Source organism: Bombyx mori, chromosome 20 (assembly GCF_030269925.1).
Source record: "Bombyx mori chromosome 20, ASM3026992v2".
Taxonomy (NCBI): domain Eukaryota; kingdom Metazoa; phylum Arthropoda; class Insecta; order Lepidoptera; family Bombycidae; genus Bombyx; species Bombyx mori.
In genome coordinates, this window is record NC_085126.1 from 1,253,186 (window position 1) to 1,496,978 (window position 243,793).

A 243,793-nucleotide genomic window follows, 5' to 3' on the forward strand; every position below is an offset into this window, starting at 1 on the left:
GACCGGAGGACCGCGCGTGATTTGTTTCCAAATATTACTATTATAAAAAAAATTGGTTGTTTTCGTTGGTAAAGACATTCGGAACGCTATCTATCAGTTTTAGTGGGACAGTCGCCCGTACTGTCAAAACCAGTATTCATTGTAAATTAAATGCTTAAGTTTAATTTCGAAGACTTTTCGGTAGCGGGCCGTGAATCATCAGAAGCTTTGAGCAGGACTCCCGATTGGAGTTGTCATCGTTCTCGTCGAGGGCTCGACGAGTAAATTAACCCTCACACACAGCCCACTGAGTTTCTCGCCGGATCTTCTCAGTGGGTCGCGTTTCCGATCCGGTGGTAGATTCTGCGGAGCACGGCTCTTGTTAGGGTTCGTGTTAGCAACGTCGTCAGGTTTGAGCACCGTGAGCTCACCTACTAGTTAAGGTAACGCTGATATAGCCTCTCAAGGCTCTCAGCTTAGGCAGGGAAAAAAAACATTCGGACCGTCGGGTTTGAGCAATATCACCCGCTCGGTGAAAGATCTTCCTTTTCTCGTATATCTCCCCACATCAGAGCCGTGACTTTGGTTTCGGCGAAATTCTGGTGTTACCTTTGGGTCCCAATAACCACATTGAATGTAATTGTATTAAATAATATGAAGCAGTAGCACAGAGTGGCGATGTTTTTTTTTTTCGAAAAAAACGATTTGGACAATGCATTTGACGAAGTTCTAATCGTTACGCAACGGTGTGAGCGGCGTCCGTTGATTATTTATGAACGTTCGCGGATGCGTAATGCGTTGCCGGATTCAGGATACGGAATTTCGCTTTCGTTCATTTCTTTCGAACGTCCATTTTTTTTTCCTCAAACCAACCTTGACACGATTGCTTTTAGGTTTCCAAAGATGATATTTCTTGCAGATGATGAAATATTGTTGTAAATTATGATTCGACATTATTCTATTGCATATCAAAGACATTTCATTATTGAAAGGTATTTTGGTTATGTTGCACGCAGGTGTACCAGCAGTTTGGAACGCCTTGTGGTGACCGGTAAAATCGAGGGAAAAAGGCCTAGAGATAGAGGTCCCAAACGATGGTCGGACCAAATAGCGGAGGAACTGAGGGTACCTGTCAGCGACACACTCCACCAAGCTACAAAACGGGATCGATGGAGACAGCTGGTTGACGGAATCGGATGGAGTCACGATCCTCAGCAGTGAGGGACCGATCGAAGAGAGAGAGAGAAATCAAAGAAACAAAACAAATAAATTATACTGACGACGAAGTATCCTGAGGAGTGTTGTCAGGAATGAGATGGTCGGGTTATATTTTTTCCAACGCACAATTCGCCCCCAGAACAGATTTCATCCAATGTGCGTTTCCAGATATAACTCCAGCCGCGATCCATTAGGCTCTAGTCACGTCCTTACGGATCCATCAGATCCAATAACCTTTGCATTAGACGTCTTCAGCTCTAATACTAGGAGCAGGCTTAGGGACCCCGGTAACCGTACTCGTCGAACTCGACAAAGAGGTCGACGTGCAACCTAACCCATGCCCGCTGAGTTTCTCGCCAGATCTTCTCAGCGGGTCGCGATTCCGATCCGGTAGTAGATTCATTCGCGAAGCAATTGCTCTTGAGTTGTTAGGTCTCCTTCGGAGGCGCTCGGGCAATTGTTAGCAAATCCCACCCCTCTTGGCTGAGCCTTTGCTCGAATTTGAGCATTTGCCATCTGTCCTGCTGAAACTGGAAAGGCCTTCGGGCCAACAGTAATCTTTCAATAATAAAAATAATAATTTGGCTCTAGAATAAAGTTACCTCTAAGGAGTTTCCCGAGCGTTATGAGATGTACTCCTTAAAAATAACAGCGTTTCGTTCTCGTGAGCGCCGATGATCACTAACGTAAAAAAGAGATATTGGTGTTCAATTCTGATAACTAAAAATGTTTAACTTTAACCCTTAAATGTTTCTTAACATTTAAATTATTTCATTCAAACTCGAACCTAATTTAAAAAAGAGAAGTTTTTAAATTAGGTTTCGTAAAATAGTGCTTATAAAGTACATGTTATGTATATCTCGTTTTCACAGAAGGAATCAAATATGTACGATTCAGTTCTCGTTCTCGGAATTATATTATAGTTGGAATTATATCTATATAATGCCTTTATAAATAAACAAAGATCCATATTGTATCAATGTATCATTTTCTCCTGTTTGTCAACCGATTTTCTTTAATCATTCTTAGTTTACTCTTTTCAATGTTTTTATTATACTTTTTTCTACCTTTGCAAGTAAAGATAACTTGCCCACCGAAAGAGATGTGGTGTGTGGTGTGGTGGCACCACAGAATCTGATCAGTATAAGGGGAACCCTTAACTTACTTCAACCTTAACTCGTCGTGGCCTAAAGGATAAGACGTCCGGTGCATTCGTATGTAGCGATGCAAGGATGTTCGAGTCCCGCAGGCGGGTACCAATTTTTCTAATGAAATACGTACTTAACAAATGTTCACGATTTACTTCCATAAGAAATAGCATCGTGTAATAAAAATCAAACCCGCTAAATTATAATGTGCGTAATTACTGGTGTTAGGACCTTTTGTGAGTCCGCAAGGGTAGTTACCACCACCCTGTCCGATTTTGCCGTGAAGCAGTAATGCGTTTCGGTATGAAGGGTGGGGCAGCCGTTTAACTACACTGAGACCTTAGAACTCATGTCTCAAGGTGATTGATGGCATTTACGTTGTAGATGTCTATTGGCTCCGGTAACCGCTTAACATCAGGTGGGCCTTGAGTTCGTTCATGCACCTAAGCAATAAAATAAAAAAAAACTTCTCTTTTCAGAGTGCTTCCTCATTTGTCGCTAGAGATGATGATCCCCGATAGAGCAGGAATATAACATGTATCCTCGAAATAATAAAAAAAATCTGTGTTATCTCGGATAGTGTTCTCCCGCAAATATATCGCAGCAGATATATGAGTAATATTTGTAAGATTGTGGTCCGTTAACAATTTAACTTTCCAAGCGATATTGATGGTGATTTGAATTGATTTTTGTATCTTTAGACTTATCTCTAGACCGAAAAATCTTACCTATTGATTGATAAACAACTTCATAAGGGTGTTTGGTATCTTTGTTGGACTCTCATCTAAAATAATAATTAAATGTTGAATATTAATGCTAATTGATAGCTTCGGACATTGTTAATGACATTGGTAGTCTGAAATCGCTAAGTGTGAACTTAACAAATAAATAAGCTGATTGTTAGGATTGCATAAAAAGAAATAGATGTTACATGACACGGCACTAGAAGAAACTAGGTAGGATAATATTTTGTAGCCGTTGTTTTGAAAGTTGCATAACATGCTTCGAAAATCTAATAATTAATTAATTAGTAAAGAAATAAAATGACTTACTACTTCCTATTTATATTGTCCCGGCTACCAGGGGCGCATAAAAAACAATAGGTGTTACATAACAGCGCGCGCGAATCGCCAAATGTCGGTCAAATGGTTGCACAAGAGAGAAAGGTTGCATAAGGCAGCGCTTAGAGTGAGACGAGATGAGGTCTGGCGCTTGCGACATGACATAGAACAGATTTTATGCAGAAAGTTACAATTTGCTTCTTGTAACGAAAGTGTAATTTTAAAATTTGGCATTGAAACTTACTAAATTTTTTTTATGGCCCTTGTAGGCAGACGAGCATACGGCCTACCTGATAGTGAGTGATTACCGTCGCCCATCGACTTCAGCAATGCCAGGAGCAGAGCCAAGCCGCTGCCTACCGCTTAATACTCAAACCGGAGGTGTTGCTAACACTGGTCCTAGCAAGAGCAGTGCTTCGCAGAATCTACCAACGGATCAGAAGCGCGACCCACTGTGAAGACCTGGCGAGAAACTCAGTGGGAGTCTCCAAGAACTAACATACTACAACATACAGAGTAGGAACAGAAAGGAGAAGGGAACATTCGTCACAACGATCATGGAGTGTCCACGATTAGAAATACAATACAGAACTTAGAATTTATGTACATCTGAAATTTATGGTTATTTTAATATTGAACCATGACCTATATCTGAAGAACGTTGGTTCTAGGAATTTGAAGTAAGATCGACTAATTCCTCATAGAAATAAATAAATAAATATTTACTAACGATCACGCCACATTAACTGGTCCCGTGATAAGTTCGTAAAGAACTTGTGTTACAGGTACCAGATAACGGATATAAATGTAAGATTTTTATTATACACATACATATATTTAATAGACATCCATAACCCTGGAAAATACATTTATATTTATCATTCAAATATCTTCCCTTGGCGGGATTCGAACCCGCGACCCCCCTGTGTAGTGATCATGTCACTTACCAATACACCAGACGGCCATTAAATAGAATACTCATAGAATTAGAATCGTTTGAGATGATTTCATCATCTCGTTTTTAATATCGCACCGCCCGTCACCGGAGTAGAGTTCGTCCATACTACCTGGAGCCACTGCGTCGTCCAAAGTACCTTTCCAGAGATCTTTTTTGCCACGTACCATCCGGCTTTGGAATGAGCTCCCCTCCACGGTGTTTCTCGAGCGCTATAACACGTCCTTCTTCAAACGAGGCTTGTGAAAAGTACTCAACGATAGACAGCAGTTTGGCTCTGCCCCTGGAATTGCCGATGTCCATGGGCGATGGTAACTACTCACCATAAGGTGGGCCGTATGCTCGTCTGCCTATAAGGACAATAAAAAAAAAGAAATTGAATGGTAGCATAGTATTGTCAAACAGTAGATTAGCATGTTTCATTGTTGTATTCAGAGAGACTTTACCTCTACCTAATAGCTGGTAGCCTAATAAGGTTATTCCAGATACATGGCATGGCTTAATAGGTGAGCATACTGGGCTCAACCTTCGAGGACTTGCTAACACTAACCCTATCAAGAGCATTTCTTCGCTGAATCTACCATGAGATGTAGAGATATAATCATAGATGGACTAAATTTGGTTACTGACTGACTTATTGGACTATAGTTACAGGAACCGATAGATTGCCCAATGGAAAAAGCTGATAAAATTGACAGATGGTCGAGGTATCAGATCGTAGTTCAGCTCACTAAAAACAGATGAATGAAGTAAAAATTTTATTCACGTAAAAACATCAATCAGTAAGTTGCGTTAGCAACCGCTCCACGATAAAGTTTAATAATAAAAAATATATAAAAAACACGTTCATTGCGCAGTGATAATAGAAGGCAGGTTTCCGTGCACTATCTACGTCTTATGCAAGCTCCAACTATCAGTAGAAATTACGGGGACGTGCCAAAAGAAATGCTGATATGACATGAAAATGTGTATTGTGAAAACTATTTCATTACGAAACATTCAATTAGCTCGGAAATGGAGAATCAAGTGCCAGCGGCCTGACCGTTCCGTGATCAAATTAAATAAGACCCTTGGGAACTGCTGCGAGGAATTGTGATATGTTTGCGAGATGAGCATCTTCTTCTTAACAAGATGCAACCGTGAGAAGGGTTTATCCACTAGTATGGTAGTCCTGGAACATCACTTATCCACATTGGGTTTCCATAGATCATTTTGACATCAAATCTACCACTTTACTCAAATATAGGTACCCCACTTCAGTTTTCCTGGGTACTACGAATGTTCTCCTTACAGATCCGTCCTATCCACTAACACCACCAGAAGCAGGCTTAGGAACTATGGTAACTGTACTCGTCGAACTCACCAAAGTGTTCAATGTGAAACTCAAGCCCTTTTTTTCGGGCAGCGAGCCATATCTTATAAATGAGGTTTCCGGGCCCAGAGAGCGCGCGTGGTTTGTAGGTCTTGACGGTCCGCAGATGTTAGAAGCAGACTACGGGCCCGCGAATGTTTTAGGGTCCTACTCACCAAACTACTCCCCTTGGACACTCCTACCCAATGTCCGATCTCCACCCGGGTTCAGACCCGGGGCAAATTAGGGAGGTTATAGCGGTGAGCACTACAACCAGATCCGCGTTGCCAAGAGGTATGCCCGACTGACGGGTCGTCGAAGCGATTGTCAACAACCAATAATTGACAATCAGCCTGTTGAGTTTTTTACCAACTCTTCTGTGGGGGTCGCGATTCCGTCCGCCCGCCCTTCCTTGCTAAGCTCGTGCTAACCCACCTGCCTTGTTTAAAGTGGAAAGCCTCCGCGCCGCCAGTTATCCTCTTCAAGAAAAATCTTCTCCAACAAAGTGTGAGGAGAGCCCTCCGTTGAACGTAATTGGCTTTACCCCTGTCCATTCTTCATGCATAGGAAGCAGCAGCTGTGGAACTATTGAGTTTTCGACCTCATGTCTCAAGGTGGCAGCAAATATTTAATACAGAGTCGGTCGTGAATTCGTTCCCTTACATTAGCAAACAAAATCTAAGCCTTTCAGAGTTGAACCTTTTGTTTCCACTCGATACGAGTATACATACCGACGCTTGAAAGGCAAACTTGACTAAGCGACAATGCGTGAACTTTACAGTAGACTAATTTAAAGTTGAAATACCTGAAAACAAAAATTATTTTAACGAATCTAGCTATAGTAGAATCTAGCTAGTAGCTATAGGATTGAAATGATTTTAATAGACCCAGATTTTTTTTTTTTTTGCGCATCGATTATTGTTATTACCTATCATTTATGTACAAAACAGTAATTGTCGCTTAATCACTTTTGCCTTTCAAGCGTCGATACGCAGAAGGTTCATTTTACTCACATATCGATTTACTAGCCACACGAGTCTCTCAGAGACATTATGTGTCCAATAACGCCTAACACATAATCTCTGTTACTTCTATAATCGTAAAGATCAAAAGAGGGGGAATGTAGGTTGCCGGTGTCTTTGTCCCCCCTACTGGTTGCCATTTCCCACCTCCGGTCAACCGCTACGCGATGTTAGCGAATTTCATCTTTGACGTCAAGAGCCATTCAGCTTATTGTTTTTTTTTTTAGATATAACATTCAAAAAACTTAGTAATCATGAAGGCTAATTAAATATGTGCTACGTACATCAACAAATTCAAGATATTCTTCCTATGCAGAAACACTGGGCCAAAAGCTCAAGTGGTGGAAAATTGAAATTTCCACGATCCCTATTGTAAAGTAGTTACGGGAGCTCATAGGCCTCACAGCGTGAATGCCACCACCCACCTCGAGATCTGAGGTCGAAATCTCAAATGTACTATATAATGGTCTTTTCTTTTTTTTTCTACCTAAGCTGATAGCCTTGGAGGCTATTTCAGCGTAACCTTAACTAGTAGGTGAGCTCACGGGGCTTAAACCGGAGTAATGCTATCACTGGCCCTAGCAAGAGCAGTGCTTCGCAGAATCTACCACCGGATCGGAAACGCGACCCACTGAGAAGATCCGGGGAGAAACTCAGTGGGCTGTCTATGGATTAATTCGCTCGTCGAGCCCTTCGTCGCAAGCGACGAGTTCGACGAGGACGGTGACCGGTGCTTGAGGTACCTAAAAGCACCGTTAATGGATCGGGAGGACTCGTAATGACGTTATATAATGGACCTCCTATCCTTCAAACAGTAACGGCTTCGCGCTAAAAGTGGAATGGAGTCTTTCCTAAGCACATGGTGCGCGATAGAGAAATGTTAGGTTTTTTAAGGGATTTTATGACCTGGTAACTGAAACCTTTAAGTCATGTCTTATTTTAATGTATATTCATATTTTTATGAAAAATGATATTGTGGAGTGAAATGAAATGAAGAGGATTAATTTGAGACATTAATCAACTGGGATGAAATAAATGAGATGAAATATAATCTCAGTAAAATGGTGGTCATTTACTAAGATTTTTTCAGTGGACTTTTTGGAGGATCCCGAGAAGTTACGTCCAGCAGCTTTGTTTCATTTTCCCACATTTGTGCACTTTCACAGATATTAAACAGTTAATAAACCACCATTATTACACATTTAAACCCGAAGAAACACTAAATAGACAAAATAAAACAAATCACACAACTTCACTCCTCGCGTTCCCGCCAAAATTACTTTCTTAAATCTACCCACATCTTCGAATACAGGATGTAGACAGACCGTTCTCAATGCCCAAACGGACGTGGAAAAATCAGAGGCAAATAGTTCACGGCGCCTCTCCCATATGCAGAATCGACAATGAACCGATAAATGTATTGGCATAGTTTCAACTTACGAATTACACAATGACTTTCACCCACTGACATACTATGCAGCGTTAAAACTGTTATGTAAAAATAAAATAAAAGTCTTAATTTTTATATCCATTGCATAATTGTTTTTCACACGCGAACAAGTTTTTGAACTGTGTCAAAATCGTAATGGTTTTTTGTTTTTGTCGTGTAGTGCTACTGGTATTGACGCGTCATTAAGTTGTTTAGAACGGTAATTTACTTTGACATTTTGTTGGATTTTGTCATGGTGTTTTTTTTTGTTTTTTGTTTTTTTATTATTTTTTATTTCGTTGTGGCAACTAAGCGATCAGTAATTCAAAACATCGACAAATTATCAAGAAGGTACGTGATAAATATCAGCTCAATTATTTATAGATGCAAACGACAGTGCAATTCAATACTCGACAACATCTTAAAATTAGAAATAACATTAATTGAAAAACACAATGAAAAATTTGAAAAAATAAAAGGAGAATTTCACTTATGTAACGAAAATTTTAAAAACTACAGTTAACTAGAGTTTTTTTTAGTTCAGATTAATCTTAATTAAATCTTAACACGTTATGATTAGGTTTTAAAATAGAAGTACCGACGATTGATGAGAGTTACGCTGTTCTGATTTGAAACTACATAATAATATATGAAACTGAAATAGTTAAAATTTCACCAACAATAGTTCTTAATAATATGTGATCGTGCTTTATTTATTTATTGCTTAAATGGACGAGATCACGATCCACCTGGTGTTACGTGCTCTTCTGAGCCCATAGACATCAACAACGTAAGTGGTGCCACCCAATTTCAGACATGAGTTCTAAGGTCTCAGTTTTTACAGTACAACGGCTACCCCACCCTTCAAATCGAAACGCATTACTGCTTCTCATCAGAAATAGGCAGGGTTATAAATAAATACATTTTAATTGAACATCCAGTAAGTTCTTAGGCAACGTTTTTGATATGCTTTCTCATATGAGCTAAGCGACTTATCAACACCATACCATTGTCCATTAAAAAGCTTATCCGACCTAAGCGACGGGGCATCGCAAAGCCGAAACATGTCTTCTCGGATCCAGTTTCAGTGCTTTTAAACTCTTCAAGTGACGACTGAACTAACCCATAGACACAGCACACTCTGTTTTTCGCCGTATCTTCTTAGTGGGTCGCGTTTCCGATCCAGTGGTAGATTCTGTCAAGCACTGCTCATGCTAGGGCCAGTGTTAGCAAACTCTCTCAGGTCGAGCCCGTGAGCTCACCTACCCGCCTGCGAAAAGCTGGAATAGCCCCTCAGACTACTAGCGTATAGGGAGGGGAAAAAAAACAATAAAAAGCTAAGGCAGATTTATATCTTACTTTTTGAAAAAGTAATTATTGTCTGTCATAAAAATATAGCTAATTTAGTATCTATTTCGGTTTTGGCGTATCATAGATACATATAATTAAACTATATTTACAGTTTAATCTCTCGTTTATATAAAATTTGGATGGTATCAGCACGATTTTGTATATGTGGAAGAATCACAACTTCAAACTGTGAAGTATTTTGATATATCGACACTAAGATAATGACAATTTGATTTCTTTGAGTGATGTTTACCGTCTACTGAATTAAGTACTTTCATGAACTCAAATTAGATTATACAATAAGGTGTTACTGGGTCGTTCATTACGCAAATCCAATTTAGTTCTTAATTATTCATCTGATATTTGTTTCATAACTAAAAAGTCCGTATTGCGCGCGGCGAGGAAATTATAAAAACAGTTTCGACTATGTATTTAAAGTTTATTATTATAATTAATGGATAATGTTATGTAATAATGTTATTGGACAATTAATTATTTTGTAAATAATCTTAATTGTTCTGTTTGTAAATTAATTTTATGTTAAAGAAAACGTAATACCGAAAGGGTTTTTAAATTACGGAAATAAAAGTTTTGTAATTCGCTGTGCTTATTTATTTATGTTGTCTCCAAGCACAGGGTTGTCCACAAAACTCTGATCTATAAATATAAGTTGGTAGGCAGTGGCTTGGTTCTGCCCCTGGCGTTGCTGAAGTCTATGGGCGACGGTAACCACTCACCATCATGGCCGTGTGCTCGTCTGCCTACAAGGACAAAAAAAAAAAAAAAAGGTTACTAGAAACTATTTTGATGGTTACGATGAGCCCGTTTCCATGGTCATGATGATGAATTGACATCTCATCTAGTTACTACAGTCAACAGAAAGCGCTGAAGAGTTTTACAGAAATTACACAGGAGTACTAGGAAACAAGAAGCTAAAGGGCGTTGTCCTCAGTGAAATTCGGCGCTGCTTCACACCGGACGGCCTTCACGCCGCTTTCCATTATACCACCTTCGTTTTCTGTGGGCCTGGTACTCTGCGATGACTTAGTTTTAAAAACAATCGAGTCGCGAGTTTATTCTAGTTGATTTTCTTTGTAATACAAGTTTTTTTTTTTTTTTTGATCAATTTCTTTCTGCCATAGTCTGGGTCTTGTTACGTATTGAATCAATTAAAATAATTCTAGAACTCACAATATAGAAAAGAGTTGCGATGTCATTACACTCTTCGACGTACGAGGTACGATTCTTCTTCCTATGAACCATTCTTCTGTGGCTCAGAACAATAATTATCATCTATATAAAAACCAGTCACTCCATTGACTATTATATTAAGACTATTATATTAAAGAGATATATTTTGATTTTTTTTAATGGTGGTAGGACCTCTGGTGAGTCCGCACGGGTAGGTACCACCACCCTGCCTATTTCTGCCGTGAAACAGTAATGCGTTTCGGTTTGAAGGGTGGGGCAGCCTCTGTAACTATACATGAGACCCTAGAACTTACATCTCAAAGTGGGTGGCGCATGTACGTTGTAGATGTCTATGGGCTCCAGTAACCACTTTATACCACGTGAGCTGTGAGCTCGTCCACCCATCTAAGCAATAAAAAAAAACATGGCTGAGTGCGAAGATCAAGTCAAGGTCAATTGTAAAGGAAATTAGGCTCCCACTATTCAACATAATAGATATTAAAAATAGAGGATCGCCTGTCCGTATGTCATAATCATTTTACTAGGAAATTATTGTTATTATAAAAAGGCAATTTGAAAGCGAGCTATGTTCTGTAACAGATTCTGATATGTAATCGTGTTTTTTATAGACGAGCAGGAGAGCTGGCGGCTCCCGTCCCTGATCAAGATTGTACCAGCGAATCAGAATACCGTTTTACTGAGACGGATCGGCAGGAAACCAGGGCTTGCTCGTTCCCAAATATGGGCATAATATCGCAATTGCTGCCCGGATAGCTCATAACTTACCCGACACCAACAAAGACCATCGCCAGTCTGTTCTACTGCTTCATATTACTGAATAAAGTACATTCAATGTGGTTATTGGGACCCAAATGTAACACCAGAATTTTGCCGAAACCAAAGTCACGGTTGTAATCCTGTGGAGAGATATACGACAAAGGGAATCTTTTACCGAGCGGATGATATTGCTCAAACCCGACGGTTCGAATGTTTTTGTTTCCTACCTATGCTGATATAGGCAGGCTATCTCAGCGTAACCGGGCGAGTAGGTGAGCTCACGGGGCTCAAACCGGGAGTGTTGTTAGCACTGGCCCTAAGCAAGAGCAGTGTTTCGCAGAATCTAGCACCGAATCGGAAACACGACCCATTGAGAAGATCTGGCGAGAAACTCAGTAGGCTAAACTTGAAAATGTCGTGAGCCTACGGCATCTGTCAAATATCTTGTGTTTGTGATGATGACTACCCGCCACAATCCTATTTCGCGGCAGCAGCAACAATGCGGTGTCGAGCTGTGTAGACTCACAGCACGCGCCACCACCTGTCGCTCCGACATAGGGCTCCTGTTCATTATATGCTACGCTTTTCTTAAAATTACCACAAAAGGTCCCATTGTGATGATAGAAAATGTATTGTCGCCGTGTGAGTGAGGGGAGGGGCTCGAGGTGAACGCTCTCCGCTCCACGCTATCATCCGCGGTGCGTCCGCGCAAATGCACTTTATTACTGTGCACAAAGGGCCCGGCGGAATCACAATAATACGTATTGAGACCATTGCATAGTTTGTACGTTGCGAGCTGTGTGTTCTATGTATTCGGTTTTAATATTTGAACGGCTTAATGTCAAATAAAAATGTCAGAAAATATGTCAAAAGAGAATTTGACATATTTTCTATGGAACGGTACCACGAATTTCGTAGACAGTGACGATTGAGAGGTTATTGACTCAATCAAATAAGGAATGAAATTATTCTTAAGCAAATCTTCAGACACAGAGAAACAAAAAAAAAAAAAACTCGGACGACAAGGTATAGGATGATTAAAGGTTGTTTCTTAAGCTGTGCTATGAAGACCCCTTTGTTGTGTTAACCCACCAGACTTCTCGCCGTATCTTCTCAGTTGATCGCGATTCCATATTCGGTGGTAGATCCAGCGAAGCACTGTTCTTGCTAAGGCCAGTGTTAGCATTTCGCCCAAAGTTAAGCCCCGTCTACCAAACTGTGCATAGCTGGAATAGTCCCTTGAGGCTAACAGTGATTAGGTAGCAAAAAAACTTTGTGAAGCTGTGTCTCTGTGAGCTTATCACTGCTGAACATTTAAAGCTTTGTGAGCTGAACTCAATCATGTTCTCGCCTTGCAGCTTATTAGTAAGCCGCACTCTGATCTTAGGGTAATCTATTGAGAGGATTTGTACTACCTTCAGGCAAACGATTCAGAAGATATTCTGCATTAACGAAAGGAATCAACAATATCCACTTTGGGTCAATGAACTAGACGAGTGAGTGTAATGTGGAGTGAGTATTTTCAAGTAAAATTCATAGTTTTGTTCAAAGTGTAATTACAGGACTATTGCATTTTAATCACCTTGACAAAAATCTCCCGATTTTTTGAAAATCTCTGTTTCCTAGTTGTCCTCATGGTCTATAGTTTAATAGTAGGTACCAGTGCTTTCAGAAGCACAGCAATAAAGGTCCGGCCCTCTAACACGTGTCTCGGCTATCTCTATGACCTACTTACACGCACACACACGAGCCACCCGTCCGTGTGTCGCGTGGGATGTAAACATGCATTCGTATGCATTCACCTACGCTTGTTAATGTGTGCGTCAAATTATGGAGTAAACACTTTGAATGTGTGCGTTCTGTGTTCGGTGCACTTTAGTTGATTCCCGTTTGGTTTTCAGTAATTTTAGGATTGTCGAATCGGCTCGTTATCGTCAAAGGAATTTTTCATTCTAAAATTCGTTTGAAGAGTCCGTAGTCCTGCTATACAAAAAAAAAACTGTGACATAATGTTTCGATAAAAAGATGACAGATACAGGTGAAGTATGCTAACTAAGCCCACTGAGTTTCTCGTCGGATCTTCTCAGTGGCTCGCGTTTCTGACCCATTGGTAGATTTTTTAGCAACACTCCGGTTTGAGCCCCGTTAGCTCACCTACCATTAGCACAATACCCTCAAGCACTAGTACCATATGATGAGGATGTAAACTCAGCAGTTCAGCCTTCTAGATTCATTCCTTCTAGGACCTTCTGATTTTTTCATATATTTATTTTAATCCTAACTAAGCTAAGAGCCTTAACTAAGCTAAGAGCCTATATCAGCGTAATTTAACTAGTAGGTGAGCTCACGGGGCTCAAACCTGACGACGTTCCTAACACGAACCCTAGCAAGAGCCGTGCTTCGCAGAATCTACCACCGGATCGGAAACGCGACCCACTGAGAAGATCCGGCGAGAAACTCAGTGGGCTGTGTCTGTGGGTTAATTTACTCGTCGAGCCCTTCGTCACAAGTGACGGGTTCGACGAGAACGATGACCTGGACCTTCTGAATCTTCATCTGTTAATATCAGATAGTGAGGTCCGGGACATACCAGAGTGGGGTTCGCTCGCATTCAATATTAGTAAAGGTGTCTCATTTCGCGTTTGTTTGCGATGCAAATTGAATATAACAATTAAAAAAAAAACCTCAAACAAAACTGCATTACTTTACACAGCTTTGCCGGGAAAGTTTTAATAGCATGCGTGAGAATTATGTGTTTCATTAATTTCGGAAACTTTCACAATTCGATTTGGCAATACCTACTTCCCGTGAAGGATGTGGTAGCAAATATCCGTGGCAATTAATATCTTAAAAGGAGCCTTTCAAAAATTTTGCGGTGGAATTGCGTAATAACTATAGATTAGTGATGTTTTAGAACAGAACAGACCGGCATAATCAGGACGAAACAAGTTACTGGTGGTAGGACGTCTTGGGAGCCCACACGAATAAGTACCCTGCCTATTTCTATTTCTACCGCAGCTTCTACCTAAGCAGTAGAAATAGGCAGTATGCGTTTCGGGTGGGGCGGTGGCTATACTTTAAGACTAAGACTTAGAACTTATTTCTCAAGGTCACCCACCTATGGTGGTAGGACCTCTTGTGAGTCCGCGCGGGTAGGTACCACCACCCTGCCTATTTCTGCCGTGAAGCAGTAATGCGTATCGATTTGAAGGGTGGAGCAGCCGTTGTAACTATACCTCAGACCTTAGAACTTATATCTCAAGGTGGGTGGCGCATTCACGTTGTAGATGTCTATGGGCTCCAGTAACCACTTAATAGCAGGTGGGCTGTGAGCTAGTCCACCCATCTAAGCAATAAATAAAAAATAAAAAATAAACCTTACTTTGTTGATGGGCTTCGGTAGCCATTTAACACCTGATGAACCGTCCAATCCAAAGTTGACTAGATCAATTAAAAAAAAAAAAAAAACAAAATTATATATGTTCGTATTCTAAATTGATTTTTGAAGTGAAAACTTCTTTAGCATTGTTTAAAAAGTCGATGAAACGAAAAAGCGACAGTAAAAAGAGATAGACACATAAAATCATAAGATTTAACATGGGAGGAAAGGAGATAGGAAGCATTATACAGTTTTTGTTATGTTTGTGGTTTTCTTAGTGCTCTGTTTTGTACCTTTGGTAATTTTTTTTGGCTCACAAGGAAATCGCCGGGCTTCCGCCCTTCACTGGTGATGGAGGGCGGGGCATGTCAGAGTCGAAACAACTAAAAACCACCTGTCGCTCAACAACCCACGTCCGAACCTCGCATGAGACAGAACTTATGAAAAGGCAAAGGGGGGAAAGTGAAGAACTTAGTGCGGACCGGTGGTCGTCGGCGCCACGACCACCAGCCTTCTCGGTCGGCAGGCTATCCGAAGCCCGCCTAGATGGCGCCGCTTATTTTTTTTTTTTATTGCCCTTGTAGGCAGAGGAGCATACGGCCCACCTGACGGTGAGTGGTTACCGTCACCAATGGACTTCAGCAATGCCAGGGGCAGAGCTACGCCGCCGCCTACGCTACCTAGAATGAATATTCGTATTTAATGCATTCTGAATGTATAAAGTACGAATAATATAATATAATATTGTGTAATATACACGAATAAAATATAAAATAACTAGCGACCCGCCTTGGCTTCGCTTCGGAAGCTGCAATTTATTATTGATTTCTTCACTATTTAATGGATGTTATTATACATATAAACCTTCCTCTTCAATCATTCTATCTATTAACAAAAACCGCATCAAAATCCGTTGGGCAGTTTTAAAGATTTAAGCATACACAGGGACAGATAGATATAGGGACAGAGAAAGCGACTTTGTTTTATACTATGTAGTTAGTGAATATCAAACTTTGTATCACTATGATCATTACTAACACCTACTATTATCCTTTTATCGAAATTTTACATTCGTCTAGTTATTATCATGAAGCCAAAACTTTTGAAGATTTCACTTCTACCACGTGTGAATGGCACACATGTTTTTTTTAAGGATTCACCATTTAAACACCGGATTGTCTGACCATCTGTAGTGTCTAGTCCACAACGTTCAGCCCAGGATTACGTAGAGAGCACACCGATCATCTGATCAGGGTTACGTGCTTGGCAAAAGCGTTGCGACGGGAATGTCGGTTATTTTTAACATGCACGGTTAAATGGGACGTGGAGCGGTTAGCGGGAATATGTGTATCAGTTTATTGCGTACGTTTTAATGGACATTTTTTATTTGTTTTATTGTTTTTGAAGTGAAACTTCTTTAGGCTTTGTAAGCAGACGACGCTATGACCCGTCGATGGTCATTGCTTACCACTGCATGGACGCTAGCAATTCCAGAGACACAGATAAGCCGCTGCCCATTCTATTTCTACCCTATAAACCTAACTAATTCTGATACTTCTTTTTTATTGCCCTTGTAGGCAGACGAGCATACGGCCCACCTGATGGTGAGTGGTTACCGTCGCCCATGGACTTCAGCAATGCCAGGGGCACAGCCAAGCCGCTGCCTACCGCTTAATACTCTCCACAAGCCCTGTTTGAAGAAGGACATGTCATAACGTTCGGGAAACACCGTGGATGGGAGTTCATTCCATAGCCAAAATACTCTCTATATACTCTATATATAGATACTCTCTATATTGCGGTTGGGCATCTTGTGAGCCCGTATGAGTCAGTCCAAGCGCCCTTCTTCTTTCTACCCCGAAGCAGGCTTGAAGGATGCGGCAGATGTTGCAACTATACAACTGCGACCTTTGAACTCTTTTTTTATTATTGCTTAGATGGGTGGAGGAGCTCACAGCCCACCTGGTGTTAGCTGGTTATCGGAGCTTGTAGACAATCTACAACGTAAATGCCGCCACCTACCTTCAGATATGAATTGTAAGGTCTTAGTGTAGTTTTTACACTACAACGGCTGCCCCACGCTTCAAGCCGAAGCGCATTACTGCTTCACGGCAGAAATAGGCAGAGTGGTAGTACCTGCGGACTCACAAGAAGCCCTACCATCAGTAATTAAGCAAGTTATAATTTTGCGGGTTTGATTTTTATTACACGATATTATTCCTTCACCGTGGAAGTCAATCGTGAACATTTGTACCTATACTTGAGACCTTAGAACTTGTATCTCAAGGTGGGTGGCGCATTTACGTTGTGGATGTCTATGGGCTCCAGTAACCACTTGACACCAGGTGGGCCGTGAGCTCGTCCACCCATCTAAGCAACAAAAAAAAAAAATGTTAAGTACGTATTTCGTTAGAAAAATTGGTACCCGCCTGCGGGATTCGAACACCGGTGCATCGCTACATACGAATGCACCGGACGTCTTATCCTTTAGGCTACGATGCTCTCCAAAATACATTTGCGATTAGTAAACTCATGGAACAATATCACCTATTTATGGATAGTAAGATGGATTGCCAGTTGAAAATATGTATATATACCACAAAGTCTCCATAGTTCGGGTTTGAAGAGTTAGGAAGTTGTTGTAATAAAAAAAAAAAATATAATACTTTAATTTCGCGTTTCAAGGTCGGATGTGGTATGGAGGTTCTTCTGTCGATGAAGAACTTCTATTGCTGCAGAACAACCAAAAGTGCAGGAACTTCAGCTCTGATTTCAAGGAAAGGCTAGGTTACATAATATAATTATAATATATTATACATAATATAATTAAAACCAATATAATTATAATAAAAGTTTAAAAAAACTAAAAAACACGTTTTATATAAAATTCAACTAAAAAATAGAAAATAAATTTAAATTGAAAATAGTGTAAAAAAATATATATTTAATTTAAAAAAAAGCGTGGGGTGCTTTTTAATATAATGTTATTGAAATAATAATTCTTCTACTCATATCTGTCAGAAGAATATTTATAACTAATAACACCATGCAGCATATATAAAGCGTGTTTTTTTATTTTTTTTAAACTATTATTTATATTTCATTTTTTAGTTGAATTTCAATTTTTTCAAGTTTTTTTTCAATTTTTTTTTAGTATTGAGTTGTCATCGGTCCTCGATAAATCTACAAAGTTTGAATGAAATCTGGCCGTTTAAAGTGGGTCAAAATCGCGTCTAAAGGAGTCGGTTACAAACATACAAACATACGTACAAGTGAAGCTAATATAAAGCGTGTAATATAATTAAAACAAATTTTAAGATTCAATTTCGCTTTTATTATTTCCATCATTACGTATACTCCACAGTTTTCGTGGTCACGGATGACTAAGGCATTATCGGCTCACATTTGAACATTATTCTAACTACCGTCTAATTAGTCTTCGTCGTGTTTTCTAATACATAGAACATTATTATTTTATTAATAGTAACGTAATTTGAATTTATATATGTAATGAAATAGTAATGGTAGTACAATAAATTATTTATCCGGTTGCAAGTACATTCATATACATATTATGTGTCCCTAGTGTAATTACAAAGCAGTAAGTTAACTTGGTGTTCATGAGTTTCTTAATGTGTGCTAATGATACCTTAAGCAACACCAGTTGGTATTATGTGTCTATTTCTGCTACAAATAATCGAAATTCCATATTTAAATCGCAAAACACTCACTAATGGCGTTTCAACAAAAACTATCGATCGATTTATGTGCCAATTAGTTGAGAATTACTACTTACTACCTTACAAATACTATATCGAGGGATGAAAGGCGACTTTTTGTTTTAAGCGTCATTTTCTTCCGTTTTATTTTGGTATTAGTATAAAAAATTCAATGATTTTAATTGAAATTCTATTAAGTTTACCCCGTTCAAATAGCTGAAGAGTTTTTCTTTTGTAATGATATTTTTTACAAATTTTAAACTTTAAATGGCTCTCCTGTAAAGCTGAAAAAATGTCACTTATACTAAATAGCCTCTCACCAATCGATATTTATATATTTAAACGTATATAAGTATGTTTGTCAGTCTCTAGTACCTATAATACAGGGAATCCTAATTTGGGACCGGATGACCGTACGTGCAGAGCCCTGAAACTGCGGTACTTTAAGACAAATATATTGATTATATGGAAACTAGCGACATCTTGTAGCTGATGCCCTTAAACTTATATGTTGTTAAAGTTAAGGCATTTAATTATTGTATAACTAAGCACAGAAAATAACAAATTAATAAATCATACAAGTTTTTATTTGTTATAGATAAATTGATCAAATTATTATTAGTTTGTGGTTTCTGAAAATTTACAAAATCCTTCATTAAAAATAAAATATAGGATAGGTAATATGTTACTGCCATCAACAGGAGCAATGAGAAACTAATTCAAGCGAAGCCATCTAGCAACCGACGCCCGTAAACATTTTTGTTGACTGCTTGAGTTACTTATCTAAAACTAATTGATGTGTATTTTGTAGTCGTCATGGCCTAACGGATAAGACGTCCGGTGCATTCGTGTTGAAGCGATGCACCGGTGTTCGAATCGCAGGCGGGTACCAATTTTTCTAATGAAATACGTACTCAACAAATGTTCACGATTGACTTCCACGGTGAAGGAATAACATCGTGTAATAAAAATCAAACCCGCAAAATTATAATTTGCGTAATTACTGGTGGTAGGACCTCTTGTGAGTTCGCGCGGGTGGGTACCACCACCCTGCCTATTTCTGCCGTGAAACAGTAATGCGTTTCGGTTTGAAGGGTGGGGCAACCGTTGTAACTATACTTGAGACCTTAGAACTTGTATCTCAAGGTGGGTGGCGCATTTACGTTGTGGATGTCTATGGGCTCCAGTAACCACTTAACACCAGGTGGGCTGTGAGCTCGTCCAGCTATGTAAGCAATAAAAAATAAAAAGTATTATCTATGCGTGCGTGATTTGTTCCCAGTTATTATTATTATAAATAGTTGCGATTACAAAGTGTGTTGTCTGAATTATCTGCACTGTGTAGTGTTACGGTCTCACGGCCTGGTTACAGCACACGCATAACGTCCGCCGAAACCGTAGAGCGCTCTATGGTTGTCGCACGGAGAAATTCCTAAATATAATTGCAACTTTTTATTTATTGCTTACATAGCCGGACGAGCTCACAGCTGCCGTTGTAACTATACTGATACCTTAGAACTCATTTCTCAAGGTGGGTGGCGCATTTACGTTGTAGATGTCTATGGGCTTCAGTAACCACTTAACACTAGGTGGGCTGTAAGCTCGTCCACCCATCTAAGCAATAAAAAAAAGAGAGAAACGACATGACATTTCGTAAAACTTTTAATAATATTAATTACTATTTAGATAACTCTTCTTCTTTGTCGTTTCCTCATTACTGAGGGTCGTGACCACCTTGGTCCAGTTTTTGCATCAGCTTCCTCCAATGCTGCCTGCATTCGGCCTGATTAATGGCGCCCGGGACGCTGGTGTTTGTGGCCTCCTTGATAATGTCCGTCCACCTGGTTGGCAATCTTCCTCGACTTCTCTTTCCTTCCACGTGACCTACAACTATTAATTTTTCCAAGTTCTCTGGATTTTGTCGGGCCACGTGTCCGAAGTACTTGTGGAGACGCTGCATACAGATTGATTTAGATAACTACAAGATTATAAAATAAACCTTAAATGTCGTTTTTTCGTTCTTTTAGGTCAGTGTTATAATGTGATAAGTATAAAAATGTAATATGGTAGGTAAGATAAATTGATTAAAACTAATAAAATAAATATTTGTTCTTTCAGAGCAACACATTGAGGTTTTATTTTAACAATACAACATTATCTACATAAGAAGCTTATTAATCTATACTAATATATAAATCCACAGTGGTTTTTGCGGATGTTCCCTTATAAATACTGAACCATGCATCCGATTGACTTGAAACTTGGTATCCATGTAGGAAATACATGTACTTAATGGATAGGCTATATTTATATGAGTGTTGGACTACCTACACCAGTTGCGGGGGCGTTAATGATGAGAATCTTTGTGAGGCTGAGAAATAATAATGTTTATTTTAAATGCAAAGCGAAACGGACGGGTACAGCTAGTCTTATATATACACTAGCGGCCCGCTCCGGCTCCGCTCGGGTTTTTAACAAAAATTTCAACGATATTTGACGTTGTAATATTTTTTAAAATAAAAGAACACTTATTGCGGCATAGCTTTAATAGTTAGACATTTGCTATCATCAATAGTTTTCACAGTGCACGTAAAGAATATTTCAGGTAATTTTTTTACACCTTGGATTATTGGAGTTTTAGTAAGGATTCCTAATTTTTTTCAAAAAAGATTATAGTCTATGTCACTCGGGAATAGTGAAGCTTCCAAGCAGTGAAAGAAATTTTCAAATCGGTTCAGTAGTTTCCGAGCCTATTCAATACAAACAAACAAACAAATCTTTCCTCTTTATAATATTAGTATAGATAGTAATTATAATCGACGTTTCGCTGCATCGCCATCCCTGACCGCCAGTGCAAGTGCAGTGCGTATTTATAATCGGCCCAAATTCTAAAGTGGGATGCGTTTGTGGGCCAGCCCTGCGCGTTCCCCGCTGCACCTCCCCGCTCCCATGTACTCCTGGTGTTCACGGCGTGTAGCTACACTGAAAAGGTTTTTGTACGAATTTTTGCTAGCACAACGAAGTTTCAGTCGGGTAATGGACTTATAGACTGTCTCATGTGATGATGCTCTGTCACCTCCGGCCGTCTGTCCTGCAATAAAACTCCATTTAAAATGTTGTGTTTGTATCCTCATTTATTTATCACACACACACACATCTCCAATATTCGTCATGTTGGGCATTAGTTGATTTAATTTTTTTTGCCAATTATTATCTATCTATTTATTCTTAATACATACACTCAAACTTTTTTCGTTTTGAAATTTATTATTTCTAGATTCGTGATTAAAAAACCGTAATTTACAATCTTTGAAGAAAACTAAATTGACGAAGAAAGAAAAATAAAAGATAAAAAGACTTGTCATTAGAAACAAGAACGTTTTTTAATGTAACTTCTTGTTTTCTCCACCTTACCCCATTAGGTGAGGCCGGCACAGCTAATTTTTCTCTTCCATTCTCTTCTATCAGCCATCGTCATTTTCCCGTTTTTTAATTTAACAATTTTTGTACAAAACTAAATTGACGAAGAAAGAGAAATAAAGGTTAAAAAAAATTTAAATTAAAATGCAAAAATTTGATTTTTGTTTAATTTCCCTGAAAAAATCTACTAGGACATCATGAAAATAAAGAACTAATGACATTGAATCGATGAGCGCACGTCAAAGATGGCGTGCACGCGGCGAAGGAAATAAAACTCTAATTCTATTGTTTACTCGTGATAATAATTAATGATTTTATTATTAGTTCGGACGAGGCTACGGGTCTTCCGGGTTTTGACGCCTCCTGAATGATTTGTTCCTTGTCATGTGGCGTACTGTAATGGTAATTTACTGAGGAAAATTAAACCAGAAATGATGATTTTCTTTCGATAATCGTGTAGATTTCAATGTCAACTACTTTGTTAGGCAATAGTGTTTAATTTCATCTTTGATTATGATCGTGGGCTTCTAGTTACGCAAGAGCATCCATTTTTCCTGATAATACTTCGCTGTCGACAATAGATAAGTTAAGGCGCTTTTAAGCAAAATTCAAAATATTCTTGCAGTTAGATTATTGCCACATATCGCGAAAGAAACACCAGAACCAAAATTGTTGTTATTTATATTTTGTCAATTTTATTTGCAACAAAAACAAAATTTATTTACACTTTTGAGGAATACAAAATTAATGTTGTACGTAATTATTAAATTGCGAACTAAAGATTGAGTAACATTTGTCTAATATACAAATAGTTGCCAGTATATTTGTTTAGAATGTTTCTAATGTTGGGTTTCAAATCTCTGTCAAATCCCAATTTTTATCTAAGTTCACGAATTGGTTCTGTGGTGAAGGAGTAATGCCGTGCAATGAAATTCAAGCTCGCGTTGGTTAGGGTTATGTAACCAGGGTTGGTAGGGCACATAAAGATCTGACACGACTATCCTATCCATATTTGTCTTGAAGCATACACGTTTCGACAATCTGTGCAAGGTGGCTGCCAGGATCTTGATGAGAGAAGGCGAGGATCGTGTTTAGTGCCGTGTTCAGAGATGCCTGTGACCATAAGTGCATTGCTATAGGCTGATGACGTGACGCGCCACCTCATTATGGATCCTCCCGATCCATTAACGGTGCTTTTAGGTACCTCAGGCACTGGTCATCGTTCACGTCGAACACGTCGCTTGCGACGAAGGGCTCGGCGAGTAAATTAACCCACAGACACAGCCTACTGAGTTTCTCGCCCGATTTTCTCAGTGAGTCGCGTTTCTGATCCGGTGGTAGATTCTGCGAAGTACTGATCTTGTTAGAGCCAGTGTTAGGAACACTTCCGGTTTGAGCCCCGTGAGCTCACCTACACGTTAAGGTGAAGATGAGATAGCTTCTCAAGGCTATCAGCACAGGTAGGAAAAAATGAGAGAGAAAAAACTTATGCGGTTGAGAAATAGACGGGTCTCCATCACTTAGTGTAGCTTATATACACCGCAAGACGAATACCACACTCATTTGGAGATCTGAGAAATGTCGTCCATTACAACCACCTAAAAGAAACTTAAAACTGCAGTGGGAGGACCCCTAAATGAGTGCAGTAGAATGGCCTCGAGCAGGGAGAGATGGCGGGACATCGTGAGACGCATCAAATCTGCCCCTTCCAACACTACATGACAATCACGACCACTCTGTCAAGAGTGACACGATTGAGAAGAAGACGAAGAAACCAACCACTGAGGCTTGGCCTCCCATCTCAACTCATCTGCCCATCCACATGGATCACCCCAATTGGCATTCCACATGTCTCCGTGACGTCAATGTTGCAAATAAGGTGACAATGACATATAAGGTGCAAACGGCAGCGAAATTGGTTTCTTTATAATTTCGCTTCATTTAATTTGCAACTCGCCAATAATTTTTAATAACGCTTGAAAATTGATTATAAAATTAGATATCTTGACTCGTTTTTCGACATTCTAAGCATTTTTGCGCCAAACAGTAAATTTAGCTAACAGGATCGTATAGACAATGAAACATTGAAACTATTTAACTTATATAGTACAACCCTACAAGTATTCAGGGCTGCGATCCAAAATAATATTTTTTTATGAAGGAGGGATTACTGGTGGCCCGGAGACCTCTCCAGTGTCACCAGAGCAGGTTGGCGAGGAAGGGCTCAGCCAGGAAGCGTGGGATTTGCTAACAGCTGACTGAGCCTCTCCAAAGGAGACCTAACAACTCAAGGGCTGCTGCTTCGCGAATGAATCTACTATCGAATCAGAATCGCGATCCGCTGAGAAGATCCGGCGAGAAACTCAGCGGGATGTTTCATGGGTTGGGTTGCACGTCGACCTCTTTGTCGAGTTCGACGAGTACGGTTACCGGGGTCCCTACTCCTAGTGTTAAAGATGAAGGCGTCTAATGCAAGGGTTATTGGATCTGATCGGTAAGGACGTGTCTAGGTCGTCGACGGTGACCTCAAATTATATTCCGTTCTAAAGAATAGAATACCTAACTATAATAATACAAAAATATTCAATTTAACTATATTGTTTCGTCTGTAAGCTTCAGTAAAGTTAGCACCAGGTGGACCGCGAACTCATCTATCTGCTAATTTTTTTTTGTTTCTTAGATGGGTGGACGAGGTCACAGCCCACTTGGTGTTAAGTGGTTACTGGAGCCCATAGACATCTACAACGTAAATGCGCAACCCACCTTGAGATATAAGTTCTAAGATCTCAGTATAGTTACAACGGCTGCCCCACCCTTCAAGCCGAAACGCATTACTGCTTCACGGCAAAAATAGACTCACAAGAGGTCCTACCTCCAGTAAAATTGACATGTCAATAGAAATTCGTAGACAGCGGCCGGACTGTGCTCACTGGCATTGCTGATGTCCACTAGCATCGGTCGCCACTCATCATCAGGTAGCCCCATCAATAAAATCTCCAGTATTTTCATTTAACAGAAAAGTATTGTACCAGGGGGTCATAAAATGAAAGAGTTCCAACTGAAGTTTCATTAGATCGAAGTCTTCTCGCCTTATTATCCCCCGTCAGATCGTGTGGGGTTCTGGTCTGGTCTCCAAATTGCACTCGAAAGAGTCGCCCATTTCCTCACTTTGACTCCAAATAGAAGAACTGTCTATGAAGCACCGCCCAAAAGTAGAGCGTTCCGGAACCCGTGCCGCTTACAAAAATCACCTTGGCCCGTAACATTTTCTTTCCTTGTCTGCGTCCACGAGTGAGTGTACTTACTGAACACATTATGCAGAAAGAACCATTTTCTTTTTGAAGATCAAACCTCCGGACCACTGTTGTTTTAGTTTTTAGTGAAATTTGACGCGGGAATAAATAAAAACGAAGAAAATCATTAAATATTTATATATTAAATATAATTGCACCTATAACATCAATAGAATTTCCACTTATTACTAATTATTGTCGGAGATCATGAGACCTCCTTCTTATACAATAATCATAATGATTATGCGGTTTTTTCAAATAAAAAATAAGTAGACATTTGTTTATGTAATTGAGAATGTACATGCGTCTCTCTTCTTAATCCGAAACATTCGTAAGTGCGATAGAGACAGAAAATAAGTAGAATTAATATAATTTAGTATTAAATGTTTTATCTACATTCTGTAATATACATTTGTCTAGCAAAAATATTTTATCTCAAAAGTTCTCTGAATATATTTATGTTTTTGTAAAATTCTAATTGGACAATCTATCTGTCTTTGGCTCAGAAATGGAAAGATTTAATCTTGTAGCACCATGTGGACGAAAAGTTAGAAAAATAAAACACAAAAATAATAAAACGTAAAAATAGTCAATATTAGAGTATAAATTGATAATAATATATAACAAATAAAATAACAAACATTTTTGTATATCTGTATGAGCCTCAGACGTTACATTGTAAAAATATTTTCTTTCTATAAGGCCAGAAAGTTAGCTCGCCTCGTAATCAGTGGCGTTACAAAAATATGACATGTTCTAATTTTTTTATATGCATTACAAACAGGTCGTATTAGGACGGAGTGAACCTATCAAATTAATCTACACACTTCACAAAATAAAAAATATAATACCATCCATCCGCAGAATTAGTTTGAAAAAATAAAAATTGTAGAGTGACATTTCTATAACAGAACTGTCAAATACTACCTATTCCGGATCAGGTATTATCGTTACACAGGCAATACTCGTAGATATTTTTGTGTCAGTGTGTAGATTTAAAATCTTAATCATTAGACTTGTAGGATTCAGTTTGGTAACTAAATGTTTCAGGACCCGTTTCGGAAGGGACGTCAGAAAAATAACTTAATTGTGTTTTTTTTTTAAATGACGCCCTACATTTTTCTTTTAACAATAAAATGTGTGATAAGAAATCTACAACCCGCGCTTGTAGCTAGCGACCCGCTATATTAAGTAGCAAAATATTAACTAATCGAAACAAAAGTGTCCCTTTTACGTCAAAAATCTTATCAATATAGAAGAAATACGTAACAAAAAAAAACACGAAGGTACATTAATAGGAATAAAAATTTTAAGACTTCAACAAAAAAATAATTAATAGTTAATATTTTAATTCAATCGCTTAGCGTTAAACGTACAATTATATACATTAATTTAAATAATAATAAAAGTTAAGAAGGTATCAACAATAAAGTTACGGGAAAGAAAGTCGATTTAGAAATATCTAATGAAGTTTTAGGACAGATGCGTAATTGGCATTTGGTACCTAGTAAATAGTGTAGTAATAGGTCTTCTTACTTGTTATACTAAAGTGATATGCCTATTAATTCACATTAATATCATAAGACGGAAAACTATTTAACCCTTGCCAGAAAAAAAGAAGAAAAAACAATTATTCTAAGGAAAAAAACATTCGATAACTGATCCAATATTATATACAACCAATTTACATTAAGGACTAAATTAATCTATTTACAATATAAAATATTCTTATCATCTAATAGAGGGAAACAGGATATCAAAAGTTATATTTTTTTCTTTTTTTATAAATTTTCCATTATTATCTCAGTCATTTTTCTTTGACCAACAATGTACAAACATTTTTTGAACTGCTCATTATTATTATGTATATAATATCAGTCTCAATATTCATGAATGCATGACTGAAACAAATAGATCTAGGAAATCTTGCGTGATTTTTTGTTGTCTAAACAAATCTGTACGTACGTTTTACGATTGTGGTCGATCTGTTGAAAATTTAGCTAAACTAGCATCGTTTTGGCTATTATGAAATGATATGATGCGCGGTGAAAATCAGACTCTGCGTTGTCATAGACAGGGTTTTGTTTACAATGGCAGTGATCGTGCGAGATCAACTCGTCCACCGGCCAACACTTTTGAGATCACTTCTTTAGGCCGAAGACTCGCTGGTCACATACAACGATAAGTAAGTAAAAAACAAGATGATTCTCTTAACTTTTTAGCCTCGATTCACAAAAAAACTTATCCGCTGTATAACCTAACCATGTATATGTAAATAATAAAATAAAAGTAAACAGTAAAAATCACATAGTTATAATTTCTTTAACTAAACCTGGTTTGTATCGAGTTTAGTTAATACTTTTATCACACGGAGGCGTCCATGAGGCTCCGCTGTATGACTCCATCTGAAGCAAAACAGAAAAGGTATCGTTAGAGAAACGCAAGAAGTCTTCAAAGAACAAAACAATATGGGCAAACCTTAACAATCTGCTAAATAATTAGGTGACAAATGGAGAAAAGAAATTCATGTACCAGGACTTCATAAACAATAACAGCTAAAACATTGGAACCGCGAATTTGTTGGTATCCAAAATATACAATACTTTAATCACTAAAAGAATTTGTAATCGACCGATTCATTGTTATTCGATGCAAAAATCACAACCATCGTAAGTAGGAAGTGAGCAAAATTCTTACCTAATAATTATTTTGGGGTTTTGGCGCGATTCGTAACACGCATTGATTCCTGGCCGCCACAGACCTACATACTATTAACGGAGCTCAAAAACCCATGGTCCGAAAACAGTGTCGGCCATTGCATAATCACGGAAGATTGCTGACACACTTTCACAGGTTATGCAACTCCAAAATCTGTTTACGTAACAGCCCCAAAGACCTAATGTCCCACTGAGTTACATCATATTCACACTAATATCTGACGTCTAAAGTTGAATGTTAGTAGAAAGTATGCCGTGCGAAGCGGCAATACCTATCTATTCACATTGGCATAGATTTAAAGATCACTCGGTTTTTGTGCAATCTTTATGATTTAGAGGCGATTCATGGTTTGATTTTTGATATTGCCGAATTACACATCCGATGTTGTTCAAGATATTGGTGTCAATAGAATCGCTTAAGGTTATCTTTTACATGTTTAGGGCTATTTTGTAGGGAAGATAGCTACGATCTCCTTTGAAAGCAAATTCATTGTATTTCGATTTTTTAATAGAAATATTAAAAATAAGGTATGTAAATCGGTTATGTCAGAATTACTTACTATCAAAGCACGTAAAGTAAAAGTTAAAAATAGATTGTAAATACTTTAAATTGTTATATTTTAATGTAATTTTACTGAAAAGTATTGTTTTTCTTTAAAAAATTTAAAGAATGAAAACACGAAATGTGAACAATGCCGCGTGTATCCGAAGTACCAGGGGATCATAATATAAAAGAAAGTAACATAAAATGGTATACGCTATCGGCTATCCCGGTCGAGTATGCACACGAGTGCATTACCCGCTTTCGGGTGCCGACCCGGGGGCGTTGAACCCGTGCTATGTGATTTTTTTATGAGTCCTCTAGTTGTGAACAACTTTTGAGTTCATGGCGTTTCTCATGCGGCGTAATTTTGTACAACAAGATCGACTTGTTCGCGTTATGGTTCATATTTTAAATAGCTGTTGATAAAGAAGCTATAAATAGAGTTACGTTTTGAGACACTAAGAGGTTTTAGCGGTTATTTTTAGGGCGACCTTGTGTCTAAATTGAATCACGATGTTTTGAGAGATCGTAATATAAATGTGAAAAACAAGTAATCTCAGGATCGGCTGTCGTTATTATCAAAATACATAATTGTACAGTAGATTATCCTCTCGCAGGTCTGCTGGAAGAGATTTCTTAATGAAATAAGCAGTGCCTTTGTACATAATTTTCCTATTACTCTGTACTATGTCTTCTTTTCTAAGTGTACATAAATAAATAAAAGATAAATAAATAGATTAAATCGTTAAGAGATTTGGTATAAATAATGCTTCTTTTTTTCTATCAACAATTGTTTTCATATAAATACCCAAAATTTCAATGTAACGATTCTAAGGTACGCATGTGAATTGTTTATTCCACCATAACTTTTAAGTGTCGAAAAAGATTTGTGTCTATGGGTAAAGCTAGAATCTTTACGTATACTCGAGAGATATTAACAGTTTTTTTTACATTATTTTTCGCCACGACGTTTTTTCCATCCACTTACGTTATGCCAGCATAACCAGGCGAATAGCTGAGCTCATGGGGCTCTAACCTGATGATGTTGCTAAGACTCTAATACTAGCCCTAGCAAGAGTATTGCTTCGCAGAATCTGCCACCGGATTGGAAACGTGCTCACTGAAAAGCCAACTGAGAGATCCGGCGAGAAACTCAGTGGGCTATCAGTTCCATAGACAGTTCAAAAAGGCGAATGGCGGCCTAAAAGGCACGAGCCCTTGAGAAAGGATTAACGGAGGAAAATCAGAAATTGATCTACTAGGGACAAATGAGCGACAAGGAAGTATTAATAACTTGAGCATATTGAATAAAGCCGGAATACTTTAATTATTCCAAAACAGATTTCGCTCCACTGTGACTGTCGCTGGGTATATAAAAAATATCGCGTGGATTTAAAAAAAAAGTAATTTATACAATCAAGGGAAAACGTAGCGTGGGACGCCCACTGGCTAGGTGGTGCGATGACCTCCAAACGGTGGCCAGCAGGAAGTGTATGAGGAAAGCCGAGACCGGGGTCAGTGGTGTGGATTGGGGGAGGCCTATGTCCAGCAGTGGACGACTGTGGGCTGATGCTGATGATGATAATGATGATAAAAACTTTGAACTTAGCGTCGGCACAATAAAAAATCGGTCGAGCCACTCTCAAGCGATGCCTTCACTCTCAAACATATGTGCCAATTAATTTTAAGCAAATCCAATTAATTTATTATATTCTTATCCATGATAAAAATAGTCCCATGTTTTAATCTAGGTTATAAGATATCTATAAAGTATCTTTGTTCGAAATTTCATTTAAATACATTCAATAATTTTTACGCCATTAAACAACAAACATACAAACTTTTACATCTATAATAATAATATTATACACAGTACAATACATAGATTAGTAAATATTACTATGTTATAAATTAGTATTGTTATGGATAATCTATTGTTATTTTTTTCTAACCCTTTTGTTTTTTTTTTAACAAAAATCATAAATGCAAGAATCGAATAAGAATAGGTTTAGTTTTTTTTTTTTTATTCTATTCCCACTGTAGACAGAAGTGTCTATGGCCCACCTGATGGCGTATGGTTAGCGTCTCTCGTTGACCTCTGCAATATTAGGGGCACAGCTAACATCGATATCTACTAATGAGCTTATACTCTCCGCAAATTTCTAACGTATATTTTATAAGCGGAAGGCCCCGAGAAATCGGAGTTCACATAATTTTTGTATCGACGCGTCACTGTCATCAGACCAGCGCGAGTGATGACGTAATCACGTCACACAAAAATAATGACACGCCTACTCTGCATCACGTATGATCGACATAGAATAGACAGCGCAGATGCGGCAGGTTCGTTTGAAATATTCGAGTTTTTGTGTAATGTGGCATCCGGCATACTGGTATTGAGTTTGATGTCATAAATGTGACTACACTTTTTTTGTTCTATCTAAGCTGGTAGGTACCCTTGAGAGACTATGCCAGCGTATCGAGCGAGTAGGTGAACTCTCAGGTCTCTAACCAGATAATGTTGCTAACACAAACTCTAGCAAGAGCAGTGCTTCGCAGAATTTACCACCTGATCGGAAACGCGACCCACTGAGAAGATCCAGCGAGAAACTCAGTGGGCTTTGTCTACACACCGAACCTTTCGTCACAAGCGACGACTTCGACGAGAACGATGACCAGTGCTTGAGGTACCTAAAAGCACCGTTGATGACTACACTATTTCTAAATTTAAAAAACTAGTTTTAAGAAGTCTTCCTAATTAATTACTGTTTACAATTATATTTACTGGTTAGTATGAGCATAGTCTAGTCATACGCCAGTTTTACCAGTAACCATGTCATGCGTCTGAGACAAACACTAAGCAAAGTCATAGAACCAAAAGGTCATAAGTCCATCGGCGACGTCACTTCAACCTGACTCGTAAATCGTTTGAATACAGCGGAACAAGCAAAGTAAGCTCTGTTTACATGTTACAGTATACAAAGAAAATAAACCTTGAATATTTTTAAATTCAGTTTATTTTAAATAGTACTAATTGTCAAGATCAAAAGGAAATCGGATTTTTCAGATCTGGCATCAATATCGTTTATCTAATTCAAGTGTAATGAGCCTTCTACATATAAGCAGCTATTCTATAACACAGTGAAAGTGCGACGCGGTGATGCAGTCAATGTTGTCATTTGAGGCGCGTCGTCCCACGCGTTCGCACGTGTCGCGCCTTATATAATACGTACATTAATTATGTATGAAGGAAAAACTTGTCATCCAATTTATTGAAGGAACATAAGAAACGATCTTTCGTCTGGTCATAGAATAAGACGGCTGATGTTCGACACGATATAGCAAGATATGATAAGATTCAGTTATCAGATTCAAATAAGATCGGAATTATAATTTTACAAATTTAATTTTTCATTTCAATGCACTCACCTTTTTTGCCCTACCTATGCTGATAGCCTTGAGAGGCTATTTCAGTTTCTCCTTGACGTGTAGGTGAGCTCACGGGGATAAAGCCGGGAGTGTTGCTAACACTGGCCCTAGTAAGAGCAGTGCTTCGCAGAATCTACCACCGGATCGGAAACGCGACCCACTGAGAAGATCCGGCGAGAAACTCAGTGGGCTGTGTCTATGGGTGTATCTACCGTTGTTTACTTGGACTGCTTTTGGTTGACTGGTCGAGAATGCCTTAGGTATTAAGTCCGTCAATGTAAATATTACTTGAAGTGTAATAAATAAATAATAGCCCGCGTGAATATTCTGTCTAGTTTGGCCACGAAGCAGGTCACAGCGATTAGCCGTAATCCGCTACAATTAGAACCCCAACCTTATGTTTAGTTAATTCGACATTTTGAAGAGAATCAAAATCATTTCGCACTGTATTTCTTTATTATTATTCTATTTCATTCTCCTTACAAATTATCAGTATACCCAAAATATTTGTAAGTGTAGTGTTCAAAGATTCCGTTACATACTAAAAATACATATGAAGTTAATAAAAGCGTATTAAAATTGGATCGATTTCCTTGGACCGTGGTTACTAAATAGCACAATGCTAAGCGTTTAATAAACATGACTTTCAGAAAAACCTAAAAAGAGAGGCAGTTAATCCGTATCGAACCTGCGACCTTCTAAAAGACAAGCACTATACCGCCGAACCACATGCGTGATTGCACAAAGAAGGAATGAGTTGCTCGCTCCGGGCATTTCAATATTGCAATAATTGTTACATTCTAATACTCATTGTAAAAATGAATATTTAAATGAAATCAATTTAAAAAATTTATCTAATATTTAAAAAAAAGACATGCCCGCTGAGTTTCTTGCCAGTTCTTCTCAGGACGGAGGCTAGTTTTTGTGAATTGGCGGTAGTTCTTTTTGACGTTCAACAACTATGTACTTTCATTTATGATGAATATTTTTTATTTTTATTTTGCTTTGATAACTGTAAGCATTGAACGTATAAGAGCTGTTACAGAGACCTCCAATTCAAAGTGAGTCAAAAGCTTCAAGTCAAAGAAAAGTACAAGGAAAGTTCGCGAAAAGCTCGCGCGAATAATAGACATCAACGCATGACCTTTTGCTGAAACGATAAACCGTCACTCAAATCCACTGACGAAGAACAAAACGTTACTTAGTTAAGAATTTACTATTTACTAGAGGTACAGCAGTAGTCGAAATTCGACTATAATTAATTGGAATTGTAAGTTTGTACACTATTATGATTGTATTTTATACTTCTATAATCACAAATATCGCCAAGACTACACTATAAAAAATATTAACAAAGACAAACAATATTTAATCTATTCTCAATTTGAGCACAGACGTCAAGAACAAAGTTTGACAATAAACAGTATGCATGCGTGTGTGCGTCAAATAAATGGTATACAGTGTGTGTAATGTTTTCTTTATGGATTTAATGTATCTTTTATGCATTATTTTGAAAAAAAATTAGCATTGTGCACTTCTTCTCTATATCCTCTCTATAAGTGTGGAAAATTTCATACTCCTCCGTCCGCGCAATTTTCGTAAAAAGGGATACAAAGTTTTTGCTTCACATATTAATATTGACTATTTATAAAAAGATTTTATGTTAAGTTAGAAAAAGGAATGAACTCACAGAACACTTTGTGTTAAGTAATTACCGGAGACCATAATCGCAAAAATCCTCCACCCTGAGAAATCGGATCACCAAGCTGCGTTGTTTCACAAAAGTACTTATGCTATTCCTCCACTCATCAGATAGGATGGCTATGGCTATAGACAACTCCAGCCTCCTCTAGCTGCTATGTCATTAGCTAATCTTCTCCAGTATCCTCCCATGTCCATTGATAGCGGACCATGAATATTCAATCCGAAGTCATCGTTTTTTTTTATTGCTTAGATGGGTGGACGAGCTCACAGCCAACCTGGCGTTAAGTGGTTACTGGAGCCCATAGACATCTAGAACGTAAATGCGCCACCCACCTTGAGGTTAGAGTTCTAAGGTCTCAGTATAGTTACAACGGCTGCCTCTCCCTTCAAACCGAAACGCATTACTGCTTCACGGCCGAAATAGGCAGGGTGGTGGTACCTACCCGTGCGGACTCACAAGAGGTCCTACAACCAGAAATATCTACCGTCACATGCAAAAAACATAATTAGATAACGATACGAATTGGATTTTCTTTTATTTGTTTGCCAAAAGTGTATGCAATCATACGTTTAAAAATAGTATTCCATAGACGCAAGAGTGAGCGAGCGAACGCACGATCCACTTGATGTTAAGCGGTTCCCAGATCCCATAGACATCACGGCGTGAATGCCAACATCCAGCTAGAGACGTCATGAGTCTTGAGTGTTTAATAATTACGCTTATTACAGTTTATGCGGGTTTCTTTTTTATATTTGAAGCTGTCAGCGCAAAAATGGCCTAGCCCACAATCTTTCACATTCATGCGTATATATTGCAACGTATTTAGGAGCAACAATAAATGTTGATGCAAAACCGGCCTATCTCTAGTTTCACACATAGAAACAGATGGCTTTGTAATTATTATTTTTTGTGTATGTTTTTTTTTGTCAAATTCAAACCTAATTATCTCCATGCTAGCTACGGTAAGGTTAATTTTGCTCTGACGGCATCAATACGATGCTACACCTCAATTGTGAACAATTTGTGTCTGACTGCGGGATTTGAACACTGACACAGTCGCATCAACCGATACGGGGCGTCTTATCTGTTAGACTACGGCGACTTCTGACTTTCCTTTTTGAATTATTTTCTTTTAAAGCCTATAAATAAATTTATGAAGTACTCCAATTATTTCCCCGTAGCGTTCGATACGCCGATTGTATGGTTTATCAAATGCTAATGACCTATTTATTGGTTGTTGATCATTATTTTTCAACAACGACGAAATCTGATGACAAGGCATTGTAGTCTTCAACAAGAGTGCAATCTTTCAACGACGCCTACAAAGAATAATTCAGATATATTCCGTGGTTTAAGGCTATGGATCACATTTTAGATTTAATATTTAACCGACTCTGTAGACATTGATGAGGTCAGAGACAAATTAAAAAAAAAATGAATCGTTGCCATTATTGCAAGTATTATAATTTCTTTTACTTTGGAAAATCGAAGATATCATAAAATTATTTAAATTGGCACTATTTTTTTATTTTCTAACATAGTTGGACGAGTTCACGGCCCTTTTGGTGGTAAGTGGTCACTGGGGGCCGATAGACGTCAACTACTTCAATGCTGTCGCCCATCTTGAGACTAACTTCTAAGTATATGCTTTTACAATATAACGGCTGACCCTCCCTTCAAACCGGAACCCATTACTGATTCACGGCAGAAATAGGTAGAATGGTGTTACCTACCCGCGCGGACTCACATGAGGTCCTACCACCGATAGGCACATCGTATCCAGCATTACGAGAATTAAGTTCTAGAATTTTCCATTTTATTCACTAAAACATATCATAAATGTATTCTTATAGATAAAACGGATCAACATATGACTAATGTGATTCTATAGGAATGCACTGATAATATGTCTGCGGTTTATTTCCATGAGGTCGCGAAGTCAATTTTTCTCGTGACATTCAAAGGGAATGTGATAATGTCGTGACGACAATTTATCGTAAATGTGCAACTGTAGTTTTACGGTAGGCAGCGGCTTGGCTCTGTCCCTGGCATTGCTGAAGTCCATGGGCGACGCTAACCACTCACCATCACCGTATGCTCGTTTGCCTACAAGGGCGATAAAAAAAAACTGCCTTATAACTTTACACAATTACAAAAATAACCAATTAAATGCGAATTCATATTTTAAATGGTTCTATTTTTATTTGTACCGACTCAGATACGATACGACAATTTTATCGTGACGATCGAACGATATGAATCATCGATCGAATAGAAATGTGCACAAATAATTTTTATTTTAAACTAGCTGACTTCGTAGTGCCTTAATCGAGAAATAAAAGACCTAAACTTTTGTATAAAATGAACTTAAAACAAACAAAAGGAATCCGTCCGACGGGGGACACATCAAAGGGAAAACAAAATTGTTATTTTTATTTAATTCCGAGTGTTTTCATATTTATCTAGCTTTTAAGCCTTCTCTGGACTTCCACAAATAATTCAAGACCAAAATTAGCCAAATCGGTCCAGCTGCTCTCGAGTTTTAGCGAGACTAACGAACAGCAATTCATTTTTATAAATATAGATTTCAATCTAGTTGTATGATCTGAGAAATATCTGAAAAATGTCTCGACTCATTCGATATATTTTTTTTAGAGTTCCGCATTGTTTTATAAATAACTATTTTACTAAATAATACGTTATTATTTTACATGGATGGAAGTGATGATTGATTGACAATGTCCCTGATTGACGCATCTGAGGAGTGGATTAGGGAGTTTTTGAGTTATTTAAATGAGCCATTACTGGTAGCGCGTAATATAAAATCTGCCCAAAATATTACTGGGTTTCGCTTTGAAGGGACAAATGAAGAATTAATTCGTCGGGTTGTTTTTAAGAGCGCCCGTTCAGATAAAAACGAAAAAAGGTTTACAAATCGATATAAAAATGTGTATTCGCTCTTTGACCAATAGACAAAAGTAGAGTCGAAAAATTACAGACAAAAGAACAAACAGACATTCAAAATCATGATCAGTTCTATTAAGTTGTATGTCAATTTTTTGAGCATTTTTAGAATTAGTTTTATTTAGATAGTTGATCTAAAACTTTAAGTTACAAGAATAGAATCAACGATTTTTATTCTTGAATCATTGTTCTGAATAGATTGTTTATTGTGTTGGGTGAGCCAGTTTTTGGTTACCTGGGTTAGTGTGGTTAGAACTCGGAAACCTCACAACGAAAATGCATCAATTTTCTCTAAAACAACGTCGGGGTCGGTATAAAATCAGCAGTCTGGATTCATGTTGTCATTTCTGTTTTGCGCGAAATGAAGGCTCTATATTTAATGTCCAGTTGGCTTGTTGCTTAGAATGAAGTAGTTTCTAATGAAAAATCTGGGAATACTAAACCATCGTGTGGGATTGTACAAAGTGTCTCAAATTCGCTATGTGACGACTGTCCCAATGATCACAAACTCGCCCTGCCAATAAATGATTGAAAACTTATTTTCTTCTTTAAGTATGCCTGTCTCAATACGAAAGTATCAATGAGATATGTTTGTTTGTTTGCACTGATAGTGGTATGTGTGTCACTGTTATCACAAGTTGCCCTAAATTTACGAGTGGCCACTTCAATATAGTTTTTTTTATATATATATAAATATCGCGTAACTCGTTTGTTAATATTCCTGTAAGCGTGGATGGATTTTTGTTAGAGTTTTAAAGTACTGTTTTTTTGGTTATTTATTAACATTTTTCTTGATAGCGGATATAGCTCATGGCTTAACTGATCTAAGTAGAAACCTAACTGAGGTTCTCAAGTTGGGTGGCGCATTTACGTTGTAGATGTCTATGGGCTCCAGTAACCACTTATCATCAGGTGGGCCGTGAGATCGTCCACCCATTTAAGCAATAAAAAAAAAACTTGGTGTTCGTGTTTCAGAAATGGCAAATAAAAGCGTATTATTTACTGGTTGTAAATCGATTTAATGTGCATAATGACGTGTCTACATGATTCCTGTGACTATGAAAATGAATTTGAAATCGAATTGTGAACTTGACCACAAGGTTCTCGATTCGGACCTACATTTTTTTTTAAGCCATAGATGTATATAGCAATTACAATCGTAATTTAATTGTATATGAAAAGGAAAAATATAATAAATTTATAAATATACCTACTAGGGTAATATACAATAGAAGAATCAATCCGTTAATAATTTAATTGGTCATAAAAATTGAAGCCGCCAATGGCTTGGATTTTTATGGTCATGTTTAGGGCACTTTTTTTTTAATTGCTTAGATTTGTGGACGATCTCACGGCCCACCTGATGTTAGGTGGTCACCAGGACCCATAGATATCTACAACGTAAATGCCGCCACCTACCTTGAGATATGGTCTCAGTTTTTACAGTACAACGGCTGCCCTACCCTTCAAACCGAAACGCATTACTGCTTCACGGCAGAAACCGTGATACATACCCGTGCGGACTCACAAGACGTCCTAACACCAGTAAGCAATTCGTCTTATGTACCAGGATAGCATACAATATTAGATGTAGCGCTTTTAAAAATAATTCCAAATAATCTTATTCCTTTTAACCGGCTTCGTATTACGTTCGAAGCTTCCAGAATTCAAAACAAAATGAACGAGCTACTAACGAATGAACAACAACGGCCTCATTTCATTTAGGGAAATATCGCAATTGTCAAAAAGCTGTTTCGCAGTTGGCCCTCATGCTCGACTCCACGTGACGGGACGGAATGCGACCGAAACGTGCACCCCGGATAAAGTTGAACCGGATAGGGAAGCCTTGCGAATATCCCGAAAAAAAATATGACCAAAAGAAATTTCTCCGCCTCTTTCACAACACCGCGTCGGCGCAGGTCATTCTTAATCGGTTTTATCACTTATAGAATTTTGTACACGTAACTATGTCCTTAAGTCAAGGCACATCGATGAAGGTCGCTATACCAGACGTCCGCTGTAATTAAATTCAGGAAAAATGTCAGGGAATTGCTGAATACATGACGTGATTTGAACTAATCTATATTAATACGTGAAGCAAAAACTTTGTATACCTTTTTACGAAAATTGCGCGGACGGAGAATTGTGAATTTTTTTATACTTATAAAGAATATAGAGAATAAGTGCAGAATACTATTTTTTTTTAAAACTATGTCTAAAAAGTACATTAAATCAATAAAAAAAAACATTACACATACTAGCAAGTATTTGAGACAACACATACATAAAAATATACTCTTTGGTTACTGTCAATTGTCAAACTTTTGTTATTGCTTAAGTCTGTGGTCAAATTGAGAATAGATTAATATTGTTTGTCTTTAATACTATTTATCTATAGTTTTGGCGAAATCTGTGATTATAATATAGAAGTATAATAGTGTTTGACAATAGAACCATAATAATGTTTAAACTTGAATTTCAATTAATTATAGTCGAATTTCGACTACTGCGGGAACACTAGTTTACATAATTACGTAATTACCGGTAATTTCTGAGGTCGCATGCAGACATTTACAGGTGGTAGGACCTCTTGTGAGCCCGCGCGGGTAGGTACCACCACCCTGCCTATTTCTGCCGTGAAGCAGTAATGAGTTTCGGTTTGAAGACCTTAGAGCTTATATCTCAAGGTGGGTGACGCATTTTCATTGTAGATGTCTATGGGGTCCAATAACCACTTAACACCAGGTGGGCTGTGAGCTCGTCCACGCATTTAAGCAATTAAAGATAAAAAAAGACAGCTGGTCCCCGCGCTAGTCTACGGGAAAAGCGTTTAAAATCAAACACAGAAAGATATGTAGATCACGCCAACAAGCCCGGTGAAGTCATTGCGTCCCAATTTAAAAAGCGAGACAGCCGTCGTGCCTCATCTAGTGATGCCTATGGGCTCCAAGATGACAGTTGGATAACTGGATAACAAGATGAAATTGGCCATGTTTGTCTACTGATCTATAGCAATAGCATTAGCGAAAATCTTTGAAGGTCCTCCACAGTCTCGCCCTTGGCATTGACGGGGTCCGTTACTCCAGCAGTCGAAACAGCTCGAAAACTACACGTAACCTTCAGAAAGCCGTTCAGAACTTTCCTAATTTAGTAATAACACCGCGTATATAAACCGAAAGTCACATTAAAAGCGTCGCGCGACAACAAACGTGTGCGTGGGGCAGCGAAGTTTCGGCGACGTAGCGGTCACGTTGGGACCGACGCGGCTTCAGACCTGCGTCCTGTGCACGTGGTCTCCGGCGAGGGCTTGTTCGGAACTTTCTCGTAAATAAATAAAACGCTGTACGAAAATGAAGTGAGGGCAGCCGGGTAAATTACACTTGAAGCCATCATGAAGTCAAATAATTTTTTTCGGTTCATTGTTTGCATGGACGTTGAGGTGTTAAGTGTCAGTTTTGGATCTTCGTAGTCTCTGCAACTGCTTTGCGTCAGATATAGGCGGCTTGGCGGTAACAGGTAAACCAGATGGGTAAAAAATATAATTTGCGATATTACGGGTGCTCAGGGGTGGTTACGAAGCTCCCGGCTCATCTGGTGGTTACTGGAGTCCATAGACATCATCAACGTAAATGCCAACACCCACCTTGAGATAAAAGTTCTAAGGTCCCAGTTTTTTAACAGTACAACGGCTGCCCCGCCCTTCAAACCGAAACGCATTACTGCTTCACGGCCGAAATAGTGGTAGTAAATAGTGGTGGAAATAGTGGTACCTACCCGCACGGACTCACAAGAGGTCCTACCACGGAATAGATAATTATGGTTACCTTTTTAACATTTGCCTACGTTTGCCGCTAGGGGCGCTGTTCCAACTGCATACAAATTTGAGTTAACTTTTACGCTATCGAGAACGTTAAAAAACTCGCACTAACCACACTGGCATAGTAACTAAATAGTTGAGTGTCGTAAAGATAAGCGTTACTGTGTAAGGCATGCGTGCACCGTCACGTGGTGACGTCGGTTCGTCTGTGGTCAGCGGGCCTGAATATACAGGCGTGTTTTTTTTTTTAATTTTATATTATTATTTTTTTTGTCTATATTTTTCCACGAACCGATTTTGTGGTTTACCTATGAATAGTGCGTATTAGTTCTAAATATACATCATTTAAAAATTGTTTTTTGTGTTTTCAGATAATGATTTTAAATTTTTATTACTTTTAAAGTAACTTTTTTTTATATAAGGATTACTGGTGCCCCGGAAGCCGTTCCAATTTTACCAGGACAGGTGAGCGAGCAAAGGCTCGGCCAGGAGGGCCTAAAAGTAACTCTATGTGTAAAGATAAATCTAAAATACGATACCACGAAGCGATTCAGCTCTTTTTAGCTGACTTCAAAAAAGAACAGGGTTATTAATTCACAACCTTTTTCTGGTGTTTCTCGCCTTCTCCCATTTATATTTTTATCAAGTTCCGACCAGTAAGTAGTTCACGAGTTATCCTTTATAATGCATATTTAATTGAATTCCAACTACATCGATGATATTAGTCGTTTTATTTAGATAAGTCAGTTTTCGATTTTGATTAAAAAAAGAAAAAAAATTATTGCATAGATGGGTGGACGAGCTCACAGCACAGTTAAGTGGTTACTGGAGCCCATAGACATTTACAACGTAAATGCGCCACCCATCTTAAGATATAAGTTGTAAGGTCTCAGTATAGTTACAACGGCTGCTCCGCCCTTCAAACCGAAACGCGTTACTGCTTCACGGCAGAAATAGGCGGGGTGGTGGTACCTACCCGCGCGGACTCACATGAGGTAAGTAAAGCATGGTACATTTTTATTTTTTCTAATCTACCGCATAAGTTAAGCATAGCTTTTGCGTTTGTCTAAATTAAGAAATACGCTACGCCCTATTTCAATTCGATCGTGCTAATATTGGATGTTCAAAAAAAAAACGAAAAGACTTCTCCTTAAATATTTTGCCGACATTAATGGATAATAAAAAAAAAACAATAAACGGAAAGACTTCTCCTTAAACATTTTGCCGACATCTGAATTACGCACAAAACGGCGTGTCATTGAGTTATTTTAGTGAATATCAGTTCTTCCTGTGTTAGCAGCTTATCAGAGTTATACGAACAAGGGAATTATAATTGTAAATGATATAATAATAACTAGGCTAATATATGAACGCTCAGTTTCAAGTGACCGACTGTCCAGCTGTGTGATCCGTATAATAAAAACTGTATGCAAAGTTTCTTTTATTGTTACAAATTCTTCTTCTTCTTTGTCTCAACCTTATCGCACTAGGTGGGGTCGGGACAGCGAATTTTTCTATTCTATTCTCTTCTATCAGCCGTCTTCTCAACACACTGGTGGTAGGACCTCTTGTGAGTCCGCCCGGGTAGGTACCACCACCTTACCTATTTCTGCCGTGAAGCAGTAACGCGTTTCGGTTTGAAGGGTGGGGCAGCCGTTATAACTATACTGAGACCATAGAACTTATATCTCAAGGTGGGTGACGCATTTATGTTTAAGATGTTTATGGGCTCCAGTAACCACTTAAAACCAGGTGGGCTGTGAGCTCGTCGAACCATCTAAGCAATAAATAAATAAAAAAACTCACTCCTCTCTCTCTCTCATATCGTCATTCACACACTCCATCCATGTCGTCTTCGGTCGACCTCTTCCCCCTCTACCTTGCTCTACCATTTCCATACATCTCCTAGTCACATGCGTCTCCTGTCTACATATACAGATTAACTTATAGTACATGCAATAGACAAGGGCTTGGCTATACCTGTAGCATCGTATTGCGTGCCGTAAGATCGATATTAAAAAATACTAGTGGTCGTCCAGTGGTCGAAATTCGACCACAATTGAAGACACGAGTGGATGAAGGGGATATGATACAATTTGTTAAGTTTGAGAAAATGGGCCTCAAACCTTTGATTACTTGTAATTTTTCTTCGAACATTACTCCTTCATCACATGCATTTTTTTTATTGCTTAGATGCGTGGACGAGCTCACAGCCCACCTGGTGTTAAGTGGTTACTGGAGCCCATAGACATCTACAACGTAAATGCGCCACCCACCTTGAGACATAAGTTCTAAGGTCTCAAGTATAGTTACAACGGCTGCCCCGCCCTTCAAACCGAAACGCATTACTGCTTCACGGCCGAAATAGGCAGGGTGGTGGTACCTACCCGCGCGGACTCACAAGAGGTCCTACTACCAGTAGCAATTACTAAAAATTACCTTTAAACCGGGAGTGTTAAGGTCTAATACGGTTTATGGGCACATAACACTTTCATTCAATGTAAAATCAGTCAAAAACCTTAAAAACGGTACTTAACCCCTTCCTTCATCCACTCATGTCTTCAATTAATCGAAATTACAAGTTTGTACATTATTATGGTTCTATTTTCATATTTCTATAATCATCATTGTTCTTTAATCACAGATTTCGCCAAGGCTACACTATAGACAAATAATATTAAAAACAAACAATATTAATCTATTCTCAATTTGACCACAGAATCAATAAACAAAAGATATGTAAAGAAAAGCATATGCATGTGTAAAATACACGGTAGTATGTGTAATGTTTTTTTTAATGATTTAATGTACTTTTTAGGCGTAATTAAAAAACAATATTAGCATTCTGTACTCCTTCTCTATGTTCTCTATAAGTGTGAGAAATTTCGTACTCCTCCGTCCGCGCAATTTTCGTAAAAAGGGATACAAAGTTTTTGCTTCGCGTATGTAATATATAGATACTCTCGTCATATGAGTAAATTTCGCTATCAGATACACATGTATTTTTGTGTCGTTGATAGGCACAGCCCACCTTGTGATAAGCGGTTACCGACGCGTATGTGTTTCGTTAATGCCAAGGGCGAAACCAGATGGTGTTTTATTAATCTCTATGCCATTATTGGCTTGAAATGTTACCTTAACTTCAACTTAGTCACTCTCGTACAAAGAGAAAGAGAGAATGCTCTGCTATATAGACTTTTTTTATTGCTTAGATGGGTGGACGAGCTCACAGCCCACCTGGCGTTAAGTGGTTACCGAAGCCCATAGACATCTACAACGTAAATGCGCAACCCACCTTGAGAAGTTCTAAGGTCTCAGTATAGTTACACCCTTCAAGCCGAAACGCATTACTGCTTCACGGCAGAAATAGGCGGGGTGGTGTTACCTACCCGTGCGGACTCACAAGAGGTCCTACCACCAGTAAGGTAATATTAGAGAATATTAAAACATAATATATATCTAGTTATGTTATATAGATGTAAATTTTGTTATTTATAAACTAATTATTGTTTGTGATATCTTGTTACAAACTCTTTATTGAATTGCGGAATTATAGGCGACAATATTGTTTACACCTGTAGAAGTTTTATGTGTGGTACCCATTAGGCCAGTGGTTCCCAACCACGGTGTTGCGACACTCCGTTTTGTGGCAAGGCCTTGTCACGTGTGTATCCGATCCGCCGGAATATACAAGCGCTTACTGGATGTTTTTAGTAAAACCAAAGTTGAGTAGATTAATTATGTACTATGCCTTCAACTATAAAACATTATGGATGTAATAATAATAAATAGCTGAGACCAAATCACGCGCGTATTTTTTTTTCCTAGCTAAGTTGATAGCCTTGAGAGTTATCAGTGTTACCCTAGCGTGTAGGTGAGCTCTCGGGGCTCACACTGGCCCTAACAGGATCAGTGCTTCGCAGAATCTACCACTGGATCGAAAACGCGACCCACTGAGAAAATCCGCCGAGAAACTTAGTGGGCTGTGTCTGTGGGAATCACGCACGGTCATCCGGCCCTAAATTTGTATTCCCTCGGTTATGGATACCAGAGACTGTTATACATACTTATATACGTTTAAATATATACATTTGTAGATAATAAACATCCACTCAAAGAGCAAAGGAACCTGTGACCACATGAATGTTTGCCCGATGCGGGTCCCGAACCCACGACCCTCGGCGCGTTAGTCAGGGACACTGTCCTTAACTATTACACCACCGATTCCGTCAAATTGTAAGTACGTAAGGATGTATGTATGCGTCGCTGAATAAAAAAGTTTTGGAGCCACTGTTCTAAAGTAAGTTTGACGTTTGAAAAAAATACAGTATTTTCATTTTAATAGTAATTACGAGACGGGGTTAGATGTGGCATTGGTACCCATAAAAGTAATTATAATTGACGACTTACGAAAACAGAAGGGAATAACCATTATGTGCTATTTACTTTTCTTTTTCAATTTCCGTGTTTGACGTAATTTTTTTATTTTATTTTTATTTTTATTGCTTGGATGGGTGGACGGGCTGACAGCCCACCTGGTATTACCGGAGCCAATGGGAACCACCAAAGTGGTTACTGGAGCCCATAGACATCCACAACGTAAATGCGCCACCCACCTTGAGATATAAGTTCTAAGGTCTCAAGTATAGTTACAACGGCTGCCCCAACCTTCAAACCGAAACGCATTACTGCTTCACGACACAAACAGGCAGGCTGGTGGTACCTACCCGTGCGGACTCACAAGAGGTCCTACCACCAGTAATAAAAGTACAATTATACTGTTCCTAATACTCCTCACATATAAAATACGTGTTAAATAGTCTGTGTTTAAATTAATATTAACATTGTGAGTTTTTTTTTTAATGCAGTTAACTTTCTTTTTTTTTTTTTGATTGAAGGATTACTGGTGGCCCGGATGCCTTTCCAGTTTCACCAGGACAGGTGGGCGAGCAAAGGCTCAGCCAGGAGGGGTGCAGTTAACTACAAACTATGGCTATGTATGGAAGATGAATAGTTAATAATATTACCAGGTATAATAAGATGTGTTAAGAATGCCTTTACAGTGTTAATTAAGACTTAAAATTCAAGGCATTCTAAAGCATTGTTTTTATTTTTTTAATTAAGCGTTTAATAAAAAAAAAATCCTTTGTTTTTGTTCTGTTGAGGAATATATGTATATATATACTAATATATAATTCTACAGTGGTTGTTCCGTTATAACTACTGAACCATGGATCCGATTGAAACTTGGTATTCATGTAGAAAATACATGTACTTAATGGATAGGCTAATATTTGTATGAGTGTTGAACTCCCTTATAATAATGACAATAAATAATAATGTTAATTTTAAATGCGCAGCGAAGCGGGCGAGTACGGCTATATAATAAACAATATATGGATTTAAAATTGCTGAATCAAAAAAATCTTAACTTTTTTTATATATGAAATTGAAAATTTGAAAGAAGATGGTACCAGGTTAACATAAAATATTGGAGGTGTGATTCGGCGCCGTCACAGATTTCCCCGGACGTTACCGAAAACTTTCCAACATGGCCGTTGCTCCTGCGCCTGCGAGAATCGTGTCATGCAATACAGCGCCATGCTCAAATCAATTAATTTTGGTAGGTATTTATTTTGAGAATTATTTAATGAAAATCTATTTTATGTACATGTTAAGCACGTGTTATAATATAATTGCATTCGATTTATTTTTCTGTGTCAATAATGCTGTTTAGGAAAATGTAACAAATCCCAAAATGATGAATTTACAGTAAGTAAACAGTCTTAGAAAGCGCGATCATTGAAATGAAATATTAAAAATAATATTATCCGGACATAGTAGAACCATCAAACGGAACGTTCTTAAGAGTATGCAGAGAATAGAAATGGCAGTGGCTCCGGTTGTCTCTTTAACCATGAAAGACTGACTGCCCTCCAAAGCATTAAACAGCCAACGCAATACACAATTACACTATACGAACTGATAAACTAGACCTCTATTCTGAACACCAATAACCGATATATCGGAAAGTCGTATAAGCATCAGTGTATTGCGTGACATAAGACGATCGTTTGACACACATACGAGTCGTTACGAAATGCGGAGCGGGCTCCGTCTGGCACCACTTGTCCCTCCGCTGACCGACCCGCAGCATTCACTACCCAACCAACCACACTGACAGACATGAAACGCATTTTATAAGTCGTCGTGGCCTAAAGGATAAGACGTCCGGTGCATTCGTATGTAGCGATGCACCGGTGTTCGAATCTCAGTCGGGTACCAATTTTTCTAATGAAATACGTAATTGACAAATGTTCACGATTGACTTCCACGGTGAAGGAATCGTGTATATAAAAATCAAAATCGTAAAATTATAATTAGCGTAATTACTGGTGTTGGGACCTCTTGTGAGTCCGCACGGGTAGGTACCACCACCCTGCCTATTTCTGCCGTGAAGCAGTAATGCGTTTCAGTTTGAAAGGTGGGGCAGCCGTTGTAATTATACTTGAGACCTTAGAACTTTATCATTGTGGCGCATTTACGTTGTAGATGTCTATGGATTCCAGTAACCACTTAACACCAGCTGAACTGTGAGCTCGTCCACCCACGTAAGCAAAAAAAAAAACGCGAAATCAGAAATGCAAGCCGTGTAGCCACAACGACTTCAAATGTCCAAACTGTACCATCAGTGGCAAAGAATTCTAGACTATTCTAGATCAATTTTCAAAGTATTTATTATTTACTTATTTATTATTTACTTATTTATTATTTAATTATTTACTTATAAAAGAGTTTATGCGAAACGAATTAATGTAGAAACAATATTTGGTAAATCTAGAAACGGTTTTTCGATTATGACGCCGAAAATTATGTGGAAAATTTCTATTGCATAGCAGTCATTCGCCTTTTAATGATTTTATTTTGTAATTATAGGTCCTAGTAAATTTACAGAGCATTACAAATGCATCCTGCTCTTGTTAAAACTCCAACAAGTTACCGTATCCGTTATTTGCTGAATATTCCTACTGCTTTTTTATTTTATTGCTTAGATGGTTGGACGAGCTCACAGCCCACCTGGTATTAAGTGGTTACTGGAGCCCATAGACATCTGCGACGTAAATGCTCCACCCACCTTGAGATATGTTATAAGGTCTCAAGTATAGTTACAACGGCTTCCCTACCCTTCAAACCGAAACACATTACTGCTTCACGGCAGAAATAGGCAGGTTTTTTGATGTTTTCGAAAACTGGAAAATGCTTGCCGTTTCGCAAATAATTCATGCAGTTTATAATCGAGTTGGTCGTGACAGCATATCGAGTCGTATCGAATAAAATTGCATTTACATACGTGTTATTATTGTTTGAAGACACAGATTTTGATTTCTATCATAAAACTCGACATGTACGGTCTAGATAAATAAAATATATAGATACATAATGCAATTTAAACATTGCCACCCTTAAGACAGGAGGCAGAAATGTGAACAATGAAATGGACAACACAGTGGTATAAACCTGTACGGTCTGACAACACCAGCAGTGACCGAGACAAAATACTTCACTTTCTCCGAATTAGAGCACTATAGTCTGTCAAACATAGCTTGATATTTGGGACACTTGGAACTTCTCGAATTTAAGAGATTATAGAAAGAATGGCATTTGAAAATGAAATCGATTATCTTTTTTTTTTTTCGAAATAAACCTGACTACAGAAATATGAGTCGCCAACTGTCTCGTGTATCATGCTATGTTTAACAACATGCTTCTAACTTAATAGTTATTTACTTGAAATGCTAGAGATTAAACAGCAGTATAGTATCTTATTTGAATATCTGATTTACGAGCGTGAAGCTCAAAATGTTAGGAATGACTCATTTTGGTTGTTTGATAAACGCTGGTAGGTATAGGTTGTACCTTAGCATAATATTTAGCTGTTTTCTTCTACAAGTATGTAAGGATGATTTTTTTACTTAATCGATTTATTGGTTGATTTAATCGATTTAATAATTATTATTTTTTATCGCTTAGATGGGTGGACAAGGTCACAGCCCACCTGGTGTTAAGTGGTTACTGGAGCCCATAGACATCTACAACGTAAATGCGCCACCCACCTTGAGATATAAGTTCTAAGGTCTCAGTATAGTTACAACGGTTACCCCACCCTTCAAACCGAAACGCTTTACTGCTTCACGACAGATATTGGTAGAGTGGTGGTACCTACCCGTATGCTCACAAGAGGTTCTACCACCAATAAAAAAAATAAAAATAAAAAATATTATTGACAATACACTATTTTCTAACATTTCATTAAAATCTTTACTTACTTTACTGTTTTATCCACTAAAATATATGAGGTATTATTTCAAATGAGTCGTCTATTATCAAAGGTGATAAAGGCAATCTGTGCATTTGGACAAAAAAATGTTATTGATATGTCAATACAGATTGATTTGAATATAATCGTCTCCTTCAAAGAATACGGTTCAAAACCTGCATTAAATAAAGGTTAATACTTAAACTGTTATTTATCTAAGATGTCGTTCAGGAGAGTTTTGTGACTGCCAATGGAATACAAAGTCAATAATTCGTTTTTCTGATTTACCACTAATTGTCCAAAAGTCACATTGCGGGCTTTGATAATAGTCGACTCAAATGCTCCAATATAGAAATAGGGAGGTGAATTTAAAATGACAACCATAAAAATATCGCGCATTATGCCGTCCAAAAACACAAAAGGCGCATATAAGCGAAAAAGTGAAAGTCAGGTCACACGCACACACGCACCGCGCGTATACACGCACCGCGCCCACACACTGTTATACAGACTTAGAATGATCTATCTTCTCTATCGACGAACAACGTGGATTCTGGCGTCCACATTGACACATGAGGTCCGAACCTTGCAACACGAACTTATAATACCCAAAGTAATTTCAAGCAATACTAAATTCAACGTTACGTCTTCATTACGCTATCTAATTTGTGTAAAAGTTTTTTATTGCATATGTTTTTTTTTTATTGCTTAGATGGCTGGACGAGCTCACAGCCCACCTGGTTTTAAGTGGTTACTGGAGCCCATAGACATCTACAACGTAAATGCGCCACCCACCCTGAGATGTAAGTTCTAAGGTCTCAAAGGTCTCACTATAGTTACAACGGCTGCCCCACCCTTCAAACCGAAACGCTTCACGGTAGAAATAGGCAGGGTGGTGGTACCTACCCGTGTGGACTCACAAGAGGTCCTACCCCCAATATAGCCAGTGTTTGACATCAAACAAAGCTGCCGTTTACGTCTTAGATCGCGTTTAATTAAAGAGTCATACTAGGGGATTTGAATCCCAAGAGTCTCATCTCACGATGCAAACACCAGACCATTAAGTTAGATTTTTTTATGCTTGCACATCGTATTGAATAACTCCTCCTCAGGTTAGAGCCACGTGAGCTCACTTACTCGCCTGGTTACGCCGCCATATCCTCTAAAGACTTATCTTATTAACTTGGGTAGAAAAAAAAGGAAGATTAACTTAAAAAAATAATGAACGTCATTCAAATGGGAGCTAAATTTATACTAGTATGAGAAGGCAATGAAAAAGCTAATTACGTTGTTCTAATTTCTAAATCGGTGATTGTAACAACTTTATATATAGGCTCGGTACATCCCATTTTAAATTTACCAAAATCTTTCATATTTAAAATTGGTTAAGCACTTGGTGCCAAGTTCGAGAATTAATAATTTTTTTTCTTTAAGTAATTAATATAATAGCAATTTTATAAAACGCTGATGCAAGTACCAAAAAATTTATAAAAGTAATAAAAAAATTCAATTTATTTTCTAATAATCAGGTCGATACGTTTTATTCATAAAATGGCTAAAAAACAATATTCCAGGTCTTTAAAAAAAAAATTTGACTTGCATTGGCATTCTATTTTGCCGGTCAATTTATTTTTCTTTTTAAAAATCATTCTGTATTAAAACTTAAAACAATATCTGGCACAAACCAACCTGCCTGCGCTTCGTAAGCCGCTAACCCTAGTACATGAATGTACGAACTATTTATACAATGCTGAATCATTCGTTTGTGGGCGACTTATTTATGTCCTTAGATAAATATGTTAATCGACGAGAAAATGGCGTGTGAACTAAACAAAACGGATTCTAAGCACAGCGGTCGTTGGTTCGACGCTGGTATTTTCCGTTTTTTTTTTATTACTTACGCATATTAAATTTAAGAAAAATAAACATTTGTTTGAAGGGTGGGGGTGGTGAGGGCAGTCGATGTACTGTAAAAACTGAGGCCTAAGAACTCAGGTCTCAAGGTAGGTGGCGGTATTCTTCGTAGGTGTCTATGGGCTCCGGTAACAACTTAACACCAGGTGGACCGTGAGCTCGTCCAACCAAATAAGCAACAAAAAAATAATAATTAAAGCTCTTCGGAAAACGAACTTAATTCAGAAAAAAACCGATATACGAAGTCGTCGTGGCCTAAGGAAGAAGATGCCCGGTGTGCCCGCATTAATCAATGGACTGGGTCAATGTTCGAATCCCACACGCAGGTAATTTTTTTTTCTCACAAAATACATATTTGAAACATATTTTTCCTACCCATGCTGATAGCCTTGAGAGGGTATTTCAGCTTCTCCTTGACGTGTAGGTGAGCTCAAGGGGCTCAAACCGGGAGTATTGCTAACGCTGGTCCTAGCAAGAGCAGTGCTTCGCAGAATCTACCACCGGATCGGAAACGCGACCCACTGAGAAGATCCGGCGAGAAACTCAGTGGGCTGTGTCTATGGGAACATATTCAATGAATGACTTCCACGATGAAGGACTAACATCGTTCGAATGATACTTCCTGAGGTTTATTTAACAGAGTTTAAATGCTTTCAATACGTCTCTGTCTACCTACGTTAGGCTTGAAGATACCATTGTTTCCCAATAAGGAGCAAAATACTTTAAAATAAGATTCTTTGAACGGAAGTCATAACTAGGGCGCGTGTAGCGAAAATACTCTATCAATGGAATCGATAATGGTCCTTTTAAAATTCAGCATAAAGCTTAATATCGCTTGCAGCTTCAACTTCGAAAATGAAAGTGGTCGCTGACGGGTTTCACACAAAGGTATTTGAATCAGCGAATCCTGTGGCTGTGAGGTTTTGGCCTAGCGGTAACAAAGGTCGTGATAAATCGCTGGTTTGAGACATGAGGCCGAATTCTCAATTGCGTAATATAACGGATTCCCTACCCTATACCCGACGTAAATACCCTATAGGAATGCATTATTACCTCACGGTAAAAATCGGTGGTAGATTCTGCGAAGCACGGCTCTTGCTAGGGTTCGTGTTAGCAACGTCATCAGGTTTGAGCCCCGTGAGCTCACCTACTGAGGTTACGCTGAAATAGCCTCTCAAGGCTATCAGCTTAGGTAGGAAAAAAAGGCAAAAATAAGCAGGTTGGTGATACATACCCGTACGGGCTTATAATACGCGCTACCCCTATTGGTTACAGGTTGGGGAAAGCAGTGTGTGTAGTGGGCTGTAGTATTAGGATGGGCAAGGAACTTGATAAATAAACTCGCGAGGATTACACGTATAAAATTTGTATATTTTTAAAATTTTATAAATAGCGTACAATGGCACGGAAAAAAAAGAATGACCAACTAAGACATTCCAAAATTCAAAATTCAAATGTAATGTCAGAAACCACAACAATAAAAAAGGTTTTATACCAATTTGTTGGGTTCCCAACAGTGTGCAGGTAGAATATCCAGAAGACCGATTCCACATCACCTAATCCTTCTACGAGAACTGATGGGATTCTGCCATTCTAGGCTACAACACAGCCAATTTGCTTTGCAATCAATGTTTTTTTATCAAGCCCTTCTTAATGTGTGACACGCGAAAAGTTAATAAGAAATGGTAGGGGTTTGAATGATAATTCGCGTTTAAATCTAAGCTTTCACGTACCTAACTTTTTTTTTATTGCTAGATGGGTGGACGAGCTCACAGCCCACCTGGTGTTAAGTGGTTACTGGAGCCCATAGACATCTACGACGTAAATATAAGTTCTAAGGTCTCAAGTATAGTTACAACGGCTGCCCCACCCTTCAAACCGAAACGCATTACTGCTTCACGGCAGAAATAGGCAGGGCGGTGGTACCTACCCGCGCGGACTCACAAGAGGTCCTACCACCAGTAAAGTCCATCCATCTCTCCATCTATAATTAAATTTAAACTAAATTAAGCGCTATCCGTTCGTAATAAGATCTATACTGTATGCAACGAAACTATGTCGTGATATATGTCACGTTGGCAACGCATTTGTTTTGTCGTTAAAAAACGTCTTAAGAACCAAGCGGTGATTTATTGAAAATAGAATTTTATGTGGCTGTAAAAAGTTTCAAATTTGTGCGGGGATTCTCAACGTTGATGGTTTTTTGTATCTACTTCTCAATTCCAGTAGTTTAAAAAAAAAAAACGATTAACATACAAATCATTTTAATGAATTATTTTGGCGAGTATAGTATAATATTTAAAACAGTAAGTACATTTTGGTACTTCGAAATTTTATGATTTTTACTAACGCACAGATCAGCTTACGGCTGGTGTAGAGCGGTTCTCGGGCCCATGGACATCACATGAAGTGGCAATAAAACTTTTTACTGGTTTAATTATTTCACGAATGCTTAAAGAAAGGCGTTTCAAGACCTTAATGTGAGGCTGCACGGGCCGCCTTCATATCGGAATGTAGGTTTTTTGGCTATGATGTTCACTAAAATAATATAATAGGCCCCTGGGTCGCCATTTCTACATGTTTTTTATTTTTTTTAAGCCCTTGTGGGCAGATGAGCATACGGCCCACCTTATGGTGAGTGGTTACCGTCGCCCATGGACTTCAGCAATGCTAGGGGCAGAGCCTACCGCTTAATACTCTCCACAAGCCTCGTTTGAAGTAAGACATGCCATAGCGCTCGGGAAACACCGTGGAGGGGAGCTCATTCCAAAGCCGGATGGTACCTGTCAAAATTGATCTCTAGAAACGCACTGTAGATAACAACAGTGGCTCCAGGTATTATGAATGAACTCTACACCAGTGGCGGGCAGTGCGATGGTAAAAACGAGATGATGGTATTATCTCGAACATCAGTTTTATTTTCTATAACGGAACAACCCTAAACCAAGGTACCTAAAGTCCTAAGAAAAGATCACCTTGGATTGAAAACATTTTATGCAGAGCTAGTATTGGGGCGGCCTGTTCAACAATAATAAAAATACCCATACTACTAACATTAATATAAAAGTTTGTATTTCTGTTAATTTTCAGGAACCGTTGCTGTTTTCGAAAAGAGTTTGAAGAACTGTTTGTAATATTGGTACAATCTACGACAATCTCACCGATAGTTTAGTCAACTCCTTTATCAGGCGTTAACTCACTGCGGGTGCTATGTACTGTGCAATCGGGCATTTTGCGTTGATTCATTTGCAATGCAACACAGAACATGACTGTTATCGACCATCTCAAGACAATAGGTTGAGGTGTCTATGAATTCCGATAATCATTTAGCATTAACGGGGTGGGGGCTAGATCACCCACCCATCAATAAAAAAACCTAACACCCATAAAGGTCGTACTCAAAACGTCCTCAACATTCACTCTATCGAGAATCACTTCGGGGTTGCTCGATACTAGATTATATTTTACTGTCACCTGGACGGTCTTTTGACTCAAGGGCGGATCCAGCTTTGGCGCCAGGAGGGGGTCACATAGTCGTGGGCAAGTTAAGAACTTATAATTTAATTTTGATAACAATAGATAATAAATAAATCATGATGTTCTCCAATTAGTCCAAGTTAGTTCAAGTCCTGGAACTAGCTCAGGGGGGGTCGTGACCCCCATGACCCACCCCCTGGATCCGCCGTTGTTTTGACTTAAAAATAAATTAAAATATAGTAAAAACTACTACTATCACTAGAATAATCACATTGTTCAATAAACGTGAGCGAAACAATATTTATAATAATCTATATCATAAATTTTCTGACACTTGTATCCTCACCTCGACTGAGGTATTTTGTCGAGCAATACGTCGAGGAATTTTAGAGTTCTTTGAATATGTGTGATATATCTTTGGAGAATTATCACTGTTTATAGCGCAAAGCACGGGATTTTTAGCTTTATTGTTGTATGAACGAATGTGTGTTTTCACCCATTTCTGAATATTCAAAAGTTATCGTAACATATTAATGGCTATAGTCAGGAGGTGGACAGAGGCTGTCTGTTCAAAAAAAATTTAGATTGTTAGTTTATTGTCTTGTTGAAACTATCATCTATAAGTATATTATATATAAAAATGAATTGCTGTTCGTTAGTCTCGCTAAAACTCGAGAACGGCTGGACCGATTTGGCTAATTTTGGTCTTGAGTTATTTGTGGAAGTCTAGAGAAGATTTAAAAGGTAGATAAGTATGAAAATGCTCGGAATTAAATAAAAATAACAATTTTGTTTTCCCTTTGATGTATCCCCCGTCGGACGGATTCCTTTTGTTTGTTTTAAGTTTATTTTATACAAAAGTTTAGGTCTTTCCGATCGATTGAGGCACTACGAAGTCTGGCGGGTCAGCTAGTTTAGAATAAAAACAAGATATTTAAAAAACAATCAATCAGTAGAAGCGAATTTTTCTTTATAAAAAAAATCATATTCTCTCGAAGGATTGTTTGTCTCGTGGGATTAGTGAATAGAGACTCGACTATACCACGGGATCCGGGTTCGATTCCCTGTCCAAGTAATTAGTTCGGGGTATATTTTTTAATATTTTTTTAATGACGTCATTTTGCACAAACCAATATTATTAGTCACCTTCCTTAATTGTCATATTTACTTAATTATATTTAATAGACTGCCGTGTTAGATAAGTAAATAGAACTACTAGGTTAATTATGTGATTTTCTTTTGCTAAAACTTCGAGCCCATCTCTTATGGAAATCCGCATTAATAAATTTCACAGAGATGTCATGTTATTGACAGTGACTTATTGACAAAATTGAACAGGCGTTGTGTGAATAGAGTTTCTGGAAATTAATGTTGATCTCGAATTCACGTGGGACAAATTAGTGCTGAGCTTATTATTACATATTTTACAGAAATTGCTAAAGGAATATTTGAAAAAAGTACGTCATAAAAACATTAAATAAAAAAAATAAAAATCAATGCTAAATTCACAGCAAAATAATTTGAAAGGGATATATTTAATGTAACTTATAAAAAAGAAATTTTAGACATAGGCGCTCTAAGACATCCGTACAGGTCGATACCTTGTACCTTTCTAATCAAACTGCGCAAACAGTCGGTATTCCGACGCTCCGCACGTTATACGCATTAATAGAGAGTCGATATATCGACAGTTCGCGCTTAAAGAGTTACGATCCCAGGAGACCACCTTTTCAGTATGTAAATTGCGGCGGAAATAACACATGATTTGTTCTATTTTTTCCTTGTTGGAAATTTGCAGACATCAAAAGTGATAATAAAATAGCATCTACTTACAAAAATCCCTAGACTAAGAGCCAGGGAATGCAAATCTCTAAACGGTGAATCTAAGAGAAAAAAATTTGAGAAAATATCAGAGTTACGCTGAAGCAAGATATTTCGAAGTTACATTCTTTAAATGATGAACTTATTATTATTCAAGTGCGGGACAAAAATCCAAGTGATTGATGATTAAATCATTAATAATAGCGAAAAGAATGTCAAATTAATAATAAAAAAAAAAACACCAAATCTGGAAGTTCCGTATAAAGCCCATTATTGTTCGAAGTTGAAAACAAAGGATTTTTTCTCTGACACATATAAACTTAAATAAGTCATTTGACACGTGATTTTATTATGAAAATAGGCACGTGTGTCGAGAGTCATTGCAATCATGATTAATGATTTAACTTTAAGTTTTTAAACAAATCAAAGATAGCACGCGATTTATTCAAACAATACAGAGAGCTCAGATCGAAAGCGAATAGTGATGCAAATAGAAAATAATGACAATCCGCCATTTGTCAAATTAATGTTTTGAGGTCATTTATTAATGATCCAACGGACGGACTGCCTCGTCTAATGATTTCCGCTGAATATTTAGTTGAAAGAACTGCATCGGTCCTCGACGGGAACGATACGAAAATATTGCATAACGTTGCCATAAAAATAACAAAAACCCTTTCTTTACGCCGTGTGATTTACGACTTTCCATGCTCGCACGAAAATCCACACACACTCGCAGTTTATCGGGTCGAACACAGATGCATTTGCACGCACACTAGGGCAGGCTCGGTTGACATAACACGCACACACTCACCTATGGTCAAAGCGTGTGGTCCTGGGAGTGCGGGCCTCCCAGCTGCAGCATCGACCGGCACAGCTCCGTGATCTCCGGGTGGTTCAAGTTTATCAGGTGCACGTACATCTGCTTGTGGAGGCTCAGCTCCCCCGAAACCGCCTCGAGCCTCTTCAGCAAGGCCTCCTTCTCTCTCAGCAATGTTTTCACTTTTTCTTCGACTTCGCGGGAACGTACTTTAGCCTTTTCCCGGGATTTCCTCACGGCTATGTTGTTGCGCTCCCTTCGCCTTCTGTATTCGTCAGTTCCCTTGTCTATTACTTTGCCTGAGGATCGTCTCGGAGGTGCCGGTTTGTGTTTCAGCAGAGGAGGAAGCAGAGGTCCTCCCAGAGGCGGTAGGGGTGTGAAACTTCCTGTGTAAGGATTGTTAACGCCGACTGGCGGCTGCGGATTGTATTGTCCTGTGTATTGCGAGCATGTGACCGTTCTTCGGAAGTCCTGCGGTTCTGGCGGCTCTTCTTTAATTGGGGGCGCCTGCTCGTGTGCCGAGCTGGCTTGTACTGGCGCGTAGGACGCTCCGGAGTGGACCGGTTGCGGCATGTACGCCAGCGTCGTCCTCGTGAACCGGGGCTGAGGCGATCGACCTCCGGGTAGGATTTCCTGAAAGAGGGCCATCGTTTCCTCGCCCCGGAACTGATCCTCGATGAGGTGTTGCAGATCCAAGCTGATCTCCTGTCCATTGAGCTCGTCGAGTTCCGGTGGTGGGAAAGCCGATCTTTTATCCTCGACGACTTTTTTGAGGTCTGGTTGGGGAGGCGGCGGAGGCGCTGCCGCCGCATCGTACATCTGGGGAGACTCCATCCCGCCGCTCGGGCCAATCACGGGCCCAGCGGCGCCGGCGGCCCGAGCCTCCACGTCAAAGCACTGAGAAGCCGTCACTAAAGCACATGCACCGTGTGTGAATCCGTGCGGTCGGCGTGCGTTGCGCGTCGCGATATCACGTGCAAGTCAGCGGGTCGGGGCGAGCGCGCGTGCACTCGCGGCGGCGGTGTGGCGCGGACTGGGCGCCGCACACGCCGCGCGCTCTCGCAAGGTTGCCCGGAAGGAACCGCGGCGACCTGAAAGTTCGCAGTAAAAGTTTACGCGCACCACACACCACGCGGGGGTGATAATTGGATCTGCTTACCCCGTCAGAGTACATACAGACTTGCAGTCTTGCAAAACGCGGGAGCCTTGCACTAAATATTTTAAAAAAAAAGTCTACTGAGCCCGCGAATACATAAACTGCTAATTTAAGTGCAACAAACGCGTATTTCAGGGAAAATTTATTTTTGCGTATTTACAAATCGCGTATCCACACAAATATAATAAAATGATATAAAATTCTACGATTTGCTACAATATACAATATCAATTCAGAAGTCAATTATTGAATTGTCAGTAATTAAAAAACCGTTTTGTTTTTTTAAGTTTCATTAATTACCTTTTACTATGCTTATTTTAAAATCAACAAATCAATCTTCAAATCACAGATACAAGATAAACATGAAACTCATTATATCAAAAAAATGTCCAAAACTAACCTATCTTTTGTATCAAATAGCTTCTCTATTGAAAACGAAAGAAAATCAAATACAAATTAATATTCTCTTATAAGCAATTCGTTGATTACCACGCAGCTGAACTTGAACTTAGGTATTTCCACAGAGCATTTCCTTCGATTTGAAAACTTTCATCGGAAAGGCTACGAATTGCCATCCCAAAATTATCGAAAAATAAATTGCCACACCCACGAATGTCCACGAAATCACTCTATCATCACGCATCCACGTTGCCAGTGATAAGCGGTAATCTGTTTGAGATCTGACACGGGCGTACGTGGTCAATCACAGATGCGCTAGGTGCGATAAGTTTTTTTAAAGCAGTTGCTTAATCTTATGAAACCCTAGTACACGACGACCGCTTTCGAAACATGAACGCCTGGTAGTTTTTTATTTATTTTCAAAGCCTGTATATTGCTATAGGTAGTTCCGCGCTGCTGTCCATGGGCAGCAACGACGGCAAAAGATGACCTTTAATTAAATATATATATCGATTATTAGGTATTTCAGTTTAGTTCATTTTAAAGGCGGAATGTGCGAGGTGATTAAATTTGGATTTAGTAAAATTATCTAACTCGACTTAAATTTTTTAAAATTACTAATGAGATGAAAGCTAATAATAGCATAATGAGAATAATAATTATACTAAAATTTATATTTAAACAATAAGTTTTTTAAATGGAATTTTCCGTCATAAATCAATAAAATTAAAATATAATTAACATCTAATTCACTACAAGAATTTTAAATTTACGATACGCAATTTTTACTAGTCTTACATTTCTAACAGCGGTTTGGTTATGTTAATAACCTTGTCTCTACATATAAAAATGATAGTATGCTGTGTCTTAAATGAAAATGAACTTCCAAATCTATTTATTTATAACAGAAAGCGCTAAGGAAACTGAAAGCGCGAACTGGTGGCAGGACCTCTTGTGAGTCCGCACGGGTAGGTACCACCACCCCGCCTATTTCTGCCGTGAAGCAGTAATGCGTTTCGGTTTGAAGGGTGGGGCAGCCGTTGTAACTATACTTGAGACCTAGAATTTATATCTCAAGGTGGGTGGCGCAATTACGTTGTAGATGTCTATGGGCTCCAGTAACCACTTCACACCAGGTGGGCTGTGAGCTCGTCCACCCATCTAAGCAATAAAAAAAATAATTAAATCCGCTTATAAAAACATTTAAAACATATACAACCCACATCATATTGTATTACGCAGGCATTGTACAAATTAAAAAAAAAAGTGTGTGTATTTTTATGAACTAGCTGTTTCTAAGCTTATTTTTGCATGTAAAACAAAACGTCAGACTTATTATTTTACCTTTGTAGACAAGAATGGTCTACGAATAATAATGGAAAGTGTTATTGCCTGTAAAAATACTACAATTTTCTCGTTTTCAACATCAAGCAAGAAATAACAGTGCTAAAATCGGGCCTCAAAACAGGAAGGCGGTTTTTTTGTATCCTACCTAAGCTGATGGCTTTGAGAGGCAATCGTAACCTTAACAAGTATTAGAGCTCTCATCTCAAACCTGACGTTGCTAACACTAGCCCTAGCAAGAGCAGTGCTTCGCAGAATCTACCACCGGATCGGAAACGCGACCCACTGAAAAGATCTGGCGAGAAACTCAGTGGGCTTTTTTTTTTACTTTTATTGCTTAGATGGGTGGACGAGCTCACAGCCCACCTGTTGTTAAGTTGCTGGAGCCCATAGACATCTACAGCGTAAATGCGCCACCCACCTTGAGGTATGTTGGCACTCTGAATATTACTTAATTTGGCAGAGCGACTAAACATGGTAATTTCCTGATCTAGCTGCCAGGCTGCGTTGGAGCCCTAGTAACCTCCCCTCCACGAAGGGAGGCGCGGTGAACGGCCGACCGACTCTACGCTGTGATGCAATCCAACAACAAAACAGTCGATTTGCTGCAGATTGGCCACTGTGAAAAATTAAATAATAAAATATGAATTTAAGATCACATGAAACTACGTGAATTAAGACTAAGTTGAAAAACCTACCCGTACTGACTCACAAGCCCACAGCCCTGCCTATTTCTGCCGAGAAGCAGTAATGCGTTTCGGTTTGAAGGGCGCGGCAGCCGTTGTAACTATACTGAGACCTTAGAACTCACATCTCAAGATGGGTGGCGGCATTTATGTTGTAGATGTATATAGGCTCCGGTAACAACTTAACACCACTCCGCTCGTCCACTCATCTATGCAATAAAAAAAGGAAGGTATCTCCCTAGTCACCTAAGTGCAGTGTGCTGTTCTGATTTGGGAACTAAATGCTTTTTTTTATATCTCAAGGTAGGTGGCGGCATTTACGTTGTGGATGTCTATGGGCTCCAGTAACCAATTAAAACCAGGTGGGCTGTGAGCTCGTCTCCCCACTTAAACAATAAAAAAAAGAAGTTGATGTACTATACAATTTCCTAGGTTTCCTATAGGAAGGGGAGAGTGAGCGAAGAAAATGTATATGATAGAGGAATATGGAAGGAGAAAACATAAAACGCCGACCCCAGGTGACTGGGAGAATGGCAGGAGAATGATGATGATACTATTTCCTAGATAAAGTATATATATACTCTGTACTAACATAGGTACGTATATAGATAATAAGTAGTTTGCATTAATTAAATTGCGCAAATATTTATTTCTATTAATGTAAATGATTGTACAATGTAAATAGAGGAATAGTCATAATTTACATAACTTATTAGTTCGTTTTATAAGTAACCCTTCTTAATGGGACGGTATTTTACAACATGACAGATTTTTATTTTAAATTATTTAGAAAATTACATTATGCACTATAAACAAACAATTTATGGGAATAATAAGTAAAAAAATACGTATAGCCATAGTCGAGACGTTTCATTCAGAAAAATATACTCTTCTTTTTGTAGTGGCTTTTAGTGTCATGTTACACGACTGCGCACAACACAGGACTTTTTAGGAACGTATCTACCGCGTTATAGGAGGGTTGGCTGTTTATTCCACTAGATCCCAACCAGGCTTTAGGTTAAGGTTGTTTTGACATTCATTTTTATTTTTTGTTTTATTATTATAATTATTTTATTCCGAAATTGTAGTTAATGAATGTAATATGTATGAAAAATTTGAAGTAAATGAAATAAATAAAAATAATCGGTAAAAAATAATAATAATTCCGAAGCGGCCATTTCACATCGCGCTGCTGTCTCAGTGAGTGGGTAAGTAGGCGGACGCCAGCGCAGAAAGCGGTTTTGTGACGCAACCCGCGCCGCTAACCCAGTCACTGTGCACTACCAGACGCCAGCCTCATGATGTACTGGAACCAATGCCTCCAATTGTAAAAGGCTTTATATCGCCTTCGAATGCAGACCAGCAAAAGAGGCTGGTAGTACGCCGTGGCTCATGGAAAGCGGCAATATCATCATGCACTACTAGACGACGGCCTCATGATGTACTGGAACCGATGCCTCCGATTGTAAAAGGTTTTCTATCGCCTTCGAATGCAGACCAGAAAAAGGGGCTGGTAGTACGCCGTGGCTCATAGAAAGCGGCAATATCATCATGCACTACCAGACGCCAGCCTCATGATGTACTGGAACCAATGCCTCCAATCGTAAAAGGCTTTCTATCGCCTTCGAATGCAGACCAGCAAAGGAGGCTGGTGGTTCGCCGTCGCTCAGGAAAGCGGCAATATAATTATCCTACCGCTGTTGAGATTTAGGCCGCATGTACACGGACATGTCGTGATGCTTGAGAAACGCTAGTTCATCCTAGAAGAGGGCAGTAGGTACGTGATGGATATGTATTTGTAAATGCCCGGCGGGTCCCCGGTTCCAGGGGCGAAGGATGGTGACCTGTGACATATAGGTTTGGAAAAGTAGTTCAACAATCTATTTTTTTTATTACTTAGATGGGTGGTCAAGCTTACAGCCCACCTGGTGTTAAGTGGTTACTGGAGCCCATAGACATAACAACGTAAATACGCCACCTATCTTAAGATATAAGTTCTAAGGTCACACGGAAGACCTGGTTTTAAGGAGTCACCCTAGTCCCATAGAACTTGAAAACCCCAGCTCACCTATACTATAGCTCAATGCGTTGTGTAAAAACGTAACACTCTTCAAGCTCTAACTCCTGACTTCTCCTCAGCACCAATAGGAATGATTGTGGTCATATGCGGACTAACAGACATCTTACCACCAGTAATTTCGCAAATTATAATGTTGCGAATTTGATTTTATTATTATTTTATTGTCTTTGTAGACAGACGAGCATACGGCCCACGTGATTGTAATGATTACCATCGCCCATGGACGTCAGCAGTGCCAAGGGCAGAGCCAAGTCGCTGCCTACTGTTAAGTATTCTTTACAAGCCTCGTTTGAAGAAGGGCAATTGAATTACACGATATTCCTTCATCATAGAGATGATGAGTTAAGTATTGCATCACAAATAATTGTAAATAGACATGCTTTAACAAAAACCGACTTCAAATATAAAAAAAAGATATTCCAATCTAAATTAATATACACTAAAAACAATAATCATCGAAATCGGTTGACGTGATATTGAGTTATTGAGTTATTCATCTATTTGTCGCGCACGTACTTAATGCAAATTTAAGACTTATATGGTTTTCTCATGTATACCATTATCAGAACTGGACTAAATAACTGGAACCACACGAGAAGCGTCAGCTTTCTAATAAAAAAAAGAATCATCAAAATCGATTCACCCAGACAAAAGTTATGAGGTAATAAACATAAAAAAAAAACATCCAGTCGAATTGAGAACCTCCTCCGTTTTTGAAGTCGGTTAAAAATTATACCTACCTCCCTTGGAGTTATATACGTTAATTAAGCATTAACTGCACAAAAAGAGAAGATAACTGAAGTTGGTGTTGAGAGTTGACACGCGTGACGGTTTCTAACCGGCGAACCTGTGTCGGGTCACGTACATCGATTGGCCCCTCTGCACTCTCTCCAGATAACCTTTGCTTGTCCGTAACTATCATTACAATAATTTTTCGGTTGAACTAAATTAAGGCCACTCTTTTTTTATAGTTTTCACAAGTCGTGCATATACGAGTAATTGTAATAACTAGTTACTGTACAAACCAATGCACATCGCCCACTAAGCTTTAGAAGTCATCGTGGCTTAATGGTTTTTTTTTTTTTTTATTATTTTTTTTTTTTTTTTGTTCAGGAGGAAATCGCCGGACTTCCGCCCTTTTCTGGGGATACTGGGCGGGGTATGTCAGAGTCCTGTCGCTCAACAACCAACGTCCAAACCTCGCATGAGAAATAACTCATGACAAGGCAAAGGGGGGAAAGTGAAGCGTTTAGTGCGGAGCACATCTCTCCCATCACCCTCCCCCTCGGGACGCCGGACTGGCGGTCGTCGGCGCCACGACCACCAGCCCTCTCGGTCGGCAGACTGTCCGAAGCCCGCCTAGATGGCGCCGGTTAGAGTGGGTTACCCTACGGAATACCCCGCTGAGCCAGAACCAGCGTGGGTCGAGGATAGCCGGCCTTCCATCACCTGGATGCTCTTGCGTAAAACGCGTGCAGAGCAGCTTGCACGTCGTCTTCTTAGGCCCCCCTCGCCGGTCCCCAGACCGACATGTGAGGGGGACCCGAAACACTTAGAGGGCCAGGGCTTGGGCGAGATCCGCCTCCCTGGCCCCCGCTCGACGGCGGCGGGATTGTGCGTCTCTCACGCGCCCCGCCGCCTCCTTCTGCGAGATGGTGCACTCGCAGAAGTCGAGCATCGCCTTCCACGACTCGTCGTCGCCGAGCATCGATGCCACAACACTCGGCAACGACAAGTCGGTTCCTATTTTTGCGACGAGGACACGGCGCCACCCCTCCCATGCGGGGCAGGCGACGAGCGTATGCTCTGCCGTGTCCAAGTCGCAACCACAATGGTGGCACTCTGCCGTCGGCTCGGCTGTGATCCGGTGCAGGAACTCACCGAAACAACCATGCCCAGTGAGCACCTGCGTGAGCCGGAAAGTGAGGCATCCTCTGTCACGATTCACCCAATCCACAAGGACCGGGCGAATCGCCTCGACGGTCCTACGACCAGCCGAAGGATCAGCCAGCCGTCTGGACCATGACTCCAGCATGGACCGCCGAGATTGGGCCCTCCGTGCTCTGACCACACTGGGGCTGGGACGCGCCACGCCCCGGGCACGAAGTTCAGCCCGCCACCTATAGTCAGCGGCGAGCGCCTCCGCTGCCAGAACCCAAGGCGGCGTCCCAGCCAGTACACACGCCGCCTCAAAGGAGATGGTGCGATAACCATGGATGACCCTGACCGCGATGGTGCGTTGCGGCCGTTGCAGCAGCTTCGCCACCCCCACGGCCAGGGACTGGCCCCACACGGGCGCCCCGTATAGGGCCATTGATCGCACCACCCCCGTATAGAGACGGCGCGTCACCTGGTCAGGCCCCCCGACGTTGGGCAGAAGCCGGCTTAGCGCGCCGGCCACCCCCAACAAACGAGGGACCAGGTTCTGAAAGTGAGCACGGAAGGTCCAACGACTGTCCAGAATGAGGCCGAGGTACTTCAACTGCACCCCGACCCCGATACGGACGCCTCCAACCACGATATGGGCATCGACAGGTGGCACTCTCCGGGGCCTGTGGAACCACATGGCCTCGGATTTACTGAGCGCCACGTCGAGGCCCAATCTCTTAATTTTGCCGACGACATGCGCCATCCCAGCCGTAGCAAGACGGGCAGACTCAGCAAAACTCCCCCCCGGGCCACGACCAACGTGTCGTCCGCGTAACATATTACGCTCAGGCCCGGGAGGAGGGCACCTCTCAGCACCCAGTCATACCCGATATTCCACAAAAGGGGGCCGAGCACCGACCCCTGTGGAACACCGCGCACGACCGGGAACCGGTGCAGGATCCCAAAGTGTCCGGTACACGTGACCGATCTGTCCTCTAAGTAGGAACCCACCAGCCGGCGAAGGTAGGGGGGCACTCTATGTCGTTCCAGCGCCCCCCCTATCACGGACCAGGGCAGGGTGTTAAACGCATTGGCGATATCGAGCGACACCGCCAAAGCCACCCCACCCCTGGCTTAATGGATAAGACGTCCGGTGCATTCGTATCTAGCGATGCAACGGTGTTCGAATCTGCAGGCGGGTACAAATTTTTCTAATGAAATACGTACTTGACAAATGCTAACGATTGAGTTCCACGGTGAAGGAATAATAGCATCGTGTAATAAAAATCAAACCCGCAAAATTATAATTTGCGTAATTACAGGTGGTAGGATCTCTTGTGAGTCCGCACGGGTAGGTACCACGGTCCTGCCTATTTCTGCCGTGAAGCAGTAATGCGTTTCGGTCTGAAGGGTGGGGCAGCCGTTGTAACTATACTGAAACCTTAAAACTTAAGCAAAAAGAAAAAAGGAAACTAAGCTTCTCGTCGGATCTTCTCAGTGGGTCGCGTTTCCGATCCGGTGGTAGATTCTGCGAAGCACTGCTCTTGCTAGGGCTAGTGTTAGCAACTCCTCCGGCTTAAGCCCCGAGAGCTCACCTACACGCTCTAACCTTAGCTGATATAGCCTCTCAAGGTAATCACAGGAAGAAAAAAAGAAGATCTTTCTCTGTCGCAAATGACTGCGGTACGTTTGTAAGGAAATAACTAGAAATGCACGCAATATTGCCTCCAATCCGCGCAATCTTAGTCCATATCAATGTCGCAACAATAATAACTAATTAGATAGTTTTATTATTCGCCTTTATTGTACGTTAACGTAATTATTACAGACCATGGAGCAATTGCTTTTCAAAACAAACTTTTCAAGCAAAGCACTAAAACCATGAAAATTCTGTTTTTAATTGCTTTAAATTCGCTAAAACCTCCGGATAACTTATTAAAATATTCGGTAATCTTGAAATCGGTTGTGATCAACACATCATCGGTGATCGACCAACTTTGAATCACCATTAAAGACGGAAAAGCCTCTTGAAGCTCGCTTGAAGGTAAGTGGTAACTGTCGTGAATAGCAGTGGCCGAATAATGATAACTAGTGGACACCCAGTAGTCGAAATTAGACCACAATTAATTGAAATAATAAGTTTGAACATTACTAAGGTTCTATTGTCAAAATCATATAATAACAGATTTCGTCAAGGCTTCACTATAAACAAATTTTTTTTATTACTGAGATGGATAACTCACAGCCCACCTGGTGTTAAGTGGTTACTGGAGCCCATAGACATCTACAACGTAAATACGCCACCCACCTTGAGATATAAGTTCTAAGATCTCAGTATAGTTACAACGGCTGCCCCACCCTTCAGACCGAAACGCATTACTGCTTCACGGCAGAAATAGGCAGGGTGGTAGTAACTTACCCATGCGGACTCCCAAGAGGTCCTACCACCAGTGTATGTGTATGTGTATGTGTATGTGTATGTGTATGTGTATGTGTATGTGTATGTGTATGTGTATGTGTATGTGTATGTGTATGTGTATGTGTATGTATATGTGTATGTGTATGTGTATATGTATGTGTATGTGTATGTGTATGTGTATGTGTATGTATATGTGTATGTGTATGTGTATGTGTATGTGTATGTGTACATGTATGTGTATGTGTATGTGTATGTGTATGTGTATGTGTATGTGTATGTGTATGTGTATATGTATGTGTATGTGTATGTGTATGTGTATGTGTATGTGTATGTGTATGTGTATGTGTATGTGTATGTGTATGTGTATGTGTATGTGTATGTGTATGTGTATGTGTATGTGTATGTGTATGTGTATGTGTATGTGTATGTGTATGTGTATGTGTATGTGTATGTGTATGTGTATGTGTATGTGTATGTGTATGTGTATGTGTATGTGTATGTGTATGTGTATGTGTATATTAAAGACAGACAATATTAATTTCTTGTCAATTCGACCACAGACTTTAACAATAAACAAGAGAGTATTTATGCATGTGTGTGTCAAAAACATGGTAGTGTGTGTGTGGTATTTTTTATAGCCCTTCTAGGCAGACGAGTACACGGCCCACCTAATGGTGAGTGGTTACCGTCCCATGGACTTCAGCAATGCCAGGGGCAGAGCCAAGCCGCTGCCTACCGCTTAATACTCTCCACAAGCCTTGTTTGAAGAAGGACATGTCATAGCGCTCGGGAAACACCGTGGAGGGGAGCTCATTCCATAGCCGGATGGTACGTGACAAAAAAGACCTCTGGAAACGCACTGTGGATGACTGCAGTGGCTCCAGGTAGTATGGATGAACTCTACTCCGGTGGTGTGTAATGTTTTTATATGATTTAATGTATTTTTATGCATAATTCAAATAAAAAAAATTGCACTCCTCTATATTCTCTATAAGTGTGGACAATTTGATACTCCACCGTTTGCGCAATTTTCGTAAAAAGGGGTACAAAGTTTTTGCTTCACGTATTAATATATAGATAAATTACTGATACCAGGACAACATAGCGTAGCACTAGTAGATCTAAAAACTAAATTAGTTTTCCCGCCACGTCTCCTAAACCCCTCCAGAGTGTTTGTCACTGAACTAAATAACTCCGTCTGATTCACTCGCCATTGACCCGTGTATTTCGCAATACTAAGCAATTTGAGGAACTGACCGGTGGAAAGTTGCTGAGAATTTCAGATGATGCATTAATAACAAAAACCGTTTAAAATAATTCAGAGAATCGCACTGTATTTACAAGTTTAAATTATACTTAGCATTATTTTATATCGAATTATTAGTAGAAATTTAAAATGGTAACAGTAAGGAAACCTTATTAAATCATATTCTCTTTGTTATTATCAACATCTAAATAATAAAAAGTAAATAAAAAATATACCTAAAACTTATGTATTAATGTCATGCCTACGAAAAAAAAAAAAAAGGAACCTTTCATCATCTCTCCACACTCGGGAATTTAAAATTCAAAACAGGAATATCATTCGACGAATTTAAAAACCTAATATGAAATTGACATATCACATTTTGACATAAATCGCGTCGAACCCAATGAAGTAGGAAACCTATGGAAATGAAACGTCAACCAAAATTTCGTGCCACTGTGACGTCATCTGGCCACAAAACATGGCGGCTTTAGTGCTGTACAAAAGATTTCAATGTTATCAGGTTTTATCGATAAACGTTCTTGGCTCATTTTATTTTAAATATTGTTGAGTATTATTTATTTGTAGAATTTATACTTTAATGGGAAGTAAGTAGGTATATTGTTATGTGCAAATATGATATGATTTAGATGGGTGAAATCTAAGACAAGTTCCTCCTTCGAATTTGCCAAGTAAACGATATGATGATTTTTAAAAGTTGCTACACTGATTTTATAAAGTTGTCGTTTGTCGCAAAACATAAAGATATGGCGTAGTTCAAAGCCATCAGCCCATTTCTAGCATGCTAAATGTTATCGTATTTTGAGTACGTGTTTTTCTTAGACTATAACAATCTATTTTAATTGTTTTGCTGACTCTAAAGTCCGTAACATACTACCGCAGCGCACCCCAAGGAAGGTGCGCCGCACCATTTGAATCACTTTCGCTTGAGAGTGATTCAAATTTTAAACTTATCAAGGGACCGCGTGAAAAAAAAAACACCTACAGAACATTTATTCATTAATTACAAACGTCATTCCTTGTGACTTCCTCTCTAAAATCACTTAATTATTAAATATTTAACAAATTTACAATAGTGTTTTACTCACTGCGGAATAAAACTATTTTATTTAAATAGTTCCGAAGAGATTTTGTCGGTAGCCTTTTTCCCGAAATATCTAAACAGAATGTCTAAATATGTTTTGATGACATATTTTAAAGTGGTATTTATGATTAGTGTCATGATCAATAGATCCCGACCGAAAAATGGATTTTTCGGATGAGGGCTCTATAATGAATTTAAATACATATAGATAATAGTTTTAGGGCATCGACTTTCTTGAGATCCTATAAAATACGTTTTAATTATTATTTTTGTATGTTTTAAGCATAATAAATTATGAAATTTTATATAATCAATCATATTAAATCGATATCAAAGTCAATAAATAATGTACAACCCAAAACAGACGGCCGAACTGACGTGACAATGACATTTGGCGCGCTAAACATGGCGGATTTTCGGCCTCATTAGACGGAGACGGAGATATTTACGTATATTCATGTTTCATTTTATGTACGCACTGAAATACTGTTATATTGTTTTCCTGCGAGTTAAAGTGCTGAGTAAGAACGAGATAGATATATGTTTATTTATGTGCCTTCTAAATGGGTGCTATTTATATAAGCAATTGTACGTATAGAACAATATGTCGTGTCCCTACTATATAGGTCTATGGTCGAACCGAATCGAAATAAAGTTTAAAATATTTAGATGCTATTCACAAGCATCGAGACTCGAATGTAGGTAACCGCTACGTACCAGGGCGTCATGAGCCGAACGTTACGCAATCGGCCCACTCTCACTTTCGCGAGCGGGCTGAGGCCGCGATACGAGCTTCGCCGTCCAACATCGTCCCGAGCAACCTACTACGGCATTCTGATCGCCTGGTACTATTGGTTTCGTTTTCTATCGCGTTCATATGAAGCGTGCGAATTTTTTAAATTTTAAAACTCCTTTTTAATTAAATTAATCAATTAGTTTTTTATGTAACAATCAAGAATTTAATTGGGGTCTTCTAAATAAAAAAATAAAAACAACAAAAATATTTAATTAATTTTTAGGTTTTAAAAGGATCTAAAAGATATAAAAAATGACGCTAACAATAGTTAGTGGTTTTAGCAGATTATTCAGCCGTAAGCCGCGGTATACCTGTGGCATTGTTGCCGCCAATGGGCGACAGTAACCACTCACCATCAGAAATTTTCATTGCTTTGTAAGCAGATCAGCAGCATCTGCCTACAAAAGCAATGAAAACACCTTAAATTAACTATGGAAGTTTATACTTTAGTTAGTGTATTTGGGGACTCAATCGAATAGATAGTTGAATTTTACAAATATTTTTCACATGACAAATGCCATTAAGTACCAACAATGCGGATTTTGTACTAATCACGGAGAGAATTCTTATCTATTGCGTTTCATATAACTTGATGTGATATCTTCTCCTTGCTTCGAACTAAATGAATTTTTTTAGTGCTATTTATTATCTCTAAAACAGTTATTGTCTTTGTGACCATCTACCATCGGGTGAACCGTTTGTTTGTCGATCTCCAAAATCACTAAAGCACTTATACTGCGGCCCCTAACAATTTCTATACAACAGTTAAAAAATATTTTGCATAATAAATAACATTTTAAAACACAATCGAAATATCATTTTTTTGTCAGTTTCATTTTGTACAACAACAACAATACACACAAAACGAATTCAAATTTTAAGCGTCACATGCGAAACTAGCGAAAGTGTGTCAAACCGGCTCTATATCGTGGCCCGGGCGGCATTTCCCGCTGCCTAATACAGCCAAGCCTTTGTATAGCTTGCATTATCTGTATTTTACTGGAATATTTTGTCTGCATTTTTACGTATTGGCGGTAATTTTGACGTTTGTTTTGCAGAATTATAATAACAAAATTTTTTTTTAGACTCCAATTAAAAGTAGGCTCTGATAAGTTCCCGGGACAATTTTTGTGAAAACCAGCATTCTTTTTTTTAATTTTCAATTCAGTAGTCATATTAAATTGTAGGTCAAACATATATTTTATGTTAAATTCTTTCGGTCGGATTATGGTTTCTTACTTTGTATTTTGCGTCAACAGGCCATCGGTCGTTTTCACTTCCGCGAATCGCGTTTTGAACAAAGGATTGTAAGGGCTGATTTACACAAGTCGAGATACTTTCTTCTTGTTGCTTTAGATGGGCTAACGACTTCCCAGGCCACCTGATTCTAAGTTGCTATTAGAGCCCATAGATAATTATTGCCATCAATCACCTTGAGACATGAGGTCGAAGTCTCAATTTAATTAAACGACCTTCGAACCGGGAATCATGACTTCGCGGTTGAAATAGACACATAGGTAAGATGCCGCCATTAATTATTCAAAATTCATACATTTTACGATGTTGTTCCATTATCCGATTTGAATTTCAGCCTCACTCGATACGAATATACCTGACCTCTTACCCATTGGGCTATGGAATTTTCACGAAGCGAGATTTTCATATTAGATTACGCGGATACTTCACACCAGCCATTTCTTCTTCAGAGTTCATCTGTTTTAGGAGTAATTGTCACCATTATTAGACCTAGCTACATTCTTGTCTTGAGCGTTGGTGACGGGTTATACGCCAATTAGATCAAAATTGACAACAACATCCAGGGGGCTTGCTAAGTCTCTCAGAACTGCTTCATATCTGATTGCCGATATCAACGTGATAGCCCGCTGAGTTTCTCGCCGGTTTTTTGGGACGCTTAGGCAGCTGTGGGCAAATCACTTCCTCCTGTTGGAGCTCTTCTGTTCGTCACCCTGTCCTGGTACAGCTGCAAAAGACTCCGGGTCATCAGTAATCTCTCAATACCAAAAAAATATGTACACGCGATTATCGTATCAATTCCGTCAATACTAAAGAACAGTCTAGAACTTAGCTCTCGCCTTTGTAGTATAATATAAATTTGAATTATTTTAATTATGAGTAAGACTGTTCTTTCTTGACAATCTGTAGGAAGTCTCCGTGTTTAAAACCGCCTTTAGTCTGAGAATTTCATATATTTTTTCTTTGGAATACGAAACTTAACCTATAAAGTTCGATGCGAATGTGAATTTATGAGTTTTGACTCCAGAATAGTTGGCGAAACTAGTCTAATTTAGTACGACGACACATGTGTTTGTAAGTCGAGTTGTATTAGAGAAATGTTATTGTGTTGCTTAATTTAAAGGAGGAATCTTCAAGCGAGTTTATATATTATAAATATGATATTTATTTTCAACTAGCTGACCCGGCAGACTTCGTAGTGCCTCAATCGATAAAGAAAAGACACATCAAGAGGACACATCAAAGGAAAAACAAAATTGTTTGTTTTTATATAATTCAGAGCTATTTTTATATTTTCTCACCTTTTAAACCTTCCCTGGACTTCCACGAATAATTCAAGACCAAAATTAGCCAAATCGGTCCAGCCGTTCTCGAGTTTTAGCGAGACTAACGAACAGCAATTCCTTTTTATATATTTTATATTATATATTTTTAACGCACAAGCGACTAAAATATACTAAAATAGCTTATACTAAAATATTTAATAATGATATAGTTAGTTTAATTAATTTTGAAGTCGGTTTTAAGTGAGGGCTCATTACCTATATTTCTTGCAAAGAATGTGCGGGTTAGTTTTCGATACGAACGTGAGTTCCACATTGTTCTATTGCAATTGAACTAACACAGTTCAATTAGTGTAAGCTAAAAGTCAGAACATATGTACGTCAATGTGTATTTTAGTTTACTGTAATGCGAGTAGGTGTTAAAGCTACAACTATTTAAATCGCCCGTACCCCCTATCTTCGATAAGGCTATGCGTCATGATAATCACCGGTCATCGTTCTCGTCGAACCCATCGCTTGCGACGAAGGGCTCGGCGAGTAAATTAACCCACAGACACAGCCCACTGAGTGTCTCGCCGGATCAGTGGATCGCGTTTCCGGTGGTAGATTCCGCGAAGCACGGCTCTTGCTAGGGTTCGAATTAGCAACATCGTCAGGTTTGAGCCCCGTGAGCTCACCTACTAGTCCGGCGACGCTGACATAATCTCTCTAGACCATCAGATTAGGTAGAAAAAAAAAAAGATAATTGCATTATCATTGCCGCCACTGACTACTCCCCGACTTCAGACAACGCAGGAGCCAGTCACCGTCGACGCCCTAGACACATCCTTAAGGATCCATCATATCCAATAACTCTTACATTAGACCCTTTCAGCTTTAGCATTAGGAGCAGGCTTAGGGACCTTGGTAACCGTACTCGTCGAACTCAGCAAATAGTTCAACGTGCAAACTAAGCCATACATCAGCCTGCTGAGTTTCTCGCCGGATCTTCTCAACGGGTGGCGATTCCGTTCCGGTAGCTGATTCATTCACGAAGCAGCTGCTCTCAAGTTGTTAGATTTTCTTCGGAGGCGCTCTGGCAAATCCAACACCTCCTGTCTGAGCTTTTGCTCGCCCACCTGTCCTGGTAAAACTGGAAAGGCCTTCGGGCCACCAGTAATCCTTCTTCATAAAAAATCGGTATACTTAAAACAAGTAAATGTTAACAAACATCTTGATTTTCATAGAATACAAAAAGATTTTTTAAGAACTTTTACGTATTTATTTAGGCCACAGAATGTGTAAATAAAAAAAACGATGATAATTAGTGATAATTAGTAAATTAGTGATTTCATTACTTCCTTTCGAAAAAAAAGTACCAGGAATGCAAAAACTTGAAAAGGTATGAACAATGACTCAACTTCATTTTCATTTGTTTAAATCCCAATTTCTACTACTATCATCCATTCCGTCTTCCATTCCATTATTATGACCTTTGACTTTCTATGTCTTATTCTGGACACTGCTTCCCTCCGTAATCACATCACATCGATTTTATTAATTTTATATACTAATGAATTATTTGTGTTCAAAAAACTACCAGGCTAACATAGATACGAGGAGGTAGGAGAGGTATCAAAATGTCGAAATGCGTGTTAGCACAATATGTAGATGCATAGGACCAAGGTCGTCCGCGCGCCCTGGGTCAGTGTGCCTCGACCGATTGGCCAACTAATTCTAATACTTAAGCCATTTATTGTATGCTAATTGTAACTCGTCTGCGGTATACATTTCATTCTTTTTCCTAACAAATCTAGCCGACTATTAAATTGTTAAACTGTTTTTTTATTACTGGTGGTAGGAACTCTTGTGAGTCCACACGGCACGCAGGCGGGCACCAATTTTTCACGATTGACTTCCACGGTAAAGGAATAACATTGTGTAATAAAAATCAAAACCGTAAAATTATAATTTGCGTAATTACCGCTGGTAGGACCTCTTGCGAGTCCGCACGGCTAGGTGTCTGCTTCTGTCGTGAATCAGTAATGCGTTTCGGTTTGAAGGGCGGGGCAACCGTTGTAACTATACTGAGACCTTAGAACTCATATCTCAAAGTGGGTGGGGCATTTACGTTGTAGATGTCTATAGGCTCCGATAACCACTTAACACCGAGTGGGCTGTGCGCTCGTCAACCCATCTATGCAATAAATAAATAAAACTACTAACTTCGCACAAGGGTATTCATAAAATCCGTCCAGTATTAAATTTCATCTGACCCTTTTATATTAACAACAAAGTTTTCCACTTATATCAAAGACAAGATTAGTTGTGACTTGAGAAATCAATTCAAAAAATGTATACAAATGGCACTAGATATCTCGTAATATAGGAATGTATTTTTTTATTACTTTATTTGGGTATGTCTATACTAGTTAGTATGTTTTTGATATAGAATGCGGCTTTATGGGGAACCGTTTTAGAAATATCTCAATAAATTATTAACACAGTAATAGGGTTTTTTTTTTTGGTCAGGAGGAAATCGCCGGACTTCCGCCCTCCCCTGGTGATGGAGGGCGGGGCATGTCGGAGTCGAACTGACTAAAACCTCCTGTCGCTCAACAACCCGCGTCCGAACCTCGCATGAGACAGAACCCATGAAAAGGCAAAGGGGGGAAAGTGAAGCGCTTAGTGCGGAGCACATCTCTCCCATCACCCTCCCCCTCGGGACGCCGGACCAGCGGTACCAGTAATAGGTAACAGATTAATTAAATTATTACCATAATTCAATGTAATTTATGAATATTAGCTTTGAAATTTATTCGCTAAAACTACACTGGTACTGGCTAATGATAAATAATTAAAAACTGCTTCTCCTTAGAAGCTTTATTCATATTGGGTTTTTTGTGGTCGTTATATTATCTCCGGAGTCAACGCAGCAGGAGAAGACCTGGTTGCCGTGTATACACCTGCGATGCACCGTGGAGAGCCTGAGAACCAGTCCTGAAGCGATTGTAAAGGGCAAGCGCAAGACAATGTCAAGTGGAGACAGCTTGTGTGGGCCCTATGTAGGCAGCGGGGCACCCTATGACTACAACAAACATATTATCTCAATAGTTTCGAATATTTTATACTTTTCACGGCCACCGTTGATTAGTGTTATTTGTCGATAATTAAACATTACATTTGGTAATCAGAACAATATCCTAATGTCGAGATTAAGCCGTTGGAGTATTTATAATAATGTCTAAAACCCGTTAAAATCGATGAGTATATATACACTATATTATATAGTGAATAAAAATAATGGTTAGAAAACGCATAGGATTTGTTCGGTCTCAAAAACATTCAGAAAATTCGACAACAAAAACAGCATGCCATACATACAGACATACCACTGAATTTATTCTTTATTGGTTAACAAAGGCAGATGAGCGGCCCTCCTGCTGTAAAGCGACCTTCATCTGTTAACAATGTAACGTAACACTATGAATTTTCTCTCGCAAAATATTAGATTTTTACAAACTTCTTTAGGACTAACAATATTTTGCACACACCTCTTATATATCCTTGCCTATTTCTGCCGTGAAGCAGTAATGTGTTTCGGTTTGAAGGGTAGGGCAGCTGTTGTAACTATACTTGAAACCTTAGAACTTATATCTCAAGGTGGGTGGTGCATTTACGTCGTAGATGTCTACGGGCTCCAGTAATCACTTAACACCAGGTGGGCTGTGAGCCCGTCTACCCATCTAAGTAATAAAAAAACAAAAAAATATCATGTTCAAGTCAGTACCTTTCTTCCCGACCTTATTCACTGGTAGCCTAAGAGGCTATTCCAGTGACGTCCGGACGGGTAGGTTCACGGGCTCAACCTAAGAGAATTTGCTAACACTAGCCCTAGCAAGAGCAGTGCTTCATAGAATCTACCAACGGATCGAAATTGCGACCCACTGAGAAGATCCGGCGAGAGACTCAGTAGACTGTGTCTATGGTTTAGTTCGCTCGTCGATCTCTTCATAATCATTAATAGAACAGTTATGATCTATATTTACTTCTCGCGAAATTAATAAATAAAGAAAACAATAAGACTATCATGACCTACATAAGAAATTCGATTTAAATAATTTTATATTTCTATTCAAAAATTATCAACTAATTCTACACTTATCAGAAAGTTATAGAAAAAACTATAATAACACACACACACACGCGGAACGTGTGACCCAAAAATTGTTGGTAAAAGATGCAAACAATCTCTTTAGGTTTGATACCAGAGTCGAAGTTGGGCACGCGTTATCTAGTACGACCAATGAAAAGCTGTTTTCAATGCATTTTATACATATATGTATAAGCCATGAGGAAGGGATGTGCCTCTCTGAGTGCGACCCCCGATGCTAGAAATATTCGGCTCTTTAACGAATTATAGTCTGTCCTAACTTGCTTAAAGCTACTTGCTTGCTATTACTTGCTTGCTACTACTTGAGACCTTAGAACTTATATCTCAAGGTGGGTGGCGCATTTACGTTGTAGATGTCCATGGGCTCCAGTAACCACTCAACAACAGGTGGGCTGTGAACTCGCCCACCCATCTAAGCAATAAAAAAAAAACGTAATATAATTTGACATGTGTAATACCTGTATCCCTGACTGCTTCGACTGATAGGCAGGATCGTGGTACTCACCCGCGCGAACAATAATGTGTACCACCTGTAGATGCCAGTTGGCGATCGCATACAAGAAAGCCGGCTCGTTCGAATTTAGGTGCTTACTCTCCCTTAAACAGAATCCTTTGGGACTACAATAATGTCCACGGTAGCGCGGTCTCCGTCAATGTTCATTCGGAGTTGTCCGATTGCGCTGAACTAATTTTAAGTGAAATATATGTTTTTGTTTCTAATTGTCTCACGACTTACAGGAAAAATCTGTCGCGGACCATTTCCCAATTAAATATAAATTAATCATAAGCAATCAATCAAATGTAATGTAGTTTTACTTATATAATTTTTTTATTTTTGTTGTCAATGCACTGTCGATTGCCCCTATAATTGAGGTGACATCTGCCATGAACTTTTGTCAGTTTGTCAATTTTTTTTTTTGCATTACTGATCACTATGTTGATGCAACTTAATAAATAAATAAGTAATGCCCAGACAACGCTGCTGCTCATTGTTCGATGAGTCCTTTATCGCCTTTTAGGATATGGAAGAAAAGAACTGGTGCTTTTCTAGCCTGATACCACCAAAATATACATTCATGCTTTGCTGTCAATCGATCAATCCTCCCGATCCACTAACGGTGCTTTTAGGTACCTCAAGCACCGGTCATCGTTATCGTCGAACCCGTCACCTGCGACGAAGGGCTCGACGAGTAAATTAACCCACAAGCACAGCCTACTGAGTTTCTTGTCGGATGTTCTGAGTGAGTCGTACTTGCGATCGGGTGGTAGATTCTGCGAAGTACGGCTCTTGTTAGGGTTCGTGTTCGCAACGACGTCAGGTTTGAGGCCCGTGAGCTCATCTATTAGTTAAGGTTACGCTGAAACAGCCTCTCAAAGCTATCAGCTTAGGTAGGGAAAAAAAATCGACCAACTAAACCGGTACCATATATTATGCTATTTTATAACATCTTGACCTTATAAAATGTATTCAGGAGGGATGAACCAGGCGAGTGCGGCCCTGGGTCTTTCTATTAGTGTCTGCTCGACCTATTTAAAGGGATTGCAACATAGGGCCCGTGCGTACATGTGTGCGCCCTATCGACGCAGATTACCACGCTTCATTGGTATTTAATTGTACCTTTTTTTTGTTAACAATTTTGACATTTCAGATAAATATCGAGGGTAAAAGGCTATTTGGCTTAAGCGGGATTTTTGTAACTTTACACGGGAGCCATTTAAAGATTGAAAAATTGGAAAAAAAGTATCCATAACAAACAAACTTCTCCAATTATTTTGAATGGATTAAACTTAATTGAAGTTGATGGTAATACCAAATAAAACGAACCTTTAATTACAAAGATAAATACCGCGTATTAACCGAAATATCGCTTAAGCCAAATAGCTTTAATGTTTTAGCTCAGTGTTACCTTTTAAGGCATTCATTGATCTCACAAAACTAATTTTACAGTTATATCATAATTGGGAAATAAATATTATGGAAGTGACTTATGAACAATGGGTGAGCCTACTAGTGTATGGAATTAGTTAATATTGTAATAAAAATATTTGGTATCAAAATCAATAAAGACAAAGCATGTGATTTTTTCGCGTCACTTACTACCACTATTTTTTTTTAATTTTTTATTGCTTAGATGGGTGGACGAGCTCACAGCCCACCTGGTGTTAAGTGGTTACTGGAGCCCATAGACATCCACGACGTAAATGCGCCACCCACCTTGAGATACAAGTTCTAAGGTCTCGAGTATAGTTACACCCACCCGCGCGGACTCACAAGAGGTCCTACCATCAGTAAAGTTCTTATGCCTATTTCTTCTACGAATCGTGCTCTTCATGTTCCAACTTGGGTGGGAGCATTCACACCGAGGTGTTTACGGGACCCGGTAACCACTCAACAGCGGGCGGACTGTGAGCTAGTTCGTCTATCGAGATCAGCGCTTCTCAACCTTTTTTACGTTTGGGTTAAAAAAAACTTTTCATTTATCAATAGGTATTCCTCCCCTGATGACGCTATGCCTAATTCTAAAATGCGTCTCGTTTCTCTTAACATAAATAAAAAGTATAGGCAGACGACATACGAACCAATGTACTGTCTTTTACCGATTCAATGCTCATAGCAACTTACTAAGTTATCAAAGATCTATTTCTAACTACATATTGTAGACACAGTACATTATAGGAATGCTTATGTAAGTTTTTATAACTTCTGACTATTTCCGCTATTACCGGTATTATATTCAAGTACCTTCAACGGGGTTCTGCATACCCCCAGAGGTAACCATACCCATAGGTTGGGAATCGCTGATCTAGAAGATCTTTTTTTATTTTGCACTACCGCTCTGCTGTCATTTTAGCACTTAATGAATCATTATTTGATCCTGCTAAGTCCCCGGGGTTCGAACCGGCGTTTTCATTTCCGTCATTCACTTTTAATTACATTACCTCGTGGCTTAGTAGTGATAGAATACCTCACACTGTTTGAGCAGGCTTGGTCTGATCGCATATCGCGTTCTTGCTTCGTGAATTTTCTGGCAGCTTCGGGATCAGCCTGGATTGCGACGACCAATCTATACTAATATTATAAAGAGGAAAGATTTGTTTGTTTGTTTCTTTCGAATAGGCTCCGAAACTACTGGACCGATTTGAAAAATTCTTTTTCCATTAGAAGCCGACATTGTCCCTGATGAACATAGGCTACTTTTTATAATTTTTTTATTTTATTTTTTGGTTTCATGTGAATAATAAATCAGAATCACCAGGGTGATGTTGGACGACTGGCATAAAATATATTAATAAAAATCTATACCGTGCAGACTCAAATCATTGTCGCCCCACGATAAATGCGGAATTTTATGTGTGTGTGTGTGTGTCTTAAATTTACGAACAAGTGCGCAGTATTTCTTTTTTTTTAATATAGATATTTAATTATGAAAAGAACTCAAATTAAATATCGAAAGTTTGTTGCGTTTTAGACTCTTAATGAATGTATAAATTGATTTGTGTATTTTGTTGCAAATGTAGTTTTTCTTTTGCGTATTTCATTATTATAAGTAAAAGTTTGATCAAACGCCCGAATATGATTTATCAATGTAACTTTTTAACAGCAAGTGGACGGTCAGCTCACACACACCCAATGTTTTTTTTTAGGCTGCCCTAGTAGGCAGACGAGCGTACGGCCTATCTGATGGTAAGTGGTTATCGTCGCCCATGGACTTCAGCAATGCCAGGGGTAGAGCCAAGCCACTGCCTACCGATTGGTTATAATAAGTGTTGAAGCTATTTAAAAAAAAAAGTACTAGGCTATCATAAATATAGAGGAATTATTTTTGGATCTATTGACATTGGAAGCTATATTTTGAAGTTGGAAAAATAAAGTTTTTTTTTTATGATAAGCGATTGCTGAGGCGAAGTGTCTAACTATGTGAACCCAGGACTGGTGGACGACCACGGGTTCGGCCAAGAGGGGTGGGATTCCTCCGAAGGAGATTTACCGGAGACCTGCGCAGCTGAAAAGCACTTACTTAATTAATTAGTAAGATTACTTACTTAATTAGTAAGATTAGTAATTTATTAATACACAATTTCTTGTTACACGCTTTTGTTCAGAGACCACCAACCCACAATAAATGGAGGCCCATAGATAATCATTGTCACTGGGCTCACTCCGTTGCCCTCTACAATAATATAATATAATTTAACACTTATTTATATATATTTATTGCTTAGGTGGGTAGAAGAGCTCACAGTCCACCTGGTGTTAAGTGGTTACTGGAGCCCATAGACATCTACAACATAAATGCACCTTGAGATATGAATTCTAAGGTCTCAGTATATAATAGTTACAACGGCTGTCCCCCACCCTTCAAACCAAAACGCATTACTGCTTCACGGCAGAAATAGGCAGGGTGGTGGTACACCTACCCGTCCCGAAGTCAATCGTGAACATTTGTTAAGTACGTATTTCATTAAAAAAATTGGTACCCGCCTGCGGGATTCGAACACCGGTGCATCGCTCGATACGAATGCACCGGACGTCTTATCCTTTAGGCTACGACGACTTCCATTAAGTAAGGTAAGCTCACGGATCCAAGATCTCTTAATAAACCTATTTGATAAAGGACATACGATCCCAATCGGGATGTCGAACCTCAAATATCATCGAAGACAAACATCCTTGACACGGTCACAGAGTTCGTTTTACGAATGAGGAACGTAGCGTCTCAAAATAAGTTATTTTCCGTCGGAAAAAGTCAGAAGTTAGTGTGCCAACCTAAAATACGTATAATTCTGTTGAACAATGAAAATGACTCACAAGACGTTTTAATTAATCAAATTAACGAATTGGTTTATGTAGTATTTTTATTGCTGTTCGTGTGCATGTACATCTTTTTTGCCACGTACCATCCGGCTATGGAATGAGCTCCCCTCCACGGTGTTTCCCGAGCGCTATGACTTGTCCTTCTTCAAACGAGGCTTGTGGAGAGTCTTAAAAGGTAGGTAGCGGCTTGGCTCTGCCCCTGGCATTCATGACGTCCATGAGCGACGGTAACCACTCACCATCAGGTGGGCCCTATGCTCGTCTGCCTGCTCGGGCAATAAAAAATGTTCTCGCTTGTTTCTGTCTCCAGGCATCTACTCCAACATGCGAGCAAGGAACAACTGCACCAGTTCTATTCTATCAGCCCATAGACGTCCATTGTCAGACTGGTCTAGATATAAATAAGGCGCAGATGGTACCCACGACACGTGCAGACACATACGGCATTTAGCAGCTCAACGCGGTTTTATTAGGTTGGTATGCTTGTATGAAATGAAAATTTGGAACGTAATTTTCTTTGACTTGAAGACGTGCGATTAACTTGAAAATTTGCACACGCATCAAGCACTCATGACAATTGAGTAATTTTGTAACTTCGCTCTAATACAATTGTTTTTTTCTGGGCCGGGGGCCGAATCTTCTACAAGGACGCCGCACTTAGAAGGTGACGATGGATGATCCGTAGATGTTAGATGGATGGTATTTAAGGCCCTACCTAAACAATTCCCGAACTGCAACCAGACGCGCGGTTTACCCCAAAGACGCCCGACAGAGCCTTTGAGGCCAAACTAAGGCTCTGGTACGTGGGTCGTTTTAGGTACAGCGGCCTGTCAGGCAGCCCAGGCGGTGCCGCTGGTGTCCCGGAATACCCTGCTAGGTAGGAACCAGCCTGGGGGATCGCGCTAATACCATGACCAGTATCAACAATGTCTTCTTCACTGATAAGTTCAAGGATTGACCAGAAAAGATATCCGGCTAGGGTTAAATCAATAAATAATTTATAATAATTTCGAATCGACAAACAAAAATAATTTTGAATATTGTTCATAATACCAATACCATAAAATACCAATATCAAAACAAAAGAGAAAATGTTACACACTAAATTTATCTAAAATAGCGAAATAATCGCCTCCTATCTTCATCGCAATCGTAGCGAAAATTATTGAAAATAAAGTGTTAGCTTTTCAGCGAGCACAAGTGATTTTCAATCGCACCTGCGACAACACCAAAGAAATTCTGGGGGTAACGACAAAAGAAAGATCTTCCACCGAGTGAGGAAATTTTCTCGCTAGACAGACGATCCAAATGTTATTGTTTGAAACTTGTTTCTAAGGTTATCTTGAAAATGTCGCTAGCGATCTATCAAAAGTCTTGTGTTTTTTTTACCTATGCTGATAGACTTGAGAAGCTGTTTCAGCTTTGCCCTAACGTGTAGGTGAGCTCACGGGGCTCAAACCGGAGTGATGCTAACACTGGCCTTAGCAAGAGCAGCGCTTCGCAGAATCTACCACCGGATCGGAAACGCGACCCACTGAGAAGATCCGACGAGAAACTCAGTGGGCTGTGTCTATGGGTTAATTTACTCGTCGAGCCCTTCGTCGCAAGCGATGGGTTTGGCGAGGACGGTGACCGGTGCTTGAGGTACCTAAAAGAACCGTTAATGAATCGGGAGGATCCGTAATTACGTGCTTAGAGCGACGTCGACTGTTTACCATTCGGTTCACAGGATCGGGTAATTTTTTTCTGTGGTAGCTACCCGCTATAGAATCTTGTATACAAGTTCAGAATCATAACTTTGGGACCGTGCCCCGTTCGGTGGAAGATCTTTTTCGTTTGCTATATTATTATGTACTATCTACATTTATACATAGTTATTACATACTGCCTAGTTCACATACGTAGTTTTCGGTCTTCGTCAGTCGTACTGGATATAATTCAAACGATTATAATATTGTGGTTACCTCTCGCATTTACCGATTAAAATTTACGATTCCTTGACGATTTTCGCATCCTTTAAGATTAAACCATAAAAACGGTTTTAATTGGATTTTTATTTTATTTATTGTGTGTGTCAAATCAGACGAGGTATACCACATCACGGGACTACTTCACCAGGGTTTTTTTTTTCGTTATTATGTAGACTCATATTAGAAATAATATCGAGGGATACAAATCTATTTGGTCTAAGCGATATTTCGCTTAATATCTTTGTGATTAAAGGAGCCTTTTTATTTAGTATTAGCATCAACAGTTCGATGTTTTTAATTGAACTTCAATTAAAATTACTCCATTCAAATAGCCGAAGAAGTTTTTTGTTATGGTATTTTTTTCCAACATTTTTTTACCTTTAAATGGCTCCTCCTGTAAGGTTGCAAAAATGTCGCTCAAAGTAATCACTACTCGATTACCACTTAAACACAAATCCCTCTTTCTATTTTAAGTTTGATAATAAGAAAAAATTGTGAAGTACCAGGACATCATAACGACGTGAGAGCTTTGAGGCTGCCATTAAAACATCGACCGTGATGGCGGACCCAATTTCTATCGGTTACTTCGCAAAATGACTGACCGCACGGAACGCGACCGAGATAGCTTATGTAATGAATAATTTACCGGGTCTTGTTCGTGTTGGATGGTTTCATCCAACAATCCAACAATTTCATCCAACGGTAGGCAGCGGCTTGACTCTGCCCCTGGCATTGCTGAAGTCCATGGGCGACGGTAACCACTCACCATCAGGTGGGCCGTACGCTCGTCTGCCTACAAGGGCAATAATTTTTTTTTTCAGTGAAATACTTTTTATTGTTAATAACACAAAATTCACTTTGATTTTTGAATGAGCCGTTGTTGAAATGCCTTTTATTAAAATTAAATTATCGCTGTCATTTATTTTAAGATCTCACGGGTCGCATGTAGTCTCTAGATTAGTCTAGATCTACGAAAAAGCTGTCGCTATTTTGGACATTTAGAATTGATTCGGAATTTTTCTATTTATCGATGGACGGTTTTCATTCATTCATTCGTTCATTTTCATACATCGGTAGTAGCTGCGAGGTATCCAAGAAGATCAAATTGGTTGTCTGGGTATGGTTCAGCGCCGGATAGAGCTCCACGCCCTGTTGTTTATTGAAGATATCCTTTTTCAGCAAATGAGGTTTGAAAGTATGTGGGACGAGAAATCTTAAAATTTTGAATAGATGTTCCATTTTTGTTTCCCTTACGATAAGAAGGAGAAAAAAACTGTTGACACGTCTATTAATGGCTAAACAAAAAAATTCGTTTTATGAAATATTTTCATTTTTATTTATTCAATTTAAATAACTTGCTCGTTAATGTGTAAAGTCGTCCGTATAAAATTTTGCAACATTTACATAACGAAATTGGATTTTTGGCAGAAATACTCTCGATAACGTTCCGGTCCATTTGGCGGCGTTATTTCTAATGAGACTTCACTTATACAATCATTTGAACCTCTCATTTTACAGTTTTTATCCGTACAATTGAAGAGATAGTTAAAAGTTTCAAGAATAGCTGCTGGTTTTTGCGGGTTTTTAAACTGGAGGGAAATAATAAAAAGTATTATTGTGTTAATATAAATATAAAAAAAAAAATATTTAAATTCCATGATTTTTTTTTTATGCTTAGGTTTGTGGACGAGCTCACAACCCACCTGGTGTTAAGTGGTAACTGGAGCCCATAGACATCCACAACGTAAATGCGCCATCCACCTTGAGATATAAGTTCTAAGGTCTCAAGTATAGTTACAGTTACAACGGCTGCCCCACCCTTCAAACCGAAACGCGTTACTGCTTCACGGCAGAAATAGGCAGGGTGGTGGTACCCACCCGCGCGGACTCACAAGAGGTCCTACCACCAGTAATGAATCTTATCTTTTGCATTAAAATTATTTGTGAAGAAAACTAGATTCTGGCTTTCGATAAATGTCGATTTGTTAGATGACTTATTCGAAAACGTAAAACGGATATAAGGTTGTAGTTATTCATTAACAGTAGATTTTAAAAATAAAATTGTGACAGTCCATGATGTTATTATCGTAAAATTCATTTCAACTTAATTTAACTATAACGCCATCTATTGTCAGAAAGAAATATTAACGCTCCACGGGTTGATTGTAGCAAAAGTGTTTTTGTCTAAGACTTGATAATTTGTTTTGAAAAATAAAAGTAAAAAATTTAATTTTTTTCAGTGACATCTATTAGTACAATTGTAAATAAAGCTCCAGCTTATCTATCTTCAGTTAGTTTCTATATTATTTCATAGATGGCACTGTTACATAATATTTAAAAATCGCTTTTATCCATCTGCAATAAAACCTAATATTGACTCGACACTTAGATCGCTATTATCTGACATCCTTTTAGTTTGGTTTTCGTTTTCGTGAAGCACTACCGCTTCTAATGCTAAAATCCTTAGAATTTTTTCTGATTCGTTAACGTCGCCATCCCCACCAATTATCTTTTCGTTTATCCAATTTATCAAATTGAGGTCGTCCATCTTTTTGTCACCGAGAACAGCAGAATTCGTTTTTTTGTACAGTAAGCTCCTTCGGGTGTCGATGCCTGCTTCGCGTAACTTTTTCTTTGCCGTCTTAATGAAAGTGGGCGAGTTCAGAGTATCCCGAAGCCAATTCTTAATTTTGTTCTTTTTGTTTTCGACGTGAGCTTGGAATCTGATGGTGAATTATAAAAAGCGCTGATTTAGACTAGAAGAAATATATTTGAAACGTTTACGGGGATATTATTAGTCTTAAGTCACCCTCCTCGCCGAAGCCGTGTCGCTTGCGACGAAGGGCTCACAGCCCACTGAGTTTCTCGCCGGATCTTCTCAGTGGGTCGCCTTTCTGATCCGGTGGTAGATTCTGCAAACCACTGCTCTTGCTAGGGCCAGTGCTAGCAACGCCTCCGGTTTGAGCCCCGAGAGCTCATCTATACATTAGGACAACGCTAAAATTGCCCCTCAACCCTATCAGCATAAGTAGGAAAATAAATAAATAAATGTCTTCTTCTGTCGTGAAGCAATTTTACGTCAGCAGTAGCGAGAATTGAGGCGAGTAGACGTCTACCACCGAATCGGAAGCGCGACCCACTGAGAAGATCCGGCGAGAAACTCAGCGGGCTGTGTCTATGGGAGTCTTACATGCCGTATGTTGCACGGATATTGGTAATCATGCATCGGTAGGCAGCGACTTGTCTCTGCCCTTGGCATTGCTGAAGTCCACGGGCGACGGTAACCACTCACCATCAGGTGGGCCGTAAGCTCGTCTGCCTGCAAGGTTAATAAAAAAATCATAAACGAATACAGTTTTATGTAGTGAAAGTACCAAGGCAACATAACATCGAGCAACTAACCTCTGCAATTCGCGTTCTCGCTCCCGGGCCCTTTCGATTTTCGGTATCAAATCTGGGTCCTTGAAGGCCTCGTTATCGTTTATCGTACGCTCAACCCAATCAGTTATTTCGGAGACCCGACTGTAAACTCCCGGGGAGTTGGGAGCTCCGCAATTCTTACCGCCAAACGAGACGAGACCTATCAACACTCCGTCTTTGTTAACGGCCGGTCCGCCCGAGTCGTGCTTTAAGTAAAGTAAAGAATTAACATTAGCAGTATGTATCGTATCGATTTGTCCATTACAAGACATATATTTACTACTAGCTGTACCCGTCCGCTTCGCTGGGCATTTAAAATTAACATACCTAATTACCTATATTTCTCACCCCCACAAAGATTCTCATCATTAACGCCCCCGTAACTGGTGTAGGGAGTCCAACTCATATAAATATTAGCCTATCCATTAAGTACATGTATTTTCTACATGGATACCAAGTTTCAAGTCAATCGGATTCATGGTTCAGTAGCTATAACGGAACATCCGTAAAAATCACTGTAGATATATATATTAGTATAGATATATTTATTAACGATCATGCCACGTTAACTGGTCCCTTTTTTTTGCCTACGTAGCTGAGAGCCTTGAGAGGCTATTTCAGCGTAAGCCTTAACTAGTAGGTTAGCTCACGGGGCTCAAACCTGACGACGTTGCCAACACGAACCCTAGCAAGAGCCGTGCTTCGCAGAATCTACCACCGGATCGGAAACGCGACCCACTGAGAAGATCCGGCGAGAAACTCAGTGGGCTGTGTCTGAGGGTTAATTTACAAGTTATAGCTTAGTCGTGTTTTTTTTTAACATTATTCAACCGTAATAAACTTTCACTTTTAACACTAGATTTACCAGTCATTTAAATATACGTATTTCTACCATAACCAGTCAATATGACTGGTGTATACAAAAAATGCTTAACTGAGTTTCCAGTCTTTATTCACTCTTAAAAAATGGTAAAAAGAATTCAACAATATTAATCGTAGGTTGCTTGGTATTAAATCGGTTTTATTCGATCCAATAGCTACGTCGAGGGTCGTAGGTTCGATTCGATGAACAGTTTTGTTTGCTCTTTGTCTGGGTGCTTATTATACGTATATATTTAGACGTTTTTAAATATGTATCCATAACACAGGGAATCCTAAATTGGAAACCGATGACCGAGCGTGATTTTTTCCTAATTATTTATTATTGTAATATGTATATAGTTGCCATGTTTTTAATTGCTTAGAAAATAATAGGTAAGGAAGCCACCGACGCGGCGATCAATCCAAAACATGCTCATAAAACATATTAAAGTACCAGGATAACATAAACGAAAGAAACGTACATTACAAGAGTCCTTCCCCCCGGAAGGATATCCAGCGCAGAGCATTCTAGGAGTTATATAAATATTGTAGGACTTCTGACATTTGTCTTGTGCCATCACCGGAACGGGAACAAACCGTATCCGATCCGGAATGTGTCCGTAACCTGAGGGCTGTGAAATTGTCTGATTCATCTCTCAAGAAATATGCTCTCCTAGTACATTTCATCGGAAAATCTTCAGAAGATGAAAGTTTTTGTTTTTATTGCGTATTCCGCCGACGCTGTCGCCTTTCTAAACTCACACAGCCCACCTGGTGTTAAGTGGTTACTGGAGCCCATAGACATCTACAACGTAAATACGCCACCCACCTTGAGATATAAGTTCTAAGAACTCAGTATAGTTACAACGGATGCCCCGCCCTTCAAACCGAAACGCATTACTGCTTCACGGCAGAAATAGGCAGGATGGTGGTACCTACCCGTGCGGACTCACAAAAGGTCCTACCACCAGTAATATGGTTACAATCTTAATTGAGTCGATCTCCTCGTTTGCCAAACTAACTCACATGAGTGCTTCCCCACCCTGAGACAATGAGGATGTCGCCTTCATCCACGTTGTACTGCTTGGCCGGCAAGTTGAGGACAGCTATATTCCTGCCGATCGGCATGGGGCGGTCTAGTCGTAGCAGCGAGAAATCGTAATCCGCTTCGCCTGGTTCGTAATCCTTCGGGTAAAAGACCTGGTGATTATAAGTAAACACAGGTTATTTGTCCGTTTGTGAGTTGGTCTCAGGGATATAAAGTTAAGTAGTAATAATTTGCAGTTTTTTTTAAAGTTTCGATCAGATATGAAATACGGCCTTACTAAAAATAATAGTATATTTAAAAACACTAGAGGTCCCGCAGTAGTCGAAATTCGACTATAATTCATTGGAATTGTAAGTTTGTACACTATTATGATTGTATTTTATACTTCTATAATCACAAATTTCGCCAAGACTACACTATAAAAAATATTAACAAAGACAAAAAATATTTAAGCATTGTGCACTTCTTCTCTATATTCTCTATAAGTGTGGAAAATTTCATACTCCTCCGTCCGCGCAATTTTCGTAAAAAGGGATACAAAATGTTTGCTTCACGTATTAATATATAGATTAATCATAAAAAAAATACGTTGCTATGTGCTATAAACAATAATCTGTGCAATGTTTATATGTATTTGTCAATTTATAATCACCGCAATACATTGTTTTATTGAAATGTGTTATTATTTGTTTTTGGTAATTGCTGTATCTTATATATAAATAAAATAAATGTCACTGTAATTGCATGTGTAATTACGTGAAAATAAATTGTAAAAAAGTTATTCAGCGTCTAAGTTATCTATATATTAATACGTGAAGCAAAAACTTTGTATCCCTTTTTACGAAAATTGCGCGGACGGAGGAGTATGAAATTTTCCACACTTATAGAGAATATAGAGAAGTGCACAAGGCTAATATTTTTTAAAAATAATGCATAAGTGATACATTAAATCAATAAAGAAAACATTAAACACACTACATACCATGTATTTGACGCACACACGCATGCATACTATTTATTGTCAAACTTTTGTTCTTGACGTGTGTTGTCAAATTGAGAATAGATTAAATATTGTTTGTCTTGGTTAATATTTTTTATAGTGTAGTCTTGGCGAAATTTGTGATTATAGAAGTATAAAATACAAGCGACCCGCCCTCGCTTCGCTTCGGAAACATTAAAACACACATGAAACCAAAAAAAATAATAAAAAAAAATTAAAAAAAGTAGCATATGTTCATCAGGGACAATGTCGGCTTCTAATGGAAAAAGAATTTTTCAAATCGGTCCTGTAGTTTCGGAGCCTATTCGAAACAAACAAACAAACAAATCTTTCCTCTTTATAATATTAGTATAGACAATCATAATAGTGTACAAACTTACAATTCCAATTAGTTATAGTCGAACTTCGACTACTGCGGGACCTCTAGTCTATATTAATATTATAAAGAGGATGGATTTGTTTGTTTGCTTGTATTGAATAGGCTCCGAAAATACTGAACCGATTTGAAAAATTCTTTCACTGTTTGGAAGCTACAGTATTCCCGAGTGACATAGGCAATAATCTTTTTTTGAAAAAAATTAGGTATCCTGATTAAAACCCCAATAATGTAACCCAAGGTGTAAAAAAATACCTAAAATATTCTTTACATCGCGTACGCTGCGAAGACTATTGATGATAGAATAAAATAATGTACTACGACTTTGTAGAACATATTATTATTTACAAAAAGTGTCGTGACAGCATATTTCTATTATAGTTATGCCGCAATAAGTGTTCTTTTATTTAAAAAAATAAAACAATGTCAAATATCGTTTACAGGGAAGCTCTGACTCAATAAACTCAATGGCTTTTGTTTTGCATGTATGGACCTTATTACGAAAAAAAAAAAAAAATTATTAAAAAAAATCATTTAAATGAAAATAAAAGTTCATTAAAATAATGAATAATATTCAAACTATCTTTACAATTTTCTTATTTTAGTAACCTGACATAAATAGAAGGGTTGATGTGTGTGTATTATAATTTTTTATTTTGATATTTTAGTTAAAGGCCCTAGCGGAACCGAAGCGGGCCGCTAGTTATGTAAATATCATATTTATTAAAAAATACATTTGAGCTATCTTTGAACATCACATTACTTAGCCGACCTATTGTGATTTATTCTGGTTTATTTATCTTTTTCTTTCTTTATTAAAACCCCGTACATACACCCAGAACCGCGATTCCCGAAGTTTTGCACAGTTTTATCTAATCTGACTGGCTATTTCTCAAAAGATACGAATCACCGACCATAGCCTCGTAACTTTTGGCACTGAGATGCGACCGGACGCGTGGGTTCCTCCCACTAAATAAAATGCATTGTTAAAATCATGACGTCACACAATCGTTTCCATTTCAGTCGAATTTGATACTTTAAGTTGATTTATAAACAAAACCGTGGCTCTTTGCTCCCTCAAAACTTGGATTGAAAATATCAGTCAGTGTAATAAATAAAAATAAAAAAATTGCATTAGGTACTACCGTTTTGTTGAGAATTTCAGTGATTTTTATTTTGAATACGCTTTTATTACCTTGATCTGTGATTGCTATTTTCATAGACTTCACGACGAATGATTTTATTTATTTATTTTTTACTAGCTGACCCGGCAGACTTCGTAGTGCCTCAATCGATAAACAAAAGACCTAAACTTTTGTATAAAATAAACTTAAAACAAACAAAAATCCGTCCGACGGTGGACACATCAAAGGAGCCCGGTTCCGACGGTATATCCAACCGCGTTATTAAACTTCTACCCGTCCAACTCATCGTGATATTGGCATCTATTTTCAATGCCGCTATGGCGAACTGTATCTTTCCCGCGGTGTGGAAAGAAGCGGACGTTATCGGCATACATAAACCCGGTAAACCAAAAAATCATCCGACGAGCTACCGCCCGATCAGCCTCCTCATGTCTCTAGGCAAACTGTATGAGCGTCTGCTTTACAAACGCCTCAGAGACTTCGTCTCATCCAAGGGCATTCTCATCGATGAACAATTCGGATTCCGTACAAATCACTCATGCGTTCAACAGGTGCACCGCCTCACGGAGCACATTCTTGTGGGGCTTCATCGACCAAAACCGTTATACACGGGAGCTCTCTTCTTCGACGTCGCAAAAGCGTTCGACAAAGTCTGGCACAACGGTTTGATTTTCAAACTATTCAACATGGGTGTGCCGGATAGTCTCGTGCTCATCATACGGGACTTCTTGTCGAACCGCTCTTTTCGATATCGAGTCGAGGGAACCCGCTCCTCCCCACGACCTCTCACAGCTGGAGTCCTGCAAGGCTCTGTCCTTTCACCCCTCCTATTTAGCTTATTCGTTAACGATATTCCCCGGTCGCCGCCGACCCATTTAGCTTTATTCGCCGACGACACGACTGTTTACTATTCCAGTAGAAACAAGTCCCTAATCGCGAAGAAGCTTCAGAGCGCAGCCCTAGCCCTAGGACAGTGGTTCCGAAAATGGCGCATAGACATCAACCCAGCGAAAAGTACTGCGGTGCTATTTCAGAGGGGAAGCTCCACACGGATTTCCTCCCGTATGAGGAGGAGGAATCTCACACCCCCGATAACTCTCTTTAGTCAATCCATACCCTAGGCCAGGAAGGTCAAGTACCTGGGTGTTATCCTGGATGCATCGATGACATTCCGCCCGCATATAAAATCAGTCCGTGACCGTGCCGCGTTTATTCTCGGTAGACTCTACCCCATGATCTGTAAGCGGAGTAAAATGTCCCTTCGGAACAAGGTGACACGTTACAAAACTTGCATAAGGCCCGTCATGACTTACGCGAGTGTGGTGTTCGCTCACGCGGCCCGCACACACATAGACACTCTCCAATCTCTACAATCCCGCTTTTGCAGGTTAGCCGTCGGAGCTCCGTGGTTCGTGAGGAACGTTGACCTACACGACGACCTGAGCCTCGAATCTATCCAGAAATACATGAAGTCAGCGTCGGAACGGTACTTCGATAAGGCTATGCGTCATGATAATCGCCTTATCGTAGCCGCCGCTGACTACTCCCCGAATCCTGATCATGCAGGAGCCAGTCACCGTCGACGCCCTAGACACGTCCTTACGGATCCATCAGATCCAATAACCTTTGCACTAGATGCCTTCAGCTCTAGGAGCAGGCTTAGGGACCTCGGTAACCGTACTCGTCGAACTCGACAAAGAGTTCGCCGTGCAACCTAACCCATGAATCAGCTCGCTGAGTTTCTCGCCGGATCTTCTCAGCGGGTCGCGATTCCGATCCGGTAGTAGATTCATTCGCGAAGCAGCTACTCTTGAGTTGTTAGGTCTCCTTCGGAGGCGCTCGGGTAGCTGTTAGCAAATCCCACCCCTCCTGGCTGAGCCTTTGCTCGCCCACCTGTCCTGGTAAAACTGGAAAGGCCTCCGGGCCACCAGTAATCCTTCAATCATAAAAAAAAAAACATCAAAGGAGAAACAAAATTGTTATTTTTATTTAATTCAGAGCATTTTCATATTTATCTTTTAAACCTCCTCTGGACTTCCACAAATAATTCAAGACCAAAATTAGCCAAATCGGTCCAGCCGTTCTCAAGTTTTAGCGAGACTAACGAACAGCAATTCATTTTTATATATATAGATTACTAAGATGGTTGGACGAGCTCACAGCCCACCTGGTGTTAAGTGGTTACTAGATCCCATAGACATCTACAACGTAAATGCCGCCACCCACCTTGAGATATGAGTTCTAAGGTCTCAAGTATAGTTACAACGGCTGCCCCACACTTCCACCCTTCAAACCGAAACGCAGTACTGCTTCACAGCAGAAATAGGCGGGGTGGTAGTACCTACCCGTGTGGACTCACGCGAGTTCCTACCAAGGCTTGGACACATATTAAAAGATAGATAACAAAACAATAAGCAGGATTATCAATTATTAATAATTTAATTCTTTTTATTGGTTCGGCTTGCTCTATAACCGTGTTTATTTTTTATTTTTTAAACTAAATTTGTTTCTAAAAACAGTGGCTGTATCTTTAAAGTTAGTGATTTCATTTTCATTACCTCACCAAACTTATTTGCTATACGCTTAAAAACGGCTGCAGTGAATTTCGTAATTTTAAAAGGATTGAAACGGCCGCTGCGAAAATAGATCATAGGGAATGTATTGGCTCAAATGTCTTATCTGACGAGGTAACTTGGTTATTCATGTATACAGTCTAAGCGTACCTTATTAATGCGAGCTAAGTATCCCCCGCGGTCATGGAAAGAGCTCCCAGCCCGTATTGTGTATTGCCGTATATTTTTCGGATTCTCAAAAACACTGGAAAGCAAAATACCGTATTGTAGCATGCCTTTAGCTTATTTTGCTAAGTCAGGTATTATATATATGCTCATTCTGCTTAGTTATGTAGATTTCGTGAGCTTCGGTTTGACAAATGCAATAGGCTTTTACAATATAATTGAAGATTCTGACTTAGTCTCTATGTATATTGTCTCAAGGTTGTATAATTATGGACGCCAAAGTAGCATTCGCTTTGGTTTTTTTTTTCCTACCTAATCTGATAGACTTGAGAGGGTATGTCAGCGTAACCGGGCGAGTAGGTGTGCTCACGGGGCTCAAACCGGGTGTGTTGCTAACACTGGCCCTAGCAATAGCAGTGCTTCGCAGAATCCACCACCGGATCGGAAACGCGACTCACTGAGAAGATCCGGCGGGAAACTCAGTGGGCTGTGTCTGTGGGTTAATTTACTCGTCGAGCCCTTCGTCGCAAGCGGCGGGTTCGGCGAGGACGTTGACCGGTGCTTGAGGTTTCGGTTTTCGCAAGTCGTAGAATTAATTAAAACTAGTTTTACGGTTTTGATCTTACGTTTTTTATTGTTATCTTGTTATATTCGATGTTTCGAGCGCTTTACCGTTTTCGGGGTCGCGAACGACTAAGGTGCTTGTTATTCGATTGATTTGATATGACTTTTCAATTTAAAAAGTAAAAGTTATTTTAAAATTGTGAATTTCAAAAGTCATATTTTAGATTTAGATATTGACTGGTGGTAGGACATCTTGTATGTCCGCGCGGGTAGGTACCACCGCCCTGCCTATTTCTGCCGTGAAGCAGTAATGCGTTTCGGTTTGAAGGGTGGGGCAGCCGTTGCAACTATACTGAGATCTTAGAACTTATATCTCAGGGTGGGTGACGCATTTACGTTGTAGATGTCCATGGGCTCCAGTAACCACTTAACACCAGGTGGGCTGTGAGCTCGTCCACCCATCAAAGCAATAAAAAAAAAAGTTTTTTAGAAAGACAGTGTCTTGTAAAAAAGAATTTTACAAGACACTGTTTCAAAGCTGTAATTTGGTCACCTCTCCATGCAATGTCCCGCCGTCAGCACCCATTGCTCATCGATGATGGCTCCCCCGCACCAATGTCTGCCGTTGTGGCTTATCGCCACGTTGTAAGGGTATACGCTGATGCTGGTCTGCATGCCACCGACGATCCGGCGGGCGGCATACGTCCGAAACACCATTTCGATGTGATCATCTTCGTTCGATTTTGGAAATACTTGACGAACAATAAGATAAAGATAAATTAGATTTCTTTCCAAAAATTCGAATTAGCTATGGGCACTTGAGAATTTAAACAAAGGCAGGCTTTGTAGAAGAGCATACGGCCGACCTGATGGTGAGTGGTTACCGTCGCCCATGGATGTCAGCGTTACCAGAGGTAGAGCCAAACCGCTGCCTACCGTTAAGTACTCTCCACAAGCCTCGTTTGAAGAAAGACATGTCATAACGCTCGGGAAACACCGTAGAGGGGAAATCATTCCAAAGCCGGTTGATACTGTACCTATATAAAGGATGGTACAAAGTACTGGTCCAGGCCATTAGCTCTCAACCGCCTTGCCGCGACCTTCTAGATTCTAGAGTCTCATAAGCCACCGTCCAGTCTGTGCGAGATTTACACACACATTATCTTTATCTAAGTTAATCATTCGAAAGCAAGTTACCTGGGAAATCATGTGTGCCCTTTGTAATTTTGTATCTGGTAAAATCTCCTGTGTTCTTAAACCTGTATTTCTTCTCTAGTAAGGCCTTAATGCCATTCGTTGCTGAATCTTCATCAGAAACCAGACTTTCCTTCGCATCGAATTCATAATATGAACTATTTTGGAAGTTTTTCAATTCTACATTCGAGCACAATGTCAAGACAGCGACGGTCACTGTTAATAACATAGTCCGTTTCATTTTGCCATGGCGAAATAATAATAAAACAGCAAAATCAATTTGAATTCTTATGCTAAATTCCGAGCGCAATAGCTTGATTCTAGATAAAATTAAAATAGGTTAAACCATCCATGAAATTGTAAATGGAATTGTACGTATTGGTGAAGTTAATTAGATTTTTTTGTAAGAAGACTTATTAGTGTAAGTTATAATAGCCCGTAGGATTAGAGTAAGCTGATTTTTTTTTTATCCTACCTAAGCTGGTAGCCTAGAGAGGCTATTCCAGCGGAACCTTAAGTGAGCTCACGGGGCTCAAACCTGACGACGATGCTAAAACGAACCCTAGGAAGAATCGTGCTTCGCAGAATCTACCACCGGATCGGAAACGCGACCCACTGAGAAGATCCGGCGAGAAACTCAGTGGGCTGTGTCTGAGAGTTAATTTACTCGTCGAGCCCTTCGTCGCAAGCGACGGGTTCGACGAGAATGGTGACCGGTGCTTGAAGTACCTAGAAGCACCGTTAGTGGATCGGGAGGGTCCGAGATGACGTGTTTGGGCGACGTCGACTGCTTTCCATTCTTTCCGCAGGATCGGGAATGAGTAAGCTGAAGTGGCGAAGATTGGACGGCCGATGGGGCAGAAACATCCTGGAGTGAAGACCACGTACTGGCAAGAGCAGTGTGGGACGACCACCTACCAGATGGACCAAGAACCTTGTGAGAATCGCTGGGTCACGTTGGATGCAGGTGATAGCTATTGGACCGGCTACACTGGAGATCAGTTGGAGAGACTTTTGTTCAGCAGTGGACAGCGGACAGGTTGCGATGAAAAAAAACTTATATTTGGATGATGATTCTGAAGGCTACATAGAAACGTACGCAGTTAGTTAGTTAGTCGAAGCTTAGAAAGAGGAGGGAGAGGTCTTTTATTACTTTTTTTTGTTGCTTAGGTGGGTGGAAGAGCTCACAGCCAACCGGGTCTTAAATGGTTACTGGAGGCCATAGTCACCTACGACGTAAATGCGCCACAAACCTTGAGATATAAGTTCTAAGGTCTCAAGTCTAGTTACAACGGCTGCCCCGCCCTTCAAACCGAAACGCATTACTGCTTCACGGCAGAAATAGGCAGGGTGGTGGTACCTACCTGCGACAGTGACACGGATTATTTAGATTTCAATGTGGATCGCGTAAGTACATCTTCATCTTTATGAAAAGATTTTATTTCTATGTATATTTGATTTAGCTTAGATGACACTACGGATTAGTTAATTGTATTATTTAATTCGGAAATTGGTGGTACATCTCTATTATTTTTTATTATCTTTGCAGGCAAACGAGCTTACGGCCCACCTGATAGTGAGAGGTTACCGTCGCCCATGGACTTCAGCAATGCCAGGGACAGAGCCAAGCCTACCATAAATTAGTACTAAGGTTTTGAATCTCACAGTGCATACTCTGATATCACTTTTTACCTGTCTATCATTAGTGATATCGAAAGCACTAGAACAGATTCTGAATATATTTTATAGAATTTTTCGAGGCTTCTTATAAAATTGATTGTCATTGAAATACACTGTCTTGATTGTTTTTCCTCTTCTTAAGGATTTTCTGGAATCAGTAAATGAGTGCTCACGGTCAGGTATTTTGCATGACAATAGCCGTTCGGGTAATCTGGAGATAAGAGGGCGTATCTTCGGCTCCCTGAAGCAAACAACATACATTCTGGAATGTTCTCTCTACAACGATCATGCGTTTCTTTTATTTTATTGCTCCTGTAGGCAGACGAGCATACGGCCCAGTTGATGGTGAGTGGTTACCGTCGCCCATGAACTTCAGCAATGCCAGGGGCAGAGCCAAGCCGCTGCCTACCATACGGGTCTATAGTACATTATTGTTCCATCCAAACTATTAATGCTTTCCACTAATTCATAACTTAAGGTTTCTTGGTAAATAGTACTGGGTGGTTCGTTCCATCTCTCTCCTTAGCTTAGCATTTAATAAACATGGGTTCCAGTTTGAAGAGTTTGATACTTGTTAATCCTTTTTTAATGAAGGTAAGGCGTGCTATGAGGTAATGTGAAAGGGGCGTGTCTTAAAAAAACTTTGCGAAAGAGTGGGGGAAGGGTATGGGTGCAGAGATGACATATAGAGGCTGGAATGGAAAGAGAGGACGTGTAGCGCCTACCCGCTTAGGGAACCCCACATAGAGGACCCCACATTGTTACTGGTGGTAGGACCTCTTGTGAGTCCGCGCGGATAGGCACCACGCCCTGCCTATTTCTGCCGTGAAACAGTAATGCGTTTCGGTTTGAAGGGTGGGGCAGCCGTTGTAACTATACTGAGACCTTAGAACTTATATCTCAAGGTAGGTTGCGCATTTACGTTGTAGATGTCTATGGGCTCCAGTAACCACTTAACACCAGGTGGACTGTGAGCTCATCCACCCATCTAAGCAATAAAAAAAACATTGGGGACCCCCCATGAGATAAAAGCAAGAAGAAATAAAGCATACTTAGAACTATGAGCCCACATAGGTACATACGTATAATAAGCCTGTTTTTTTTACTGCAAAGTATTCCCGAATTAACGTATGAAATTCCATTCGTTGAAAACATTGAAATGTTCAAATTATTAAATTTGATAGCATTTATTTAAAAAAAAAAAAAAAAACTCTAATACGTAGTTTAAAATTATTGCAGTAAGTACATATTTTTTTAAGTGAAACTCTACGAATATGGATAAAGCTATATGGATAAAGTTTATACCGACTTTGCTTGAGAGTTGCACATGAGGCTTCGGCTGATGATCCAGCTCGCAGAGTCTGTACGAAGGAAGTGGAAATTTTGCATCGTGTACTGCACGGACGTGAAGGAATAATGTTAGTTAAGTTATGAATGGCTTTACATCTACCGCTTGAGAACTTATTTAACTATATTATAGTGTACTTAGTAATTATATCTTATATAACTATGTTTAGTTTATTTAAAAATATATTTTTGGATGCTTTTACAATCTTAAACACAGAAAGAGAAAACTACACAAAGTTGAAGATTGCTGTAGAGCCGTTCATGCTTATACAAACATTCTATGTATAGGGTGTTCCTACATTGCATTGTTTAGTTATCAATATGTTATTAAAACAGGGTTTTATTTTTTAGTTTTTAGTTCAGTACGCGATTTCTTAACTCAGATAAATAAATTTTAAATTATTAAAAAAATTAAAAATGCTACCAATCCATAGTTGATTATTTTGGACCGACTGAACGAAATGTACTGTCGCTTTAGAAAATAAAAGTTTTATCTTCGGTTTTATAGCCAGTCGTAAAGTTTTGAGTGAAGAAACCGTTTTTACGTATATATTTTACGTGCGTGATTTTAATATGTTCTCCTTGTTTATTGAAATGTCTTTGTCAATTGTTATGCCAACGGGCTTGCTGTGATGAGTGCCACCACTCTGAAGGTTTGGGCTGTGACCCAATTTGGCGTTCCACCGTGAAAGGTACACAATAGACGCAACAGGAAAACAAATTTTAAACGTGTGAATTGCATTAATAACAACTTCCTTTCGGTTTAGAATAGCAGAACCTGTCTTTTTCCGTGGGTGTCGTAAAAGGCAACTAAGAGATTTTCAGGAGATGATCCCTCCATCTTCTTTTCGGCATCACACCTCCCGCCATCAGAGCAGAGTGTTCCCATACTAACTAGAATGTAGTACACCGCGTGTAATTGGTTTCCAAATGATTCTTGTTCACCTGATGGTTGTCTGGAAGAGATCGCTCTTAGCGATAAGACCGCAAATTGTACTTTTTTGTATTTAATGCATCGCATTTTTTATTTATTTTTTTCGTGTACAATAAAGAATACTCACTCTCTCTCTCTCTCTCTCTAAAACCACTGCGTTCATCCACAGTGCGTTTCCAGATATCGTTTTTGCCACGTACCAACCGGCTTTGGACGGTGTTTGGCGGCGTGACCTCGACGGTGTTTCCCGAGCGCTACGACATGTCCTTCTTCAAACGGGGCTTGTGGATATTTCACAGTAGCAGGCTGCGACTTGGCTGTGCCCCTGGCATTACTGACGTCTATTAGCGACGGTTACTATTTACCACCAAGTGAGCCGTTTGCTACCTACAAAACCAATAAAAAGACTGGACCACAGCGTTTTCTGAGGATCTTATGAGCGAACTGCGTTCTCTAACTGTCATTTTCTCGTAGTTGGGGGCTCTGTAGCCCGCACGGGTAGTTACCACTATCCCGCCTATTTCTGCCAAGCAGTCATGCATCCTGGTTTGATACCCCGTTGGATCAAAACTAGTGTCGGTCGGAATTGTAGTCTTCTGTCATTCGGCTTTTGCATCATGATCCTCAACAGAGGGTCAAGGACCGAACTCTGTGCCCACCGTAACTAGGAACCTAGGAATGAATGAACAATTTGTGTCCTGGTTAATACACACCATAAACAAGTTGAATTACGATAAGTTTTTTTTTTGTTTGTCAAAACGGTCATCTGGCTGTATGTGCCGCGATTTCTTTATAAAACTTATGCAAAAAAAAAAACGTTGTGACGTATTTTTTACTTGTCAAAGTCAAAATTTAAACTCGTTGATTTTTTTTTAGATTTAAGATTTATTTATCATGTGCTTTTATAGTATGATATTTTAATTTGTATAATATAATTATGGTAAAAACTGTGTCGTTGGTCATAGCCATGTCATTGTTAGTTAATGATGTGCACTTTATACAAGATGGTACGTATTTCTGTATTTTGAGGCACTCATGAGTGTATAGCCTGTTGGAATATACACACTTGACCATTAGAACTTAGGAATTAAGTGGTTAGTAGAAAAAAAATTAAATGGTAAGAAAATGAACAGTAAACGTTCCAATTATTTTATTATTTAAAATGGTGGATGTGTCCGCAGCCCACCTGGCGTTAAGTGGTTCCGGAGCCCAAAGAAATCAGCGACGTAAATGCCGCCACTCACCATGAGACATGAGCACTACGTCTCACCTCTATAGTTCAACAGCTGCCCCACCCTTTAAATCGGAACGGATTGCTGCTTCACGGCAGAAATGGTCAGGGTGGTGGTGCCCGTGCGGACTCACAAGGTTTCCTGACTCATTAAGTTGCCATCTTCTGTTTTTTTTTATATCTTAAGTGGTTACTGGAGCCTATAGACATCTACAACGTAAATGCGCCGCCCACCTTGAGATATGAGTTCTAAGGTCTCGGTATAGTTAAAACGGCTGCCCCACCCTTCAAACCGAAACGCATTATTGCTTCACGGCAGAAATAAGCAGGGTGCGTGCAGACTCACAAGGTTCCCTGACTCGTTAAGTTGCCATCTTTTGATGATCGTATATTTTGTATTGGTAGTAGTGGAAACACCCATACAAGATCCCCCTTTGCATTATGTTCCTCAATGCTGAGGGTCGTGACTTCTACGGCGCGCTGTTCGGACTATGTTTCTCGGTCGGCGGAGGGACTTCGGTTTCCTCTGTATTCTGTATCGTTTGTTCCATGGGAAGTACTCTAAGGAATTGTTTGAGATGATACCGTCATCTCGTTTTTACCATCGCACCGCCCGCCATCGGACTAAAGTTCATCCTTTTTTTTTAATTTTTTTTTTATTGCCTTTGTAGGCAGACGGGCATACGGCCCACCTGATGGTGAGTGGTTACCGTCGCCCATGGACTTCAGCAATGCCAGGGGCAGAGCCAAGCCGCTGCCTACCTGAAGCCCTTACGTTCATCCACAGTACGTTTCCAGAGATCTTTTTTCCACTTATCATCCGGCTTTGAAGTGAGCTCCCCTCCACGGTGTTTCCCGAGCGCTATGACATGTCCTTCTTCAAACGAGGCTTGTGGAGAGTAAGCGGTAGGCAGCGACTTTGGCTCTGTCCCTGGTGTTGCTGACGTCCATGAGCGACGGTAATCACTCACTATCAGGTGGGCTATACGGCATATCAGGGTGGCTATAAGGCAATAAAAAAAGACTATGAATAAGCGCGATGTGTCTAGTAGCAGGCACTTTACTAATCGATCTCAAAATTATTTTAGGTAGCTTCTTAGAGAGCAAATATTTTCCAACGAACTTAGTACATCTGGTAACAACGTCTCTTATTGTCAAGGAGATCCCGATCTTTCCGAAACTATTCTGGAGGGGATGTCCACTGCTCTGTTCCCTTAGTGAGGTAAAAATCATAAAATACGTTTTTTTTCCAAAATCAGAAGTGAATAAATAATTCACGGATTAAAGAAAGGACTTATGGAAATGGTGCACGTAAAAGAAGTTAAACTTCTTTTGCGGTATGTAGTATTGTGGTTTTCTTCATGTTTCATCCTTAAATAAAATTTCTCTTGTAATCTGCATATGTAAATGCTGCATATAAGAGAAACGACTTAGCTCGCTTTCTCCCTCTCTCAAAGTACGAGTGGATCGCGAGACGCTTTCTATTGTCTCACTCTCGCTCGTCCTAAATTGTATATTTTCTCTCTAGCCGTAACGAATCTGTCGCTAGTTTAATTTAACTCTGAACGCGTCTAAAGAAGTTTCACTTCAAAAAATAATAATAATAACAATGTGAAAATGTTTTTATACGTCATAAATTATAAACGATTGCAATTTCTACTATTCAATATGATTAATAAAATCATGTATATCCAACCTTATGGCTCTATTGTTGAGAAATGTGTTTGAATTGCTTATATAGAAAGATATCGGTCTATGAAATTGCGAAAGAGAGATAGCGACGGGTTCTGCATCGCTTACTCTTTTTGCTTCTCGCTTTTATAATACTGGTATTGCTGTATGTTCAATGGCACCACTAACCATCGAGAGGCCCACCCCATAGACACAGCCCACTGAGTTTCTCGCCGGATCTTCTCAGTGGATCGCGTTTCCGATCCGGTGGTAGATTCTGCGAAGCACTACTCTTGCTAGGGTAAATGTTAGCAACACTCTGGTTTGAGCCCCGTGAACTCACCTACACACGTTAGGGTGAAGCTGAAATAGCCTCTCAAGGCTATCAGCATAGCTACGAAAAAAAAAGGAAAAAAAGAAAAAGGAGAGGCCTATTCGTTTGCTTTTTAACGCAATCGAATAGCCACCATTAGATGTATTCACGAATAGGTTATTTTCTGTTATTTATACATTTTTGCACTGAGAGTATTATGATGCAAAATCAAATATGACGTAGCGACTCGTATGTGTAGAACGAAGCTTCGGTGTAATTTACCTCAATTGCCTTGAGACATGAGGTCGGAGTCTCAAAAACAGCTGCTCTCGTTGATTAAAGTGTACGTCTCAATACCTGATCGTGTAATTGTAATAAAGCAAAGAAATCGGTAATACGGCTTGGCAATGAATGGCTTAAGAGAAGAATAGACAGAAGATAGAAGATAAAGAGGAACTAATTAGTCTTCTTATTGCTTGATACATTTTGTACCCATCAAGGAAGAACGTAGCACTGGTGCACGGTAGGTACTAGGACGCCAGAAACGCCAAAGATGTTATTCGAATTGATTAGTTTCGCTATTTTATATTTTTAGGTCGCTGTTTGCCTGTTATTTATGGAAGCGTCTTTGCGATACGTTTGGAATTACGTCCGCGAATACATACTGCGTAACTCTGATGATCTTCTAGCGCAACTGACCGATGATGAAAGACTAGATTGGCTTTTTGGCGTCTTAGTACCTACCACGCATCAGTTCCACGCTTTTACTTGATGGGTAATAAATAATAAATAATAATTTAAAAAAACTACTAACAAAATACGTTTTTATAGAAAATCCAACTAAAAAATAGCTTTTTTCCCCATGCTTTTTTTACAATAAAATCATTTTTTCTTACACCATTTTTCATTCAAATTTATTAAAATATATTTTCTATTTTTTTGTTGGATTTTCTATAAAAGCGTATTTTGTTAGTAGTTTTTTTTTAATTATTATTTATTATTTAATTACCCATGAAGTAAAAACGTGGAACTGATGCGTGGTAGGTACTAGGACGCCAGAAACGCCAAAGATGTTATTCGAATTGATTAGTTTCGCTATTTTATATTTTTAGGTCGCTGTTTGCCTGTTATTTATGGAAGCGTCTTTGCGTTACGTTTGGAATTACATCCGCGAATACATACTGCGTAACTCTGATGATCTTCTAGCGCAACTGATCGATGATGAAAGACTAGATTGGCTTCTTTGTCGTCTGTGTTGCGGTCAGCGTAACTGCTCTGAAGCTTTTGCCGCCCTGGTACTCAAGGTTACGAGTTTCGCCTTCCTTTTAGGCGTTTGCTGTTTTCACGGAAGAAACGACAGTTAATCTGTTAACTTGGGCTTGTGTAACAAACTAGCGGCCGGCTCCGGCTCCGCTCGGGTCTTTAACAAAAATTTCAAAACGATATTTGACGTTGTTTTATTTTTTAAAATAAAAGAACACCTATTGCGGCATAACTATAATAGTTAAACATATGCTGTTGTGACACTTTTTGTAAATAATAATGTGTTCTACAAAGTCGTAGTACATTATTTTATTCTATCATCAATAGCTTTCGCAGGGCACGCGATGTAAAGAATATTTTAAGTAATTTGTTTACATCGTGGGTTACACTATTAGAACTTTAGTAAGGATCCCTGATTTTTTTCAAAAAAGATTATAGCCTATGTCACTTGGGAATAGTGTAGCAAACAGTGAAAGAATTTTTCAAATCGATTCATTAGTTTCGGAGCCTATTCAATACAAGCAAACAAACTATTATTTCCTCTTTATAATATTGGTATAGATAAAACATTTGTTTTTTTGGAGTATTGTTTTGTAAGAATTACCAGAGATTTTTTCGTTCGCTTCACACGACTGTCGCGTGTTGCTTGTTTGTGACAGCACTTCTCAACCGCACGTGCTCTTATCATCAAATTTTGTGTAAATATTATCAGTACAGAAAATAAAATGAGATATCTCTCATCCAGAAATAAGTACGGATCTGAAGAGTATAAGATAGATTCATTGACTCGTCTTAGAAACGCGAACAAAACTTCAAGAAGTTTTTATAGCTCTCCAAGCTAAGCGGTTACTGTAGCCCACGGACATCAGTACGGTAAAGCTGCTGTTACAGAGGACTCTTTTCGAATCTCGTATAAAAAAGAAATTGTTATGTCATAGCACTCAATCGAATAAGCGACGCATAAATATATTAACGAATAAGTAAACTAACAAATAATGCTGCAATTATTCATTTAACTTTTTTTTAATTGCTTTAATGGGTGGACGAGCTCACAGCCTACCTGATGTTAAGTGGTTACTGGAGCCCATAGACATCGACAATTTAAATGCGCCACCCACCTTGAGATAAGTTCTAAGGTCTCAGTATAGTTATTACAACGGCTGCCCTACCCTTCAAACCGAAACGCATTACTGCTTCACACAAGACGTATGAGATACCATTATTATACAATTACATATTAGATTTTTGTCCCACTTTGATCCCAGTTTGAGACAATAATGAGGAAAACACATTTTTATGAAAGAAAATACAATTAATTTAGCTTCGTTATTACATTGTGTTTCATAGGGAGGATACCAGGACAACATAAACCCCGGGAGGCAGGCGAGCCCCGGCATCAATTAGTTTTATGTTCCACTGTTTTGTAACGAAGCGTAGTTCCAGTAGTTCGCTAATGACATTTCGTAATAGAACCCCGTATCGCTTTGACCTTTTAGCTCTTAGCATTCATATTCTCCTGGTGTACGTTGGCTTTGTATTGTATAATGTTGATCTCCCTGAGCTTCTTAGTAGTTCAGAATTGAAATACTATTTTGGTTATTTATCTGCTTTGCGTTCAGATTGAGCATAGATCAAATTTATGTTATCGAGGGGTGAAGAGCCTTAATCTGCAACATTTATAATTTTTAATTTTATAATTAAAGATACGTTTTATTTGATACTAGCCGCCCGTCCTCGTTTCGCTTCGGAAACATTAAATTTTATTATCGATAGCTGAGTCCCGCGATGTTACCCGCCGTTATTGTCGTACCGCGGGTGACGCCGTGGGGCAAAGCTAGGCTAAAAAAAGTAGCCTAAGTTACTCCTTATATCATTAGCTACCTATCAGTGAAAGTCTCGTCAAAATCGGTCCAGCCGTTCCATAGATTAGCCGGAACAAATCGACAGACAAAAATTGTAAAAAATGTTATTTTGGTGTATGTACTGTATATATATATTTCTGCCGTGAAGCAGTAATGCGTTTCGATTTGAAGGGTGGGGTAATGTATGTAGCTATAATGATGTAACTATAATGAGACCTTAGAACTTATATCTCAAGGTGGGTGGCGCATTTACGTTATAGAGCTCAGTGACCACTTAACACCACGTGGGCGGTGAGCTCGACCACCCTTCTAAGCAATAAAAAAAACCTTGTGCCGTGCAGATACGAAAGTCGTTGTAGTAGGCGCGTCTTGCCTATCTTTCGTTCCCGTCTCACACGTCCGCTGCGATAACGTCTCAAGGCTATGCCACACCACGCCGCCGCGTCGGTCACTTTTCACTTTGATCGTCTTCTTGCTATTTTATAAACTGAGCGTATCCCGGACGAGCCCCCAAAATATGTGGGATTTGCTCAAAGTAAATAACAGTTTTTTTGGTAAAGTACTAAAATTTAATATTTTAACACGTTGTAAAATGTTCACACATCTCGTGCCCGACGCCATCTTAACTATCTCCCCTCCGTCCCTTTCTTCCTCATACATTCATCCCTTTCACTCGAAACGTTCCGTTTCCCACATATATACAAAGGTTTCTATGAGACACTGTGGAGTTGTAGTTATTCTAATTTGATATAGTTCTTGATGATTTGCTATCAATAATGTAACAAAATGTATAAGTAAGGTTTGTTGGTAGTGGGTTCTTTGATAGAATTTTACGAGGGCTGCACTAAAAGTATCGGGAATGGAATATTTCCACTGTTCCTGTCATATTAAAATCTTTTTAATTGAAAACTCCTTGGTTTTAAAAATCGAATACCATTTATTTATTTAAAAAAAGATTCTCGGTCTTGTAGCGAGGTTTTGTCAAACTTGTTTAGTAGTTGAAAAAATGGAATTGACTCGAGAAAATTCAAGAGCGATGATTTATTATGACTTTCGAAGTGGTTTACACAAAAACAGTGTGTTGACCGGATGATTTCTGCATTTGGTGATGAAGCCCCATCCAAAACCACAATTTATCGCTGGTTTGCTGAGTTTCAACGTGGACGTGTCAAGCTCAGTGATGATCCCCGTCAAGGTCGTCCAAAAACTGCAGTCACCCAAGAAAACGTTGATGCTGTGCGTAAGCTGATTGAGGAAGATCGACATGTGACATACCGCGAAATTCAGGCAACTTTAGACATTGGCATGAGTCAAATACAAATAATCTTGCATGAACAATTAGGTGTAAAAAAGTTGTTTTCCCGAAGGATACCGCATTTGCTCTGTGAAGAGCAAAAAGCGGCTCGCGTTATTTGGTGCGTCAGAACTCTCGAAAGATTCCACGCAGGATCCTCAAATGCTGTATACAACATTGTATCAGGTGACGAATCCTGGATATATGCGTACAAACCCGAAACAAAAAACCAGTCACGAGTTTGGGTGTTCGAAAATGAGTTAAAGCCAACAAAAATTGTTCGTTCACGGAGTGTTGCAAAAAAAATGGTGGCCACGTTTGTCTCCAAAACCGGCCATGTTACGACTATTCCTCTTGAGGGACAAAGAACGGTTAATGCAGAATGGTATGCTAGCATTTGTTTGCCACAGGTAGTTTCTGAACTCCGTAAAGAGAACTGCAACCGCCGCATCATCCTCCATCACGACAATGCGAGTTCTCACACCGCGCACAGAACAAAAGAGTTTTTAGAGCAAGAAAACATAGAATTCTTAGACCATCCGCCGTACAGCCCCGACCTAAGCCCTGATGATTTCTATACTTTCCCTAAAATAAAGAATAAATTGCGTGGACAGAGATTTTCATCACCTGAAGAAGCTGTGGACGCCTACAAAACGGCCATTTTGGAGACCCCAACTTCCGAATGGAATGGTTGCTTCAATGATTGTTTCCATCGTATGGAAAAATGTGTCAAATTTCGCGGAGAATACTTCGAAAAGCAATAAATACATTTTTAAATAGCAATGTTGTGTCACTTCGTTAATTCCCGAAATTTTCAGTGCCACCTAGGTATTTATTTTGAGGATAAAAGACAACATTAAAACAAAACAAAAACAAATATGAATTTTTATTTATTTATTGCTTGTATGTGTGGACGAGCTCACACAGCCCACCTGGTGTTAAGTGGACACTAAAGCCCATAGACATCTGTATTAAAGAGCAATAAAATAAGAAAAGTATTGTTTACTAACTAGTCTGTGGTTTTAAATAAAAACAGACATTGCGGTACGCTGTGGACCAAGGCAAGAATTTTAACAAAAAAAATTGTGTTCATCTTGAACGTGGATTTCTAGTCCCTGATAATTATGAACTGGTACTATTTCCGAGAGTTTCGATGGTCCAGCCGTAAAGTTCAGGGTGGGCGACAAAGTTTCCACCTTGACCGTAGAGGATGCGATCACCTACATATACGCTTCTGCCGAGCTTTAGCGCTTGGACATGCGCACGATTGATAATGAAGAACAACAGTTCCCCATTGTACATCGCAGGCTGGAATGACCACAGATGCCTGTTCGTGTCTGAGCTTACGGAAGCATACGCTTCATAGTCGCCGTCGCCATCCATGTGGTTGCCAAACTTCAAGTACCTATGTTATCATATATATAATATATCATATTATAAAATAAATCATTTTACCGTCCACCACGGGCTCGAGCTTCCAATGGTAATTCTGGCTGTGCGGGTGTCGGTGGTTGCCGTAGAGCCTCTTGTCGTCGGCAAAGTCCGGAGTTGGGCCTAATTCAAAGGAAACGCGATCTTGGTAGTTGATGAATTTTATAAAAGTATCGTTTAGCACCATTCTGTACGCCGTTGGGAACTGGGACCTTACAATATCTGCGCCACCAGCAGCCGCCAGTTTGTATGCGAAACCGGCAATATATGTTCTTTTGTGTTCAATTAACCAGTTGACAGCTGATTTAATGACATCGGGTCGATAATAGCGCATACAGTTTAAGGCCTGGGAGACCGCATCGTCGTAGTTTTCGGAAACAACCGTATTGTAGAGGTTATTGACCATTTCATACGTTGAAGCAAACTGGGGCTCAGACAGTTCATTATTAGAGCTGTCAACGCTTGGGGTCGTTGTGCTTTCAACTACGCCGGGGTCGGCACTGGCTACAGTGGTCAGCATGCACGTCAATAGCACCGCTAAATGCTTGAACGTCATCTTGACTGTAACAAAAAAAAAACAGTGTTAGCTGAATAATAATCTATCTTCACTACATAGTATAAAACAAAGTCGCTTTCTCTGTCCCTATATCCCTATGTATGCTTAAATCTTTAAAACTACGCAACGGATTTTGATGCGATTTTTTTTAATAGATAGAGTGATTGAAGCCTCCCTCTTATATGTACAATACCATTCATTAAATAGTGGAGAAATCATTAATAAATAGCAGTTTCCGAAGCGAAGCGAGGGCGGGTCGCTAGTCTTTTATATAAAAATGAATTGTTGTTCGTTAGTCTCGCTAAAACTCGAGAACGGCTGAACCGATGTGGCTACTTTTGGTCTTGAATTATTTGTGTAAGTCCAGAGAAGGTTTAAAAGGTAGATAAATATAAAAATGCTCGGAATTAAATAAAAATAACAATTTTGTTTTCCCTTTGATGTGTCTCCCGTCGGCCGAATTTCTTTTGTTTGTTTTAAGTTTATTTTATACAAAAGTTTAGGTCTTTTATTTCTCGATTGAGGCACTACGAAGTCTGCCGGGTCAGTTAGTTACATATAAAAATATATAGCTATTATTTTAAAATGAAAATTTAAATTGGATCGACTAATGGTTTTGTCTTTAAAAATTAACTTCTCTATTTTACTATCTCGGCAATATACGTAATATGTATCTATGTAATAATATGTAATAAATAAACTAGATAAAAAACGAAAATATTTGAAATTGTTGATGATAAAAATGAATTATTAGTTTTATAATATTCAAGAATAATAACTCACATGTACCACTGAGGCCCTACTATGCGAGTTCTAAAACAACTTTGTGCTTTTATATTCCATGATAATAGGACGTTATCATAAAATGTCAAATGGTATCATAATAATTGTATAACGCTTATTTTTGTTTACGTTTTTACGTAACCGTGAACATACTAATCTTTCTATGAGCGACTATTTTCAATGTTTAAATGAGGAATATAAATAACTTATTTAATAGCGGTTAAAGCGGTAAAAAAAAAAAATTGACACAGAACCTTCACGGTTCATATCGACGCTTGAAAGGCAAAAGTGACTAAGCGACAATAACTGATTTGTACATAAACGATAGGCAATAACCATATTCGATGCGCAAAAAATATATATTTCTAGGTCTATTAATATCATTTCAATCCTACAGCTACTAGCTAGATTCTACAACAGCTGGATTCGTTAAAATAAATTTTGTTGTCATGGATTTCAACTTTAAAATAGTCTACTGTAAAGTTCACGCATTGTCGCTTAGTCACGTTGGCCTTTCAAGCGTCGATATATATTTTTTTCTTTTTTTTTCTACCTAAGCTGATAGCATTGAGAGGGTATATCAGCGTCGCCTTAACTAGTAGGTGAGCTCACGGGGCTCTAAACCTGATGACGTTGCTAACACGAACCCTAGCAAGAGCCGTGCTTCGCAGAATCTACCACCGGATCGGAAACGCGACCCACTGAGAAGATGCGGCGAGAAACTCAGTGTGCTGTGTCTGAGGGTTAATTTACTCGTCGAGCCCTTCGTCGCAAGCGACGGGTTCGACGAGAACGGTAACCGGTGCTTGAGGTACCTAAAAGCACCGTTAGTGGATCGGGAGGATCCCAAATGACGTGCACGGTTCAAGATTTTTGAGTGAAACTTTTTTCAAATGGTACAATGAGGTTCTTTTTTAAAATATGTGCAATATTCGATTATCGACTTTCAGTTGCTTTATTCAGCTTAGACAAGAAAGATGGATACTTCGAAAATTTCGAGTCATTTTTGAATACAATTCCGACGCGAAACTAACGCTCCAGAAACAGCTCGCAATATCAATGTTGCGTTTGGATCTACCAGAGAGAGACCTATGACCAGAGTTATATAGCAAAGGTACAATAAATGTCCTTCCTATTAGATGGCACAACGTATAGATAATAATGGTAGATATTTTGATAAAATAAATGTTAAATGAAAAAAAAAAACAAATTTAATTTTTCCGTACAAATCGGCAATTTCATACTTTAACCCCTAATATTATCAAACCAGATCAATTTCGTTGCCACTTTTCTTAGGTAAGTTTGTATTAAATTACGGGCTGAGCCCTTGTCGCAAGCGACGGATTTGACCCAAGAAAATGCTGCTCCCGATTATTCCCATAGAACTGTTCTGCAATGTGTCCGTGCATCAGTGTCGGAGATTTAAGAGGCGTAAAATATGGAGATTTTTTCGACAAATTACTATCCCAATTTTAAACTAACACATAGTATTACAAATGAAATTTTAAGCTATTGCATAGCTTTTATCGCGGGCCTTGAGCGCGGCGACCGAATCATGAAATTCCGTAACGTAAATAACCTAACACCCCTCACTCCGCCTACCATGTAGCTCGCGTTCAACACATTCACACGTTGCGCTTGTGTAGTGTTTGTGAATAAGCGCGTGGCATGACGTCACACTGCATGCGCATCATGAAAAGTTTGCCCATCTCTCTCTCGCGCGGTCTAGCTTATGAATGTGAAGGGGACAGTTAAAGTTTTGCTTTTATCAATGTTTAATATAGCGTGGTCTTGTTTTATTATTGTTTTAATATTAAATTATCATTGTCTAATTATAATTGCATAAGTTGATAAAAAATGCTATGTAACAGCTTTACCGCGGCAGTTCCCGAGTGCCACACGTTTGTTTTTCTTTTATTTATGATTTAATAATAACTTGTGCGTACATTGTTTATGCTCGATAAATGCTCTCATATCCAGACTGTTTTTAATTTCAAACTTAGATTTTATTGACATTTGACTTTTAGCTTGATAACAATTTATTATACTCCTATTATACGAAGTAGGTCAATTTCATTGCCACTTCTTTTTATTATTTTTTATTGCCCAGATGTATGGACGAGCTCACAGCCCACCCGGTGTTAAGTGGTCACTGGAACCCATAGACATCTACAACGTAAATGCGCCACCCACCTTGAGATATAAGATCTAAGGTCTCAAGTATAGTTACAACGGCTGTCCCACGCTTCAAACCGAAACGCATTACTGCTTCACGGCAGAAATAAGCAGGGCGGTGGTACCTATCCGTGCGTACTCACAAGAGGTCCTACCATCAGTAAGTTTAAGTTTAGCTGTTAACTCGACCGGCAAATGTTACTTTTTGAACAATATTGTTTGATTTATTAATTAAGTAGCTATGAGCCGCGGTTGCGCCCGCGTGGTTAAAATAAATGTCAGTAGGTATAGTTTCTTGTGGGAATGAGACGTTTTTTTTTGCGGGATTTCATGTCTCCCCTGCTCTCAAAAACTTGTACAAGTATGGAGAAAAAAAATGTTTTAAGCTGGAATATCTTCCGCGCGCTCCGAACCTGGGCCCCAAATGGTCAAAACGAAGGCAATTTACTTACATTATGAATATAATAATATATATGTATGTATCTCACGAAAATTTCGCTCTCACGTCTGCTGATGAGTTAAAGGGCTAAAAGGGTCGAAAGTCCAATAACGTTGGCAAGTTACATTCATGACTCCAGCACGGACCGCCGAGATCAGGCACTGTAAAAAAAAATATCCTTTTTTACGAAAATTGCGCGGACGGAGGAGTATGAAATTTTCTACACTTATAGAGAATATAGAGAAGAAGTGCACAATGCTAATATTTTTTTTAAAATAATGCATAAAAGATACATTAAATCAATAAAGAAAACATTACACACACTACATACCATGTATTTGACGCACACACGCATGCATACTATTTATTGTCAAACTTTTGTTCTTGACGTCTGTGGTCAAATTGAGATTTTTTTTATAGAGTAGCCTTGGCGAAATTAGTGATTATAGAAGTATAAAATACAATCATATTAGTGTACAAACTTACAATTCCAATTAATTATGGTCGAATTTCGACTACTCCAGGACCTCTAGTACCTTTAAACGAGAAATTCTTGTATAATAATATATAATCTGAATCTCGGAAACGGCTCCAAAGATTTTCACAAAATTTACTATACAGGTGATTTCGGGGGCGATAAATCGATCTAGCTACGATTTACTTTCAGAAAATGTTGTTTTATTCGTGTTCTCAATAATCAATTCTTCCCGACATCTGTTGGCGAATAATAATACTATTTTTCTTAATTGAGGGCAACTAACCGCTTTAAAGACACAACAAAATGGCGTTATCAAAAAAAAAAACATCTAGTCATCATTTAGTAGTTATTAAGCGAGATGTTTGCTTTTACTGATTCTCGTCCCCCTGAAGCTCTTCCCCCGACAAATAAAAATAAAAATTCTTTAGTTGAGAAGAACTATAGAATTGTAACTAGCGACCCGCCCTCGCTTCACATCGGGAAACGGTAATTTATTATTGATTTCTCCACTATTTAATGGATGTTATTATACATATAAACCTTCCTCTTCAATCACTCTATCTATTAAAAAAACTGCATCAAAATCCGTTGCGTAGTTTTAAAGATTTAAGCATACATAGCGTTATAGGGACAGAGAAAGCGACTTTGTTTTATACTATGTAGTGATATGATGTTGAATTTTCCGCTCTTCCATAAAAGCACTTTATATACTACAATACTACCAATTATACATAACAAATGTGTGTATGTGTGTGTGTGTGTGTGTGCGTGCGCGTTTATTTGTGTGTTTTACTTTAATATGTTTAGTATAGCCTCTGTTTCGTCATCGTTTTTAGATCTGAGCCATTTAGAGATACTTATTTTACAGTCAGTGTGTAATTTATCATATATCATATTATCATATTTATTATAGGTATATATCTGATTACGATCCGGTAGTAGATTCATTGCCCACCTGTCCTGGTGAAACTGGAAAGGCCTCGAGGCCACCAGTAATCATTCAATCATAAAAAAGCCCGGACGGGTAAGTACCACAATCATGCCTATTTTAGTCGCTATGCTGTCGTGCATCAGCCCTGATAGGATACAATATATCTCCACCATAATTAGGCCACAATCATTGTAATCATACATAATACATTTCTGGAATATCAAAGAAAATGTATTTAATTGAAGCATTTTTAATAAGGCAGTTGTATAGTCGATGAAAAGTTGTGCTTGAATTTAAAGCTCGATCTTGAAACGTAAGCTCTTACAGCTTTAACTAATCAAAGCTGTCAAGCGAAATGCGAGTAAGAAAAATAGTAGAACGAATATAGGTCGCGTTTGATTAAGTGGAAAATTTGAGAAACACCTTATTGCTACTGTGTGAAGACCTATATTACATTGGCAGAATCTTTAAAGTTATTGCCAACCTCAGCATCCAAGCAATGCGGCGGAGTAAAGACGGTTCTGCTGAGCAAATATTATTGTCAGTTTCGTTTGCAACTTATATCGGTTGGTTAATAGAAGCCTTTCCCGAGAAAGCGATTTGTGTTGCCAGGATTAAAAAAATCTGGGATTATTTTGATACGTAAAATTATTATTGTGCATTAAAAAGAAATTATATCAACATATTTTAGTAAAATGTAAGACGCGAAGTTTCTTTTCGGTAAAAAAAACGAAGCTCTCTTACCGATGGAATGTTTCACACGTTTTGACCTACAACATGTATCTTATGATGGAATTTAAATTGAAACTGATTTGATTTTTAGGTAAATTTGATTTATCGTCTTATCCGTTTCTATGTAATGGCGTCACTAAAAAGCCTTAGTAATTATTTCCATTTTTTTAAATCTAGCAACACTGAACTAACTGTTGCTGGGCGGGCGCGGTGTTCCAATCGGTTCACGCAGAGTTTCAGGCGCCCAACACGAGGAACTACATAGAGTTGTTAATTACTGTAAATTTATTACAATTTTACATATATTTTAGGTAGACAAACTCACGTAATAGTAATCTACATACCCTCAGTTAATAACATAAAACAGCCTTGCTTTACAATTAATATGTGTATAGAATTATCTTATATATGAAAATGTATCTGTGCAATGTATGTACGCGCATAGCTTCAGAACGCCGGTAACAAATTGGATAATTCATATATTTTTTTTGCGTCTGTTATTGTCAGGAGAAGGTTCTTAATGAAGAAAAAATTAAGAGAATGTCGCGCAAAATTAGAAAAATTAACCAGCATATTAAATTTTCTAATGATTTTTGAATGTAACCTTATGGCGTTCAACATAACATTGACAGAATGCGTGCTGAAAATATTGTAAAATATTAGGTAGTTTATTACGAGTACCTATATTATAATGATGACAGGACGTAATGTGAATGCAGCTTACCCACCTAAGGCAGGATATTAAAGTCTCACGGAATGCAAACAACAAACGAATAATCAGAAATAAATCAATAAAGATAATTTTAAAATTTAGTAAGCATAAATTTCTTTCATCATGTTTTTTTTTACATATTGTGTTAAAAAATTTAAACAGTTGCTTCCTATGGGGCTTAAAATCATCTGTATATCTTGGCGCCCAAATTATATATTCTCGAATAGTTATTTACTTTTATATCGTAATATTATTGTAAATAAACTTCATTAAAATCTATAGCGTTCTCTTTGCCTACGTTTTACTGTATTTTTTTTCTTCGTGATACGCAATATTAACAGCTCTATACAGATCAAATACACCCTCGTACAACCAACAGGCGTCAGTCCTCAGTTCTCCCCTCGCTGTGAAGGATAGTACACGTTCACTTCACCACTCACCACGCGGGAGATGCAAAGGTATGATTATATTAGCCAATTAAATTATAAGTAACTCGTTTGTTACTAAAAAAAAACATGTAAATTAATAAATAATTTACGCAAAAAAGAGGTTTATTTTAAATTTACAACAACAATATGACATTGAAATACCAGGGTCACATGAAGTGTAAAGAGATTCTAAAGTACATTAGTGACAAATGGATCGCGTCTCGTTAAAGACGAATTGTACTGGATTCTGCCAGCCTGGTGCCTATTTTGTTTTCTCTTATATTATATCATGACGCGCAATATTATTAAAAATTAAGCTTCATTCGTGGATTAAGTAGAAGATTATTTTAATAGACATAGCGACATAAAATTGAATTGAGAAATATCTTACGTCCAAAATTGGGATTAAGGCGGTCGAATTTAGTAGCATTATAAGAATGGATATCGTTTTTGAAGTTAAACATAATAAAATTCAAGCTTCTAATGTTATAGATAATTTATGCAACCATTTTTGGTTTTGATTTGTTTTATTTTGATCTAAATACACAGAATAAATAAGTCCAGTAGGCGAGATAAAAGCATAAAATACATAAACATATTTTAAATCGAATGTCAGAACTAATTTTTCTTAAACTAGTGAAACCCGCTTTCGTTCCATACGTAAAGTTATTCTGTTGATTATTCGAAAAATTCTTTGATACGAATCCGGCCTTGACAATTAAAAACGAAATATTAAATAAAGCTATCAAATTCTGTCGAAACATAACTGATGCTCGGATGTGCATGGTCCATTTGGTAATCTACATATTAACACGTGAAGCAAAAACTTTGTACCCCTTTTTACGACAATTGCGCGGACGGAGGAGTATGAAATTTTCCACACTTATAGAGAATATAGAAAAGGAATGCAGAATGTGATTTTTTTTTTAAATTATGCATAAAAATACATTAAATCAATAAAAAAAAACATTACACACCCGACCATGTATTTGACACACACACGCATGCATACTATTTGTTTATTGTCAAACTTTTCTTATTGCTTATAGTCTGTGGTCAAATTAAGTATAGTTTAAATATTGTTTGTCTTTATTAATATTTGTCTAAGATGTAGATTATAGAAGTATAAGTCTTTGACAATAGAATCATAATAGTGTACAAACCTATAATTTCAATTAATTATAATAGTCGAATTTCGACTACCGTGGGACCACTAGTCAATAAAATTATGTTATTGTGACCGAATGATTTCCGGGTTTGAACCTTTTTTTAGTAATGCTGTGAGTTGAAAATTGATGAAAACGAAAAAGCGACACCAGAAAGAGATACAATTAAAAATACATGTGTGCAATTCACACGTGGTAGAAGTGAAACCTTCCAAAATTAAAATACAATTATCCTAAACGTCTTAAGTATATGTAAAATTTTGTCATTAGTAAATAATTGTAAGGTAGCGCCCTCTGTGAATTGATATTTTAATTTCACGTATAATCCTAAATTAAAATTCACTACAAGAGCTTTCATACACACGTTAGTATTAAAAAATCTCACAGATGGCGCTGTATTAAATAGTATGTATATTTCTGTCTCATTCTTTGCTGGCTTCATCCTACACATTTTTGTATTTGTGTCTCTTACCTGTCGTTTTTTCCGTTGCATCCGGTTTGAAATACAACGATTCTAAAGAAGTTTTCACTTCAATAGTATTACCTTTACTGCACACATTCCTTTATATCAATTTAAGCACTTGGTATAACATACGAGTCGCCTCAGTCTATTTTGAGAAATGAACCTTTTTTGTTGCTTAGATGCGTGGACCAGCTCACGGCTCACCAACTACTAACACATTTATTTATTTATTTTTATTGCTTATACGGGTGGACGACCTCACGGCCCACCTGGTTGAGTGGTTACCGGAGCCCATAGATATCTACAGCGTAAATGCCACCACCCACCTTGAGGCATGAGTTGGAAGGTCTCATTTTTAGCATTACAACGGCTGGCCCGCCCTTCAAACCGAAACGCATTACTGCTTCACGGCAGAAATAGGCAGGGTGGCGGTACCTACCCGTGCGGACTGACAAGAGGTCCTACCACCAGTAAAAAATGAGCAGATGATGTATCTGCTATTTTTTTTTAGCAAATACGTTATTAAAAAGCAAGGCGCTGATTATATTTTTGAAAATATCATGCCGTTATTGAGCCAAGTGATTATCAAATCCAAAAAGAATTTCGCTCTTAGCTATTCACGCTTTAAGCTGTTATGCAAAAAGTGTTTGGAGCTTTCAATGCGAAGCTTCATCTATTATCTTCTCTCAACGAAAGAAATATTTTCGTGAACTTGCAAATTTTTAAACGATCTGAAAAGTTCTAATTTGTTATTCCAGAGTTGAATTTTTTTGTTAATGTCTAGAAGACTCATCCTAGTTTCCACATAATTTGTTTTATATTATGAATATATCTGAAATTAGAAGTATTTCCACGGAGAGTAGTGACATTGCTGGATCTTTGATAAAAAAGTTTTTTTTTTTAAATGTTTTTATTAGTTTTCCTAGTATTTATGTTAGGGTTTATTTCATATTTATCTCTTATACTCTCTTCATAGCTACCACGATGGCTAATTACTCGCAGTCAGACTAGAGGCGAAAGAAGAAATATTAAAACATGCATGGATAAAATATTGCACATCAGTGATTTGGGATTCCCTTTCTTTCGAGTACCTGGTCTTTGGGTTCTGTTCAGTTCTTCGCGATCTTACTAACTTTATACTACTTATACTAATATGAAATTTGTACTAATTTCACATTACTTGTGGTAGGACCTCTTGTGAGTCCGCACGGGTAGGTACCACCACTCTGCCTAGTTCTGCCGTAAAGCAGTAATGCGTTTCGGTTTGAAGTGCGGGGCAGCCGTTGTAGCTATACTGAGAACTTAGAATTTATAATTCAAGGCGGGTGGCGCATTTACGTTGTAGATGTCTATGGGCTCCAGTAACCACTTAACACCAGGTGGGTTGTGAGCTCGTTCACCCATCTACGCAATACTACAAAAATAAATAAATAAAAAACACATTCATAATTATGTCTGAAGATCGACCTTGTAAATTTTGCTTAGAATATTTATAGAATGATTTTATACTACGAAGTAATTCTATTTATTTATATTAATTACTACCTGACCCGGCAGACTTCGTAGTGCCTCAATCGATAAATAAAAGATACATCAAGGGGACACATCAAAGGAAAAACATTTTTTTTGTTTTTATATAATTCCGAGCTTTTTTATATTTTCTCACCTTTTAAACCTTCTCTGGGCTTCCACGAATAATTCAAGACCAAAATTAGCCAAATCGGTGCAGCCGTTCTCGAGTTTTAGCGAGACTAACTAACATAAATTCATTTTTATATATATAGATAGATTTTATACTTCGAAGTAATTCTATTTATTTATTTATTATTAATCGTACGCGATAAAATAAGAAAGGTGTAAATAGCCATCCGGGTATTTGGCTCGACGCCAGCGGTTTTTGTTGGTTACATTTATTACTTACATTACGTAAATTACATTATCTAATTACAAACGTCACTTTATCGATTATTGAGTAGTCATAAAATCTATGAGTAAATAGGGAAACCTTGGTTGTAAATAATAAAGTAATACAAAAACATTTTTCATCATCATCATTATTATTGTCATTGTCATTGTCATTCTCCTGCCCTTCTCCAGTCACCAGGGGTCGGCGCAACATGCTTTTTTTTATAGCCTTTGTAGGCAGACGAGCGTACGGCCCACCCGATGGTAAGTGGTTACCGTCGCCCATGGACTTCAGCAATGCCAGGAGCAGAGCCAAGCCGCTGCCTTCCGCAAAATGCTTTCTCTTTCCATACTCTACTATCATATACCATCTCTCCGCTCACTCCCTTCTTACCCATATCGTGTTTCACGCTATCCATTCATTTTTTCTTAGGTCTATATCTTCCTCTAAAGCCTTCTACGTTCATAGTTAAAGCTCTCTTAACAACCTCATTGTCATTTCGTCTCATAAAATATGCATACTATCTCAAACGCGCGCTTCTTAACATCTCTTTCACAGGTGCCACTTTCAGAGTTCCTCTAACTTATTCATTCAGTGTTCTATCAATCCCATTCCATTATTTATAAAATCATAATAAATAATTTAGTGCTTAATTTTTACCTCTAACATAATATTCATACCGTGTTCTATCGATTCCATTCAGTTTTCTGTAAAATCATAATAAACTAGAGGTCCCGCAGTAGTCGAAATTCGACTGTAATTAATTGGAATTGTAAGTTTGTACACTATTATGATTTTATTTTATACTTCTTTATTCACAAATTTCGCCAAAGGTACACTATAAAAAAATATTAACAAAGACAAACAATATTTAATCTATTCTCAATTTGACCACAGACGTCAAGTACTTCAGTGTCAAGAACAAAAGTTTGACAATAAATAGTATGCATGCGTGTGTGCGTCAAATACATGGTATGTAGTGTGTGTAATGTTTTCTTTATTGATTTAATGTATCTTTTATGCATTATTTAAAAAAATATATTAGCATTGTGCACTTCTTCTCTATATTCTCTATAAGTGTGGAAAATTTCATACTCCTCCGTCCACGCAATTTTCGTAAAAAGGCATACAAAGTTTTTGCTTCACGTATTGATATATAGGTAATTTAATACTTTTTTTTGTGTTTAATGCAATTTTGACAGTCGTATAGACATTTTTTAGAAAATATTTTTAAAATAAACTACCCTCGTTCCTTTAAGCCGTTGTCCTGAAAAAGAGGGTACTAACATTTATTCCCACCCTTCCTCAATCTGCACAGTTTCGATATATTCTCCTTAGAGAAATAAATATGTACAGCCCGCAGTGAGAGAGACCGACTCTCCGTGTAATTAGATAATTAGTCTGATGCTTTAGTTTTTGGTCCACGAAAAACGAGGAAAATGGTTTTGGTCATGAATTGTCTTGTATTGCACGTTGCGACTCTTGGATGCACCGATGTAGGGGCTTCCAGAGCTACGACGTGTATTTCTTTAAATAATATTTGATATTTTTACTGGTGGTAGGACCTCTTGTGAGTCCGCGCGGGTGGGTACCACCACCCTGCTTATTTCTACCGTGAAGCAGTAATGCGTTTCGGTTTGAAGGGTGGGGCAGCCGTTGTAACTATACTGAGACCTTAGAACTCATATCTCAAGGTAGATGTCTATTGGCTCAGGTAACGACTTAACACCAAGTGGACCGTGAGCTCGTCCACTTACCTAAGCGATCAAAAAATAAAAAATAAATGAAAAAAGCGACAGCTTATCGATGTCGCTCGTTTTCGTGGCCCAAGCTGAATTCAGAACATTTCAAACTTTTCCCCAAAGACTTTGAAAGCTAGCCACAGACTCGCGCGGCTGATGCGGTTTGCCGTTGTTTGGGTGTGCTGAGCAGAAATGCTTTGTCGATTATGAAATGTTTTTTCGTAACAATATTTTAATATTAAATTACTGATTTTTCAAATCGAAGAAACATTATTATAGTCGAATGCCCGACTGACTCGTCGCTGTTGTTTCCAAATTACAATGAACTGCGATCTTTTTGTGTTTTCTTGTTTATTCTTCGGATGATTTTCCTATTCATATTTCTTTAAAATGTTATTTATACTTATAGGAAGAAAAACTAATTACATTGTTCTTGATTTTCTTGAAGAGACCAATGTGGAAGAAGGAATTAGTCAGTGGCGGATCTACCCCAAGGCCCGGTAGGCCCAGGTCTAGGCTGGCCAGATTTAGGGGCGGCCCCAATCGTGTCAAAAAACTTATTATATTAACGTATGGCGGGCGGCACTGCATAGTGCAATCTATTATACCGCATAAAACAATTTTTTTTCCCTAAATTTCTAAATCTATTTATATGAAAGTTGGCAATTATGTAATTTCATTATGTAGTCTATATGGTGGATGCCGAGAAAGGGGCGGATGATGGCTTGGGGCCTAGGGCGGCCGAGATTGCAAATCCGCCACTGGAATTAGTGAAAAACTAAACGAAGTTGGCTAGGAAATCAGTTCAGAGGTCTCTATGTTAATGTCTATGGATCCCGTAAGATCAGGTAGGGTGTGAGCTCGTCCACCCATCTAAGTAAAAAACAAAGGAACGATCAATCATTACATATTACGTGGAAATTGGGGATATTTTGGCTGAATTTAAATGGAATGTTTTTCTTTTGTGGTTACATCCTATTGCGGAAAATTTATTTTATAGAAAAACTTCAAGCAGCGTAGTGTAGGAGGAGGAAGTGACATCCTGCTTCCGAACAAAGAGGCAGGATGTTTATTAGATGAAAAAGGATCTTTCAGGGAAACTCTGTTATTAAATTTATTCGGGTTCGTGTTCAAAAGTACTAGGCTCTCATGACTTTGAAGGAAGCTCTTTGTCTTTTCTGCTTTGATGAAATCTATATATTAATACGTGAAGCAAAAACTTTGTATCCCTTTTTACGAAAATTGCGCGGACGGAGGAGTATGAAATTTTCCACACTTATAGAGAATATAGAGAAGAAGTGCACAATGCTAATATTTTTATAAAATAATGCATAAAAGATACATTAAAACAATAAAGAAAACATTACACACACTACATACCATGTATTTGACGCACACACACATGCATATGACGGCGTTAACAATATTTCTAATAAACATCACGTGCAACAGGCGTGACTCACACAAGCCGGGTGCGCCGGCCGTGTCGTTCCATTCGTGCAACAGAAGTGACTCATGAACCAGCTGCGCCGGCTAGTATAAAAAGGCGGTGCGTGCCTTGCAAGAAACATTCGTTGGACTGCGCTTGCCCGGTGCACTTACTATATCCTTGTTACGTTGTGTCATTCAGTGACTGTTGTACGTACTGGTTAAAGTTGGACAAGTGTTATAGTGAATTGTTAAGATAACATATTGTTGATTAAATCAGGAATCGGAAGTGACATCGTTTTACTTGGTGTTCAACAAGATAATGTCTACCCTCAAGCTTACATCAGAAGTGGGATCAGGACTCTACTCTCACTGGCGTGACGTGTTTGAACATGTTCGAAGTACAGCAAAAAAAAAACATGATGCAGATCAGAATACTAGTAGTGGTACGCCACAAGAGCGTGAATGCAGCATACGTAAGTCGTGTAATAACGTCTCTGTTACCTCGATGGAAGATCTGAGCCACGAAGAAATCGTCACATCTTACGTTCTGGCTCATGTTGCCCAGTTTAACTGTCGACTTCATCACATGGCATTTACTAACGGAAATACAACACGTAACAAGCTATTGCAAGAAATTAAGGCAAGTGCAAATCTCAAGTAAGGTAAAAGCTCCTAATACGGCGGTAGTCAAAATCGCTTCCTATTACGGTGGTATTTCTATTTTCGAGATTTATTCTTGTTTTATTCAGTTTAAACTCACCAAAACGGAATCTATTTATTCTAAATCTATTACTTCATAACTTAACTGATGTTGTCAAGTGTAGCATATAAACAACACTACAAGATATATCAGTTTGTATCACGGCATCAACGTGAGAGGAGTTTCCATACAAACGCGGAACAAAAAAATAAGTACACTAATATTTAGAAACTAAGTTTTTTGTATTAATAAGTCGTTCAACTTTGTTAATGTGTTATTTATAGCATTTTCCTACTATTATACTTACTTTTTAAATAACTTGTTTCATATATGTAACTCATTTTTTACTCAAAAAATAAGAAACAAAATACCGCCGTAATACGGTACGAATTTTATAGATTAATCCTAATACGGTGGTATAACTCCGAAATAGGGAATATACTGGGCATATTTAATTGTTTATAACTTTCAATTTATTAACTTATTGAATTAGTTCCAAGTTCAGTTGGAATAATTATTAATCTTGTAAATTAGAAACCATATTCTGCGGTATGTATTGTTCATTAAAAATCTAGTTAAATATGAAAACTGTCGAGTGCAAAATGTTGGTTTCTTAGAAGGGGTCAAAATAGGAAGGTGTATTTTAATTAATCACAAATCATTTGTTTTGTATAACTGTTGACTTGAGTTTTACACATCTGTGCCAAAAAACTGTTATCGTTTGATTAAGTATTTACATTCTTTGTTTATCGAAATTTTGATGGGTCAGAATTAGGATTAAAAAATACGAGTAGTTTTCCTATTACGGTGGCAGTTATTTCCAGGTAACTCTGTGTTAGGTTCTATGATCTTCTATTACGGTCATATTCATAGAACATAAAATTACAAGTTTTAGGATGCCATAGAAATAATAGAAAGGTTATTTGTTTATACTTATTTTACACAAAAAGATAATACAATAAAAACAGATTTAAAGAATGTCTAAATACTATGTACAAAGGCGAGCTTAACTCTTCATGAGTTTTCTTCCAGCAAACCCTTTTCAGAGAGAAATACGACGTATAAGAGGGGAATAGTGTACAAGTGAAAGGTTATTAAAATATATTAAATACAGTGGATTTCATTAATAACGACCTCGGTTACAGCGACGTCAAACTTATGTCCCTTGAATTTAAAGCATACTTTCCTAAGAAATTCATTCGGTAAGAGCGACTTTGGATACTATAGCGTCAATTTCGGGTAGGTATAGCGATTTGTTTTTATGAACCATTTATGACAGATTCCCAGAAATCCCGTACGGATATTTCTATTGAGTCAGCAAAGGCACAAAGACTCATTCATAAAACTATTAAACTTTCTTATCTTTTGTTTACATTCACAGATGGTCAAGCAAATGCTTTGTTTGTTTGTTCCTAAGCAGTCCTCAATAAATTTACCATTAAGTAATTCTATTTTGTTCATCTTAAATATGTATAGCTCTATTCAGACAGCAGTGGCAGCGGCCACCGCATCAGCCACCGAACAGTTTTATCCTTTCAAGCGATACTGCTCTATAAAACAATGTAGATAAAGCTTAAAATTCTTTCAAAGCTGAAAGTGCCCTTCGCACCTTTTTTTTCTCCTACCAATGCTGATAGCCTTGGCAGGCTATTTCAGCTTCCCCTTGACGTGTGACTCAAACCGGAGAGTTGCTAACACTGACCCTAGCAAGAGCAGTGCTTCGAAGAATCTACCACTGGATCGGAAACGCGACCAACTGAAAAGATCCGGTGAGAAACTCAGTGGGCTGCGTCTATAGGTTGATTTCTTCTTCGAGTTCTTCATCGCAAGCGACGGGTTCAGGACGGTAACCGGTGCTTGAAGTACCTAAAAGCACTGTTAATGGATCGGGAAGATCCGTAATGACGTGCTTAGGGCGACGTCGACTGTTTACCATTCGGTCTACAAGATCGGGTAGGCCTTCGCATCGCTGCCGGCCGTTGCCACCGATGTCTGAATTGAGCCGAAAACTTCACTTACCTTAAGTTTAAGTCTAAAAAACCTTAGTTACTCCTTATATCATCAGCTATCTATTAGTGAACGTCTCGTCAAAATCGGTCCAGTCGTTCCAGAGATTAGCCGGAACAAACAGACAGACAGACAAAAATTGTAAAAAATGTTATTTTGGTGTATGTACCGTATATATATTTATATGCATGTGGTAAAAAGCGGTTATTTCAATATTACAAACAGACACTCCAATTTTATTTATGTGTATAATTCTCATGTTAAAATACAATCCAAATCACTTTTAAACGCGGTAAAAATGTACTCTTCTTTCCGAGCCGATCTGTGTGAATGCACGGTTATATTACATTTGTATTATAAATTTCATTATATGTGGTCAATTAATGCAAAACTTACAATTTAAGTTCTTCACATTATATTATTTACTTAATAAATATATATACTATATTATAAAATAATGTTCGGAACTTAATAAATATAATTTCTGACCCTCTGTATTAGGAACCGTCTACCGCAGTAATAGGCTCTGACCTCAATCATACCTCCGTATTAGGGAAAATCGACCCGGCTATTTAAAACATTTTTTAAAATAAGTAATTTCTAGAAAAGAAACATAGACTCAACAGTAATACGAAATTTAAATTCCATTTTTGACGATGAAAATTTTTTCCACCTTTAGAAATACTTACAAATGCTTATTTTTCTTTCTTACTTTCAAATTTTGCGAAATACCTCCGTAATAGGTGCTTTTACCTTAAAACTTCGATCGCAATAATGGATCTGTCATGACGAGTGGGTAGTTCCGACACGAATCGTTTTTAAGCCAATGACTACTGCTAGAGTTACATGGCACTAGTACAGTAAACCAGGACATGAGACTGTGAATTGTCGCTGAAATTTTAGAATCTACTCAATTCAATACCAATAACACTACACGTTCGATGACTTCGGGCTCCAGCAAGCAAGCAAACAAGAAAGCAAGCAAGTTTCCGTGGGGAAGAAAAATTGACACATCTGAAGTCGTCGTGACCTGTAAGATAAGACGTCCGGTGCGTTCGTGTCTGGTGATGCGGCGGTGTTCGGGTTCCGCTGGCGGATGCAGGTTTTTCCGGTGAAGTGCGTGCTTGTGCGTGCTTGACAAGTGTTCGCGGTTGGCTTCCTCAGTGTGGGAGTAACATCGTGTAGCCGGAGGTGAGACTTCCGCGGTCGCGGCCCACCCAGTCCGCGAGAACCCGGCAGATCGCCTCGACGGTACGGAGGCCGGCCGACGGGTCCGCCAAACGACGAGATCATGCCTCCAGCACGGACTGCCGATATTGGAGCCCCCGCGCTCCGGCTGCACTTGCGCTAGGGCGCGCCGCCTCGTAGGAGACTGTGAGGTATCATTGAATAACTCTGACTGCGATCGCGCGCTGCCGGCGCCGCAGCGCGGCGACGTTCTCGTGGGTAAGGACGTGGCACCAGACGGGTGCTCCGTATAGTGCCATCGACCGCACGGGTACCATCACCCTGCCTATTTCTGCCGTGAAGCAGTGGTGTATTTCGGTCTGAAGGGTGGGGCAGCGGTTGTAACTATACTGAGACCTTAGAACTTCTATCTCAAGGTGTGTGGTGCGTTTATGCTGTGGATATCTATGGGTTCCAGTAACCACTTAACGCAAGGTGGGCTGTGAGCTCGTCCACACATTAATACGAAGAGCATAATCAAACGAAATTAGATACGAAGTTTAAAGGGCCGTTTAAAGTAGTTGAAGTATTGGATGGTGTCGATTTAATTTTGACTCTCACACATTCGCTTAAGGCTCGAGCTGTTACTTGCCTCACAAAAATACAGCCTGCAAAACCTGAACAACCTCCTCATCCGTGGGCGCCCGGCTCTCGCCTGCAAGTCGGCTGTTACATGTGCGGTGATGCGAGCCATGTAGCTTCTGGGTGTTCCATGCGCTACAAGAAGAAAAACGACACTGCTCCAGGTGCTGTGGCAGGTCCAACCAGAGACGTCAACGTGTGTTCCAGAGCTTCAGTGTGTTACAGATAAGTGGTTTTGGCTCCCCCTTTATGTTCCATTCAGGGTCAGACTGTAGTCTTATAAAACTAAGCCATAGTAATTTATTCAATGGTAAGCGGTTTCATGAACAAGTCACCGTAGTCACCCTAGACACGTCCTTACGGATCCATCAGATCCAATAACTCTTGCATTAGATACCTTTAGGAGCAGGCTGAGGAACCCCAGTAATCGTACTCATCGAACTCGACAAAGAGGTCGACGTGCAACCTAACCCATGCATCAGCCCACTGAGTTTCTCGCCGGATCTTCTCAGTGGGTCGCGATTCCGATCCGGTAGTAGATTCATTCGCGAAGCAATTGCTCTTGAGTTGTTAGGTCTCCTGCGGAGACGCTCGGGCAGTTGTTAGCAAATCCCACCCCTCTTGGCTGAGCCTTTGCTCGCCCACCCGTCCTGGTGAAGCGGGAAAGGCCTCCGGACCACCAGTAATCTTTCAATCATCTGCAGTTATGGAAAACGATAGGTATAAGTTGAGACATGTAAATGGTTCTAGTGTACAAAGTTTCCCATGAAAACTTACGCGAAGTACCTCGAGGCCCGTCAGGCCTACTAGAAATTTCTGAAAATTATAGTGACGATGACGTGACGGCGTACACAGATGGGTTAAGTAATCTTGTTCATGAAACTGATCTTAATGATGACGACTCTATCACTGACAATAGAAGCGACATTTTTGTCCGCAAATAGCGATACAGCAAACATAGTCTGCGGGTAGTGATACAATGTCTGTAAGCTCAGGCACCTCAGGTGCAGGTGTTGGAAATGTAGAAAACGATGGTAGGTCTCGCACTATTTCTGAAGAAATTCCGTATAAATGTTCTGGTTTAAGAGATGTTTTAACAAACGCTACCGTACACGCAGATTAAAAAAAAAAAAAGAGAATTGTATGTGGCTAGAGAGATGTTAATCCGGACTAGCAAAAAAAAAAAGAGAAAAAAAAAAGAAATTGTAAGTCATTGAAGGGTGTATCCGGTCCAATGACTTGGCTAAAGGGATGTTAATCCGGACTAGCAAAAAAAAAAAAAGAGAAAAAAAAATGTAGGTCGTTGAAGGGTGTATCCGGTCCAACGACTTGGCTAAAGGGATGTTGATCCGGACTAGCAAAGAATAAAAAAAAAAGAGAAAAAAAAAAAAGAGAAAAAAAAATGAGAAAAAAAGTGTGAAGTCATTGAAGGGTCTGTCCGGTCCAATGGCTTGGCTATAGGGATTTTCATCCGGACTAGCCACAACAATTAGCTACAGGGATTGCGATCCGGTCTAGCATTATCCGGTCCAGTTCGAAAAACTGAAGGGATAACAATTCCGATTTAAGTTAAAAGGGACATACTTACATACCTGAAGAGATTTAAATGAACTGGCTCAGGTATGTAAGCAGTCAGTATTTATAGCCAGTATAGGATTTTCTAAAGAATTATGCGAACCGAACCGTATTAGATTGTTAATATCATAGACCACGTTTTAAGTTGCATCCATTAATGTCAGGATGAACGAATACGCTTATTGTCTACAGAACAACCATAAAAAGGCGCACGAGGACGAGCGCATGTCAGTATGGCCGTGACGGCGTTAACAATATTTCTAATAAACATCACGTGCAACAGGCGTGACTCACACAAGCCGGGTGCGCCGGCCGTGTCGTTCCATTCGTGCAACAGAAGTGACTCATGAACCAGCTGCGCCGGCTAGTATAAAAAGGCGGTGCGTGCCTTGCAAGAAACATTCGTTGGACTGCGCTTGCCCGGTGCACTTACTATATCCTTGTTACGTTGTGTCATTCAGTGACTGTTGTACGTACTGGTTAAAGTTGGACAAGTGTTATAGTGAATTGTTAAGATAACATATTGTTGATTAAATCAGGAATCGGAAGTGACATCGTTTTACTTGGTGTTCAACAAGATAATGTCTACCCTCAAGCTTACACATACTATATTTTATTGTCAAACTTTTGTTCTTGACGTCTGTTGTCAAATTGAGATTAAATATTGTTTGTCTTTGTTAATATTTTTTATAGTGTAGTCTTGGCGAAATTTGTGATTATAGAAGTATAAAATACAATCATAATAGTGTACAAACTTACAATTCCAATTAGTTATAGTCGAATTTCGACTACTGCGGGACCTCTAGTATATATTAATACGTGAAGCAAAAACTTTTTAGGTACCCCTTTTTACGCAAATTGCGCGGACGGAGGAGTGTGAAATATCCCAAACTTATAGAGTATATAGAGAGGAATGCAGAATGTTAATATTATTTTTAATTATGCATAATAAAATCAATAACAAAATTATTTTTTTACATTATATTATATTTATTACATTATACTTGAAGTTTGAAGGCTTGAAGTCCTCGTGGCCTAAAGGATAAGACGTCCGGTGCATTCGTATCTAGCAATCCACCAGTGTTCGAATCGACTACTGCGGTACCTCTAGTATAAATAATTTGGAGATTGTTCGATTTTTGTGCTTCAAAATTGGTTTACGAATCGAAGGCGAAACTTTATCTTCAGTAGACTGATCCATTTGATGTTACCAATTTCGCTTGTAAATAATTTGTGGCTCACCAATTAACATTAATTAATATTTGATGACACACGATTTCGTCTGTGTTATAATTCAAAAGTAATGAAACACGTTTTTTTTTATTGCCCTTTTAGGCAGACGAGCATACGGCCCACCTGATGATGAGTGGTTACCGTCGCCCATGTACTTCAGCAATGCCAGGGGCAGAGCCAAGCCGCTGTTTCGTGAGTGCTAGAGATGACTGTCATGGAGTCATTTGGCTCATTCTTTTCTTTTAATCAGGCGAAAAACAGATTCTCAGCTCTGACTAGACGCCAAACCCTCCGAACCGATTGGACCTCTAAGTCGGCAGGCTATCCAAAGCCCACTTAGGCGCTGCTGCAGACTCGTATCCTTGGTCTAAGCCGCTGGATCAGAGCCAGCCTGTATCACCTGATTGCTCTTTCACAACGACAAATAACCTTCTAGCGTTAAGACTTAAAACCCTTAAAACAATTTTGTGATCGATTCTTGAAATGTGTGCAATTTTTTTTTTTATTTTTTTTTTTTTTTTATTGCTTAGATGGTTGGACGAGCTCACAGCCCACCTGGTGTTAAGTGGTTACTGGAGCCCATAGACATCTACAACGTAAATGCGCCACCCACCTTGAGATATAAGTTCTAACGTCTCAGTATAGTTACAACGGCTACCCCACCCTTCAAACCGAAACGCATTACTGCTTCACGGCAGAAATAGGCAGGGTGGTGGTACCTACCCGTGCGGACTCACAATAGGTCCTACCACCAATGATTACGCAAATTATAATTTTGCGGGTTTGATTTTTATTACACGTTGTTATTCCTTCACCGTGGAAGTCAATCGTGAACATTTGTTAAGTACGTATTTCATTAGAAAAATTGGTACCCGCCTGCGGGATTCGAACACCGGTGCATCGCAACAACGAATGCACCGGACGTCTTATCCTTTAGGCCACGACGACTTCACATCTGTTAAATACATGCATTTACTGGTGGTAGAACCACTGGTGAGTAGTTGTGAGTCCGCGCGGGTAGGTACCACCAAGTAACCACTTAACACCAGGTAGGCTGTGAGCTCGTTCACCCATCTAAGCAATGAAATATAAAAAAGTTCGATTTTGAATGGCCTAAACACGATACATAAAACTCGAATATTGAAAATATTATAACAAAACTAAAATAATAAATCTTTTCGTAAATTACTTTTAATTATAATGAAAAAAACTTTTAAAACTGTATCCATTTTGCTGTGTGAAAATGAGAAAATAATCTAGAGTTTCCCTAGTGACACTCCGAACCGGTAACAATATAGAAATGTCCATCCGTTTATCGATTTTTACCGAGAAAGGACAATGGCTGATATCCGCGACAGCCTAATTTATGTTTCCTGTAAATATAGGATGGTGATTGAAAACACACGCGCATTTTATGAGCAGCAATTTGTTCAGACAGTCAAATGTGGACATTCCAAATTCCTTGTAATACGACCTAGTGTTTTCAGGCATGACATGATTATCATCGAAGAAATTAAATTTAAATTTTTGGATTATCCACGTATTGTTTCATTCAAAAATTTGTGTCTTTTTTATTGCCCTTGTAGGCTGACGAGCATACGGCCCACCTGATGGTAAGTGGTTATTGTCGCTCATGGACGTCAGCAATGTCAGGGGCAGAGCCAAGCCGTTGCATACCGGTTGGCATTATTGGTGGTAAGACCTAATTCTAGCGCAATCATGTGTTTCGGTTTGTAATCTGGGAAAGCCGTTGAGACTCCGACCTCATGTCTCAAGATGGGTAGCGACGTACAACACGTGAGCCTTGACAACTCGTTCATCTAAAGCCTCCGTCAAACAGAACGCGTAATTAGCGCGCGTCAGAGCGCTAAACTGACTCCGCGCTGCGACGCAGAGACGTGTTGTACTACTGTGGTAACATACCGTCAAACAAAGCCCCAGCGCTATAAGTACGCAGCACTCTATCGCAGCGTTAGGACGCTTTGAGGTCAGGCGTTGTAATTTTTTACAAATTTTATTTTAGCGTCCGAGTGAATGTGTAATAAAATACTAGATAATGCCCGAAAAAATGATATAAATAGTAAGAAAATACCCATGCTTATACAATGCCACATCTGAATCACTCGATTTCTTAATACTTTTAAATTTTCACACTGCTATCGAAAGGCACTATGATTTGGCGAATGCGTTGCGTCAAGGAGCGTTAGACTCATCTAGTCAATTGGTGTGACATGAAAAGAGCGCGACGTTAAGTACGCGGCGCTAAGTACGCGTTCTGTTTGACGAAGGCTTAAAATAACTATACAATTACAAAAATCATCTCGTTGCTTATTACATTGACTTCTATGCTATGAGATGTTGGTATATTTCTGTTTTATTTTTTCTCGTCTCACACGTATCTGAACCTATAGAATGGAGTTGATAGATGCCTCATTAGACTCGAACATCGTTTAATAAGTGAATAAAAGTTCACACCAATATCAGAGTTCCGCGAAGCGTATTCATACCTTCGCCTCATTTTTAGGCGATACAATTGCCTTATTCTTTGACCTTGGAGATTTTTTTATCTGACGCTGCCCCCCATTATCTTCGAGAGAGCTCCCTCTGTCCCTCTCTTCCTAGATATTCATCCCAATTGGTGGTAGGGTCAGCTTTCCTTATTTTTCTCCTCCACTTCACTCTGTCGTGGACATCATCGTCAGTAACATTTCCTCTTCCTCTTGTCTGTCAGCATTACATTTTTTTTTTCTTAGACGGGTCCACGATCTCGAATTTCGCTACCCATTATAAAAGACGAATTTGAAATCTCAATTTTATTGTATAACTCTGATCTACAATTCCAATCGGCGTCGTCTAAAAATAGGAAAGGTACCTACATATGCTAGCTCACACTACACTGTAGCAATAGTAGATACAAAAAATTTTTTTTTTTTTTTTTTTACTTTTTTTTTATTGCCTAGATGTGTGGACGGTCTCACAGCCCATCTGGTTTTAAGTGATTACTGGAGCCCATATACATCCACAACGTAAATGCGCCACCCACCTTGAGATAAGTTCTAAGGTCTCAAGTATAGTTACAACGGGTGTCCCACCCTTCAAACCGAAACGCATTACTGCTTCACGGCAGAAATAGGCAGGGTGGTGATACCTACCCGCGCAGATTCACAAGAGGTCCTACCACCAGTAAGTCCAGTAGTCTCTCCATCTTGCACCTAGAAAACAGTAATGAGTATCTGGGCTGATTTCAATAAAACTTTCTGGTTTCACCTGTAAAAGTTTCACGAAGAAATTCCTTGGTGTGTCTTCATGTCGGGTTACTGCTCCGTTACAAAATGAATCTTATTTTCTTTGGCGCAATGTGCATTGCACATAACCTAGTCTGCTGCAGATTGCGGCAATGTGTCGTAAGCATTCTGCAATCCTTAAAACACTCCCGACCCTGCTCTATACACTATCTAGATTAAGTAAATCTAACACGTACTACAGATGTCACGTAGATACGTCACGTTTTGATAGATGTTACCGACATGACACTTATTTTTAGAGACATGCGGAATTATTTTAAAATTCGTGTCCTATTTCGACTGTAGCGAGAGCAGAGGACTTAATAATATATACTTATATATATATATTAATACGTAAAGCAAAAACTTTGTAGGTACCCCTTTTTACGAAAATTAGACGCGGACGGAAGAATGTGAAATTTTCCAAACTTATATAGGTAGAATATATAGAGAAGGAGTGCATAATGTTATGCTTAAAAAATATATTAAATCAATAAATAAAAACATTACACACACTACCATGTATTTGACACAACGCATATATTTTATGTATATATATTATACTCTTTGTTTATTGTCAAACTTTTGTTAATGTTTGAAGTCTGTGGTGAAATTGAGAATAGATTAAATTACTGTTTGTCTTTAATATTATTTGTTTATCGTGTAGTCTTGACCAAATCTGTGATTATAGAAGTATAATAGTCTTTGACAATAGAACCTTAATAATGTTCAAACTTATAATTTCAATTAATTATAGTCGAATTTCGATTACTGGGGGAACAATAGACACTTGAGACTTGTCATAGTCCCATCACTCAGTAGGAACACACCGGACGTCTTGTCGGTAAGGCCACGGCCGCTTGATTGTTTCGTGGCTGATTGTACAGAATCATCTCACGACAGCCGCCCAGCTCTGCTGGTCGGGGACCTCAACGCGAAGCACGTCGCGTGGGGCTCCCGACTTAACTCAGCAGTGGGCAGGCGGCTGTTAGAAGATGCCGATAGAGGCGACTACTCTGTGGTCGGCCCCGACGAACCCACACACATCCCGACCGCCGCGCGCTATCAGCCCGATGTGCTGGATGTGTGTGTGCACAAGGGGCTACGGTGCCCCGTAACGATCGAGGCACTGTACGACCTGGGTACCCCACATCTCCCTGTCCTGGTGACACTGGGAATGGGGCTCACCCGGGTTGCGACCTTGCCCCTACGACCGAAGGTCGACTGGGAGCTCTTTAAGAGACGACTAGTCGACCTTCCCGTGATTCAGGATCCCAACACCCCTGATGGGGTCGACGATGCGGCAATCCGCCTTGTTGACTCCATCAGGGGAGCGATCGACCAGGCGACGACTCTTGTGCCCAGCGGCGGGCCCAGAGGTATACTCCCGGCCCATCTGAAGGCGATTATTCGCCGGAAGAGGGGCTTGAGGAGGCTCTGGGCGACAACTCGTTGTCCCAGGATAAAGCGCGAGCTTAATGAGCTGGAAGCGGAGCTGGCGACAAAGATTAGCACCTTTCGGGGCTATGCCTGGCAGGGGAGGATCGAGGAGGCCCGCGAGGACCCCTCCTCAGTATCCCTCCACCGGCTTTGTCGCCAGCTCTCAAATCGGCCTGCCCCGACTTGTCCACTCGTGGACGAGAGGGGCAACCGATGCTTCTCGGCTCAGGCCCGCGCCGATATCCTGGCCGAAATGCTGGAGCGGCAGTTCGCTCCAAATGACTCTGCACCCTCAGAGGCCGCATTCCACCAATCGGTGGAAGAGAGCGTAGCAAGCCTACTCTCCTCCCCGGTGCCACCGTTGGGAGATGGTGATCTCATCACTCCCAGCGAATTGCGCCTCATCATCAAGCGGATGAAGAGGCGCAAGGCGCCGGGCGAGGACGGTATTCCCTCCCTCGCTTTTTTCCACTTCCCTGAAACGGTCGTGTCATATATGACACGGCTGTTCAACTCCATTCTGTCCACAGGACACTTTCCGGGAATTTGGAAATTGGGCAAGGTTATCGCCTTGCCCAAACCCGGCAAGGACAGGAGAAATCTCTCCAGTTACCGTCCGATCACGCTGCTGTCGCACGTGGGCAAGTTGTTCGAGCGGCTGCTGCTGAGAAGGGTGTCGCCGCACATCCTTCTCAGACCCGAGCAATTCGGGTTTCGTAGCGGTCACTCGACAACGCTGCAATTGGTCCGCGTTATGCATCACTTGGCGGATCGGTCCAACGCGCGCCAGTACACGGCCGCAGTCTTTCTCGACATCGAGAAGGCCTTCGACCGTGTCTGGCATGCGGGACTGATCTACAAGCTGTTGCAGAACACGGACCTCCAGCACGCCTACTTGCGACTGCTAGGGTCGTACCTGGAGGGAAGATCCTTCCTTGTCGCGGTCGAGGGCGCCAAGTCGTCGGTGCGCCCAGTCACGGCCGGAGTTCCGCAGGGAAGCGTCCTGGCACCATTCCTCTACGCTCTCTATACCAACGATATTCCCACGCTCGAGGGTAACCTCCAAGCGTGGGAAGCCGACGTGAAGTTGGCGCTGTTTGCCGACGACAGCGCCTACTTCGCGTCATCCAACTTCCCCTCTGCGGCCATTTCGAGGATGCAGAGGTTATTAGACTTACTGCCCCAGTGGCTGGACCGATGGAGGGTCGCGGTCAACGTGGGGAAGACTGCGGCTATTCTCTTCGGTCCGGTCCGCACAACAGTCGTCCCGGGACAGCTCAGTCTCCGTGGCGCTAATGTCGAGTTTAGATCCAGCGTCCGGTACTTGGGGGTCGATATCGACCGGAGTTTGAGGATGACCGCCCACGCCATGTCGGTGTTGGCGGCCGCTCGCTACGCGAGATTCCTCCTCCGGCCGGTGTTGGCCTCCAGGTTGCCGGTCAGGACTAAGCTCGGCATTTATAAGACGTATGTCCGTTCCCGTATCACGTACGCAGCTGCGGCCTGGTATCACCTCATCCCGCAGGGTATGCGGGAGAGGTTACAGGTCTAGCAAAATCTGGGTCTTCACACGATAGTCGGAGCAGGGCGTTACGTCAGAAATGACGTAATCGCCCGGGATCTAGATGTGGAGTCGCTCGAGGAGTTCATCCGGAGGCTAGCTCGTAATCTTTACGAGCGGGCTGACGGTGGACCCCACGAGCTTCTCCACAATTTAGCTCCCTTGCACGCCAGACCACCTGATGGTCGGGCGCTACTGGCAAGGGAGCTACTGGAACCCCCGGCTATGGTAAGATAGTCGGCTTAATCGGAGTGATATGGGAGTGCTCATAATGAGTGCCCCCATGGGACTGAGCTGTCCACACTCGTCACTTCCCCCCACATTGTTGGGGTGCCCCCCTATGGGGACCCATTTTCCACCCCCGAGGGTGGACCACTCCCCCGTTTGGGGAGTGTTTCACATCGGTCCCTCCCCGCGATGGTCTTCCCCTTTTGGGGAGCCCAGAACGGGTGAGCGCCAAACTAGTGCCGCGGCTCCTCCTCTGGTTTGTAGAGGTGGGGCCGCGGCATGGGGCCGGTGGCGGGCCCCACGGTTGCTCTGACTGTTGTCCCTGTCTGTATATAGTAGTTTAGTTAGCTTTAGGTTAGTTGTAGTTAGATAGTAAGGAAAAAAAAAATATCTTAGCTTTAGGAAGCAGAGGACAGCAGCCGGCGCCGGGGGGTCACCGCCGCGGGCATCGAGCCGTCACCAGACTGCCCATCGTATTATATATAAGTATATATAGATGTAAATTGCCGCCGAACACGCAGCGAACAGCGTACCTATCCCCAAGTCCTCCCTGCATCATTTCACCCCTGCCCTATGATGGCAGGGAGTTTCAGCCCGGGTAGTGGGGTTTGCCCCGAGGCCCGTTCCGTGCCCCCGAAAGGGGGTACGACGACCCTTCTTCTCTTCTGTACAGAATCACTGAAAAATAAATTATCGAAATACCAACGTAATGGAGAAAGACAAATTTGGAGCTAATTTGTTTGTCGACTCCAATTATGATTTTCATTAACCAATATATTACTAAAGATTAATGTCGAAGAAAAATCATAATATTATGTAAAAAAAATTAGATATTATTTCCATTAAAAGGAAAATTTGAAGAAGTTTCTTATAAAATACATTCAAAATCTGTTGCAGTATCATGAAATATTTTTGACGGGCTATAAATAGACAAATCCGATAGAGCTAAGCTACATTTTTTGTTTAGTAACGGTATGGGAGCATTGGCGCTGACATATTTTTTTCAAGACAAGGCGTTGTTATGTCATGTCAAAGCAATAGACAATGTCATTATGTAATGTCTATACTAATATATGAATTTGCAGTGGTTTTGAATTTACGGTGGAACCATGCCTCCGATTGATTTGAAACTTGGTATCCATGTAGAAAATACATGTATTTACTGGATAGGCTAATATTTATATGAGTGTTGGACTCCCTAATAATAATGACAATAAATAATATACTTAATAGATAAGCTAATATTTACATGAGTGTCGTCTCCCTAATAATAATAATATTAATTTTAAGTGCCCAGCGAAGCGGACGAGTACGGCTAGTATTAAATAAAGTCGTGAAGTATCGATGACTGATCCAGTACGATTGATTACAATTTCATATCATTGAGTGAGCACTAGCAAATGTGTTCTTCACTTCAACGTCTATAATAGGCGAGATGAAAAGCAGTGGATTTTAGACCCAAAGAATTCTAGGGATCCTCTTATGACCTCCTTAATAATGTCGGTTTTTCGACTCTTATGTGTATACTGTTCCTATAACACGAAAAATATGTTAAAAATACCACTGAAACAATTCTTTCATTTAGTTAGGCAAACGTATCTTAAGAAAATTATGAAGGCACCACAGAAATAGATTCAAGACCGCTTGTCTACCCAAGTCACTCATAAAATATATTTTATATGGCAACACTAAACCACTGTCAGTCATTCGGGGGTTACGGCCTCGTGAAAAGGAAATAAAGATTTCTTGTAAGGGCAACACTGATTTACAAATGTTGGGCCTTTGCTATCAAGATTTTCTTTGGGTATAGAAATAAATCTAAAGGCGAGATGTTATTGTATAAGATTGTTATTATTATTTTTGTTGGTCATTGGGTGAATGAGCTCGCTTTCAGACCTGGTGTTAAGTGATTACCTAATACATTGAGACGTGAAGTATTGTATATATTAGTGTTATATATAATGACATGGAATATTCTAAAAGTGGTTAAACAATAATGAAATACTTAATTGCGTTTTCTGTACAATATTAAGAAAACAAAAGTAACGCCATTATTTTCCACAAATTCTTTTTTATATACCTATAGTATTCTTGAATTAAATAAAACTGAACTGGTCATTTTTCTCAATGACAAAGAGTTCTGTCAATCTATCTAAGAAAAATACTAAAAAAAATGTTTATATAAAAAAAATACATAAAAAAAGGTTTTTTTTACATATCACTACATAGTATAAAACAAAGTCGCTTTATCTGTCCCTATATCCCTATGTGTGCTTAAATCTTTAAAACTACGCAACGGATTTTGATGCGGTTTTTTTTTAATAGATAGAGTAATTGAAGAGGAAGGTTTATATGTATAATAACATCCATTAAACAGTGGAGAAATCAATAATAAATTACAGTTTCCGAAGCGAAGCGAGGGCGGGTCGCTAGTAATAATAATGTGCATTTAATTTATAAAAATGACGCGAGTCGAATCGCGGCTTGAACGTAGTATAGACTTGTTTCGACCTCTGGTATATTTCAGTCCCGTAATTCAACTCCGGGCAACTTGAAGATCGTTATTTGAAAAGTTTCAAAGCTATAACATGTTACAGAGTGAAGGTTTGGATTGACTAGGCAGTAGTGGGTGGTGGTACGTTATGATGGAATGAAATCAAATTTGATACTTTTGTTTTGCCATAACAGTTTAAGTTAGAATCTTGTTGGGTGATTTATGACCTGGTAGTCTGCATGTTCGTCGTTCTTAGATGGTGGCACTGGTAAATTTGTTATTGGCATTGTGGACAGAAAAGCATGCGGCCCACCTGATGTAGAGTGGTCAGCGGCACTCTTAGGAGTGTCAGTACTTTATGGTAGGCAGCGGCTTGGCTCTGCCCCTGGCATTGCTGACGTCCATGAGCGACGGTGACCACTTACCATCAGGTGGACCTTATGCTCGTCTGCCTACAAAGGCAATAAAAAAGGGACAAATCCATGCCGCTGTTAGTCGGTAAAGATTTCTTCAAACCTTGATTTAAAGAACAACCTCTCATAGTGAACAATCTGGTAGTACTTTAAAAACTACGTGACGTTAAACTGAATTGACGGTACCATCCCGAATTATTCTTAAGAACACTCCCCATTGAGCATACGGTATACCAGGTCCCTTCGTAGACCCAGAGGTTCAAAACGGTCCGTAAGAAACAAAGTAAGGTCCGTTAAGTCCAATTTTGTTGTAACCTAATCGACATAATAAATGGCATTTGTTGTAGAAGATGGGTGGACGAGCTCACGGGTCAGCCGGTGTTAAATGATTACTGGAGCTCATAGATACCGATTAATATTGCATTGCTGTTTGGCGGCAAAAAGAGGCACTTTGGTGGTAGCTACCCGTGCGGACTCACAAGACGTCTTCCTAGTCAAGCCGTAGCATTGAATTTCCTTAAATTGCCCAAACACAATTTTATTAAATATATAATTTATCCTCTTTCATTTTTTGTGAAAATTAATCTTTATTGTGAGATGTCTTAATCTCTCTTAATATTCATAACGATTACAAAAACTCGAAGCAAATTCGAAAGTTAGATTTGTGTTATTACTTCGAGACGACTAAAATTTACTAGTAGAAATAAAGTCGTTTATACTCTCTATTGCTTGATGAAGCTCCGTAATAGCGGCCCCAGCTACTGACGGGCTGGCTTCGTTTAATTTTCTCCGGCGCACCGAAAACGATTTGCGTAAACGGAAATTGCGCGTTGACTCTTTCAGTTTATGTGCGCCTGGTATACGAGCTTGTGTTCAGAAGGAATATTTCTGTTGATTTCATACAAAAATGTTAATATTATTTAATTAATTTATTGCCCTTGTACAACTCGAACATACGGCCCACCTCATGGTGAGTGGTTACCGTCGCCCATGGGCTTCAGCAAAGCCAAGGGCAGAGCCAAGCCGCTGCCTACCGTTAAGTACTCTCCACAGGCCTCGTTTGAAGAAGGACATTTTGAAATTGCGCGTTGACTCTTTCAGTTTATGTGCGCCTGGTATACGAACTTGTGTTCAGAAGGAATGTTTCTGTTAGTTTCACTACAAAAATGTTAATTATTTAATTAATTTATTGCCCTTGTTTCTTCTACAAGATGAGCATACGGCCCACCTGATGGTGAGTGGTTACCGTCGCCCATGGACTTCAGCAATGCCAGGGGCAGAGCCAAGCCGCTGCCTACCGTCAAGCCGCTGCCTACCGCTTAACACTCTCCACAAGCCTCGTTTGAAGAAGGACATGTCATAGCGCTCGGTACCGACCGATTAGTCTCCTCCCAGCGATAGGCAAAATTTACGAACGACTCCTTAGGAAACGCCTCTGGGACTTCGTTACCGCGAATAAAATTCTAATAGACGAGCAGTTTGGATTCCGCGCCAAACACTCCTGCGTACAACAAGTGCACCGCCTCACGGAGCACATCTTAATAGGGCTAAATAGGCGTAAACAAATCCCGACCGGCGCCCTCTTCTTCGATGTAGCGAAGGCGTTCGACAAAGTCTGGCACAACGGTTTGATCTACAAACTGTACAACATGGGAGTGCCAGACAGACTCGTGCTCATCATACGAGACTTCTTGTCGAACCGTTCGTTTCGATATCGAGTAGAGGGAACTCGTTCTCGTCCCCGTCATCTGACTGCCGGAGTCCCGCAAGGCTCCGCACTCTCCCCGTTACTATTTAGTTTGTATATCAACGATATACCCCGGTCTCCGGAGACCCATCTAGCGCTCTTCGCCGATGACACGGCTATCTACTACTCGTGTAGGAAGATGTCGTTGCTTCATCGGCGACTCCAGACCGCAGTAACCACCATGGGACAGTGGTTCCGGAAGTGGCGAATAGACATTAACCCCACGAAAAGCACAGCGGTGCTATTCAAAAGGGGTCGCCCTCCGAATACCACTTCGAGCACCCCACTCCCCAATAGGCGCGTAAACACCTCCGCCGTTAGCCCCATCACTCTCTTTGACCAGCCCATACCGTGGGCCCCGAAGGTCAAATACCTAGGCGTCACCCTCGACAGAGGGATGACATTCCGTCCCCACGTAAAAACGGTACGCGATCGCGCCGCGTTTATACTAGGACGACTCTACCCGATGCTTTGTAGACGAAGCAAACTGTCCCTCCGTAACAAGGTAACCCTCTACAAAACTTGCATACGCCCCGTCATGACGTATGCAAGCGTAGTGTTCGCTCACGCGGCCCGCACCAACTTGAAACCCCTTCAGGTTATACAATCCCGATTCTGCAGGATAGCCGTCGGAGCACCATGGTTCCAGAGGAACGTGGACCTCCACGATGACCTGGAGCTCGACCCCGTCAGTAAGTATCTACAGTCGGCATCGCTGCGCCACTTTGAGAAGGCGGCACGACATGAGAACCCTCTTGTCGTGGCCGCCGGAAACTACATACCCGATCCTGTAGACCGTTTGGTAAACCGTCGACGTCGCCCAAAGCACGTCATCACGGATCCTCCTGATCCATTAACGGTGCTTTTAGGCAATACAAGCACCAGTCACCGTCCTCGCCGAACCCGTCGCTTGCGACGAAGGGCTCGACGAGCGAATTAACCCACAGACACAGCCCACTGAGTTTCTCGCCGGATCTTCTCAGTGGGTCGCGCTTCCGATCCGGTGGTAGATTCTGCGAAGCACTGCTCTTGCTAGGGCGGTGTTAGCAATTCTCCGGTTTGAGCCCCGCGAGCTCACCTACACAAGCTAGGGTACGCTGAAATAGCCTCTCAAGGCTATCAGCATAGGTTGGAAAAAAAAAAAAAAAAAAAAAAAATAGCGCTCGGGAAACACCGTGGAGGGGAGCTCATTCCATAGCCGGATGGTACGTGACAAAAAAGATCTCTGGAAACGCACTGTGGATGACCGCAGTGGCTCCAGGTAGTAAAGAAGGCCTTGTTTGAAGAAGGACATTTTGAAATTGCGCGTTGACTCTTTCAGTTTATGTGCGCCTGGTATACGAGCTTGTATTCAGAAGAAATATTTTTGTTAGTTTCATTACAAAAACTTTAATTATTTTTCTGTTCTTTTTTTCCACCTTCCCACTAAGTGGGGTCGGGATAGATAGTTTTTCTATTCCAATTCTCTATCAGCTATCATCTTCTATCAGCCGTCATCTCAACACTCACTCCTCTCTCTCATATCGTCATTCACACACTCCATCCATGTCTTCTTCGGTCGACCTCTTCCCACACAATCCCAAATATCGTCAAAAAATAACTCTAAAAGAATCCACAATTTACGGAAACAGTGATTGATTACTTATTATTTTCCGAGAGTTGTTAAAAGCAGACATGGTTTCTTGTGAGGGGTCCAACGTGTTAACTGTTTTTATGCTACATCCAAATGAAGATAGGTTTAATTTGATGTCTCAAAACAGAAAATCGTGATATTTCTAACAGTTGTCAATTAAATACGGCGGAATTAATTCAGAGGATCAAAAGTAAAGTAAATATTGGAAGTAAAACATTTTATCTTGTGAATTAATCATTTATTTATGTTACCTTGGATCCCAAGCCGAGTATAAACTTGTTTTCTTTTCGAAAACAGGCAGGAAAAGTAAATACGTAAATATTGCCCACAGCCGTCATAATGATGGAACCAACCGATAACTTATCAACTTCAATAACACGTTAGTAAAGTCGGTGGTCTTTTGGGCAAGACGTCCGGTGAACTATATATTATAGAGTAATGCAACTAGATAACGGTTCGAATACCAAATTCTCAAAAGAAATACGTACTTATTACGTTCTCACGAACAAACATTTACGACGACAGATGTTTATTAGAGTAATTAAAATTGAAATTGATTTTTCTTGTAATTACTATTGCTACAGTGTATTGTGAGCTAGCATATGTTATATGGTACCTTTCCTATTTTTAGACGACGCCGATTGGAATTGTAGATCAGAGTTATGCAATAAAATTGAGATTTCAAATTCGTCTTTTATAATGGGTAGCGAAATATAATGGGTTGGTGCTTCCCGCTTCCGTAGGTTTAACCCGCGATTCCCTACAAGTGACCCCTGGGTGGTGCTAAACGGGAGCCGAAAACATAACCGGTGGTAGGACCTAGTCCGACTGGCTGGCGACCACCCTCCAACTAGAGTCCGCCGCCAAATAGCCTAGCTGTGTTCCGGCGTGTGGGTTGGAGAGCCAGTTCTATCCCTTCCCTTTCCCTTTCCTTGTTGGGGGTAAGTCTTGGTGACGCCTGGAACTTGCGGAGCAGACGTGCGTGCGAACTCACGGGGCGTGATTGTTTGACGGGGGTATAGGGAGACCCAGTGAAACGGTACCCGCTGCCGCCCGCCGGTCAGTAGGGGACCTGAACCCGGGTGTCTCTACTAAACTCCGCCCCGGGAAGCTGTCCCGCCAACCGGTGTAAAATCCTGTCGTGCGGTCGTCGTGCCGGAGTCGGAGACCGGAGTGGATCCCGGCGATCGCATGCAGAGTGGACTGGGGGCCCTTCCATGCCCTGCGTCGGTCTCTCACGCAATCCGCGGTCGAGCACGTACTATGTTCCGCGCTTCATTCAGGTGTTGCCTCGGTCTCACCTCCAACATCCTACCTCTCCTAATCCTACTCTCCGAAAATTGAACAACTATGAAGTCGACAAAAAAAAAGAAAAGGGTTTCACAGGCGGTCCCCCATTCCACATTTAATGTGGATTTCAGCAATGTCAGGGGCCTACATAGCAACCTTGACGCCGTACACCACCACCTTGAGACGGCGCAGCCTGCCCTGCTTTTTTTAACGGAGACACAGATATCTGCTCCGGATGATACCTCATACCTTGAGTACCCCGGCTACGTATTGGAGCACAACTTCCTGCGTAAAGCCGGGGTGTGCGTATTCGTCCGGGCTGATGTCTGTTGTCGCCGTCTTCGGGGCCTCGAACAACGGGACCTGTCCCTCTTGTGGCTGCGCGTAGATCACGGGGGCCGTAGCCGAATCTACGCGTGCCTGTACAGGTCCCACAGCAGTGATGCAGGTTCAGCTCTGTTTGAGCATGTGCAAGAGGGGACTAACCGCGTGCTTGAGCAGTACCCATCTGCGGAGGTGGTGGTTCTTGGAGACTTTAACGCTCACCACCAAGAGTGGTTGGGGTCCAGAACCACTGACCTCCCGGGTCGGACTGCCTACGATTTCGCCTTGGCCTACGGCTTCTCCCAGCTGGTGACACAGCCCACCCGTGTCCCAGATATCGAGGGGCACGAGCCTTCTTTGTTGGACCTTCTGCTGACCACAGATCCGGCCGGATACAGTGTGGTGGTCGACGTTCCGCTTGGATCGTCTGATCACTGCCTTATTCGTGCTGCCGTACCACTCTCTCGTCCTGATCGTCGAACGACGACCGGGTATCGAAGAGTTTGGCGGTATATGTCAGCAGATTGGGATGGATTGCGTGAATTTTACGCATCCTACCCATGGGGGCGGTTCTGCTTTTCCTCTGCTGATCCTGACGTCTGTGCGGACCGTCTTAAAGACGTGGTGCTCCAGGGGATGGAATTGTTTATTCCCTCCGCTGAAGTGCCCGTTGGGGGTCGCAGCAGACCCTGGTATAACAATGCCAGCAGGGATGCTGCACGCCTCAAGCGGTCCGCATACGTGGCATGGGATAATGCCAGGAGACGTCGGGATCCTAACATCTCAGGGGAAAGGCGGAAATATAACGCCGCTTCCAGATCCTACAAGAAGGTAATTGCCAAGGCGAAGTCGGAGCACGTTGCTAGAGTTGGCGAGCGATTGAAGAGCTATCCCTCCGGGAGCCGTGCTTTTTGGTCGCTCGCCAAAGCTGCAGAAGGAAACTTTTGCAGGTCTAGTCTCCCACCACTGCGCAAGTCCGATGACAGTCTGGCCCACAGCGCGAAAGAGAAGGCTGACCTTCTGGTCAAACTCTTCGCCTCGAACTCGACTGTGGACGACGGGGGTGCCACACCACCGAACATCCCCCGGTGTGATAGCTCCCTGCCGGATATCTGCTTCACACAGTGTGCAGTCAGGCGGGAGCTCCGACTCCTGGACGTCCATAAGTCGAGTGGGCCGGACGGCATCCCCGCAGTGGTTTTGAAAACGTGCGCCCCTGAGCTGACACCTGCGCTAACGCGTTTGTATCGCCTCTCTTATTGCACTAACAGGGTTTCGTCTTCATGGAAGACCGCCCACGTCCACCCTATCCCCAAGAAGGGTGACCGGTCGGACCCATCGAGCTACAGGCCTATCGCGATAACTTCCTTGCTTTCCAAGGTGATGGAGCGAATTATAAACACACAACTCCTGAAGTATCTTGAGGATCGCCAGCTGATCAGTGACCGACAGTACGGTTTCCGTCACGGTCGCTCAGCTGGCGATCTTCTTGTATACCTTACTCACAGGTGGGCTGAAGCCTTGGAGAGCAAGGGCGAGGCTCTTGCTGTGAGCCTTGATATCGCGAAGGCCTTCGACAGGGTCTGGCATAGGGCACTTCTATCGAAGTTACCATCTTACGGAATCCCCGAGGGTCTCTGCAAGTGGATCGCTAGCTTTTTGGATGGGCGGAGCATCACGGTCGTTGTAGACGGTGACTGTTCTGATACCATGACCATTAACGCTGGCGTTCCACAAGGTTCGGTGCTCTCCCCCACGCTTTTCATCCTGTATATCAATGACATGCTGTCTATTGATGGCATGCATTGCTATGCAGATGATAGCACGGGGGATGCGCGATATATCGGCCATCAGAGTCTCTCTCGGAGCGTGGTGCAAGAGAGACGATCAAAACTTGTGTCTGAAGTGGAGAACTCTCTGGGGCGAGTCTCCGAATGGGGTGAATTGAACTTGGTTCAATTCAACCCGATAAAGACACAAGTTTGCGCGTTCACTGCGAAGAAGGACCCCTTTGTCATGGCGCCGCAATTCCAAGGAGTATCCCTGCAACCTTCCGAGAGTATCGGGATACTTGGGGTCGACGTTTCGAGCGATGTCCAGTTTCGGAGTCATTTGGAAGGCAAAGCCAAGTTGGCGTCCAAAATGCTGGGAGTCCTCAACAGAGCGAAGCGGTACTTCACGCCTGGACAAAGACTTTTGCTTTATAAAGCACAAGTCCGGCCTCGCATGGAGTACTGCTCCCATCTCTGGGCCGGGGCTCCCAAATACCAGCTTCTTCCATTTGACTCCATACAGAGGAGGGCCGTTCGGATTGTCGATAATCCCATTCTCTCGGATCGTTTGGAGCCTCTGGGTCTGCGGAGGGACTTCGGTTCCCTCTGTATTTTATACCGTATGTTCCATGGGGAGTGCTCTGAGGAATTGTTCGAGATGATACCAACATCTCGTTTTTACCATCGCACCGCCCGCCACCGGAGTAGAGTTCATCCATACTACCTGGAGCCACTGCGGTCATCCACAGTGCGTTTCCAGAGATCTTTTTTGCCACGTACCATCCGGCTATGGAATGAGCTCCCCTCCTCGGTGTTTCCCGAGCGCTATGACATGTCCTTCTTCAAACGAGGCTTGTGGAGAGTATTAAGCGGTAGGCAGCGGCTTGGCTCTGCCCCTGGCATTGCTGAAGTCCATGGGCGACGGTAACCACTCACCATCAGGTGGGCCGTATGCCCGTCTGCCTACAAAGGCAATAAAAAAATAAAAAAAAAAAAAAAAATTTACCTTCGGCAACCACTTAATGCCAAATAGGGTGTGAGCTTATTCCCCCTTTTAGTGCAATAAAAACACTATAAATAGATCTAATTGGACTTGAAGCCATGATTCTGCATTGGAGCTTGAGAAAAAACTTTGATGCTATTATAATAATAGAGGTCCCGCAGTAGTCGAAATTCGACTATAATTAATTGGAATTCTAAGTTTGTACACTATTATGATTGTATTTTATACTTCTATAATCACAAATTTCGCCAAGGCTACTCTATAAAAAAATATTCTCAATTTGACTACAGACCTCAAGAACAAAAGTTTGACAATAAATAGTATGCATGCGTGTGTGCGTCAAGTACATGGTATGTAGTGTGTGTAATGTTTTCTTTATTGATTAAATGTATCTTTTATGCATTATTTTAGAAAAAATATTAGCATTGTGCACTTCCTCTCTATATTCTCTATAAGTGTGGAAAATTTCATACTCCTCCGTCCGCGCAATTTTCGTAAAAAGGGATACAAAGTTTTTGCTTCACGTATTAATATATAGATAATGATGTAAATTTATACTGAAAAAATGTCAATTCGTTTCACAAAGTAATGTCCTAGAATAGATATTCTATGCTAAGGGCGGGTGCTGAATAAATAATAGGTAGATCGATACTCAGTGTGTTGAGATCCCATAATAGCCGGCACTGATGTCACGTCACTTCATAAAATACAATATCCGATATAGACGTCAAAATAGTTCAATATGATATTCTTTCACGAACAATACTTGGATAATTATGACCATTCAGGAACATAATAAAATTTTAGTTCTTCAATTCTCGAAATTAGAAGAATCTTCTAGAAGTCTTATAGGTCTTATTTAACCACGTGGGCCGATATATAGTCCGCTTTATAACAGTAATTATTGTTCAGATAAAATCTATATTTATTGGAAGTTTTTTTATGCTTGCATACCTTACGCTAATAGAAGTGAGTAATTGTATAAAAAAGAGATTATTTTTATTTAAATTGCTTACGTAGCTTCACGAATGTTCTAGAACACAAAAATGTTTCACCCTCTTCTTCTTGTACCTAGCGTTTTCCCTTCCTACTTAAACTCCACCACTTTGCCCGGTCTTCGGCATTTTGTGGGTGAGGTTGTTCTCCTCCTTCAATCCACCTTTACCACATCCAACCTCGTCAAATGCAAAAAATTCAAAACCACATAGGTACATGTAAATCCAATAATCCATTTGATGTCATAAAATCTCATCTCGAGTGCATTGAACCTGGGATCGTGTATTCAAATTTATACATTCGATGAAGGCTTAGACTCGCTACGGAGCAACTGTTTAGTATTCTATATCAGATACCGGTGTTGGTTTTAATGTGAAATGCAATGGGTATCCGCCTGCCATGCGCATATTTTTGCAGCGTAAACATTGAATCTAAATTTAGACACGTCATGATTTCAGGACTTCTTCCATATGGTTGTTATAATGTAACAAAATTAGATGGACAGAAGCCTTGACACAATTGGGACTTAGACCTCGTGTCTCAAGGTGGGGGCTGGCATTGACCTATCTGTGTGATGCGCTACCTTTGAACACTGAGTGGGCCGTGAGCTCATTTACTCTCCTCCAGTGCAATCAAAAATACAATAGTATAAGTTAATGTACCAGGAGAACAAGTGTATTAGGAAGTAATTCGCGGTACAACGTACAAATTGATCTCTCGAGAATCCAAAGTTATTTTGGTTTATCTTGAACCATTATCTATATATTAATACGTGATGCAAAAACTTTGTACCCCTTTTTATGAAAATTGCGCGGACGGAGGAGTATGAAATTTTCCACACTTATAGAGAATATAGAGAAAAATATACATGCAAATTTTTTATAAAATAATGCATAAAAGATACATTAAATCAATAAAGAAAACATTACACACACTACATAGTCTACATACTATGTATTTGACGCACACACGCATGCATACTATTTATTGTCAAACTTTTGTTCTTGACGTCTGTTGTCAAATTGAGAATAGATTAAATATTGTTTATCTTTATTAATATTTTTTATAATGTAGCCTTGGCAAAATTTGTGATTATAGAAGTATAAAATACAATAATAATATTGTACAAATTTACAATTCCAATTAATTATAGTCGAATTTCGACTACTGCAGGACCTCTAGTAAATTCTTATTTTCAAGTTTATATAATTTGTTTGTAAACGCATTGAGATAAATCCATAAATCAGCTTTATGGCTATAAGTTTCCCGCTAATTCAAAGTATTTTGCAACGCCTCAAGAACAGAGTCATACTTTTTGTAGAATTTTGAATAATTTTTTACTAGCTTCGGTTTTATTTAAATTCAATATTACACTCATTTTAATCTGCACATTATAATGTCCCAACTACTTTTCCTACTGTTTACTATATTATCTATTAGGATGACCTTAGTATCACCATGGTAAGATGAAAATAAATATGCGCTGCTCAGATCTGCCGTGCTTGTGATATATACAGTAAGTGCCTCGGAGACACTTTTGAGAAAAACGCGGTTAAAGATTTCAATTTTACTTTTGACGTTTCTCGCGAAGTATAAAGCATACCTAAGTTTTTATATTTTTTTAAGATAAATATAGGCTTTTGTAACAATTTGCCTATTATTATTTTTATTCAGAAATAATATTTAAATTATAAAGCTTGAAAAAATATTTATATTAAGGAATTTATAATTTAAAAAAAAACATTTTTTTAGCATTGGTACAGTAAGTGTGTGACTTACTGTAACAATCTTTAGTTTGAACTACATACTGCAATTATGATTACGAAATGAGGTGAATGTTTAAATAGAATAACAAAAATTGCACAATTTGCTTAATGAAACTTAATCACTTACTGTAATTATAGCTAGGAGCAATATGTAAACTTATGGCATCTACCATAAAGCACTGGAACCATAATTATTTACTCTTCCTCGATGTTATTTGTAGATAAAAGAAACAAAAGAGATCTTATGAAATCACAGCTTCATTGAATAATTACACAACTTTGTTAAGACTATAAAATTTTAAAATCAGTTCCATTTATTGAATTTTTTATGCATTGAGAATAAAAAAACCACCAAAAATAAACACTTTGTTTCTAAAAAAACTAATACAGTTCTTTTTGGAATTTTTATAATAAAAATAATAATACGTAGATTGACAGAATGCAGCTGCACAACCCTGATCTAATAAGGTACTTTATAATCTTTAATAAGTCATTTAACCTCTTAAGACGGTTATTATGTACTACTAAACTATTATGTAGATTATGAAATCCTCGATACAAGAAATTATCAAATCAGTCAATCTTACAAATCAATAATATTAGCACCTGTGTAACAGTTTATGGTAAAATAGTAAATGTCCTTTAATTGACTAGTAATATGTAGGCTTACATAATATAGGCATATTAGGGGTTAAAGTATGAAATTGCCGATTTGACCTGAAAAATTGAAATTCGTTTTTTTTTTCATTTAACATATTTATTGAATCAAAATATCTACAATTATTATCTATACATTTCTACCATCTAATAGAAAGGTCAATTATCTCTTTGCGATAGAACTCTGGTGATCTAGATTCTACAAACTGTGTGAAAGCATTTTGTACTGCCTCCTGGGACGAAAAGTTTTTATCACCTAGAAACTTGTCCAAATCCGAAAAAAATGGTATTTATTGCGTTGGAGCAAGGTCTAGCAAATACGGGGGGTGACCAATGGTTTCTAATTGCAGTTCCTGTAGAGTTAAAACGGTTTCTCGTGTTGTGTGAGGTCTTGCGTCATCATAGAGCAGTAATGGTGAAGACCGATTCAGGATTCAGGGCTGTTTCACTACAAGTTTTACTATCATTGTTCGGAGTACGGCATAGTAGACATTTACCGTTATTTCTTGACCAGATCGGAGAAACCTATAGTGAATAACACCATGTTGAGATCCCCAAACAATTACCATTACTATACATATATTGGTAAGCTTTGCTTCAGGATACTGTTGCGGCGTTTGACCTGGGGTCAGCCATTGCATTTTTCGCTTACGGTTATCGTAAAGAATCGCTTTTCATCACATGATATTACTTCGTTTATGTATCGATTCAACAAGGCAACACAAGGTTCAACACGCGTTTCTTTCTGCAGATCAGTCAAATCATAATGCACCCATTTTTCCCTTTTTTTTTAAATTTCATTGATTTGGTGCAAATGAGTCACTATTGTTGATAAGGTAACATTAAACCATATCGCTAATTCCTGGGTAGTTTGGCTCGAATCAGCTCTCACCATCTCTTTCAATTCATTGTTATTCACATGTGTGGGCAGTCTTCCACGTGGTTCGTACTTCAAATCAAAATTTCCATCACGAAAGCGTTTAAACTAAAACACACGCTGCGTTCATTAGTAGTCCCTTCTCCTGCTTTTGCAGCGTTAGTCCCGCGTCGGAACTCTTATTAAAAAATCACTCGAATTTTCAAAGTATCCATCTTTCTTGTCTAAGCTGAATAATAAAAAAAAACTGAAAGTCGATAATCGAACGTTACACATGTTCACAAAAAAATCTCTACGTCAATTCGAAGTAGGTACCTATTACAGCAAAACGGCAATTTAAATAATCCCTGTTATTTAAAAAAAAAATCTGAACTCAAAACTCTTCGGTTAATAGATTTGATGCAGAATTCGAAATGTTTAACCAAAAATCTCTTCTATTCTCAGGCATCAGAGGTACAAGCTTCTGTATAATATCTACTTTACGATCTGCAGTGATTCCTCTGGGACTATTTTTAAACTTCACCTAAGGAAACTTTTGGGTCTTCATAATTTTGGCTTGTAAAAAGTCCAGTGATTGCAACATCTCATATTATGATTTTTTTTTTTTTTTTTTTTTTTTTTTATGATTGAAAGTTTACTGGTGGCCCGAAGGCCTTTCCAGTTTCACCAGGACGGGTGGGCGAGCAAAGGCTCAGCCAAGAGGGGTGGGATTTGCTAACAACTGCCCGAGCGCCTCCGAAGGAGACCTAACAACTCAAGAGCAATTGTTTCGCGAATGAATCTACTACCGGATCGGAATCGCGACCCGCTGAGAAGATCCGGCGAGAAACTCAGCGGGCTGATGCATGGGTTAGGTTGCACGTCGACCTCTTTGTCGAGTTCGACGAGTACGGTTACCGGGGTCCCTAAGCCTGCCCCTAGTATTAGAGCTGAAGGCATCTAATGCAAAGGTTATTGGATCTGATGGATCCGTAAGGACGTGTCTAGGGCGTCGACGGTGACTGGCTCCTGCATGATCAGGATTCGGGGAGTAGTCAGCGGCGGCAACGATAAGGCGATTATCATGACGCATAGCCTTATCGAAGTATCGTTCCGACGCTGACTTCATGTATTTCCGAATTGATTCGAGGCCCAGGTCGTCGTGTAGGTCAACGTTCCTCACGAACCACGGAGCCCCGACAGCTAACCTGCAAAAGCGGGATTGTAGGGATTGGAGGGTGTCTATGTGTGTGCGGGCCGCGTGAGCGAACACCACACTCGCGTAAGTCATGACGGGCCTTATGCAAGTTTTGTAAAGTGTCACCTTGTTCCGAAGGGACATTTTACTCCGCTTACAGATCATGGGGTAGAGTCTACCGAGAATAAACGCGGCACGGTCACGGACTGATTTTATATGCGGGCGGAATGTCATCGATGCATCCAGGGTAACGCCCAGGTACCTGACCTTCCTGGCCCAGGGTATGGTTTGTCTAAAGAGAGTAATCGGGGGTGTGAGATTCCTCCTCCTAATCCGGGAGGAAATCCGTGTGGAGCTTCCCCTCTGAAATAGCACCGCAGTACTTTTCGCTGGGTTGATGTCTATGCGCCATTTTCGGAACCACTGTCCTAGGGCTAGGGCTGCGCTCTGAAGCTTCTTCGCGATTAGGGACTTATTTCTACTAGATTAGTAAACAGTCGTGTCGTCGGCGAATAAAGCTAAATGGGTCGGCGGCGACCGGGGAATATCGTTGACGAATAAGCTAAATAGGAGGGGTGAGAGGACAGAGCCTTGCGGGACTCCAGCTGTGAGAGGTCGTGGGGAGGAGCGGGTTCCCTCGACTCGATATCGAAAAGAGCGGTTCGACAAGAAGTCCCGTATGATGAGCACGAGACTATCCGGCACGCCCATGTTGAATAGTTTGAAAATCAAACCATTGTGCCAGACTTTGTCGAACGCTTTTGCGACGTCGAAGAAGAGAGCTCCCGTGTATAACGGTTTTGGTCGATTAAGCCCCACAAGAATGTGCTCCGTGAGGCGGTGCACCTGTTGAACGCATGAGTGATTTGTACGGAATCCGAATTGTTCATCGATAAGAATGCCCTTGGATGAGACGAATTCTCTGAGGCGTTTGTAGAGCAGACGCTCATACAGTTTGCCTAGAGACATGAGGAGGCTAATCGGGCGGTAGCTCGTCGGATGATTTTTTGGTTTACCGGGTTTATGTATGCCGATAACGTCCGCTTCTTTCCACACCGCGGGAAAGATACAGTTCGCCATAGCGGCATTGAAAATAGATGCCAACATCACGATGAGTTGGACGGGTAGAAGTTTAATAACGCGGTTGGATATACCGTCGGAACCGGGAGCCTTGCGAGGACGTAGGTCTTTGATCAAGTCTTTAACTTCCATCGGGGTGACGGGTGGTAACGCATCAGAGGGTGGCAAGGAGGCTCTGCGTTCTACCTCACTGTCTACTAATTCTACATGAACAGGGTCCACGGATTGAGTGCTGGGCGTGCACTGGGTTTGCAATGTATCGGCCAGCAGCTCTGCTTTTTCGTCATCATCGAACGCCGCGAGTCGGCCTGAGAGGCCTACGAGGGGGGGCATAGTTACTACCGTATCCGATTTGAGAGTACGAGCTAAGCGGTAGTAAGACCTTTGGGAGGGCGCGAGTCCTTCTAAGAAATCAGACCATCTGGCATCTCGGACTTCGGCGATGCGAGACTTTACGTCGCGTTGTAGGGCACGCATTCGAATACGATTTTCCGCGGTAGGATACCTGTCGTAGGCGCGTATCGAGGCGTTCTTAGCTCTAAGGAGTTCCCTAATATCGTCGGACAATTTGAAGCGGTGAAGGAAGTCCTCCGCTACAACTTGTTTCGATGACCTATCTAATGTCGAGGTGATGTGTGACGTTAAGATGTCTATGGCTTCAGCGGTATCCTGAGGAGACGGGATAGAGTCCGGGTTAAACGGGAGCGATGGTGGATCAGATTCAGCCAGGCTGATGCCCAGCGTGTGCCAATCCACCACAGTCCTCGTGACGGGAACGGAATCGGGAGCGCGACCGAGCTTCATAACGACGGGACGGTGGTCTGAATCTAACTCTGAAACTACTTCGATCGAGTGTAAGCGCAGAGTTACGTTTTTTAATAACGCTATGTCGAGTATATCCGGGCGATGCGCGATATTTAGCGGGTAGTGAGTCGGGGTTAGCGGAGCGACGATATCGAAGGCGAGATCATCGACTAACGCGTCAAGCCGCCTGCCATTCGGGGTTGTGGTGTGTGAGTTCCACCTGATGTGCTTACAATTTAGGTCGCCCGCCAGAATGACAGAGCTCCCCATACCGAGCAGCGCCTCGATATCACTGCTTAGAACGATCTTATCCGGTGGAAGATAAACGGACGCGATAACGATCGGCGCGTGTCCCGTCAGTGAGATTCGGCACACTGATGCTTCGATATTAGCGAGCGCGGGAGGATCGAGCGGGACGCAATGCAGGGCTCTTCTATAGTAAATGACGGTACCACCACCACGGGCAGAGAGCCTGTCGTTCCTGACCATGTTATAGTTCGCGATTTTAGGGTCACGGCGCGCGGGCTTAAGTAGGGTCTCCTGCACTAAAAAGATATCAATTTGGTGGTCACGCAAAAAGTCAGAAACCTGATCACGTTGATTTGCGAGACCGTAAGCGTTAAAAAATCCTATCGTTACGGATAGGGGCTTTATTCTACTTATATACGCCATTGATTACCGGCGGAGTGAGGGGAGGACGTACGTATTTAATGACGCGTATACGTCGGCGTATTCCTGCACAACGGCGATAAAGTGTTGTGCAGTTGAGGCAGCGCGAATGGCGTCGCCCAAAGCGTTAACGCGCTCAAAGTTGATCGACTGAAAGAAGTCGATCGCTAAAGCGAGATTGTCGGACGCGGTCGGAGGGCAAGTCGCGGGAGAGGGACGAGTCGCGGGGGCGGGACGAATCGCGGAGGAGGGAGTTGTAGCCGTGTTCGTGTACGGCAGCGGTTTTGCCCAGGCCGAGACACTGGGCACCGCCGCCGGAACGAACGCTGGCTTAGCCTGCGACGCAGAGGGTGCCGAGGCTTTGATGTCTGGGCCGGAAGCTCGGAGGCGGTTTTGGCGGGCGACGCGGCGATTTATTTTAGGGGCTCGGGGGCAACCACGGTAATTCGCGGGGTGACCCTGTGTTCGACACAGGACGCAGCTAGGCGGTTCCGTCGCGGTTTTTTGGTCGCGAGCGCAGAGGGCCGTGGCGTGATCGCCCAAACACTTAACACATCGGGGGCGCGCGTGACAGTTACGGGAAGAGTGCCCGTACAATTGACAGTTATGGCACTGGCTAGGAGTGCCTTTTTTATGGGGGGCTTCGACAGCGATACCAGAGAGCCTACAGACGGTCTGTGTGTTAAAGATTTTCTTACCCTCGGGGGTAGGCTGGAGAGCGACTAGAACCATATTATATGGCTCCCTACCGCGACCGGTGTGCATACGGTGCACAGAATTCACTGGTAGGCCTTGTTCTAACAGGTCGGCTTTTACGAGCTCTACATCTAACTCTTTAGGGATTCCGCGTATTACAACGCGGAGTTCGCGCTCCTCCTGGAGCGTATACGTATGGAAACTTATACGCTCCTTACGGAGGTAAGAAGAGAGGGCCCTATGGTCGTCGGGTGTTTGAACCTTAATTTGAATGCCGTTCGCGAGGTTGCGGGCATTCGTGAAATTTATATTTTTGGCCTTAAGGGCCAGGCAAACTCGATCCCAAGCTGCCTTCTCCTGAAGGATAACCGGGGGAGGGGTCTGGGTTTTATTTTGTGCCACCGGACGCGGCGACGGAGTGGCACGGGCTGGGGGCGCAACGGGAGTCTGAGGGCGGGGGCGCGACGCGTTCACGGCTTTGCTAATTTTAGCGGCCGCGGGAGCTCGAGACTCCGCGGCACGCTTCTTACCCTTCTGTACCAGGGTGAATCCATCCGTCGATGAGGCGGGGGCGAGGTCGACCTCCATGTCCGAGTCAGAGTCGGAGCACGAGGAGGCGGGTGCAGGCGACCTACGAGCAAGTGTAGGTGTTTTAGAGGGCGCGACGGAGGCCGCGGATGATCGCTCAGCTGAAACGATGGTCACGGCGGACGACGCAGCAGCTTTTCTCGCCAGTATTGGCGACACGGGAGCGGCAGGCACGACAGAGGCTGCGGTGCTCAATGCAGAAGCTCTGCACGCAGGTACAGGCGACGCAGGAGCAGCGAGCGCGGCGGAGTCCTCGAGAGGGCTCGCAGTGTGATTGGCCTTGAAGGCCAAAAACTCCGAGGCGAGCTGTGGGTGGCGAAGTCGGAGGAATTCCGCGAATACAGCGTCCATGATCGCTGAGTACCCAGGTGGGGCGGCCCCGGGTCTTGAAAACACTCGCCTTGCGGCGAGGCCCCAACTTCTCGGACCTGAGCGGTTCTATTGAACACAGGTGGCAATGCGGCGCGATTACTACAGGACAAAGAAAAAGCACAACAAAACAGAAATTACGAAAAGAAACAAAACAAATAAATACTTGCAGGAAACCACTTTGTCGGCAGATGTACCACGAACACAGAAACAACAAAAGGAAACAAAACAAATAAAAACTTCCAGAAAGAGCACTTAGTCGGCAGATGTACCACAAACACAGGCCGCGCGAACAATGGCCGGGCTAACAAAAGCCGGGCGAACAAAGACCGGGCGATCGAGTGGACGATGAGCACGTCCGCACGTGACGGGTGCCTCTATCGGAATGATTGACATATTATGATCTGTTTTATATATTAGTATGAAATAAGCCCTCTGAACTTTAACTAAACACCTTATAATATTTGCAGTAAGTAACGTGTTTACCTAACATGTTCCAGGCAAGTCTACGCATAATATGAAGTATTCCTTAATATAATTACAGTAGTGAATCTTGCTGTTGTTACGACTATGCATAAAAATAAATATTTTAATTTGCTGACTTATCATATACACAGTAAGTTCAACTTACTGTAGATATGTTAAGGTTTAGTAACTAATGCTTTATTTTCAACAATTAATATAATAATAGTATGTGGTACTTACTGCTAATATGTTTCAGTGATACTTGATGAAAAATACTCATATCTTAAAAATAATAACAGCAAAATTACTTACTGTATCAATACATAGGAAATGGTTTAAACTTTATGAAAAAATCAACCGTATGTGCCCATACTGCAATTATAATAAGTATGTTTTGGCGCAAAATGTTTCTTACTGTGGTTATGCTTAAGCTTATTTACGTTTCTATACCACATTTTAAAATTTTAAATATACAGAAATGTAGATCTCAATCTCTACATTCCAAATATATACTTAACTCAATATCGACAAAAATGTGACTTACTGTATTTATCGTAAGCACGGCAGAGATGGGAGGACGAGTTCATGGCCCACCTGGGGTTAGGTGGTTATCGGAACCCATATACATCTACAACGTAAATGCCACCACCCACATTGAAACAAAAGTTTCACTTTTTAACAGTAGTACAACGGCTGCCCTGCACTTCGAACCGAAACGCATTACTGTTTCGCGGTAGAACTAGGCAGGGTGGTGGTACCTACCCGTGCGGACTCACAAGACGTCCTATCACCAGTAATTACGCTTTCAGCTAAATAATAACAAACCAATCTTATCAAGTTACACAAAATTAATGCAGATATATATACACAAAAAAGTACCAGGGACACATAAGTATTTAGAAGTAATAGCGTGCAAAATAGCGTTTTTCCATCTAAATTTCAAAGCGGCCTCGTGGGGTATTCGTAACACTGTTTTAAGGCAATTCACCTCGACTATGCAAACAAGGGTCGCGTGCTTAGTGCATTTTTAGCTTCGGCTGTGAACAATTTGTTTTTAAAGAGAATACTTTATTACGGTGAAAAGGAAACTTTTTATTTATTTCCTGGAATGAAGATGTCTCAGGAAGTTAATTTGTGGTGAATTTATCAAAATGTTCTAGTATTTTCTTCGGTTTTTGGAGGTCGTAGATATATTAAGACTTTTTAATACGCTTTTATTAGCTTCGTTTTTTAATAAATTTGAATTAAAAATAGTGTAAGAAAAAAATGATTTTGTTGTAAAAAAAGCGTGGGGTATCAGTAGCTATAAATATTTTATGAACAGATATGAGTAGAAGGGTTATTTTGATAATATCCTGAAAAGCACCCCACGCTTTTTTACAATACAATCATTTTTTCTTAAACTATTTTTAATTCAAATTTATTAAAAATTATTTTCTATTTTTTAGTTGGATATTCTATAAAAGCGTATTTTGTTAGTTTTTTTAAACTATTATTTATTTTAAGAATCAATCTCGTTTTTTTTTAATTGTCATTAAATATTACTGAAGTTTCTAGAATACGCTAATACGTTCATAATATATAAAAACGCTTACCGCCATTATTGGCAGAAAATAATCATCATATTTTATAGTTCAGTTTATTCTAAGTTGATATTTATTTGTTATTACTAATGACATGATAAGTGTTTACAGCAATTCTAAACATGAAGTTTGTATAACTATTTTTTTAATTTTGAAATAGAATATTAATTTTTTTTTTTTTTTTTTTTTTTTTTTATTGCTTAGATGGATGGACGAGCTCACAGCCCACCTGGTGTTAAGTGGTTACTGGAGCCCATAGACATCTAACAACGTAAATGCGCCACCCACCTCGAGATATAAGTTCTAAGGTCTCAGTATAGTTACAACGGCTACCCCACCCTTCGAACCGAAACGCATTACTGCTTCACGGCGGAAATAGGCGGGGTGGTGGTACCTACCCGCGCGGACTCACAAGAGGTCCTACCACCAGTAATTACGCAAATTATAATTTTGCGGGTTTGGTTTTTATTACACGATGTTATTCCTTCACCGTGGAAGTCAATCGTGAACATTTGTTGAGTACGTATTTCATTAGAAAAATTTGTACCCGCCTGCGGGATTCGAACACCGGTGCATCGCTTCAACACGAATGCACCGGACGTCTTATCCTTTAGGCCACGACGACTTTTTAAAGTCTGCCGCCAGGGGCGCTGTTCTAACTGCATACAATTTTGAGTTAACTTTTACGCTATCGAGAACGTTAAAAAACACGCATACCGCACACTGAATGTGTTTGTCTTTGTCCCACATACGTCTACAGCTCTAGCCCAAATCACACATCAGAGCCTCAGGTTGGCGACGCGCCGTACTCTGTAAATAGTTTATCTTACTTTTGTCTCATTTATACAGCTCTGATTTCGAGTCACGTATTTTGGATTCGGGAAGGTATTTCTCGCCCTAGTAGAGGGTCAGTTGGAAAAATATTTGAGTGTATATCCCGTATTTGTTTGCGAGGGTTTGTTTATTGGCTAAAAACATCCTTTGGGCCCTTATGTGTACTTTGCAAAAACGTGATTGATTTTTTTTGTGGACAAACAAATGAATATTAATAAATTGAATAATGATTATGTTTTTATATTGGGAATACAAGAAGAGTTTCTGGTAAATTAGTAAATCATAAGATAAATGGTACGTTAAATGATTCAGGTACCAGGATGTAATAAAATACAAGAGCTCATTCAACATGACAACAAAGTATACATAAGTAGAAACATCCAATTTGTGAAATTACCTTTTTTCCCTACCATTGGTCGTCTAAGTCTTTTTTACTGGTGGTAGGACCTCTTGTGAGTCCGCACGGGTAGGTTCCACCACCCTGCCTATTTCTGCCGTGAAGCAGTAAAAATTGAAGGGTGGGGCAGCCGTTGTAACTATACTTGAGACCTTAGAACTTATATCTCAAGGTGGGTGGCACATTTACGTTGTGGATGTCTATGGGCTCCAGTAACCACTTAACACAAAAAAAAGGTGGGCTGTGAGCTCGTCCACCCATCTAAGCAATAAAAAAAGGCTATTCCAACACGCGTGGAGTGCTATCTGAACTTACGGGCTTAACCTGCAGAGACTTGCTAATATAAGCAACATTAGCAAGAGCGGTGCTTCCAAAGTTTAGATACCAAACGAATGACCGTCTCCGACACGTATATTGAACGGTAATGTGTGTTTTACTTGAGAGGTTTTCAAATAATCAATGAGCATCGATTTTCTGGCTTAACTACGGCAATTGAGAAAGTATAATTAGAATTAAAAAAAACGACTTTAACCAAATGAAAAGAAAATGTCATCAACGTAGTCAATTAAATATGCATTAATAAGGTAAATTCAAAAACTACTTGTCAGCTGATGTTGATGAAATTCAAATGGAACCACATGAGAAGTCCCAGTTTTCGATCTATAGAAAATCATCAAAATGGTTTGTTGCAAATGATGTGACAAAAAAACCAGCAGCATAACGACAAGTTCTTTTATTTGTGCGAGAAAGCAGAAAGCAGGTAGAAATGGCTGGCATGGCTTCTTTTATTAACACTATCCCCCCTTCGTTGGCTTTGGCTAGCGGCAGTGGCGGAAGGGGGCGTGTTAACATGGCTTGGTGGCTTGGCTGGCAGCAGGGCATGAATAGTATAAAAAACTAACAAGATACGCTTTTATAGAAAATCCAACTAAAAAAGCGTGGGGTGCTTTTCAGGATATTATCAAAATAACCCTTCTACCTACGAACAAATACTTATTATTTATTCGTAGCCCTTCTACTCATATCTGTTCAGAAAATATTTATAACTACTGATACCATGCACCCCACGCTTTTTTTACAATAAAATAATGTTTTCTTACACTATTTTTAATTCAAATTTATTAAAATTTATTTTCTATTTTTTTGTTGTATTTTCTATAAAGCGTATTTTGTTAGGTTTTTTAAAACTATTATTTATTTTTCATTTTTTAGTTGAATTTCAATTGTTTCAATTTTTATTTTTCAATGTTTTTTTAAGATTGAACTGTCATCGGTCCTTAATAAGTATATCAAATTTCCAGTTAATTCTACGTTTTGAAGGGGGTTAAAATCATGTTCAAAGATTCCGTTACATACTAACATACATACGTCTGAAGCTAATAAAAGCGTATTAAAATCGAGTCGAATTGACAACTTCTTTTTTCGAAGTCAGTTAATTTCGATGGAACAAATACCCGGATTTAGTGAATTGGAACTGTGACCTCATGTCTCAAGCTGTGTGGGAATTTAATGTTCTCGTTTTGATCCCATTAGCTATCCAAGCTAGACGACTTTATACTGGTGGTAGGACCTCTTGAGAGTCCGCGCGGGTAGGTACCACTACCCTGCCTATTTCTGCCGTGAAGCAGTAATACGTTTCGGTTTGAAGGGTGGGGCAGCCGTTGTAACTATACCTGAGACCTTCGAACTTATGTCTCAAGGTGGGTGGCGCATTTACGTTGTATTGGATCCAGTAATCACTTAACACCAGGTGGGCTGTGAGTTCGTCTACCCATCTAAGCAATAAAAAAAAAAGACGAGCCGTTTCATGTGTCATTTTTTTATGTACTAGTTGATGACCATAGACATTAAAAGGTGAGACCCGTCATTCACCTTGAGACACTGCGTGTAAATCTCAACATTAGTATTTTTATAGGGTACATTCCGCCCTTTAAGCAAAAACGGATTTCTGCTCCGAATTTAATTTTATTTATTTATTTATTTGGGAAACAAACAGTACAATAGAAACATATAATATTTTTAAAAAATATAGCTAAAACAATAACCAAATATGTTTCCACAATCAAAATCGCATATAAGTAGAAAGTGAACAAGAAGAGAAATTTTGAAATTTAAATTACAAAAAAACAAAAGCAACACAATACGCACATATTATTTTATACATCAACTTACACTATATAACTATAATACTCATCGGGCTAAATCACCTTATAAATAATTTAAAATAGCTTTTCTATATGCTACAAGTGACATGCAAAAGATGTCAGCATTAGAGAACTTAGCATCATACAACCTACAAGATCTACGGACAAAAGAGTTAGAAGCATATTTCGTTCGAGCCGTGGACATGTGGAAGGAATCCATTAAGAATACCCGATTCGCTTAGTTAATAATGAAGAAAGGTTTCCATTTATTATGCGGACCTTCAATAAGGCCGGACGAGACACTACGGTATTGTTATTATTAAATACGAAGCAGCCATTTCATGAAAACTATATGTACCTATATGTACTGCCCGCATGAAATTTTTATGTCCGAACCTAACTGTGTCATCGACAGATTAAATTATTTGAGCGATTCTAAGATTTTTACCTTTTTTTATTTTTTTTATTTTATTGCTTAGATGGGTGGACGAGCTCAGAGCCCACCTGGTGTTAAGTGGTTACTGGAGCTCATAGACATCTACAATGTAAATACGCCACCCACCTTGAGATATAAATTCTAAGGTATCAAGTATAGTTGCCACGGCTGCCCCACCCTTCAAACCGAAACGCAGTACTGCTTCACGGCAGAAATAGGCGGGGCGGTGGTACCTACCCGCGCGTACTCACAAGACGTCCTACCACCAGTAATTACGCAAATTATAATTTTGCGGGTTTAATTTTTATTACACGATGTTAATTCCTTTACCGTGGAAGTAAATCGTGAACATTTGTCGAGTACGTATTTCATTAGAAAAATTGGTACCCGCCTGAGATTCGAACACCGGTGCATCGCTCAACACGAATGCACCGGACGTCTTATCCCTTAGGCCACGACGACTTCAAGCTACCCCACCCTTCAAACCGAAACGCATTACTGCTTCACGACAGAAATAGGCTGGGTACCTACCCGTGCGGACTCACAAGAGGTCCTACCACCAGTAAAAACCTCTCTTAGTTAGCATATCTGTGTAATAGAGGTATTTATGATGAATATGCGTTATGAATATTTTACTATCTTATTTTAGTATCTTAGGATTTGTTTTTTCCAGAGTCTACTAGATGTTTTGTTGCCTTAATAATAGAGACGGAAACAATTACTTCAGTGCGTCATGTAGGACACCAGTGACCTACAGACAAAGGGTTAATTTTTGATTGATTAAGTGGGCGGACGAGCTCACGGCCCACCTGGTGTTAAGTGGTGACCGGTGCCCATAGACATCTACAACGTAAATGCCCCACCCACCTGGAGATATAAGTTCTAACGAGATATAAGTTAACTGTATAATAACATCTTAAGGTTAATAATTTTTTCAAGTTCTTTTAAGTTAAAAATAATTTGTCTTTTTTTTTATAGCATCAGCTTAATAAATATTTTCGGTGTCATACACAATATATTTTTTATAATTTTCACATTATTACGCGTCCTGTTTGCTTGAGATGCGTTTTGACAATTATCCTTGGTCGTTTACATGTGTAGTAAGACGAAGAAATAGAAGAGAAAATCTTGACAAATAGCTCTGTAGCACGATAGAGTCGGGCATAATTGCCGCAAGCTCTTTAACTTTAAGAGCATGCTCGAAGTTTTCCTCGTCCCAAATTTTTCTGGAACATATCCGATAGCGTATCACGTGTAGCTACAGAGTCTCGATTCTTAGCTTTAACGTTAGTATTATCAGTGAAGAATGAGTGAAATCTTTTAAATAAACTTCCACCTTAAATTAATACGATCAAATTCGTTTTTAGCTTGTTAAGGGACCAATAGACACATTGATGAGAATTTTGGTGTGATAATTTTTATTACATTGCTTGGGTTTCTTGAATAAAACCTCCAAATCGATCTTGAGCTTGTATTTTCTTTAATCAGGTATTTTCTTCATTTTTATGTTGCGAATAAGTTAGCTTTTTTACTGGTGGTAGGACCTCTTGTGAGTCCGCGCGGGTGGGTACCACCACCCTGCCTATTTCTGCCGTGAAGCAGTAGTGCGTTTCGGTTTGAAGGGTGGGGCAGCCGTTGTAACTATACTTGAGACCTTACAACTTGTATCTCAAGGTGGGTGGCGCATTTACGTTGTGGATGTCTATGGGCTCCAGTAACCACTTAACACCAGGTGGGCTGTGAGCTCGTCCACCCATATAAGCAATAAAAGCTTGGCACGGCGATTTTTAATGAAGTGTAAATAGTGTAGGATTGTAGATAAAATCAAATAAAAATTTCAACATTGCTCCTGAAAATGTCGTAGGCGTTATAACATTGCTATGTCTTTTCTCTGAATGAAAATTTCTGATTACTGGTGGTGGGGCGTTCTCTGAGTCCGCATTGATGGGCACCAGCTTCCTACTTAGTTCTTCCGTGAAGCAGTAATGCGTTTGGATTGTAGAGAAAGTCGTTGTGCTATAAAACTGAGATTCATATCTCAAGGTCGGTGGCGGTATCTACGTAGTCTACGGTCTCCGGTAACCACTTACTATCAGGTGGGCCGTAACCTCTTCTATCCACATTGGTAATTACATGTCCTAGAATGGGCCGATATCTTCATTATTTCTTGACATAGCGGGCGTATGGTGGGTGCAAAGAGATAACTAACTTATATGTATTATCTATGCAGATGTGGAAAGGGCCAATTGGCAAAAGAAGGGTAGGGAGACCGAAAAGACGCTGACGACATAACCGAAATAATAGGAAAGGACTGGCAAACTATCGGCAAGGACAGAGATCAGTGGAAAGGACTGGAGGAGGCCTTCACCCGAGGAGGGGGTCCATATCCAATAGCAAAAACTAACTCTTACTAACATTTAGACAATATTTCCTTGCGTCGATAATCCTTAAATCCTCAATGCTGAGGGTCGTGGACGTGGTCGTCCTCTAACAACTTTCTCCTGCGCCATTCCTGCCTATCCTTGGCTGTGTGGATAGCAACATTTAGAAAATAAGCAAAAAATTAATAACTAATTAAACATTAACAAATACCACATTTGCAATGAAAATTAAGGATAAGGCTTTTTTATTTTATATATTATCCATGCAAAGAGATTGCGCAGCAGAAACGATGACAGTAATTTTTTTATTGCCCTTGTAGGCAGAAGAGCATACGGCCCACTTAATGGTGAGTGGTTACCGTCGCCCATGGACGCCAGCAATGCCAGGGGCAGAACCAAGCCACTGCCTACTGCAAAACGAGAAGTCTTCATTGTTCTTAAGTAAGGCAACGAATGTGTTTCGATTCCACACTGGCGATGACATCTCCACTCTACCGAAGCATACGACCCGAAGTGAGCCGATGTTTGACGAGTGGTTGCGGCTCGAATCTACTAGGTGGCGCGCTTTCGCTACGTTTGCCGTGTATGATACGTTGCCAGATACTATATATATTTAAATTATTAACGGAATTATTTTACAGGAACCGCATCGAGAGAACCGCTTCAAAACAATGGCGTGGCTCGGTGCGGCGCATCATCTCCGCAACTGTCTGTGAGTAATTTTTCATTTCATTTTACTCTTAGAACAGTGAATCTCGCCGATCTACCGCGGCACTCTTGTATGCAGTCAAATTCTTCAAGTATGACGCAAAAGTTTTAAATTGCGCTCTTTTTTTTCCGTAAGAGGCTATACCAGCGTTGCCCTAGCGTGTAGGTGAGCTCGTTCTTAGACCCTTCTGGTGTTTTGTGGTTATCGGAGCCCATTTATGTCATAACGTTAATGCCACCAGTGCCACCCAGTTTGAAGCATTTGAGTTGGGGTTTGAGCTCCAAGGCTCAAACCGGAGGTGTTGATAACAATGGCCCTAGCAAGAGCAGTGCTTCGCAGAATCTACCACCGTATCGGACCCGCTGAGAAGATACGGCAAGAAACTTAGTGGGCAGTGTGCCCTCAAATTCTTAATATCTGTTTTTAAGTGTGCCGTCATATTTTGCTTTGAAAATTATTACCACACTCCTGAGTCGATTAATATAGAAAAAATGATTATGTATAATATGTCGGAGAAATCACAATTATTAACACCATCGTCAGACATCGTAAGGGCCCATAGCGTGATCGAGCTAAGAGAATTATTGAGTACACCAATCACGTTTGTAGCCTTAGAACAATTTAGAAATCTTCTCTTGACGTTAGCGAATGAAAACGAATGACAGTTCTTAGGATGGAGGCACCGCTCTTCAAGAAGGCTGATTGGTAAGTGTGACGGCGTTTATGCGCCTCCATCGGCTAGGCTCTGTCGTAGAACGAAGTTAGCCGAGTTCCGACGATACCGCAATCGTGCTGCCATCTCTCGGGAATCGTGCTGCGTTTCATTTAGCTACCAAGCTAATGACCTTTTCCGACATAGGTATCGTCTTTTCGCATTACAAGTGTAACATTTCCAAAAATATTCGAAATTGAGTTAATATGCGGAATCATTTGGTACCACCAGTATTTTTCTCATAAATACTGTCCAAAGAGCGTATTTTAATTTCAGTTTTTTTTTTTTACTTTACCTATGTTTCGACTACTATTAACAAAATTAATACATAATTTTACTATATATCTGGTAAAAAATAAAAAAAATAAAATGTTGCAAAGATGATTAATATTAAAAATATCACATGTTAAACTTTTAAAACACTCTCCTGTAAAATTAGTAAGTTTTGAGATTGTACAGTTTTAATACGAGAAGAAGATTTTTTGTTGTTGTTAAAATTCCAGATAACCTGTCCTGTTTCACACACGGGTGTAGCACCGGCTGGGTGTCCGGAGTCTTAGGAAACGAAGCGTTGACGGGCGGGGCGTGGCTGGCCGCCCTGCCGTGCCTGGTAGCACTACCGGCAGCTCCATTCTTCGCCGTGCTGGCTGACGCGAGGGGAAGGAAGGCGGGCGCTTTTTGCATTTGCATCAGTTTTATCGTACGTTCCACTTTCAAGAGTAGATCTGTGATGGCATTCACGCTTCTCAAGCGAGAGTTTTGAGGCCGATAGTTAGAATACTTACGACTTTTAAAAAAAAAAAAAATTGCTTAGATGGGTGGACGAGATCACAGCCCACCTGGTGTTAAGTGGTTACTGGAGCCCATAGACATAAACAACGTAAATGCGCCACCCACCTTGAGATATAAGTTCTAAGGTCTCAGTATAGTTACAACGGCTGCCCTGCCCTTCAAACCGAAACGCATTACTGCTTCACGGCAGAAATAGGCAGGGTGTTGGCGTGTTGGTACCCACCCGCGCTGACTCACAAGAGGTCCTACTACCAGCAAAAAAATCTTCCTTTCTAATTTTCAGTTGAGCTGGTCTTTAGCGGCGTGGTGTGGTCCGCGAGGAGTATGGGCTGCCAGGGTTGCAGCCGGCGCAGGGGGTGCGGGCGCGCTTGCCCTCGCACCCCTGTACTGCGCGGAGATAGCGCCACGCACGAGAGGGCTGGCTGCGATGCCAGCACTGGCTTGCAGGTTAAAGACCTATGATTTTGGCACACATGGGCCGGTTTCACCGATTTTTTTCCCTACCCAATCTGATAGCTTTGAGAGGCTATGTCAGCGTAACTCTAACATGTCGCCTACATACTACATCTATCAGGGCTCAAACCAGGAGGCGCTGCTAACACTGATCCTAGCAAGAGCCGTGCTTCGCAGAATCTACCACCGGATCGAAAACGCGACCCACAAAAGTTCCGGCGAGAAACTCAGTGAGGTCGCCGATTTGTCGTCCACTACTATATTATTTTTTTATTGGTGTACTTAACGCAGGACAACTAATAAAGCTGTGTCCGTGTTTACTCAGGATACCGGCTGGGGTTTTGTTGCCCTAATACGATAAATTTATTACACAGAATCTATCTATATATATAAAAATGAATTGCTGTTCGTTAGTCTCGCTAAAACTCGAGAACGGCTGGACCGATTTGGCTAATTTTGGTCTTGAATTATTTGTGGAAGTCCAAAGAAGGTTTGAAAGGTAGATAAATATGAAAATGCTCGCAATTAAATAAAAATAACAATTTTGTTTTTCCTTTGATGTGTCCGCCGTCCCATCGGACGGATTCCTTTTGTTTGTTTTAAGTTTATTTTATACAAAAGTTTAGGTCTTTTATTTATCGATTGAGGCACTACGAAGTCTGCTGGATCCGCTAGTACTATAAATTCTCACAGCACATAAGTAACATGGCCATCTTATTCCTATATCTTGCAGAAGTCGGTTCCTTTATATAATAAGTATTAAGGACAACTAAGCTGATTGAAAAAAGGTAAATGTATACCAGGATACCATAAACTTGAAGAGTTAAAAATACATCAATTTTCAGTTGCGGCATCCTGTTTGCTTACGCGGCAGGTGGCATGCTATCAGCGCACGCATTGTCCTTATCAATGGCCGTACCGCCTTCCGCACTCCTGGTGTCGCTGATATGGCTGCCAGAGACACCTTCGTTTCTGATCAGCATCGGAAGGGTTCAGGTCAGGAATCTTTAAGACTTTTACTGACGGTAGGACCTCTTGTGAGTCCGCACGGTTAGGTACCATCACCCCGCCTATTTCTGCCATGAAGCAGTAATGTGTTTCGGTTTGAAGGGCGGGGCAGCCGTTGTAACTATACTGAGACCTTAGAACTTGTAACTCAGGGTGGGTGGCGCATTTACGTTGTAGATGTCTATGGGCTCCGGTAACCATTTAACACCAGGTGGGCTGTGAGTTCGTCCACCCATGTAAGCAATAAAAAAAAACTTAAGTTAATTAAGTTTTCTAAATACCACCTTTAAATGCTCTCACAAATCTTCCTTGCAGGATGCCGCAAAGATAATTTGCTGGTTCGACGGCTCCGATTTCAGGGAAGATCTCACCGATGTCATAGAACAACAAGAGGTGAGGATCAGGACCTCAGACTGCTACGGGAGTAGACGGGAGGCGATGCGACGTCAAGACTCTGACGCGTTCCAGCCCATGTTGAAGCGTAGCAGCGGCTTAGAATCTAACAGCGATAAAAAAACCGAGCAATCAGCTTGCAAAGAGTTATGTGAGTGTTCCTAACCGGTTATGTTTTCCTGGTAGTAAGATGATAGTTCTTCGGACATGACTTCTTGTACTACTTACTTACTACTGAATAATATAAAAAAACTAACAAACAATACGCTTTTATAGAAAATCCAACTAAAAAGTAAAAAATAAATGAATGCAGGGAATCCAACTCCGATAAAAAAACTGAGCAATCGGCTTGCAAAGAGTTATGTGAGTGTTCCTATACGGTTATGTTTTCCTGGTAGTAAGATGATAGTTCTTCGGACTTGACTTCTCTTGTACTGAATAATAGTTTAAAAAAACTAACAAAAAATACGCTTTTATAGAAAATCCAACTAAAAAATTAAAAATAAATCTTAATAAATTTGATTTAAAAATAGTGTAAGAAAAAAATATTTTATTGTAAAAAAAACGCGTGGGGTGCATGGTATCAGTAGTTATAAATATTTTATGAACATATATGAGTAGAAGGGTTATTTTGATAATATCCGGCGGAAAAGCACCCCACGCTTTTTTACAACAATATATCGATTGAGGCACTACGAAGTCTGCCGGGTCAGCTAGTAAAATATATTATATTTATAATTTCAATTGGCAAACAAAAAGTAATTTTTCGTAAGCAAGCAGCGTTCTTGATGCACGAGATATTTAGTATCAGAATATATATATCAGATATTTATTATTATCAGAATTTTTTACTCCTTTTTATGTTTTGCTATTAAAGTACCAGGCAAACAGAACAGGCAAAGAGGTTGTTGCAGTTAGGCATCGCCGCTCCCGGCGAGCTCTCCTCTCGTGTGCGGTGCTCATCTGCGCGGCAGCCGGATCTGGTGCAGGGGCTGTCAACAGCTTCGCAGCGGCAGTACTGAGGCACTCCTCACACGCTGTGCCGCTTCTGAACATGACAGCTTACAACTTCACGATCAACGATGGGTAAGCCTAATATTTTATTGGTAACTTTCAGTTATAGCATATGCAATGTTAATGCAACACTGGACACGTGTGCATGTTGAACACTCTGGATCCAGACCAACCTTTAGGTTAAGGTAGTTTTGATGTTAATTTTGAGTTTTTTTTTTATTATTATTACTAGCGACCCGCCCTCGCTTCGCTTCGGAAACTTTAATTTATTATTGATTTCTCCACCATTTAATGGATGTTTTTATACATATGAACCTTCCTCTCCAATCACTCTATCTATTAAAAAAAAACGCATTAAAATCCGTTGCTTACTTTTAAAGATTTAAGCATACATAGGGACAGATATAGGGACAGAGAAAGCGACTTTGTTTTATACTATGTAGTGATTATTTGATTTTTTGGAGTTTACTCCTTAAGAATCGATTTACATATATAGGCCCGGGGTATGAAAATTATGGGGACCAAAATCGTACTAGCATGTCACACGAAATGCGTTATGCGCCTGATTGGCTCCTGATTGCGTGATGCGTGCGCGCGCCAATCAGGAGCCAACGCGCGGCCGCGTTATCGCAGGTGACGCCGGGCTGCTGCGCCGGCAGTCCGCCACAAAGCCTCGTACTGATCGCGCGTTTCTCTCATTATTGTATTTTCATATATTTGTTAGTCGTTTGTTTTGTGTCTCGTTAATTTGTTAATAATCTGTAGTGTATCGTGTTGTCGTAATATAGAACTATTTCTCGTATTGTTTCGTTTAATTTTTTATATCCAGTAAACTCCAGTCGTGCGTCGGAGCGGACACACACACTTTTTTATTTTTTATTATTATTGCTTTTGTTTTATTTCGAGATTGTAGTTATTGTTCTTATTTAATTCTGGTATACTATATGAAATGTTAATGAATGTAATATGGATGCAAAATCTGAAGTAAATGAAATAAATGAAATAAAATTACGTCGCTGCTAAACAACAGCAAACAAAGCTGAGGAAGTTTGTGTGTCTTTTATTTTGTAACTGAAACAAATTATGTTCTAGGTCTCTTCCAAGGCCACTATTCGAGACCTCGGAAGCTGGTGCAATACTTTGTGGTGCCGCATTGGTACTTGGAGCTACGATAGCTACGATTACTGTTGACAAACTTGGAAGGAAAGTAAGAACCTAAGCTCTTTATAGTTATGTTGTCCTAGTCATACTTCTGACGGTAACAATAATAATATAACTCTTTATTTGACACCACATGTACAGAGTAAGCATATAAAACAAATAATAGACGGTGACATAAATTGGCGGCCTTATCGCTGAAAGCGATCTCTTCCAGGCAACCTCGCAGGGAGAGGAATAAGCAATTTAGCATGGATGGTGCTATATCTTAATAAACTTACATAAAAGTACCTCGTTTTTACCATCGCACTGCCCGCCACCGGAGTAGAGTTCATCCATACTACCTGGAGCCACTGCGGTCATCCACAGTGCGTTTCCAGAGGTCTTTTTTGCCACGTACCATCCGGCTATGGAATGAGCTCCCCTCCACGGTGTTTCCCGAGCGCTATGACATGTCCTTCTTCAAACGAGGCTTGTGGAGAGTATTAAGCGGTAGGCAGCGGCTTGGCTTTGCCCCTGGCATTGCTGAAGTCCATGGGCGACGGTAACCACTCACCATCAGGTGGGCCGTATGCTCGTCTGCCTACAAGAGTAATAAATAAAAAAAATATATATATATACTTATTAAATACAATATAAGATAGACTTAGATACGATTAAAAACAAATAAATACTAAAAATATGCGAGTAAATACAAAATAAGTAGCAACTTATACAGTTATACCGTAGGGGCCATATTATCGTGCAAGGTAGTGTGATGACGGTAGTAAAAGGATAAGATAGACAAGTCATTTAAAAGAATATCAAAGCTAAAACTCTAGTTTTGAATTTCCGTCCTATTCCAGATGCTCCTACTGTGGTCCTGCTCAGGGATAACGTGCTGCCTGATCGTTCTCGGGGTGTACTGCGACCCCCACCTGCGCCTGCACTCCTGGTACTCGCAGCGACTGTGGCCTTACACAGACGAAGACACCCAATCAAAGGAATTGATTGAAGCTTTTAATATTACGAGTAACGTAAACTTCACAAAGCCCTGGGATTATAGGATTAGTGTGGAAAGTGAGAATTTGACTGACAGCTTCATGAGGAGTACGAAGGCTGCTCGGACACATGCAGAGGAGCAAAGGATGTGGGCCCCCGTGGCTTTGCTATCTACAGTATTATTTTTGTACAACATTGGCCTGGGTTCCGTGCCTTTTGTACTCGTCTCGGAGCTTTTTTCGATAAATGTGAGTATTTTTGGTATACAACTTTATTTGTTTATTTTTAACTAGCGGCCAGCTCCGGCTCCGCTCGGATCTTTAAAAAAATTTCAACGATATTTTTGACTTTATTTTATTTTTTTAAATAAAAGAACACTTATTGTGGCATAACTATAATAGTTACACATATGATGTTGCGACACTTTTTGTAATTAATAATGTGTTCTACAAAGTTCTAGTATTCTATCATTAATAGTTTTCGCAGGGCACGCGATGTAAAGAATATTTTAGGTAATTTTTTTACACCTTGGGTTACATTATTGGAGTTTTAGGAGGTATCCTTAATTTTTTTCAAGTTTTTTTTTCAGAATAGTGTAGCTTCCAAACAGTGAAAGAATTTTTCAAATCGGTTCAGTAGTTTCGGATCCTATACAAACAAACAAACAAACAAATCTTTCCTCTTTATAATATTAGTATAAAGTTGAGTATAGATCGCGTATTTGATCACCTAAATGGCAAGGTAGAAGTCTATGCTCGGAGTATCCCAGCGAGAGTGAATTAAGAATGAGGAGATTGGGAGCAGAAGCACCATGGTAGTAGCCGACATAGTTCGAAAGGTTCCGAGGGTGAAGTCGCAGTGGGTAGAGCGTGCTGCTTGCAGAACAAAATTAAATGGCCGCTGTGCCAAAAATTTTCGAGTGGCAACCGCGTATTGGACACGCTGCGTGGGGAAACCTCCCAGGAGGACCAACAAACTACTAAAGTTCGCTGTGAAGGACTGGATGTGGACGCGCAGGTTGGCCATTATGCCTTTGGAGGGAGGTTTACATCCGGTAGTGCAGTGAGCCTACTGTCAGTGGGCTGATGATAATGATATGGTCATGACTTGCTGTTACCGCAGCCTATGGACACTGCCGACCTTAATAGCGAAATCCTTTAATTTGGATCGTAGCTAAAAAAAGTTATGGTCAAAGCACTAAGGTTTTAACTATGACTTAAACGACCTGTTTAAGGCATAACCGCTGGTCAGGTAGGAAATTAGAGAGAATTTACTGGAAAAGATGAGGGTGGCTACGAGCGAAGAATACCTGAGCATTAGTATTAAGTCTGAAGACAGTGGTTTTCTGTGCATTCCACCTATTGTATACGTTAAAGAACAACAGCACTCTTAGAACTTGAGAGAGCTGACTGATTCGAAATTTTATGGATCAGTCGCAACCTACACTTCTTGACATTTCCTTCTACTCTTATTTGGATAATCGAGAGCGAAGAGAATTGGTGTGAAGAGAGCTATAATACATGCGCTAAGACAATCAATTCAAGCGACACTACTTTTGTACAAACCGAAATATTTAATCATTTTGAATTAAAAAAAAATGCCGCCTAAGCATCTAAATAATAAAGGACTTTGCCTTATTGTCGATTTATTTTAAAAAAATTAAATTTTTTTTAGTTGATTGCTTAGATGTATGAACGAGCTCACAGCTCACTTGGTTTTAAGTGGTCACTGAAGCCCATAGACATCTACAACGTGAATGCGCCACCCACCTTGAGATATAAGTTCTAAGGTCTCAAGTATAGTTACAGCGGCTGCCCCACCCTTCAAACCGAAACGCATTACTGCTTCACGGCAGAAATAGGCAGGTTGGTGGTACCTACCGCGCGGACTCACAAGAGGTCCTTTCACCAGTTAACCAAATTCTCAATTCAAAATTTCCAGGTCCGTAGTCTGGCATCAAGTCTGCTCATTTCATGGACGTGGCTGAGCAGCTTTCTCCTTCTGAGGTACTACGGTACTATTGCTGTCTCTCTCGGTCTCCACGGAACCTATTACATATCAGCTTCCATCACGTTTCTGGCATCCTTGTACATATTCCTGGTCTTGCCCGAAACGAAAGGGAAATCGCAAGAGCAGATTGAAGAAATTCTCGACGGGCCAATGTTGGTTTTGAGGAGCACGAAGAAGAACCAAAACCAGCGATGACGTTTTTTAGATATTTTTTTGGTCTTCTAGTTGAAGTCAGGAAGGAAAATGGCCAAATACGTAATTTGTAATTTAAGCAATCAATCAATTTTTTTATTTTTCAAGAAATATAACTAAATTTATCTTTTTAGTTTGTATGTCCATTAAGAAACATTTTTTGTGCGCTTACAACAGCCTAAATATATTGATTTGTTTAGAAAACATAACTTTATGAACCAACCCTCGTATTTATAATTGAGTATTGATGTATTCTAAATACTACGTGCACGGAATCCCAAAGTAGATAACTAATGTTGTTGTAATAAGAACCTCAATAGACAAGGGTTTCCACTGCCTCAATAGTATATTCATAAAATGAGGTTCCTGACCTTTTCAAAGAATTTATAATGAGTATGGATGGAAGAAGTACGGGTCAGACAATATGACCATTATACGTACCGAGTCCATTTTGGAAGATACGTTTTTGACAATGTTTGTGATATTATTAAAACCAATGTCATATTATAAAAGGAATTGAAGATACACATCGCAGGACCAACAAACATATTATTTGTGTTCTACATGTGCATTTAGAATAAGCGTTAGTTTTTATAGATAAGTTAAAAGAAAAGCACGTGTTAGAAGATCTACACGCTATTATTAGTTCTACTGATGACTTAAGGAGTAGGGTAGGGGTCATGCCATATATCTAAGACCGGTGGTGGTTATGTATGGTGGTGGATTTTTAGATGCCACTCCACACTGTGGGTCGTGAGTTAGTCGCTCATCTACAGCCATAAAAAACACATATGTATTTATTTGGTAACTAAAATGTAGTAGCATGCCCTGCGCACACGGGTATGTAGCTACCTATTTCTTGAATAAATTTCAAAATTTCATTTATGACTAGTATTCGTGATGTATCACGCGTTGTATTGGAACCCGAAATTAGCCACAAATTTTCTGAAACAATGCCTTATGTGCCCGTGCGGTTGTAGGAAATTTGAACCTAATGGTAACCGTATTGAGGGCTCCGTACCAAGGCAATGTTCAACCGAGCGGTGATTTTGCTCTGTAAGCCGATTGTTATTATGAAATCTATACTAAATTGTTTTCATTAATCTGAGATTAGTTGTTACCTTCACAGCTTCAAAGTGGGTCTCTTTACATCCTATGTGCTTGTTACTCGAAGATACTCATGCTCGGTGTTAACAGTAATTTAAAAAAATTGTAGCCAGTGGAAAATAAATTATTTACGAATAAATACATAGGAACATAGAAGCAGTAGATTTAGATGATATTAAAATATTTGCTTTGGTATCGTTGACCGGGGAGAAGAAAGAACAGGGTAATACTTGTGAATAGACAAAAAAACCTCACTTTTGATTTCTATTAGAAATCTCCACGATAATTTCTAGAGTGAAAAAGAAGAAAGCGAATAACATCGCTCAACTTGGAACGGAATATCAACCTAGAGTATATTGGCATAGGAACTATTTACCCTTTTAACTTACTTGCGGTTGAAATAGTCAGAATTACGAAGAGTCAAATTTTTCTTTAAGCTTCGAAAGTAAGAGCTACCTCAGAGAAATCTGTCTCTATAGATGACTGGAGTGGTTAGTCCACTACTCAGGCTCCTCGCCAGTAGAAGACTTAGAACATTAAAATGAATGGTGAATAAAGTTGAACCAAAATGCAACCAAATATATTAGACTTGTATAATTATAATAATATAGTAAATAAGTGTTGAACATTTTGCGTAGATATTACATTTATTCATAATGGATATTTTTGATGACACAAACACGACAATTTGCCTGATAGACTTATTTTTGATAATAGCTAAAGTGCTATTCGTTGAAGATTTTTTTAAGGGATCGTTTTAAGATGATCCGACAATGTCCTTTAACAAATAGTTTTATGAGATCGCTACCACTGTATCATAGCTCACTTCTGCTGCCTGGAATCTTTGTGAAATATTAAATCGAAGAGTCCATAGTAGTGTTCAATCATGCACTGACATTTCTTATGTTGCAGATTGGAAAGATTCCCCATCTTTGTTTCTAAATATATTTTGTACTGTATGCTTCATGGGAAGTGTTCTGAAGAATCATTTGAGTAAATCCTGTTTACCGGTTTTTTTATATAGTTACAGCGGCTGCCCCACCCTTCAAACCAAAACGCATTACTGCTTTACGGTAGAAATAGGCAGGGTGGTGGTACCTACCCGATGAGGTCCTACTACCAGTAATTACGCAAATTACGCAATTAATTACGCATCTCCCGTCACCGGCTCAGACCTTATTCCTGCTGTGGACGCTGCGCATATCTACGGTTAAGATACTTTTGCTACGCATCATTAGGCTCTGAGAAGAATTTCCCCAGTGGTTTCCACAGTGCTAGGACAGGTCCTGTTTCAAATTAAATTTGAAAATAGCCCTCGCCTTTAGATAGAGAATGGTTTAGATGTGTTCCTAGCAATTTTTTATGTTCCTGATAATAAAATGATAAGATGCCAGATATAATCCTTTATTATCCGAGTGATTGCGCAAGACAAATATTTTTCATGTTCATGTTTTACGATACCCAAATCGAGAATCTCAAAATATATTTTGTTAAAACGTCGCGTGAATACACAGCTTAGAAATCGAATCCGTTTTTTATGTACAGAACCAATACTTAGATAATAATGCTCGAACCAAAAAGAATATTCATGTTGAATATAATTTATTTGTGGATATATTGTATGTACGTTGTATGTTTTGTATGGATGAATAAAAGCTTTATATGTGTTTGGCTTTTATATTATAAATGTATTGTAAGCACATTCCTAATGAAAATCTATTGATTATTTATCGAGACACCTAATCTGTTTAGAAAAATATATGTCTTTTAATGCTTTGACGGATACGCAAGCTTGCGGCTTATCTGGTTCTAAGTATTTACTGGAGCCCATGGACATCAGAACGTGAATGCCCAAGCTCAGCTTAAGACATGGGGTCAAGTCTCAAGCGTATATAAAACAAATATTAATATGCATCATTCTTTTATTTCAATAACCAACAAAATAAACATATTATCTTAATCATAATATTTAAATAACGTTAGATCAATAGTCTTTTACGAACACACACAGCCTAATTACAAAAAAAAAATGGTGCGCATGCAGCTTGGTGCACATGAAAGAAGTGAAACATCTTTTGCGGTATGTAGTATTGTGGTTATCTTTATTTATCATCCTTAAATCAAATTTATCTTGTATAAGGGAATGCTGTGTATAAGAGTAAAGACCTAGCTTGCTTTCTCCCTCTCTCCAAAGTCAAGTGGATCGCGAGACGCTCTGTCTATTTTCTCACTCTCGCTCGTCCTAAATTGTATTTTTTCTCTCTAACCGTAACGAATCTGTCGCGAGTTAAATTTAACTCTCAACGCGCCTAAAGAAGTTTCACTTCAACAATAGGAAGTCAAATGACTCCGCTATTACAGCCTAATATTACCTAAAACGATATCTTCATACATTTTTTGTGTTAAAGGCACGTATTCCCCTAACTTCTGATCTAAGAAGTAAAGGGGATCCTTGCATACATTTACATTATAAGCTACTTCCATTAGCTCTTTCTTTTTTAGTTTAAACGTGGCTGTTAACGGAGTTTGGGGGAGGATTCTCAGAAAGAGCGGCCGAGCGTAGACCGGCAGGGAGGTCTTTAGTCCTTTTGACAATGCAGCTATGTCTATATTGTGATCCGGGTCAGCTAGTGCCGCCATACCAGCTTTGCCTTCGGTGTTCGGTATCTGTTAAGGAAGTTTAGCAGATATTGATAGGGGAAACAATGTTTTTGGGTAGAAGGTATCGGAAAACCGCATAGATGCTTCAGCTTGTAGAATGGTATCGCTAATATGATCAAACGATTTGTGGGTGTAAATGAACCGGCTTTAAATATTTTTTGGGGTTATAGACATTTTATTGTGAATCCAACCAACCACTTTGAAATATAAGTTTGAAGGTTCTCTCTCCCTCCAAATCGGAAGGTGAGAGTTTTGGGTCAAAATAGCCAGATAGTACTTTTGTGGGTAATATGCTTATGTTTCGTTTAAATAAGCAAAGATTAAAGGGTTTACAATAAAGTGATTTTCTTTATAATTTTTTTGTTGGTCTAGTGCTTAATAATCTTTTTTATCATGGAATGCTGCTCCGGTTTTTAATCCGTGTTGTTGAAGATAGTTAGATTAGTTAGATAGAAGAAGTAGATAGTAAAAAAGGAGAGGGAAATCTCGAGGTCATCGACATTGGAACGTTCGTTCTTTTTTTTTTATTGCTTAGATTGGTGGACGAGCTCACAGCCCACCTGGTGTTAAGTAGTTACTGGAGCCCATAGACATCTACAAGGTAAATGCGCCACTCATCTTGAGATATAAGTTCTAAGGTCTCAAGTATAGTCACAACGGCTGCCCCACCCTTCATACCGAAACGCATTACTGCTTCACGGCAGAAATAGGCGGGTTGGTGGTACCCACCCGCGCGGACTCACAAGAGATCCTGCCACCAGTAAATTCGTTCGTAATTAAAGAACTGTTCGACTTACTGTAACGCCATAGACAATAGCATCCTTCAGTCCAACTAGATTGCTAATAACCCCCTCAACTTCTGCAGTCGAAACGTTTTCGCCGCGCCATCTGGAAGGCAACACATTAACAATCTGAGTTTCTATATAATTAGTTAAGTTGAGTTGAGCCCATCAGATTTTCCTAGTAGACGCCGTCGTCCATCAAGAGATAAGGTCTAAGTATTGATTGTTTTGATTAAAGATTGCTCAAGGCTTCAAATCAGAACGCTTGGCTGTTTTGCGGTAAAAATGAAGTACAGCTTTTTTTCTGCTTAGATGGGTGGACTAGCTCACAGCCCACCTGGTGTTAAGTGGTTACTGGAGCATATAGACATCTACAACGTAAATGCGCCACCCACCTTGAGATATAAGTTCTAAGGTCTCAAGTATACCACGTTACCACTTGTTACCACGAGCTCACAGTACGCCATACAACTAGTAATCATGCCATAACATTATTTCGGCTCAATTCCTGTTACACGACGCGTGAATGCGTTCTTCAAGAAGTGCCAATTTTACGGGAACGTGTCTTAAAGCAAATTTATTTTAAACGACAAAGGGTAGACTTTCTCACGAGTGGGTGTTAAGGCTGACTAGACGACGATCGGAATGTTATATTCGGAATTTGCACATTATGTGCTCTTATCTTGAAAATTTCGTTAGCGCGATATAGGTCTTCAGCGTAACTACTACTACATAGAATATAATTAAACACTACTGTCTATCATAGAACTACCATTTTATAATACAAGGTCGGCCAAAAGAAATCACCCTATTGGAAGATGCTCTTATTTTTGCAAATGGCCGTCAATGCCAAATCTGTTTTGACATTTGTGGACTAGACATGTGTAGAATACAAGTGAACAAGTCACGGAGCTGTACACTCCCCAAGAATGCAGAATAATCCTGTCTATATTCTGAAGGCGGCATTCCCGGGTTGCCTCATCTCTCGTTTTGGCGATTTGCACTGGCCCGCAAGATCGCCCGATTTAACCGTTCCAGGCTTTTTTTGTGGGGTTTTTTGAAGTCCCGGGCTTACGTGAACAAGCTCGAGACCCTCAAGATCAACATTCGACACGAGTGCGAGAATCTGTCGCCCAAAGTTCTTGCCGAAGTGATGAAAAATGCCATAAAACGAGCCTGTAAGGCAATCAATTGTGACGACGCCCATTTGGCCGATATCATTTTCTCGACTTACCAATAAAATTGTAAAGGTTCAAATAAAGATAATCAAAAAACAGAATCGAAGTTTTTCATTTAGAAAAAAAATGAGAGCCAAAAAACATCGGATGACTTCTTTTGGCCCACGTTGTATATGTCGCAGTCTCTGTAAGTGTTAACAATTGAGTTTTTTCGGAAACGTCAAGTTGTTCAGTTGGGTAAGTAGTCTAGTTAACAAGTTCAAAAACGTGTTAAATAGACATAAAGCTCCTAAAAATATGTACGATAGCTCATTGGATGCGGAATGATGTCTACAAAAATGGTTTTTAAGGGCTTATTAGCACATAAAAAATTGCGATTGTTATAAACAAAATAAGATTTAAAAAAAAAGGAATTTGGTTTTTCCTTAATTATTTCTAAAATAATGATATTTAAGGAATTTTGAAAAAAGATCCTGAAAGAGGAGGAAATTTCCAATATAAAAGTCCCAACTCCCGGAATTCTATCTCTATTATTTATAAAAAAAAAATTACGCTGAAAATAGCGCTCCGCGAGGTCGTTACGGCATAGGCGCGCCGTCTAAAAAGCCGGTATATCACCGAAAATATTTTTTTATAGTATTAAATAACAATTAAAAAATTTAAATAAATTATGGTGTAATCTAAACACTTGAACGAAAAAAACCTCGGTGAAAAAAAAATTTTATATCGATTTTTCAAAAATTTACACCATTGTTAATTAACTAACTTTTTTCCAATCTCTGTTTTTATAAATTACGGTATAAAAGTTACAATATTCATCTATAAATTTTTCCCTTCGTGGAGCTCTTATCATTTAAGTACTTAATAAAGTTAAGCAAAAAAAATTTTTTAATCTTTATTATTTTGATAATTATATTTTTTTTTAATTAACAAAAAATTTAATTTCTAAAAAATGTTATGAAAAATAGTTTTTTTTCGTAATATCTTAATATTGCTGTTTTTGCATCTACCATAGGTATCAATTAACATTTAAAAAAAAAACTTTACGCTATTTGTTAAGAAATTGTTTATAAACAAATACACTATTTTGGGATTTTTTTAAAAAAAATTTTTACCGTCTTATTGTATAGGTGAAATAAAGATTTAAAAAAAAAAAAAATTCTTAAATAAATGTTTTAATTGTTTAAAATCGTTTTTTTTATATTTCAATTGTTTAAATAATTAGTTAAGAAATTATTTTTTCTTAAAAATCATCATTGACTTTTTTTAGCGGATTAACAAAGAAATACATTTTTTTATAAATAATTTCATTGTTTATTAACTTAACAATTTGTTATAAAAAATTAATATTAATCGTTATATTTTTTTTCGAAGACTACAAAAAATTACAAAAACAACCATACATAACAAAATATAGAAAAATTTTTTTTTTATTTTTTACAGCATTTTTAGATATTATATGATAATGAAATTACAGCCGTTACATAATTTGTCAAGCTATAAATTGTTATAACTTTTAAACTATAAGAGATACGGTAAAGGACACTCAGGTCATTTTTATAAAGGATTTATTTATCTTTAAAATAAATTCAAAATCGATCCTGTAACTATTGTTTATCAGTTATAAGCATTTGTTTATAAAAATTTAAGATTTTTTTGATATTTTTTGAAATTTCATAGCTTATAATTTGTTGAATAATATAGATACAGCTACGGACCCAAAAACTTTTTTGTTCTATGATAAAATATCTTTCTAATTACGTATAAATCATAGAAATATATAATTTTGTTTAAATAATATACTAGTTTTAATTTATACTTACCTCATTTACATTCTGCTATCGATCAGTTTTCATTTATTTATCAAATGCTTATAACAACTGATAAACAATAGTTACAGGATCGATTTTGAATTTATTTTAAAGATAAATAAATCCTTTATAAAAATGACCTGAGTGTCCTTTACCGTATCTCTTATAGTTTAAAAGTTATAACAATTTATAACTGCTGATGCTCATTCACAAACCCAGAGTGTTATCCATACTCTGGACGATTTGGCATCTTACAAAAATAAAATTCCTGTGCTTAAGCACATCCCTAAGGGGGCCAGGAATTTAGTCGCAGGAAAGCTCAGAGTGATTATGGACGGCTGCATAAACAATAACGGTGTGGCGGACTGGGTTTCCTTGTTGTCATTTTCTTACACGACTCTGAGAATTCCAGATCGAGGTGACCCCCGTTCGCTTACTGCAAAGGTTAAGGAGAATGCAAACAATAATAGCCCGTATTTTTTAGAGGACTTCAAACACAAGCCACGATCCATTGTCAAAAGAATCGAAGCCAAGGTTCATGAGGGTGATTTGCGTGGAGCTGTCCGTCTTTTAGTGTCGGAGGATTCTTTAGCACCTTTTAACAATGAGACCTTAAGCGCATTACGTGATAAACATCCTACTCCTTTTCGTCCCTTATCATTGCCGCCAGCGCCTGATTCTAGTTGCCCTTTTTTGACTGTCAACTCGGAGGATGTTGCAGACGCAATTAGTTCCTTTTATAGCGGCTCTGCACCTGGCCTTGATGGTCTACGTCCAAACCATTTAAAGGAGCTCATTTCCCCTTCCGCCGGTGAAAATGGTGTTCGTCTATTGCACTCAATTACAGACTTATGCAATTTCATACTAAGAGGTACGGTTAATGTACAGGTGTGTCCTTATTTGTACGGAGGTAGCTTATGCGCTCTAACTAAGAAGGACGGCGGTGTGAGACCAATTGCGGTGGGGTCTGTGCTGCGTCGTCTCGCTGCCAAGCTTGGGTGTCGGTCTGTAAGGAATGAAATGGCCTCGTACTTGCAGCCCCACCAGCTGGGCTTCGGGACTGCTCTTGGGTGTGAGGCCGCCATTCATGCTACCCGTGCATTTGCTATGAGCAGGGAGAGCTGTAACAGTGCAATTGTAAAGCTTGATATAAGGAATGCTTTTAATAGCTTAGAGAGAGATATAATTTTAAATGAAATCAAGGAAAGGATTCCGGCTTTATACCCATTCTTGTATCAGTGTTACAGCTCTTCCAGCAAGTTATTCTTTATGGAATCTTCCATTGACTCAGAGGTAGGTGCCCAGCAGGGCGATCCTCTTGGCCCATTAATTTTTAGTCTTGCTATCCACATCATTATAAAGACCGTCAAGTCACCTTTAAACCTATGGTATTTAGATGACGGCACAATAGGTGGTCCCCCAGATTCCGTGCTAGACGACATCAGACTTTTATTTCCGAAGTTGCGAGATGTCGGCTTGGAGGTTAATACTGGGAAATGTGAGGTATACTTTTCTACTGAAGTATCAGCAAGCGTAGTTAATGATTTTCAGGAGTTGGTTCCAGGTATCAAAGTTTTGAATAAAAGTAATTTCATTTTGCTTGGTACTCCAATATTTCAGGATGGAGTTCCAAGTTCTCTGGAAATAAAAAGGCAGTTATTGTCGTCATTGCGCGGCAATCTATTGAGCTTATCATCTCACGTGGCTCTCCTCTTGCTTCGTTGTTGCTTTTCGATGCCTCGTTTGACGTATTTGGTGAGAACTTGTCCAACGTGGCTTTTCACTCAAGATGTGGCCCAGCTTGATGCTTTGTTGAGGGATACACTGGAGGCTATTTTAAACGTAAGCTTGGATGACAGACAATGGTGCCAGGCTGTTTTACCTATACGTCATGGCGGCCTGGGGGTGCGACAGATGGAGCGTACTGGGCTCGCTGCTTTCCTGGCTTCGTGTTATGGAGTTGTAGACTTTGTTGCTAAGTTACTGGGTACGAATGGTGATGGATCTACGATTCCGTTTGCGAGCGAGGCTTTGGCGGCTTGGGGCCTTTTATGTCCGAATGAGGCGCTCCCGGTGAACAGGAGCTCGCAGAGGTGTTGGGATGATGTGCTGTGCAAGCTGACTTTGTCAACTTTGCTAGGAGACGCCGCTGGAGTTGAATTAGCGCGCCTGAAAGCGGTCTCCAGTCCGGAATCTGGTGCTTGGTTGCAAGCATTGCCTTCACCACAGCTGGGGACACTTCTTGATAATAATTCATTGAGAGTGGCCACAGCTTTGAGACTCGGTTGCAGCATTTGCGAGCCCCATCGATGTGTCTGTGGTAGTATGGTGGATGCCGCCGGGCTGCATGGACTGAGTTGTGTTAGATCGGCTGGCCGCTTCCCGAGACACCATGCACTTAATGATATTATTCGACGTGCTTTGGTCTCTGCAAATATCCCGTGTGTGTTGGAACCACCAGGCCTCAGCAGGTCGGATGGTAAGAGGCCGGATGGTTTGACTCTGATTCCTTGGGAAAAGGGACGCTGCTTGTTATGGGACGCAACCTGTAGCTGTACGTACGCGGCGTGTCATTTATCTGGGACCCGACAATGTGCGGGCTTTGCTGCTGAGGCGTCGGCTAAAACGAAGCATGCCAAGTACGATGCTCTGAAATCTACATACCTGTTTGTTCCAGTGGCAGTGGAAACGACGGGTGTGTGGAGTTCGGAGGCCAAAAAGTTTATTGCCGCAATTGGCCACCGCCTCAGAGGGCAAGGCCACGATCCTCGGTCTGGGTCGTACCTGGTTCAGAGATTATCCATTGCCATACAGCGTGGCAATGCTGCTAGCATTCCGATAGAGGCACCCGTCACGCGCGGACGTGCTCATCGACCACTCGATCGCCCGGCCTTTGTTCGCCCGGCTTTTGTTAGCCCGGCCATTGTTCGCGCGGCCTGTGTTCGTGGTACATCTGCCGACTAAGTGCTCTTCCTGGAAGTTTTTATTTGTTTTGTTTCCTTTTGTTATTTCTGTGTTCGTGGTACATCTGCCGACAAACTGTCTTCCTGGAAGTGTTTAATTGTTTTGTTTCTTTTTGTTATTTCCGTTTTGTTGTGATTTTTCTTTGTCCTGCAGTAATCGTGCCGCATCGCCACCTGTGTTCAATAGAACCGCTCAGGTCCGAGAAGTTGGGGCCTCGCCGCAAGGCGAGTGTTTTCTAAGACCCAGGGTAGCCCCACCTGGGCACGTAGACATCATGGACGCTGTATTTGCGGAATTTCTCCGGCTTCGCTACCCAAAGCTCACTTCCGAGTTTCAGGCGTTCAAGGCCGATCACACTGCGAGCCCTCTCGTGGACTCCACCGAGCTCGCTGCTCCTGCGTCGCCTGTACCTGCGTGCAAAGCTTCTGCATCGAGCACCGCAGCCTCCGTCGTGCCTGCCGTTCCCGCGTCGCCTATACTGGCGAGTAAAACTGCTGCGTCGTCCGCCGTGGTCACCGTTCCAGCAGCGCGATCATCCGCGGCCTCCGTCGCGCCGTCCAAAACACCTACTCGTAGGTCACCTGCGCCCGCCTCCTCGTCCTCCGACTCTGACTCGGAGATGGAGGTCGACCTCGCTCCCGCCTCATCGACGGATGGATTCACCCTGGTGCAAAAGGGTAAGAAGCGTGCCGCGGAGTCTCGAGCTCCCGCGGCCGCTAAAATTAGCAAAGCCGCGAACGCGTCGCGCCCCCGCCCTCAGACTCCCGTTGCGCCTCCAGCCCGTGCCACTTCGTCGCCGCGTCCGGTGGCACAAAATAAAGCCCAGACCCCTCCCCCGGTAATCCTTCAAGAGAAGGCAGCTTGGGAACGAGTTTCCCTGGCCCTTAAGGCCAAAAATATCAATTTTACGAATGCCCGTAACCTCGCGAACGGCATTCAAATTAAGGTTCGAACATCCGACGACCATAGGGCCCTCTCTTCTTACCTCCGTAAGGAGCGTATAAGTTTCCACACATATACGCTCCAGGAGGAGCGCGAACTCCGTGCCGTTATACGTGGCATCCCTAAAGAGTTGGATGCCGAGCTCGTCAAGGCCGACCTTCTCGAACAAGGCCTACCGGTTAACTCCGTACACCGCATGCACACAGGCCGCGGAAGGGAGCCATATAATATGGTTCTCGTCGCCCTCCAGCCTACCCCCGAGGGTAAGCAAATATTCAACATCCGAACGGTCTGTAGCCTTTCCGGAATCGCAGTCGAAACCCCACACAAGAAAGGCACACCTAGCCAGTGCCATAACTGCCAATTATACGGGCATTCTTCCCGTAACTGTCACGCGCGCCCCCGATGCGTCAAGTGCTTAGGCGATCACGCCACGGCCCTATGCACTCGCGATCAAAAAACCGCGACAGAACCGCCTAGCTGCGTCCTGTGTCGAACACAGGGTCACCCCGCAAATTACCGCGGATGCCCCCGAGCCCCGAAAATAAATCGCCGCGTCGCCCGCCAAAACCGCCTCCGAGCTTCCGGCCCAGACATCAAAGCCTCGGCACCCTCTGTGTCGCAGGCTAAGCCAGCGTTCGTTCCGGCGCCGGTGCCCAGTGTCTCGGCCTGGGCGAAACCGCTGCCGTACATGAACACGGCTACAACTCCCTCCTCCGCGATTCGTCCCGCCCCCGCGACTCGTCCCTCTCCCGCGACTTGCCCTCCGACCGCGTCCGACAATCTCGCTTTAGCGATCGACTTCTTTCAGTCGATCAACTTTGAGCGCGTTAACGCTTTGGGCGACGCCATTCGCTCTGCCTCCACTGCACAACACTTTATCGCCGTTGTGCAAGAATACGCCGACGTATACGCGTCATTAAATACGTACGTCCTCCCCTCACTCCGCCGGTAATCAATGGCGTATATAAGTAGAATAAAGCCCCTATCCGTAACGATAGGATTTTTTAACGCTTACGGTCTCGCAAATCAGCGTGATCAGGTTTCTGACTTTTTGCGTGACCATCAAATTGATATCTTTTTAGTGCAGGAGACCCTACTTAAGCCCGCGCGCCGTGACCCTAAAATCGCGAACTATAACATGGTCAGGAACGACAGGCTCTCTGCTCGTGGTGGTGGTACCGTCATTTACTATAGAAGAGCCCTGCATTGCGTCCCACTCGATCCTCCCGCGCTCGCTAATATCGAAGCATCAGTGTGCCGAATCTCACTGACGGGACACGCGCCGATCGTTATCGCGTCCGTTTATCTTCCACCGGATAAGATCGTTCTAAGCAGTGATATCGAGGCGCTGCTCGGCATGGGGAGCTCTGTCATTCTGGCGGGCGACCTAAATTGTAAACACATTAGGTGGAACTCACACACCACAACCCCGAATGGCAGGCGGCTTGACGCGTTAGTCGATAATCTCGCCTTCGATATCGTCGCTCCGCTAATCCCGACTCACTACCCGCTAAATATCGCGCATCGCCCGGATATACTCGACATAGCGTTATTAAAAAACGTAACTCTGCGCTTACACTCGATCGAAGTAGTTTCAGAGTTAGATTCAGACCACCGTCCCGTCGTTATGAAGCTCGGTCGCGCTCCCGATTCCGTTCCCGTCACGAGGACTGTGGTGGATTGGCACACGCTGGGCATCAGCCTGGCTGAATCTGATCCACCATCGCTACCGTTTAGCCCGGACTCTACCCCGTCTCCTCAGGAAGCCGCTGAAGCCATAGACATCTTAACGTCACACATCACCTCGACATTAGATAGGTCATCGAAACAAGTTGTAGCGGAGGACTTCCTTCACCGCTTCAAATTGTCCGACGATATTAGGGAACTCCTTAGAGCTAAGAACGCCTCGATACGCGCCTACGACAGGTATCCTACCGCGGAAAATCGTATTCGAATGCGTGCCCTACAACGCGACGTAAAGTCTCGCATCGCCGAAGTCCGAGATGCCAGATGGTCTGATTTCTTAGAAGGACTCGCGCCCTCCCAAAGGTCTTACTACCGCTTAGCTCGTACTCTCAAATCGGATACGGTAGTAACTATGCCCCCCCTCGTAGGCCCCTCAGGCCGACTCACGGCGTTCGATGATGACGAAAAAGCAGAGCTGCTGGCCGATACATTGCAAACCCAGTGCACGCCCAGCACTCAATCCGTGGACCCTGTGCATGTAGAATTAGTAGACAGTGAGGTAGAACGCAGAGCCTCCTTGCCACCCTCTGATGTGCTACCACCCGTCACCCCGATGGAAGTTAAAGACTTGATCAAAGACCTACGTCCTCGCAAGGCTCCCGGTTCCGACGGTATATCCAACCGCGTTATTAAACTTCTACCCGTCCAACTCATCGTGATGTTGGCATCTATTTTCAATGCCGCTATGGCGAACTGTATCTTTCCCGCGGTGTGGAAAGAAGCGGACGTTATCGGTATACATAAACCTGGTAAACCAAAAAATCATCCGACGAGCTACCGCCCGATTAGCCTCCTCATGTCTCTAGGCAAACTGTATGAGCGTCTGCTCTACAAACGCCTCAGAGACTTCGTCTCATCCAAGGGCATTCTCATCGATGAACAATTCGGATTCCGTACAAATCACTCATGCGTTCAACAGGTGCACCGCCTCACGGAGCACATTCTTGTGGGGCTTAATCGACCAAAACCGTTATACACGGGAGCTCTCTTCTTCGACGTCGCAAAAGCGTTCGACAAAGTCTGGCACAACGGTTTGATTTTCAAACTATTCAACATGGGTGTGCCGGATAGTCTCGTGCTCATCATACGGGACTTCTTGTCGAACCGCTCTTTTCGATATCGAGTCGAGGGAACCCGCTCCTCCCCACGACCTCTCACAGCTGGAGTCCCGCAAGGCTCTGTCCTCTCACCCCTCCTATTTAGCTTATTCGTTAACGATATTCCCCGGTCGCCGCCGACCCATTTAGCTTTATTCGCCGACGACACGACTGTTTACTATTCCAGTAGAAACAAGTCCCTAATCGCGAAGAAGCTTCAGAGCGCAGCCCTAGCCCTAGGACAGTGGTTCCGAAAATGGCGCATAGACATCAACCCAGCGAAAAGTACTGCGGTGCTCTTTCAGAGGGGAAGCTCCACACGGATTTCCTCCCGTATTAGGAGGAGGAATCTCACACCCCCGATTACTCTCTTTAGTCAATCCATACCCTGGGCCAGGAAGGTCAAGTACCTGGGCGTTACCCTGGATGCATCGATGACATTCCGCCCGCATATAAAATCAGTCCGTGACCGTGCCGCGTTTATTCTCGGTAGACTCTACCCCATGATTTGTAAGCGGAGTAAAATGTCCCTTCGGAACAAGGTGACACTTTACAAAACTTGCATAAGGCCCGTCATGACTTACGCGAGTGTGGTGTTCGCTCACGCGGCCCGCACGCACATAGACACCCTTCAATCTCTACAATCCCGCTTTTGCAGGTTAGCCGTCGGAGCTCCGTGGTTCGTGAGGAACGTTGACCTACACGACGACCTGGGCCTCGAATCTATACAGAAATACATGAAGTCAGCGTCGGAACGGTACTTCGATAAGGCTATGCGTCATGATAATCGCCTTATCGTAGCCGCCGCTGACTACTCCCCGAATCCTGATCATGCAGGAGCCAGTCACCGTCGACGCCCTAGACACGTCCTTACGGATCCATCAGATCCAATAACCTTCGCACTAGACGCCTTCAGCTCTAGGAGCAGGCTTAGGGACCTCGGTAACCGTACTCGTCGAACTCGACAAAGAGTTCGCCGTGCAACCTAACCCATGAATCAGCTCGCTGAGTTTCTCGCCGGATCTTCTCAGCGGGTCGCGATTCCGATCCGGTAGTAGATTCATTCGCGAAGCAGCTGCTCTTGAGCTGTTAGGTCTCCTTCGGAGGCGCTCGGGTAGCTGTTAGCAAATCCCACCCCTCCTGGCTGAGCCTTTGCTCGCCCACCTGTCCTGGTGAAACTGGAAAGGCCTCCGGGCCACCAGTAATCCTTCAATCATAAAAAAAAATAAAAAAAAATGCTGCTAGCGTAATGGGTACTTTCGGGCCGGGTGCGATCCAGAGTGGCTTGTTTGACTAGCCGATGCCTACGCGCGCATTGCTGTTAGCGTGGACCTTTATGTTATATATGACGACGCTCGCAGCTGAAAGTAAGTATTGTACTTTTTGACGAAGCATGTTGCTGATAACTTTATTTCTGTAATCTGACGAAGCATGTTGCGGATTTATAACTTGACAAATTATGTAACGGCTGTAATTTCATTATCATTTAATATCTAAAAATGAGTAAAAAATACAAAAAAAAAATTTCTATATTTTGTTATGTATGGTTGTTTTTGTAATTTTTTGTAGTCTTCAAAAAAAAATATAACGATTAATATTAATTTTTTATAACAAATTGTTAAGTTAATAAACAATAAAATTATTTATAAAAAAATGTATTTCTTTGTTAATCCGCTGAAAAGAGTCAATGATGATTTTTAAGAAAAAAATAATTTCTTAACTAATTATTTAAACAATTGAAATATGAAAAAAACGATTTTAAACAATTAAAACATTTATTTAAGAAATTTTTTTTTTTAATTCTTTATTTCACCTATACAATAAGACGGTAATTTTTTTTTTTTTAAATCCCAAAATAGTCTATTTATTTATAAACAATTTCTTAACAAACAGCGTAAATTTTTTTTTTAAATGTTAATTGATACCTATGGTAGATGCAAAAACAGCAATATTAAGATATTACGAAAAAAAACTATTTTTCATAACATTTTTTAGAAATTAAATTTTTTGTTAATTAAAAAAAAATATAATTATCAAAATAATAAAGATTAAAAAATTTTTTTGCTTAACTTTATTAAGTACTTAAATGATAAGAGCTCCACGAAGGGAAAAATTTATAGATGAATATTGTAACTTTTATACCGTAATTTATAAAAACAGAGATTGGAAAAAAGTTAGTTAATTAACAATGGTGTAAATTTTTGAAAAATCGATATAAAATTTTTTTTTCACCGAGGTTTTTTTCGTTCAAGTGTTTAGATTACACCATAATTTATTTAAATTTTTTAATTGTTATTTAATACTATAAAAAAATATTTTCGGTGATATACCGGCTTTTTAGACGGCGCGCCTATGCCGTAACGACCTCGCGGAGCGCTATTTTCAGCGTAAATTTTTTTTTATAAATAATAGAGATAGAATTCCGGGAGTTGGGACTTTTATATTGGAAATTTCCTCCTCTTTCAGGATCTTTTTTCAAAATTCCTTAAATATCATTATTTTATAAATAATTAAGGAAAAACCAAATTCCTTTTTTTTTAAATCTTATTTTGTTTATAACAATCGCAATTTTTTATGTGCTAATAAGCCCTTAAAAAACATTTTTGTAGACATCATTCCGCATCCAATGAGCTATCGTACATATTTTTAGGAGCTTTATGTCTATTTAACACGTTTTTGAACTTGTTGACTAGACTAAAGGTCGATACAGCGATGGCAACACTAGTTTCCGACGGATTGACGTTTGAGTCTGTTTGACAGTTGACGTTTGAGGTATAGTTTTACCAAAAAGAAAGGTCCGCCATCATTCTGTATGAGAGTACCGATCCGAACGGTTATTACTTGTTACTAGTTTATGTGTATTATCTATGATTACTTGGTCACGTGCGTCGTTGTAACGAATTTTTCGACCAATCTCGATCTATACGTTCGATCATTAGTGATTCTCTGTTAAATTGTTTGCAACAGTGAAAATAAACGTTTGTATTGAATGTCCAAGCTGTTATTTTGAGTTTTCGACGATGTGTTATCAACCTCATAGCCGTAACGAGTCAACCTACCAATCAATATAGCATATACCTAGTCAATATAACTAGTACTATTATACGTCTATGATAAGCATCGATCAATATTTTTTGTTTGAAGGGGTACTCCCTCGAAGTGGTCCTATTTTTAAATCGAAATGATAAATCACACTTGAAGTCTGTGTTTTTTTTTGTATTAGTCACTGGGTCATTCACAGAGCTTATCGACTAACTTTAGCGTTTCAAGGTCGCAGATAAGCGGTGCTGTGACCGATAAGCATACAATGTTGTAACTACAATAGATAAATGTGTAATTTTTAGAAAGCGTTGTGCGTTTTAGTACACTAATAAATTCTTCAATAGCGCTGCTCTGCTTTTTGAATTTGGTGTTCTTTTTGTTGTGATTTTAGGTTCTCTGATGAAAAGCCTCTTTCACACTTTGTAAATTGGAAATAAATAAGTGAAGCTCATTAGCAATATCATAGGACCAGTGCAAATTTATTATATGATTTAATATCGCAAATAATAATGTTATAATAATAGAAAGTATAAAAAAATAATTGAATTTGTTTAAAAGAAACAGAGTGAGCTAAGATAGCGTTTGTTTTTATATTCAAGTACCCGTCCGCTTAGCTGGGTATTTAAAATTAACATTATTAATTCTCCCCCCACAAAGATTCTTATCATTAACGACCCCGCAATTGGTGTAGGAAGTCCAACACTCATATAAATATTAGCTTATCCATCAAGTACATGTATTTTCTACATGGATACCAAGTTTCAAGTCAATCGGATGCATGGTTCAGTAGTTATAATGGAACATCCGTAAAAACCACTGTAGATTTATATATTAGTAATAAATAGATAAGGCAAACCGTGATTTGGATTATTTCTAGAAGATTTTTCTTTTTACACAAAATAGGTACTAGGCAATCATAGCTTGGGAGGAGCTTACCGGAACGTGTCTCCGGTCCGATCCTTGAAATAAAAGTAGCCATAGTGATCCATCACTAGAATGTCTCCTGTGTTGAAGTAGCAATCGCCTTCGATCCTCACGTTGCGGACCATCTTCTTTTCGGAAGCAGTCTTGTCAGCGTAGCCAGCGAACGTCAGAATGGCTTTCTTTGGATCAATTTTTCCTAACAGCAACCCTGGAATTGGAAACGTCTTTTAATTCCAACCTTTAATCAAATCAGTCAATTTTAAGCCTTTTTTATTGCTTAGATGGGCGGACGAGCTCACAGCCCACCTGGTGTTCAGTGGTTACTGAAGCCCATAGACATCTACAACGTAAATGCGCCCCCCATCTTGAGATATAAGTTCTAAGGTCTTAAGTATAGTTACAACGGCTGCCCCACCCTTCAAACCGAAACACATTACTGCTTTACGGCAGAAATAGGCAGAGTGGTATCTGCTCGCGCGGACTCACAAGACGTCCTACCACCAGTAATTACGCAAATTATAATTTTACGGATTTGATTTTTATTACACAATGTTATTCTTTCACCGTGGAAGTCAATCGTGAACATTTGTCAAGTACGTATTTCATTAGAAAAATTGGTACCCGCCTGCGGGATTCGAACACCGTTGCATCACTAGACACGAATGCACCGGACGTCTTATCCTTTAGGCCACGACGACTTCAGCCAACGATAAAAAGTGTGTATGTGTTCGAAGCATGCTTAAAACCGCACACTAAGAGATTGATAGGTTTGTGATGAAACAGAAAATACTATCTAGTACGGTATGGTAATAGTTCTCCTGTCATGACAATAATTCCCCTCAAATTATCATAACTATACGGAATTTTTAATCGACTTCAAAAAACGAGGAGGTTCTCAATTCGACAGTATGTTTTTTTTTGTTTGTTACCTCATAGCTTTTGACTAGGTGAATCGATTTTGATGATCATTTTTTTATTAGAAGCTGAAGTTCCCATTTCAATTTAATCCAGTTCTGATAATGGTATCCATGAGAAAACCATATGTCTTAAATTTGCATTAAGTACGTGCGCGACAAATAGATGAATAACTCAATAAAACGCCAAACGATTTCAATGATTATTGTTTTAGTGTATATTAATTTGTTTTGGAATATCTGTTTTTTTTCTATTTGAAGTCGGTTTTTGTTACAGTATGTCTATTTACAATTTTATTATTATATCTAGTAGGTAATTATATTTTTATTTTCATCTTACGTTTCTAAATGTAACTAGTACTACAATCTCAAAATATTTTATGAAATCAATTTCTTCACTGATCGCTAACTAGTTGCTCACAAAGATTTTATAGATGACTAGCCGTACTCGACCACTTCGCTGAGCATTTAAAATTAACAGTTATTGTCATTATTATTAGGGAGTCCAACACTCATATAAATATTAGCCTATCCATTAAGTACATGTATTTTCTACATGGATACCAAGTTTCAAGTCAATCGGATGCGTGGTTCATTAGCTATTATAACGGAACATCCGTAAGAACCACTGTAGATTTATATATTAGTACAGATATAATATAACATTACGTACCAGGTTCATGTGGTCCACAAGTTATACACCGTCCATTGTCATCTCTCAGTATTTCACCAGTTATTTCGTCACACCTAAAATCGTTATGTGTGCTGTTAATTTTAATTAACCAAATAAAATAAAATAAATAGTTTAAAAAAACTAACAAAATACGCTTTTATAAAAAATCTAACTAAAAAATAAAAAATAATTTTTAATAAATTTGAATTAAAAATAGTTTAAGAAAAAAGTTATTTTATTGTAAAAAAGCGTGGGGTGTTTTTCAGTATATTACCAAACCCTTCTACTCATATCTGTTTAGAAAATATTTATAACTGATACCATGCACCACACGCTTTTTTACAATAAAATATTTTTTTTCTTACACTATTTTTAATTCAAATTTATTAAAATTTATTTTCTATTTTTTAGTTGGATTTTCTATATAAGTGTGTTTTGTTAGTTTTTTTAAACTATTATTAATTTTAGTTGAATTTAAATTTTTTCAATATTTTTTTTTAAAATTTAATTGTCATCGGTCCTTAGCACGTATACCAAACTTCGAGTTAGTCCGACGTTTTGAAGGGGGTCAAAATCATGTTCAAAGATTCCGTTACATACTAACATACATACGTCTGTAGCTAATAAAAGCGTATTAAAAAAATTAAATTGTAGACAACAACAAAAAACTTACCTAACTAGCGTTAAGGGGTATATTGAAGAGACCAGTCTACTCAAAAAACCGATCGCGCCGACTTTATTATCCAAATTAACTGAAAATATCAGAAATAAGTTTTAAATGTCACTAGGGCAGCATTTTTACTGGTGGTAGGACGTCTTGTGAGTCCGCACGGGTGGGTAACACCAACCTGCCTGTTTCTACCGTAAAGAAGTAATGCGTTTCGGTTTGAAGGGCGGGGCAGCCGTTGTACTATTAAACTGAAACCTTAGAGAGCTAGTCCACCCATCTTAGCCCTAAAAAAAATGTGTTTACCCAAACATATTTTTTTACTACCCAGTAGAAAACCAATTACTCACTGAGATTGCTGTTTCCTTCTGTGGCTCCGTAGAATTCTAAAACTCTGCCTACGCCGAAACGGTCAACGAACTCTTGCCAGATCTGCGGCCTTAGTCCGTTGCCGAAGATAACCTTAACTTTATGCGCCTTATCGCTAGGACCAGCGGGGACAGAGAGCAAATAACGGCATATTTCACCAATGTACTGTGCCGCCTAAAACAAAAAAAACTGTTTTTATAAAATAGTTTCATAAAATCAAACATACAGCACAGATAAAATTAATTTATAATAAGATAGATATTGGACAGTCAAGACTATTACAAAAGAAAAGAGAATCGGTTGGCAAATAAATGAGAAAATGGTAGTAAAGTTATTATTGGTCATTTAAAAACATATATTATTCCTATATTTTTTAAATAGTCCTAATATAAAGCTAATCGATAGCTGCCAAATAAAAAAACAAATTGTTTGACAGAGGAGAAAATAGTTTTTGAGTTATCCTTAATACTTGATATACCAATTTGCTTGATTTCGACTACATTGTTCCACATAAGACTTCGTTTTATTTTGTTGAAGCCGGTTTTTTTTTTTGTTAAAATTTTGAATTATATCAATTACATTTCTTGCTCATCTTCTTCTTGCCTTTCTTCCACTATGTCGGCTCGACGCTGCGTGTCTTCTTTTTCCATTCAGGCCTCTCATTTGTCATCTCTGCACTCACACCCTTCTCTTGCATATCTTCTTTCACACAGTCGATCTAGTTATTTTAATGAAAATTCCTTCCAAACAAAAACAAAATAAATATTACTCCAACTTACAGTGCATCCATGTTTCGCTGCATCACTCCAATAGTTGGAGGCTGAGAATTTCCGTCTCAGCACCACGGTGCAGCCTTGGGTTATTGCTTGCCCAGCCCCTAGGACCCCACCAGCCGTGTGGTGCAACGGTAGTGGATCGTAAACCACGTCCGCCGGAGAAAGTCGAACCGATGTAAATACTCCTAGAGGGATTAGGAGAAATCTGAAAGGAGATTGATGGATTATTGTACAACGGCCATCTGATTTATAATTAATGAAATCAAATGAATTCCAAATAAGAATCATCGCCAGCGTTTGAAGATCTTTTCGTACCAGGGAATTTTACTAAGCAGATATAGTGCACAAGATAAATGCCTTTTATTTAATGCCTTGTCTAGTGGTGCGTGGTGCAACAAGACTTTGATTCTCTTCCCTGGTATGACGTTCAAGTCTCAAATTCCATGAAAGCTTTAATTGGAGGAACTGCGACAATATTTTGAGTGGACAATCATTAGGTATACCTGATATTTGTTATAATGGCCGCTTTAGGAAACCCAGTCGTTCCGCTAGTGTAAATATACAATAAGGTGTCTCTTGGATTTGTTGGCACTATAGGAAAAGTTTCAGAGGACATTTCCTCTAGCTCAGCGGCTAATGGCACTGTATCTTGTAAGACTGTACTGCCGTCTCTCTCTGGCGAATTGAATTGAAAGAGAGGCATGTCATGGATTTCGCTCTGAATTTCTTTTATAGCTGAAACAAAGAAGTTATTAATTGAATATATAAATAATTCAACAAGTTTCGGTTAAACCAAAGTCTGCGTCTGTTTTTAAATGCGAATAAATTAACATAAGTTGGAGTAGAATATATTTTCGCGCCAACATGAAATGCCTTTTTGCCTCAAATAAAACGTTTATATTTTATGGCGTTTTGCGGCCACAGCTCACATTAAATATTGCTAAAACACACCCAACTGCGTTTGGTCACCCTCGCTCATCAACTTTGCCATTGGTACTATCGAGGTCTTACAGTTTAGGACTATTTACAAATTTCGCTGGAAGAATAGAATTTCACTTTAATATTAAGTCACTTTTCGTCACTTTTGTTTTAATTACGCCAGCAATGCATTTTAAACAGTAGACGATAAACGTCATTGGAATAAAATAAAAAAATTTAATGTCACCTTCAAAGGCTTACAGTGACTGGTACAGAATTTTTGTTTTTATAAATACAATTAAATACAAACAATTTAAACTCGAAATTAAAATAAATGGCTACTTAAATTCACGGGTTAGATGACTTTAGGCAGATACCATAGTTTTTGGATTATCGACTTCGAAATTTTAATTGTATTGTTGTTAAATTTGAATTGTATTATTACTGGTGGTGGGACCTCTTATGAGTCCGCACGGGTAGGTACCACCGCCCTGCTTATTTCTGCCGTTTCTTATATATATATAAGTATATTGTAACAGCTGTTGTATCTTCCGAACTGGAATGTACGTCTGCTTTACGGGAGGCAAATGCGAAATAGCTGATTCTGACCCTTATTTCTTGGGGAGGAACCGAGCCTCATACAAAGTCCCCGCGGCTAGGGAGCGTGTGAGGTATGTGAGATTGGACAATCCGATAATGGACGATGTTGGGAGCGGACCGCAGGTTCAAGGATGGTATTGAAGGCCCTGCCCGCTCTCACTATACGCCCTTTTTTGTTTTTGTTTTTTTTTTCGGGTAGGGTGCCGAACCTCATTCGAGATCCCCACGCAAAAGGGGCGCGCGGGGTATATGAGACAACGATCTGCATGGTGTTGTGAGCTGACCGCGGGCCCAGGGATTTTAGGGCTCACTATATTATGCCCTGCCAAATGTAAATCAAGTTGTTTTTTTGTCTATATAAGTGCGTTGTAATTTAATCAGGTTTTTATTATGATTGAGGGATTACTGGTGGCCCGAAGGCCTTTCCAGTTTCACTAGGACAGGTGGGCGAGCAAAGGCTCAGCCAGGAAGGGTGAGATTTGCTAACAGGTACCCGAATTCCTCCGCCTTCGGAGACCTAACAACTCAAGAGCAGCTGCTACGCGAATGAATCTACTACCGGATTGGAATCGCGACCCGGTAAGAAGATCACGATTTGGGAAGTAGTCAGCGGCGGCAACAATAAGGCGATTATTAAATTTAATCAGGTGCAAATTAACCAACCGTAGTCACAGGTCGCAGACATAATTGCTTTTACGGTTTTCGTCAAATCATCATATTCATTTTTCATTATTTTTTTATTTCATGTTTCGAATTCTGTATGGTTTTAAAGTAGTCGTGGCCTACGGAATAAGACGGCCGGTGCATTCGTATTTAGCGATGCGACTGTGCCGATGTTTGAATCCCAAAAGTAGTTACCAATTTCGGCTGACGAAATACGTACTTAACAAAAGTTCACGAATTACTTCCACGGTGAAGGAATAACACCGTGTAATAAAAATCAAGCCTCAAAAATTATAATTTGCGTTATTACTAGTGTTAAGGCAAGTTTTGAAGGATGAGGGTAAAAGAGAGCCGATGTACTTAAAAACTGATACTTAAAACTCATGTCTCAAAGTAGGTGACAACAATTACATTGTTGATGATAATGGGCCCTGGTGACCACTTAAAGTCAGGTCTACTCCTCTCTTTAACAATAATAATAAAATAGTAACTATAGAATATTGGAGTTCTAAAGTCAGTCCACAACCTGCGGTAAGTGGGCATCTTGTCCGCTCCCGACAGTAATAACAAAAGATCTAGAGGGTTCATAAATATTAAAAAGATTAAAAAAGCATTATTTGACTGTGAAGTTTACAAAATCTTTTACAGAAAAAAAATACACAAGAACAGTACTAAGTACTAGGTCATCATAAACATTAAGAACTTACCGTCCGCCATTTCATCGCCAAATACGACAGCTTTGCATCCAACTATTCTCAAACAGTGAATCAATTGTTGACCTCTTAGATTTGTATTCACTAATGCAGTCGTGACCTTCATTTTAGCTAAACCTAGCCACACAAAGATGTATTCTGGTTGTGTCTCCATGAATAGAGCTATTACCTCACCGCTTTTGAAGCCTTGACGTTTGAAGTACCAGGCTATGCGGTTACTAAAGTCTTCTCCCTAAAAAAATTAAAAATAAATACAGCTCACGCCCAAGTTTGGGAACTATCCTTTATACATGAAGATCAATAAACTAGCAACCTTTTCCTTAATTGCTATAGCTAAACAGGCGATTTCGAGGCCCATCTAAGTGGATACCGAAGTTCATAAATATCACAACGTGAATGCCTTCAGCGACCTCAAAATATCACGTCAACATCTCAAACCTCAATTTTCCGTGCGTGACCACATGTGATCTAATGAACTCTAAAAGAGTCTTCTCGATTAGGAAATTTATTACCAGGTGGGCCGAATGTTGGCTTGCCTTCGAGGATTTTTAAAATAATAGTTTAAATCCTATGACTCTGTAGAATCTTATGTATCTAAATAGAATTTTAGGCATGATGAATACCGATTAGGCCTTGAATACCGATAATACCTTTTCTAATCAACGCTATCCTTAGTTATCTACGTTCCTACATTAGATAATAATATGACATACAACCGATGTAAAAATTTGGCTCAAAATTGAAACATACTTTTTTAGTTTTGAGATCGCAAAGACTTACGGAGGTTTTGTTAGATTTGTCAACGATGTATGATTGATTTATAAAACCCCTTGTTTAGGATGTTAAAAGATTACATCTTGCGGCGAATATTTACCTGACGAAAGGTGAGAGCCCTGTCCCCCATGATAAAAGCCTTCTTTTCCGGATACAGCTTCGCTATTTCCGCCCACCTTGACACCACTGACTGGCCTTGTTTTTCCCAACGCCATATCCTGAACATTGTCGCTAACAGTACCCTTAGACCTCTGAAAGAATACATACCTACCGTAAGTTTATTTAAAACTAGCGACCCGCCCTCGCTTCGCTTCGGAAACTGTAATTTATTATTGATTTCTCCACTATTTAATGGATGTTATTATGCATATAAACCTTCCTCTTCAATCACTCTATCTATTAAAAAAACCGCATCAAAATCCGTTGCTTAGTTTTAAAGATTTAAGCATACATAGGGATATAGGGACAGAGAAAGCGACTTTGTTTTATACTATGTAGTGATGAGAAAGCAGAAACACAAAGTTGAAGTTTAAGTGTATTCTTTTTACGGTTTTGTTTTTAAAAAAGCAAATGAAATCTTTGAATTTGATTATAGCACTTGGATTAATCACGTTGATTTTTCTTCAGTCCCTCACACTTCAAACCGAAACGCATTACCGCTTATAAGATGTCTAACTACCAGTTGGAACGAAGTTCCTTATCGCGCGTTGTGAAAGGGGGCTAGACGGAAAAAATTTTTACGAAAAGTTGTCACGATACTTTTTAGATCCGTCATTCTGACCAATCAACGTGTAGGCGCTTATCGCGTGACATTGCTCGTATCCGATTGGTCCGCGTAATGAGTACAGTTTCTCGAGATAGCGTTTCAACAATAGTAATTTAGTTCATAGTATTGTTTTTTTCTTCTTCATAATGTCGTAATTTATTATTAAAACTTAAAAAAAAATTACAATTCCTTCACTAATTAATCGAAAGGAACTTCGTTCCATCCGGGTGTCCCTTGACACCTCTGAAGTTTTTTATTATTTATGAAATGGTGAATACCATTAATGTTAAGGCAGGGAACATTTTCTCGAAGCAAATCGAAGCTAAGCAAATCGCATCGGAAAACGTAGCGTTAGCCTTCCACGTCGGAGACCAACGACCTGCTAGAGGTCGCGGGAACCTGCTCGGATGTGGGCTGTATAGGACCGGTCATTGTGACGTAGCTTGGGAGAAGTCTAAGTCCAGCAGTAGACGTCTGTGGGCTGATGATGATGATGAATCACCGGGACCATCACGGCCGAACAAAATAAAACCGAATAAGTCTTTAATATTAAATTTCCTCAAATACCAGGCAATCATAAATTCACAAGAAGTAACCACTCAATGTATGTCGGCTGGAGCCAATCATTCAATAAATAATACAATCATACTTAGGGGAAATCGCGTTATATTATTTACTGCTATAATAAGGCATGTACATCAAACAATGGGAATTTGTCACATTATTAAATCATTTGCGTAATTATGCACGTCTTTTTACAGTTTCATACTAAATCAAGATTCAAGGCAGAATAGTAATTAGTTATAATAATAATTGTAACATCTAATATTTAGACTTGCAGCCTAGTGTGTTGGTATTTTCTATCCAATATATGTACTGTGTACATATTATTATATTTTTATGCCTAATTAATTTGTTAAATTATTATATAATGTGTAAATAGGTATATGATTTTATATGTATGAGGATATTTATACAAATTCGTAATTTATATATTTTGATTATGATATTTTATTATAATATGTTGCATGTATATGTATGAATATATTATACTGTGTGTGTTTGTATACATATGAACACATATATTATTATTATTTTTCTCTTTTTCTCAAAAAGGAATGCGCCTACCGCAAAACTCTTTACAATACCCTTGGTTAGATGGTAGAATATATCTTGCCTAAAATAAAATAATAATTGCAGATATCCGAAGCTTACTACTACTATAAGAATTTATTCCACACTAGTGGTCTCCCAGTAGTCGATATTCGACTATAATTATTTGAAATTATAAGTTTGAACATTAAAATTGGTTCTATTGTCAAAGACTATTTATTATACTTCTTTAAACACAGATTTCGCAAAGACTACTCTATAGACAAACATTATTAATTTATTCCCAATTTGACCACATACTTTAAATAATAACAAAAGTTTTACAATAAGCTAAGAGTTTAAATATACATGTGTTGTGTCAACTACCTACTGGTGGTTGTCCTACTGGTGGTAGGACCACTTGTGAGTCCGCATGGGTAGGTACCACCGCCCCGCCTATTTCTGCCGTGAAGCAGTAATGCGTTTCGGTTTGAAGGGTGGGGCAGCCGTTTTAACTATACTGAGATCTTAGAACTTATATCTCAAGGTGCGTGGCGCATTTACATTGTAGATGTCTATAGGTTCCAGTAACCACTTAACACCAGGTGGGCTGTGAGCTCGTCCACACATCTAGGCAATAAAAAAAAAAAAAGTGATTCTAATGAGTGTTTCTTTTTATTGATTCAATGTGTTTATTATGCACAATTAGAAAACTATTACCATCTGCACTCCTTCTCTATATTCTCTATAAGTGTGGAAAATTTCATACTCCTCCGTCCGTGCAATTTTCGTAAAAAGGGGTACAAAGTTTTTGCTTCACGTATTAATACATAGATACTGCGTTAAAATAACAAAGAGAACATATCCCCCGGTACTCAGAGCACCTATTACGGTGCCATTAGGTACCAGGCGCTCATCAGAGACCAAGGTCCAACCAGCAATTGCCGGCGACACCTTGCCTCCTACAATAGATCTATCAACTGTATCCGGCGTTCAGACTGTCGTTAATGCGGCATGGAATATTACAGTTAGGAATAATGGACCTACATTGAATTTAGACAGGATATATAGACTACAATTTATTGACAATGTACGTCCGTACGCATTTCAAGCGATCATCATAATTTATTTTTGTATAAAATATGTATATCTTTTTTGTTTGGATGAGCATAGAAGTCACACAGTTACAGCCAAAGTTATAAGAGAAATTACCTAAATTATAAAAAAATAGGTTTCATTTTTATAAAAAAGTTTGAATTTTTTTTTTATTGCCTTTGTAGGCAGACGGGCATACGGCCCACCTGATGGTGAGTGGTTACCGTCGCCCATGGACTTCAGCAATGCCAGGGGCAGAGCCAGGCCGCTGCCTACCTCAAACGTGTATCTATGTGTGTGTATAATAATATGTATATTTCTATCGATAGGTACACCGTGTGTAATTTGTTTCCAATTGATTCTTGTCCAACTGATGGTTGTCTGGAAGAGAAAGCTCTATACTGCTTCGTGGCAGAAATAGGCAGGGTGATGGTACCTACCCGCGCGAGCTCACAAGACGTCTAACCACCGACGTTTCTTTTTGTTATTATTCATTGCAGTATGGTATTCACAGGGACGTCTTTAACTAGGATGGGGCCCTTGGGCACACAAGAATTTGAGGCCCTTTTGGAAAGTAAAAAAAGCGAATTATAATAACATTTTTTTACTGAGTACGAGACCATTTAGTATAGGTAATCAAATACAGTATGATATAATATGTCATTAATGATATTAGAATGCTGCTGGTTTTTGGTTACGATTTCGATAACGGTTTCTTTCGGGATTTCTGTTGAAAAAATCTTCTATTATAGGTATAGTATATGCCTTGTAAATACCTTCTGATTACTGATTTGTGAAAAAAGTGTAATATGCCCGACAAAAATGTTTTGAGAATAAACGTGTGAGAGAAATTGTCGGTCTTTCGGGGCCCCCTGTGCCCTTATGGTAAAGACGGTATTGGGTATTCAGGTCATACTAAAAATTGAAGAAATTATTTGTTAAACAAACAGTTGATATTGGTAGAAGGAGTACAGTATATACATACGTAATATATATAATTTTATTTAATTGAAATTAATTCCCATTAAAGCGAACGAATTTTTGAAGACACTTAAAACTCAAAATTAACAAAAAAAAAAATTAAAAAAGATATGAATTTATTTCTCACAATTTCCTATAATCGTGGGACGACTTTTTTGAATATAGTTGACGACCGTGATCTTTTGAACAAAAACTAAGTAATTAATTTTGTTTCACATTAAAATTGATTTAATTTTGCAAACGAATATTTAAATTAATTTCAAAATACACACACACACACACACACACACACACATTCGTTCTGTTTCATATTATTAATAGATAGATATAGTAGGTAAAGTAATGAAGACAGTCCGTCGATACCAGGATAACAAAGGTCAGAAGAGGTGTCAAGTGTCTGAGACACGAACCACTCATTCATTGCGGCCCTAGTACAAATACCGCCGCGGTGCCGAAGTCCGCTATTCAACGGACATTGTTTGTAAACCATCGGACATTCATCCGACACGTAAATGAAAAATAATATCTTTAAAGTAGTCTTGTTTTAAAACAACGGCTCGTATCCGCTGTCCGCTATAAAAATATTTTTTTACAGATTATCACAACTCTATAAAAAAAAAATTCATTATTAAAATTTGTCCTAACGTTTTTACTAGGTTTTTCCGGTTAATTATTCACAAAAACGAAAATAAAATACCTTTTTTTGGTATAAACTTTGCTTTTGTGATAGTTATAGTAATAATACTCATTTTTCAATTGTTTTTATTAATTTTAATACTTTCAAAAAAACCGCGCTATGAGAGTGGGGGCTTACGTTTACACAGTGCCACTGGATGGCACTCGAGTCATAAACAAAGATCAGGTATTTTGTACAAGCCCAGAGAAACTTAAAATGTCACGGAAGTGTAAATACGATGCTGATGCATTTTGTTTTTTTTATTTTTATTGCCTAGGTATGTGCACGAGCTCACAGCCCACCTGTTGTTAAGTGGTTACTGGAACCCATAGACATCTACAACGTAAATGCGCCACACACCTTGAGATATAAGTTCTAAGGTATCTGTATAATTACGACGGCTGCCCCACCCTTCAAACCGAAACGCATTACTGCTTCACGGCAGAAATAGGTGGTGGTACCTACCCGTGCGGACTCACAAGAGGTCCTACCACTAGTAATAAATTAATTAATAAATGTTTCATATGTGGTCAATTTATTAAAGTTCAAAAGCAAACTGTTTCATGCCATGTATTTTTTTTCGTCTAATTAAGATCTAAAATGTCGAAATTTTATGCTTTGCAAACAAAATCAAATTTGGTGTTGCCCCGTGTTATTTTTGCTAGTACAACAACAGATTCATAGTTTTATTTATTTATTGATTCACACCCGTAACAATTAATTTCAATCGCTAATCGACAACAGAATTCGGAAGGCACTTGAAACACGCTAATTGTAACTTTATTTGTGTATATTATTACATCAATTTTGCCATAAATCTATCTGGCTTTTTCTTTCTTCAAACAGACCAAAGCTTGAAGCTGTAATGTGTAAAACACCGCAAAATTGTTTCGCATGTGAAATATTCAGAATCGTGTTACCTACCCGGGCGGGCTGATACACAACTAAAATAAAAAATTGCGACCATCATTTTATTACAAGATGCGACTAAATCGTATCGAAAAATAAACCATGCAAACAATTTGAGCAACTCCTGAACAATCTCAACACTCGATGTGATTATTATAATCTAATTAGGGCAACATAAAAACAAATAACTAAATAGGATTCAAATTATAATTTGCGTAATTACTGGTGGTAGGACCTCTTGTGAGTCCGCACGGGTAGGTAGCACCGCCCAGCCTTTTTCTGCCTTGAAGCCGTAATGTGTTTCAGTTTGAAGTTTGGGACAGCCGTCGTAACTATACTTGAGACCTCAGAACTTGTATCTCAAGGCTCGACAGTCGTCCACCCAGCTAAGAAATAAATAAATAAAAAAAAGAATACTCACAGAAAATCCCTCTTGTGCGTCTTCTTCCAAAGGTAAATCCATTGGTATCTATCACCGGTCAATAGATAAGCTCCCAGCGTCGCAACAGCGCTCATCATGGTCGGAGAGCCGCGTAGAAGCCATCCCAGTCCAGCTGTTGTCAGCGCTATGGACGTGAGGATAATCCCCTTACACCGCTCGGCCTCTTCAAATCGAACCCCTCTCTTCTCTGACATCCTGGTACTTGAGATTCTATTTGATCTGGTGCATATCTTTTACACCCGAATTCTAAAAGTGCGAAGTTAAGTTTTTATAAGCAGCTTTTTTTTTTGACAAGTATGTTTTAGGACCCTACCGCACTAAACGACTCCCCTGCACTCTTACACGTCCGATCTCCGTCCAGGGTCAGAACCCGGTCAGAGTAGGGGGGTCCCGCGAGCAACATTACCACCAGACATGCGGCGCCACCCCGAGGACGCCCGACCGACGGGTCGGCGAGGCAATAGTCGACGACCAACGACGCCAGTCTCCGCGGTACGGCGGCCCTACCAGGCCGTCCGGGCGATACCGCTGGTGTTCCGGGATACCTCGCTGGGCCAGAACCAGCCTGCCGGGTCGGAACGCGATACACCGCCGAACGGGAACTTACATAGCTAACCTAAGCTTTGTGAATTTACTGACTTCGACTTGACAACAACGACGGCAGCCGTAGCTGAATTAAAAAAACCAGAGATTAAGCCGCAAAAATAGTTATAATAATATCTGCGAATCATCAAAATCGAAGAAAATATTTTAATGTTTTATAACTTAAAAAAAACCTATTTTTATTATTAAGCAGTGTTCCAAACCAATCCGCTGGTGTTTGAATTTTTACCACGGCAACACGGGTCGCGATTTGACGGTGCTTTCGCGATTTGACATCTGTCTCTTTGTGTTGTTTCTCGAACAGGACGATACCCGCATATGTGACGGTCTACGGTAACGGTTTGCATTATCACTAATCCTTATCCATTTCGTCCCTAAACCCTTCTCCATAAGTGATACGGCGTGAGACGACGAGGTCGTCGGTTCCGGTGAGTGATCAGATGATATTTTGTTAAAATAGTACATACGGCGCCGCGGATCGCGGCACATGTTCGACGGGCACTTCGTGTTGATTTACGGAGCCCTAGGCTGCCACGAGGGCGCTGGGTTCGGATCGAACAAACAGAACATTCGTAAAGTTTAACCCAATTTTCAATTATGCTATAGCTTAGATCAGTACAATTAATTTCGTTGTTTCCGATCTGGGGGTAGACTCTGCGGAGCACTGCTCTTGCTAGGGCCAGTGTTAGCAACGTCCTCAGGTTAGAGATCCGTGAGTTTACTTACTCGCTCCGTGAATCTAACATGACCCCTCGAGGTTACTAAAATAGGTAGGGAAAAAAATCGGTTGTCTGTAAAATCGTTTACTGACTATAGTTGAACGTGACAACGTCATAAGAAAATACTGATGGAATGGTTTCTTTTTTCAATTATCACAATTATCGTTGCTATAAACAATTGATACCACATTCACTTTTCACTCAACTTCATACTTGACTAAAACATGTAAATGAATTATTGTATAGCAGCTGTCCACGAGGATGCATCGCTAACTCAAGTAGGAGAGAGACAGATGTCGAACGCGGAGGCCGATTGTGCCTCTTTGTCGCTCGTTGCGCGCTCTCGCTTGCACTTCAAGCCTTGGAAAAATGGAACGCCTCAGAGCGAGGTAACGCCGCATGAACCATGTTTTTTCGTGCGTGCAGCCGGCTCCACCGAATTATAAGACGTTGTCACGTCAAAAAATGAAAAAAAATAATCGTAATTACTAGGCCGTGTTAATATTCTCATTTCTACGAAGACAAAGTCCGACATCGGTATTTGTCGACATAGTAATAAATTCTGATAAAGTGACAGATAAATTTGTAAGCCTTACTACTTGATAATGTCTAGAGTAGCTTCGTGGTCAAGCGTTATCTCAATCAATGCGAGGATATAATATATTAACATTGTTATTATCACGACAGTTGCTTTTTTATTGCCTTTGACTAGCAGACGGTGCTGTTAGGGCGAATTGCAAACCTATAAAGGTAGATTCATCCTTTTTTTTTTTTTTTTTTTTTTCGGGTAGAGGGCCGAACCTCCTACGAGGTCCCCGCGCAAAAGGGGCGCGCGGGGTATGTGAGACTCAACGATCTGCATGGTGTTGTGAGCAGACCGCGGGCCCAAGGATTTTAGGACCCACCCACTAAACGACTCCCCTGCACTCTTACACCCGACGCCCGATCCCCTCCGAGGTCAGAACCCGGATGAGGTAGGGGGGCTACCGCGGTCAACACTACAACCAGACGGCGCGGCTCACTCCAAGGACGCCCAGCCGACGGAGCCTTCGAGGCGAATCGAAGGCTCTGAAACGTCGGCCGTCTCGGTACGGCAGCCCGTCGGGCCGCCCAGACGGTGCCGCTGGTGTCCCGGAATACCCCGCTGGACCAGAACCAGCCTGCCGGGTCGGGACGCGATACACCGTCGACCGGTCGCTCTATTCACTCCACGGCAGCGCGCTAGAGTGCTGGTAGCGCGCCGCGCGGCCTCACCCAGGTAGATTCATCCTACTTAATCCTTTTTTTTTCCGGGCCGGGGGCTTAACCTCCTACGAGGTACCCGCGCGTAAGGGGCGCGCGGTGTATGTGGGACTCAACAATCTGCAGGTGTGGAGAGCAGACCGCGGGCTCAAGGAATTTGAGGGCCCACCCACTAAACGACTCCCCTGCACTCTTACACCCGACGTCCGATCCCCTCCGAGGCCAGAACCCGGATGAGGTAGGGGGGTTACCACGGTCAACACTACAACCAGACAGCGCGGCTCACCCCAAGGACGCCCAGCCGACGGAGTCTTCGAGGCGATCCTTCCTAATCCTGCCACGATACAGTTATGATACCGATACCGTTTGGAAAGGTAGGACAACCATTACATAACAGATGAGAGTTTAACCTCATCTATCAAAGATACTTATCGTGTAGTTTCGCAAATGGCCGGGATCTCCAAATAACCAAATTATTCTTTAGACAGCCAATGAAAGATCTTTTTGTTTAGTACAAACATATTTTATGTGACTAATTAAAAATTATATCCTCAACGGTTACAGAGATATCAAATACATAAGAACCAATGTCTTGAATTGAACTAAACAAGTTCCAATTGAAATCTTAGATGTTCGACTCCATGCCTCCGATGTCCGAAAATAATTCCGTATACTTTCAGACATCCTTCACTGATAATAAAATTAAGTTATATTAAAAGAAAGCAGAAGACAAGTAAGTTACTTTATACTGTTGGTAGAAACTCTTGTGAGTTCGCGCGGGTAGGTACAACCACCCTGCTTATTTCTGCCGTGAAGCAGTAATGCGTTTCGGTTTGAAGAGTCAGGCAGCCGTTGTAACTATACTGAGACCTTTGAACTTATATCTCAAGGCAGGTGGCGCATTTACGTTGTAGGTGTCTATGGGCTCCAGTAACCACTTAACATTAGGTGGGCTGTGAGCTCGTCCACCCATCAAAGCAATAAAAAGAACTAAATAAAAAGTCAATTATTTTTATATGTTTCTTCAAACAGCAAATGGTTGAACCGCTTTATGTGTCAACTTTATAGTTTAAATGGATCGAAATGGGGCTTAAATGGATCGCTGCGGAGCGTCCTTAGAGTATTTTAAATGACACATCCTGACAACGACCTTTCATCCGAACCGGATTCGGTTAAGCGGTTGCCAGGCGATTTGGCCATCAGTACCGCCATTTTACCTAAAAAAATATTATTGTCCACTTCTGAAGTTAACAAAATCTTAGTAAACTTAATAATATTCTCTGGTACATTTCGGATTTGGATTTGATATTGGGGTCATATGACCCCAATGGGGGGTTTACCCTATCTAGTTTGTTATTGTCATCAGTAGACAGAAGACCTCGCGGTTCAACCAGTATTAAGGGATTACCAGAGTTCGTAGACAGCACAGTAGGCAGCGGCTTGGCTCTCTCCCTAGCATTGTTGAAGTCCATGGGCAACGGTAACAACTCATCATCAGGTGGGCCGTATGCTCGTCTGCATACAATGGCAATAAAAAAAACCAGTTCAAACGTGGATAGGCACTTTAAGACATGGAATCGAAATTCCAACCCTAACAAGCCTAACTAGCTTGAACCGATCCTTGAAACCGGTACGCATGATTGATTCAGCAAAAATAGGCCGAAATCATTATACGATAGATGATTTATAATTAGCATTAACGTCTACACTAAATTCTTTCTGTGGGTGTTCTTTGATTTTACAATCAGAAATAAAAATAATGTTCGACCCTAATGGAACTCAGGGATTCGCCCAAACTATTCCAGATTTAACTCGATGATTAACTTAGAATCAGCCAGTGCGAAAGCAGTTATATTTCTCGATTTAAAATTCATAGCCTATTATGTAAACAGCTAAAATGCACTAGTGTCTCCTCTTAAATTTTATTTATTATTCTTATGCAGCCGTGAAATCTTATGTCTTGCAGTGGAGATATAGTTTTTTCTACGACAATTTGGTTTAAGACGATACAAAGTTGATTGCTGAGAGATAAATAAAGCAAAAGGCTGACTTACCTCTAGACAAATAAACAATGTGCTAGTTTTAACGTTACGATAGCTATTTTTGAATAGCTATTAACGACACGTTGTATCCGTTACAAATACGATAGTGAACTGAGTTGTTTGGCCCGCCGCCTGACCGTGGCACGACATACGGACGGGTGTAGCAGCTCTTACACTAATGAATTGATAGATATTGTGTCTAGGGACGTTCGTAAAATAACAGATATTAAAACGTAACTGGTATTTTTTTTAAACTTGTCTATTTTAATTTATCAAAATTCAAATATGTACTTAATTGTTTTTTTTTTTGTTCGTTTGGCGTTGTGTGTGATGTTAACAAAGGTGTAAATTTATTTTTACGCTCGAGTTCTTCAGAAAATAAATAAATGTTAGGTTGTAGTTTATACTTTATTAAATTGAATTAATTAATTTTCCACCTTTTTACTTAACATAATATTCACAGAAAATATATAAGAAGTTGAATAGAAGTACAACCCATTAATTGCATAGATATTTTAAAAAATACCTGAAAATGACTGCTATCACAAATATAATTAAAATCTGAGTGATTCCAGAGTCCATATAGTTTGAATACCACTGGTTATGTGACATGAGGAACTAATACGGGTGATTAAAAATAATGGTTTTAATTTTATTATCATATTCAATAGTTGCTTCGTCAAACGGTTTTATTATTCTCATAATATTAAACCTCCGTAAATAAATCTCATTACATCAATTACAGCTCGCATCAATTCTAATTGCACCAAATACACACTTTCTGTTAGAAATTTTCTACAGGCGCCGGTGGGAATCGTCAAAAGACCATAACTGCGCCGCTGTCTTCTCGAATATTCTCGAATAAATATCTCTATCTCGAAGATCTAGTATCACGAAAAACTGATACTAGATAATCTTGAGTACTAGATATTAAACTAGTTTCAACAGTCACTATACCAACACTTCAAACCATCCAATTGGACGTGATAAATTAAACCATAAAACTCAAGTTGCTTAGGACCTATTAAATTGAAACTCCATATTAACTATATGCGCAATGGATTTGAAACAACATAAGTGCCAACCACAATAGCGCCTTATATATGAACAATTTAAGTCTTAAATTCATTCAATGTTATTACAAAGTCATTTTTGCATTTAAATTCGAAGCTGATTCCAATAAATGTTCTAGATAATGAAAATTCAACGGTAAAATGTAAGTTTGTTCGATCGTTATAAGCGAAACTGATTTTGAGGTCAACGACGTTTCCATAGTGGGTTTCTGGTAGAATGTTCTTTATGTCCCTGAGGTTAAGGAACAGTTTCGTCTGCGCATTCATTGTTTACGGGGTTTTATCAATTTGGATAGCCGAAAAAAGAGCATCTGGCATATTTTTCTTATCAGTAATCTGATGGTTTCTTTTATTGATTAACAAAAAGATAGCTCGCATTCGTAAAATTTGTTAATCATTTGTGTTTTGATTCCACCAGAGGGGCTTTGGCTTCAAGTAAAAACCTTTCCCTATTTATTGGATTTAATTTCACTTTGCCTCTGATTGGTCATGTACTTAATCTAACTAACATTATATTAATCATTAATGCACTGTTTTTTATTTTTTATTGCTTAGATTGGTGAACGAGCTCACAGCCCACCTGGTGTTAAGTGGTTACTGGAGCCCATAGACATCTACGACGTAAATGCGCCACCCACCTTGAGATATAAGTTCTAAGGTCTCAATGTAGTTACAACGTCTGCCCCACCCTTCAAACCGAAACGCATTACTGCTTCACGGCAGAAATAGGCAGAGTGGTGGTACCTACCCGTGCGGACTCACAAGAGGTCCTACCACCAGTGATTACGCAGATCATAAATTTGCGGGTTTGATTTTTATTACACGACGTTATTCCTTCACCGTGAAAGTCAATCGTGAACATTTGTTGAGTACGTATTTCATTAGAAAAAGTGGTACCCGCCTGGGATCCGAACACCGGTGCATCGCTCAACATGAAGGCACTGGACGTCTTATCCTGTAGACCACGACAACTTGATTACTTGCTTGATTACTTGATGACTTGGTTACTAAAGCCAGCTGACGTCACAGCGTGTGCGCCCTAGACGCGAGGATAAAAGCTCAACTGTATTGCTCAGCTGTTCCAGCCCTCAAACCGAAACTGCTTTCCGGCAGAAATTTCATTTCATTACGTCACTTATATACACCTCCATTATGGAAACTCCTTGTAACAAGTGCTATGTACGTATTTCATCACTAAAATTGGTACCGGTTTGTGATATTTGAACCTTGGCACAGCCTAAAAAGATACATAAAAAAAACACAAGTAAAAAGAAACAAAATCTGGCTTGCAACACAAGCCATGTGCGCACGACTAAGCAAGGCAAATGTGCTGGATTTGTACACAATGTTCCTTACAACTATACGACAAAACAATACGATAACGAAATGAATCTAACTTATAATTTTATTCACAACTAGCTGACCCGGCAGACTTCGTAGTGCCTCAATCGATAAATAAAAGACCTAAGCTTTTGTATAAAATAAACTTAAAACAAACAAAAGGAATCCGTCCGACGGGGGGGGGGGGACACATCAAAGGAAAACCAAAATTGTTATTTTTATTTCATTCCGAGCATTTTCATATTGATCTACCTTTTAAACCTTCTCTGGACTTCCACAAATAATTTAAGACCAAAATTAGCCAAATCCGTCCAGCCGTTCTCGAGTTTTAGCAAGACTAAACGAACAGCAATTCATTTTTATATATATAGATATACATTAAACAATTATATTATACATTCAAACACGAGCTACGCAAAAATTAGTGCATAAATAGTTGAATTATGCTTGGCGGCAGAAATGAGCTGTTGCGTTTTAGCTACCGGCCCAGGCTTACAGTATACCTATCACTTATAGAATGAGATCAAAATCTCAAGTTAAATATCTAATTAGTGATTTTAAATCGATTATTAATGAAAGGTTTACAAGGCGAAGATATCTATATCTAGTGCGATTTGAAGAGTATAATAGTACTCCTTGTTACAATAAAAGACAAAAGGTTTGGCATTTACATGGCGATCAATTCTTCGGTAGCGGTTTAAAACTATTTAAAAAGACTACAAATTAAACATAGCATTTTATAAAATAAATTTAATACTTTCTCTTATGAAAAAACTCCTGTATTTGGGAGTTCGATAACCCCTTTGTTTCAGGTACTACGACGTAACTAAAGGCCATATTACACAGAGCCACTGCCGCGAAGCAGTCAAATCAAATCAAATCAAAATCAAATCAAATCAAATCAAAAAAGTTTTATTCAACATAAATGAAAGTACATACTTGTTGAACGTCAAAAGAATTACCGCCAATTCACAAGAATTAGCCTCCGTCCTGAGAAGAATTGGCAAGAAACTCAGCGGGCATGTTTTTTTTTTTTTTAATATTAGATTTTTATTTTTATTTTAAATATTTTTTTTTTTTTTAAATATTCATATTACAATAAGTAATTATAACATAACAATTTTACAATATTGAAATTCCCGGAGCGAGCAACTCATTCCCACTTTGTGCAATCTTCTAGATAATCATTGACTTTATAGTAAGCTTTATTGCACAGATGTTCTTTAATAGTTTTCTTAAACCTATGTATATGTAGGTTCTGAACATCTTGTGGGATTTTGTTGTACAGGCGCACAGACAAACACCCGAATGAATTTCGTATCTTATGTAACCTACTCATCGGCACAACAAGCTTGTGTTTGTTCCTAGTATTTCTATTATGTATGTCCGACATCTTAGGAAACTCCTCAATATGTTTACGAACATACATCAAATTTTCAAAGATGTACTGGGATGGCATAGTGAGAACTTTAATTTCTTTAAATTTTTCCCTCAGGGATTCCCTTGAGTGCATGTTATAAATAGCACGTATAGCTCTTTTCTGCAGAATAAATATCATTTCTACATCGGCCGCATTGCCCCATAGCAAAATGCCATAGGACATGACACTGTGGAAGTAACTAAAGTAAACTAAACGAGCCGTGTCCGCATTTGTTAACATTCTAATTTTTTTTACTGCGTATGCTGCAGAGCTAAGCTTACTCGCCAATTTATGAATATGAGGTCCCCACTGCAGTTTGGAGTCCACTGTTATACCAAGAAATACGGTTGACTCAACAAGCTCCAATGATTCCTCAGAAACAATTACATTACTATCTACTTGTCTCACATTTAAAGATGATTTAATACATTTTAAAGTAAATTTAATACATTTCGTTTTCTTACTATTCAATAATAGGTTATTGATACGGAACCAATGAACCACACACGAAATCGCATCATTCACTTCGTCATAGACTTGTAATTGTCGTTTAATTTTAAATAATAAAGATGTATCATCTGCGAATAATACGACCTCGTGTCGGGACTCAATAAAACTAGGCAAATCGTTTATATATATTAGAAATAAAAAAGGACCCAAAATGGAACCCTGAGGTACACCCATTTTCAACGTGGTGCCTGAAGATCTATTTCCTTTCACATCTACTGTTTGTATCCTTCCTGATAAATAGGAAGTAATAAGTTCCAATGCACCATCCCTAATACCATAGTGATGTAGTTTCCTCACCAATGTTTCATGTTCAACACAGTCAAATGCTTTGGATAAGTCACAGAAAATTCCAAGACAATCATGCGATTCCTCCCAAGATTGAAATATATTTTTGATTAGATAAGCACCTGCATCAGTTGTAGAGCGACCCCTTGTAAACCCGAATTGTTTATTATGAAGCAGGTTATTTGATTTAAAATGTTCTAAAAGTTGTGTCAAAATAATTTTTTCAAAGATTTTACTCAACGTAGGAAGTACTGAAATAGGTCTATAGTTAGAGGGGTCATCAGTACTACCAGATTTAAAAAGAGGAATCACTTTACTATGTTTCATTAAGTCAGGAAATACACCACACTTAATACAATCATTAAAAATACTAACAAGATGAGAAGCAATAATGTCTATTACAGACTTCAAAACCTTTACTGATATTCCCCACAAGTCAGCTGTATTTTTTACATTAAGGCTATTAAAGCTTTTTATTATATTGTTTGAATTAATTTTCTTAAATTTAAAAATTTCATTGCATTTCTTGACATGGTTATGCAATAATATTTCAGCTGCTGTGGGGGATGAATTTAGAGATGTGGTAGTTGAAACTGGAATGTCAGAGAAAAACTTTTCAAAAGCATTAGCCACATCTTCATGACTAGTTACCAATTTATCGTCTATTTTTAACGAGAATTCTTGATGGCTATTTCTGACTTTTCCACTTTCTCTACCAATGATGTTCCAAGTCATCTTTATCTTGTCAGGGGCATTTTTGATTAAATCACTTAAATGTAAAGATTTTGCCGCTAAACAAACTTTTCTAAATAGTTTGGAATAGTTCCTGACATATTGATGAAATGTTTCATCATTATTATAAGCTTTTTCAGAATACAGATCATACAATTTTTTTCTACTTTTGTACACTCCGGTGGTGGCCCACTCGCTGAACACCGTTTTGTTTTTTAATGTTACAGTTTTAGGAATAAATACATCCGTAAAGACCATATTAATTCTCTCAAACATATTTTGGTATGATAAATTTGGGTTTTTGTTATAAATAATTTCTGAATGTTCTTGCTTAATATTATTTCTAAACTTCTCAATTCGTTTTTTATTAATAGGAACAATCACAAGAGTATTTTTATCTTTAGAATTCATAATAGATTCAAAAGACACAAATTGTCCACTATGGTCTGATGTTAATTGATTAATAATTTTTTTGTTAATCGGTGTTACATTTGTAAATATGTTATCTAAACATGTTGCCGATGTGGTCGTTGTCCTAGTAGGCTCTAGAAATAAGTTTGGGAGGTTATATGACTTTAACAATGTTCTGAATCTAATAGTGGTATTTGTGTTTTCTAAAAGATTGATATTATAATCACCACATACAAAAATTTGTTTATTAGAGACAGAAAGCTTTAGCAATACATTTTCCAAAATATTTTCAAAAGAATCATATAACGCATCAGGAGGTCTGTACACACTTACAACAATGAATCGCTCAAGCTCTACACAGGCCATTTCAATAATCCGTTCCACAGAGAGGCTCACAATGTCTCTACGTTCCTTACATTTATAATCTTTATTAACAATGATCAGTGAGCCACCTCGTATAGCATTCTCTCTGCAGAAGGAACTCACAACCTGGTGATTTTTAAAATTACAATTTAATTCATATTTTTTAAGCCAATGTTCAGTTACACATAGAACATTGACTTTATTAAAATCTAGGAACAAATCAATTTCAAGTTCTTTACCCATCAAACCTTGTAAGTTCTGATGCACCAGGTTGATCACAGTTGTTTTCAAAGAAACATTATTTGTTGATGGGTTGTGTCCAAATAAATCACGTTTACTGCAAGAGGTAAACTCTGTTGTCTTAGGATTTAATTTAAATTACTTGGAACGGATTCCAAATTAATAAATGTCATATTTTTTTCCTGCTCAAAAGAAGCAGTAGGTTGATTAGCCAAATTCATGGCTAGATAAATATGTAAAAAATAATGTAGCGAGTTTGCTACTTGTCTAAAATTGTAGCTACCTAAATAGTATTTGTTAGGTTTTGTCATAATAATACATTTATTTTTTATCATGCAATTAATGTCAATAGTATAGAATGTATTTTCTGATTTGCATGGTGTCATGACATAATAATTATTTACATTAGAAACTGTTTGCATGAAATCATTAATGCTATGTCTTATTTTATTTTCTGCTGGCATACTCTGAATAAATGGAAATGCAAACATGATGATCTTTTTCACCTGTAGTGTTAATAATTGATTTATTTGATATTTTATATCTCTTATATCTGCATTTCCCCTTCTCCCAATCATTATAATTATTGTTGTGTTAGGGCAATGAGTCACATTTAAAATTTTATTAAGTATGTGGGTACATGAAGCCCCAGGCATACAATAATTTATGACAGATTGTCCCAAACACAGATCATTCAGCGCTACACCCATATTTTTTCCTAGTTCATCACTGAATATTTTAATAATGTTTTTAGTAAGCACAGGTTTCATTATGTTGTTTACAACGGGCTTAGAGGTAGAACCAGAAAATTGATTTTGACTATTGGAACAGTCTGGTACTGGAGAACCCGCTATAGAGCAGTGGCATTTACAATTAGCATATTGTAATGTCAAAGATTCAAATCGCTCTTTATTATTATTACATAAATCAAGCAGGTTATCCATCACCGATATATGTTCACATATGTCTTTTTGAGCATATTCATAGTTTTTAGTGACACTGTCCAAATCGGTTTTCAATGAATTTATTTGTGAGGTTAACTTTTCTATTTCTAACTCATGATTGTGATGAACAAGTTGTAATTCTTTAAGTGAAGTATTTAGTTTTGTGCGCAGTGCATTTCGGTCTTTGCATATAGTTTTTATATAATTAATAGATTTTCTAGGTTTTAATAGTTTCTCCGTTTTATTTATAAACTTATTTAGTTTAGAATATCTCTTACACTTTTTCTTACTAAGAACTAATCGAGAGGAATGTGTACTATCGGAGTCACCACCAGTCAAATCAATTGTAGGTATGTCACACTGAGAAGTGGTGATCACTGTTCCCGAAGCTGGTTCACTCTCGATCAGTTCCGAGTACAGGCTCTGTGTTTTTTGGGCTTTTAGATTTATTATCTCTAACTGTAAATTAGAGATACAATCATGTGCCTCAGAAAGTTTGACTTTCAGTTCAGCTGAGAGTTGGAGCGACTCAACATACTCACCGCTGCACTGATCGAAGCCGTCTACAACAATTTGTAATTTCTTGTTAGTCTCAAGAACTTCATTGTATTCAATGAAGAGCTGAGACAACTGTCCTTTCAACATGGTATTTTTCTTTATTACCTGGAGTGTTTCGACTTCGTTGTCTTCTCTCTCTTTTAGTAGTTGTTGACACTGTTCCCGTGATGTTTTTAGTTGCTGAAGAGCCACTTGAAGTTGGTCATCAACTTGACGAGCTTTGGTACCTCTGGTCATCATTTTGGATTTGTATAAAATAATTGATAGTACCCTCGTAAAATAAAATAAAAATTACAATTATGCAGTAAAATGCACTAATTCAATGTTTTACGTAGTAATAAACTTATAGTATCACTTAGATATACGTTTTATATGATTTTAAGCACAATACAAAACTTATAAATATTTAAATTTAAATAATAATTGGGAGAGCACAATAATATTGACAAGTAGCGGTCAGTGCTGCCAGCAAAAAAAAAAAAAAAAAAAAAAAAAAAAAAAAAAAAAAAAAAAAAAAAAAAAAAAAAAAAAAAAAAAAAAAAAAAAAAAAAAAAAAAAAAAAAAAACACATGAACGTAGAACACACCGTGGATCCCAACTAATGTGGTCATGTAGTTGAATATGGCCAAGATGACAAAATCTAGGAACCAGACCCATTCAACAATCAGCATCGACGCAAAGCTTTGAACCTAAAAAAATTACGTAAAAATCAATATGTCGTGGTTAACGACTTTTAGTAATATTAAGACGTTGTTTTAACTATTATTTTAAATGATGAAATGTTATTTTGATAAATATCACAAAATGTAGGGTAGACTCCGTAACGCCACAGTATAAAATGGCGGTACGTGGACAGAGTCGTGGCATTCCGTGTCAGACAGTCATTCAGTCCGTATCGGACGGTCCGTCCGTCTCAGTCAGTGAGTCTCTGGCAGTCAGTCAGTCGGTCTGTCGGTATGTGGAACGAAACTGTCGGCTTACCCTGTCATTCTGAAAGTTGTGTGTGTTGAGTTTCAATAATTATTATTCAAAAGGTTTTATTGACTTTTATAAACTGAGTTCAACCAAATACGAGTGATGACGGAAACTACCGCTTAGCCATCCCTGGCGCCGCGCCGACAAATATTTGTTTGACTGCTTCATTATGATCATTAAGATCAGAATGAGTAACTTGTCTAACAGATAAAACGAACGTCCAAATAAAGCGTGTAAAAACCAGCATGATGTGCTTCTGGATGCAAACATAAAAAAAAAAAATTACAGTATGTTTACTAAACTATGACGTCACTATAAAATCGTACCCGACGTTTTAGGTCACATGACCAAGCCGATCATTTTGCTTAGAAGACTTTTTGACACTCAGGATATAACTATGATTATAGCCCCTATAGACGACATAAAGGCCGTTGCAGGCTCTACGTGGAAGAGGAAATGCCACGACCGGGGCTTATGGCAGGATTTGGCCTATGACAATCTTTGTCGAAGTCAAATACTTAAAAAAATTACATTAATAGTATGTACCTAAATATGAATTAAGATTGTTAATAATGGCTTCTTTATCTTTATAGCCCCTGCATTACTTTTGCAGAGAAGTAATATTACAGATTCAAGACCAAAGTATTCTAAGAGAGTTTGACCCCAGACTAGCGAATAACTTTTACGCTGATGTACTACTTATGTGTAGGTTCTAAGAATTTCAAAATCCTCACCTCCGGCACAAACACCTCTGCCAGCAGGACATAAGGCACTGTACCAGCTCCGAACATGAAGGCGAAGCAGTAAATTAAGATTACCAGGATGGTGACCCAAGATGACGCACTTTTACTCTGCAGAAGATATCCCAGCGAGGCCATGCAGAGGGACACAAGCGCTGAAGACGCTATTAATAACACCTAGAAGTAGATATCAGATTTAATTAGGTCATGTGGTTAGTTTGATTTGAAGAATGAAACACATACTTTTAGTAATACCATTGATCCCATTTCTTAAGTGGACAGGAACCACACAGACGATGTTTCTGGACTTCAGTAATCACACCAGATGGGCCGTGAACTAGTCTGTCTATCTACAATACTAAAAATCTCTCCTTATCGAAATATACGAGCAATTTTTCTTTTGCTCTAAACGTGTGAATGAATTGACGAGTTCGTCTTTGTGGCTTAGGGCCCATTGATGCAACGTATAGCCGTTACTAATCTTGAGAAATTAGTTAAGAATCCCAATTGCATGGCTGCTTCTCAGCCAAAATAGGCAGGATGGTGATACTCACCCGTGCGCGTTTACTATACACTCTACCACCAGTGATAGTACTTAAAATTTCTCAAGGGTAAAAATAATAACGCTAAGTTTCCGAGCTGTCAAAATTTCAGTTCTATGCATCTCAAGAGCATCACACTGGGGAGCGTTACACACCATTTGCTAAAAACCTTTCAAAATCAATTAAAATAAAACCTACCCTTCTACCAGCTTTGTCAGCTACAGTGGCAGTGACAAGTGTCCCGCTGCAGAGCGTCAGAGCGAACAGCACTGTGTATAAATCAGACTTGGCAGGGTCTGTCTGTCTGAAGACCTCCTTAGCATACACTTGGACTGGAACCATGCCCATGAAAACCTGAAGAATCATTAAAATCATTTGCACCTATGGCCTACGACCAAGCGAGTGGAATTTTACAGAATAATTTGGAAGTAGCTTACAAAGTAATTATCGAGACTACTGTTAAAGAATTATTTGGCTGTGTACATTAAAATGCGAACTCCATTAGCCTTTAGACGTGAGATGGAAGCCTTAATAGTGGGTCTCACAGATAGCATAGCCTATTTCTGCCAACAAATCTGTCCTACTTCACAGTTTGCTCTGAATGATTGGCTATTTACTTTTAACTTTTAAGTTTTGATTAGCCAGATCGATTTAGTTTCGTTATTGTTCGAAAAGCCTTTTGAGGTTAGTTGATAGAAAACAAAAAATGACAACTGCCCCATAAAAGTATTATGGCCCATGCCCCTGCATATAATTAACCAGCCATATTAATAATATGGGCAAGGATGCTTAAAATAATCTGAGATAATCTACCTGCATCGATATCACAGTTAAAACGATGAGGAAGCCCCGCAGTGACGATGGCGTCGTAACTGAAAAATATAAAGCAGAAGTTAATGTTATCAGGAATTAATAGTTTCTATTATTTGTATCTACTCGCTACAATCTGTGAGCTTCAAAGAGAAAAATTAGTGGAAAAGATGTAAAAAAATTTTTAATGATTATCTCATGACAGAAAAAATATATAAAAAGTGCAGTATTTATGTACTTCAATTTATTTGGTTTCAAGCCAATGCCACATTTATGTACAAAAATCAAGTTATCTCAATGTCATCGTGGTACCTACATATAAATCCTCCCGTGTCTTCTCGGTGTCACTAGCAATTGATAATGGGGGCTATTCTAAAGAGCTACCACCAACCTTTCTATTTCTGTCGCGATATCATCTGTCCAATTTGAAATATTGGTGAAAAGCTATACAATACAATTGAGGCTTGGACCTCATGTCTGTCTCAAGGTGGTTGACGATGTTCACGTTGTGACATCTGACGATCTAGTGTCGTACAAAAATCCCGTACTTACACAACTGTTTGATAGTAGATACGTTTTTGGCTAGTTCATGTACATCATCATCATTGTTAAGTTTCTCCTTTTCAGCCTCTTCTGCTTTGCTGTCGGGCTCTGAAAGTTTTATAACTAGTTTTAATAGATGTATATTTAAATTTAGTTATCTGAAAAATCATCATAGGAGAATTAAAAAATATAAAAATTGATTCTAAATTATTATGAAGTGAATGCAACCATTTTTTTAAACTTTTTTTATTACCCGCACTATTTCTTAAGACTACCTACCTGGAACTCGTAGTTTTGACTTATTTTTTTCCAAAATTTATTAAATGTAGAAAACGGAAGCGACAAAAATATATTTTCTAATTCTCTTATAGTAATAAATAAAATAAGTACAATTGAATTAGTTTTGTCACCTGCGGTAACAGAAACTAGTTCAATAGCTGGCACGATTTGTTGCTTTATCCTTGTCAGCTCATCCATGACTTCCGTGGAAGTTGGCGATAGACCTTTGTAGTGTGCGATAGATGCGCGGGCGTCCTGAAAATTATTAAATGCTTTTTACTTGAGATCAGTTAATCGTACCAATCGATCACATTTATACATCGTCTACGATCAGTTTGAGCTCTTGTTTCTAGAAGATTTTATAGGATCTACGTTGAACGCAGATGTACCATAAGGGGCTAAATTTTAAACTCATCCCTTCTTTTTTTTCTTCTCAAGTTCTTGTTATCTACTCCTTTGTTTGTAGACTGTGCGCTGCTACGATCGATCATTCCCATCCAATTCAAAAAGTAGAAGTTTTTATTAAGTGTAACTGGTATTGTTTAAGACCGATTGTAATTTCTAGCAGCAGTAGTAGTGTTTCTACTAGAGCTACGGTTCTGAATACTTTATTAATATCAAGATCGTTTTGGGTCGTAGTTTTTGGACAATTACTGATTTATTTGAGATTTCATAATATTCTGGGTAAGTATCAGATAGTATTGGGTACATATTGGGTACTTTTTACACAATAGTACGAGTAGATTCATCAATTGATTTACCGATATTTCCTGACCAAACTAAAGTTAGTAACGCTGTTTTTTTGTTCGGTTCTTTTCCTCAATGCTATTGTACTTAAGAATGAAATGATAACAATTATTTGCGTACCTCTTCCCTTCGTTTCCTCATGTAGTAAACGGGACTCTCTGTACTCAGCAAAAAGAGAAAAACTCCGGTCACGCTCAGGGCTAAGCTTATCCAGATTATAATATGGTAGGTAGAGAACCAGCCTATGATGTAGGATAATAAAATTCCCACGCAGTAGAGAAACAAAGTACCTGTTGGACAGATGATAGGATTCATCAGGGGTTTAACAGCGCTAGGAGTTCACTAGTGTAATCCAATCAACAGACTAAATATGGCATTAAGTCCGCCTTTATACTTTCTAGTATAAGAAGTTATAAATAAATAAATAAATAAATAAATAAATATGGTCCAAATAAGGCACGTAGATTTCTCAACCGAAAATTATTATGTTTGTTCATAATATGATAAACGAACCCACTACGCAGTGGCCTATGTGATGTTAGCATTGGAATGTGGTTACACATCACAAGCCCTCTATAGTGAAGAATTATAGTCAATTCGGTCATTATCATAAAGTTTGTGACTGTCTACAAGGAATTACTAATTCACCCTTATCACTCCCCGTGGCACAAGATCTGGCTTATTTACCGCTAATTTAATCATATTCAAATAATATACAATATTATTACACTTTCTGTCGATTAGTTCGCAACGTGAGCTTTTGTGGTTAGTCTACTGGTGGTAGGACCTTTTGTGTGTCCGCGCGGGTAGGTACCACCACCCTGCCTATTTCTGACGTGAAGCAGTTTCGGTTTGAAGGGCAGGGCAGCCGTTGTAACTATACTGAGACCTTAGAACTTATGTCTCAAGGTGGGTGGCGCATTTACGTTGCAGAAGTCTACGAGCTCCAGTAACCACTTAACACCAGGTGGGCTGTGAGCTCGTTCACCCATCTAAGCAATAAAAAACAGTGCATTAATGATTAATATAATGTTAGTTAGATTAAGTACATGACCAATCAGAGGCAAAGTGAAATGAAATCCAATAAATAGGGAAAGGTCGGTACTTGAAGCCAAAGCTCCTCTGATGGAATCGTCCGCGAACTCCGATATAAATATGGGGGCCAACACCATCAAACCCCCACCGGAGATTCCAGCTAGGAACCTCGCAACCAGGATCAGCATCGGTGAGGAACATAGCTCCACTATGATCCATGATAACTGGAAAACAAATTGTAGTAAATTGGATTAGGGTTAGAACGTGTTCGATTTTTACTCAAGAGAGCACGTGGATCCTTCAGGTTTTTTTTTTAACTTACAAGTGCGGAAAAGCTCACGACCCACCTCATGTTAAGTCGTTAACAGAGCCCGTATTTATCAACAGCGTAAACTCCGTGCTCCACTTTAGAAATAAGTTCTAAATCTCAGTTTTATAGTACAAAGGTCACACCATCATACAAACCGAAACGCATTACTGCTTTACGGCATAAATATGCAGGGCGGTGGTACCTACCCGTACGGGCTCAGATTTTATTGGGTGTTTTTATTAATAATATGTTGGTATTAGTGGGTATTTTTTTTACACAATAATTCATTATTATAGAAATTGAATTTACGAAATTAGCGAATAATAATAACAAACAAACATACAACATTGAATAGAGTTAAAACGATTCCACCATTTTTTCTGCCCAGACTGTTGATCAGCGTTCCGGTTATGGCTGTTCCGAGCATCGCTCCCAACGACGGTAGACTGCCCAGGAGAGACGCGTGAGTTTCACTGAATGGCGCCGACAGCGGGGTCAGCTCGGACTTGAAGAGCTCCGTCGTGTACGAAGGCCAGACGTTGGTGAAGCCCATCAAAAATGAACCGTAGCCACCTAAAAATAAAGTGACTTTTCTCAAAATTTTGCTACTCTTGAAGAAGTTATATTAAAATTATAAATTGCGTAATTTATGGTGGTAGGACCTCTTGTGAGTCCGCGCGGGTACCACCACCACACCACAAGCAGTAATGCGTTTCGGTTTGAAGAGTGGGGCAGCCGTTGTAACTATACTGAGACCCTTAGAACTTATATCTCAAGGTGGGTGGCGCATTTACGTTGTAGATGTCTATGGGCTCCAGTAACCACTTAACACCGGGCGGGCTGTGAGCTCGTCCACCCATCTAAGCAATAAATAAATAAAAGTTGGTTTGTCATTATCGTCTTTACTATCCTCACTGCCCTTAGATTGCAGCGTTATTACAAGATTCAGTACGAGTATATTGAGTATCTTCGTCGTAGTTTAGCCCATGGATGATTCTATATCACATGTAGTGGCCACTTGAGTGCAGGAAGCATATTCAGAACCTGACCCTCGCTAAGTATTCAAATGATCTTGCAAATATATTAAAGACAGAAAACGAAATCCGGGCCGTCGGTATATGAAACAGAGACGGCCTTGTTTTCCTACAGGTTATATACGGTGGTGTAACTAAGCCGATGTACATACATATATGTATACATAGCAAGTAACTTCCAGGTTATCCCAGAAAACAGGCAACGAGCGCTAGATCAAAGTGTAAAACTAGTTTAAAATGAAATTAAAAAAGATATTCAAACGATTCTTTATACTGATTTTACGATTTCATTCTCATAGAGCTGGGCACCAGCCTTCGTTATACCAAGCGTGAGACGAAAACGTGTTCAAACAAAAAAATATTTGTGATAAAAAATATATATAAATAATAAAAAAACACTTACTCGCAAAAGAGGCGAACACCTGATTCAATTTTCCTTTCATTTTCACCAAAAAAAAAACCACCACCAACCACCACACTCCACGGCCGATATAATTATAAACTAGAAAATATTATGTTCTACGAAAGTACATCTTAAGTAAAGTCACGTAGGTATTAATTTAAATAAACAAGAATAGAAGATAGGTACTAAATCCGTGTTATAGTAAAATGTTTTATGAGCTGACAGACGTTATTACACTATCTGAATTGAAATACAGAAATACGCGTGGTTCTGTATTTTTCCGTTTCACCAGGATATGTGGGCGAGCACGGACTCAGCCAGGGGGGGTGGGATTTGCTAACAGCAGCCCGAGCACCTCCAAGGGAGGCCTAATAGCACAAGAGCAGCTGCTTCGCGAATGACTAATCTGAATCGCAACCCGCTGAGAAAATCCGGCGAGAAACTCAGCGGGCTGATGTTTAGGTCAGGTTGCACATCGAACTTGACGAGTACGGTTACCGGGCTCCTTAAGCCTGCTCTTAGTGTTAGAGCTGAGGGCGTCTAATGCAAGAGTTATTGGATCTGATGGATCCGTAAAGACGTGTCTAGGGCGTCGACCGTGATTGGTTCCTGCGTGATTAGGATTCGGGGAGTAGTCAGCGGTGGCAATGATAAGGCGATTATCATGATGAATAGCCTTATCGAAGTACCGTTCCGACACTGACTTCATGTGTTTGGGGATCGATTAGAGGCCCAGGTCGTCGTGCAGGTCAACGTTCCTCACGAACAACGGAGCTCCGATAGCTAACCTGCAAAGTCGGAATTTTAGGGATTGGAGGGTGTCTGTGTGTGTGCGGGTCGCGTGAGCGAACACCATACTCGCGTAAGTTATGCAGGGCCTTATTCAAGTTTTGTAAAGTGTCACCTTGCTCCGAAGGGACATTTTACTCCGCTTACAGATCATAGGATAAAGTCTGCTGAGAATAAACGCGGCACAGTCGCGAACTAATTTTATATGCGAGTGAAATGTCATCGATGCATCCAGGCTGACTCAGGGTGATCAAGTACTTGATCGTCATGGCCCAGGGTATTGGTTGGCCGAAGAGGGTGAACGGGTGTATGAGATTATTCCTCCTAATGCGGGAGGAAATACGGGTTGAGTTCTCCTTTGAAAGAGCACCGTTGCGCTTTTCGCTGGGTTGATATGTCTATGCGCCATTTTCGGAACCACTGCCCGAGGGTTACGGCTGCGCTCCGGAGTTTCCTCGCGATTAAGGACTTGTATCTACTCCAGTAGTAAGCGGTTGTGTCGTCGGTGAATAAGGCTAAATGGGTCGGCGGTGACTGGGAAATGTCAATAAACAAACTAAAGAGGAGCAGAGAGAGAACCGAGCTTTGCAAGACTCCGGTCGTGGGAAGGAGCGGGTTCCTTCGACTCGATATCGAAAAGAGTGGTTCGACAAGAAGTTCCGTATGATGAGCACGAGACCTTCCGGCATACCCATGTTAAACAGTTTGAAAATCAAACTGTGGTGCCAGACTTTGTCAAACGTTTTGACGGCTTCCGTGTAGAACGGCTTTGGTCGGTTAAGCCCTACGAGAATGAGCTGCGTGAGGCGCTTCACCTATTTTACGCATGAGTAATTTAAGCGGAATCCGAATTGTTCGTCGATAAGAATGCCCTTGGATGAGGCTTTTGTAGAACAGACGCTCGTACAGTTTGCCTAGAGACATGAGGAGGCTAATCGGTCGGTAAGGCCGTGAGTTCCTTTGCATACGTGTCAAACAAACATTATCTAAATCAAAGCAAACTATGTACTCTTTAAACAAATGTTTAAGCTATTTACTATTTTGAAACGTATAGGGCCATAAACTCTGAAGCTGAAGCAAATTACGTAATTATTCGCAAAGCCTTCCGCAAAACGTTTGCAGATAAGCTTTCACTATAAATCTCGATATATAATAGGTTGAGGAAAAAAGTTTCTTGGCATTTTTTAAGAAAATTCACAACAATTTTTTTAATATAGTTTTTTTACATTTAACTAAAGTATGTAGGAACCATTTTGTTCGATAACTTTTTGCCATCTTGTAGGTAGGAAGATGATCGATCCCATGGCTATAGAAATTTTGGGGCTTCTAGTCAAAATACCGCGATAATTGGTTTTGGCAGTCCTCTCGTGATGTTAACCTGACACTGCCTAAAGAATTCTAAAGAGACCGAAGCAGGTAGTAATCAGAAGGTGCAAGGTCAGGACTATACGGCGGATGCATTAACACCTCCCAGCCAAGCTCTCTTACTTTTTGCTGAGTGGCTAAAGATGTGTGAGGTCTAGCGTTATAAATGCGCCAAAGCTGTTTTGTGGTCAATTTCCAGTTCTTCAGCTACGTCGTAACTACTGATATGCCGATCTTGCTCCACTTTTTCAAAAATGGCATCCATTTTATTCGTATTAGGGTGACCAGAGCGACGTGCATCTTTGACATCAAAATTTCCGGATTGAAAACGCTTAAACCAAATTTGTGCTAACAGTAGCAGTGCCTGTGAGAGCACAGACACTGCACTAGGTCTATAAACATCGCAAATTTTTTCGCGGCTTGCGTTGCATTTTTATCATATTTGTAGTAAAATTTTAAAATGTATCGAATTTCTTCATTAGATTCACTAATGTCTTGACAGTACGAAAAATAAATAAAAATCACACATTTTCCTAATTTGAATTTGGAATTATCTTCTTTAAAATTTAAACTTTTAATGATACCAAAACCAGCCAGATACAAATAGTAGTATAAGCCAAAGAGATTTTATTACAAGTTCATACATATTATAATGCGAAAATACTTTTTCCCCAACCTATTAAAAAACTAATTATGTGGTGTCGTGGGACACCAGGTAGGAACGAAGTTCCTTCGGCTAATGTAGAATCGACACAATTTGCAAAAAAAAAATCGTGCTCAATTTTATGTTGGTTTTCTTGATTTTTCTCTTAAATTTTGCTGATTAGTTTTTATTTAAGGGCAGGAAAGTATTTAGGAAATTCAGTATTTTAGGAAATAATAAATTACGTAAAATAAAAATAAAATCGTAATTCAAATTATCAATTTAAATAACAAAATATGTCTCTTTATTTTTGTTTGACAACATAAAATTACATAGAAATAGAAATAATTACAAAATAGAGAGAGAAGGGATGAGAGAACGAAAAGAAAGAGGGAGAAAGAGAAAGGTATTATATACTACTCGCTTGTGTATGCGACTGTCGCGCCTGCGCACGTCTCATTTAACGGTTTTATTCCACGCACTTTTTTCCACTGATTTTTTCTTACGGTTTTACTATCACATTTTTTTCAGTTCGGTCGCGCAGCACATCCCTATCCCCTCCAAGCCTGCCGTAAGGAACTTCGTTCCAATAATATAATATATAGTACGATTTGAAGAGTATAATAAGTACTTCTTGCATTGTAGCAACACAAAAGTTTTGGCTTTCACATGGTGATAATATATTCGGTAGCGGTTTAAAACTATTTTAAAAGACAACAAATTAAACAGCATTTTATAAAACAATTTTAATTCTTTCTCTTAAGAAAAACATCCTGTATTTGGGAGTTCGATAACCCCTTCGTTTCCGGCACTATGATGTAACTAACGGCCATATTACACAGAGCCACTGCCGCGAAGCAGTAGAACACGCCGTGGATCCCAACTAATGTGGTCATGTAGCTGAATATGATCAAGATGAAAAAATTGAGGAACCAGACCCATTCAATTATCAGCATTGATGCAAAGTTTTGAACCTAAAAAAAAATACGTTAATATCAATATTTGTTTGACTGCTTCATTATAATCATTAAGATCAGAATGACTAGCTTACCGAATAGATAAAACGACTGTCTAAAAAACTAGCATGAATTGCTTCTGGATGCACATTAAAAAAAATTACAGTATGTTTATTAAACTGTGACGTCACTATGAAGTTGCACCCGGCGTTTTAGGTCACATGACCAAACCGATCATTCTGTTTAGAAGCCTTTAGACACTCAGGATATGAATATGATTAAGCCCCAGCATTACTTTTGCAGAGAAGCAATATTACAGTTTCAAGACCAAAGTATTCTAAGAGAGTTTGACTCCAGGCTAGCGAATAACTTTCAGGCTGATGTACTTATACTTATTTATGTGTAGGTTCTAAGAAACTCAAAATCCTCACCTCGGGCACAAACACCTCTGCCAGCAGGACATAAGGCACGCTACCAGCTCCGAACATGAAGGCGAAGCAGTAAATTAAGATTACCAGAATGGTGACCCAAGATGGCGCACTTTTACTCTGCAGAAGATATCCCAGCGAGGCCATGCAGAGGGACACAAGCGCTGAAGACGCTATTATCAACACCTAGAAGTAGATTTCAGATTTAATTAGGTACGGCATGTGGTTAGATTCTAATTAGATTTGAAGAATGAAACAGCTACTTTTAGTAATACTATTGATCCCATTTCTTAAGTGGACAGGTACCACACTTTTGATGTTTCTGGACTTCAGTAATCACACCAGATGAGCCGTGAACTATTCTGTCCATATACAATACTAAAATTACTAAACCTCTCCTTACCGAAATATACGAGCAATTTTTCTATTGCTCTAAGCATGTGAATGAACTCACGAGCTCATCTTGGTGGCTTAGGGCCCATTGATGCAACGAATAACCGCCATTACTCAGGAAATGAGTTAAAAATTCCAATTGCATCTTCTTTTTATTGTTTAGATATGTGGACGAGCTAACAGTTCACCTGGTGTTAAGTGGCTACTGGAGCCCATAGACATATACAACGTAAATGTGTCACCCACCTTGAGATATAAGTTCTAAGGTCTCAAGTATAGTTACAACGGCTGTCCTACCCTTCAAACTGAAACGAATTACTGCTTCACGGCAGAAATAGGCAGAATGGTGATACTCACCCGTGCGCGTTTATTATAACACTAGCGACCCGCCCTCGCTTCGCTTCGGAAACATTAAAACACACATAAAACCAAAAAAATAAAATAAAAATAAATGAAAAAAAAGTAGCCTATGTTCATCAGGGACAATGTCGGCTTCTAATGGAAAAAGAATTTTTCAAATCGGTCCAGTAGTTTCGGAGCCTATTCGAAACAAACAAACAAACAAATCTTTCCTCTTTATAATATTAGTATAGATATAGATTCTAGCACCAGTGATGGTACTTAACATTTCTCAAAGTTATAAATGATGGCGCTAAGTGTAGCGTTAGTCCTAGCTGCCAGAGCATGACTATACTCGTGTCTTAGATTACAAGTTTCTATTTATATCCATAGCGTTAAAAACTTTTAAGTTTTAATTCACTCAATGCTATCAAATGGGACTGCGGTTAGAAGTTGACTACGGATTTTAAGCTTTGTTTGTCTATTATCTCTCTTTCTCTTTCTATCAATATTTAATCTGTGGGAAAGTTATGGTATTCAAATTTCCAAGAATAATATAACACATGGGAGAGAGGTGATAGATAGGACCTGAGATTGGCCAAGTTTATGCCGGTCGGCGGACGATATAGCGATTTGAACATCAATCTGCCCATATTCTATCTGCTCAGCTGCTACCCCTATTTTGCAATTACTCTATGTATTAGAGTATGTATTCTGACTGGGCTTCAAGTTGAATTGAAAAAAAAAGGTAATAATTGCAGTATCGCGAAACAGACGGCTTTAAATACAAGAAAAAGTTATTAGAAATGGGCCAAATGAGGCACTAAGCCCCTACTTACCGCAAAGAAAAATATAGCGTGCAATAAGACTTCAGACAATTAATAATTTGCGCCGATTATTATCAGAGATACGTCTATGCATCTGTCTCAAGAGCGTTACATTCTAGGTCACACTGAGGAGCATCACACACTACTTGCTAAAAATCTTTCAAAATTAAAATAGAACCTACCCTTCTACCAGCTTTGTCAGCAACAGTAGCAGTGACAAGTGTTCCGCTGCAAAGCGTCAGAGCGAACAGCACTGTGTATAAATCAGATTTGGCAGGGTCTGTCTGTCTGAAGACCTCCTTAGCATATACTTGTACTGGAACTATGCCCATGAAAACCTGAAGAATCATTAAAATCATTTGCACCTATGGTCTAAGGCCAAGCGAGTGGAATTTTAGAAAATCGTTCGGAAGTAATTACCGAGAGTATCGTTAAAGAATTATTTGGCTGTGGACACTATAGGTATAATGCGAATTCGATCAGCCTTTAGAAATAAAATGGAAGTGTTCATAGTGGATCCCAGAGGTAGCTTAGCCTATCTGTGCACTTAGTATTATCAGAGTTTTTGTTAGAGTTCATGGCAATAAATACAAATCTGTCCTACTTCACAGTTTCCTCTTCTAACTGAATTTCGTTATTGTTCGAAAAGCCCTTTCAGGTTAGTCGATAGAAAACAAAAAATGGCCTATGCCTATGCTTAAAATTAACCAGCCAATTTAATAATGTTACGCGCTGGAGTTCGGGAGAAATAAATGTGCCACCAAAGTACAACTTAAAACTGTATTTATCACTTAGAACACAAACAGAACACTTTAAAATTCTCAATTCACTTCTCCCGCTTCGCTTCAGCTGATCCGTTCGCTGTTTCGCTTCGAGTAGCTCAGATTACTAACTGACTGCGTGCCATCTCTGCAACGCTTTTATAGTCGAGACGAAATCCCTAGAACCGTCGAGAATAATCCACAAAAGTCTAGTATTGTGTGTTTCCGCTATCTGGCAATAGATGGCGTTACTCTTACCAGTGTAACAGTATATGGGCACAAACGCTTAAAATAATTAGAGATAATTTACCTGCATCGAGATCACAGTTAAAACGGTGAAAAAGCCCCGCAGTGACGATGGCGTCGTAACTGAAAAATATAAAGAAGAAATTATGTTATCATGAATTAATAGTTTCTATTATTTGTATCTACTCGCTACAATGAGTTGTCTGAGAGTGTCAAAGAGAAAAGTCACGGGAAAAGATGTAAGAAAATATTTAATGATTATATTATTATCATGACAGAAGCAATATTTAAAAAGTCCAGTTTTTACTTAAATTTATTTAGTTTCAAGCCAATGTCACATACTACTACTAAAGTACTAAAATCAAATGATCTCAATGTCATCGTGGTACCTACATATAAATCCTCCCGTGTCTTCTGGGTGTCACTAGCAATTGATAATGGGGGCTATTCTAAAGAGCTACCACCAACCTTTCTATTTCTTTCGAGAAATCATTTGTCCGATTTGAAATGTGGGTGAAAAGCTATACAATACAATTGAGGCTTGAACCTCATGTCTGTTTCAAGGTGGTTGGCGATGTGAGCGGTGTGACATCTGTCCATCTAGTGTCGTACGAAAATCCCGTACTTACACAACTGTTTGATAGTAGATACGTTTTGGGTTGGTTCATGTACGTCATCATCATTGTTAAGTTTCTCCTTTTCAGCCTCTTCTGCTTTGCTGTCGGGCTCTGAAAGGTCCATATGTAAAGATCCAAATGTATATTTGAATTTAGTATCTGGAAAATCATCTTCAGGAGAAATAAAAAATTCAAATCGAAGCCAAATTATTAAGTTATACAGTGAATACAATAGTTGTTAAAAAGTTTTTTAACTCGTACTATTCATTGGGAATGTCTGGAACTCATAGTTTTGACTTGTTTTTTTTTCTTCCAAAATTTCTTAAATCTAGGAAACGAAAGTCACAAAAATGTTGTTTCGAATTCTCTAAATCTAAGAAATGAATCTATTTCTCTAAATCTAATTGAAGTAGTTTTGTCACCTGCGGTAACAGAAACGAGTTCAATAGCTGGCACAACTTGTTGCTTTATCCTTATCAGCTCATCAATGACTCCCATGGAAGCTGGCGACAGACCTTTGTAGCGTGCGATAGATGCGCGGGCGTCCTGAAAAATTAAATGCTTTTTATTTGAGATCAGTTAATCGTACTAATCGATCACACTAGTACATCGATCAGTTTGAGCTCTTGTTTCGCGAAGATTTGATAGGATCTACTGGCTGTGAGGGGTTAAATTTTAAACTCATCCCTTCTTTTCTTCCCTCGCAAGTTCTTATTATCGATTCTTTTGCTTTTAGACTCTGCACTGCTACGATCGATTATTCCTATCCAATTTTAAAAAAATATGTTTTTATTTGTGTAACTGGTGATGTCTGTGACTGATTGTTATTTATACCAGTAGTATTAGTAGTAGTATTTCCACTAGTACTAGAGCTACGGTTCTGAATTCTCATTTATTTGAAATTTTGTAATATTCTGGGTAAGTATCAGATAATATTGGACACTTTTTACACAATAGTAGATTCATCAATTGATTTACCGATATGTCCTGACCAAACTAAAGTTACTAATATTGTTTTTTGTTCTACTACGTCAATTATTTGCACGTATGAATAAAATGATAAGAATTATTTTCATACCTCTTCCCTTTGTTTTCTCATGTAGTAAATAGGACTCTCTGTACTCAACAAAAAGAGAAAAACTCCGGTCACGCTCAAAGCTAAGCTTATCCATATTATAACATGGTAGGTAGAGAACCAGCCTATGATGTAGGATAGTAAGACTCCCACGCAGTAGAGAAATAAAGGACCTGTAGGAAAAATTATAGGATTCATCAGCCGTTTCATAGTGCTAGGATTTTCCTAGTGTAATCCAATCAACAGACTAGATATTGTTCAAAATAAGGCAGATAGATTTCTCAACCAAAAATGATTGTGTTTGTTTCTAATATGATCAATTTCACGAACACGCGCTACACAGTAACCTATGTGATGTTAGCATTGGAATGTGGTCACACATCACAAAGCTTAGTCTATAGCTGAGCCTAGGCTAGAGTATATTCTGAAGAATTATAGTCTCTTCAGATAATATCATAAAGTTTGTGGATAAGCTCTGGCTTATTTACTTAATCAAAGAGGTTGCCACTCGTTAACTTTTTAGCATAATCACAGACGATATTTTCACCCCTTTTTCCGATTATTCCGGGTCGTGAGCTCACGTGATTAGTGCATTAATGATTAATATAATGTTAGATAAAGTACATGATCAATAAGTGACAAAGTGAAATGAAATCCAGTAAACAGGAAAAGGTCTTTACTTGAAGCCAAAGCCCCTCTGATGGAATCGTCCGCGATCTCCGATATAAATATTGGGGCCATCACCAGCAAACCCCCACCGGAGATTCCGGCTAGGAACCTCGCAACCAGGATCAGTATCGGTGATGAACTTAGTTCCACTATGGTCCATGATAACTGGAAAAAAAAAAGTAGTAAATTAGATTGGTGATAGAATGTGTTCGATTTTTACTCAAGAGATAACGTAACTCCTTCAGGCTTTTTTATTACTTACATGAGACGACGAGCTCACGACCCACCTGATTTAAAGTGTGTCTAAAGCAAGTCAGTTTTATAGTACAACGGCTGCGCTACCGTACCAACCGCAACCCATTTCTGCTTGACGGAAAAAATAGGCAGGGCGGCGCTACCTACTTGTGCGAGCTTAGAAGACATCTCACAATGAGTAAATTCCACTTCTGTTACAGTTTCATACGTTCTGCCTTGAACCATAACATGACATTCATATAAGAGTATCAAGCGGTAGGCAGCGGCTTGGCTCTGTTGAAGTCTCTGTCCCTCTCTTGCTGAAGTCCATGGGCGACGGTAACCACTCACCATCAGGTGGGCCGTGTGTTCGTCTGCCTACAAGGGCAACAAAAACCTATTATTTATTTTTGAAACTTAACTACCACAACTTAACACATTCGAATTAAGTTAGTAAGGCATTTTAAGCTTAAGTCTTCAAAGCTTCTTATAGTATAATCTTATCTTATAGTCATCAAGGCCTATAGAAAACGCATGACTGTTTTTCTGCAGAAATAAGCAAGTCGTTAATAACCACCAGAGCGAAATGCTCCTCCGCGACACGGGTGGTGCCCTAAAACAGAAGCACACGATTTCTTCTTGTTGGTGTCGCAAAAGGCGATTAAGGGATTCACGGGCATTTCAATACGGCATTTAACGGCCGTCTGGTGTAGTGGTAAGTGACATGGTCACTACACAAGGGGGTCGCGGGTTCGAATCCCGCCAAGGGAAGATATTTGTATGATAAATATAAATGTCTTTCCAGGGTTATGGGTTTATATTAAATATATGTATGTGTATAATAAAAATATTATATTTATATTCGTTATCTGGTACCTGTAACACAAGTTCTTTACGAACTTAGCATGGGACCAGTTAACGTGGCGTGATTGTTAGTAAATATTTATATTTATTTATTTGTTTATAAAAAAAAAAAAAAAAAATTGCAATAATTGTTACGTTATAATGCATCTTGTAAAAATGAATATTTAAAAAAATCTAATATTTAAAAAAAATCTAATCTAATATTTAAAAAAAAAAAAACATCCCCGCTGAGTTTCTTGCTAGTTCGTCTCAGGACGGAGGCTAGTTTTTGTGAATTGGCGGTAGTTTTTTGTGACGTTCAACAAGTGTGTACTTTCATTTATATTATGTTGAATAAAAAAACTTTGATTTGATTTGACCGGAGAATTGGCAGTAGCTTTCTCTGAGTATTATACTAGCCTACTGTGATAGTTAGCTGTCATTCAAGTAAATCGTAACGCCCGCGCGGATACTAGAACCACAAATGTTCATGCTGTGTTTCTTCATATCTATGATGGAGGTAGGTAATGTTGTGAGCCCACACGGCCCGTACCATCATACTGCCTGCTTCTACTGCAAAGCTATCACGAGCTCCGGTTTGACGGGCGAGACAGCCTTTATACTGTCCAACCAGGGCTTATACACTTTGTCGATTGTACCACGTAGAAAAAACCATAGGGATTTTTTATCTAAAACAAAATACTACTCTCAATAAATTGATATTCCTATATCAGCCCGAGTGAAGCCAATAAAACCAATTAATAGATAGAGATTAATAAATTTACAGCTAACGATCGAAGGTCCCAAACTAAGATAATCTTTGTTGTTATTAACGAAACATATTTTTTATATATTTTACTGGTGGTAAGACCTCTTGCGAGTCCGCACGGGTAGGTACCACCACCCTGACTATTTCTGCCGTGAAACAGCAATGTGTTTCGGTTTGAAGGATGAGACAGCCGTTGTAACTATACTGAGACCTTAGAACTTGTATCTCAAGGTGGGTGGCGCATTTACGTTGTAGATGTCTATGGGCTCCAGTAACCACTTAACACCAGGTGGGCTGTGAGCTCGTCCAACCATCTAAGCTATAAATAAAAAAACCAAATAGAAGAAAATAAAAGAATATCCAGACCTCGAACATAAGACCCGTCGGTTTGTTGGGGTCATTGGCAAACTGGATCTACAATATCAGAAAATGCTCTTAGTATACAAAGGCCCATCGAGGTAATTGAAATAGTGACGTAATAAGGGGCGTTTAAGTGACCCAGTATAATATGTTTGAAATGATATCTTCAACACATGTGTGGTGAATTCGATGATAATCAGTCGTTTTAAAGCAGCGAATATCGTGACCCTATTTTCTGAAAAACAATTCTTATTTTTTAACCGACTTCAAAAAAGGAGGAGGTTCTCAATTCTACTGTATTTTTTTTTATGTCTGTTACCTCATAACTTTTGTCTGGGTGAATCGATTTTGATGATTTTTTATTTATTAGAAAGCTGACCCATTGTGGTCCCATTTCAATTTAGTCCAGTTCTGATAATGGTATCCATGAGAAAACCATATAAGTCTTAAACTTGCATTAAGTACGTGCGCGATAAATAGATGAATAAATCAATAGCTCAATATCACGCCAACCGATTTCGATGATTATTGTTTTTAGTCTGTGTATTGATTTGTTTGGGAATATCTTTTTTTTTCTTCTTTTTGAAGTCGGTTTTTGTTAAAGCATGTCTATTTACAATGATATTCTTATATCTAGTTATCATATTATTATTTTCGTATTACGTTCCTAAATGTAGCTAATGCTTTACAATTATGTTAACGAGCTTTTAATAGTTTCGACTATCGTTCGACTCTTTCTCTCTTTCGAAATCATTCTACGCAGCTTTCGCGGCACCACTTATTATTTTTCTATTCCCTACCTAGTCGATGGTGGCTTGTTTCAGCTACACTCCGGCTGGTATTGCAATAATTGTTACGTTATAATACTCATTGTAAATGGAATACTTTTAAAAAAAATCAAATATAAAAAAAAAAAAAAAAGAAAAAAGACATGCCCGCTGCGTTTCTTGCCGGTTCTTCTCAGGACGGAGGCTAGTTTTTGTGAATCGGCGGTAGTTCTTTTTGACGTTCAACAAGTATGTACTTTCATTTATGTTAAATAAAATAAATTTTGATTTTGATTTTGAAAAATTTTTGATTTTGATTTTGCACGATAAGCTCACGGGGTTCAAATAGAAAAAGTTTGCTAACACTGACCCTAGCAAGAACAGTGCGTCGCTGAATCTGTCACCGAATCGGAATGGCGACCTACTGACGAGATCCGGTGATAAGCTTTGTAGGCTGAACCAACATCAACGTCCTGTTAATTTGAAAATTGGCTCACGTATCAGGGTTCGATGATGACGAAGGATGGTTAAAATGGTATTTTACCTTTTTTTTATTGCTTAGATGGGTGGACAAGCTCACAGCCCACCTGGTGTTAAGTGGTTACTGGAGCCCATAGACATCTACAACGTAAATGCGCCACCCACCTTGAGATATAAGTTCTAAGGTCTCAAGTATAGTTACAACGGTTTCCCCACCCTTCAAACCGAAACGCATTACTGCTTCACGACAGAAATAGGCGGGGTGGTGGTACCTACCCGTGCGGACTCACAAGAGGTCCTACCACCAGTAAATACCTTTTGTTATATAGATTACATTTTTATTGTACTTTAGAATTTTATTATTTTAGTTTGATTGCATGACCCGAAACACCAGCACAAAAATTTATTTATTTATTTAACTTCAATTGGGTTATGGTCAATACATGGTAGTGTGTGTAATGTTTTCTTTATTGATTTAATGTATATTTTATGCATTATTTTAAATAAATATTAGCATTGTGCACTTCTTCTCTATAATTTCTATAAGTGTGTGAAATTTCATACTCCTCCGTCCGCGCAATTTTCGTAAAAAGGGATACAAAGTTTTTGCTTCACGTATTAATATATAGACTAGACGATGACCGAGCTATGCTCGTTTTTTTTTTATAATTTGTGTTTTTCGGGTGGCTTAACAACGCCATCTCCTGAAATAGTTTTAGTGTTATTGTGTCTTTAAAGCAGTTAGTTGCCCTTCGCCAATAGATGTCGGGAATTATATACAAGAATTGCTCGTTTAAAGGTATAAGATAAAACAAACAAACATACAACATTGAACAGAGTTAAAACGATTCCACCATTTTTTCTGCCCAGACTGTTGATCAGCGTTCCGGTTATGGCTGTTCCGAGCATCGCTCCCAACGACGGTAGACTGCCCAGGAGAGACGCGTGAGTTTCACTGAATGGCGCCGACAGCGGGGTCAGCTCGGACTTGAAGAGCTCCGTCGTGTACGAAGGCCAGACGTTGGTGAAGCCCATCAAAAGTGAACCGTAGCCACCTAAAAATAAAGTGACTTTTATTAAAGGTCCGCTCCGGCTCCGTTCGGGTCTTTAACAAAAATTTCAACGATATTTGACGTTGTTTTATTTTTTTTATTTAAATTCTAATTCTAATTCAAAATCATTTATTTCAACTTAGATGTCAGCATAACACACTTGTTGAATGTCAAAATATAAAAAACAGTGTTAACTCTACCGCCGGTTCCAAAAAAAGTCACAGTTCTGAGAAGAACCGATGAAACAAACTCAGCGGGCTTTTTTTGTTTTTTCTCAAATATTTTCTTTTTATTTTAAATAAATAAAAAGATTTACAATAAACGAAAAAACAAGTCAAAAAATACAATAAAAATAATAATAATGAAAAATGAAAAAGCCAGAAGCGAACGCCTCATTCCCACGTAGTGCCATCTAGTAAATAATCCTTAACTTTATAATATGCCTTGTTGCACCAACGTTCCTTGACAGTTTCCTTAAATCTATGAACGGTAGTAATTGAACGTTTTATGGGATCTTGTTGTAAAGTTGTACACCCAGCCCCCTAAAAGAGTTGCTTATTTTCTTAATTCGAGCCGCCGGCAACTCAAAGGAACACTTATTGCGACATAACTATAATAGTTACACATATGCTGTCGCAACACTTTTTGTAAATAATAATGTGGTCTACAAAGTCTTAGCACATTATTTTATTCTATCATCAATAGTTTTCGCAGGGCACGCGATGTAAAGAATATTTTAGGTACTTTTTTTACACCTTGGGTTACATTATTGGAGCTTTAGTAAGGATCCCTATTTTTTTTCAAAAAAGATTATAGCCTATGTCACTCGGGAGTAGTGTAGCTCCCAAACAGTGAAAGAATTTTTCAAATCGGTTCAGTAGTTTCAGAGCCTATTCAATACAAACAAACAAACAAATCTTTCCTCTTTATAATATTAGTATATAAGTAGATTTTACTACTCTTGAAGAAATTGGTTTGTTACTATCGTCTTTACTATTCTCACTGGCCTTTTTTCCTATCTATGCTGATAGCCTTAAGAAGCTATTTCAGCTTTTCCTTGACGTGTACGGGGCTCAAACCGGGAGTGTTGCTAACACTGGCCCTAACAAGAGCAGTGCTTCGCAGAATCTACCACCGAATCGGAAACGCGACCCACTGAGAAGATCCGGCGAGAAACTCACTGGGCTGTATCTATGAGTTAATTTACTCGTCGATCCCTTCGTCGAGAGCGACGGGTTCGGCGAGGATGGTGACCGGTGCTTGTGGTACCTAAAAGCACCGTTAATGGATCGGGAGAATCTGTAATGACGTGTTCACCGCCCTAATATCACAGTGTTATAAAAATATTGAATACAATTATATTGAGTCTCTTTGTCGTAGTATAATTAGCCTACGGGTGGTTCTATATCATATGCAGTGGCCAATTGAATGGATGAAGCATATTCAGAACTTGACCCTCGCTAAAGAATCAAATGATCTTACTGTAGGTATATCACAAAGGGAAGATCTTCCACCGAGCGTGTGTTATTGCTCAGTAGACCGACGGTCCAAATGTTTTTATGTTTGAGAGATTAAACTGTTGTTCTACCATATTTAATAATTAGCAGACACTGTTTTGATGTGTACATGTTCAGAATACGTTTAATGTTTATATTATTGTTTAAAAACACAAATGACTGTATAAATAATTAAATATGAATAAAGCATAAATATTAATAATAATTTATATTATAATTAACAGTAATAATTTAATTAAGTATTGTAATTGTTATGCAATGATGTTGTTGGCGCCATCTATTATTAGGCTGGATAATAACAATATTAGTTTATATTAGTTAAAAGTAATTTATGTAAAATAAATTAATGTCAGAGTCATGTAAAAATCACTAAAATATGTATTGTGAATATTAAGCCATATTTTGTGAATTGTTTCGCAGTAATTACATTTGTTTGTATAAAAGTAGTTGTAGTTGCTATAACCAACACAAAATGGCTAATTGTGTAAGAACTAAGACGTAGCTTTTTGTAATAAAATAGTAATGTTAAAGTTTTATAGAATTGTATTTTCATTGTAAAAGAACTTATATGTGAAAACCCTGGCTTAACATCGACATATACATAACAAGGAACTTCAAGGTTATCTCAGAGGACAGGCAACAAGAATTAAAAAATATATGCAAAAGATTCCTTAGAATTATACATATTGAGTAATAAGCTTATTCTTCTTTCTAGCGTTTTCCCAGTCTAGTTTCAGGGTCAGCTTTCCTACTTTAACTCCTCCACTTTGCCAGTTCTTCGGCATCCTTCTGGGTGAGGTTCTTCTCCACCATATATTTCTATAATAACTTATACCATTTTTTTAAATTAACACAGCGATCTTACAGAATTACCCTGGGCTCTATCTATAGTGTAATGGCTTTGTAGATACATGTGATACGCCTATTTATCGGTAAAAACCTTACGGCAGGCCACATTGATTTCCTTCATAGGCAAAAGTGGGTATTTCTTTTGCATGCGGGCCCAAAAATATTAGTTACTACCCGTCCGCTTCGCAGATTTTAAATCAACATTATTATTTCTCACCCCCACAAAGATTCTCATCATTAACGCCCCCGCAAATGGTGTAGGGAGTCCAACACTCATATAAATATTAGCCTATCCATTAAGTACATGTATTTTCTACATGGATACCAAGTTTCAAGTCAATCGGTGCCCATAGACATCTACAACGTAAAGGCGCCACCCACCTTGAGATATAAGTTCTAAGATCTCAGTATAGTTACAACGGCTGCCCTACCCTTCAGACCGAAACGCATTACTGCTTCACGGCAGAAATAGGCAGGGCGATGGTACCTATCCGCGCGGACTCACAACAGGTCCTACCACCAGTAAAAGTACCATGTGCTCGTTTGCCTAGAAGCGCGATTTAAAAAACACACTCTTAGTCAGCTTTTCTCATAGACCTGTTGGCACCAGCCTTCTTTATAACAAACAAGAGACGAAAACATGTCAAAACAAAAGATAATTATTACAAAAACAAAAAAAAAACACTTACACGCAAAAGAAGTGAACACCTGATTCAATTTTCCTTTCATTTTCACCAACAAAAAAAAAAAAACAGAATACCACCGCACTCCACATCCGATATTATAATTACAGACTATAAAACATTATGTTCAACGAAAGTAAATCTTAAGTAAAGTCACGTATGTATTAATTTAAATAAACAAGAACGGAAGATACTAAATCTGTGTTAAAGTCAAATGTTTTACGAGCTGACAGATGTAATAACTTTATTACACTATCTGCATGGAAAAACAGAACCGCGCGTGGTTCTGTATTATGCATTATATTTTATATCGGCAATGCACCGTGAGGTACGTGCACACACACATCTAAAACCGGGTTATCGGAGAATTGACCTTTTCAATATGACGGCTGGGTGCAATGCCAGGTGGGTTAAAGCTTCCGCCACCCAGGAGATGTGAATAGGCAGACGGGCTAACAGAAATTGACAAGGTATTGGCGCTTAATCGACTGTATCCATACCTGTTACCACTAATTACATGACTAATGATGTACTGTGTGCTTAGTGCGAGTTTTTTAACGTTCTCGATAGCGTAAAAGTTAACTCATATTTGTATGGAATGGGATCGTTTGCCTACGTTTGCCGCTAGGGGCGCTGTTTCAACTGCATACGAAATTGGGTTAACTTTTACGCCATCGATAACGTTAAAAAACTCGCACTAAGCACACTGAAGTAAGCTTTTAGTCGTGAGAGTCTTTTTATTTTTATTAAATACGCTTTTATTAGCTTCAGACGTATGTATGTTAGTATGTAACGGAATCTTCGAACATGATTTTGACCCCCTTCAAAACGTCGGGTTAACACGAAATTTGGCATACTTATTAAGGACCGATGACAATTCGATATTTAAAAAATAATAATAGTAAATATTGAAATTCAATTAAAAATTGAATATAATTAATAGTTTAAAAAAAAATTGTAATAAGTAAACTAATAAAATACGCTTTCATAGAAAATTCAACTAAAAAATAGAAAATAAATTTTAATAAATTTGAATTAAAAATAGTGTAAGAAAAATATATTTTATTGTTAAAAAGCGTTTTAGGACCTCTTGTGAGTCCGCCCGGTAGGTACCACCGACCTGCGTATTTCTGCCGTGAATCAGTTCGGCTTGAAGGCTGGGGCAGCCGTTGTAACTATACTTGAGACCTTAAAACTTATACCTCAAGGTGGGTGGCACATTTACGTCGCAGATATCTATAGGCTCCAGTAACCACTTAACACCAGGTGGGCTGTGAGCTCGTCCACCCATTTAAGCAAATAAAATAATAAGCATGTATCTCTTATCTTTTCGATACCGCAGACATTTCCCGTAGAAGTTCACCAGGACTCGTTCATTCGGAAT

At 39.5% G+C, this 243,793-nt stretch overlaps 7 protein-coding genes and 1 pseudogene across 11 annotated transcripts; 2 read left to right on the forward strand and 6 right to left on the reverse strand.

Annotated features, from left to right (window-relative positions):
• Positions 1–27,068: 27,068 nt before the first annotated feature.
• C/EBP (chorion specific C/EBP) lies at positions 27,069–58,150 on the reverse strand. Its single transcript, NM_001043909.1, is given in 2 exon segments — positions 27,069–27,697; positions 56,812–58,150. A coding segment is annotated over 1 exon segment (834 nt). The 5' UTR covers positions 57,652–58,150; the 3' UTR covers positions 27,069–27,697; positions 56,812–56,817.
• A 27,468-nt stretch (positions 58,151–85,618) lies between these two features.
• Positions 85,619–95,980, reverse strand: LOC101743888 (trypsin-5). The gene is made up of 7 exons (XM_021348784.3): positions 95,743–95,980; positions 95,099–95,297; positions 93,967–94,060; positions 88,701–88,874; positions 88,157–88,306; positions 86,796–87,019; positions 85,619–86,116 (listed from the first exon to the last, which is right to left on the reverse strand). The coding sequence occupies exons 1-7, from the start codon at positions 95,978–95,980 to the stop codon at positions 85,741–85,743; spliced, it is 1,455 nt and encodes a 484-aa protein (XP_021204459.2). The 3' UTR covers positions 85,619–85,740.
• A 4,548-nt stretch (positions 95,981–100,528) lies between these two features.
• LOC101743504 (uncharacterized) lies at positions 100,529–104,360 on the forward strand. 2 transcript variants are annotated; one of them, XM_062674466.1, is made up of 3 exons: positions 100,529–100,707; positions 102,020–102,153; positions 104,028–104,360. In XM_062674466.1, exons 1-3 carry the CDS (start codon positions 100,638–100,640, stop codon positions 104,277–104,279), a joined length of 456 nt encoding a protein of 151 aa, XP_062530450.1. In that variant the 5' UTR covers positions 100,529–100,637; the 3' UTR covers positions 104,280–104,360. The 2 variants fall into 2 exon arrangements, with proteins under 2 accessions (XP_062530450.1, XP_012546841.1); XM_012691387.4 differs by lacking the exon at positions 104,028–104,360 and adding an exon at positions 103,511–103,810.
• A 4,082-nt stretch (positions 104,361–108,442) lies between these two features.
• Positions 108,443–109,321, reverse strand: LOC101744034 (microvitellogenin-like; annotated as a pseudogene).
• A 6,641-nt stretch (positions 109,322–115,962) lies between these two features.
• Positions 115,963–177,335, forward strand: LOC101743980 (facilitated trehalose transporter Tret1-like). Its single transcript, XM_004927653.5, has 10 exons — positions 115,963–116,029; positions 165,781–165,851; positions 167,064–167,260; positions 167,636–167,799; positions 168,651–168,801; positions 169,129–169,357; positions 170,121–170,292; positions 171,313–171,427; positions 172,224–172,607; positions 174,301–177,335. Exons 1-10 carry the CDS (start codon positions 116,022–116,024, stop codon positions 174,562–174,564), a joined length of 1,755 nt encoding a protein of 584 aa, XP_004927710.2. The 5' UTR covers positions 115,963–116,021; the 3' UTR covers positions 174,565–177,335.
• A 237-nt stretch (positions 177,336–177,572) lies between these two features.
• LOC101737024 (long-chain fatty acid transport protein 4) lies at positions 177,573–210,632 on the reverse strand. 2 transcript variants are annotated; one of them, XM_038018183.2, is made up of 12 exons: positions 210,465–210,632; positions 205,826–206,092; positions 199,986–200,136; positions 199,106–199,343; positions 196,721–196,952; positions 196,221–196,422; positions 195,423–195,615; positions 195,079–195,157; positions 194,406–194,479; positions 192,831–193,026; positions 179,127–179,217; positions 177,573–178,335 (listed from the first exon to the last, which is right to left on the reverse strand). In XM_038018183.2, exons 2-12 carry the CDS (start codon positions 206,038–206,040, stop codon positions 178,024–178,026), a joined length of 1,983 nt encoding a protein of 660 aa, XP_037874111.1. In that variant the 5' UTR covers positions 206,041–206,092; positions 210,465–210,632; the 3' UTR covers positions 177,573–178,023. The 2 variants fall into 2 exon arrangements, with proteins under 2 accessions (XP_037874111.1, XP_062530223.1); XM_062674239.1 differs by lacking the exon at positions 205,826–206,092 and having other exon boundaries at positions 210,465–210,615.
• Positions 210,633–218,165: 7,533 nt separating this feature from the next.
• Positions 218,166–226,145, reverse strand: LOC101736765 (facilitated trehalose transporter Tret1-2 homolog). Its single transcript, XM_062674472.1, has 12 exons — positions 225,748–226,145; positions 224,654–224,883; positions 224,071–224,224; positions 223,086–223,255; positions 222,350–222,473; positions 221,949–222,047; positions 221,400–221,458; positions 220,785–220,940; positions 220,039–220,221; positions 218,897–219,018; positions 218,314–218,558; positions 218,166–218,230 (listed from the first exon to the last, which is right to left on the reverse strand). The coding sequence occupies exons 1-12, from the start codon at positions 225,785–225,787 to the stop codon at positions 218,166–218,168; spliced, it is 1,647 nt and encodes a 548-aa protein (XP_062530456.1). The 5' UTR covers positions 225,788–226,145.
• A 3,130-nt stretch (positions 226,146–229,275) lies between these two features.
• On the reverse strand, positions 229,276–242,627 carry LOC101736483 (facilitated trehalose transporter Tret1-2 homolog). Of its 3 annotated transcripts, XM_062674240.1 has the most exons (11): positions 242,416–242,579; positions 239,134–239,363; positions 237,068–237,115; positions 234,867–235,020; positions 234,190–234,359; positions 233,534–233,657; positions 233,124–233,222; positions 232,559–232,617; positions 231,670–231,825; positions 229,932–230,114; positions 229,276–229,518 (listed from the first exon to the last, which is right to left on the reverse strand). In XM_062674240.1, exons 1-11 carry the CDS (start codon positions 242,453–242,455, stop codon positions 229,291–229,293), a joined length of 1,491 nt encoding a protein of 496 aa, XP_062530224.1. In that variant the 5' UTR covers positions 242,456–242,579; the 3' UTR covers positions 229,276–229,290. The 3 variants fall into 3 exon arrangements, with proteins under 3 accessions (XP_062530224.1, XP_004927669.1, XP_062530225.1); XM_004927612.4 differs by lacking the exon at positions 237,068–237,115 and having other exon boundaries at positions 242,416–242,627; XM_062674241.1 differs by lacking the exons at positions 237,068–237,115; positions 239,134–239,363; positions 242,416–242,579 and adding an exon at positions 236,486–236,631.
• Positions 242,628–243,793: the final 1,166 nt, after the last annotated feature.

Coding starts and splice junctions, on each gene's coding strand:
- LOC101743888 (XM_021348784.3), bottom strand. CDS start 95,980: ATGAAACGGACTATGTTATTAACAGTGACCGTCGCTGTCTTGACATTG. Junction 88,307..88,700: donor CAGGGTGGGGAAGCACTCAT/GTGAGTTAGTTT, acceptor ACAATTTCACAG/CCCTCAGGTTACGGACACAT. Junction 86,117..86,795: donor CGAGAACGCGAATTGCAGAG/GTTAGTTGCTCG, acceptor ATTCACCATCAG/ATTCCAAGCTCACGTCGAAA.
- LOC101743504 (XM_062674466.1), top strand. CDS start 100,638: ATGGTAAAAACTGTGTCGTTGGTCATAGCCATGTCATTGTTAGTTAAT. Junction 100,708..102,019: donor TGTGCACTTTATACAAGATG/GTACGTATTTCT, acceptor AAATTATTTTAG/GTAGCTTCTTAGAGAGCAAA. Junction 102,154..104,027: donor TGCTCTGTTCCCTTAGTGAG/GTAAAAATCATA, acceptor TTATATTTTTAG/GTCGCTGTTTGCCTGTTATT.
- LOC101743980 (XM_004927653.5), top strand. Junction 170,293..171,312: donor AACTTCACGATCAACGATGG/GTAAGCCTAATA, acceptor ATTATGTTCTAG/GTCTCTTCCAAGGCCACTAT. Junction 171,428..172,223: donor TTGACAAACTTGGAAGGAAA/GTAAGAACCTAA, acceptor GTCCTATTCCAG/ATGCTCCTACTGTGGTCCTG.
- LOC101737024 (XM_038018183.2), bottom strand. CDS start 206,040: ATGTCAGAGAAGAGAGGGGTTCGATTTGAAGAGGCCGAGCGGTGTAAG. Junction 195,616..196,220: donor CAGCGAAACATGGATGCACT/GTAAGTTGGAGT, acceptor TTTTTGTTTTAG/GCGGCACAGTACATTGGTGA. Junction 179,218..192,830: donor CGGACCGGAGACACGTTCCG/GTAAGCTCCTCC, acceptor GTTGCCTTCCAG/ATGGCGCGGCGAAAACGTTT.
- LOC101736765 (XM_062674472.1), bottom strand. CDS start 225,787: ATGAAAGGAAAATTGAATCAGGTGTTCGCCTCTTTTGCGA. Junction 219,019..220,038: donor CAGAGGTGTTTGTGCCGGAG/GTGAGGATTTTG, acceptor TAATTTTTTTAG/GTTCAAAGCTTTGCGTCGAT. Junction 218,231..218,313: donor CGGCTTCGATCAGTGCAGCG/GTGAGTATGTTG, acceptor TCTAATTTACAG/TTAGAGATAATAAATCTAAA.
- LOC101736483 (XM_062674240.1), bottom strand. CDS start 242,455: ATGAAAGGAAAATTGAATCAGGTGTTCACTTCTTTTGCGT. Junction 237,116..239,133: donor TTTTAACTCTGTTCAATGTT/GTATGTTTGTTT, acceptor CTGATATTGTAG/ATCCAGTTTGCCAATGACCC. Junction 232,618..233,123: donor ATCTACTATCAAACAGTTGT/GTAAGTACGGGA, acceptor TATATTTTTCAG/TTACGACGCCATCGTCACTG.